This window comes from Cervus canadensis, chromosome 1 (genome assembly GCF_019320065.1).
Source record: "Cervus canadensis isolate Bull #8, Minnesota chromosome 1, ASM1932006v1, whole genome shotgun sequence".
Classification (NCBI taxonomy): Eukaryota; Metazoa; Chordata; class Mammalia; order Artiodactyla; family Cervidae; genus Cervus; species Cervus canadensis.
Window position 1 is genome coordinate 2,081,144 of NC_057386.1, and position 288,358 is coordinate 2,369,501.

Consider the following 288,358-nt stretch of genomic DNA (forward strand, 5'->3'; position numbering starts at 1 on the left):
GGTCTTTTCCAATGAGTCAGCTCTTCGCATCAGGTGGCCAAAGTATTGGAATATTATGGTTACAGTAATGAATGACGACCATGGCTTGGATCAAAGTGGTGTGGAGGTGGTGACAAAGGTCAGTTTTGGATAAGTGCTGAAGGTGGAGCCTACAGCTTCGTTCATGGGCTGGATCTTCATTCCTGAGAAAGACAGGGGCTATATGATCTCTGCCAGCTAAACATGGAACTCAGAAGGTCTCTGCATTTACTGAATTATTAATACTAACCCAGGACTTCAAAGTCATTTTTCTCTTCTCTAGAATTAATCCCAGTTTCATGTAACCTCTATAGTCTAAGTCCTTAAGTCCCCATTAGCAATTTTAACAGCTTTTCTATACACCCAAAGTGTTCAATATGACATTCAGACGGTGGCTTCGAAAACTCGTCCTGGTCCTGGAAGGAAAACCAATCCGAATGGCAAGGACAGAGACAAGATTTCACAGCAGCCCCTCCGACAGTTCTGATTTTCCCAGGATGGACCTGAAGAGAAAAATCTCATTATGTTGGGAAACTCTGTGCCCTTGCCAGCACAGTGATTTTTTTTTTTTTTAGCCAAGCATGTATTCGTCCAGGACAGAAGATCTCTATTCCAAAGAGAGATTGCAACACCCTTTTTTCTTGTTCACCAGATGTGCTCCAGCCTTTAGGTCATGTAATAGCTAAACAATCTTTCTCTGACACTGCTGCTGACTGATTAGTCACTACTTTGATCAAAGGAATGCCTTTTCCAAGTCAGAGGGAATGGTTTTGGAATACGGACATAGAATAAGTCCAAGAAACACAGTTCTGTGGCTCAAAAGCCTTCACTTATTCCCCACAACAGTAAGTTATCATATCTGTTTACTTACTGTTATACGGGCAGGCAGATCTCATTTTATTGTGCTACCCAGATATTGCTTTTTTTTTTTTCTTTACAAATTGGAAGGTTTGAGGCAACTCAGCATCCATCGAGTCGATTGGTGCCATTTTTTCCAACAGCAATATTTAAAATTAAGTTATCTACATTACATATAATATCTAGATAAATTATCTATTTTTTTAAGATGTAATGCTATTGCACGCTTAACAGACAATAGTATCGTGTAAACATAGCTTTTATTTTTAGATTAATTTGTGCTTTTACTTGCCACTATAATTTAACTGCAAACATTTTTGATGTAAAAAATACATTTAACATCACAATCCAACAAGTGAAATTGAAAAATCACTCAGTTGTGTCCGACTCTTTGCGACTCCATTGACGATACAGTCCATGAAACCATTCAGGCCAGAATACTGGAGTGGGTAGCCTTTCCCTTCTTCAAGGGATCTTCCCAACCCAGGGAAAGAACCCAGGTCTTCCATATTACAGGTGGATTCTTTTCCAGCTGAGCCACCAGGGAAGCCCAAGAATACTGGAGTGGGTAGCCTATCCCTTCTCCAGCAGGTCTTCCTGACCCAGGAATTGAACCGGGGTCTCCTGCATTGCAGGCGGATTCCTTACCAACTGAGCCACCAGTTCCGTTCAGTCGCTCAGTCGTGTCCGACTCTTTGCGACCCCGTGAATCACAGCATGCCAGGCCTCCCTGTCCATCACCAACTCCACGAGTCCACCCGAACCCATGTCCATCGAGTCGGTGATGCCATCCAACCATCTCATCCTCTGTCGTCCCCTTCTCCTCCTGCCCCCAATCCCTTCCAGCATCAGGGTCTTTTCCAATGAGTCAGGTCTTCGCATGAGGTGGCCAAAGTATTGGAGCTTCAGCTTCAGCATCAGTCCTTCCAATGAACACCCAGGACTGATCTCCTTCAGGATGCACTGGTTGGATCTCCTTGCAGTCCAAGAGACTCTCAAGAGTCTTCTCCAACACCATGGTTCAAAAGCATCAATTCTTCGGGGCTCAGCTTTCTTCACAGTCCAACTCTCACATCCATACGTGACCACTGGAAAAACCATAGCGTTGATTAGACAGACATTTGTTGGCAAAGTAATGTCTCTGCTTTTTAATATGCTATCTAGGTTGGTCATCACTTTCCTTCCAAGGAGTAAGTGTCTTTTAATTTCATGGAGGCAGTCACCATCTGCAGTGATTTTGGAGCCCGAAAAAATAAAATCTGACACTGTTTCCACTGTTTCCTCATCTATTTCTGATGAAGTGATGGGACTGGATGCCATGATCTTAGTTTTCTGAATGTTGAGCTTTAAGCCAACTTTTTCACTCTCCTCTTTCACTTTCATCAAGAGGCTTTTTAGTTCCTCTTCACTTTCTGCCATAAGGGTGGTGTCATCTGCATATCTGAGGTTATTGATATTTCTCCTGGCAATCTTGATTCCAGCTTCTGCTTCTTCCAGCCCAGCATTTCTCATGATGTACTCTGCATATAAGTTAAATAAGCAGGGTGACAATATACAGCCTTGACGTACTCCTTTTCCTATTTGGAACCAGTCTGTTGGTCCATGTCCATTTTATTCTAACTGTTGTTTCCTGACCTGCATATAGGTTTCTCAAGAGGCAGGTCAGGTCGTCTGGTATTCCCATCTCTTTCAGAATTTTCCACAGTTTATTGTGATCCACACAGTCAAAGGCTTTGGCATAGTCAATAAAGCAGAAATAGATGTTTTTCTGGAACTCTCTTGCTTTTTCGATGATCCAGCGGATGTTGGCAATTTGGTTTCTGGTTTCTCTGTCTTTTCTAAAACCAGCTTGAACATCTGGAAGTTCATGGTTCACGTATTGCTGAAGCCTGGCTTAGAGAATTTTGAGCATTACTTTACTAGCGTGTGAGATGAGTGCAATTGTGTGGTAGTTTGAACATTCTTTGGCATTGCCTTTTTTAGGATTGGAATGGAAACTGACCTTTTCCCGTCCTGTGGCCACTGCTGAGTTTTCCAAATTTGCTGGCATATTGAGTGCAGCACTTTCACAGCATCATCTTCCAGGATTTGAAATAGCTCAACTGGAATTCCATCACCTCCACTAGCTTTGTTAGTAGTGATGCTTTCTAAGGCCCACTTGACTTCACATTCCAGGATGTCTGGCTCTAGGTGGGGAAGCCCAAATCCAACAAACATACACACACATAAAAGTGAAACAAAATTTGAGTCAAAAACATCTACCCTGAGTATATTATTTATTTTTTCTGAGACTTTTTTTTAAAAGTAGTTTTAGGTTTACAACAAAATTGACAGGAAGGTACAGAAATTCCCCATATACCCCCTCACAGGCATAACCATTATCAACAGTTTCTTTCTTTTTTAAAGAAATTAGTTTATTTATTTTAATTGGAGGCTAATTACTTTACAATATTGTAGTGGTTTTTGCCATACATTGACATGAATCAGCCATGGGTGTAACAGTTTCTTTTTAAACCAGAGATGAACTGCACTGACACTTCATAATCACCAAGGTCCTCATAAACATAACTTTTATATGTACTGGAAAACCAAAACATCCATGTGACTCATTTTATTCTAACATTCGCTTTATTTTAGTCACATTATCCCTGAGGTCTGCCTATCTTGGCAATGTCAATCTGAACAAGCAGATCAGTGGATTTCCAGGACTTTCCCACTTGTGAAAGTATGTTACCTCAGGCTGTGTTGATTAGCTATGTTTACATTTCAGTAGCTAAAGAAACACTGCAACAAACTGATTTGTTTTTACATATATGAATCAAAACCGAACATGACTTGACTTTTCTTTTAAATATTGTAGCACTCAGGTTGGTTTTCTGTTGCATTAAATGTCAGGCACATGTTAATTTACCAAATCAGTGTTCAAGTCTGTAACTGAAGTGATCTCTTTGATCATGTGGCCTTAAGGCAGGGGAATACCCTGACTTAATTAAAAAGAGAACTTCAGGTGATGAGTACCTCTTTTCAGAGAATGTCTCCTTGTAGATAGAGCGAATCAAAAACAACAACAATAATCAATTCAGTGAAATCTTAAGGTTAGAGGAAATATTTGTATTTTTAAATGACTATACCATTCATGTCATTAGGCAATGTGAGTTCATTACATTTGCTCTGATGGGATAAAATAAGTTTTCTGATACCAGCATAGCCCTTGATTTTATCCTGAACTACAGTCTTAGGGAATTTTCGTAACTGATAACTGCTTCAGTTTATTTTTATCTTAGTGAAACTGAGTCCCCCTAAAACAGAGTTCCCCTGCCAAGTTTATGATTAACCTATTTATCCAAAACTGTATTCCTTTTCTTGTTGCACCTAGTTCCCCTCAGGATTGAGGAGTAGCAAAGAAAGAGGGGGATTAAAATCGAGCAAGACCCTGCAGGGCCTTCCTGGGTACAAACCCCCCCAGCTACCCCACTTCTTGTTTGCAGAAAGAGCTGTTGGTCTCCTAGGCCTTCTGAGCTCCTCCAAGGAGCAGACTGGAGCAGTTAGTAATCAGGGAGGCAAGGGAACGAAGAAACAAGGAAAAGCAGTCGGGGAGCAGAGGGTGTGGCAGCTTAAACAACAGTTCAGGGATGGGACGTCCCTGGGGGTGCGCTGGCCAAGAACCCCCTGCCAACACTGGGGACGTGGGTTCGATCCCTGGTCCGGGAAGACCCCACATGTCACAGAGCAACTAAGCCGGTGAGCCACAGCGACTGAGCCTGTGCTCTAGAGCCAGGGGACGGTGACCACTGAGCCCTCGGGCCGCACGCCCTAGAGCCGGTGCACCCCAACCAGAGAAGCCAGCCCCGTGCAAAGCCCGCGCCCCGCAACAGAGACAGTCCCCGCCCACTAGAGAAGGCCCCAGCAAAGCGCTGAAGGCCCGGCACAGCCGGCAATAAGCAAAACTATTAAAAACAAAAAACTGGTTCCCTGATAACATAGACTCCGAGCTCCTCCTCGGGGAGGAGTAGCAGTCTGACGCCTTGAGTCGCTCCGTAGGTACTAAGCCTCGACCCTCCCGTGCCTCCCTGCCCCCTGCTCCTGCCGACACCCCCAGCCCCCCAGGTGGAGGATGTGACTGTGTGCCGCCCACAGGCACACGGACCCCAGACTAGTTGGGACACAAAGGGTGATGATTAAGGTTCCAGAAACATCACCCTGTGACCTCACTACCAGCCAACCTGAAAGGCCTGCACCCTACAAGCGGCACTTTCCAGTGCCTTTAAAGAAAACCCGGCTTCTTCAAAAGCCATCGGGGAGTTTGGGCCTTCTGAACAGAAGCTGCCTGTCCTCCTTTCCGGGTGGCCTGCAGTAAATGCTGGACTTCCCTTCACCACAGCCCAGGGTCAGCAGACTGGCTTTGCTGGGCCCTGGAAGTGCCTGCAAGAATCTGCCTGCTGATGCAGGAGATACGAGTTCGATCCCTGGGTCGGGGAGATTCCTCTGGAGGCAGAAATGGCAACCCACTCCAGGATTCTTGCCTGGGAAATCCCATGGACAGAGGAACCTGGCCAGCTGCGATCCACTGGGCCGCAGAGTCAGCACGACCTAGTGACTAAAATCAACAAACAACACAGAAGTGCCTAGAGATGCAGAGGCTCAAGAAAAACAGCACCTGGAAAAATACGAAGTGGAGTTTGCAGGGTACTCATTGCTCACTGCTCACAATTCTGCCACTTGCAGAAGTCACCCACTTGCTGAAGATGCGTTAATAATGTGGGGGAAATAAAAGAAGAAATGGCAAATCAGTGGATCAAAGTAATGAAGTTGAACTTTCAGCTGCCCCACCTTTTCCCTCCCGGCCCACTTTACCGTCTAAATAGATAGACTTTGCAAAGCACAGTGAAGGATATTTTATTCCAGTAGGTATTTCTATGCTACTCCACGGAACAAAGAAACCTGAGCTGACAATGATGAAAGATATAGTTTGGATAAACTGCTTTACAAGGAAGGAATCCTGTTTAGAAGCTTATTACAGGCTGGAACTGGTTGGCTGCAAGTTTATTGCACCCCTGGAACAGGTTTTCTAGGAACGAGACTGGCTTTCATCAAGCTATACAGAGGTTGTTGGAGAAGATGGAGTCAGAAGGATTGAAGGAGCAGAAGAAACATCGTCAAAGAATTTCTCTCCCTCAATGTCATGAGCAAGATAAAACGAACAAAACAAATAAGTCAGTTCACCCAACATTTATGAAACGCGTTGTGCCATGAGCTCCTTTAGCCAGAAAAATCTCTGCCCTCGTGAAGCTTACTGTGGGAGGCAGCCGAGGAGGAGAGAGTCTGTGAATCAAATGAAAGAGTAGACGTCCTGTGTATTAGAAAGTGACAGACGCTAGGGAGGACAGACATAAATAAGGATGGAGCTGAGGGCGGTGGATTCAAAGAGCTTGGTCAGAGAAGGTCACTTTGGGGAGATGTGTGAGCAAAGGTTTAAAGAAAGAGAAGAGGCAAGCCCTGAAGATATGGGGCTGGTTAGGCGGAGGGCAGAATAGAAGACCCCAAGGCAGGGAAACCCTGGGGAGACTGGGGACTAGCAAGGAGGCCAGCGGGTCTCTGTAGGAAGAGCTCGGAGGAGAGAACTGGACCAGGTCGGGGTTGAAACGGGGTGTGGATGTGGGCACAGCCTAAGGGCCAGTCAGCCCGGGAGAGGCTTCAGCTTTCCCTCTCTAAAGATGCGGGGTGGGTCCACTGGGGAAGGGAATGGAGTGGTGTAACCTGACAGGTTTTAAAAGGACCACCGCAGCGGGGATGGGGGGTAATTCAAAACAGTCAACAAGAAGGCGGCGCTAGTGGTAAAGAACCTGCCTGCCAGTGCAAGAGGCGTGAGACGCAGGGTTCAGTCCCTGGGTCGGGAAGACCCCCTGGAGGAGGACATGGCAGCCAGCTCCAGTGTCCTTGCCTGGAGAATCCCACGGACAGAGGAGCCTGGCGGGCTTCCGGCCATGGGGTTTGTCAGAGTTGCACATGACTTAGCGACTGAACAACAACAGCTTTTTAAAGACATCATGCTATTGCACCCCTAGTAAACTGCAGCATAAACACAGCCTTTTACAGGAAACCAAACATCCGTGTGACTCACTTTCCTGTGATAATTGATTTATTGTGGTGATCTGGAATTGGACCTGCATTACCTCTGTGGTCTGCCTGTACCTTCCTGGAGACAGCCTGAGAGTCCATGGGATTCCACAGAGGAAGGGCTCCGTGCCCCAGGACCGTCCTCCACTTCAGGTGCCAGCTGCAAGCCCCGCTGATCACCCGGGCTTTGGACCAACCGGCTGTCAATCGGAGGTCTCCACATCCTCCTCCTGGGGTTCCATTAATCTGCTACAGCAGCTCACAGAACGCTAGAAGCCCACTGGCTCCCTGGGTTACTGGTTTATTACAAAGGATATTAAAGGACTGAGTCAGCAGCTGGGGAGGCAAGAGATACACAGGGCGAGGCCCCGGGCAAAGGGGCGGCTGCCCTCCTGCCGGCTGGAGCCTAGTGATACAAGCAAGCGTTCTGGCTCTGCCACCTGGAAGCCCCCTAACCTCCTCCCTTTCTGGCTTCTTATGGAGGCTCCATACACAGGCATGGTTGATTAAGTCTCAGGTCATGGGTGATGGGACTTCCTCCTCCCTCCCCAGAAATCAGGGAGTGGGCCCCTTGGTTCCCCTGGCAACCAGCTCCCATCCTAAGGTGCTTTCCAAAAGTCACCTTGTTAACATAAAGCCAGTCTCCGTGAAAGAGGCTTGCTATGAGTAACAAGACAGCAGTTCCACTTTTACGCCTCTGGAAGTTTGGCAGGAACCGAGGACAAGACGCCGAACATTATAACAAAACCGCTGCCATTTGTCTTATCACTCAGGATGCTGCGTCCAAGGATCTGGGGCAGCGGCGAGCTGGGAATTGTGGATGGCGGACACATATGTGTGAGAAATATATTTTGGTCATCTGAGGGGCCAAACATGTATATTTTCTGTAAATCACGATATCGCACGGCCGTCCAGGGTGAGGGAGTGAGACCAGAAGAAGGGACGAGGGGCCTCACTCGGGGACGGAGGCTCCAGGCCACGCTCTGCATCTCGGGAAACGGTCCAAGTGTCGAACGAACAGGTGTGAGGCGTGGTGGGAAGAAGTCGAGAGGTTACTGCCTTACATCAGGTGGGACAGAGGCAACCCAGCCTTCAACAGCCACCGCTTCATAACTATGCAAACATCCTACAAAGGGAAGAGGAAAACAGCTTGCAAGGGGCACAGAGCCACCTTAGGAGACACAGCTTGAAAACAGAATACAAAGGGAGTTTTATTGACCAAGGAAAACCATCACAGGCAGGAGGTGTTCGTCTCCATCGTGTCCGGCTCTTTGCAATCCCATGGACTGTAGTCTGCCAGGTTCCTCTGTTCCTAGGCTTTCCCAGGCAAGAAGACTGGAGTGAGTTGCCATTTTCTTCTCCAGGGGACTTTCCCGACCCAGGGATTGAACCAGCTTCTTATTTCTCCTGTATTGCAGGTGGATTCTTTACCCACTGAGCCATCGGGGAAGCCCCTTTAAAAAGGTAAAATGTCTCTAATATTGTAATATTTTTAAAACTTACACCTGCACTTAAAAAAAAAAAACCTTAGAGGTATATATTTCAGGAAATGAGTTTCCTTGTGGTAAAGAGATATAAGTCCAACAATTCCTTCAATTTCACTTCCTTTTATTTTTCTTATACTAGATCCAATGAAATCTACTATTTTAATCACAACAATAACATTTATGGTTACCATCTTTACAAAAGTAACCATCTTTACTTTATCTTTCAATCTACTCATCCATCATCGATATTTCGTCTATATGCAAAAAAAGTTTCCTATGCATCAGTGGTGGTATCGAATATTGATGAAGGTTGACAACAAAAGTTTTAGAATACTCACATATTTACATTTTTCTTGTCTAAATTACTTCAAAATAGCATGGATAATTTTAAAGATTATTTTATTGTTCTTCTTATTATATTACTCATTTTTATTTTTTCGCTGGGCTGTGAGGCATGTGGGATCAGACCCAGGAACCCTGAATTAGAAGCACAGAGTTTTAACCACTGGACCACCAGGGAAATCCCAGCATGGATAATTTTTAAAAAATAATATAGCAAAACAAATATGAGAGGATATTTACATAATTAGTTGTAGATGAAGAAAAAAAGGCAGATCTGCACCCTGGACACGCACAGCTCGGATGCACAAATGAGCCCACACCTTCAGGTCAGTGCGAGGCGTTTCCCAGGTGGTAAAACACTCTCGGGTCCTGGCAAATCTCTTCAGAAGGCCACCATCCTGAGAGGCCCTGGAGAATGCCCACCAAGGTTTTCAAAGACAAGGACCAGCATTCCATCAACAATAACCAAGACCCAAGGTAACAAGGAAACACGAATGATACCAGCAGAAACAGCCCCACAAATAGCCAGATACAGCTTGTAAGACAAACATCCGCAGCATTTAGAGGAATAAATGACACGCTTGGAAAATATTTGCAGGCACAGGCAAGTAAAGGCATGACCTTGCAGTTCTGAAAAAGAACCAAGTGGCATGTCTCAAAATAAAAAATATATATAATGGCTGGGACTAAAAGCTCAGTAGCGAATCCTCTGGGGGTCCAGGGGTGATGACTCTTACGCTTTTATTGCTGATTTTATTGCTGAGAGCCCAGGCTGGATCCCTGCTCAAGGAACTAAGATCCCATGAGCTGCATGGTGAGGTCAAAAAATAAAAACAAGAAAAAAAACCAAAAGCTCAACAGATGTGTGAAGAAGCAGATAATGCGAAGTAGAAGAATTAGTTCATAGGCAGACTGAAGCATTTACCCAGAATTTTAATACAGAGTAAAAAAAAAAAAAAGTGGAAAATACAGAAAAGAGCTTAAGAAAGGTGGAGAACTCTATATGCTTGATTAGTTATAGAAGAAGAGAGAAGACCCAGAGGCCAATTTGAAGAGATAACGCCTGAGAATTATCCAGAACTGATGATGAGGTCACCAAGTCACAGACTCAAGTGTCTCAGTAATTCTAAGAAGAGTAAATAAGATAAACATACATATATAGTCTTTTATATATATATATATATATATATATATATAGTCTGTATAATATATAGGAAAACATGAATTTTTGCCTAGCTAAAAAGTTTATGACATTTTGACTCCACTTGTTGGACTTAGTATGAAGAGAATCCTAGATTCTAATTTAAAAAAATAGAGACGCATCAAGCAACAAAGGTTTACTGTATGACACAGGAAACTACAGTCAATATCTTGTAATAACCTACCATGGAAAATAATCTGAAAAATAATACATGTGTATATATATATAACCGGAACATTGTAAGTCAAGTATCCATCATTAAAATACATATATTAAAAAAGAAGATGATAAATATACTCATGCATTTGCATGTGTAAACTACAAGCAAGCTGGGGCAGCCAGACTGATTTCAAAAAACACATTTGTTGTTCGTTGTTCAGTTGCTCTGTTGTGTCTGACTCTGCGACCCCAAGGACTGTAACCCACCAGGCTCCTCTGTCCATGGGATTCTCCAGGCAAGAATACTGGAGTGGGGTGCCATTTCCTTCTCCAGGGGACCTTCCCGACCCAGGGATCAAACCCAAGTTTCCTCCACAGACAGGTGGTTTCTTTACCACTGGGTCACCAGGGAAGCCCATGTGTAGGCATGAGCATAGTACAGCCCAGAACTTCATTCCAGAACTTCTGCGATTAAACTGCTGGCCAAAGTGGGATACATCTTGATCTGATACCAATCTTCCTCTTCCTTTATTGTTCAGGCTCCAATCCTGTTTTGTGTCCTTGTTTACATTGATCCATGACAGGTCTGGTGAAGAACCTGTCGGCCAATGCAGGAGACGTAAGAGATGCAGGTGTGATCCCTGGGTTGGGAAGATCCCCTGGAGGAGGGCACAGCAACCCATTCCAGTCTTCTTGCCTGGAGAATCCCAAGAACAGAGAAGCCTGGCGGGCTACAGTCCATGGGGTCAAAAAGAGTCAGACATGACCGAAGCGACTGAGCTTGCACGCATGCATACGACAGGTCTGTCGGTTCTTTGCTCCAGGAAACGGCATCTCAGACTACAATGACTCAAAGTTCACGCAGCCTTGACGGCATTTATTTTTTGGTACCATTTTCCAAACCTCACTACCATGTTCATTCCCTTCAGGAATGCATTCTCTTCCGAGTTGTCTGATGCAGCTGCTCCTGACCTTGGATGTGACAAGTCACCTAGATGGAAGGCAACATCCAGGAAGCATTCACAGAGGGGGTTCCATCTCAGCGTAACCTTGAAACTTGTAGGGTGGAGCAGGCAGGCACGCAGGGCATTCCAGGATGAGGAAAAGACTGCAGGGCTTGAGAACACATCTTGCCTGCTTAGCAGGAAGCACTCTTTGGAGGGTGTGCTGAGCAGTGCTTAGTCGCTAAGTCATGTCCGACTCTTTGAGACCCCAGACTGTAGCCCGCCAGGCTCCTCTGTCCACAGGATTTTCCAGGCAAGAAGACTGGAGTGAGTTGTCATGCCCTCCTCCAGGGGATCTTCCCGACCCAGGGGTAGAACCCATGTCTCCAACATCGCAGGCGGATTCTTTACCATCTGAGCCTCCAGGGAAGCCCTGGTGGAGGACAGAGGGACAGGTCAGGGCAGGCAGGGAGTGGATTAGCACCAGCCTCACCTACCAGGGTGAAGAGTGAGTGTTCCAGCCGGCAGGTGAAGGCGTGCAGGTGAAGGGTGCAGTGGCGAGCAGTCGCTGGTGTGTGAGAAGGTTTGTGTAGCAATTCATGGTTTATTTGCGCTGCAGCAGCTACGCAGATGATAGACTGCATCTGAGCAGGAAGAAAGATCACCGTAAGTATTAACCCTTCACTCCCCCCACTCCCACTCAACACGCTGTAATCTTTTAAAGATATTTTCTGCGTGGACTGTTTTTAAAATCTTTTTTGAATTTGCTACAATATTGCTTTCATGTTTTGTCTTTTTTTCTTTTGGGAGGGGGCTGTGTGGCATGTGGGCTCTTAGTTCTCTGACCAGGGATGGAACCTGCATCCTCTGCATTGGAAGGTGAAGTCTCAACCACTGGAGCGCCCGGGAAGCCCCCGCACACGACCTTTCCCGCTCCACCAACCCCTTCGATCCCTCCCTGTCTCGTCGCTGCGCTCTTCTCTTCGCCCCAGCCTCTCCCTCTGCGGTGCTGACTTACACGCACGTGCCCTCTAAGAGACTGTAAACTCTTTCTCTTTTTTGCATAGGTGAAAGATTTTATTACTGAGTTCTTTGAAAAAGCAACTAAACCCACTGCAAACCTACTGAATGAGAGGCTATTAAGCCATTCAGTGGGTTCTTTGTGTGGGGTTGTGGTTGGAATTTCAAGCTCATGGTAGGGGTTTGCAGCTGACACGGTTGCAACTGTCACCGTTCATCAGTATGACTGCAGATGTGCTAAGCAGATGGCAAGCTTCTCGAGGGCAGGGTAAGTATTGCACTCACTTTCCTATACATGTAGGTGTTCATCCCTAGGCCCAGAGGAAAGTAAGTGTTCAAGACACTCAACATTGCATCCATTCAGTATGTACTGTGTGCCTACTACGTGTTTCCTGGCCTTCCCAGGTGGCTCAGTCGTAAAGAATCCACCTGCCAATGCAGGAGACGTGGGTTTGATCTCTGGGTGGGGAAGATCCCCTGGAGAAGGAAATAGCAACCTGCTTCAGTATTCTTGAATGGAAAAACCCCATGGACAAGGAGCCTGGAGGGTTACAGTCCATGGTGTTGCAAAGAGCACACATGTACTATGGATTTCCGAGAAAAACTGCTAAAGGCACTGGAAAATCTCTCTGCCCTGGAGGAATCCACAGATGAATTCCAGGAGACATGCAATAAATCAGGAAGGGAGTCAATAAATAAATGGGTAAAATTTTAGGGTGTCAGATAGTGATAAAGGCTACGATAAAAAAAAAATAAAACAGAATCAGAGGAGATGACGAAGGGTGTGATTTGAAACTGGGTGGTCAGAGAAGGTTTCGCTGTGAAGCGGATCTCAGAACGCAGACTTGAGAAGTGAGAAGAAGCCAGGTGGATAGCCAGGTGGGGTGGTGGGGAGGCTGTGGAGACGAGGAGCTGCCAGGAAGCCCCGAAGCGGGACGGGCAGGGTGTTCGCGTCACGGCCGCGGTCAGCGTGGCTGGCACAGTGACGGGCAGCCGGAGGTCAGCTGGAGCGGGCGGTGGGGGCGGGCGGGTGGGGAGCACCTTGTGGGGCTACTCTGGCGTCTGTCTGTAAGGACTCGGGCCTTTATGCTAAGTGGGACCCGAGGCCACCGGGGGACCTGAGCAGAGGAGAGACGTGATAGAACTTGCCAATTAGGGACCCTTCTGGTGATCCAGGGGTGACGGCTTCACCCTCCAGTGCAGGGGGTGTGGGTTCGCTCCCTGCTCGGGGAGTTAAGATCCCGCGTGCCTCGGGGCCAAAAAACCAGAACATAAAGCAGAAGCAATGTTGTAACAAATTTAGCAAAGACTTAAAAAATGGTGCACATCTTCCAGGTGTGGGGAGAGCTGCTGCAGAGTTATTCTGGTTGTTGGTCTGGCTGAGTCAATAAAGAACTCTTCCTGCTGCCCCCCGCACCCCAAAAGATGGTCCACCTAGAAAAGTCTTTAAAAGAGAAAGCAAGCAAACAAACAACAACAACTCTTGGTAGTTAAACAGGGCAGCTCTGGCAACTTCAAGAGGGACACAGGTTCTCTTGGGCAACCGACAGCGGTTGGACCAGTGTTGGTCAGTGGAAACGGAAAGAAGTCTGGGCCCTGTGCAGGGCCTCCAAGTGCTTTTCTTTGATGGATTTGCTCCCAGTGAACCAGGGTCTCTGAGAGGAGGAGAGGAGCGGAGATGCCTCCAAAGGTCGGCAGGCGCGACGGCAAACTTGGGGCCGCTGCTCACAGAGACATACCGGGGTGATCCAGTGATTCTCCGTCCAGACTACGACTCTCCTAGAGTGAAACACATGCTACGCGTTTGGGAAAACGTGTCAACCTGGTTTATCTTGCAGAGGCTGTCCACCGCAGAGCGGCGGTTCACAGTCAGGGCTGCTTCGCTCCAAGAGGTGGCTCGGGCCGTAAAGAGCCCACCTGCAGTGCAGGAGACCCGGGTTCGGTCCCTGGGTGGGGACGATGCCCTGGAGAAGGGGATGGCAACCCACTCCAGTATTCCTGCCTGGAGAATCCCATGGCAGAGGAGCCTGGCGGGCTGCAGTCCACATAACAAAAACCTCACACTAGCTGACCTAAAATAAAAGCATTCTTTTAGTCCCAGTTTAGGTTCTGGCATTTTTATCCTCCCCTTCTTTTTTTGCCCTGCCAGTTAAATGAAGTCACAGAATGAGGTGACTGCGATTGTTGGCTATATCTGAATAAGCCTGCTGGCTTCTGAGCTGCCAGAAACAGACAGCAACATCTCAACAGCTGAGCTAATAAGAAACGAAAACTTTGAAACCAGCCCTGATTTTCTGCATTCGGGTCTAACAGACAAGGGTGCATGCATGCTCAGACGCTTCAGTCTTGTCCAACTCTTTGTGACTCCGTGGACTGTAGCCTGCCAGGCTCCTCTGTCCATCGAAATCTCCACACAAGAATACTGGAGTGGGTTGCCATGCTCTCCTCCAGGGGATCTTCCCGACCCAGGGATCAAACCCACGACTCTTGGGTCTCCTGCATCGGCAGGCGGGTTCTTTACCCCTGAGCCAGCTGGGAAGCCCAGCGGGTCGGGGTTAAGGATCTCAAACACTCTCCTGCCTCATTTTCCTCTGGGATCTCATAATGAGGTACCCAGCTTTAGCAGAATGGGCAAAAGCAGCTTTCGGCCTAAAACCCTGAGACCACGAGGTTCTGTGTTTGGCGGGAAGGGTTCGAGGCTGGGTTCTGGACCAGCCCCTCCCTGCTGGTGGCTGACACACAGGCACACCGGCGCATTTCCAGCGCTTACGTAACAGGGGCAGCGGGCGAGGGCGAGCGTGTCCACATCCGAGCACGGTGTCCTTGGTCTGGAATGCAGGGGCAACAAGTTTCCGCAGGGCTGTGCCCCCGCACACGGGGCCCGGCGGGGGAGCAGGTGCGGCCGGCGGTCGGCGGCCAAGCTCAGCGCTCCCCCGGGTCAGGTGTCTGGAAAAGGCAGGAAAACTGGACAGGATCTGCGTTCCCTGAAACCCGCGGATTTCCACCTCCGATTATTTGTCAGGCAGCTACGAGCGTGTTCAACACAAACACTGCCTCTACCTACGTCGTGAAGGGAAATAGCTGGCCCGTAAGGCACCCCTGGCGCCTTGAAGAATAAACAAACCCGAGTAAACATCTGAGGGGAAAAAAAAAATACCCAGCAGGACGAGCACACACACGGGGCTACTTCTGGGCGCTGGAGTTCCCCGCGCGCCGGCCGCCGTCACGGGCGTCACATGAGAGGCCCGCGCGTCCGCCCGAAGCACAACAAAACCCGGAGGTGCCAGGGGAATTAATACGCTGTCCTCGGCCGACCTTCCCCTCGCTCCCGTCCTAGGGGAACAGGTGGTTCAGTCCGCGGCACAGAGCCTCACGTCCCCACCCTGCAGCCGGCACTCTGGATCCCAAGCCATCAGCGGGACACCCGCCCGCTCAAGAAGAAAAGAGGCCCCCGGTCCGAAGCAGACGCCGCATCCTCCCAGCATCCCCCCATCTCCCACGGTCCCCCTGCTCATCACCACTTGTCCACGCTTGTCAAGCATTAATTGCCTAGGGGCTTCGCTGGAGGTTCGTGGCTGAGAATCCGCCTGCCAACGCAGGAGACACAGGTTCGATCCCTGGTCCAGGACGATCCCGCATGCCCTGGAGCAACTAAGCCTGCGCCCCGCAACTACCGAGCCTGTGCTCGCGAGCGCGGGAGCCGCAGCTACTGAAGCCTGCGCGGCTACAGCCCGCGCTCCGCAGCAAGAGAGCCACCGGCCGGAGGAGCCGCAGCACCGCAAGCCGCCACCCGCTACATCTAGAGAAAGCCCTCGCTGCAAAGAAGACGCAGCACAGCCAAAGGAAGAAAATAAAAATAAAAGTACACATAAAAGAGCAATTGCCTGCGTCCACTTTCAGAATCTGGGAATAAAAGTGACACGCAGCGGGCATCCTTTCTGAGGCTCCTCGAGGAGACTCGAGAGCCCAGGGCACTTCATTATCTCGATGCGAAAATGTGACTTTAAAAAAAAAAATTTTTTTTTGGCATTTGTAAAATTGAAGAGTGCTCATAACCTTCAGGGAAATTGGTCTTTGTTCTTGGAGTCTCACAAGTGCACTGCATAAATTGGCTGCTCCAGAGAACAGAAATAGAAGAGAAGGGTGCATATGTAGCTTCCTGAAAACACGATTTCACAGGACTTGTTCCTCTGCTTCCAAGGCATTACACAGAGTTGATGGAGCGGATGCCTGGAAGAGCGTCCACCACAGCTCCGCTCTCCATCTCCCTTATGATTTATTTTAAAAATACTTAAAGGCTCAATTCATCTTTTGGAAGGCACTCTGATATAGACGTTTGCTCAGCTCTTGCCGCAGAAACTTTTTTCTTTGAAGGAAGCTCAGTCACTGGGAACGTGGGATCTTAAGAAGTCTTTATTTTCCTTACTTTCTACTCCGAAGCAGCACTGACCATAAATGGCTAAAATAATTCACCCAGATCAATTAAAGTTACAAGGCTAAAATGCAGACACTTTTAGTGAAGCAAAAAAATGTAGCTTTATATCTCACAATGTCGTTGTTGTATTGTGTGTGTGTTTAGTCGCTCAGTCGTGTCTAACTCTTTTGCGACCCCATGGACTGTAGCCCGCCAGGCTCCTCTGTCCATGGGATTTCCCAGGCAAGAACCGTGGAGTGGGTTGCCATTTCCTATTTCAGGGAACCTTCCAGACCCAGGGACGGAGCTGGAGTCTTGCGTTTCCGGCATTGACATGCGAGTTCTTTACCACTGAGCTACCTGGGAAGCCCTATGTCTCACAATGCCTGGAGAAAATAGTAACAACATCATGGAAAGAGAGCAATAGCATGTGCTACTTACTGGGCAGGATTTAATGCTTCTGAACGCTGAAAACTTCCATACAAACCCATCAATCCTTTTGAAATTCTGCAGATTCTGACAGGATGCTTTTCAGGTCTGGATGTCTAGTAACACTAACAAGGGAAGAATATGTACTTTTTTTCTACATACTTTAAAAAATTAATCATGATGAAACATAAAATAGTCTAGTGAATAAAAAAAAAATTTTGTCTTTTGCTGGCTGTCTCCCTTTATCGCCGCCTAATTCCAAACACTTTACATGGATCACTTTGGATAGGTATTGCACAATTATTTTAAACACAGACTCAGTTAATAAATAAGAATTAAAAAGACTTAATAAATGAGAATTTCTCCATTTTTAAACTCTCCTGAAAGTGAAAAACCAAAGTGTTGGTCCCTCAGTTGTGTCCAACCCTTTGTGACTGCATGGACTAGCCCGCCAGGCTCCTCTGTCCATGGGAGCTTCCAGTCACGAGTACTCGAATGGGTTGCCATTTCCTTCTCCAGGGGATCTTCCCGATCCAGGGATCGAACCTTCATCTCTTGCACTGCAGGCAGATTCTTTAGTGTCTGAGCCACCAGGGAAGCCCTTAAAATCCTCCACTGTTGAGTTATTAAGTAAGGAGGCCACCAAAGAAAACATATTTTGGTGGTTTTAAAAATATACTTAATGTTTAAGTCGAGTGATTAGTTAATTAGTAAAACAGCTAGCAACTGGAAGTAACGGTTACTAGAAAAATGTTAGCACAAAGGCAATGAATCAGAAATATGTAGATAGAATAAATACAACAGAAGGATTTGGAATATGAAGGTCCCAGTGCATTCAAATGACTGGAAAGAACTGAAATGCTATCAGCATATTTCTTTAATAAGGAAAGCCATATCCTAGAAGCTGATCACTGACGTCTGACAACTGTCTTCACTTCTCATTAACTACCACTCTGCCCCCTGCTGTTAGCTTTACAGGGCTGTGACACTCTATGGTCAAAGGCCCACATAATTCATGCCCCAGCTATTCAGCTGTCCTCAAATCCAATCCACACAGTGGAGAAGAGCTGTTTTCTCCAGATGGTCCCCATTTCCTCTTCACGAACATCCAACAGAGTTCTGATTTGCTGCAGTAATAAAATATTTCTTCTCCCTCTCTCTCCCATGCAACTGATAAGCATTTCTGTTCCTATCTCTTTATACCCATGGAAACATTCCTCTTGTGTTTTGTTTTTTTTTTTTAAATCATTTTAACATTCTTATCTCTTGTCTTAAAAGGTTTTTAAAATTTTTTTTTTTTTCATCATCACTTGCTAGGACACACGTTGTTACATCTTACATGTACGCGGGCTAAGTCATTTCAGTATGCCCAATTCTTTGCGAATCTGTGGACTGTAGCCCTCCAGGCTCCTCTGCCCATGGGATTCTCCAGGCAAGAATGCTGGGGTGGGTTGCCATTCCCTTCTCCAGGGGATCTTCCTGACCCAGGGATTGAACCAGGGTCTACTACATTGCAGGTGGATTCTTTACCATCTAAGCCACCAGGGAAGCCCACATTTAGGAAAAGAACACATAAAATTTCCTACATTTTTCAAGTTTCCACAAGCATTCCAAATCTCACCAGAATGCTGGATGGGGTGACCAGAGCCCACATGGCTTCCTTGCACAAAGCGGCATCCGATGTGGCAACATGCCTCCCACACATTTAATAAACGCATTTGACATTTATTTGGATTTTTTAAAAAATCGGAGAAACAAGGCCCTGTAAAGTTGAAACCTGTAGTTTTTACCAAGTGAGCAGAATCTGGGGTTGTCCTCAATTCCCACCTAAATGTCAGTAGGTTAGGCTGCTGGAAGAGGGCTCTAGAATAATTTCCAAAGATTTCCAGAGTTCTGGCAGAGTACAGTCTAACATATCACTACTGTTTAACTCCTTAGACTGAAAAAGACAAAGTCACCAACAGGTTTTGTAGCATGTGGCTCACAGCAGTGCCCAATCCATAAGATACCATCAACTGTTCAGTAGAGCCCCAAATAGTCAATGTCTAATATTATGCATGTGTGCATGCTAAGTCACTTCAGTCAGGTCCAGTTCTTTGCAACCCCATGGACTGTAGCCTGCCAGGCTCCTTTGTCCATGGGATTCTCCAGGCAAGAATACTGGAGTGGGTTTACAGGCCATCCTCCAAGGGACCTTCCCAATCCAGGGATTGAACCTACATCTCTTATGTCTCCTGCATTGGCAGGCGGGTTCTTTACCACTAGCACCACCTGGGAAGCCCATCTAATATTACACAGTTTCATAATACTTATACTTTTGATGTGATGCTCTATATTAATTTAAAGAAGACACTGAACCCGTTTTTTTTTCCCCCAGTGAGGCTAGGGCATATCATTTAATAGTGAAATTACATAAATATACATCTGTCATTTTCCAACTGAGCATATTTGCGTACAGTCAGATCTATGGTGACTGCTGAAGGCTTGTCTATACAGATTCAGTTCCCTACCTGAACCAATGAGAATCTAGTAAGGCTGCTTTTTTTTTTTTCCCTTTTAAAATTTTTATTTATTTATTTTTAAGCTTTTTTATTTTGTATCAGGGTACAGCTGATGAACAATGCTGTGACAGTTTCGGGTGGGCAGCGAAGGGACTCAGCCACACACACGCATGCGTCCATGCTCCCCCAAACCCCTTAACTCAGGCTCCACCTTACACTGAGCAGGGTCCCCTGTGCCGTACACAGGTCCTTGTTGGCTTCCCATTTTAAATACAGCCATGTGCTCGTGTCCATCCCAGTTCCCTAACTACCCTTCTCCCCATCCTCCTGAACCGTTTTTATGAGTTTGTGCCAAAAACAAAACGATGAATCTACCTATATCAGGAAGAGAGTTGGAACTTCCCAGGAGGTCCAGTGGTTAAGAATTCGCCTCCGAACGCAGGGGCACAGGTTCCACTCCTGGTTGGGAAACTAAGATTCCACATGCCTTGTTGCCAAGAAGCCAAAACTTAAAACAGAAGCAGTGCTGTAACAAATTCAATAAAGACTTAAAAAAAAAAAAGGCCCATATCAAAAAATCTTTCAAAACAAGGATAAATATGATAAATATGAAAAATCAGTAGTATTTTCTGTGATCCTGCCACGGGTTGTTGCCAATAAAACATTCTCTTTGGCCACTAAACCAAATGGAACAATTTAAGAACAAGCTGATTTATTACCCTGTCTATAACTACTTCTACACCATTGTAGTTCACAATTTCTTGCTTTCCTCTGGACTTTCTATAACTTGCATATATTACCTATCTAAAATATTTCCCAGAATATTTTATAGTTTTTTAAAAAGTGCAACACGTCAGTCTGACCTGAATTATTCGGGCCTGTGACTGAAGCCCAGAACCATCTATTAATATCAATGTAAACAGATCAAGGAGATTTGAAGGACACAGCATTGCCTTATATCAGTGTTTCTAGCTCATCCTCAGATAGCACAGCAAATACCCAATGGTCACAGTTTATTGGCCAAGGTGCAGAGAGTAAAGGAGATACACAGATTTATCCTGAACTGAGCTTGTCCCATGAATAACAAAAAGAAAATGAGGTAAAATGTTACCAGATTACTCTTAGCCTGAAAAAGGCACTTTTCCAGGGCGTTTTAAAAAGTCACCTAGCTGGGGCTAGATTGGACAACTTAAAGTAAGGAACCAGGAATCAGAAGACAAGCTCTCACATCTGCAGTCAAAACAGTTTAAAATCACATGGTTTCCCACCGTGGCCAAAGGAAGCGACGCCACGAGGTGAAGGGGATAAACCGGGATGCTGAAACAGGGCCGTTCACGGTGTCACTGCAGGCATGGAACGACACAGAACAGACGGAAGGGCTTGAAAGCCTTAACATGTTACAAAAGCGTTGTTAAAATCAGCCGCGGGAGTTTAAGCTTCTCAGGACGGGGATCACATTCTGTCCATTTTCTTAACCCACCTCAGACCTGTTGTAACTGTGAAGTGAGGGCAAGTCGCTCAGTCAGTGTGACTCTTTCGTGACCCCACGGACTGGAGTCCGCCAGACCCCTCTGTCCATGGGATGATCCTCCAGGCCAGAATACTGGACTGGGTGGCCATTCCCTTCTCCAGGGGATCTTCCCGACCCAGGGATTGAACATGGGTCTCCTGCATTGTAGGCAGATTCTTCACTGCCTGAGCCACCAGGGAAGCTACTATATATATGTGTGTGTGTGTGTGTGTATGCGTGTGTGTATATATGTGTGTGTGTGTGTATATGTGTGTATGTTTGTATGCGTGTGTGTATATGTGTGTGTATATGTGTGTGTATTTATATGCGTGTGTGTATGTGTGTGTGTATGCGTGTGTGTATATATATGTGTGTGCATATATGTGCGTGTATGTATATATATGTGTGTGTATATATATGTGTGTGTGTATATGTGTGTGTGTATATATGTGTGTATGTTTGTATGCGTGTGTGTATGTGTATATGTGTGTGTGTATATATATGTGTGTGTGTATGTGTATATGTATACATATATATATGCATGTGTGTATACGTGTGTGTGTGTATATGTGTGTGTGTATATATATGTGTGTGTGTATATATGCGTGTGTGTATATATGTGTGTGTGTATATATATATGTGTGTGTGTGTATGCTGTGTGTAAATGTGTGTGTATATATGTGTGTGCGTGTATATATATGTGTGTGTGTGTATATATATGTGTGTGTGTGTATGTGTGTGTATGCGTGTGTGTATATATGTGTGTGCGTGTATATATATGTGTGTGTGTGTATATGTGTGTGTGTATGCGTGTGTGTATATATGTGTGTGTATATAAGTGTGTGTATGTATATATGTGTGTGTATATGTGTGTGTATGTGCGTGTGTGTATGTATATGTGTGTACATATGTGTGTATATATGTGTGTGTGTATGCATGTGTGGATATATATGTGTGTGTGTATATATGTGTGTATGCGTGTGTGTATATACGTGTGTGTGTATGTATATCTCTGTGTGTGCATATGTGTGTGTATGTGTGTGTATATGTATGTGTGTATGTGTGTGTATATGCATGTGTGTATATGTGTGTGTGTGTATACATATATATATGTGCATGTGTGTATATGTATGTATGTGTGTGTGTGTATGTGCATTGTATATATATGTAACAAGAGATTGATTGGTGAAAGGCAGAGGAAATATACAATTGGCACTCCACCCTCAGGTTCAACCAACCTCGATGGGAAATAACTTTTTTTAATTCCAGAAAGTTCCAAAGAGCAAAACTTGAATGTGCCACACACCTCGGCAATTACTGACATAAGACTGACATTGTATTTACAACTATTTACATAGCAGTGACAACACATTAGGTGTTATAAGTCACCTGGAGATGATTTAAAGTATATGGGAGGATGTGCATGGCTGCATTTTATCTAAGGGACTTGAGCGTCTGAGGATTTGGGTATCTGTAGGGGGTGAGACAGGGGAAGGGTCCTGGAACCAATTCCTTGCAGATACCTAGTGACAACTACATGCATAAGTGAGATCAAACAAGATTCCAATTTCCTCTCTTGACCTGGCAGGATTTGATATCATTTTTGTTCCCTGTGTTCCTTAAGTCTGGGCTTCCCTGGTGGCTCAGTGGTAAAGAATCCTCCTGCCAGTGCAAGAGACACGGGTTTAATCCCCGGGTTGGGAAGATCCTCTGGAGAAGGAAGTGGCAATCCACTCCAGTGTTCTTGCCTGGGTAATCCCATGGACGGAGGAGCCTGGTGGGCCACAGTCCACGAGGTCACACAGTCAGACACGAGTGAGGGACTGAACAACAACACAAGTGGAGTAGTTGCTAAAGCCACAGCCTTTCATCTTCGCCACCAGCCACACGGCCTCTGGATGAATAAGCTCTGCTCTCCAGTACTACTTAGCAAACTGTTTCACACCTAGAATGTTCTCAAGATAGGTTTGCTGATAGACTGGATGAACAAAATCTGATGTTTTGTCATGATAATTTGTCTGAACTTGCAAAATGATCCGAAATGCCGAACTGTATGGCAGGATACTAGTGGACATATGGCTCCTAAGAGCCAAGAGATGCTGTCAGAAGTCAAGGGGAGGGATGTTCTTCGATGGCTTCCCTGATAGCTCAGCATGTAAAGAACCCATCTGCCAATGCAGAAGACACAGGAGACCTGGGATCAATCCCTGGGTCGGGAAGATCCCCTGAAGGAGGAAACGGTAACCCAGACCAGTGTTCTTGTCTGGCAAATCCCATGGGCAGAGAAGTCTGGTGGGTTACACAGTCCACGGGGTCACAAAGAGTCGGACATGACTGAGCGACTAAGCAAACAGACTCTTGGGCAAGACAAGAGGATGTGATCAAAGACAGCTGGGCAGGGACGACCTTGAACCTTCAAGGAAAAGTAGAATTTGGAAAAATGAAGGCTTCGGTGGGGGCTAGAAGGCTGCAGACGGAAGACAGCAGAAGTTAACACACTGAAACGTGTAAATTCATGTCCCAAGTAAGACAAGTAATCCTGCATTGACCACACTGTTTAAACAAGGAAGCTTGGAGTAGCTGAGGGGGAGATAAGGCTGAACAGGTACGGGCGCACCATATTGGGAAGAGCGCAGAAAGCCACGCTGTCTATTTGGGGATTTCTAGAATTTCTGCCAGTCCTCATAATACACGTGATACTTTGATACAATTAAAAAAAGGACTAAAAGATACAGTGTAACCACAACTCACCAGCCAGTCCCCTAAACCATCTCCCACATGGGGGACCCCCCAATATACCTAATTACATATCATATTATATCACTGTTGTTTCGTCGCTAAGTCATGTCTCTTTGTGACCCCACGGACTGGAGCCCTCCAGACTCCTCTGTTCATGGGATTTCCCAGGCAAGAATACTGGAGTGGGTTGCCATTTCTTTCTCTAGGGGATCGTCCTGACCCAGGGATCGAACCAGGATCTCCTACATTGGCAGGCGGATTCTTTACCACCGAGCCACTAGGGAAACCATATATTATATGTAACACACCTATTTACATCATAATTTTCTAAAGTCTAAAAACTAGATATCAGCCCTGAATTCTTAGCTCGACCTTTGATGCCTTCTCTTCCCTTGTTCCTGAGACCTTATGGACATGTTGGAAAACATTCATAACTGTCGGATGCAGGTGGGTTTTGCCACCTGGGAGACAATGTTTCAAGCTGTGATGTATTCTTTGTCTCACCTCTGAAGAGAGACTGTGACCATGGTCCTTGGTTGCCTTGCTGAAAGTGAAGCTGCTCAGTCATGTCCGACTCTCAGCAACCCCATGGACTGCAGCCTACCAGGCTCCTCCGTCCATGGGATTTTCCAGACAAGAGTACTGGAGTGGGTTGCCATTTCCTTCTCCAGGGGATCTTCCTGACCCAGGGATTGAACCTGGAACTCTTCTAATTCCTGAACAAAACAATATTTAGGCAGTGTAGGAAAACAGAATGCATGCTTACAGCTCTTTCTCTCTGCTTTAATCCTTAGTAGTTCTAATCAGACATGTGAGCTGGGTTTAGAGGTATGAATTGTTAGAATCAGAAGGGGCCTTAGCCTGATCCTCCTTATTTCAGGGGAACAAAAAGAGGTTCAGAAAGGTGAAGTGACTTCCAAGAGAAGACTCAGCTAACTTTTTCTAAGCCAGGGCTAGAATCCCACCTCCGAGAGTCTAGTGTATTTCTTACATTTTGGGAATTCCCCGGCATTTCAGTGGTTAGGACTCTCTGCTTCCACTGCCGAGGACCCAGGTTTGATCCTTGTTCAGGGAACAAAGATCCCACAAGCCGTATAGTGTGAACAACAACAAAAAACAATTACACCTTACGCTGAGCAACTAAGTCCACTCTGGAGCCCGGGAGCAGCAACTCCTGCAACCCGCACGCCCCGGAGCCCGCGCTCGGCAACAAGGAAGCCACCGCCGTGAGCAGCCTGTGCCCCCAGCCCCTACTCCCACAGCCAGAGAGAGTCCTCCCAGCAACAAAGACCCAGCACGGCCAGAGACAAATACATAAAACAGAGCACAGGTAACTGCTCACGATGGGCTTCCCAGGCGGCGCTAGTGGTAAAGAACACGCTTGCCAATGCAGGAGATGTAAGAAACACAGGTTCAATCCCTGGGTCGGGAAGATCCCCTGGAAGCGAGCATGGCACCCTACTCCGTGTTCTTGCCTGCAGAATCCCATGGACAGAGGGGCGTGGCGGGCTACAGTCCACGGGGCCGCAGAATCACGACTGAGCACGCACGTACAGCCTGCTCACGGTAGCGCCCAGCGGGCTTTCTCAGACGCAGTGCTGTGGACGTTTGGACCAGACGGTTCTTTCCGCTGGAGGCTCCCCGCGGACCGTGGTACTACCCTGGTCTCTACCCACTGGACACCACAGTCAGCACCATCCCTTGGCTGTGGCGACCCAATCCATCCCCAGACACTGTCACACGTTCCCTGAGGGTCAAAATCACCGCCGGTGGGGACACTGTTCCCCACCCTCCACCTTGTCCACCCCACATAAACCTCTAGAGCAGTCCCTCCAGAGCCAGGCTGCCCGAACCTAAGGGCCTCTTTCCACAGTCTCCCCCCCTCACCTGGCGGCACAGGGCCCCTCCAGGGGCTCCAGTCTCCCCTGCAGCCGCGACCTCGGTCCCTGGAATCCCGTTATTCCAGGTCACCGCGCTGACAGGTCTCCTCTGCCCCTCACTTACAGCGTGCATTTGCGCGCCTACTGCATGCTCCACGCTGGGCATGGGGGACGCAGAGATCAGTCTCTGTGATCTCCAGCAGGTCAGCCTCCTGGGGGAGACACAGGTGACAGCAAACACCTGTCTGCCTTCGGGGGAGTGTCTGGAGGGTGCCATGGGCAGGGTACTAGAAGGAGGGAATTCACTCCTCACCCTGAGGGCGGCCATAGGGTGATGATCCCAGGAGGGAGCCAAGAGGATGTGCCCGCTTAGAGTGTCCTCAAGGACAAATCTGAAGGAGCTAAGGGGAGAATGGATAAGGCGTGCCAGGCAGAGGGAGCAGGGCATCTAGAAGCAAGGAGGGCAGAAGTAGAGAACAGACATGTGGACACGGGCGGGAGGGAGAGGCTGGGACAAGTCAGGAGAGCACTATCGATATATACACACCACCACGTGTACAACAGGACTTCCCAGGTGGCCCAGAAGGTACAGAATCTGCCTGCCATGCAGGAGACTGGAGTTTGATCCCTGGGTCGGGAAGATACCCTGCAGAAGGGAAAGGTGATCCATTCCAGGATTCCTGCCTGGGAAATCTCTTGGACAGAGGATCCTGGCGGGCTACGGTCCATGGGGTCACAAAGAGTTGGACACGACTGAGAGACTAACACGTCATACACGCGTAAAAGAGACAGCAAGCGGAAGCTGCTCTGCCGCACGGGGAGCTCAGCCCGGGGCCCTGTGAGGACCGAGAGGGGTGCGGGGAGGTCCAGGGGGGACGGGGTACGTGTGTGCCTATGGCTGATTCACTTTCTGTGCAGCAGAAACTAACGCAGCGTTGTAAAGCAATTATACTCCAATAAAAAAATAAAAAAGCGAAGGCCAGATTTTTATTATTAGATTATCATATAATCATGTTACAAACATCTTATTTTTAGGATTATTCTGCATTCAGTTCCCATTTAGTATGACTCACTTCTATTTTTAAATTGGTCTCAATGTGTATTCGAAGTTTTTTTAATTTAATTTTTTTCTCCTTCATTATATTCTTATTTTCGGTTTATGACTTGGTCAGTTGTTATATAAACTATTAATTTCCTCAAGAAAGGCATAGATTGGAATCTACGAACACAGAACATCTGTAGGAAATAATCAGGGCTTTCCTGCAAACATGAATTAGGGCAGCCATAAAAGTTTGGATTTATTTTTTAAAAAAAAAGCAGGGACGGAGCAATCCTGGCTTCCGGCTGCAGCACCTGTAGCAGCAACACGGCATGAGAATCTGAATTGCAGAGAAGCAGGACCCAGGTCTCAAGGAGCCTATTACACCCAGCTTGAGAGTTTGGCAGTGGTCTCGAAGGTGACAAGAAGCTGGGGGAGACTGCCTTGTATTCTAGAAAGATCTGAAGCACAGAAAATTTTAAAGATGAAGAATTCAATGTAGGAGCACAGGCCACGGGAAGAGAAACACCTGATGTCCTGCACGCTCACCACCAAGGGCGGGGTGCTCCTCACAGGACCACAGACACAAACTCCAGAGAAGAGGAACAACTCTCGGCCATACAGATGTAGGAATACAACCTCCTCTTCCACCCAGGAGGGAGCTGGAGGGAGCCTGTTACCACCTGCACAAGAGAAGAACTTTTCCTTTGGGACTCCAAGACTTTGCAGAGAGGCTGAGTTCCCTGTGGAAATTCAAAGTATGTTTTTTCCCAGAAAGAAAAAACGATACACGTTGCCAACTGTAAATCACATTGAGGGAACTCGGCTCCAAGTTACGCGGCAGCCTGGGTGGGAGGGGAGTTTGGGGGGGAATGGACACAGGTATGCGGCTGGCCGGGTCCCTTTCCCGTGCACCTGAAACTGTCACAACACTGGGATCTGCTACACTTCAACACAAAACAAAAAGTTTAAAAAATATATATGGTTCAATTTATGGTCAAAGGTAATCAACCCTGACCCTAAAGGAAATCAACCCTGAATATTCAATGGAAGGACTGATGCTGAAGCTGAAGCTCCAATATTTTGGCTACCTGATGAGAAGAGCTGACTCACTGGGAAAGACCCTGATGCTGGGGAAGACTGAAGGCAGGAGGAGAAGGGGACGACGGAGGGTGAGATGGTTGGATGGCATCACCGACTCAACGGACATGAGTTTGAGCAAGCTCCGGGAGATGGTGAAGGACAGGGAGGCCTGGTGTGCTGCCGTTCATGGGGTCACAAAGAGTCAGACATGACTGAGCGACTGAACAAGAACAAAAGGTCAAAGGTGTTTGGCATAGGTGTGTGCATGTGTGTGCGTGAGCACTGGCTATTAAACACATCACCGTCTCTATAGGAATATGAGTGGCAGACTGGCCTGCGGGACACACGCCACTTGCTGTGAACCCTGCACGCCTACGCAGAGAAAGGACAAGCGCAACTGCTGCAGCAAAACGCCCCAGACACGACGTGATTCGAGTTCTTCAGGAAAGACGGGCATCTGGGGCAATTCAAGAGACAGCAGTGCTGCTGACCACACAAAATGCAAACGTTAGTGAGCTCAGGCCCGTGGCTGCTCCTCCATCGATGCTTGGAAAAGTGAACTGGATGCGCTGAAACGGATCTCCATGCCCACGTTGTCTCCTACTTAAATGAAACTTAAGGGGAAAAATGCTGGTTCAATAAGCCTCAGATTGTACGTGCAAGAAAGGGAGGAATACACAGCATGGATTTGCTCAGAAAGATAGTGAAAGAAGGGAAAACAGCAAGTCTTTGGATCTGGGCTCATGGGACCAACAGCCTTCCTTTTAGAGCCAGAAGCTAATATGAACATGAGGTGACCTTGATTAATTCTCATTCAAGTCAGCAGAGGGGATCAACTTAAGTAAATTGATGTTAGCTCCATGACCTATTGCATATTTGTTTTAAGAGCTGATTTGTAGCTGAAACATGGTGGCCTTCTTCCCTCTGATTCATCCATTACTCAGAAGGCCCTGGCTTCTTAGAATTCTTAATAAAATTCCAATAGTTTTCATCAGCAGTCATCAAACACAGCCGAACCCTCTTTCACAGTGCCTCTTTTTGCCTTTCGCTACCAACCTGACCTATCTCTAGCTTCTCCTGGTTTCAACTCATCTTGATCCTTGAGGGCATATTTACCTTCTTAAAACAAAGCTTTGATTCAGTTACATCCCTTTCCAAAGCCCTTTCACCAGCACCCAATACCTGCAGAATAAAGCCCAAGCCTCTGGCCTGACTTTAAGAGCCTCCACTGTGAATCCCACCCACTCCTACGTCTGCATGCAGTGTAGACAGGCTTCCTCACTCTCTCCTAAACAGGGCTTCCTCAGATGGCCACCCAGCTTCCCTGATGGCTCAGCCGGGAAAGAATCTTTCTGCAGTGCAGGAGACACAGGAGACGCCGATTCGATCCCTGGGTGAGGAAGATCCCCTGGAGGAGGGCAAGGCAACCCACTCCAGTATTCTTGCCTGGAGAATCCCATGGACAGAGGAGCCTGGCGGGCTGCAGCCCATGGGGTCTCAGTGTGAGACGTGACTGAGCACACACGCAGATGTCCACTACGCTTGTTCACACCTCAGCAGGTTTCCACCCTCAGTCCCACCCTCTACCTGAAAAGCACCTTTCTGAGTCCGGTCCACTCAGTGAGGAGGTCTGAGCTCACTTCAGCCCGGGTCCCCTCCATCCCTTGCAAGAAATGTCCCACGACATCTCTGCCCACCTGCTGTCCAGCTCCTAGCCATGAGCATTACCGACTGACCCCAGGTCCTGGAGCGGGCCTGGCACACTCCAGGGGTTCAACAAAACTCGGTAAATTCTGCTGAACAAATGCGAGACATCTGACTGTTAGTAAGGCATGACCACCCACTTTCTCCCTGCGGCCAGGGGACTTTCCTAGCCCCCTCCAGGTGAGAAACAACATCTAAACAAGTGAACTCTGATAAAGTGTGCTTTGACACACAAAAAGCAGAACTTCCTCCGTGATCCTTCAAGAAATGAGAACTCCCCATCCCCCCGCCTTTACCCCGCCCCAGCACTGAATTTCAGATTCCCCAAAGCGACCTGGATCTCTGCTTACTAAATAAAACTTTGCATCTTCCCTGCAGCCACCTCCCCCAGGCCAAATCACCAGAGAATTCTCCAGGCAAGAAAAAGGTTTTTAAAAAGTGGACGTTTGAGGTGGGGGAAAATAAACATCTACAGGCAGGAACCGTCCAACTGGTACTGCCCTGCAAAGACGTGAACCCCGAACCTGACTTTCTGAGCCGGCCGAGTGGTTTTCAGCCAAACCAATGTTTTTTAGCTGCTGTTTCGGGGGCTTTTGGAGAACACAGATGCCCGCTCCCCTTGGCCTTGCCCTGATTCTCCCATCACCGGGCACCGATTGCGTGTCCGACTTGTTTACCTGGACGCAAGCTCTGCCGCCCCCAATCTTCCCGCGCAGCGACCCGCGCGACCACGTGTCCTGAAGTCAGAGCCCCGCGGACTCCGCGCAGGAACTACACTTCCCAGCGGCCCCCGCGCCCTTCGCAGGAAGGACGTCTGCGCACTAAGATACTCAGTTCCAAGTTTGGAGCTTTTAGCTGCCAGCCCTGGCCCATCATGTAGCTGCAGCACAGCCTTCCCTAACGTTGCAACTGGGGGAAAAATCACTTTCCAGTCTGCTTTGCAAGGTGTGCATTTCCATCTGGATCCCCTGGAAGTCCATCTGCTGCCTCGGTCAAGAGAAACTCCACTTGCATGAAGATTGCACGCCTGCAGCTTGCATCTTTGTTGCAAAACTAGCTACAGAAGAGAAGCAAGGCAAAGTCTTTTGTGCTCCCCTCCCCCATCAAAGGAAAGGGGAAAATGTCTCAGTCGAAAGGTAAGAGCCTATTTGCATTACTTGCAAAAAATGCAAAGGGTTGTGCATGCATTTATGAATGCATGGATGCAATTTACGCCTGGCGATTGCATTTTTAAGTTTGAGGTTTTCCACAGCTCAGTTGCATTTCCTGTTTAGTATGTGTCTTTTTTTTTTTTTTTTGCAGACACAGAGAGTTCCTGTAAGGCAGGGCTTGCAGTTCAGCTGTGCATTGACGTTATTTGCATTCTTCTGCTAGGATTGCTGAGCTCTTTTTTGCCTTTTGCCCAGTCAGGAGAGATAGAGCAGGTTGGTAGCGTCTGAATGTGCAATGCTTTATATAATTGTAAAATTCTGTAGTATGCACAGATATAATAGGTAATCTTATGTGCAACAGGAATCCGAACTTTTAAAAAGTCGGTAGATGAAGATGAAAGGTAAAACTTGAGTTCAACTAGTAGGAAATTAATGTAATCTTATATTCCTTTGGGAATGAACCGTTGCGGTGCTAGTATTTAGCTAAATTTCCATTGATATCGCTCTGAACATTAAGCAACTTTTGATTTTTAAAGGAAGTAAAGGTGAGTGATAGCATTTTACAAAAAAGCAGACAAGACGTCTTTCTCTTCCGAGATTTTGCACTTTACGCTAATTGCTTATTGGTTCACAGTATTTAGAAGCAGCAATAAGGACATCGATGTTTTATGTTTTCCCATGTGGGAGATGCTTTGCATCTCCAGGGAAAATATTGGGGGAAAAACTGTACTTCTAAGCTTTACACCAAGGTGGGGGGACTGCACGGTTTCATTGACAACCATAATGAAATCTTATAAGTGTGTAATTGCCTATATTTAGAATAGGTCAGAAGTTCAGGGTTATGGTTGTTTTATGGTTTTTTTCTTCCTTGAAAAAAATTTTTTTATTTTTTTACACAGTTGTATTTTACAGACCTAATGTCAGGCTGGGGGATTAAAAATACAGAGATCCTGACGTGACATTATAGAGCTGAGGGTGTGTTGTCAGGTGGCCTTGAGACTGTGACTTGTTTCAGAACAGATCCTGTTGAGCATGGGGAAAGCACATGCCCTTCGAGAATGTATGGAGGGGAGAGATGGGCGCCAGGGAGGGGAGGGGGCTCCGTAAGTAACTCCCAGGGAGTTCAAGTGTCTCCTGTGCGTCCTGCTACTCTTTGGGGGAGCTGTGTGATGGGAGTGGGAGTCATACCTCTCAGCCCAGGAAGGAAGTAGCATATATTCTCAAAAATTCAAAGTAAGGCTCTTTCTTTTCTCTGGGTATCGGGGGAAAATGCAAATCTGAAAAGCCAAGAGCACCCAAGTACCTAGGAATTGGCATTGTGAAGTGCCTGTATTCCTTAATATTGGTAAAACCTGTGAGTTAGAGTCTCCTAATTGAGCAGAGAAATCATAGCTTAGAAGGGCATTCCAGGCTTTGATGTATGAGAGAGATGGCATCTGGATACTTTGTATTTGCTGTATATTCACTCATGCATTTAGGTCATTTTAATAAATGAGTGGATACATGGTGATAGCTGTGTATCAGTGTATATATGTGTGTATGTTTGGCACAGGATTTGGGGACATATAAAAATATTTCATATGTAAGTGTTTCATTCAAGGAGTTTACTTGTGTTTGGTGAAACAGAGCATGTATGCAAATTATTGTGATGCAAGATACTTGCTTAGATCATGACGGGAATTGGTGCATTTGTAATTTAGAGATGGCAGTGGGCTTCTCCTTTCTGGGAGACAAGAAGGTGGGGCTCTAGTGAGCTTATCTTTGGACCTTAGGTTTTAAACTCAATTATGTTTCTTCGTGCATTTTGGGGGCTCGCTCCTAAGGCAGCTCCCTCCTAGCAGAGGAAGTTGGGAAGCTGAGAGAGAAGTTAGCATGACCCTCTTCCATGATGGGTGCTCCCCTAACACATCACGTGCTGGCAATCCTTCACACGGATCCCTGTTTATCCAAGTGGTTGTCTTAATTGGATCCCATGTGGAAGTTGCCTCTGGTGTGAACGTGGGATTCCTGTCCAAAAGGAAAACTTTTGAGAAGGAAGTGTGTGATTATTTCAGAAATGGCAGAGACTTTTGGCCTGGACTTTACAGTGTGGACCTGGTCTAACTCAGCTACGGTATTCTCAAATGGCCAAGATTTTTTTTTTTTCTCGCAGTACCAAACTTCTTTGTAATACTATAACCAAATGAAATGAAGGAAAAGCAAAAGGTGGCTACAACCTCATAGTATTGAAGAATTTAACAACATGTTCAATTCAAGGACCTTTACGAACCTTCTAGATCACTGTAATTCAGTTTTTCAGACCTCTAATTTAAGGCACAGCAGAGGCAAAAGAATTACAGACTCTCTGGGAGCTGGGAGGGCTGGCTTACTCCTCTCCAGCCTCACCAACAGTGAGATTCCCAGAAAGAATTTCTTAAAAAGAAATTTTGTTTTCCACAGTTGTAACTTTAGGTGGTAGGCTTTTCAGCTTGTTTATATTAGCTGTCTGGGGTTGAGCTGACATTTTTCAAATATTAAAGTGGCAGAATGCCTTTTGAGGAAATCTGAAATGTAAGTTAACAGGAAGGGCACCCAGAGAGTGCAGGAATTCCTACACTTTACCGGAAGACAGGCTACAGGAAAATGTGTCGTCTACATTACCCCGGAGAGTAAAACTATTGTTATCAGCCACAGTGATCTGAGGGAGGGACAGCCGGAGGGAGGGAGTCTGGCATCCCCCCCCGTCCACCTGAAAAGAGAGAAAACGCTGGACCCTGTTACCAAGGCACTCTTCTCACTCCTCCCTCGACTCACCTTTAAAAAATATTAGTTTGTCTTTGTTTAAAATAGTGATAGGTACGTTGTGTCACGGGGACTGTGTATCAGGCACAGTTCAGAAGCCTGCAGAGGAGACTGACAGGCAAGGATTGTCAAAGGACCCAGCCCTACTGTGATTTTTTTGCTTCTGAAATTCATGCCAGCCTGGGAAATGAAAAGTGTACATTTCTCATTCTGTAAATTCCTTTGTTAGGTTGTACCCGAGAGACTTGTCATGCTTAGCCTGTAATCTGAGCCAGTCTGTTTTATAACCTCGTACATCTCAGGACATAAAAATCAGAAGAGGTGGCCTGGGCTTCCTGAGCTTGTTGTGTATCCATGTGGCATTCACGACTTTACAACATGCAGGTCAGCCGCAGGGGCTTCCCCGGGGGTCTCTGGGCGGTAAGTCCGATGCTGGAGGAAAGGGCTGAGATTCTTGTTCCTTTGTTTTTCACAGATTAGTATCATTATAACTGCTTTACATTATTTTAAAGTTTGAAAGGTCTATAAGGAATATTTTTAAAACTTAGGAAAGTGCCTAAGTATTACTGTATTGTAGAAATACTTGAAATTGTAGGAAAGAAAAACAAGAATCATTAGTGAGGACAGTGTACATTTTGGCCTATATCCTTTTGGACTTTTTTCCTGTCCTGATACATATGTGAATATGAATAAGTCCAAAATGTTTATAAAATGATTCGGTTGCCTTTGGTTCACTTGCCAATAATACTATGAAATAGTCAAAGTTAATATATCGCTACATTCATAATCTAATTCTAACACTAGAATTTATTTAAATAGAACATGAATGTTTATGAGCTTTCAATGTTATAAGCATTGCTATGATAAACGTCCCAGTTCAGACATTATATATACTATGGCCTTTGGCTAAATTCCAGGACATAGAACTACAGGTTACGAATCTCTAATTCTTCCCCATGCTGCATTATTTTCTTCATCTTCTAAAAATGACTCTTTTAGTACTATGAAAACAATATATAATCATTGAAAAAAAATTCAAGCAGAAGAGAAATTCATAATGAGAAAATAAAAACCGCTCAGAGTCACAGAGCCCACAGCTAACGCCTGCTGACGTTTTGGGGACCCGGCAGGTGAACACACGTGCTCTTTTGCGCTGCATGCGGTATTCTGCAGCTCACGTTATACTGGCCCGTGTGTCATCGGACAGCTTTCCCCGGGCATGCACCTACCGCTTCCTCCTTCTTCTTAGCAGTTGCTCATTTTAATTTGTAAGAAGGTACCTGTTTCATCAGTCCCCAGTTGGACCCTCAGAGAGTTCCACTTTTTCACAGCTCTGCACAATACTGCAGGGACTATAACCCCTTGAACACACGTGTTTGAACATCGGCCCGTCTCTTTAGGACGGATCCCTAGAAGCGGGAGTGCTGAGCGAAGGCTGGCGTGGGTGTGCGGCCCCCCAGGTGCCAACACTGGTGCTCACTCCCCGGCGCTGTTTGCAAGTGTTCGTGCGCGCCCTTTAAGCATCCTGGTAAACAGTGCCCAATGAGTTACTCTTCAGAGAGGCTGTGCATACTCCTGCGTATAAAATGGGAAACCAACTGAACAGCACAGGCAACCCTAGCCAGTGCTCGGTGGTGACCTAAGTGGGGATGAAGTCCAGAAAGGGGATACATGTCTGCATGCGGCTGGTTCACTCTGCATGGCAGAAACCAACATAACATGGGAAAGCCACTATACGCCAATAAAAACCAACTAAAAAATAAACAAAACAGATAATCAACAAGGGCCTACTGCAGCGCACCGGGAACTCTACTTAATACTCTGTAATAACCTACGTGGGAAAGAACTTGAGAAGAACAGATACACGTATATGTATTTCTGAAGCATTTTTCTGTACATCTAAAACTAATACAACATTGTAAATCAACCATACCCCAATATAAGCTTTAAAAAAAAATGGTTATGCTCTTTCCTTCATCCTGTGTATAATAATTTAAAAAAAATTTTTGCCAATTTGATAAAAAGTATTACTATTTTACTCTCATTTGAATTTTACTGCTGAAGAAGTTGAATTTTTCTTTTTTCTTTTTGACATCTGTGTTTCATGTGTTTGAATTTTTTTTTCCCTCATAAAATGTGTCTTTAAAAATTTTAATTTGGGGATCAGATTATTTTCAGAGTTAAGCCAGAACATTCCAAGATGGCAGAGCTTAGGTAATCATGGGTTCAAAGCTGGGTTCAACTTTCATGCATCTAAACAGTTTAATGCCCTGGGAGTTCTAATTTTAATTTTAACCAAAATGTCTTAAGTAAACATATACTTTGTAGACTCATTTTGTTCTACTGTCTGTAGCTAGCCAAATCTGGATGACAATAATAAGAAAAGTATAATGATTTGATTTAAATTCCATCTGGAATTTACTAACTTCTGGACATCTGTGCATTTTCAGTTATCTCTACAGGCAAAAGTAGTTTTTCTTTGGTTTCGTGAGTGATTCTCCCATAAGCACCTGGTTGTATTATGTGCATCGTGGCAGAATAATTCTTTTTTTTTGTTTTTAGCTTCATGTGCAACAGCTAACCATAAAAGGGGTTTCCTTTGCTAGATTTGTTGGAAGAATGAAGGTGAGGATCTGCTTTGATGACCTCAGAAATTATATCAAGTCAATCACCGTTCACATATTCTTGATACAGCCTTCCTTAGTCAATGCTCCTATTTATGCACCTTGATATTAAGTAGTAGAATGTAGAGCTGTGGAAGGAGTTTTATAATCTAATCACCTCATTTTACAAAGAGCAAACGGAAGCTCTGAAAGAAAGTGATTTGCCTGAAGACCGAGCCATAGGTGGAACTTACACCTCCTGATTCTTTGCCCCAGCGTTCTTTTCACTAAACCTCACACAAACACTAGGAATCCACATTTATAAAACGTCTTTTCCAGAATCTTGAGGATATTTCACATTTTTTTTGTTTTGTTTGTTTTTGCGGGAAGCATGCTGGCAGGGGAGGCTGACGGTACAATCACCGGAGGTGCTCTCTGCGCCCGAGTGAAACTGTGATACTTGATCACAGCTGTGGTTTTTTTTTTTAATCAATTTTCTGCCAAAGGATATTTTGCAAATGCTCTCATTTTAATTCCAGTGCCTACACTATACAGCTGCAAATTTTAGCCACTGTAGTTGTTTGCCTTTTATGGATGATCTCTGAAAGCCTCTTGCTAGGTAGCTAACATTTCTTCTTCTGCATCTTTGCAACTCTGCCTCTTTGAGCTCATGAGCAATAGGTGCTCAATGAATGTCTGACAATGCAAGTATTTTTCATCAGTGGTGCTCGCTATCATTTTTCATAAAAGGTGTGGGGTAATTAAATTATAATGCAGTTTTCCTGTGCTTCCTTTTCCACATTGATGTCTCCATTCTATCTTTGCTTGATTATTTGAAAGTTGCAAGTGTAGCATAAAAAGCAACTGAACCATTCCTAAAGAAGTGTCATTCTGCCTGCCTGGGCCTTCTAAGCAGATTTAAAGATTGAGTGATCCTCACCCAGCTCAAAGAATATGCAGGACGAAGATGAGTTGTCTGGAGAGTCCAGTGGGGTAGGATTGAAGTGAATTCCTCCAGCCCGTGCTGGTTTTAGGAGCTGGTTTGCAAGTTACCTCTGAACTCGAGCATCTGAAGGGTTGTCAGAGATGAGCTGTCAATTCTTAATCGCTGGCAGCCCTGTGACCAAGCAGGGACCTCTGCCCAGGTAACCTCCAGTAGCAGTCTTCTCCTGGACCCACCACCGCCCCTGGCTTTGCCCCATCTCGTTTCGTTCCCGCTCTGCTTCCTCACATGGCCTTCCTTCCTGTGAGCTGGTGCATACGGTTTGGTACACAGTTCCTAAAACCCCCTCTTTCTGCAGTGGAGAGGTATTCACGTTATAACTTACACACACACACACACACACACACACACACGAAGTCCATCACAAATCATCATAATTTAGTCAACTTAGTTCTGAGTTGTTGTTCGTTGTTCAATCTCTCAGTTGAGTCCAACTCTGCGACCCCATGGACTGCAGCACGCCAGGCTTCCCTGTCCTCCGCTGTCTCCCGGAGTTTGCTCAAACTCATGTCCACTGAGCTGACGATCTATCCAACCTCTCATCCTCTGTCGCCCAGTGAATAGGCTCTTGTTGGATCCCTCTTCGTCTGTTTTATTTTCCAGTCTGTATATTTATCCTTAAGTTGGGTTGGGGTCAGCCTTTCTTTTTCTTTTTTTCCCCAGAGATAATTAGCTATAGATCTGAAGCCATCACAGCCCACACCCCGTTACCCAGAGCTATCATTATCCTCATCACTTATTATTTCTCAGTCACTTTTCAGGTGTTATGCTTTTGAACTTCACCTAAATCCTAGCAGGACAATAGGCGTGTGTATGCTCAGTCGTGTCCAACTCTTTGCCACTCCATGGACTGTAGCCCGCCAGGCTCCTCTGTCCAAGGCGTTTCCCAGGTAAGAATCCTGGAGTGGGGTGCCATTTCCCTCTCCAGGGAGTCTTCCTGACCCAGCCATGGAACCTGTGTCTCCTGCATTGGTGGGTGGATTCTTTACCACTGAACCACCTGTGAAGCTGAGGAGGACAGGTGCAGTTATTGCTAATTTACAAATTAAGAGGGCTCTTGGGCTTTGGAGAGTTCACTAATATGCCTGGGGCTGGAAACCCAGCAGGCAGCCCAGGCAGGATGCAAAGCCTGTCCTGTCTGGCTGCAGGGCCCAAGCGCATCACTGGGGCCAGCAAACCATAGTCTGGGGGTCTAATCTGGACCCACCTGTTTGTTTTGTTTTTAATTAATTTATTTTTTAATTGAAGGATAATTACTTCACAATATTGTGTTGGTTTCTGCTATGTATCAACATGAATCAGCCAGCCTGTGAGCCAAAATGGTTTACACATTTACAAATGATTGGGAAAAAAGAATTAAAAAGAATAACATTTCATGACACAAGAGAGTTATATAAAATTTGAAGTCAGTGTCTCCCGATAAAGTTTTATTGGGACACAGCTCTGTGCATTCATTTCTGTGTGGTTGAGGGCTGCTTCCTCCCCCGCGATTGTGTAGTCGAATCACTGTGATGGAGACTGCATGTCCTGCAGAGAATATTGACTCTGGCCCTTTTCAAAAAAAAGCTCGGTGACCTTGCCCTTTGTGACTTTCCTCAATCATGTGATGACTTCTGGTCCATATTACATTCCTCTTTGGCTTTAATTGGAAGTCGTTAACCTGGATGGCCACTCACCCGGGACGCAGCCGGTGACCTCGGGCCCAGCCCACAGGAAGCCTCTGAGTGGCGTCTCTCCTGGCTGTGAGATGGGTGGGCCATTGCTCATTTCCGCCCGGCTGAGCGGCCGTCTCGTTGGCCCATCCCGAGTCCTCTCCCCTCCGCTGCACTCTTCCTGTTTGCTCTGCGTTTCTTTTATGTTCTCATCTTTCTTTCCCGCCCCTTTGAGAAAACTGATCATTAGTTCTTCCCCTGGTCCCTTCATCCTCCACTTCTTTGTCCCACATTTTGTGCAAAAAGCCAATGAACTAAAACCAAGTCATGCTCCCACACTGCCTGGCCTTGTGGGTTGGTATCGTGACACAGCTCAGGGCTGCCGTTGTGTCTTCTGTGTGGATGAGGACAGGACCGTCCTTCATCGTAAGAGCCTCCGTCTCACCCAGGCAGGTTATCGCCTCCTGAAGGCTGCAGCCATTGTCTCACGTGGAGCTTATGCTCAGTCAGTCCTGTCTGACTCTCTGTGACCCCCTGGACTGGAGCCCGCCAGGCTCCTCTGTCCATGGGATTCTCCAGGCAAGAGTACTGGAGTGGCTTGCCATTTCCTTCTCCAGGGGACCTTCCTGACCCAGGGACCGAACCCAAGTCTCCTACGTCTGCTCTGTTGGCAGGCAGATTCTTAGCCACTGATACCCCCTGGAAGCCCATTTTCTCATAAGAGCTCCCCCAAATCTGGGTGGGCAGTTGCGTTTTGTGTGTGAGGATCCTGTTGCTTTCAGAGTCGCTGATATTGTGGAGGTTGTGTATTAATATTTATCAGGGAAGGTGCTGGCAAAGGTTGCGGAAGTGAGGGAAGGGGAGGACGTGGAAGGAGGTAACGTGAAGACAGAGTTGCTTTGGATGGACGAGCCCAGATTGTTCGTCATCTCCAAAGTGAGGTCTGCTTTAGTCCCCTGCAAGGAAGTGCTGTCTTTCCCGTCATCCAAGATGGCAGCATCACTGTGGAGGCTTTCATATTCCAGATAACTGCGCTCAGCGATGAACATGTCTCCTTCTCACCTCAGCAGGGCCTGATGCGATGATGCCCCATTTTGTATATGAGCAACTGAGGCCAGAGGTTAGATGTCAAGGTTGATTGTGACAGAGCAGAGCCTTAATCATGGTCTGTGTGACCCCAGCACCTGACTTCCTGGCTCCTCCACTTGAGAGGTCACTTCATCATAAATGGCTGAACCCATTACCTGGAAGACACGGTTGGAGACAGAAAACATGAATGGGTTCCGTGGGAACTTGTGCACACCAGGGTCACGTGTTGTCATTAGGAGGGGCTGACCGGTGGCTCCCTATGGATAGGTTCCTTTTGAGATGTTCCTTTAGGCCTAAAATATTGACCCATCCTGAGAGTTCAGGTTGAATTCCAAGTATAAACTGCCCATTGGTTGGAGGAAGCTGGTTACAACTGGTCTACTGACAAACTGGTGTGTACAGACCAGTAGACGGAGATTTGTTGAGCATCAGTAATGAATGGTGATTCCATTACCTGTCTTAGGGTCTGTAACTAAGCAGATCTAAACCTTGTGTGTTTCCGTGCACATCCAAGTGAAATTGCCTTAAAACAGTAAGAAAAGCGCAGCCTGTTTGGCAACATAGCTCAGTAGAGGAATAATGCCTTGTTGGGTTAGTGATTTCCGTTCTTCTTGGTTGCTTCTATGTAAATGTGACAAGTGCAGTTTCCTTGCAACTGTGAATGAACCTGCGTCTTCCCTGTTTTCCTTTTCTACTGGAAGGTGTGGAAGAAACCAGAATCACCTCTTTTTTGTGTGTGGTTGAAGAGGCAGGTGTGCATCTTCTTTCAAGGCGATGAATTCTCTCCCAGCTTTCTCTCCTCTCAGAGCAGGACAGTCAAACCAAGGCTCCAGCCGCTTCCTGGGATCCCCCGAGGAAACCCTGGGGGTGGATGGCGGGGTGTCCAGGGACAAGCTGTTCATTCCTTTCCTGTGTCCTCCCCCCTCTAACCCCGCATGGGAAGGATGAGTTAGAGATAAGGGTGAAGCAAGAACCTGGAGAACCAGTAGGAGCAGAATGGCTCAGACCTGAAGCGCCCAAGTCCTACTAAATTTATAGATCAGTCTAACTGGAATTGACTTCTTTACTGCAAGTTTAAACCTTTAATCCCAAGATAAATGTGTGATTTATTTAAGTTTTCTTTTATGTACCTCAATAGAAATATAACATTTTCTTCCAGAAGGTTCTGCTGATTTCTAGTTAAACATATTCCTAGGTATTAAAAAAAAAATCTTTCTATTGCTACTGTTAGCATATCTACAGGCATGCTGCTGCTGCTGCTAAGTCACTTCAGTCGTGTCCAACTCTGTGCCTCCCCACAGATGGCAGCCCACCAGGCTCCGCCGTCCCTGGGATTCTCCAGGCAAGAACACTGGAGTGGGTTGCCATTTCCTTCTCCAATGCTTGAATGTGGAAAGTGAAAGTGAAGTCGCTCAATCATGTCTGACTTTTAGCAACCCCATGGACTGCAGCCTACCAAGCTCCTCCATCCATGGGATTTTCCAGGCAAGAGTACTGGAGTGGGTTGCCATTGCCTTAGATATCAATAATTATAGTATTAGTTGCTCAGTCGTGTCCGACTCTCTGTGACCCAGTGAACTGTAGCCCGCCAGGCTCCTCTGTCCATGGAATTCTCCAGGCGAAAATGCTGGAGTGGGTTGCCATTCCCTTCTCCAGGGGATCTTCCTGACCCAGGGATTGAACCCAGGTCTCCTGGAGTGCAGGGAGAATCTTTACTGTCTGAGCCACCAGCGAAGCCATATTTATCAATATCTATCTATATATGGCGATATACAGAGTGATCTTTAAAATATATAACATATGAACAAATAACTTTTAAAAAGCACTCTATCTTATATTGGAGTATAGCCGATTAACAATAGTTTATGGGCTATGAATTATAGCCAGTAGTTTCCGGTGGACAGCAAAGTGACTCAGCTGTACATTGACATGTATCCATTCTCCCGCAAACTTCTCCCGCAAATTCCGCTCCCCTCCAGGCTGCCACATAACGCTGAGCAGAGTTCCCTGAGCTGGTTGGTTATCATTTTAAATGAAGCCGCTAAACAGATACCATTTTGACTATTATGTTCAAGATACCGTGCTGGGTGGAACTAGACAGAAATGCACTCTGCTCTATTTTTTAACTTACTCGGAGCCTTGAAAAATCTACTTGATCTTTACCTTCCATTTCCTGACCTGCTGAGTGGAGACTGACACATTCACAGTATTGTTATAAAAATTTAGCAAGATGGGACTTCCCTGGTGGTCCAGTGGCCAAGACTCTGAGCTCTGGGTACAGGGGGCCTGGGTTGGGGAGCTGGATCCCACATGCCACAACAAAAGGTCCTGCATGCCGCAACTAAGGCCTGGAGAAATAAATAAATCAGCACATATTTTTTAAAAAGATAATATTTTTTAAGGTACTTAAAACAGTGCCTGGCACATAGTAACAACTCAATAAATCATAGCTATTAAAAAAAATTAAGCAAGGCTATGTGTGTAATGTTCTTTGGGCAGTGCTTGGCATTTGTTTATTTATACAGTATTTATTGAGACCCCTGCTGGCTTTGAGGCACTGGGCTATAGTAAGCTCGCTATAAACAGAACCTTGCTTTACTCTTTCTTTCTCTCCATCTCCTTAAGGAGCTTATAGTCTAGTGAGAGGTAAGATTGCAGAGAAATGTGTAGAATACAAGCTAGAACTTAGATATGCTTAGAATAGACACTGTGGATTAGAAAGCCTTACAGATGAGGAGATCAGGAAAATTTTTACCATGAATGTGTAAGCATCAATCTGATTTTCACAGTCGATGAGAAAGTCACGACAAACCTAGATAGCATATTAAAAAGCAGAGAGATCACTTTGCTGACAAAGGTCCATGTAGTCAAAGCTATGGTTTTTCCAGTAGTCGTCTATGGATGTCAGAGTTGGACCATAAAGAAGGCTGAGCGCCAAAGAAATGATGTTTTTGAACTGTGGTGTTGGAGAAGACTCTTGAGAGTCCCTTGGACAGCAAGGAGATCCAACCAGTTCATCCTAAAGAAAATCAACCCTGAATATTCATTGGAAGGACTGATGCTGAAGCTGAAACCCCAATACTTTTGCCACCTGATATGAAGAGCTGACTCATTGGAAAAGCCCCTGATGCTGGGAAAGATTGAAGAAAAAGGAGAAGGGGGCAACAGAGGATGAGATGGCATCACCAACTCAATGGACATGAATTTGAGCAAACTGTAGAAGGTTCTAGGGGCTTCCCTGTAGCTCAGATGGTAAAGAATCTGCCTACCATGCAGGAGACCTGGGTTTGATCCCCAGATGGTGACGATACCCTGGAGAAGGAAATGGCAACCCACTCCAGTATGCTTGCCTGGGAAATCCCATGGACAGAGGAGCCTGGCACGCCTTGAAAAGAGTCCATGGGGTTGCAAAGAGTTGGACAAGATTTAGTGACTGAACAACAGCAAACATAGGCATAACTATTTCTTAGAAGAATGAAAAAAGAGAAGATGGCCTTAGGAAAACCTCTGGAGTTTCGAGGACCTTATATGTGTTTTCTAAGGACTTCCTTTTTCTACTTACCTCAACACTGTACTTACCGCGTATGATCACAATAGGTTAACAAGTGAAACGTGTCCTATGTCATACTTTTAGGTGGTTTTTTTTTTTTTTTTATTTTTTTTGATTGTGGAAACTCCAGGAAACCTAGAGGTTAATAGTTAAACAAGTATATCATATCAGCTGGGTTTATGGGCACAGTGTAATTATATAAGCAAGCTGTTGGTTCAATAATCAACGTCTAGCTAGGTCACAGAATAGTTTCCAGAGCATGACCACAGCTGCAGTTTTCATTTTTTTATAACCTGCCAACCTGCCTTTTCCATTTCTCAGCTCCTTCTCCCTCTTCTAGAATCATCTGAAGGCAGTTGAAAAGAAGGAAAACCGTCCTTCTGAATTCTCCTTTTACTTTTGAAAAGTGAAAGCGTTAGTCGCTCAGTCGAGTCTGACTCTGTGTGACCCCCTGGACTGTATCCTGCCAGGCTCCTCTGACCATGGAATTCTCCAGGCAAGAACACTGGAGCGGGTTGCCATTCCGTTCTCCAGGGGACCTTCCCAACCCAGGGATTGAACCCTCATCTCCTACATTGGCAGGGAGGTTCTTTACCGCTGAGCCACTGGAGACACCTCCTTTTACTTAGACCTGAGGAGAAATGCTCTAGAAAGTTCTTTGTTTTACCAAACTTACTTTCTCAAACCTGATACCGGGGACTGGCCAGGGAGTTCATACATGTTTGTGTGTGTTTTTAATTTCAGGAAAATTCCATGTAAAAGAGAAATATATTTAATACAGTTGGCATTTCCATACAATTGTTAGATTACATTCGTGTTTTTTTCTTTCATTATCTTGGTTTTAAAAACACAGTGACCTACAGCTTTGGAGTTCACAATAGACTACTTCTCGGTGTAACAAGCACTGAGTCACCTTCTTTCTCCTTGGTGACTTCAATCAACTCAGGGTCTGTGGAGTGGATTAGGTGGGTGGGTTGAATCACTGCCCCCCGCCTGCCCCTCAGCCTGAGTCAGGAACACCATGGGGCAGTTTTTGCGTCGTCACCTTGCTGAGCAGTTAAAGAGACCACGTGACCCACCCAGGTCTGCCATCTCCCGCAGGTAGCTTGCCAAGTCTCCTTGCTTGGGACTTTGTTCCTGAGTAAGCGTCTATTTTTATAGATAAAGAAAGGGGGAAATGTAGATTTAATTCTGAAATTGATTTAAGAATGAGATGGAGAAATCTGGATATGTCAGGGTTGTTATTTTTTAGTCGCCAAAGTCATGTCCAGCTCTTTTGCAACCCTGTGGACTATAGCCTGCCAGATTTCTGTGTCCATGGGATTTCCCAGGCAAGAATCCTGGAGTGGGTTGCCATTTCCTCCTCCCGGGGATCTTCCCGATCTAGGGATAGAACCTGCATCTCCTGCATGGGCAGGCGGGTTCTTTACCGCTGAGCCACCTGGGAAGTCCATGTGAAGGTTAGGATGACTTTTTTTCAAGTTACATTTCAGTCTTTCTTTTCTGCTATGACATGTCTAAGGATAAGACCTCAGATGGATGAGACTGCATGTGGGAGGCAGAGGGCCAGATATTGATATTTCATGGTTGATTTAACATGCATTATTGAAGAACTATATAAATAATCTGCAGCCTGTTCCATGCTCGGTGACTACAAAGTCAGCTAGACTTCCACCTCTACCCTCAGGAAGCTCACCTACTGCAGGGCTGTGGGTTTGCAGGGGCCGCCATAATGAAGTATCGCTGATTGGGTGACTTGCACAACAGAAACGCATTGTCTCTTGGTTCTGGGGGCGGGAAGTCTGAGATTCAGCTGTCAGCAGGGTAGATTCCTTCTGAGAACTAACCAGGGACTGTCCCCTCCACGCTTCCCCCCTGGCTTCTGGGGCTTGCCAGGGATCTTTGGCATTGCTCGGCTCCTAGAAGCATCTCCCAGATCTTTCCTTCACTGTTACCTGGACTTCTCCCATGGAAGTGCCTTCATCAAATTTCTCCTTTTTATCCGCGCATCAGTCCTGTTGGGTTGGAAGTTCACCCTAATCCTGAACGACTCATTTTGATGATGCATTTGTGTTCAGTTGCTTAGTCGTGTCCCACTCCTTGCGACCCCAGGGATGGCAGCACGCCAGGCTGCCCCCCGTCCTTCACCACTCCCGGAGTTTGCTGAAACTCATTCCATTGATGATATATGCAACTGCCCAATTGCTCTGTGAGAGAAATTCTCCCTTTCTGGGGTGCAGGGCATTAGGAACTTGGGGGAAGGGCCAGAGTGCAGCCCACAGCGGGAGGAGACGAGCGTGTCTGCAGGTTAATGCTCCGGCGTGTGACACGCGTGTCCGTTTCGGTACAAGGTGCGGCCTCTCGCCCTCTCCTGGGGAGAGCCTGTGGGTCGGGGAGGACGTCAGCTTGGCCGGACGCAACTTCGGGTTTGGTGCTTCTGGCTAGAATCAGCGAGTAAAATGGGAGACTTGCCCTGTGGTCCCTGAGCCCATTACCTGCTGTTTCATCTGATTTTCTGTCGTTTGTGACAGGCTGGCTGCTTCTAAACGAGGGGAGCGGGGGGAGGTGTGTGTGTGAAGTTGGAGCCCACACACACACGCGTTTGCTGTCGTGATTCCCCAAACTTAAATCGTGCCTGTGGGTGGTGAGGAGACCGGCAGACCCCGTCCGTGGTCATCCCAGGCCTTCCGTGTGCAGACGTTGGGGTGGGCCTGGGGAGTTGGGGTATCTCCTGCTTTGTAACAAATGGTTCCAGTCCTCACAGAACAAAGCTTAAAAGAGGCTGGGAGTGAGTAAGAACCAAGGATCTGCAGCCAGGCAAAGCTTATTTTTAGCAAAGGCCTGTAAGCCTCAACAAAAAAAGTACTACTAGAGTGTTACCAAGCTCTTCCAATATTGATTGTTAACAAGAAGTCTTTTCAACTTGTGTGTCTCTTTATTTGTGTTAATTGTTGTTTAGTCATGTCCGAATCTGTGCGACCCCACGGACTATAGCCCCCAGGCGCCTCTGTCCATGGGCTTCTCCAGGCAAGAACACTGGAGTGGGCTGCCATGCCGCCCTCCAGGGGATCTTCCCAATACAGGGATCGAACCCATGTCTCCTGCCCTGGCAGGTGGATCCTTAACCACTGAGCCACTTGGGAAGCTCATTCATGTATATAGGCAGTTTTATTTTCTCGATGTGGTCTGAGTATGTTTAACATAAAATTCTGACTCAGAGTACCAGGACCAGTTTGAGGAAGAGGGGACAGTAAAGGATGAAATGGTCAGGATGTGTTAGACGAGGTGGCAGGGGAAGGTCGGCTTCCAGATTAGGAAGCCCCTAATCTGGGCTTCCCCAGATTAGGACAGCCTGCCGGCACCTGCCATTGTCCTGCCATGGGGGCGCCCTGCTGATGGGGCGGGGCCAGGTGGGCCCCCAGAACAAGCCAGGGGAGGTGAGACCTCCCTCAGAGCTGGGTGGAGGGTCTGGGGGCAGGTGATCCAGCAGAAAGGTGTGAAGGAGGGTGCAGCGGAAAGACGAGAGTTCGGTGAGTGAACACGGAAGGGAATAAGGAAATACTCAACACGGAGGTCAGTTGGAAAGCAGGCGTCAGAGAGGGAGAGGCCCTGAGGACCTAGGGTGAAGAAGCCCAGCTCGCGTGTGCGTTTTTGTTTGCTGTTGGCGCTGCCCAGGTGGCGCTAATGGTAAAGAACCCCCCTGCCAAAGCAGGAGCCGCGGGTTCGATCCCTGGGTCAGGAAGATCCCCTGAAGGAGGGCACAGCAAGCCGCTCCAGTGTTCTTGCCTGGAGAATCCCGTGGACAGAGGAGCCTGGTGGGCTGCAGTCCTTGGGCCGCACAGATTCGGACACGACTGAGCACACGCGTGCTGCAGGTGAGAATCGAGTGTCCGCCTCGCCTGTTCCCGGCAGCTTCGCAGCGGTCTCGGTCCCCCTGGCCGTGGTGGGGGTCTTGCCTTCCCGGCGGCCGGTGCAGCCGGGTTGGACGGAGACGCGGGAAAGGAGCGCCTGGACCGAGTCTGCGGCTTGTTCAGAAAGAGCCCAGCTCGCTCCCGGCCAAGCGCCTGCACCCGGTTCCGGTTCCGACTCGGGGCCAACAGGCTCGGAGGGAAACAGGAAGTGGGGAAGCCGCTGGACGCTCAGGACTCTGGTTGTAGGACTGAAACCGGCCTCCGATTTTCCATCTCCGATCAGGAGGTGAATACGGCCTCATGCGAGCAGGCAGCCCTGACTCCTCGTCATCTGCTTCCGAGGCAGGGACGTCCCTGGCGGTCCAGTGGTTAAGACTCCATGCTTCCAATGTGGGGGTCGCAGGTTCCATCCCCGGTCAGGGAACTAAGAGCCCATGTGCCACGACGCGGTGAGGCCAAAAACAGCCATTCCAAGGCAAATCTGGGAATCAGAAATCCAGCTTCTGGAGGTAAGTTTGTCCTGCTTTTCTGTTCTAAAAAGGGCCTCAGGGGGCACCTGAGGCTAGGATAACATGGGGGTTGGAGACTTCTAGCTTCCCTCGTGTCTTACTCTTTGCGACCTGGACAATTTCTTTCCCATTTATGATACTCCATCCTCAGTAGGGAGTGATTTTTTGATGCCTACCTTGTGCAAGGGTTTGTCATAAGCACCAACCGTATTAGTACTAATCTTCATAAAAACCTGAGAGGCAGGTAGAATTATCCCCATTTTGCAAGGGAGGAAATTGGAACTCATGTTAATGAGTTGCCCAGGATCCTGCAGTTAGTGGTTTGCAGTGCTGGGATTTGAGTCTGGCTCACTGAAATGCCACAGTTTCGTGTTTTTCACTATGTAACTGCCGTGTGAAAATAGTGAAAAACAGAAACACACTAGTGTACGATGATAAGAGGAGAGCTGACCTCACAGGTGCCGCCTGACGTGACAGTGATGACGGAGAACCAGAGCTTCAGTGGAGAGACGCTCATGACCCGGGAAGAGTGGATGCAGAGACACAGGCAGAGTGACTGCAGGTCTGTGTGTGTGTGTGTATTTGTGTGGTTACTTCTACCTCAAATCAAAGAGTCTTTATTAAGGAGGTACCGCTGAGCCTGGTAGGAACTGAGAAAGGCATTTCCGAGTCCCCTCCTCTGTCTCTCCCTACCCCGGGACCCTCATTCTGCTTTTTTTCCAAGAGTCTTCACTGCTTTCCCCTGCAGATGAGGCTTTGGTACCTTATCAACATGCTCGGGGTTTAGGAGGCCACCAGCCCAGCATCTCCGTCACTGTAGCTGAGTCCCCAGCATTCTTTGACTCATTACCATCTCTGGTCTGAGATCAAGCTCTCTATTTTGCAAAAGAAAAAAAAAGTCCCGACGATGAGTGGCTGGATCCGAGTCAGGTGTTCTTGTGCACAAGGAGTGTGAGGAGTAAACACAGGGCCTGCTGCCCACGTAGTAGGGACGTAAGTGAGACGGATGCATCGACATCATAAGGCAGGAAATACATGAGCAAATGAAAACAATGAATACAGCTGCTTAGCCTTAAACTCGAGTGAAGCTTTGACAATATTGTGACCTGATGCAGTTTACATTTGGGTAGTACTTTTAAAACTTGCATGGTATGAATAATGGAGAACTTGGTTATGAAGGAAGGAGCTGTGTCTACTGATATTTCCTTATATTCTCTGTGAGTGGAAAAGACTCAGACCATATACGCTATCATTTGCCCTATTGCTGGCTGCCTTTATAAGGAGCGCAAGTGAGCAGTAAAAAGAACATTGATACCATTTGGTGCTACCGAGTCGATGCCCTTGAACTGATGAACGGCACAGAAAAGGCGCCCTGATGCTCTCCGGTGGCTGAGAGATAGATACAAGATTAACTTTCCACGGTTGTGACAGTTGGCCAAGTGTGTGTGGACAGGGCCTGGGCGGTAGAGGGCCACCTGGCAGGACGTGAAGCGTGTGGAAGCGTGGGGGGTTTATGTCCAGCAGGGACCCCAGAGGCCACCTGGGCCGAGCGCTTCACTCTGTGCTGTCTCTGTTCTGTCAGCCGTGTCCGGCTCTCTGTGACCCCGTGGGCTGCAGCGCGCTGGGCTTCCCGTCCGTCACCATCTCCTGGAGTTCGCTCAGACTCATGTCCACTGAGTCGGAGATGCCATCTCACCCACTCCCACCTCCTTCCCCGCTTGCCTTCAGCCTTTCCCAACATCAGGATCTTCTCCAGTGAATCAGCTCTTTTCATCACCTGGCCAAAGTATTGGAGCTTCAGCTTCAACATCAGTCCGCCCAATGTATATTCAGGGCTGATTTCCTTTAGGATGGACTGGTTGGATCTCCTTGCAGTCCAAGGGACTCTCAAGAGTCTTCTCTAGCACCATGATTCAAAAGCATCAATTCTTTGCCACTCAGCCTTCTTTGTGATCCAACTCTCACGTCTGTACGTGACTACTGGAAAAACCATAGCTTTGACAATATGGACGTTTGTCAGCAAAGTGATGTCTCTGCTTTTTAATATGCTGTCTTGGTTTGTCATAGCTTTTCTCACAAGGAGCAAGAGACTTTTAATTTCTTGGCTATAGTCACCATCTGCAGGGATTTTGGAGCCCGAGAATATAAAATCTGTCACTGTTTCTACTTTTCCCCCCATCTATTTGCCATGAAGTGATGGGACCGGATGCTATGATCTTAGTTTTTTAAATGTTGAGTTTTAAGCCAGCTTTTTCACTCTCCTCTTTTACTCTCATCAAGAGGCTCTTTAGTTCCTCTTCACTTTATAGATGAAGCAATTATGATTCAGAGGGTTAAGTCATTGGGAAATCCAAGGTCATAGTGTATTAGGTCAGGAAGACAGGTCTCCTGACTCTCACATCGGCTGTTGTTAGCACCCCGGGTGCATCTTGGTGCTAAGCCAAACTGTGCCTCTCTGGAGAGCCCTTCCATTCATCCCATGAAGACAGAAACTGACTCCTGAGTCCTAAAGATTAAAAATACATGAGAGTGCCCGGCCCAGAAATCAGGACCTCTGCCAGTTCTGTGGGTCATCGGATGATGGAATGGGTCTGTTCAATCCTGCCCACAGTCGTTCATCCATTTATTCATCCCCTGACCACGTGTTAGATGCTTCCTGGTGTGGTTCACGGCACCCGGGAAGGTGCAGAGAGGTGATTCCAGCTTGAAAGAAGCTCACATTCTAATGAGGGACGTACGTGTGTACCAACATTTGTGATTTAACAAGAGCTCAAAGGAAAGGTTGGGCCTCCCAGGTGGCGCGGTGGTCAAGAACATGCCTGCCAATGCAGGAGATGCAAGAGACGGGAGTTCCATCCCTGGGTCGGGAAGATCCCCTGGAGGAGGAAACGGCAGCCCACTCCAGTATTCTTGCCCGGGAAATCCCATGATTTCCCATTGCATCCCATGAAGTCCCATGAGAGGAGCCTGGTGGGCTACAGCGCACGGGGTTGCCCATGCAAACGTTGAACGACTGCTTGGATCCTGGAGAGGGAACTGGAGACGTGGGGTTGGGTGGGGGTAGGGAGTCCAAGCAGACCAGCTGTGGTCTGGGGGCAGTGTGTGCACGCGTGAGTGTCCGGGAGATCCTGAAGCCGCGTGTGCCCGTGGTGTCCGGGGTCCTCCAGCAGGGCAGGGAGGTGAGGCAGGGGAAAAGGCAGGGCCACGGGAGGGGAGACCGTGCAACTCATTCGTGGCTGGGCTCCAGTCCGCAGCATGAAGTTCTCCCGAGAGGGGCTTTCTTTCAGCAGCTAGATGAATCTAGTTTTGTATTTTAGACTCAACGCTGCATCTCTGTCCCTTGGCAACAGGTTTTGTTAATATTCCGAGTCGGGTTTAAAGTGAAGAGCCAAATTGGCAAGGAAGTGTCTTCCTTTGGCAAGTCTGCAACTAACTTTATCAGTAGGGGGGAAAAAAAAGATATCAAGCTTTATGGGAAAGCGTTTGCAAGGGTTGATTAGTATTGGTGGTTTTCTTTCCCTCCCATCTGATGACTCAACTCATAGTTCACAGTGACGTTTTGTTGGTGGTTGGCCAGGTCTTGCTCGCCCGGAGGCCTGATGATAAGGTTTTCATTCATGGGGGCAGGTCTCCCACCCTGCTTCTTCTGGTTTTTAGCTGAGGAGCTTGACATTCCTGCCTGCTAAGGCCCCGGGGAGATGGCAGGCTTACCCTGTTGGCTTTTCTGGTTGAAGGCAGGCGAGCTCTACTCACAGATACAGGCCTCTTACTGAGCAGAAACTGCAGCCTGGGTTCTCGAGCCCGAGGTTCTAACTGTCCGAACCTTTCGAAGCAAGTCCTGGTCTCTGCAAAAGGCAGACTGCTCTGTGATTCCCAGCTTCCAATGTGTGAGATGGGGGCTCTTCCCTGGTGGTCCACGCCTAAGACTCCATGCTCCCAAGGCAGGGGGCCCGGGTTCAATCCTTGGTCAGGGAATTAGATCCCACAAGCCGCAGCTAAGACCTGGTACACCCACATAAATATGTTTTTAAAAACAGTGCAAGAGGGAGCAAGCACCTAAGTGAAGAAGAAATACAAAACCAAACCTAAGGTGGTTTCTTCCAAATTTCATGAGCAGTTAATATTATTTTTGTGTCATTTTCAACTTTCTTTTTTTTTTAACTCAAAATTTCCAAAGCATGTATCCACAGTGTTGCAAAGTTCCTAGCAACAAACTTAGCAACACATCAGAGAAAAAAACAGTTAACCAGTTTCTGTATTTTCCACTGGATTTGTAATCTCATCTATTTCATCTTACCTCCTTGAGCCTTGGTTTCCTCTTGTAAATAGGTGGTCATTAAATTCTGTTGTTTTAAAGAAATGCTTAATTTGATTGGGAAGATACCTTAAAGCTAGAACATGTAGAGAATACAGAGAGACACTGCAAATTCAGAAGCATGAAATTAAGACAGATGAATCCTAGCGGATGAAGTATTTCAGACATTTCACTCTTCCTGAACTCCATTGGGGTTCCAGGAAATCACCCATGCTTTCATTGTTTCTGGTAGAAGTTTGGAAGAAATTAACTACTTAAATCATACTCTAATAGTAACCTGATTTTATGTATAACTGGACTCCTGTTTGTTTTCCAAAATACATTTATCCATTTTAAATTCTTCTAAGAATCAAAGATAAACATGATCTTGCAATTTCACTCCTGGGCATATATCTGGAGAAAACTAATTCAAAAAGATACATGCACCCCTGTGTTCATAGCAGCACTATTTAAAATAACCAAGACATGGAAGCGTTCTGTGTCCATCCATGGGTGAATGGATAAAGAAGATGTGGTACATATATACAGGAGAATATTACTCAGCCATAAAAAAGAAGGAAGCAATGCCATCTGCAGCAACATGCATGGACTTATAGATTATAATGCTAAGTGAAGTGAGCCAGATAAGATAAATACAATATGATATCACTTGTGTGGAATCTAAAATAATGATACAAGTGAACTTTTTTGCAAAACAGAACAAGACTCACTGACTTAGAAAATAAACTTATGGTTACCAAAGGGGAAGGGCAGGGGGAGGGATAAATTAGGAGTTTGGGCTTAAGGTATACACACCAGTATTTATAGAACAGAGTGACAACAAGGACCTTCTGTATAGCACAGGGAACTATATTCACTGTCTTGTAATAAAACCTATAACAGAAAAGAGTCTGAAAAAGGATATATGTGTGTGTGTGTGTGTGTGTGTATAAAGGTGGTCTGGTATTCACATCTCTTACATATTTTATGTTATCTTATGTATATATATAACTGCATCACTATGTTGAACACCAGAAGCTAACACAACATTGTTAATTGAAAAAAAAAAAAAGAAAAAAGCTGAATAGTAGAGACTGAGGAAGAGTTTGTTCTTTATGTAAGTTGTAGATGCAAGATTCCATGACCAAGAAAGGTAAGGAAGTCTTTTTTAATAAAAAGGACAGATTCAGCTTTATGGGTTGTTTTAGACCTGAGGTTCCTAAAAGTCAAATAAAAAAAACAAAAACCTGAAAATACTTCAATCATTTGGAAATGATTTAAAGGAAAACAATACGCATGCTGCCAGCACTGTCAGATCGTTAGAGAGCAAACACTTTAAAAGAAGTCACACTTCTTTAAGAGCTGTCACACTTCTCTGTCCTCTGCAGAGACTTAGTCTTGGAAAGATAGCAAGTTTGCAAATTAACAGATCTTGCTTGCTCCTTGTGAGAAAAGCTATGACCAACCTAGACAGCGTATTAAAAAGCAAAGAAATCAGTTGGCTGACAAACGCCCGTCCAGTCAAAGCTATGGTTTTTCCAGTAATCATGTACAGATATGAAAGTTGGATCACAAAGAAGGCTGAGTGGCAAAGAATTGATGCTTTTGAACTGTGGTGCTGGAGAAGATTCTTGAGAGTCCCTTGGACTGCAAGGAGATCCAACCAGTCCATCCTAAAGGAAATTGGTCCTGAATATTCATAGGAAGGACTGATGCTAAAGCTGAAGCTCCAATATTATGGTCACCTGATACGAAGAAGAGCTGACTCATTTGAAAAGACCCTGATGATGGGAAAGATTGAGGGCAGGAGGAAAAGGGGCTGACAGAGGATGAGATGATTGGATGGTATCACTGACTCAATGGACTTGAGTTTGAGCAAGCTCTGGGAGATGGTGATGGACAGGGAAGCCTGGCGTGCTGCAGTTCATGGGGTTGCAAAGCGTTGTACACAACTTAGTGGCTGGACAACAACATTTAAATTTAATTCTTTTTCCATGGAGCTTCTGCCACCAACTCCACCAGCTCCCCTCCCTTCAAGAGCACAATCATGTGGTTCTCTTGATTCAAAGAACATTTCTTCCTTTTTCTCACTGTTGAGTATGCTATCAGGCAGATTTTAAATGATAATTAATGAAGAAACACTGTCATTTAAGAAATTGCATAATAAGGACTCTGTAAATATTCTGTGTTATGTAGATGTATATATATATATATATACATATATATATATATTTAAATTGACTCTTGCTGTGGTTAATTATATACTGGAAAGAATTGTAAGAAAGACTTCTCTATCTTGTTTACTGGCTTGTCCTTAGAGCCACGCTGTGTCTGACCTATGTGTGCGAAGTCGCTTCACTTGCCTCTGACTCTGTGTGACCCCACGGACTGTAGCTCGCCAGGCTCCTCTGTCCACCGGGGATTCTCCGGGCAGGGATACTGGAGTGGGCTGCCGTGCCCTCCTCCAGGGGATCTTCCCCACCCAAGGATGGAACCCGCGTCTCTTATGTCTCCTGCCTTGGCCGGTTCTTTACCACTAGCGCCTCCTGGGAAGCCTCGGAGCCAGGCTCATAGAAGGTGCTTAACAAGTACTGCTTGAGTAAGTCATTGATTAGCGATATACCGAGTTAGCCCTTGGCAAGCTTGTGAGGTGGGCTGAGATGGACTTTGGTGAATTCACGCTTCCCTTTTCAACCTTTCCTCTTCCTTCTCGCAGGAGAACTTCTTACACATCTGTAGAATCATCCTGCATTTTCTTTATAGATGTATACTGTTTATTGTGGTCAAATCCATATAACTTAAAGCTCACCATTTAAATCATTGTAAAGCCTACAGTTCTGTGGTTTTAGTGTCTTCACAAGGCTGTTCATCCATTACCACGGTTTAGCTCCAGAACATTTTTATCACCACAGATGGAAAAGCGTCTTGTCCCTCCCTGCCACCCCTCCAGCCCAGCCCCTGGCAGGCACTGCCTTTCTGTCGCTATGGATTTGCCTGTTCTAGATGTTTCCTGTGAATGGAATCATACAATATGTGGTCTCTGTATCTGGCTTATTTCACATAGCCTAATTCTTTGAGTAAACTCCGGGAGTTGGTGATGGACAGGGAGGCCTGGCGTGCTGTGATTCATGGGGTTGCAAAGAGTTGGACACGACTGAGCGACTGAACTGAACTGAACTGAATTCTTTTTCCAGTTTCTTTCATGTTGTAGCATGTCATTGGTACTTTATTCCTTTTTGTGACTGGCTAGCATTCCATCGAGCTTCCCAGGTGTCTCAGACAATAAAGAATCCACCTGCAAGGCAGGAGACCTGGGCTCCATCTGTGGGTCGAGAAGATTCCCTGGAGAAGGAAATGGCTACCCATTCCAATGTTCTCGCCTGGAGAATTCTATAGACAGAGGCGCCTGGGGGGTTTCAGTCCATGGGGTCGCAAAGAGTCAGGATCGACTAAGTGATTAGGCACACACAGCTGTCCATGGTGTGGATATATCATATTCCTTTTTCTCCTTTTATTTCCTCTCAAAATCTCGTGTCTGGAACTTCCCTGGTGGTTCAGTGGCTGAGACTCCACGGTCCCAATGCAGGGGCCTGGGTTTGATCCCTGGTTAGGGAACTAGATCCAGCATGCCAAACTGAGAGTTTGCATGCTGCAGTGGAAAGATTGCATGTGCTGCAACAAAGATCGAAGATTCTGCTGCGATGAAAACCCAGTGCAGACACACAGAACAGAATAGAATGGGATAAAAGTTAGGGAGAAAAAGGCGGGGAGGAAAACCAATAAAATGTTAAAAAGAAATCTAGTGTCTAAGAGCACCTCTTAAAAGGTAATTAATAAAACAACATGATAAACGCAAAGTAAAAACTCACCCAAGGGGAATTTGCATTGTTGAAGTGGGAAACAGCCTAAAATAAAGCAACATATTTGTAGTGGTGAAATCTCCAAGATGAGGAGATATTTCCGAGGGGACAGGGGATTTTTTTCAGTGCCACTGAATTACGTATTCATGAACATCTGACTTCTTGTCAAGCCAAGTCTGCCGATGGCCGTGGGACCGGAAAAGGTGTTAAACCCAGTGGACGGGCACGAGGGTTCCGACTGCCGGTTAGCTGCTGTTGATGGTTCAGTCTGTGGCCTCGGGTTGATTTTGAAGCAGGCCTCCTGCTCAGCGCTCTCTCTTCTTTTGTTTCTCATATTTATTCCCTTGTTTTGTGATTGCTCTTGTCTCCTGGCTGTCCTGGGTCTTTGTGTTGCCTGGGCTGCTCTCGGGGTGCGGGCTGTGGCCTTCTCACCGCCGCGGCTCCTCTTGCCTTGGAGCACGGGCGCCTGGGCCTGTGGGCGTCAGCGTCGCAGCACGTGGACTTCGGTTCACAGGCTCCGCAGCTGCGGTGTTCGGACTTACTTGCTCTTCACCGTGTGCGATCTTCCTGCTCCAGGGACTGAATGGTGTCCCTGCATTGCAAGGCGGATGCTTAACCCCAGGACCACTAGGAAGCCCCTGCTAAGCTCTTACTGTACCTTTTTTTTTTTTATATCTCTCATACTCCTTCAGAAATGGCATGGACTAGGTATACTTTTTATCCATATTTTACTGGGCGCCTGATGTCCTCAGCTAGTGATCAGAAGTTGTTTTGTGAAGTTTGCTCAGCGTTCAATTATTCTTTCGATGAATTTGTAGGGGAGAAAGTGGTCTCCCCGTCCTATTCCTCTGCCATCTTGGCTCCTCTCTTTATCCATATTTTATAAATGAGGACTCTGTAAATGAGGAAACATAGAGAAGGAATACCATAGCTGACATTTCATTTGCTGTGACTCACTGGAGGCAAGACCTGTAACCCGTGTCTGATTGTCTACAGTGAGCCTGAGATCATCATACTCTGTGGCTGGAGCTGGCTCTAAGTTTTTGTACAGCCCACAGCAGAAGTGGTTTATGCATTTTAAAATGAATAATCAAAAGGAATATTTCATGACCCATGAAAATGATGCAGAGTTCGAGTTTGTGTGTTATAAATAAAATTTTCTTGGAACACAGTCACACCTGTTTGCTTTACCTGTGATCTCAGCTCTTTCTCGGTACCATGGCAAAATGGAGTTGTTTGGACAGAAATTATGGCCCACAAAGCCTAAAATATTTCCCTGTTGTTCACTCACTAAGTCGTGTCCAACTGTTTGCCACCCCATGGACTGCAGCACACCAGACTTCTCTGCCCTTCACTATCTCCCGGAGCTTGCTCAAACTCATGTCCACTGAGTCAGTGATGCCACCCAACCATCTCTTCCTCTGTCGTCCCCTTCTTCTCCAGCCCTCAATCTTTTGCAACATCAGGGTCTTTTCCAATGAGTCAGCTCTTCACATCAGGTGGCCAAAGTATTGGAGCTTCAGCATCAGTCCTTCCAATGGATATTCAGGATTGATTTCCTTTAGGATTGACTGGTTTGATCTGCTTACAGTCCAGGGGACTCTCAAGAGTCTTCTCCAGTTTGAAGGAATCTGTGACAGTTCCTTGCTAAAAGGTGTAGATACGGATTCTTCCTGATCTTGGTAGGAAATGAATTGCTTGAAAGAGTTTGGGGTAGTTCGGAAAAGATGCTGAAGGGCCAGAGAACTAGAATCAGAGACAACAGAGCTGGGACAGACCCCAAAATAGGCCAAAGGAGGGGCCCGGTGGTGACACCTCTGCTGTGACTAGTGGGTACCGATACCCAGCCTGCACTGCTGGCCCTGGAGTGTGGTTGTCATGACAACTGCTCCATTGCTGTTGCCGATCAGTTGCTAAGTCATGTCTGACTCTTTGCGCCCCCTTGGACTGCAGACCGTCAGTCTCCGCTGTCCTCCACTCTCTGCCAGAGTTTGCTCAGCTTCATGTCCATTGCGTTGATGATGCCATCCGACCATCTCCTCCTCTGCCGGCCCCTTTTCCTTTTGCCTTCCGTCTCCATAAGGCTACCCAAACTGCACGGGGCTGCCACCGCTGTTGTCTCATGCTGGGGTGGATCCTGTACTGCCCCTGACTGTTTGCGTCACTAGGGACAGAGCCAAGGCCACAGTGGTGATGCTGGGCCCAGACTGCAGCACAGAGGATGCTGAGAAGGTGAGTTGCCGGCACACTTCGCTTCCGTCCTGGCTGGCTGCCTTCTCAGGTCGCAGGCTCTCCACACGTAAGAAGGGACTGCGGAGGCTCAATGCGGGATGGACATCCATGACCCCTCTCTAAGCTGGCCCTTGTGTGCGTGCCAACTTTCAGACGTCTGGGAAATTCAAACGTGTATTGGCCTCAGGAAGAGATTTTTACCAACTGTCTGGGACAGAGGAAGGAAACTCGACTCGGAGAAGTCGTGCAGGGAAGACTCCCAGTCTTAGATTACTTACTGACCTCAAAAGCTAAAGGGCTGGCTCAGCCCTAGTCAGCTCCGTCAGGGAGCTAAATCTGTTTCACTCGACAAAAGTGAGATCTGCAATGTGAATGATTTTCAGAAGTCATAGCCTCAGTCAGAGAGGAAGGCTTGTTTTATCCTCCTGAAAACCTTGAGTAGTAGAAGAGGTGTGCTTCTTGCTTCCCAGAAAGGAGAACTGATGCGTGTGTAAATGGAGTGGCTGGTCTGGGGTTATGTCAGCGCCAGGTGGTACACCTGGGGCTAGGGCGCCTCTTTCCCTTTTGCTTTCGGTTTTTTCACCACCCCATGGCCCTGTCTCTATAGGAATTCCATTTTCTCTGGGTCATGAATTGTCTGTAAATGCTGTAGTACCGTGAAGAGTATTAAAAGAACTCTGAATTTATGCCTGATAATTGGACTTGTAGGATGTAAACAGTAGCTTTGTTTCCCAGGGGTGGCTATTGGATTAAGGATATATTGCGTTTCTCCACTCTGCTTGAGAAAGGAAACCTCACGGAGATCTCTCTTCCCTTTTTGGAGATGTTTATGCTGTCAACTTCAGTTTCAAATGTATCAGTCTGAGCTTTGGTTCAGATTGATTTCAAGTCATGGAAACACTCGGGTCAGATGGCATAAGAAATCAGACGGGTCCCCACACACCTAAGGAGTTAAAGAGTTTAAACAGGGGGAAAAAAATGCTGTTTATTTTTCACCCTGCAACAAAGGTATTTTGGGTATGTGGCATGCGGTCTCACCAGCTGCTGCCTCTTTCAGAGTTAGATTAGCTTTCTGTTGTTTTCAGCCTCCTCTGGTGATGAATGGAAACCAGGCTGGGGGTGGTGGGGGGTGGGAGTGGGGGTCAGGGTGGGGGACAGGACAGATGTATCGCTTTGCCAGAGAATATCGGGTTTATGTAATCCAGCCGGTGACTGACAGCTGACCCTTCAGGGGCAGGACGCTGGCGTTCTAGGGGTTGAGGGCGCAGTGCAAGGTACAGCCTGGATTTAGTCAACAAGTGTTTGGAGTGACGCGCAGGAAGCCAAAACTGTACCGGGTGCTTGGAGATTGAATTGCTGGGCTCAGAGTCCCATTACATGGGCTAAACCAGTCGCCACAGGACTGGCAAAGCCAGGTCGCCCTCTGGACCTCAGTTTCTCCCCCAGGGATGAGCGGTGTTTCCTGGACCCCAGACTCTCACATGTGCTAGCTTGTTGGTCCTTCCGGGCTAGCCTCGTAGGTGCGGGTTTTCTCTCTGTTGCAGGTGAGGCCCTCCAGGCTCAGGAGGCTGAGTATATCTCTGTGAGGTCCCGGAGCTAGCTGATGGCAGGGTGGGGATGTGAAGGTCGCTCCGGAGCCCGCATTGCCTCTCTGCACCCTTGCCTTGGGGCATCACTTCAGTGCTCCCTGCAGACCTGGAAATACAGTGCGTGCCTCCTCCACTGTTTTACAACGGCAGTGTTTTGAACTTATTGGGGAATGGGTGCTAGAAAACACAATGGCTAGACTTCACAGTGATTTTTTTTTTTTTTTTAAGATGCTGAATCATGCAACTCCGTGAAGTACTCATTGAATTCCATACCCTCAGCAGGTTCGATGATGTGGGTGATTTATATAACTTCACTTGTTATTGTCATCTTTGTTTCCCACCTACAAAGGAGTCCTGTGTAAAGGCAGGTTTGGGAAAGGAGGAATTGTGTATTGGTGCGGAAGGCAGTTTCGTAAACAGGTAGATGCTGGAAGAGGCAGGAGGTGAAGAAAGAAAGGATTAGGGCAGCGGTTTCACCCAGGCCGTGGGGTGTTCAGAAGGGTGAGCAGTAGCGGACCAGAAGGAAGTCAGTTCACGAAGGCTTCAGAGGCATGTCCAGGAGGCAAGGTTTTTGTTTGCCCAGCGGGGAGCCCGCAGCTGGAAAGGCCTGGAGAAGAGGAGACAGCTGATCGACCCCTCCCCGCCTTCCAGAAGATGCTGTGCGTTTGCCATGGCCGTGCCTCTGCAGAGGGGCAGCCTTGGGCGAAGTCATGCTGCCTCCCGAGAGCAGGAGGGAGAAGAGAGGCCGGGGGTCCCGGGCGCAGCTCAGGGTGGATGGAGCTGGCGGGGATCGGATGGAGCGCAGCGGGGCGCGGACGGAGCGGAGGGGGCGAGGGGCGGCAGGAGGGAGGTGTCCCACCTCGCCTCGCAGACGGGGCTCGTTTCTGGTATTTTAACCTGGGTTTCTCATTTTGGCCATTCGTGAAATCTTCAGACTTGATGATGAGGTTATTTTTCCTGTGAATGTTTGATTTTCAAACACTTTGAGTGGCTAAAAAGGCCAATTTGTTTTACGAATCACTCCACTACTGGATACAGAGCCTAATCTTTTAAATCACTTATAGTTTGTAAAACCGAGTGGTAGCTCTTCTGAAATGGGGACTTTCTGATGAATGAAGACCCTTTGCACTTCAAGCATTGAGCATTTCTCTCCCTCTCAAAAAAAGAAAAGAGGGAAGCCTGAGTCCAGGGAGATGCAGGTACGGCAGACCGTTGAGGTCAGCTGGGAGCCGGGGCCCTTTCAACCCGAACTTGAGGGACTCCCCCGGTGGTCCAGCGGTGAGGGCTGAGTTCCCACTACAGCGAGACCAGGCTCAGTCCCTGGTTGGGAACTAAGATCCCACAGCCAACAAACACACGGAAACACACACAAAACAAAAACCCTGAAGCCGGAAGGCCGTGCACGGAACGCAGCAGAGGGACGCGGGGTCAGGAGCAGGGAAGCAAGTCCGGCAGCCTCAGCGGGAAACAGCAAGGCTCCTTCCACGCTCGGGCCTTCAGGAGGCAGGACAGACGCACCTGTGGCCACAGCATCCCTCTCCTTTGGCTTGTCTTCCTTGTTGTGTCCCCAGGACTCCCGACCCCATCATAAAGTCACCAACTGGCTCCGTTATCCAGCTTTGTAGGGAAATACTCTCAGCATTTTAAAAACAACTAAAGTCAAAGCCAACCAGTCCATCCTAGAGGAGATCAGTCCTGGGTGTCATTGGAAGGACTGATGCTGAAGCTGAAGCTCCAATACTTTGTCCACCTGATGCGAAGAGCCAGCTCATTGGAAAAGACCCTGATGCTGGGGAAGACTGAGGGCAGGAAGAGAAGGGGACGGCAGAGGATGAGATGGTTTAATAGCATCACCAACTCAATGGACATGAATCTGAGCAAGCTCTGGGAGACAGCGGACAGAGGAGCCTGGCGTGCTACAGTCCATGGGGTCACAGAGAGTCAGACATGACTTAGTGACTCAACAGCAACAAGAAGCTTTCTAAGCGGGGAGGCTGGTCTGCTGGGCACCGGGAGCCCAGGAGAGGTCGCTGGGTCCTGGGCTTGTTCCTGGCGGGGTGGGCGGCTCTCGGTCTCTGAACTGCTGTCCCTCTGGCCGCCGCGGTCACTGCGCCGTCCTGGGCTTGCTCGCTCCGAAGGTGGCCGCTGCCGCTGTGGCTCTCCCCGCACTTCTCTGTACTTGGCGTCTGCTTGTTCACTCAGCCGCATCCCGACCCTCGGCCCGGTGGTTGGGCTCTTCAGCATCTCCAGGTGACTCGAGGCGCCTTCCTCTGGTTGGTGGACGAGCTGTTTGGAGGGCCGGGTGTCCTTGGGGGGCTTTGCTCCTGGGGGCGCCTTCTAGCAAGGTTCAGAGGCTCTGTGTTCATTGCTGATGAGGGAGGTGCTTTGCTTTCCTTTCTTGCCTCTGGCTTCTTCTGTCTGAGGGTTCACGGCTTTTCCACCTGGTGAAGTTGCTGAGGACAGGCTCCCCCGACGACTGCGGGGTGTGTAGGTGTGGCCGGGCCGGCGAGCGTGCTCAGCCGTGGGTGTGCTCAGCCGTGCCTGATCAAGGCCAAGGTCTAGGCCAGGAGCCGGCACTCCCCGCGGAGAGCTCCGGAAGGGACCCGCCTCCTGACCGCGGTGAGACGTCGTAAAGGAGCCTGGTTGTCTCCTTCTGTTAGCGTGATGAAGAGCCCGGGTTTCAGTCCTGGTCCCCGCTGATTAGCTGCGTGGTGCTGGTTGTGGCTTTAGTCCCTAAGTTATGCCTGACTCTTGCCAACTCCTGGACTGCAGCCCGCCAGGCTCCTCTGTCCCTGAGATTCTCCAGGCAAGAATCCTGCAGTGGGTTGCCATTTCCTTCTCCGGGGGATCTTCTCAACCCAGGGATTGAACCCAGGTCTCCTGCATTGCTTCAAGATTCTTTACTGACTTGGCTCCCGGGGAAGCCCAGTTAGCTGTGTAGCCTCAGGCAAATGACTTGACATCTTCGTTTCTCAAACTGTGAAATGGGCATAACAGGAGTACCCTGGGCACAGGGTTGATGTAAGGATTCTATATTATCTGAAACATTCTTTATGTGTAAAATATCATATTATATACAATGTATTATTACACTTCTATAATGTATAATATATTTATAACATGTTACATATAATATTACATGACTAAAATTATATATAATAATATAATCTATAGGGCTTCTCAGGTAGCTCAGATGATAAAGAATCTGCCTGCAATGCAGGAAACATGGATTTGATCCCTGGGTTGAGAAGAGCCCTTGGAGAAGGAAATAGCAATCCAGTCCAGTATTCTTGCGTGGAGAATTCCAGGTACAGAGGAGCCTGGTGGGCTACAGTCCATGGGGCCGCAAGGAGTCAGACATACCTGAGCATGCACCAGAAAAATATAAAAAGATCCTGTCCTCAGTCTTTACAGTCTAGACTGTACAGTTTTGTAAGTATACAGGTGGTGCTAATGATGAAGAACCCCCTGCCAGTGAAGGAGACATAAGAGACTCGGGTTTGATCCCTGGGTCGGGAAGATCCCCTGGAGAAGGAAATGGCAATCCACTCCAGAATTCTTGCCTGGAGAATCACACGGACCGAGGAGCCTGAGGAACTACAGTCCATAGCGTCACAAAGAGTCGGACGTGACTGAAGCCACTTAGGACACATGCCCACAAGTACATATCATGAAATGTAATAGGAACGCAGGGACAGGAGAGTATTTTTGGTACTTGTGGATGCAGAAGCAGGAGGATTCTGTTTAAACAGATTCTATTCTATTTGAATGGAATGAGTAGAGGTGAATCTTGAAAAATGTTTGTGGAAGAGATGTGATTTGAGCCGAATCCAGAACGCTGAGTTGGTCTGCGTGAGTCAGTCAGGGAAAGGAAGCCTGGTCTAGACAGAGGAAGCGCCGTGAGTGAGGGTGTGGGACCTCAGAGCCTCCCGGTGGTCTGGGAGCGGCGAGGATTTGTCCCGACTGCAGTGAGTAAGGGACGGCAAGGATTAACAGAGGCAACCGATCGGGGTTATCAGTGGCTCGCTGGAGCTGGCTCGTGTCTGGTTCACGAGAGCCATTTATGAAATAGCCCGTCATTTTGCAGGGCTTCCCAGGTGACACAGTGGTAAAGACTCTGCTTTCCACTGCAGGAGACTCAGGTTCGATCCCTGGGTCTGGAAGATCCCCTGGAGAAGGAAATGGCAACCCACTCCAGTATCCTTGCCTGGAGAATCCCAGGGACAGAGGAGCCTGGTGGGCTACAGTCCATGGGGTTGCAAAGGGTCAGACGCAACTTAGTGACTAAATAACAGCAGCGTTTTGCAAGCTGGTTGTCAAGCTGTGGGTAGCTTGAAATGGACACTGGTGGAAATGTTTACACCATGGAAATTGGCAGATATCTGAGCTTTCCTCCCCCAGCAGGGCTCTGCTGTTGGCGATGCGCTCGGGTGGCCCAGGGGCCGTTGCTCTTCAGGGCCCCTGAGTGCAGGCGATGGGAGGTCAGTGCAGGTTGGCAGGGACGCAGCGTGGTCAGATGCACAGTTAGAAAGCGGGTGTCTGTGGCCTTGTCCTTTAGGAAACAGACCAGAGAGGGGCGTTTTCACACAGGAGGGTTTTGGGGAGCATCCCTGGGACGAGAACTGGAGGGGAGTGAATGACACATGGCTGGACAGAAGGAGACTCCCAAGCACTTGTGGGTGAAGCATGACAGGTGGCACTTTAGTGCCTGGTACTAGAATGCTAGACTGTGGACATGAGCGGTGGTCTGCAAACTGTTCCCCCAAAGGCCAGACGGCCGGGTTTGTGGGTGTCTGGTTCCGTGTGCCCTGCTGCTGTGGGGTGAAAGCAGGCGGGTCGTAAGTTGCTGAGTGAGTGTATGACGTTCCAGCAAAACTTTATCTACCCAAACAGGCAACAGGCCAGATCTGGCCCGTTGGAGGCAGTTTGCTGACCCCTGGACTAGGGTCTTGAGGAGGTGGGTTTACTTGAAAAAAAAAACAAGTGTTTGATGTGCACTTTAAGGAAGGTGCAAATCAGGAGGTATAGGTAAGTTTATGACCGACGGGGCCACGTATGTTCATTTTCTTTCCTTAGTTTTGGTCTCCTTCTGGCCATCTCTCTCTTTTATTTATGTTCTATTGTTATTTATTTTTGGCTGTGCCATATGACGCGCAGGATCTGAGTTCCCTGATCAGAGATCGAACCTGTGCCCCTGCAGTGGAAGCTCGGAGTCTTAACCCCAGGACTACTGGCGGAGCCCCTCTGACCTTTCTTTTGTGTGTGTGTGTTTCAAGCAAGTTTAATTATCCATGTTTCTGCTTTTCACAGAGTATTGATTATGTAAAGCTCAGCAAAAAAAAAAAGAATTCCCTAAATAGAGATTTATAGGCCATAGTCACTAAGCCTACTGCAACACAATAGGAAATTACTAGCAAAAAAAAAGTGAACAAATTTTTTTAAAAAACGGAAACATCACTCATTGAAATAACTTCTGTTTCTAAGGGGAAATCAAGTTGGAAAGAAAAATTATTAATAAATTCATAAACACAGCATAGCACAACCTATAATTTATATAGCTAAAGTCCCTCATTTTATTTTACTTTTTTGGTCCTTTCTTTAAATAATTTGCAGTGTGTGTGTGTATTTCTGAGTTGCTCATTGATTAATAGTAATTGATTTCCTGCTCTTTTTGGAAGTGTTAAATAGTGGAAGGAACCTTTTCTAGTCCTCTCTGTTAGCCCTCTGTTAAATGCAGTTTAGTTATTTTTCTCTTGGGTGTAGCTCTGTAATTACATACTCTTCTATTTGCTGTTGACCTTGGGTCAGTGTTTCTCAACATTGACTGTGTATTGGAATCACCTGGGGGATCTTTTGGACACCAGTGCCCCGGCTCCATTTGGCACACGTAGTCAGAACTGCAGAGGCAGGTCCAGGCATCAGCATGTTTTAAAGCTCCCTGGGGATGCGAACGTACAGCCAAGGTTAAAAACCACTGCCTTGAATTTAAAGGGGGAGAAAAAATGTCCCCAACACATTGTCCGAGATGCTGAAATGAAGAGGGACGTTTAACCCGTGTGCATCCCCGCCGATGACTGGCAGGTCATAACCATGAGTGTGGAAGTCTTCAGATTCTAAGGGCTGTACTCAGACAAACTTAGCTCCCAGGGCCATGGTAGGCGTCCTTTGTTGTGTTTCTGTGGAGGCAAGCAAAGAAGGATCGGGAAGGTATTGTAACTTGGCCCGTGTCTGTATTTTAGCCAGCAGTGCTTTTTCCATCACCCGGTACAGTGACAGCCTCTGAGCTTGGTGAAAGCTCCCAGGCTCCAGTGATTAAGTCATTATCCCCAGGAGCCAGTCTTGACCAGAGTAAATGATCAGCACAGATGTTCCAACCGTGCCAGAGAGAATAACCTTCTCACGTTGTCACGGGCGCGTACACGTTTGATGACATTTCTTACCGAGAGCCTGACTGACCGAGCTCAAGGTGATTTTTGTTTCATGTTAGGGAGACGCGGGGCAATTGGAAAGGTGCATTCAAGGAACTTTTTATAAAGAGATATCAAGGTTATTTTGAACATACATGTCTGGGGATAATATTTCATAAATATCAACATTTTTAGGGGATGGCGTCAACAGCATTTTGCTCACAAAAATCTTTTTATAAATGCAAGATTCTAACCTTGTGATGCAGGGATTGCTGGAGCATTTGTTAATACTATTCAGGGCGGAATTTCCAAGATCTGGAGCTTGGTTTCCTGAGCGAGAGTTAGAGAGACCTGAGCTGGGGGGACGTGGGGGACCCCCACCTGTTCTGAAGGAGGGCTCTGCTGAGAGCAGCTTCTCCTCTTCCTTTTTACTGGGGATGTGGCGTCCTTTTTTGAGGGACAGTGGAAAGAGAGTAGGGTTCTGTCGCCTGCACTAGCTGAACCCCAACAAAAGTGGTTGCAGCAGCAGAGGTTTCTTACACTTTCTACAGAGATACCTGGGGTGGCATCAGCATTCCAGAGTTGGTTAATTCAGTCATTTAATCACGCTCCGGCTTGGGCGGGAAATCTCTTCAATTCGTGACTTCCTTGACTTTTTCTTTCTGGTATGGTTGCTCTCTAGCTTTAGATATCATGAAGAGGGCAGCAGAGGATGAGACGTTACATAGCACCACTGACCCAATGGACATGAATCTGAGCAAACCCCGGGAGATCGTGAGGGACAGAGGAGCCTGGCGTGATGCAATCCATGGGGTCGCAGAGAGTCGGGCACAACTGAGCCCCTGAACCACAGCACACACCTGGCAACTTCAAAGGGCTGGAAAAGAAGGGGGGCGTTTCTCCCCCTGGCTCTGATTCTAATCAGAGCTTTTCAGGGGCTCCCAGCCGACTTCTCAGATTTCAAACCTGGAGCTGAATGCTGTTCTTTATTTTCCCCTCAAACCCATATCTGCAGGAGGGGTCAGTTTACCGTGGTTGGTGTAAACTAGCGGCTAGCCAGCTTTCCTCTGTAAAGAGTCTGTGAATTTTGGGCTTCGTGGGCCACCTGCGGTCTCTGCTTTAGGTTTCTCTTTCTTTTTTGTAACCTTTGTTGTTGTTCAGTCGTTAAGTCATGTCCTACTTGCTGAAGGACAGTGCCCTGTCCTTCACTGTCTCCCAGAGTTCGCTCAAACTCATGTCCATCGAGTCGGTGGTGCCATCCAACCATCTCATCCTCTGTCGCCCCCTTCTCCTCCTGTCCGTCTTTCCCAGCATTGGGGTCTTTTCCAATGAGTCGGTTCTTTGCATCCGATGGCCAAAGTGCTGGAGCTTCAGCATCGGTCCTTCCAGTGAATATTCAGGGTTCATTTCCTTTAGGAGTGACTGGTTTTCTTAACCTTGGGAAAATGTAAATATCATTAGTGTATCTAGGGGTGTGTGCTAGACACTCATCAATTGATTTTCATCTCCTGAGGCTGGTGGAGGGGCCAACCATCTCTGCCACCCATTTTCAGAACAAAGCTTTGATTTTGTTAGCAAACTGAGTGGGCAGCCAGCTGTTTGCCTCAGTATCTAATTTGTTAACTTGTGATGATTATTGCATGTCGTAACTAAATAAAACAAAGAACGTAGTTCTGGGGGTATCATAGGCCCTCGCAGCAGCAGCAGCAACCAGTGTATTTATATCATTACTGTTGCTCACGATTATTGTCCTTGTTAGTAATTCCTGTTTCATTCCTGTAGAATTCTGTCATCTAACCCCGTCTGAGCTGTGTGCACGAAATTCCTGTTAGATTTGTAGTAAAGCATTATTTGGTGATTTTTTTAGTTGGTTCAGTCTTCTGTTGTGGGACAGTCTGTCCTCTAAACTCCATATCTCATCCATTTGTGCACAATTTAAAGTTTTGAGATTATCATACGAAGTGAATAGGTCAGAGATAGAGACAAATAGCATATGATGTCACGTATATGTGAAATCTAAAAAAAAAAAAAAATGATGCATATGCACTTATTTACAAAACAGAGACAGAGTCACAGACATAAAAAGCAAACTCATGGTCACCAGAGGGGAGACATGATGGGGAGGAATAAATGAGGAGGCTGGAATTAACACATGCACACTACTATATATAACATAAATAATCGGCAAAGACCTACTGTACAACACAGGGGAATAACCTCTATGGGAAAAGAATCTGAAAAAGAATAGATGTCTGTCTGTGTATAACTGAATCACTTTAAACTAGCACAACATCGTTCAACTATTTTTTGTTGTTCAGTTACTCTGTCGAGTCCAACTATTTGCGACCCCATGGACTGCAGCAGGTCAGGCCTCCCTGTCCATCACCAACTCCCAGAGCTTGCTCAAACTCATGTCCATTGAGTCGGTGATGCCATCCAATCATCTCATCCTCTGTTGTCCCCATCTCCTTCTGCCTTCAACCTTTCCCAGCATCACGGTCTTTTCCAATGAGTCAGTTCTTCACGTCGGGTGTCTAAAGTATTGGAACTTCAGCATTAGTCCCTCAGTGAATATTCAGGATTGATTTCCTTTAGGATTGACTGGTTTGATCTCTTTGCAGTCCAAGAGGTTCTCAAGAACTTTATTCCAATATAAAATAAAAGTTTTAAAAGAAGTATTGTTTTGGCCAAAATGTTCATTCCGATTTTCCCATAACATCTCATGGAAAAACTTGAAGGAAAATTTTGGCCAACTCAATAATTAGGGTTGATTTGATGAAGAAAATGGTCGATTTGATGAAGAAAAATTGGGTTATGAATTCTCAAGGCTTCAGTAGTCTTTTCATTGGAATGGAGTTATTATTCTTACTATGTACGCCTGCTTACACTAGCTTGCAGAAAACCTTCACATTTCAGTGGCTTAATACAAGAAAAATATTATTCCTTGCTCATGCCCTATGTCCCAAATGAATCGCCAGGAAACCCCGCCCCACACGATGACTCAGGGACCCGGCCGGACGCCGGCTCGGTCATCCTGTGGTTGGACCATCTGGAGAAGATGGTCTTCTCACTGGTCTCCATGACGATGGGGCATCTTGCTGCCTCAGCCTGGAAGTGACGTAGTTCACGTCTCGTATTTCAATGACCAGAAATGATCACACGGGCCAATCCAGCGGCAAGGGTGATCATGTGTAGTTGCAGCCTGCTAACTCTTAGTCGCGGCATGTGGGATATAGTTCCCTGACCAGGGATTGAACCTGGGCCCCCTATCTTGAAGAGCATGGAGTCTTAGCCACTGGACCACCAGGGAAGTCCCTCCTGCCTTATTTTAAGTTTGGATGTTTTTTCTTAAGACCCATGCAAGAAATTTCATAAATGAGAAAAAGAGGAAAGAAGAAGGTAGCCAGGATAAGCTATCCTGGGATGAGACAGTAGCTAGCCGCTGTCAGTGACTTCACACAAGTGCTCTTTTACTCACTTTACATCAGATAAAGTTGAACGAGGCTCCGACTACGCTCTTGCAGAAACACCATGTGTGACAAGTGGATTTTGAAGGTGTCTGGGAGAGAACCAGAGACTCCAGCTTGGGCTTTTCACTGATTCCTAAACCGGAAGGGGCACCTGTCATTTCTACTCACATCCCACCATCCAGAGCAAACCGCAGGGAGGCTCAGAAAAATGGTGAGGTGTGCGCGCATTCAGAGAGCATTCGGTGTCTCATCGGCACGTTTCAGAAATACAGAAGAATTAGTAAATGTGTGCATCCCGTCCAAAAGACCCAAAGTATTTTAATGTCGGTAGTGGTATTCTAACTAAAATTACATTTGGATCTGCATATTTCACATTTAAGAATGTGGATTTCTAGGAGAGCAGCTAAAGGATAGTGTAACTGAAGATAGTGATGATGTTGCATTAGGGAAGATTCTAATGTTTGAAATTCTATGAATGATTTTAAAAACTATGTTTGGGGAAGAATAGTAATTAATTACACTGACAAACATTTGTAGCCCCAGGTAAAATATACTTGTATGAGGTGATAAATTCTGCTATCTTGGGATGCAGCAAGCTGTAGGTCTGGTGTGTAGGGGTGCACTGCCTCAGTTTCCCATATGGGGAAGCCGCACGCTCAGCGGACACTCACTTAGGGACTGCACGCTGCCATCTCAAGCTGAGACGAGGCAAGCGATGTTGACGAGCTTTCCGCTGATGGCTAATTGTCATAAAACTTTGTGTGTCGCTTGGCTTTCTGATTCACTGTTTGCGAACATGTTCAGGCACCCAGTCGTGTCTGACTCTTTGCGACCCCAAGGACTACAGCCCACCAGGTTCCTCTGTCCGTGGAAATTTTCAGGCAAGACTACTGGAGTGGGTTGCCATTTGCTACTCCAGGGGATCTTCCCAACCCAGGGATCGAACCCAGGTCTCCTGCATTGCAGGCAGATTCTTTACCCACTGAGCCACCAGGGAAGCCTGATACTGTGTTGTAGTTCAGTTGCTAAGTTGTTTCTGACTCTTTGTGACCCCACGGACTGCAGCATGCCAACCTTCCCTGTCCTTCACCATCTCCTGGAGTTTGCTCAAACTCACGTTCACTGAGTCAGCAATGCCATCCAACCATCACATCCTCTGCCGTCCCCTTCTCCTTTTTCTTCAATCTTTCCCAGCATCACTGTCTTTTCCAACAAGTTGGCTCTTCATATCAGGTCATCAAAGTATTGGGACTTCAGCTTCAGCATCAGTCCTTCCAATGAATATTCAGGGTTGATTTCCTTTAAGATTGACTGGTTTGATCTCCTTGCTGTCTAAGGGACTCTCAAGAGTCTTCTCCAACACCACAATTCAAAGGCATCAATTCTTCGGTGCTCAGCCTTCTTTATGGTCCAACTCTCACATCTGTACACAGTTTACTTATCTGTAAAATGGACCTCGTAGAAATATTGTCACAGTTGAATAGACATGAACACAAAGTTCCTAAGAGTCTCTGACCTAATGGTTCCTTTCTTCTTCTTTACCTTATACTTGTTAACATGAGCTGTAAAATCTATAATCTGGATCTTTGTTAGTTACAGGATGACAAACCCTACAGATTTGCCAGGGACTGAGTGGGTTCCTGGGGTGCTGGACTTTCAGTTTTTTGGTTTCTGTTTTTTATTTTGTTTTATACATTTTTATTAAAATTGAAAGTTGGGGAGCTCCCTGGCAATCCAGTAGTTGGAGCTCTGTGCTTCCACCGCAGGGGGCGTGGGTTCGATCCCTGGTTGGGGAACTAAGATCCTGCATGCAGTGCCTCATGTCCAGCGGGCTTTCCGTTTTAAAACCGGGAATGTCTGGGGCCAAGTGGAATGAGTCGATCACTACACAAGCTAGAGCATCCTGGAAGCTGACGGTGGCCTTCTCATCGGAAAAGACCCTGATGCTGGGAAAGATTGAGGGCAGGAGGAGAAGGGGGCGACAGAGGATGAGATGCTTGGAGGGCATCACTGAGTCAATGGACATGAGTTTGAGCAAGCTCTGGGAGTTGGTGATGGACAGGGAAGTCTGGCCTGCTGCAGTCCGTGGTGTCCGCAAAGAATTGGATACAGCTTAGCAACTGAAGGAGAACCCTGGCTTCCTGTCTGTGTGACACTCCACTCCCCCATGGCCCCCAGGGACCCGTGTGTGACATGCTTTCTAAGCCTCTTTCGGGCACCCCTGGCCCAGCCAGCAGCTTGCCCGGCGGCAGCACGTGGTTGCAGTGAAATGGAAAGAACGAGAGCAGCAGCTTGCCCTGGACTTCACGCCTTCCTCCTCCCACAGACGTGTCTTTCTTCCCCTTTTTACAGCGGACTCTGCGTGTGTTGTTGGGTCCCCGTGCCCGAGGGCTGGGAAACAGTGCTCCGGGGCCGCTGAATGGCCTTGCTTTGTCCACAGGCGTGTTTTTCCCACTGTTTGTGGTGCCTGACAGGGTCGTTTTTGTTCTGGGCTGAGCTGGTTTGGGAAGGCGGGCTGCTGAGAAAGCTGCAGGGTGCGCTGGCCTCCGGGGCCTCTCCGGGGAGCTGCTGCCCAGCACCCCCGAGGCGCCCCTCGGCCGGCGGAGGTCAGCTGGGGCCTCTGCCTTCTGTTCCAAGTCTGGCTCTGATAGTTACGGGAACTGTCACCAGCTTCTCTGGCTCCGGAGCGGCCAGGAACGAGCCCAGGCCCGCGAGATTCCACTTTAATTGTCAATCACACATCACCGAAAAAAAGAGAAAGCAGCTATGTGCTATGTACCACTTTTCATAACTTTCCCTCCATGCTTGGCAGTCGGATTGCTTTCTTTTGCAGAAAGCACGAAGTCAGTTTCGGTCAGAATTTCTGTGTAGAGATCCGAAAGCAGGCCGTTTGGAAAGGAAGGTGGAGTGAGGGGGGTTTTCTGCTCGCCTTGGGAATGAGTCACAGGCCCTGGGGAGCGTACCGTGCAAACGTCAGGCTGCACCGTCCCTCTCGGGCCCGCCCTGCAGCCCCTGGACGTGCAGCAGAACCCCTCACGGCGGGCTTTGGATCCCGCGGGGGGCACAGCGGCCAGAGCGACATGGGGGCCGCCGCCCCAGTGAGCAGGGGCAGCTCAGCATCTTCTTTCCGGGGCATGGACTCTGGTCTGCTGACCTGTGTCGCAAGGACATTCCAGCCGCCGGGAGAAGCTTGGCTGCTCTCTGGATTCCAGAACAGGCAGTCCTAGCATAAAACACCAGCAGAACACCGAGTGCCGACCGTGCTACTGGGTGTGCGTGGACCGTCTCCTTTCCCCCCTGGGGCCATGACAAGAGAGGCTTCTAGACTGAACTCTAGGCCCCCAGCCTAAAGGACCTTAGGTTCGAGTCCCAGTTCTAGCCTGTGTTAGTCTGAGGCCTTCGGGCAAAGTTCTTAAGCACGTTCTTAAGCAAGCTTCATCTTTCGTCTATAGGCCAGCGGTGTTTGTGCCCTGCTTGTGTCGCCCTGAATGATGGAGTTCTGGTATTTCTGGGCAAATCTTGTCCTTCGTGGGCTTCCCTGGTGTCTCAGCTGTAAGGAATCTGCCTGCCAATGCAGGGGACATGGGTTTGATTCCTGGGTCAGGAAGATCCCCTGGAGATGGAAATGGCAACCCACTCCTGTATTCTTGCCTAGAGAATCCTATGGACAGAGGAGCCTGCCCAGCTACAGCCCATGGGGTCGAAAAAATTGGACACATTTAGCGACTAAACAATAGAGGATGAGTGACCATATATAACAAACATGCACAGGAAAAGACTAGCATGCTGGGATCTGTGTTTTAATACTTCTCAGAACCAATTTGTGGTGCTGGAGAAGACTCTTCAGAGTCCCTTGGACTGCAAGGAGATCAAACCAGTCAATCCTAAAGGAAATCAGTCCTGAATATTCATTGGGAGGACTGATGATGAAGCTGAAGCTCCAATACTTTGGCCACCTGATGCGAAGAGCTGACTCATTGGAAAAGACCCTGATGCTGGGAAAGATTGAGGGCAGGAGGAGGAGGGGGCAGCAGAGGATGAGATGGTTGGATGGCATCACCGACTTGATGGACATGAGTTTGAGCAAGCTCTAGGAGATGGTGATGGACAGGGAAGCCTGGCGTGCTATATAGTCCATGAGGTCTCAGAGAGTCAGACACAACTAAGGACTGAATAACAATACTTCTTGGGGAGGAACCTTGAGCTGCATTGTATCTAATAGTGAAAACCACCTGCTTGGCCTGCCCCGCAGGCATCGCTCTGGTGCTTATGGGCTGATGTTTGTTAGGAAGTGCGTGACGTGCGACTAGGAAGGTTTGAGATGATCAAGGGGGCAGAGCAGGAAGGAAGGGGGTTGTGTGGAGCTGTGACTGCCATTGTGGCGAGCTTCCTTGCATTGTGTGTTGGTTGGTCCTTCTAGAGGCTCGGGACTGAGTTTCCCTCCATGTCACTGCTGTGGGTTGAGTATTAAGCAATGGTTTTAGACTCGGGCTTTCTGATGGGACAACTCGGCACATCCTGGAAACACTCTGCTGTGTGTGAGGGCTCAGTCACTTCAGTCGTGTCCTGCTCTTTGTGACCTCGTGGACTGTAGCCTGCCAGGCTCCTCTGTCCACGGGATTTCCAGGGAATGGCTACCCACATTGGGAAATCCTATGGACAGAGGAGCCTGGCAGGTTACAGCCCGTGGGGCTGCCAGGGTCGGACACCACCGAGGACACATGGACATTACCTGGCCCAGGGCAAAGCCCGCAGAAAGCGTAAAAATGTTTAGATTAATGATCTTGTGTGATTTCAGAATTATTGAGACTCCCCTGGTGGTCCAGGGGCTGAGACTCTACACTCAATGCAGGGGGCCCGGGTTCAATCCCTGGTTGGGGAACTAGATCCCATGTACTGCAGCTAAAGATTCTGCATGCCACCATTGAGACTTGGCATATGGGCAAATAAACAAGCAAGCTGGAGCTGGGGTGTCTGCACACCTCCCCTCCCAGAGTGTCTTCTCTGGCCAGCCTGTGCGGACATGTGCCTCAGACCACCCTTCTCTGGCCAGCCTGTGCGGACATGTGCCTCAGACCACCCTTCTCTGGCCAGCCTGTGCGGACATGTGCCTCAGACCACCCTTCTCTGGCCAGCCTGTGCGGACATGTGCCTCAGACCACCCTTCTCTGGCCAGCCTGTGCGGACATGTGCCTCAGACCACCCTCACTGGGGTCTCTCTCCACCTCAGAGGTCTTGAGTTTCTTCTAAGTGGATTGACTGTAAGCTCTGTGAAGCTGAGTGACTGAGCCTATCATTTTCAACTTGTGTTTTTTTAAAAGAGCCAAACGTATTTCATTGCAACCAAGGCATGCTAGCTATGCCACTGGTCACTTAACAATTATGTATAAATAGTCATCTTTACAACCCGTGTTTGCATATTCCATTTGAATGGAATATTTTGCAACTAAAAAAAGAAAACGTTTACAAAACTATGGTTAGTGTCTGCAGAAAATAGTCACAATAAAATGCTAAGGGATAAAAGCAGTATTAAAATTACATACACAGAGGGGTCTTCATTGTATGAGAAATTTCTGTATCTATGTTAACATATATATATATTAAATAGTTAAAGATATGGGCACAAAAATAGTCTGCAAAGTCATGCCCTGAAATACTAACATTAGCTTTGCCTGGGTGGTTGGGATTCATCTGGGTAATTTTAATTTTCTTCTTTGCCCCTTTCTTTATTCTCTAAATTTTTATAATCAATATTTTTACTTGTGAGCTCAGAAGTCCTGTGCTGTATGTTTTTAAAAGTAATTTATTATTCTTTAAGCCTTCCTGGTAAGTTATCTTTTAAAATTTATTTTTATTTTGGCCAGTGATGAAGAAGCTAGAAACCCAGAGTCCTAGATTTGAGATGTTGTTTTAGCCGAGAGGACTTGGAGAAGAGGAGCTAATGTACCTAAGTGACTGTTGGCCCTGGAGAGGACTTGGAGATGACTTAGCATACAAGAATACCATCAGGGCTCACGGGGTTTTCAAGCGGTACCTGCCCCATCGGGTCTGCAGGACTCCTGGTCTCCGCACATGTCCTGGTGGCTTATTAGGAGGTCCTCTGTCTACCAGGCATGTGTTGGTTGCAGCAAGACCCACTGCAGCTTGATTCCCAAGACCAAAATAGTTCAGTGAGTCACTCGGGTATATTCTGGATCAAAGATTTAAAAACCAAAGCATGCAAATGGTCTTCATGCCTTAGCTCAGAGAGAACGTCAGTGAGTTTCGATGGCAAGGCCACCAGCGTGGCTGTTGCTCAAAGACAGCCAGAGTCGTGTTGCTGTGAAGGCAGACGGCTCTTTGTGAGCAGGCGTTCCAGGTTACAATGTGTTATGGCACGCTCTGTGATTTTAGTTGCTGGTTTGCATTCTCTGTGACGTTTAATGGGGCTTCGCTGGTGGCTCGGAAGGTGAGGAATCTGCCTGCAATGCTGGAGACCCAGGTTCGATCCCTGGGGCGGGAAGATCCCCTGGAGAAGGAAATGGCGATGTTTATGTTTAATGCAATGTAAGCTACATGCCAAGTGCTGGACGAAGGACACAGAGCAAATCAGAGGAGGGTAGTGGTATCAAGCAGGGATGAGCAGGAGGCCGTGCCTCTGACTGGCGGGGACTGCCTGTCCTCACGCCTCTTGTCTTGGTTTCATCCACAACAGTATCCTCTTTGTCTCCAAAGTGTCCCGTTCGGGACGGTCATTTTTTTTTAAATTAATTAATTAATTAATTAATTTTTTTCAGTGGGTTTTGTCATACATTGACATGAATCAGCAATAGATTTACATGTATTCCCCATCCCGATCCCCCCTCCCACCTCTCTCTCCACTCGATTCCTCTGGGTCTTCCCAGTGCACCAGGCCTGAGCACTTGTCTCATGCATCCCACCTGGGCTGGTGACCTGTTTCACCATAGATAATATACATGCTGTCCTTTCGCAACATCCCACCCTCACCTTCTCCCACAGAGTTCAAAAGTCTGTTCTGTACTTCTGTGTCTCTTTTTCTGTTTTGCATAAAGGGTTGTCGTTACCATCTTTCTAAATTCCATATATATGTGTTAGTATGCTGTAATGTTCTTTATCTTTCTGGCTTACTTCACTCTGTATAATGGGCTCAAGTTTCATCCATCTCATTAGAACTGGTTCAAATGAATTCTTTTTAACGGCTGAGTAATATTCCATGGTGTATATGTACCACAGCTTCCTTATCCATTCATCTGCTGATGGGCATCTAGGTTGCTTCCATGTCCTGGCTATTATAAACAGTGCTGCGATGAACATTGGGGTGCACGTGTCTCTTTCAGATCTGGTTTCCTCAGTGTGTATGCCCAGAAGTGGGATTGCTGGGTCATATGGCAGTTCTATTTCCAGTTTTTTAAGAAATCTCCACACTGTTCTCCATAGCGGCTGTACTAGTTTGCATTCCCACCAACAGTGTAAGAGGGTTCCCTTTTCTCCACACCCTCTCCAGCATTTATTGCTTGTAGACTTTTGGATAGCAGCCATCCTGACTGGCGTGTAATGGTACCTCATTGTGGTTTTGATTTGCATTTCTCTGATAATGAGTGATGTTGAGCATCTTTTCATGTGTTTGTTAGCCATCTGTATGTCTTCTTTGGAGAAATGTCTGTTTAGTTCTTTGGCCCATTTTTTGATTGGGTCATTTATTTTTCTGGAATTGAGCTTCAGGAGTTGCTTGTATATTTTTGAGATTAATCCTTTGTCTGTTTCTTCATTTGCTATTATTTTCTCCCAATCTGACGGCTGTCTTTTCACCTTACTTATAGTTTCCTTTGTAGTGCAAAAGCTTTTAAGTTTCATTAGGTCCCATTTGTTTATTTTTGCTTTTATTTCCAATATTCTGGGAGTGGGTCATAGAGGATCTTGCTGTGATTTATGTCAGAGAGTGTTTTGCCTATGTTCTCCTCTAGGAGTTTTATAGTTTCTGGTCTTACATTTAGATCTTTAATCCATTTTGAGTTTATTTTTGTGTATGGTGTTAGAAAGTGTTCTAGTTTCATTCTTTTACAAGTGGTTGACCAGTTTTCCCAGCACCACTTGTTAAAGAGGTTGTCTTTTTTCCTTTTGTTATCCTTGCCTCCTTTGTCAAAGATAAGGTGTCCATAAGTTCGTGGATTTATCTCTGGGCTTTCTATTCTGTTCCATTGATCTATATTTCTGTCTTTGTGCCAGTACCATACTGTCTTGATGACTGTGGCTTTTAGTAGAGTCTGAAGTCAGGCAGGTTGATTCCTCCAGTTCCATTCTTCTTTCTCAAGATTACTTTGGCTATTCGAGGTTTTTTGTATTTCCATACAAATTGTGAAATTATTTGTTCTAGTTCTGTGAAAAATACCATTGGTAGCTTGATAGGGATTGCACTGAATCTATAGATTGCTTTGGGTAGAATAGCCATTTTGACAATATTGATTCTTCCAATCTATGAGCATGGTATGTTTCTCCATCTGTTTGTGTCCTCTTTGATTTCTTTCATCAGTGTTTTATAGTTTTCTATGTATAGGTCTTTTGTTTCTTTAGGTAGATATACTCCTAAATATCTTATTCTTTTTGTTGCAATGGTGAATGGTATTGTTTCCTTAATTTCTCTTTCTGTTTTTTCATTGTTAGTATATAGGAATGCAAGGGATTTTTGTGTGTTAATTTTATATCCTGCAACTTTACTATATTCATTGATTAGCTCTAGTAATTTTCTGGAAGAGTCTTTAGGGTTTTCTATGTAGAGGATCATGTCATCTGCAAACAGCGAGAGTTTCATTTCTTCTTTTCCTATCTGGATTCCTTTCACTTCTTTTTCTGCTCTGATTGCTGTGACCAAAACTTCCAACACTATGTTGAATAGTAGTGGTGAGAGTGGGCATCCTTGTCTTGTTCCTGATTTCAGGGGAAATGCTTTCAATTTTTCACCATTGAGGGTGATACTTGCTGTGGGTTTGTCATATATAGCTTTTCTTATGTTGAGGTATGTTCCTTCTATTCCTGCTTTCTGGAGAGTTTTAATCATGAATGGGTGTTGAATTTTGTCGGGACGGTCATTTTATAGGGTCCCCCTGCGGCCTAGGTGGCTACAGGGTGAATCTGGATTCTATGATTTCATCTCTGTCTGCACAGCAGTTGTCTGCCTGGCAAAAATGTCACAGCCACACCCAAGGGCACAGGCTTCGTAATGCCCCGCCCCCCTCCCCTGCAGTGGCTGCTGCCGATGCCTTTGTATTTGTGAAGCCTTTTCAGATAGAGAAATGGAACAGCTGAGGGAGTGCTGGAAGATGAAAGCTCCAGACGGCTCCATCTCTTTCTGTCCCCACAGCTGACCCAAGTGATGGTCGCGTGTCTAGGACTCTGAACAGCACATTTGGGGCCGATGGGAGAAAACCCTGAAAACAGTGAAACAGACAAGCTGCCTTGACTTTTTTTAATGCTGAGTTGGGAGGATATCATAATTTTTTTTAAAAATTTACTTTTAATTGAAGGATAATTGCTTTACAATATTGTGTTTGCTTCTACCCAACATCAAGCCTTGACTTTGGTTCTTTGACTTTTAAGCCACAGATTGTCTTCTTCATGAGAATTTGCAATCCTATTTCCTTCATCCCTTTGTAGACGCCCCCTCGATCCCCTTTCCCTTTAGAAGAATGAGTGTTGAACAGGCCGCACGGCTGATTTGCTCAGGATTTAACGCCCCAGGGCTTCCCAGGTGGCTCAGTGGTGAAGAATCTGCCTGCCAAGCAGCAGGAGATGCAGGTTCAATCCCTGAGTTGGGAAGATCCCCTGGAGGAGGAAATGGCAACCCACTCCAGTATTCTTGCCTGAGAAATCCCATGGATGGAGGAGCCTGGTGGGCTACAGCATATGGGGTCACGAAGAATTGGACACGACTTAGCGACTAAACAGCAATTACCCTGGAAGCTGGAAATATCAGTCTCTAGGGACAAATTCAAGGAGGACTCGCAGTGAGACGAGTGTATTTTGATAAAGGCCGTGCAATTTTCTGGTTCCTGTCCTAGGAGCCGATAAACGAGATCGGGAAAACACTTGCATCTTCTGAATTAGGGCGTATGTTTCTGGAAGCCTCTTGTGCTCTGTAAATTTAAGATGAATGATTGTGCTCCTTTAAGATGAAAGCGGTTGTAAAATTTTCTCGGGTCCATGAACCCACTGAGAGATGATGATCACTGTGGATCCTCTCCCTGGAAAATTATGCATGTGATACACAAGGAACACTCTCCCTCATTTCCGAGGGTTCAGCCCATTTCACTGCGGACTGCAGGTTAATGCAGCAGATACAATCAGTTGCTGCTCTGATAGCCACGCTTTGTCACCGCCCTTCCTTCTTCCTGTAAGAAGCCCCGTTCTGCTCAGGTATGTCACCTCCTCTGTGTGACTTGAGGGCTTGAGGGGTGGCCCCGACCCCAGCCCCGGGTGGAGGCAATGGAGAGGATGGTTGCTCTAAGCCAATCACGATGGTCCTGTTTCTTTTGCCAGAGATTGGTTCTGGCACACTTATGTGATGCTTTGTTGGCAAATGAGACAGAAGTGTCATTCTGCTGGGGAGCTTTGGGCAAAATTTCAGCACTCTTAAACTGAGAAGCATTTGGTAGTGTGCAGAAAGCTGTCTTGACACTCTTTTAGAGGCATTACAGGATGGAGCAAATGTAGGGGTGTATGCATGTCCATCTAGTCAAGGCTATGGTTTTTCCAGTGCTCATGTATGGATGTGAGAGTTGGACTATAAAGAAAGCTGAGCACCGAAGAATTGATGCTTTTGAACTGTGGTGTTGGAGAAGACTCTTGAGAGTCCCTTGGACTGCAAGGAGATCCAACCAGTCCATCTTAGAGGAGATCAGTCCTGAATATTTATTGGAAGGACTGATGCTGAAGCTGAAACTCCAATACTTTGGCCACCTGATGTGAAGAACTGACTCATTGGAAAAGCCCCTGATGCTGGGAAAGATTGAAGGCAGGAGGAGAAGGGGATGGCAGAGGATGAGATGGTTGGATGGCATCACCAACTCGATGGACATAAGTGTGAGTAAACTCTGGGAGTTGGTGATGCACAGGGAGGCCTGGCGTGCTGCAGTCCATGGGGTCGCAAAGAGTCGGACATGACTGAGTGACTGAACTGAAGTGAACTGACGCATGTTTATATTTGTGTGTATGCGCTTAGTCGTGTCCGACTCTTTGCAATCCCATGGACTATAGCCTGCCAGGCTCCTCCATTCATGGGATTTCCCAGGTAAGAATACTGGAGTAGGTTGCCATTTCATCCTCTGGGGATCTTCCTGACCCAGGGATTGAACCCACATCTCCTGCATGTCTGTATATGTGCACATGTGTCCTGCCTCGGATGGGCTGACTGATGACGGGCCAAGAAGAAACGACGCTTAAGTCACGATGACCGTGCTGACATTGACCCCACCGCCCGACACTGAAAGGAAACAGGTCTGCGTGTAGAAGCTCCAGGGATGGAGCAGGATCGAGGCGTGGATGGAGAAGCAGGTGGTCTTTCTCGTGCTGAGGCCACACCTGAGCCTTTCCCGACTCTTTTGTGACCCCATGGACTGTCGCCCCCCCCCCTCCCCCCCCCAGGCTCCTCTGTCCATGGGATTTCCCAGGCTGGAGTGGGTTGCCATTTCTTTCTCCAGAGGATCTTTCCGACCCGGAGATCTAACCCACATCTCTCCCATCTTCTGCATGGGCAGGCGAATTCTTTACCACTGAGCCACCAGGGAAGCCTTGATCAGGCCACCCCACCGTTCAGCCTCGTGGCTGCTTTGGAACAATGAGGCCTGTGATGAAACCAGTGGATCCCTCGTCACACACTCGTTGCCGAACGTGCTGGGACACAGATCTGTGCCTTGGCCTGCCGCCGTGTGGTGCGGGGCACCCCACCGGCGGGCTCGGCGCTCTCCCGTCCGTGGACGCACTGGTGCGCTTCCAGAGGCCTTCAGGGCAGAGAAGGCCCAGCTGTACTTGGATTAAGCGAGCATGCAGTCCAGGAAGCTGCCGCTCTCCCCTCCGTCTCTGGGTTCCAGCGTTCTGTTAATCATTGACTTCCCGGGGAGCTGGCTGAGACCCTTGCAGGTGCTGGAGGACCGACTCCCTCTCTGCCGTTGCTCGGTGGGGAACCCCCAGAGGCAATGGTTGGGTCGTTGGTCAGAGGGAGCCTGAATCCCGGGCACAAGCATAGCCTCCCTGCCTGCCACCTGAGTTGCCCGGCCCTGGGGCCCTGGGTGCCAGGTCGGGGGACGGAGAGAGGAGGCTGGCTGACGTCCACAGGTGATTCATGCATTCTTCCGAGAGCACCTCAGGCGCCCAGATCTGCTGACTCACGTGGCCCCGGGGGCAGGCCGATCGCCCCACGACCTCCGCTGTTGCTCAGCGCTCCTGGGCTTCAGCCCACATTTCTGCTACATCCTGACTCTGAGCTCAGAGCTTGAAATAGAGGCTTGTGCTGGAGAGCCTTGTTTATCAGCGTGATCTCAGTCGGTAGGAGGGCCCAGGAGATGAGGCAGGACAGAGGGGCAGCGACCGCGGATGGAGACAGCTGGTGCTTCAACCGTCCCCTAAGAGCCCCGCCGGCGGATCTGAGAGCCGGGCGCCCGGGTACCGCGGGGCTTCATCGCGCCTGCGCAGCCCGGTCGGCCGGTCACAGGTGGCCCCACGTGCTTCAGCCCCCGGGTCCGTCCAGTGTCAGAACTCAGCGCAGGAACCCCGAGATAGCAGGGGGCGCTCGGGGCAGCCAGAGAGGAGGCGCTTTGGCTCCCTCCGTTTGGAAGCTGCTCAGAACCTGTGCTGAGTTAGAAAAGCCACATCCGGGAAGCAGGCTGCAGGGGGTGCCGTGGAGAGAGAGCCGGAGCCGGGTACAAGCTGTCCCGTGCACACACCCCACTCCGGGTGGTCAAGCAGGAGAATCCAGGCTGGGGCAGAGTACACCTCGCTGCCCTCTTGATCTCACTGCGCAGCCTTGCGTTTGCCCCGGCCGTTCTAAAGTTCAGTCCTGAGGCGTCAGGCGGCCCGCAGCCCGGCTACCACGGAGCTGGGGAAATGCCCTCAGCCCTGAGGACAGAGGCTGGGAGGGGTTTTGAGCTGAGCTGTGTGTTAAACGTACGTGTCTCCATGTTTCCTCCTGGGTCAGATCAAGCTTGTGCTTGCACCTGGATTCAGCTCACTGCAAACAGGCGGTCAGGTTAATGCACAGAAGGGAGGGTGGTGTGTGGTCGGTGATCACAGCTTCTGCAAGGATGTCCGCCCCAGGTTGCCTTCTGCTAGGAAAGGGACGACTCCAGTAGTTATATCCAAAGCTGTGTTTCTCTTTTTATAAAATAATTTAATTAAATTCTTACATTCGTCTTATTTTTTATACATATCTAGGAATTTAATTTTGATATGATACTATTACCTATTCACATCCTATATTCAAATGTCATCAATTTTTGTAATAATGTCCTTTACATTTTTTTTTTAATTGGAGTACGATGGCTTTACAGTTTTGCGTGAGTTTCTGCACTACAATGAAGCGAATCCGCGATGTGTACACGTGTCCCCTCCATCTTGGGCCTCCCTCCCCCACCATCCCACCCCCAGGTCATCCCAGAGCACCGACCTGAGCTCCCTATTATTATTAGCCCTCTGTTTTACACACGGTGTGTATATATGGCAGCGCTACAAAAAGTCTTGTTTAACAATCAATGGCCTGTGTATTCAGAGCGGTATTAAGTATAACAGAACTCCAGTGTCACTGTCGGATGTGAGCAGTTTCTCACAGCCGTCTGTGACAGCTTTTGACTGATGCTGAGCGCATTTGGGGAACTAAGCCCAGGAAATATGCTTTTACTTTCTATAGAGTGTCTTTGGCTGCACAGTTAGTGGTATTTGCTCTCTTCCCCAGCACAGAAGGGTTTCGAGAGTAACCCGATATTCCCAAGTTGACAGTTTTCTTACTTGTTTGTAAAATTTAAGAAAAAAAAGTCATTTAAAAGAATCATTCAGGTTCAGCGGCTAAGACTCCAGGCTTCCAGTGCAGGGGCCCAGGTTCCGTCCCCTGTCAGGGAAGTGGATCCCATGTGCTGCAATTGAGACTTGGTGCAGCCAAATAAATAGGAAAAAAGACGTAGAATTGCTAGATCGCACTGTAACTCTCTTTCCAAGTTTTAATGAGGCAGCTTGCTTTTGTGGAGTGGCTATGAGATTCAAATGCACGTAAAGGACAGCGCCTGCCATTGGCCTCAGAAGATGTTCAGTCTATCAGCTGTGTAGTCTGTAAGCTAGCCTGACCACAGGACTTTTCAGCAAAGGAATCGAGTCCAGAAAAGTCAAGCAACTTCTGTCTCTAAGTTTTCAGTTAGCGGCAGACTCAGAAAAAGAGCCGATGTTCTGACACCATCCGAACTCCGGATACCACCTTGCACCACTTCTTTCTGGTCCTTTAAAGACTGTCCTTTAACTTGCTGTGAACAGTTTGCTGGCTTTTATGGCATTTGATTTTATCCTTCATTTTTAAAACTAGTTTTCTGAATAGGTCACATGTTTACATGGGTCAAATTGAAAAGCATACAAAGGTTTACAGTTAATTGTCTTTCCTACTTTGTCCTCTGGTATCCTGTTTTTACTATTACTATTTTCCAATGTATTTTTCCAAAGACGTTACACATGGATGAGCAAACCTGTTTATACATTTCTTGCCATTTTAAGATACAAAGTAGCATATAGTCTTTCGCATCTAGAGTTTTTTGTTTAATGTATTAAGATATTTCTATATTAATGTATTAAAAATTCCACATTCTCTTTTCAACTACACAGAATTTCATTGTTCAAACACCCTACACTTTACTGAGTCCAGCCTTGGTGTTGTGCCTTTGATGTGACAGATAGTGTAGTGTTGAGTAAACTTGTACATCCATCATTTTTCATAAAAGGGAGCTACCTCTGCAGGATATGGGTCTAGTGATGGAATAGCTAGGACAAAGGGGACATGCATTTGTAAGATAGATTTTTGTTGAACTACCCACAATAGGGCTTATACCAATTTACTCTTTTACCATCATCTTAGGGAATTTTCAATTACAAGGAGAAATTACAATACCATACTAGGCTCTACTTCATTTATCTAGTGATAGTTGTCTATTTGAGGGGTTGATAGGAGTCAAGGCAAAATCAGAGATCAGGAACAGGTCAAGGACATTCAATTTTGCTGCTTCTATTCAACCATGTATTGCCAGGGCATTTAGGCAAGAACATGAAATAAAACCCATCCACACTGGAAAGGAAGAAGTAAAAATATCACTATCATATAGAAAATCCCAAGGAATCCACTAAAAAACTATTAGAACTGATAAGCAAGATCAGCAAAGTTGCAAGATACGAATTCAGTACACAAAAATCAATTGTATTATTATGCACTAGCAGTGAACAATTTGAAAATGAAACTAAGAAAAACAATTCCATTTATAATAACATTAAAATGATATAATAATTGGGAATAAAGTTAATAAAGTAAGTACAAGTCAAACTCTGAAAGTTACATTGTCAAGAGAAATTAAAGAAGACCTAAAAAAGTATTAATGGAAAGATGAACATACAGAGTATTGTCAAGAAGACAATACCCCCAAATTAATCTGCAGGTTCAATGCAATCCCATCAGAATTCCTGCCCGCTTCTTTACAGAAATTGACAAACTGATCCTCAAATTTATATGACAATGCAAGAGACTCACAATAGCTATACAACCTTGAATAAGAGGAACAGACTTTGAGGAATCACACTTCCTGATTTCAAAACTTACTGCAAAACTACAGTAATCAAGACAGTGTAATATTGGTATAAGGATAAACATAGATCCATGGAATCAAACTGAGAGCCCAGAAATAAATTCTCATTACAGTCAGTTTATTTTCAACAAGGGTCCCAATACAATTCAATAAGAAAAGAGTAGTTTTTTCAGCAAATAGCTCTCAGAAAATTGGATTGTAGTTGTTCAATAGTTAAGTCCTGTCCGACTCTTTGGGACCCCATGAACTGCTGCACACCAGGCTTCCCTGTCCTTCACCATCTCCCAGAGTTTGCTCGTTTGACTCATGTCCATTGAATCAGTGATGCCATTTGACCATCTCATCCTCTGTCATCCCCTTCTCCTCCTGCCTTCAATCTTTCCCAGCATCAGGGTCTTTTCCAGTGAGTCAGCTCTTCGCATCAGGTAGCCAGAGTATTAGAGCATCAGCTTCAGCATCAGTCCTTTCAATGAATATTCAGAGTTGATTTCCTTTAGGATGAACTGGTTTTATCTCCTTTCCACATGCAAAAGAGTGAATTTAAGCCCTACCTTACACCACGTACAAAAATTGCTTCCAAGTGAATCAAAGGCCTAAATGTAAAAACTAAAACTGTAAAGCCGTTAGAATAACACATAGCTATAAATCTTCATGACCTTGAATTAGGCAGTGTTATCTTAGATATGACAACAAACCCACAAGCAACTATGAAAAGGAGCTTCATCAAAATTAAAAGCTTTTCTATGGCAAAAGACACCATCAAGAAAGTAAAAAGATAACCCATGGAATGAGAGAAAATATTTATAAAACTATATATCTGACTAGAGACTTGTTCTCGAAAGAACTTTTACAGCTTAATAATAAAAAGACAAATAACCCAATTAAAAAAACAATAAAGAATTTGAACAGACATTTCTCCAAGAGGATATATAAATGGTCAATAAAAACATGAATTATGCTCTACGTTATTGTCAGAGAAATGCAAACCACGTTGAGATACCGCTTCATATCCACTAAGATGCTGCTGCTGCTAAGTCGCTTCAGTCGTGTCCGACTCTGTGCGACCCCATAGATGGCAGCCCACCAGGCTCCCCTGTTCCTGGGATTCTCCAGGCAAGAACACTGGAGTGGGTTGTCATTTCCTTCTCCAATGCATGAAAGTGAAAAGTGAAAGTGAAGGCACTCAGTCGTGTCCGACTCTTCTCGACCCCATGGACTGCAGCCTACCCGGCTCCTCCGTCCATGGGATTTTCCAGTCAAGAGTACTGGAGTGGGGTGCCATTGCCTTCTCCCCACTAAGATAACTATTATCAAAAACATAGAAAATCAGTGTTGGCAAGGAATGCAGGAAAATTGGAACATTCGTTCATTGCTAATGAAAATGTAAAATGGTTTAGCTGCTTGGCAGTTTCAAAGTTTGAAAATTAGGCACTTTCAAATAAAAGATTAAAGGTTAGAGTAATTTCACTGCTGGGTGTACATATACTCAAGAAAGTTGAAAATTTACATCTGCACACAGCCATGTTCATGAATGTCCATAGGCAGCAGTATTCATAACAGCTAAAAAGTGGGAAAATCTAAATGTCAACTGATGGATGAATAACTAAAACGTGGCATGTCTGTATGATAAAATATGATTAGGTAACAGAAAGGAAGAATATGCTACAGTGTGGATGAGCCTTTAAAACGATACTTCACTGAGAACATTTCATTTACATGAAGCGTCAAGAATAGGCTAATCTACAGATAGGATGTAGCTTAGTGGTTACCCCTCATGGCTCAGTAGTAAAGAAGCCGCCTGCCAATGCAAGATGTGGGTTTGATCCCCGGGTCAGGAAGATCCCTGGGAGAAGGAAATATCAATCGACTCCAATATTCTTGCCTGGAGAATCCCATGGACAGAGGAGCCTGGAAGGCTACAGTCCATGGGGTCGCGAAGAGTCGGACATGACTGAGCAACTAAACAACAACCAGACGACCAGACGGAGGAAAATGAAGAGTGACTGCTAAGAGGCGTGATGTTTCTTTTGTCGGTGATGAACATCTTGTAGAGTTGATTGTGGTGACGGTTGTACAGTTCTGATATGCAAAAAGCATATGAATTATGCATTTTAAATAAGGAACTATGGTATGTGAACTATATATCACTAAAACTGCTGTAATAAAAATCAAAGAGTAAAGGTAATGTCCGGATCTACTGGAGACCTTGAGGTTTGCAGCTCTGGAGGTGAAGAATGTCAGCTCTTGAGTAACAAACTTTCCAAAATTCACTGAAGAGTAAAACATATCATGTACTCACATGCGACCTTGGGGACCCAGGGACAGTTTTTGAGCTGGGAACCACTTTTGACTCTTTTGTTGCCAAGTGTTGTGATGAGCAGCTTTGGAATGGAAGAGTTTCTAAGAAAGAAAAAGAGTTTAGGCCGCACCTACCTACTTTGCAATGCTACGTAATTGAGCTGCTTGTTGGAATTTTCTTTTATGTTTCTCATAGAGTATTAGCTACTTCCTCAGGAGCTCATGTTCTGCAAGCCTCCTTGGTAAAATTTCATTTGAAACTACAGAAACTTCTCTGCTGACTGACCGTGGCTGCTTCTAATGTTTCTTGGCCTCATATTTCCTGGACCCCATGGGAAATCTTGGCAGAACACCCTGTTATATGTCAATACTTCCCCTCACAGTGAATTTCTTTCTGTTGTCACTCTTTACATCCTTTCTTCTCGTCTTGGAGAGGGACCCTCCACGCCTTTCTCTGAGTCTAACCTCTCTCCTCTGTGCTGTTGATCCCATCACATCCACGGGGATCGCACCCCACCATTGCTGGTTGTTCCTCTGGTCTCTGTCCCCCACTGACTTCTTTTCTTGGTTGGACTGTTGCCCAAATTTCCCATCATTTTTTAGAAAGTAGTAACAAATGTACCAAAAAACCCCCAAAGTTTCCTTAGATCCTGGTTAGTTTCATAATATACTGTGTTCTTTTTTTACCCCCATAGTAACTTTTTTTTTTTTTGGAAACATGGTGTCTTTTCATAATTTTATTAATGTGTATTTTAATAAAGAACCTGAGGTTTTAAACTTAAGAGCCCTGTGCTAAAATTAGGTCTAGAACATATCATTCCTAGAACAATTCTGAGTGGGAATCAAGGTAAATTGGACGTGGTCAAGCAGAAATGGCAAGAGTGAACATGGGCATCTTAGGACTCAACATTTATTTTATTTTGAATATTAAGGTTTCCAGCTGATTTAAGAGGCTCAGTGACTGTGAGTTTAGTTTAGCCTGAGACTGGTGAATCCTCTGACAGGAAGTAAGAAGCATGAGGTTGAGATTACTGTCAGGATGCGGGGATCAAGGAATTCGCTGGTGGAGTGGGAGCCCCCTTCTGTGATATCGGGAGGAGCCATCACCACACACGCGCGTGTGCATGTGCGTGCACACACACACACACAAAGTATCCCTAAGACACAGCGTTATGCAAACAGGAGCCACAGTCACAACTCTGAAGTAGTCACTAACATAGCCTCCTGTCGTTCAATCACTGAGTCGTGTCCGACTCTTTGCAACCTCATGGACTGCAGCACACCAGGTTTCCCTGTCCCTCACCATCTTCCAGAGCTTCCTCAAACTCATGTCTGTTCAGTCAGTTGATGCTAAGCAACCATTTCATCCTCTGTCTCCCCCTTCTTCTCCTGCTATTATATGCAATTGAAATCAATCCAATACAGACTTGCGACTTCAAGAAAATCTTATAAAATTAGTATTTCCGGGTATATCCTTATAAATCATCTCCTCGAATTTTTGGTCAGCCATTAAAACCAATTTGGAAAAATTGTATAGTTAGCTGTGTACAAGACATCATGGGGCAAAATTTAAATTTATATCTTTCTCTCCCATTTCTGAGCACATAACTTCCCTGATGGCTCAGTAAATTGTTCCAGGCAGTCACCTTGAAACACGTAAATCAGTTCTTCTCTAAGACTAGTAACAAAAAAGAAAAAAACAGTACAGCTGACCCCTAAATAAAGGGTTTCCCAGGTGGCGCTAGCAGTAAGAACCCAATGCAGGAGACAAAGATGTGGGTTCGATCCCTGGGTCGGGAAGATCCCCTGGAGAAGGAAATGGCAATCCACCCCAGTATTCTTGCCTGGGAAATCCCATGGACAGAGGAGCCTTGCAGGCCACAGTCCATGGGGTCGCAAGGAGTCAGACACGGCTGAGCCCACGCAGACTGATAGGCAGGTGGATCATTCTGTGGGCGCAACAGGGAATTTTTAAAAATTAATCAATCGCCCTGTGCTGGGTCTTTGTTGCCGCTTGAGGACTTTCTCTTGGTGTGGCCTTCGGGGGCTCCTCTCCAGCTGCAGTGCGCGGGCCTCCCACTGCAGTGACTTCCCTTGTTGCAGAGCACGGGCTCTAGGCCCATGGGCTCAGGAGAGATGGTACAGCGGCTTAGTGGCTCCGCAGCATGGGGGAATCTTCCCGGACTAGTGGTTCAACCCACATCCCTTGCCTTGGCAGGCTGGTTCCTAACCACGGGACCACCAGGGAAGCCCACCAGGGGGTTTGTGTACAGTTGGCCCTTGAACAACACAGGGATTGGATACCGACCCCCATCCCCACCTGCCCCCTCCACATAGTCAGAAATCTGCAGACTGCTGTCTCTGCCTCAAAAACAAAGGGACTGGTAAATGAAGGAATTGATAAATGACTAACCCGGGGCAGGAAGTGCAAACAGTTTGGACAAAATCGAAACTCAAACCCTAGTTCTTTTGATTCCATGTATTGTGAACTCTGAGCACAAGCTTTCCCCCACAATTAAAGAAATATAAAATGAAAATACAGACACCATACTTATTGGGAAAAAAATCCGCTTATAGATGGATCTGTGGAGTTCAAACCAGTGTTATTTAGGGGTCCATGTGCGGGCACGCTAAGTCATGTCCGACTCTTTGTGACCCCATGGACTGTGGCCTTCCAGGCTCCTCTGTCCACAGGATTCTCCAGGCAAGAATACTGGAGTGGGTTGCCATTTCCTTCTCCAGGGGAATCTTCCTGACCCAGGGATCGAACCCACGTCTATGTCTCCTGCATTGGGTTCTTACTGCTAGCGCCACCTGGGAAATCCTTTATTTAGGGGTCAGCTGTACTGTCTTTTTCTTTTTTGTTATTAGTCTTAGAGAAAACCTGATATACGTGTTTCAAGGTGACTGCCTAGAACAATTTCTAGACATGTTACCAAGACTAGAGAGCTCCTCTTCTTTGACACCTTGAGTTTTGGCCCCGCCCGAAGCAATATTTGTTAATACCGATGAGATAAGGGCCTGAGTCCATCTGTAGAACTGTGGAATTTTCCCTCAAGGCTTCCAGGAGGATCTGAAATAGCAATGAAACATGAGTAGATGTGCATAAAAACTAGTTGTTTGCTTTCTCTTTTCAGAAAACCTCACATTTAAATCTTGTGGTTTTCTTGAAGCTATGTCATATTCTTTATTTTTTAATCAACCATCCTGAACCTCTAATCAGAAAAATATCACCAGTGGGAGATGCACTAAGCCAGCTAAGTATGCCGCAGAACAGAAGGTGTCCTGCCAGGCTGTGGTTTGTAAAACGTAACTCAGAGACGTCCAGCCTCCCTGGAGAGGAAGGTGAGAGATATTGCGGAAGCAGCCGTGGGCCAGAGGACCTTCCTGAGTTTGTTCAGGCTGGAGGGCTGGAGTGTCAAGCTGCGGAATCTTGCTGTATTTTCCGAGATTGTTTTGGCCCAGGCTTCTTTACCCTCTTGTTTCTTGCTGGCACAGGACGTGAAGAATTTCAGAATGTGCCACAGGCCTGGAGAAAGGGTGTATTTCTTCCTTGGCATCAAGTTAGAAAGAAACGAAAGGAAGTCAGCATCATCTCCTTTGTTCCAGAGAAGGGCACGCCCCCCACTCCCCCAAGGACCATCTACGACTACCTGTTTCTTCCTGTTGGCTTTGAATTCCTTAACTTTGTTTTGCTCCCTCACATGGTCAAGTTAAGACCTTGTCGATGTTACTTGAAGCCCGGGATTAGCAGGCTCCAAGTTGCTCCTGCCGCACGCGATGCAGACACACAGGTTCCTCAGGAAGGCCCGCGGCAGAAGCAGTTGAGAAGGAAATAGAGTGAAAATGAGGTGGTGAAAGAAAGAAAGCAGAAAGGGAAAAATAAGAAATGCATTTATTAGACAGCATGGCGGCTTGGGTATAGCAGGAAGGACACTGGATTATGTCAGTAAATACTGAAAAGGTATTAGTGACATTCAGCATCCGTTTCTAGTACAGGCAAACCTTGTTTATTGGGCTTCGCTTTACTGTGCTTTGCAGATACTGCAAGTTTTACGAATTGAAGGTTTGTCGCAACCCTGAGTCAAGCAAGTCTGTTCTTGTTATTTAGTCGTGTCTGACTCTTTTGTGACCCCACGGAAAAGAGGTGTCAGGCTCCCTCCAGAGGCTCTGGGATAAAGAATCCACTCTTTGCCTCTTCTTTCTGTTCCTCTTTTTCAACTATTAAAAGAGAATTTTCTGTGATTCAGTAGCTATTCAAGAAAATCTTTCTATTTTGGAAAGTTTCAATCATAGTCAAAGATAGACATATAATGAACCACCATATATTCATCACTTAGCTTTGACAATTACCAGCTATTTGATCTATAGGAAACCCCACCCCACTCACATACTATTTTGAAGCTTATCTTGCGTGCTCAGTCGCTAAGTTGTGTCTGACTCTTTGTGACCCCATGGACTGTTGCCTGCCAGGCTCCTCTGTCCATGGAATTCTCCAGGCAAAAATACCGAGTGGGTTGCCATTCCCTTCTCCAGGGGACCCACGTCTCCTGCTTTGGCAGGTGAAATCTTAGCACCACCTAGGAAGTTTGTCTTAAGAGTCCTATTATTTCACTTGGAGACATTTCAGTATTTATCTCTAAAATACAAGTGAGATGTTTAAACCTAACCGGAATGAAGTATGCATTTTGAAAGGATGAGACACATCGCTGCGTTTCTTTGGAAACGGCTGCCTTGTTTTTATTGTAAAGTGGTATTTTTCACACCCTATAACTGCACTTCCTTTTGATGAGACTCATGAATGAAGCAGTGTGTGAGTGAGGAAGGAGATGGGCACAGAGGTGGGGGTTCCCCGCCTAACCCCTGCCCCCACCCCTGCCTTCCCGGGGCCCCAGACCACAAGAGGGGTGGTGCTTGGCAGCCAAGTCCTGTTAGGTTCTTTCAAGAGCACAGAGTCAGCACCAAATGGTTAACTGACAAAGTGCATACTTCAGCTCCCCCAGGTCTGCAAAAAAAAAAGGCTCAGTCACGAGACTGAAGCTGTAAGGAAACTCTTCTGAGTCCTTCACGCTTCGAACGTAGGACCTTTTCTGAATGAGCGGACGGTGTTGCTCCGTCCACGCTGGTTCTCCTCCTGGGACACGTCCAGAGATTCTTGGTGTCCTTGGCTGGTTCTTCATTCAGTCCTCATTCTCTCGGATTGTTCTCGCCTTGGCTGCCTTCCATTCTTTTTCCCTTCTTGTTTCCTCGCTGGTCTCATTCAGCTTTGCTTCTCCTCTCTTTGCCACGCCCAGGTCTTCACTTCCGCTCCCAGCGCGCGCCCCCAGCCGCTCTGAAGCTCCGGGCGCCTGTTTGAAGCCTGCCGCGTGGCCTTCAGAGTGTCCTCTGTTGTCGCTGCTCTTCAGTCGCTCAGTCGTGTCCGACTCTCTGTGACCCCGTGGACTGCAGCCTGCCAGGCTCCTCTGTCCTCCACTATCTCTCAGAGTTGCTGAAACTCATGACCATTGAGTCGGTGATGCCATCCAACCATCTCACCCTCTGTCACCTGCTTCTCCTCCTGCCTTCAATCTTTCCCAGCATCAGGGTCTTTTCCAACTAGTCATCTCTTTGCAATAGGTGGTCAACGTGTTGGAGGTTCAGCTTCAGCATCAGTCCTTCCAATGAATATTGAGAGTTTCCTTTAGGATGGACTGGTTTGATCTCCTTGCTATTGAAGTTTATCTCAAAAGTCTTCTCCAACACCACAATTCAAAAGCATCATGATGTTCTTCAGAGCTCAGCCTTCTTTATGGTCCAACTCTCACATCTGTATATGACTACTGGAAAAACACATAGCTTTGGTTATATGGACCTTTGTTGGCAAAGTGATGTCTCTGCTTTTTAATATGCTGTCTAGGTTGGTCATATCCACCCTCCCAAGGGGCAGGCATCTTTTAGTTTCTTCCTTGGCACATCTGAATTGGAGTTCCTCTGCCTTCTTCCGCCTCCCACCCCAACTGGCCTGACTTTCCTCTTTTACTTAATTTTATCTAGATGGGGAAAAGCCAGGTTGCTCCTAGTATTACAACTACACCTTAGGTCCTGATCTTCTCCACCTCTTATCCAGCAGATGACCAGAACCCATAGTTTTGCTTCTGCAGAGCTTAAGCAGCTTATTTATGAGCCAAGAAGCTGTGGTCTCTGCCTCATTTCTTGGGTCTATTGCTTACTCTGTTCATGGGTAAGGAATGGAGTCCAGCTTTGAAGAGTTCACGTTCAAGTGGAAGAGATGGGTGAGCAGGTAGATTCAGTCAATCAGTGAGAGAAGGACCAGACAAACTGCCCATAGAGGGGACATTCTGGCTCATTCTTCTTTTAAAATATAAGGGAGACAAGAAACTTCTATTTAGTGAGCACCTGTTATGTGCTGGGCTTCTTCACATCAGTTGTACCAGCTGAATCTCTTGGTCGTTAGAGTCGGCATCTCCAGTTTGTAGGTATGGAAACTGAGTTTCAGAAGCATCCTCAGGGAGACTTCCTTGGTGGTCCAGTGGCAAAGACTCCAAGCTCCTAATGCAGGGGGCCCGGGTTCGATCCCTGGTCCGGGAACTAGACCCCACATGCCGCCCGCTAAGAGTTCACTTGGTGCAACAAAGATCAAAAATCCCATGTACCCCCAACTAAGACCCCATGCAGCCAATTTAGTAAATAAAAGTAACAAATATTTAGGGAAAAAAAAAAAAAAAGAAAGAAACATCCTCAAGGTCCCAGTGTTAAGTGGCCCAGCTCAGATTTAAAACAAAGTCTTACTTATGCTCAAGGCTGTATTATTTCTACTCCATTCTGTGCTATTTACACTTCTATCTATAGACTGAGTCCCTTTGATCTTCACCTGAGACTCACAACATTGTTAATCAGCTATACTTTCATATAAAATAAAAAGCTTAAAAAATATTTTTTAAGAAGAATTTATTTACAGGGTAGCAGTGGAGAAACAGACATAGGGAATAGACTTATGGACATGGGGAGAGGGGAAGAGAGGGTGAGATGTGTGGAAAGAATAACATGGAAACTTACATTGCCATATATAAAATAGATAGCCAACGGGAATTTGCTGTATGAAAAAAATTATGGTTGATACACAATATTATATTAGCTTCAGATGTACATCATAGTGACTATTTTTAGAGTGTACTTCAACCCACTCCAGTATTCTTGCCTGGAGAATCCCATGGAGGGAGGAGCCTGGTGGGCTACCGTCTACCAGGTCGCAAAGAGTCAGATAGGACTGAGCGACTTCACTTTCACTTTTTCAAAGAAAAACATTGCAGGCCTCAGGACTAAAGTTCAAAACAGTTGAGAAAAGAACAGCAAATATTGTGTTCACAAATACAGATGCTGTGAAGCACTGCCCAAAACTGCTGTCTTAATGAAACATTTATGGGGGGGGTGGATAAGAACATTAATAATGCATAGATTCAGAGACGAATCCATCAGTGCGGAAGTAAATGATTCGGGATTATCAGCGAAGGTGTGAGAGCATAATAAACGAAGACGGTCGTGGACAGAGTGGACATGTTAAATGAAAATGGTAGACGTTCACAAAGTTGCATTCAGTTGTGTCCGAGCCGCCAGCACGTGGGAGCCGGCGGGTGTGGGCGGAGCTTCCTAAGGCGCCGCAGGGTCTGGGCAGATCGGGCGGGCGGGCGGGCGTGTGATGAGCGCGTTGATTTGAGCAGGTTGTGTTCCGTCCGTGGGAGGGCTGGGGCGCCGTGAGCACAAGGGCGGGTAAAGACAGGGTTTCAGGACCCGCATCTGCCTGCTTGAGAGAAAAACGGCCGCGTGTTCCCCGCGGGCTGTGCAGCCCTGCTTGTCTCCATCTTGCATAATTCCGGAGACGCTTGGCATCCTGGCGGAGCCTCGGGGGCGGGTGGGACGCAGTGATGCTGTCGGGGGACTTTCTGTGTCCCCTTTGTATCGCCGTCCTGGAGCTGGCTTTCTCCCCGCGCCCCCTTCGCTCTGCCCGGCTCCGTGAGTGGCTTTGCGCCCGATCATTGCGATTTAATGACATGCAGTGACACTTCTCCGCCGGTTTCAGCGCCAGCCACCCTTGGAGCTCAAGCCTCATACACAAGTATGAAGGTGAGGGCAGCCAAGGCCTTCGGGTTGCCAGTTCCTTGGCTGGAAATCCCATTCACGTTGGGAAACAGATTTTTAAAATAAATTTGGCTGGGTCAGTGATGGTAAACCCCCGCCATCAGGCGCCACCAAGGCCCCGCACTCAGGCCAAGCTGGCCTCACGGTTGCCCTCCTGTTGACCCCACGCCATCCTCTCGCTGTTGGGGTTGGCCCTGCGGCAGGATCTTGTTTTACGTCATAAGGCTGATGAGAGGAACCCTTTCTGCCCAGCTTCACCGAGTCTGTGTACCCCTGCATGCAGTATGGTCAGAGCTGGTGAACATTTCTGTGGCTTGGTAAATGTTTTCTCAGTATTGGCAAGATTTTTTTATTCCCTTTTTTTTTTTTTTAATTCTTTCCCAATGCCATTTTGCCTTGGGCTGCGATCATTAGGACCCAGCTTTGGTTTAAGATGAATTTTGCAAATATATGTGTGTAGTGGGACTACAATATTTTCTGAGAAGAGGGGCGTGGGCGGGCCACTGGCTGATGTAAGATGGGGCCACATATGTTTGCTCCATCAGGCCAAGGCGATTTTTTTTACCCTCTGCAGACTGAACCAGTTCAGAGGACACAGCTGGTTGAGATCTGCAGAAACATACAGAATTCTGGTCTTCTGAGAAGGCTGGTTACCAGCATGTGACATAACCTGGAGCCTCTTTTCTGACCTAGCTTTCATTTCTGCTTTTGAATATGAAGTAAAAAGGCCATTTGTCACAGTCGGTCACTTCGCTTCATTATTCATTTTGCTCCCTCTGGTTAATTTTTTAAAAAGCACAATGTTAAATGCTAGAGTCAGGTTGGTTGGCAGCCTTGCGAAGGGGAACAGATTGCTTTGAAGTAAACACAGCTGGAAACGGACGGAGTATTGTGTCCCTTTCTTTTAAGCAATGAAAGAGGCCTTTATAGAAAGGCGGCCGAGTGCTGGGCTCTCCAGGGTCACTTTGTTGGTCTTTCCCTCCCAGCCTGGCTGATGATTAACGTCACACCTTGGTCGTCCAAACGGACGCATGTCCCCCTCGCTTGCTGAAGTCGGGGCTTCTCGGAAGCAATGAGCTTGCAGAGGTCTAGGGCGATGGGAGCTGGAGGAGGGTGGAGCCTCTGCAGCTCTGCTTCTCTCGCGCCTGTGGTCTGGGGAGCTGAGTGAAAATGCCTGCTCTGGGGTTTTCTGCGGCTCCTGCTTTTTGCAGCCTTGAAAACCGCATCAGAGTCGTGTCTTACTGGATTGCTCTTCCAGCGATGGGCAGGTAAGTGAATTAAGGAGTGTTGGTGTGTGCCTTTGTGATCTTTCTTTTCTTTGGTCTGCTTTTAAAACATGAAGGCAGGGTGTTTTCTGATGGTGTAATTCAACCAGGTTTTGTGTCTCCTGGAATGCATTTTCTTGTTTTTGTCAGAGGAGAACCTGGGGTGGGGGTGGGGGGTGGTCTTCTTTCCCTATGGCTAGAAGACTTCATTGTTGTTTTGGCCATCTCTTTCTTTGGTCTCTGCACCAGAAATGGTTTCTTTGTTTGTTTGTTTTTTCCTCTTTCTTTTGCTGTTTCTTCATATGGTGATTTGGTGGGTTTTAGTTTGAGTCAATTGCTGTTAAGGAACTCACTAATCATTCATTGCTGTGATGTAATAATTCATTGGTATGTTAAAGTTTTCCAAAGGTGTTTTTCTCCATAAATAGTTACCTTTCTTGACGTCTGTCTAGTAAGAGCTGTGTTAGAAACGAAGAGGAGAGGTGTAGGAACTGAGTTAGGAATGAAGAGGAGAGAACTGTTGCTTGCTCAAAAGACATCTGGAGAGGCTTTTTCACAGGCAAGATATACTTTAGTTTCATTTTGTTTTGTTTTATCTGGGAGAACTATAGGGCTGTATCAGTTGGGATTGGTCACCTGTATTGGAATCTGTATGTGGTGATCCAGACAAGTCACATTTGTTCACTCCTCCCTAGAGTATCTCGAGTAAAATAGCCTTCGCCCTGTATTTAACTGCGGCCCATGGATGGGAATTGCTGGAATCAGGCCATTTATCTGTTTGGATTCTCACAATCAGATCCAGCATTTAGCATCCTCCTGGCACACACTGCAGCGCTGTGTATTGCCAGGAACTAACTCGGTGACGTGTACTCAGTGGCCATAGGAGCTCCAGGAATAGGAAAGCAAATGGTGAGGTTAGAATTCTTAAAAAACGCGTAGGGAAATCTAAATGAGGAGAGAATTGAGACGACCTGTTGCAATGAAGGTGGCTCTGAGTGGCTTTCTCTGGCAAATCTTGTATATTAACGTGTATATGTGGAATCTAGAAAAAAATGGTAGAGATGGTCTTGTTTGCAAAGAAGAGATGGAGACACAGACATTTGTGGGAGGGGGTGGGGTGAATTGGGAGATGGGGACGGACATATAGGCTGCTGATTCTGTGTATACAACAGATAACTGGTGAGAACCTACGCTATAGCACAGGGACCTCTACCTGCTGCTCCGCAGTGACCTAACTGGGGAGAAAATCCAGAAAAGAGAGGATATGTGTAAACATACAGCTGATTCCCTGCTCGACAGCAGAAAGGGACACGGCGTCATAAAGCAGCTGTGTTCCAATAAGAAAGGCTTTCTCTGTGTTGGCTGCCGTCAAGCTTGTTGCTTGCTGGCTTTATACACTTTGGCAGAATTAATCTGGGTTTTGGATTTTGAAGGCACAGAAAGAAAGTTCTCGTTATATGGGGCTATGAGATAACACAATCAGTTCTTTTCTAAAATCTTTACTTTTAATTAGAGGATAATTGCTTTACAATATAGTGTTGGTCTCTGCCATACGTCATCATGAATCAGCCACAGGTATACATATGTCCCCTCCTTCTTGAGCCCCCCTCCCGCCTCCCTCCCCATTCCACCCCTCTAGGTTGTCACAGAGCACCGGCTTTGGGTTCCCTAATACAGCCAGTTCTGTTCCTACAATGACTCCCTTTTCTTTAACGAGACTGTGCAGATTGTTTCTTGAAGAGATTATAATTATTATCATTTCATTGCTCCTTCTCGTGTTATCCCATGGTTCTGGCATCAGTCTGGTAAGGTAGGTATTGATGTTACTATTAACACACCATATTATAGTTAATATGGGTCACACACACATAATAATATGGGTCACACACACACACATAATATGGGTCATACACACATAATAAGGGTCGGATGAAAAGTGACCCTGGAGTCTCTTTGCAAGTGGAGAAGCCAGGTGTAAGCTGGTCTTTACAGACCCAGAATCCCATACCTCCCCTCTTCATTCTCTCTGGTCCCTGCTACACTTCTTCCACTGGGGAATGGAGGAAAAGCTGTCACATTGGTGTCTGGGGACCTGGATTCTCATTCTGACCAGGCCATTGCAGAGGCTGTCTAATAGTGAGCAGTCCTTGAAGTCTGCGGATGGTTTTCCTGCAAGGAGGAAATCAGGTTTGATTCTCACTTTCTGCGCAGCCTCAGCGCCTCTCTGCAGGGCCTTAGTCATGGCTTTTGTTGGCCCTGTAGTGTCCCTACAAACAGAGAGGAAGGGAGAGAAAGCAAACCTGTGCGTGTTCCGTCAGCTCTGCTTTGGGCTTTCCTCCAGGCATGAAGAGACAGGCACTCCGAGGTGGGGAAAACCCTGGGTCCTTACAAGACGAGTCGGTCTGATCACTTGTTGTTCACTCAGTCGTGTCCGACTCTTTTTGACTCCATGGTCTGCAAAATGCCAGGCTTCCTTGTCCTTCACTGTCTCCCAGAGTTTGTTCACACTCATGTGCATCGGGTCAATGATGCCATCCAACCATCTTGTCCTCTGTCACCCACTTTCTCCTGTCCTCAATCTTTCCCAGCGTCGGGGTCTTTTCCAGGGAGCCAGTTGTTTGCATCAGGTGGCCAATGTGTTGGAGCTTTAGCTTCAGCATCAGTCCTTCCAGTGAAGCTTCAGGGTGGATTTCCTTTGGGACGACTGGCTTGATCACATCTCGAGCTGGCATTTCTCAGTCTGTTCTTGTAAACTCATCAACAAAAATGTTGGAGCCAAGCTCTCTTGTGATTTCAGCCTAGGGACAATGAATACATCGATTATGTTTCCATCTGGCTCGCAGAGAAGGGACAGCCTCCTTGCATGAGCCCTTCTGTTATCTTAATCCTCTTTGGAACAGCGCAAAAGTAAATAAATAATGCTCTCCCCTTCTCCAGGCGTTGTAACGGATGGCAGGTGGCTGAGAATGGGCAGGGCGGAGCAGTGGGGAGGGGGGTTTTGGTTCTCCCTGCCGCCTTTACTCCGTCAGCTCATCACAGACCCGTTTAGACGGTGCGGTGTGCTGGGAGAGGCGGGACTGCACTTGACTGAGATCTGTCGTCATTGCTTGTTAGTCACTCAGTCGTGTCTGACTCTTGCGACCCCCTGGACTGTAGCCCGCCAGACTCCTCCGTCCATGGGGTTCTCCAGGCATGAATACTGGAGTGGGTTGCTGTTTCCTCCTCCAGGGGATCTTCCCGACCCAGGGATTGAACCTGCATCTCCTGCACTGGCAGGCGGGTTCCTTACCACTGAGCCACCAGGGAAGGCCTGATGGACATTATAAAGGGAAACCTGTGGCCAACACCACCTACCAGTGTCGTGTACAAGAGGGGATAAAGGAGGCTGGGCTGCCGAACTCCCAGCAAAGAGGGACAGGCGGGTCTCCCTGGGTCAAGGGAGTTGGCATCCTTCGGGGACCTCTCATAGACTCCGGGAAGCCCTCACCCACGACCTCTGTCTGTACTCGGAAGTTCTGCCCCGCCTGGCAACTATGCCTCATCACTCACAGCCTTCCTGGTGGGAAGCGGGGCTCTGAATGCAGGGATGAGACTCGGGCTCCCAGTCCCATCATTTCTTCACTGCCGTCTCTGTGCCTGCTCTCACGCTGTGATTTTTTAGACCTTAACATTATCCTTCCATCTTTCCCTGTAGGCAAGAAGCGAAACCCTGGCCTTAAAATTCCCAAAGAAGCGTTTGAACAACCTCAGACCAGTTCCACGTAAGTTGGCAAGATCGCCGTCTTAATCCAAATGCTTGCGCTTTACAGGTTTCCAGGGAATGGAGTTTTTTCAGACTGGTGAGTAATGCTTTGACTGGGCAGGCCGTTGTTAGAAAGGAGAGCCCTTGGATGCGGGGAGGCCAAGGACTTTTACAGTTCTGAGACCTGAAACAATCTTAGTGGTCAGTCTACATGGAATGGGTACCTTTGAGCTTAGTTGGCTAAAAATTTGACAGCCGTGTTTGGCAGATGGCTTCTTGTTCAGTCGCTAAGTCGTGTCTGACTCTTTGTGACCCCAAGGACTGCAGCCCGCCAGGCTCCTCTGTCCGTGGGATTTCCCAGGCAAGGATACTGGAGCGGGTAGCCATTTCCTCCTCCAGGGGATCTGCCCTACCCAGGGATGATTGCCAGGCAGGTTCTTTAGCACTGGGCCACCAGGGAAGCCCTGGCAGATGGGGTTTTAAATAAATTCAGAAAGGTCACTGGATGGTGACTTCTTCCTTTTCCATTTTATCTAAATAACTCCCTGAGGGAGCTACCACTGTAATCTTTGGGTTGGGGTAGAAAGGTGGTACTTGGTGAGGACGTAGCATCCTGACTTAGATCTTATTCCGTATGAGCAGAAGGCAAACGGAAGATACAGGACCACACCTTATGAACTAAGCCATAGGTCCAAGGCCCTGAGACATCCCAAGCCCTGGTGAAGCGGGACTCCTACTCCCGGAGCCGCCCTTGTGTCTTTGCCTCTGTGCGTTGGGGGGAGGGTATTGCCTAGCTGGGGGCAAGGTCAAGTGAAAGACACTCAGTTGTGTCCGGCTCTTTGCGACCCCTTGGATTATACAGTCCATGGAATCTTCCAGGCCAGAATAATGGAGTGGGTAGCTATTCCCTTCTCCAGAGTATCTTCCCAACCCAGATGGCAAACCCAGGTATCCCACATTGCAGGCAGATTCTTTACCAGCTGAGACACACGGGAAGCCCAGCTCGGGGCAGGACCATATCAAAGCATCTACAGGGGAGGAAAGGAAATTCCAAGAAAAAAATTATAGCAGAGGTAGCATAATAGCCATTCCAATGGAAACTTAAATAAAAAAAAAAAAACATTTATTGATTTGGCTAAGTTGGGTCTTAGTTGCAACAAGTGAAAAGCATTCCAGACCTGCTTCCCAGGTGACACAGGGGTAAAGAATCCATCTGCCAAAGCAGGAGACGCAGGAGATGCAGATTCAGTCCCAGGGTTGTGAAGATCCCCTGGAGGAGAAATGGCAACTGGATCCAGTATTCATGCCTGGACAATCCCATGGACAGAGGGGCTTGGTGGGCCATAGACCATGGGGTTGCAAAGTCGGACACGACTGGGCGACTGAGCCCTGCAGGGTGCCCGGCTGACTCTGTGGGGCTGACGAACGTGCTCTTGGGACGGGACTCGTCTGTACGTAGGAATTTCCTGTCCTCTCTTCTGCATCTCCATCCTGTTACTTACTGATTATTGTGCAGATGGAATCATGCGTATCCTTTCTGAGACCGGCCTTTTTCTTTCAGCATCATTCCCTTGAGGTTTATTCGAGTTGCTGCATGTACCCACAGATTATTCTTTGTTATTGCTGAATGCCATTCCGTGGGGCGGATACACCAGTGTGTTAAAGCCTTCAGCCTCTGAAAGCCTTTGAAGGAGATACAAATAGTTTCTGGTTTGGGGCTGTTATAAATAAATGTGCTGTGAACATTCCCGTGTAAGTTCGTGCATAAAAATAAGTCTTCATTTGTCTGGGATGTATGTCCAACAGTGCAATTATGGGTCGTATGGTAAGTCCATTTTTAGTTTTGAGAGAATTGCCAAGTTATTTTCCAGAGTGCTTGTACCAAATTACATTCTTACCAAAAAATATGAATGGCCCACTTTCTCCTCAGAACTGTTTTCATTTTAACCATTCTGGTAGATGTGATGTATCATTGCAGTGTTAATTTTCATTTCTCTAATGGCTATTGATACTGAATACTTTTGGTGTTTATTTCCCATCCATGTGTCTTCTTCAGTGAAATGTCTATGCACTTGTTTGTCTGTTATCCAATCAGATTTATTTTTAATCTTGAGTTTTGAGGGTGCTTCCTGTATCCTCGATGCAAAAAGTTTCTCAGGTGTGTGTCTCCAGAACACTGTCTCCCAGTCATAATGCTTCTTTCCATCTCTCTCTATTGATGACGGCCAGTCTATCATCAGTTTTTCCCCTTATGAGTTATGTTTTTGGTCACGGGTCTAAGAACCCTTTCCCTATGCTGGTGTCCTAAAGATTTTCTCCTCTGTTCTTTTCTAGAAGTGTATAGATTTACATATTAGATTTAAGTCTGTGATAGATTTGGAGTTTAATTTTTGTACAAGGCATGGGGTTTCAGTTAGGCTCTATTTTTTAGCCAGTGGATTTCACTGGCTAAAGTTGCTCCAACACCAGTTGCCGAAAAGACTATCCTTGCTCCACTGAGTTGTTTTTGCTCGTTTTTAAGATGTTAACTGGGCATATTTGTGTGGATCCGTTTCTGGGTTTTCTGTTCTGCTCCATCGATCTCTGGGTCTGCTCCTCCAGTGAGAACCAAACATGGAACAACAGACTGGTTCCAAATAGGGAAAGGAGTACATCAAGGCTGTATATTGTCACCCTGCTTATTTAACTTATATGCAGAGTACATCATGAGAAATCCTGGGCTGGAGGAAGCACAAGCTGGAATCAAGATTGCCAGGAGAAATATCAATAACCTCAGATATGCAGATGACACCACCCTTATGGCAGAAAGTGAAGAGGAACTAAAGAGCCTCTTGATGAAAGTGAAAGAGGAGAGTGAAAAAGTTGGCTTAAAGTTCAACATTCAGAAAACTGAGATCATGGCCTCCGGGTCCCATCACTTCATGGGAAATAGATGGGGAAACAGTGGAAACAGTGACTGACTTTATTTCTCGGGGCTCCAAAATCACTGCAGATGGTGATTGCAGCCATGAAATTAAAAGACGCTTACTCCTTGGAAGGAAAGTTATGACCAACCTAGACAGCATGTTAAAAAGCAGAGACATTACGTTGCCAACAAAGGTCTGTCTAGTCAAAGCTATGGTTTTTCCAGTAGTCATGTATGGATGTGAGAGTTGGACTGTGAAGAAAGCTGAACGCGAAAGAATTGATGCTTTTGAACTGTGGTGTTGGAGAAGAGTCTTGAGAGTGCTTTGGACTGCAAGGAGATCCAACCAGTCCATCCTAAAGGAGATTAGTCCTGGGTGTTCATTGGAAGGACTGATGCTGAAGCTGAAACTCCAATACTTTGGCCACCTGATGAGAAGAACTGACTCATTTGGAAAGACCTTGATGCTGGGAAAGGTTGAAGGGAGGAGGAGAAGGGGATGACAGAGGATGAGGTGGTTGGATGGCATCACCAACTCAGTGGACATGAGTTTGAGGAAGCTCCGGGAGTTGGTGATGGTCAGGGAGGCCTGGTGTGCTGCAGTCCATGGGGTCACAAAGAATCAGACACGACTGAACTGACTGACTGACCGCTCCTCTGCCTGTATCACTCTGTCTTGATTACTGCAGCTATAGATTAAACCTTAATATTGGGAAAAGTGATTCTTCTCACTTTGTTTTCTTTTTGAAAACTATTTTGGTTATTCTAGGGCTTTCATCATTTCCTGTTACTTTTAGAATAAGCTTATCTATATCTACAAATAAACTCACTGAGATTTTTGGTAGGAATTGTGTTGAACCAAGATACCGATTGAGGGAGAATTGGCATCTTTATTTCACTGTCTTCCAATCCTTGAACGTGGTAGATTTCTTCAAGTATTTAGATTCCCTTTGATTTCTTCCATCAGTATTTTATAGTTTTCATCATATAGATTCTCTGCATTCAGTTTTATCAGGATTTATACCTAAGTGTTTCTTTTTTTTTAAAGCAATAAAAATTGTATTCCATTTTTCAATTTTGATTTCCACTTTAGAAATTTAGAAATGCAATTTATTTTTAAAATATTTTTATTAATTTGTTGTGCTGGGTGTTTGTTGTGTTATGTGGGATCTAGTTCCCTGACCAGGGATCAAACCCAGGCCCCCTGCATTGGGAATGTGGAGTCTTAGCCACTGAACCACTGAGGAGGTTACTGCAATTGATTTTTGAGTTGATTGCGTACCCTGTGACCTTACTAAACTCGGTTATTAGTTCCAGGAACTTTTGTGATAGATTTCTTACAGGTTTCTGTGTAGACAGTCATACTTTCTGTAAAAAGACCGTTTTATTTCTTTCTCTTCTGTTTGTTTTCAACCTTTATTTTCTTACCTTATCTGAGTGGCAAGAATGTTCAGTACTACATCAAATAAGATTGCTTTGTTTTCTATCTTAGAAAGCATTTAATCTTGCTTTGTTTTCCATCTTAGAGAGAAAGCATTTACTCTTCCACCATTAAGCGTGATGTGAAGTCCTCACAGACGTTGTTTTGAGGTTGAAGAAGTTCCTCTCTGGTTGAAGTGTCCTCAGCCAGAATTCAGTTTTCATCATGAATGTGTGTTGAGTTTTGTTGAGTGATTTTTTTGTGCATCAGTTGATGAGATCGTGGAGTTTTCTTCTTTGTCCTGTTAATATGTATTACTTTGATTGATTGCTTAAAAGTGTTTGCATATTTGTTCGGCGGCATGGAGCATTAGCTGTGGCTCTTGGCTCTTCATCGCCTTGTGTGGGATCTTCCCGTTGTGGAACGCAGGCTCAGTAGTTGTGGCCCTTGGGCTTAGTCGCTTCATGGCGAGTGGGATCTTGGTTATCCCACCAGGGATCGAACCCACATCCCCTGCCCTGCAGGGTGGATTCCTAACCGCTGGACCACCAAGGAAGTCCCAGCATCGCTTGATTTTTACGTCAAATTATCCCACTTGGTTTTGGTATGCTATATTTTTACACACTGCTGGATTTAATTTCTGCAGATATTGAAGATTTTTGTGCCTGAAGTTGATAAGAGATGTTGATCTATAGAGGCTTTGTGTTTGTATATATATGTGTATGTGCTATTATGTTCTGGTTTTGGTATTTAAGATAATACTGACCTTATAAAATGTGTTGGTTAGAATACCTTCTTCTGTTTTCTGGTAGACATTGTATAAGATAGGTGGTAATTCTTTAAAAAACAATGTTGAGCTATAATTTACATATAATATTATTTTAGTTTCAGGTTACAAAATAATGGTTTCATATATGCAATTAAGAAAAAAAATTTGCTGAAATTTCTCCCATGAGACAAAATGGGCTTGTATATTTCTTCTTCCAGAGGTTTTTAATGACACATTCAATTGGTTTGATAATTATTGGATAATTCAGATGACCTAGCTCATTGTGGCTAAGTTTTGGTAGTTTGTGATTTTCAAGGAATTGGCCCATTTCTTCTAAGTTGTTGAATTTATGAAAGTAAAGTTGCTCATGGTATTTCCTTGTTATTCTCTTAATGACGACAGATATATTGTGACATCCTCTTCTTTTTTACTGATACTGATAATCCATGTCTTCTCTCTTTTTATCTGTGTTAGTCTTGCTAGAGATTTATCCATTTTATTGATTTTAAAAGAGCCAACTTTTATTTTCCTGCTTTCAATTTTATTGATTTCTGCTCTTATCTTTATTATTTCCTTTGGGATATATTCTCATATCAGCCTTCCAGCTATCTTATATTCATCTTGCCTTAACAATCTGCTAGTCTTTCCCTTCTTCTAATTTATATTAATAGTCTGTGTTTTAAGTAAATTTCTGAAAACTAACATAAACCCTCGCTTGGTATAAAAAAAATGAATAAAAAGCTATGCAAAAGTAAAGGTAGGTTCTCTGCTGTCTAACCCTCGCGTGGTGGGACAAACCTTGACTACACTCTTCCGTTTCATCATGTCGAGCCGGGGCTGCTCTGTGATATCAACGGTCTCACGTTAGCTCAGAAGAGGCTTATGATATCCTGTTGTTGTTGTTATTGTTATTATATTAATACTGAGGCTGAAATCTGTGCTCCTCAAGAAGTGGTTTCCGCATTTTGAGTTTTCCTTGGCAGTTTTTTGAGGCTGGCTTGGTGATTTTTGCCATTTATACCCGGCCACCTCCTGCTGGACCGCACACAAATAGACCGGGACAGAGCCCCGTTCTTCTTCGGGCCATGCATGTGGCCTCCTCACGGAGTCCCTGAATCAGTGTCTGTGACTCGGGTCTCTGGGCTGTTCCCCCACTGGCTGGGCAGCAACTACTCCTAGTTCTAACTTGATTCTGCGCTGGCCAGCATTCTTTCAGTTAATCCTCACGAGAGACTCTGCTCGCTTTATAAGTGAGACGGCAGACCTGTCCCGGGCTCAGGTGTCCTCAAAGCCGCTGACCTCAGAGAGCCCAGACTGTGGTGCTGGCATACGTAGGTTCACACTTGGGAGCTGAGCTTCCTCGGTTGAATATCCGAGGCAAGTTACCCAAGTCTCCTAAGCCTTAGTTTCCCCCTGTGAAAAACAGGAACAAACATGTGGTTGCTATGGGGATTGGATGTCATGGTCCATATTAAGTGTCCAGCCCAGGGCTTGTTCCAGGGTAATTTCTCAACGATGTGGCTCTCCGTGTTGTTGTTATTATTATTTCACTTAATAAGTGGGAGAGCTGGCATACGGACTGAGGGCTTTCTGACCCTCAAGTATGTGCTCTTAGCCACATGTTAGACTGCCGGTGACCAGAGCCAAATAGTCCATGAGAGTCGGGATCTCTTACTTTGCAGTTGAGAAGACTTCATGGCGTGGCTCTGCTTTCCAAAGTCACCATCTCACTAAGTGACTTTGAATTTTTAGTCTGTGTCAGTGTCAATTTTTCACATTAAAATAGGGCTAATACTGGGACTTCCTTGGTGGTCCAGTGGTTAAAACTCCGTGTTGCCAATGCAGGAGGCCCAGGTTCAATCCCTGGTCAGGAAGCTAGACCCCACACGTCATAGCTAAAGAGCCCACATGCCGCAGCTAAGGCCCAGCACAGTTAAATAAATATTTGAAAAAGTAAAGCTAATAGCTCTGAGAGCTGTGAAAATTAAAAAAGACTTTGGATTTAAAAGGTTTGTGTGGTCTCTGGCGCACATAGGTGCTTTATATTATCATTAGATAATAAGTAAATATTGTTATTTATAGGCAAATAATGCATGCATGCTCAGTCACTTGAGTCGTGTCCAACTCTTTGTGACCCCAGGGACTGTAGCCCTCCAGGCTCCTCTGTCCATGGAATTCTCCAGTCAAGAATACTGGGGTGGGTTGCCATGCTTTCCTGAAGGGGGATCTTCCCCACCCAGGAATCGAACCCAAGTCTCCTGCATTGCAGGAGGATTCTTTACTGCTGAGATGCCGGGGAAGCCCAGGCAAATAATAACTGTAATAGTAACCAGTAAACTTGTTACTCATGTAGAAGTATAAACAATTATTTTCATAAACCAAAGCTGGTGGTTTATATAAAATAATCATAGCAGGTGGCCTTTGAAATACCTTTGGCCTTACAGAGTTAGGAGTTTTGTAATAAGTTCGCTTCTTTCCCCGGAGGACTGAAATATTGAATAAGTAACACAGAAGGTCCAGCCACAGTTTAAACCTCAGGGCCCCAGACAGACGAGTGTGCCCTGGACTGGTTACAGTGTCAGCTAATCCAAGACAAGCCGTCCACCTCAGGCCATCACTTGTTGCTTCTGGCCGCCTTGCCGGGCCCGAAGCCCCCGTGGTGGGGTTGGTGATCCGTTACACCAGAGGGGGTCTGGGTGGGCAGGTTCCTTGGATTCAGTCGGATGGGGACTGAATCATAGCTTCACCAGTCGGGAGCAAGATAACTTAAGTCTAAGTCAGACAGGTTTTCATCTGGAATGTGGGAGCAATGACCGCTGGGGGTGTGTGTGTGTGTGTGCGTGTGTGCATGTGCGTGTATGTGTGTGTGTGTGTGTGGTGTATATGTATGTGTGTGTGTGTTTCAACGACAGGAAATGCAAGGAAAGCGCTTAACCCAGTTTTCAGGGTCTATACCCTCTTCTCCTTAGGTCAAGGCTGAGACTCGGATGACATGAGTTTTATTTTCAGCCCTGTTGAGGACTGTGTGTTCAGCATATCGCTGAGTTTTTCTGGGTTTCATTTTTCTCATTCTGGAAAATGGCACGAAACCCTCCTATTAGGTAGAGTTATAATGCAAGGTTAGAATAAAACTGGAATCAGCAAACTTTTTGTGCCAAAGACCAGATAGTAAATATTTGGGGCTACCAGGCCACAATGGCCTCTGCTGAAGATTCTTGTTTGTTTTTTACAACCCTTTCAATGTGTAAAATTCACCCATAGCTGGGTTGCAGACTGTAATTTGTTTATGGGCTTCCCTGGTAGCTCAGCGATTAAGAATCCTGCGAAGCAGGAGCCGCAGGAGACATGAGTTCGATCCCAGGGTTGGGAAGATCCCCTGGAGGAGGGCATGGCAACTCACTTCAGTGTTCTTGCCTGGAGAATCCCATGGACAGAGAAGCCTTGCGGGCTATGGTCCACGGGATGTCAAAGAGTCGGATCCTGCTGAAGCGACTTAGCACGCACACACTGACTAATTTGCAGAGCCCTTGAATGAATGCTAGCATATCAGAGCGGGAGGAGGTCTCATCCAGCAGCCTCGCTGGGTGGCATGCCCTCGGAGGTAGCCCCGAATGATTAACTAGTGACCTTTCCTGTTGCTTCATCCTTTACAAAAGGAAGGGTCTGAACAATTGCAAAGGATTTTTCACTGTTTATATTAGTCACATATTTCAAATAATATTTGCCTTTATTTCAAGGTTCCATTGCGATTAGTACAATCAAATTATGACAACTAAACAAAAAGAGCTTTGGAGGTTTTAAGAGTTAGAAATCAGATTTTTCAGAAAGTTTAATTCCTCTGGAAGGTGTTTCTGAAGAAAAATTCCCTGCTTAGAAACAAAGGATTTATAAAAACGTCACCTCTGTGTGCAGTGTGCGTGTGTGTGTGTGTGTGTGTGTGTGTGTCTGTGGTATATGTGCGTGTCTGTGGTGTATATGTATGTGTGTGTATATGTGTGTGCACGCACGCGTGTGGTGTGTCTGTGCGTGTGTGGTGTGTGTGCATGTGGTGTATATGTCTGTGTGTGTGGTGTATATGTATGTATATGTATGTGTTTGTGTATATATGTATATGTGTGTGTATGTATGTGTGTGTGTGTGTGTTCCTCTTTATCCCTGCCTCAGTCCAGGTTTTAAATTAATTTAGAAAAACCTTAGTTTGTATTTTCTATACATTTCAAAAAGATTGCCATTAAGACCTTAGGTTGATGTATTATCTGTGTTCATGTCCCTACATTTTCGTTTTTGTTTTATTTAGTTAGTTTCAGTAGGAGGGGTAGAATTATACACGGTAACCCACCAGATTCCTCTGTCCATGGGATTCTCCAGGCAAGAATACTGGAGTGGGTTGCCATGCTCTCCTCCAGGGGATCTTCCTGACCCAGGGATTGAACCCAGGTCTCTGAAATTGTGGGCAGATTCTTTACTGTTAGTGCCACCTAGGAAGCCTATAGGGGTGTGTGTGTATGTGTATTGTTATGTGAATAATTAGGCTATTCCTGTAAGCCCCTGTGTAAGTAGTTATATTATATGTAATTATTTTATATAATATATGTATGCTGTTACATATGGTATAGTTTATATATATGCATATTTATTTTTGAATGTATGCCAGGCATTCTGCTAGTAAGCATTTTGCTTAGAACACCTCCTTTAACACAGGAGGAAGTGTACTAATATCTTCGTAAGAAAGAAGAAATGGAAGTTCAGAGACTGTGGTTTCTAAGAACATGTGTTTTGTTCCAAATCCCACACTATTCACCTGTTTATGCTACTTTATTTTACTCATGAGCTTTCACCTTATTTTTAAGGAGAACTCTCTGCAGTCTCATAGGATTTGGGAAGGTCACGGTCAACTGAATATCTCATGTTTTCCCTTTCTCTTTTGCAGGCCACCTCGAGATTTAGACTCCAAAGCTTGCATTTCTATTGGAAATCAGGTGAGAAAAATCGTGTCTGCCGGTTAACGTCTTGACCCTTTGTATGTATGCTTTGTGACCAGCCAGTGGGGAAAAATGTATTTTCCATAACATGCTGTCAGGGGGTGGGTCAGTAACGTTTGAATGTAAACAGAAGTGGTCTGTGGAGCAGTTGCTATTTTAAATGTCAAATTGGGATCGGTTGTGGTTGTGATGGGGGATCTCTGGGGCGAAGAGATGGTTCATTTTGGGCTGTGCTCTGTGAAGTCCAGGCCTAGAGCTAGTCGCCAGGAGTCAGCAAGCGGACCTGTGGGGCCATCGAGGGGCGGTGAAGACCCGCCGTGCGGGGTCAGCGCTGGCTCCCCGCGCCGTTCGGAGCCTGAGCTGGAACTGGACCTTGCCCCGGGGCGGACGGGGGGCCCGCGGTGGGCATCTGCCCATCTCCTGGGTACTTCTTGCTTTCAGTGGTGGCTTGGCAAAGCTTCTAGGCCAGAAGGTTCTGGACCAGAAAGGACCCTTGGACTGCTCGGAGAAACCAGAGGGAGGACAGGGTAGCCTGTGTCTGGTTTGTTTCCTTTTTTCCTATTGCTGAGCACTGAAGAATCGATGCTTTCAAACTGTGGTGTTGGAAAAGACTCTTGAGCATCCCTTGGACTGCAAGGAGATCCAGCCAGTCCATCATAAAGGAGATCAGTCCTGAATATTCATCAGAAGGACTGATGCTGAAGCTGAAATTCCAGTATTTTGACTACCTGATGCGAAGAGCTGATTCATTGGAAAAGACCCTGATGCTGGGACAGATTGAGGGCAGGAGGAGAAGGGGATGACAGAGGATAAGATGGTTGGATGGCATTACCGAGTCAATGGACATGAGTTTGGGTGGACTCCGGGAGTTGGTGATGGACAGGGAGGCCTGGCGTGCTGCGGTCCATGGGGTCGCAAAGAGTCGGACACGACTGAGCAACTGAACTGAACTGAGCTGCCTATTACACCCTTGCTTTTCTCTCCTGCAGAACTTTGAGGTGAAGGCAGATGACCTGGAGCCCATCGTGGAGCTGGGCCGGGGGGCGTACGGGGTGGTGGAGAAGATGCGGCACGTGCCCAGCGAGCAGATCATGGCGGTGAAGGTAGCGTTCATGTTCCCCAGACGTTTTCCGGTACTGGTGCATATATTTGTCCTTCTCAGCTGCAAATGGGCTCCTTTCATAGAAGTAAGACAATCCTCCACGGGGTGAGACAGAAAAGCCTATTTGTGGTGAACAATACTTCCCTCCAAATATGTCAAAAATGCCTCCTTGGTGTGAGTTGCAGCAACTGGGCTTTTTTGAACCGCTGAATCCTACCCCCTCTTTTTAATTGTTTTATGCAACCACCACATCGTGCGTTCCTGGTGGCTTGTGCCTGCGATGCAGGAGATGTGGGTTCGATCCCTGGGCTGGGAAAATCCCCTAGAGAACGAAATGGCTACTGACGCCAGTATTCTTGCCTGGAGAATCCCATGGACAGAGGAGCGTGGTGGGCTACAGTCCGTGGGGTGGCAAGAGTGGGACACGACTGAGTGACTGAACCACCAGCCCCGACCGCATCATCACACGTGAAAGTCACAGTACTTCCTCACTGCCATCTACTGCCAGGTCCCAGAGAACGTTACCGTGATCGTTCCAAAGCTGTCCTTGCTGTTTTATCTCCCGTTGGCTTTTCAAATCGGAATCCAAGTGCAGAGGCTTACACATGGCCTTTGGTTTTGTGTCTCACGAGTCTCTTTTTAAACTTTATTCTGTTGCTTTTAAAGAATCTGTCCCTGAAAATCAGGAAACCCAAACTGAGAGACAAAATTGCCTCCATTTGTGGAAACAGAGGAGGGTAAAGTCATCTTGAGCAAATTTGCATAGTTTTGGAGCTATAAAAAGAAATTTAGAATCATCGCATATTTCTTGAGTAGATGTTGGGAGGACCTTGGAGCGGGCCCAGTGTGTTAATTCTAGATGGGTTGTCAGGCATGTGGCTGGTCAGATGACCTGGATTCCTTTTTTTTGGAGAATGCTGGCATCTTTCGCTTACCTTGTAGATTTTTCAGTTTTTTCTCCTGCAGGCCCTTTGCTCCGCAGGCAAAAAATGTGAAAGCCTCGTGATATCATATTGTCTTGTCATTTAATGACACGGTCATGTTGTCTCTGGGGCTACATTTACTGGTGTGGTTGGTTAGTCTCTCTTCTCTTAGAAGAGAGAGATGTGAACAGTGTCTCCATTTCAGTCCAACTCCTCCTTATCCCATTCCTCAATCAACTCACTCTTCTGTAGTTTCTGTTTAGTCCAAATATTTTTACCTGTTCGCAAAAAGGGAAGTTCGGCATTTTTTTTTCCTTTTTTGTATGAGCCCAAATCAGCCCCCAATCAATGAATACTCTGGCCTCTTTGCACTAAACCCACAGGATAAATCGGGCTGTTTTGTAACTTGGCAATGCCTTCCCAAACATCTGCACACTCTCCACAGTAGATGGTCAGTTTGCTTCTCTCCTGGGGATTATTCGGTAAATCAAATGGATAACAGTGTTCCTTACTTTTCATTTGTTACAGATAGGTCATCGCTTAGGGTAGGTATTTGAACAGTTGTTGCTAGCAGCTGTACTGTGAATTTTCCTACTGTTCTCGGGAGGGGATCCTTGTTGACAGACCCATCCTCAGGGCAGTAACGGTCCATTTTCCATGCATTCCCATCAGCGGATCCGGGCCACGGTCAACAGCCAAGAGCAGAAGCGGCTACTGATGGATCTGGATATCTCCATGAGGACCGTGGACTGTCCCTTCACGGTCACCTTTTACGGCGCGCTCTTCCGAGAGGTAGGTGGTAGTACCTTCAAAGCTGCAAGGCAAGCGGTAACTGAAAAAGACGTTTCCCCGATCACACAAACACCTGCGCAGTCACAGGGCGCTTCCTTGTCCGACTGGTCTTCTGTAGAGAGTTTCATGCTCGTGAAATGTTGGTGCAAAGTTAGCTTGAAACCATGCTATTTTCCAATGTGTTTAGCCCTTTCAAAATGCTGGGATTCCCTTTCTCCTTCCCGTTCTGGTTTGTCTCTCTTGGCAGAATGGTCTCTATCGACTTACAGATGGATTTGTATCAGTCCCTTGAAATCTCAAATGCTCTGATCTTTTGGCCGCTTGATAAGCTCCAGGCAGCCTTGTACAGTGGATGGCCTCATATTTGCTTCTTTTTCCTAATTCTGCTTTTCACTTTGCGATGATATGAATTGTCATCCCCTCCCCTTTCTAAAAAGTTTTTTATTAGGGAATACTTGATTTACAATCTTGTTAGTTCCTGCTATACAACACAGTGAATCAGCTCTGTGTATATATGTATATACTCACACTTTTTAAGATATTTTTCCCCGTATAGCCCTGTAATACTGAGTAGTCGAGTACTTTCCTATGCTATACACAGGTCCTTATGGTCATCTGTTTTCATCTCCCTCTTATAACCAGCCTGTAAACGAAAAACTGTTACCAGTGGTCAGTGTGGGCAGTCAGGCATAGAGTGGGTATCTGGTCATAACTCCCAGGGGCCCCCCACCTCCATGATCTAATGCCTGATGATCCGAGGTGGAGCTGATGCAATAATAATAGAAGCCAAGTGCACAATAAATGTAATGCACTTGAATCATCCTGAAACCACGCCCCCCACCCAGCTCTGGTCCATGGATAAATCGTCTTCCACAAAATTGGTCCCTGTTGCCAAAAAGCCTGGAGACTGCTGTCTTAGATAACAGTAACTGTAAAGGCTTGGGTTGCTGGGATCCTATAGCTTGTGGGTGTTAGCATTTGGAACCTAGTTTTCATTAAGGAGTGGGTGATCACAGGCCGGTCTGTTTGGCTGTCTGCTAGCTTGCTTTTTGGAGGTAATATTGCCCATTTATAAATTTCATCGAGATCTTGAAGGACACAGTGCGTTTCCTCCAAAAACTCAAGCAGGAAGTGGCCCATTCCTCTTGACAGATGCTAACTGCTTCCTCCTTTTCTCCCCTTTCCATCCTCTCTGACCGTCTCCAAACCAACCGGCCTCCAGGGGGATGTCTGGATCTGCATGGAGCTCATGGACACGTCCCTAGATAAATTCTACAAACAAGTGATTGATAAAGGCCAAACAATTCCAGAGGACATCTTAGGGAAAATAGCAGTTTCTGTGAGTACATCGCGAGCCCCAGCCCCGTCCAAGGAGCGCGGGGAAGTCTGGGCCTCGTGTGTGTCTGTTCCCTCCATACGGAACCACCGCCTGGACCGGAGCGCCCATCCTGTCTGTGTGTGTTGATTGCATGAGTGCGTCTGTGGATGGATCCATGGACGCTTCTCTTTCTGGGCTTGACCTACACGAGGTTCTGCTCCTGACCCGGCCTGGGAGGCTTTCCGCTGAAGTGCCTCTGAGCAGCACGTTCATCGGCTAGGACCACGTTCCTGGTGTCTGTGTTCTGATGCTGGTTTATCTTGATTTTCGTTTGTGGAGTTGTAAGTGTTTTCTTAGGATTAATAGGCACAGGAGGGGGCAAGAAGACAGGGAAGCTGCTCCCTTCATGGCTGCTGAGGCCCAGGAGGGAGGAAAGGAAAAGACGCTGGGGGTCAAGGTAGAGAATCAGAACATCCCAGTGAGACCGCCTCTCTGCACTCTGACGTCATCTCGCTGGTGGGCAGGGTCTAATTCATACGACTTCCGTGTATTTTCCTGGCTAGGAACACCACTGTTGGAGAAAATACCTCCCCTTGGGACTGTAAGCCAGGGATAATAAATGTGGATTTACTTAAGATGCAGTTGCTTTCCAGTGATGGGGGACATAAATCCATCTTGTGTTTCTCTTGCAGATTGTAAAAGCCTTAGAACATTTACACAGTAAGCTGTCTGTCATTCACCGGGGTAAGTGTCCATGACGCTGCCTTGGCTGTTCCTTTGATCAATTTTATTTCTTTCACCTGAGTTTTATTAATTTTTTTTTTCTCCCCAGTGGATGAAATTGAGTCAGGTGAGAGAACAGAGGAGGGGTTTTCGTTTGGGATTGGATAGCAGATCATATAAGGAGCTGCTCATGATTATGTCTGAGGACATCAGGGGACGTGAGCTGTGTATTAGGCCTAACTTGAATATGAACTGCCTGTTGCCAAGGAGAGTGGCGCTATTACCCACTGAGAATTTTAGAGAACATGATAAAAATTCCCCTAGTATTGGCCATCGCCAAAAAGCAGAATCTTGAGTCCCAAGACTAACTGAGTCAGAACCTCCATTTTAACAAGATCCCCGGGTAATTCTTGGGCCGTGAGGGTCTGAGAAGTTCTGGTATAAAGCGCGGCCCTTTCAGACAGCGGGAGTCAGGACAGGATGAAAGGGCTGACAGGTGTGTCTTCCTCTGCTCCCTCCTCTCTGTGTCTCTGCTGACCTGTTACCTCTTCATCCATCCACCCATCCATCCATCCATCCATCCATCCATCCACCCATCCACCCACCCACCCACCCATCCATCCATCCATCCATCCATCCTTCCGTCCACCCAGACATCCTTTCTTCCATCTTTCTTCCATGCCTTCATCCATCCGTGTAACTTGCGTAATTATTTCCCAGCATTTATATAGCACTGTATTTATACAGTGCTACAACAGATGTCCTGACAGGTATCTGTGAAGAAAATATATTCTTATCCAAATTCTACCTAGGAGTTCTTGGTAGGGGAGTGAGGCAAATATACAACAGACACATGGGGGGAAAAAACCCACATTAGAAATATGAAAGTACCAACCATGGAAGTCGTGCAGGTAGAATAGGAAACATTCTAGCAGTCAAGGAACGCGTCTCGGAAGAGGCGTGTACACTCAGTTTTCCAAAAACTGTATGAACAGTGTTGGTATCTGATGGGTTCTTGTGACCTGATCACTGTTATACTCTGAGCCTGAAATAATGTAAGATGTCTCAAAAAACATGCCTGTTATGGTGGCTTTTACTGACTATTACTATCAAAAATGGGAAAAATGTCAAGGAAGAAGAGGCCAAAAAGAAAGTGGGGAGGAATCCAGTTAAGAAAAGGGATGCAGATTACCCACAACGTGAAGCTGAATTTTAAAGACTTATTTCAAAGTTGTGAAACAGTTCATTCATAGCAGAGAATGTTTATAAAGTGTAGAAGATAATAAAATGAAATTTGTGTATTTGCTGTTTAAGGGAAAATTACAAAGGATAATTTTTAAAGTTTTTAGAATAACTTTTTTCTTTTGAGTATGTGCCCTTTGTGAAACGTGTCACTTAGGAAAAAAATTAACTTTATTTTCTAAATTTCTAATTTCATCATCCATACATAATGATGGTTCATCTGGCTGGGAGGGTGCCTTTTATCTTTTCAGACTGAAGAGCTCATTTAAGAACTGTAAAGTAAACCCTCTCTGGTGATGGTGGTTTAGTCACTCAGTCATGTCAGACTCTTGTAACCCCGTGGACTGTAGCCCACCAGGCTCCTCTGTCCATGGGATTCTCCAGGCAAGAGTACTGGAGTGGGCTGCCATTTCCTCCTCCAGGAGATCTTCCCGACCCAGGGGTCGAACCTGCATCTCCTGCGTTGCAGGCGGATTCTTTCCTCTGGGAAGTCCACTCTGCCCACATGCATATTCTGTGACCCGCCTCCTGGTCTGGAATATCTGGGTTTATGACGAGTTACACCTGTGACTTCTGACACACCTCTTGCAGAAGCATATTTGATGTATTATGTCTCAGTCTGCCTTTTCAGCCCACTGAATGCAGAATAGATCATTATGAACTGGGCTTTTAAAGCATTATCATCATCAGAACCCTTAGCACAAGCTCTACCTTCATAATAAATGCTTGGGGGCACAACACGGTCTTGTTCGTGGCAGGAACAGCGTGGTAATGGGCAGATCTCTAGGGCTTGTGCCTCTAGCGTGACAGAGACAATCTGCCCAGGGAACTGGGCGTTCCACTCAGGCATCAAGGTCTGAGCTCTCACCATCTGTACGGGAGCGATGAAGATGAGAAATTAGAGGAAGCAGTTTTTTCCATTGATGGGTTCTCAGTCTGACGAGAAGGACAGAACATGAAACAGAAAGCAGACCACTCACCCAAGACCCATCAGAACCAGAATTAATGACTTGAGACCGGATGAGCTAATGAGAAACGTTTTTGTGACTCCACTCACGCTGAACACTGCTACTATCATCTTAGGGTCTGTCTTTCATGCATATATAAGTATGTCCTTGGTCTTTCTTTCTAAGTTTTCCGTAACCCAAGTCAACTTAGTAAACTCTGCGTTTGTAAACCGAAATAAAAATATTAAGTCAACCTTAAAAATGCATTCCCGTAAGTAGCAGGTGCAGACAAATACTGCTTGATGATGCCACTTAGACAGGGGACCTAGAATAGTCAAATTGATGGCGTCAGAAAGTACACTGGTAGATGCCAAGGTCAGGATGGTGGGGAGGCAGGGGGGATGGGCCCTGAGTGTTTAATGGGGACAGAGCTTCAGTTTAGGAAGCTGGGAAATCCAGGAGATGGATGACGGTGAGTGTCGCACGACAGTATGAATGTGCCTCTGAGCTGGACAGTTATATGGTAAAAACAGTATGCTTTATGTTATGTGACTTCCACCACGATAAAAAGAAAAACATTAAAAGATTTTAATGACAAGGAAATCAAGTTGCATTTCCGCCTTTCTTGTTAGCTTTGGTGTTTTTCCTTCTTTTTTAAAAAAGTCACATTCTATCGGAGTGTAGTTCGCTGTGTAACTGGGGTGGCATTGCTCCTCCGAGTGAGTCTTGAGGGCGAGCCGGGCGGGCGTGGAGGCTCCAGGCCCCCTGGTGGCGGAGAGCTGCTGCCGCGCCCCCAGGCTCCCGACCGTCTCCTCTTTGCAGATGTCAAGCCCTCCAACGTGCTCATCAACGCCCTGGGCCAGGTGAAGATGTGCGACTTCGGCATCAGCGGCTACCTGGTCGACTCCGTGGCTAAAACCATCGATGCCGGATGCAAACCGTACATGGCCGTGAGTACAGCGCCTGGGGTGGCGTTGGGAGTGCAGCTGCTAAACCCTGCCAGGAAACATGACCCGGGTGGCCAAGGAGGGAGCATTGAAATATGCCCAAGGCACAAGAAGTATCTGTACCTTCTTTCTTCTCAGATATCTCCTGTCTAAAATCCCGAGTCCCTTCCTTCCCTTATATTAAAAAAAAAAAAAATCAGAGGAAGAGGTATACTCTTTGAAAAAGCATTACATAAAGCTCACCCAGTTTTCCACTCTGGGTTTCAGGGGTGTGCTGCCTTCTTTGTTGAGAGTAGAACAGAGAGAAGAATTTCAATTCCCCTAGCAAGTCCACTAGGTTAGTCTCGAGGGAGCCTCGTAGCTGTGAAGATTCATTGCTCTTGGCAGAGACCTTGGGATTCCCTTTAAGTTAAGGGACTTCTACTGTAAACATTCTATTTGGAAATGAACACGTGCTTGGAATTTAAAAGCTTTGTGGCCACGATTACCTAAAAGTGGTTGAGGTCTGTTAATACCAGACAGTAGCCCAGCGAACCTTGCGGATTGTTTTTACTGAGTCTGGACTGTTGGTATTTTATTCATTTATTTGGCTGCCTTGAGTCTTAGTTGCAGGGTGCAGGCTTAGTTGCCTTGCAGCCTACAGGATCTTAGTTCCCCGACCAGGAATTGAACCCGTGTACCCCGCCCAGGAGGAGGACGCTTAACCACTGGACCGCCAAGGAAGTTGGCGGTCTTTTAAAGGAGGAAACCTCGAGGCGGGCAGAGTAATGGTGTGCTGTATAGCATGCTCTTTGTGAGGCCAAACTGAGGTTGCTTGTGAGTTGTGAGGGGACCCTGATGCATTGTCGTCTCCAAGAAGAGATGTCTGCAAACCCCGTGGAGACGTCGGTGTTCACCGTCGTGAGTGAGCCTCCTGGCCTGGGAGGCGTGTTAACAGCTCACTTGGCGGCCACTGCCACCCCACCCCCGAGACTTTTCTGAGCCAAGAATGTCATCTCAGTTGTCTTTTTCTGTCTCCTTTCCAGCCCGAGAGAATAAACCCAGAGCTCAACCAGAAGGGATACAGCGTGAAGTCCGACATCTGGAGTTTGGGCATCACCATGGTAGCCTGTGATAATAATTGTGGACCGGGGGCAGGGGGGTTGGGGCGTGAGGCCGGGGTGGGGTGGACCTCAAGAGCAAGAGGTGGACGCCTTTGAAGCTGATCTGAGAGAGCAAGATTTTCTGCAGAGCGGGGTGGCAGAAACCCTGAGCCGGAACCGGGCAAACCCCAGTTCTCCCCATTCTACCTCCAAGGAGGTGTGTGCCCTTGAGGGACTGATGGAGTCACACCGACTGTCTCGCTGTCCTCAGCTGTAAAACGAGAGGGTCTGGCTGCTGTTCCTGAGAGCTATCCTTATGGTTTAAATTTAAACTACTCTAATCAAGCATGCAGAAGCCTAGGCTACTCCAAGAGCACGAATCTGTGCGGACCTTGATAGGGCTTTTAAAAAAAAATTTGTTCTATATTGGAGCATGTTTTGTTAGTTGCTAAGTTGTTTCTGACTCTGCAACCCCATGGACCCCATCCTGCCAGGCTCGTCTGTCCATGGGATTTCCGAGGCAAGAACCCTGGAGTGGGTAGCCATTCCCTTCTCCAGGGGATCTTCCTGACCCAGGGATTGAACCCAGGTCTCCCGCATCGCAGGCAGATTCTTTGCCCTCTCAGCCACATAGCTGATTAACAGTGCTGTGTTGGTTTTGGGTGTACAGTGAAGTGATGCAGTTACACTTGGCATCTGTTTGTTTCAAATTCCTTCCCCTCTTGGGTTATTACAGAGCGTTGAGCAGACTTCCTGTGCTGTCCCACAGGTCCTCATGGGTTGTCTGTTTTAAATACAGCACGTCCATCCCAAACTCCCAATCTCTGCCACCCGTCCTCGACCCTAATGTGGAGAGCGTTGCTATCCCAGGCATGGGCTCAGCTTCTCGGAATATGGTTATGAGAGAAGGCTTGGCTGTTGACTACAGGTGTAGCCCCAGCACATACTAACAAACAGGCTAATTTCCTCAGGCACAGCCCTGAAGTCATATGCAGTGAGAGCCTGATTTGTAACTGCTGATCGTAAATTCTCAGTGTATCACCGAGGTCTGGAAGGACCGGTGGTGGTCCTGGTTCCTTCCCAGACACGGCAGCTGAGTAAATCCCGTGAGCTATTTCACATCCTTGCCCAGAAGGCACGTGATCTTGTAACAGCAAAGCGGCCTTCACTCAAGGCCAAAAACAGAGCAGCCATTTGGCCCAGTCTGTTTCCATTCCCACATGTGACCAGCAGGTGGCAACAGAGGTAAGCGTCTTCGGGCGAGAACTGCCTTTTAGACCAAACGTTTGAAAACCTGGCCGCTTTCATCCTGAGGTTGCACACTGCTGGCTCTGGGTTTCAGTGAGGTGGTTGTTCAGTCGCTCAGTCGTGTCCGACTCTCTTCGACCCCATGGGCTGCAGCACGCCAGGCCTCCCTGTCCATCACCAACTCCTGGAGTTTGCTCAAACCCATGTCCACTGAGTCGGTGATGCCATCCAGCCATCTCATCCTCTGTTGTCCCCTTCTCCTCCCGCCTTCAATCTTTCCCAGCATCGGGGTCTTTTCAAATGAGTCAGCTCTTCACATCAGGTGGCGAAACTATTGGAGCTTCAGCTTCAGCATCAGTCCTTCCAGTGAATATTCAGGGTGGATTTCCTCTTAGTGAGGACCCGCTTTTACAGGCTTGAGGGGCTGTCTCCCGGGCGATGTCACCCCTAGCTCCGGGACGTGGAGGCACGCTGCTAGCGAACATGGCATCACTGGCGTCCCCTCTGCACGTTTCACTCGACTGTCCCCACCCGGTTGCCCTCCGGCTCTCCTGGGACGACGTGGATGCCCCCGCGGATGCCCCGGGAACACAGTAGCCCAGAGTCAGCGCTCATCTCCCGTGTTCCTCTCCCCTCCAGATCGAGCTGGCCATCCTCCGGTTTCCCTACGACTCGTGGGGGACTCCTTTCCAGCAGCTCAAACAGGTGGTGGAGGAGCCGTCGCCGCAGCTGCCCGCAGACAAGTTCTCCGAAGAGTTTGTTGACTTTACCTCACAGTGGTAAGAGGGCCCGCCTCCCAGAAGCCGGGGTGAAGGCGGACGGGGTCCTCCTGACTTCCTCCATCGGTCTCATCCACGTGCCCACGTCCACCCCCAGTGTGGATGGATTGTATCCTGTTGCTAAGCAACAAAGACGGCTCTTCCTGGTCCCCGCTGAGCTCAGAGCCACAGGGGGGAGTGTCCCTGCTCGGTCATTCTAGCCCAGGTCCAGACGGGAGATGGGCACTGGGTCTTTGGGGAACTCAGAGGAAAGGCCTTAGGGGAGAGTTTCTGGAGGAGATACATCCCGAGCTGGGACCAGGCGAGGTGTGTGCCGGGGAAAAGGGAATGGAGGAGGAGAAGGTGTTCCCAGCGGGAGAAACCTCATGCACACTCTCACGGGAGTGGGAAACTCCTTCACAGAGGCTGAGCCATTTGATGTGGACCAGAGCGTAAGGAGAGAGTTGGGGAACCAATGGAGGGCTCGGGTGGAGAGTAGGTACGATGCAAAGAATTACCCTGGGTGAGAAGACGGAGGCTACGTTCAGAGCTGCCCTTAGGCACCTGGACGTCTCGCCGAGTGATTCTGGTGTTTTAGGCGGACTCTTAGAGAAGACGTGCTCCCTGCTGGCTCTGCTTGTCCGGAAGTGGACAGTGGACGGTACCGGCTGGGGCGGGGGCACGTCTGAGAAGGAAAAATAAAGTTGGAGTGGAGAGACAGAAGGAGCGGTACTGATGCTGTGAGTTTGTTTTCATGGGAGTCGCTGGTGCAGTTGAGGAAACGAGGAGAGGGGATTGTTTGCTCTGGAAAACCTAGTGATTTCCGTCTGCACGGGGCCCAGGGCACCTGACATGACTTGATACTGATGATCATTTATACCGCTGGAAAGACGGTGCCGTGACGGATGGCAGGCGGTGATCCTGGGCGCCCGCCGCGCAGCTGTGAGCTGAGGCAGAGGCCGTCGGAGATGCTGGGAAGCCTGGGTGTGGTCACTGGGGATCCGGCTCTGCTCACTTAGCGCCAAGGAAGGGGCTGCCGTTCTGCCGCCCGTTGGAGAGGCTGGCTTCCCCCAAGGTTACCCTTCCTTGGCCTCCAAGCACTTTGGAAGAAGCATTCTGAATGCAGCTTTTACTGGAAAACGTGGTAACACCAAGCGGCTGTCTGTTGCTTGTGAAGCAAAGGCCCCTTGGGTTTTTCACCAGCTCCAGGCCTGTCACCCCTGGCACTTTCCCCTAAGGATATATGAGGCTGACTTGCCATTGTTTTTGTTTTAGTCTTGGCTGAATGGCCAGAGAGGCTGGCGTGATGGGCTGTGTGACGCTCGCCTGTTGGGCGCCTCTGGATACTTATCAGTGCATCCTCTGGACGCCTGGGTGGTGTCCCCTCTCTGCTCTCCTTGACTGAGCCACCAGGTGTGGTGGTTACACCTGCCAGGCTGAGATGGCATCAGGATTGTGCCTTCTGGTTTCAAGAACCTGGAGTCTGTTGTTTGTTTTCCTTGTCTTCGAGGTCACGGAGGAAAGGGATGATTCGTCTTGGATGGTTCAGACCCATCCTTCTCAAGAGGGGTGGTGAGGAGGAAGGATCTTATTTAAGGAAGCTTTTCAGACTCTCTGCCTCATAACCTTTCTCCCACCTCCCGTTTCCCCAAGATTTTGGGAACTTCAGAAAACTTTGATAAGAACAAAGCTGGTATGAAAAGCTTGACAAAGCCCAGTGGCCTGGTGTGAATCACCAGTTTAATCTAAAGGTTCTCAACTCCGCTTGCCAACTTTTAAACATAACAGACCTTTCAAATGTGCACCACGTACTGCTTGGCCTCAGATATTCTGATTTAATTGGCCTGGGAGGGGGTGGTCCTGAATACCCGGGTTGATCAGATGTTCTCACATCATTTTCCTGGAGGGCTGGGGTCAGAACCCCTGACTTAGCCTACGATCTGTGGACCCGTTGTCAACTGCCTCCTGTTCAGAAAGCTACTTCTCTTATACAATTTATTGAGTAATCATTCAATTACTTTATCTTTCATCGATTTTTCTTCTTACTTAGAACTTCCCCTAGAGTCAGAGTGTTAAAGCTTTTCACAGGTTTTATTTTTTTAAATGAAAGCCTTGAAAAAGTAAAAGTTTCCTAATTTTAATGTTTGCACGTGTTTGTGAAAGTTGTAGCTGCCTGTGTGACTGCTGTCCGGATCGCAGCCTGGCCGACCCTGCCCGCAGGACACGGGGCGTCTTCATGGCCGTCCCCACGAGGCTGCCTTTGCCCGATCGTTTTCTCCCAAGTTAGTCCCAGGAGCTGCATTCTCTGCTGCTGTGCTTTCATCCGGGGCTTCTGCCTGGTGGTCACACCCCTCTGGTCACTGCTGGTCAGCTGACAGTTCTTGTGGTTGTTCAATCGCTCAGTCGTGTCCGACTCTCTGTGACCCCTTGGACTGCAGCACGCCAGGCCTCCCTGTCCATCACCAACTCCCAGAGCTTGCTCAAACTCATGCCCATCGAGTCAGTGATGCCATCCAGCCATCTCGTCCTCTGTCGTCCCCTCCTCCTCCTGCCGTCAATCTTTCCCAGCATCAGGGTCTTTTCCAAATGAGTCAGCTCTTCACATCAGGTGGTCAAAGTATTGGAGCTTCAGCTTCAGCATCAGTCCTTCCAGTGAATATTCAGGGTTGATTTCCTTTAGGATGCACTGTTTGGATCTCCTTGCAGCCCGAGGGACTCTCAAGCCCTCAAGAGGCTTCTCCAGCACCACAATTTGAAAGCATCAATTCCTTGGCAGTCAGCCTTCTTTACAGTCCAACTCTCACATCAGTACATGACTACTGGAAAAATCAGAGCTTTGACTATATGGACTTTTGTTGGCAAAGTGATGTCTCTGCTTTTTAATATGCAGTCTAGGTTTATCATAGCTAGTCTTCCAAGGAGCAAACATCTTTTAATTTTGTGGCTGCAGTCACTGTCTGCAGTCATTTTGGAGCTCAAGAAAATAAAATCTGTCACTGTTTCCACTTTTTCCCCTTCTATTTGCCACGAAGTGATGGGACCGGATGCCGTGATCTGATTTTTGCGGTGGAGCAGGGGCACTTACCTGCTATCACTCTCCAACTTATGACCTGATAGAGCCCAGGGTTCTGCTGGTATCTTTCTTTAGCAGTAACATCAGAGGGAGTGAGGGGCAGAGAGAAAAGAAAAGCGAGTCAAGACATTTATTCCATATGAACTTGAAGAAAACAGCAACAACAGAGATTTCTTACAAATCCTTCCTTTCTGTGCTTATTTTCAAATAAGCACCAGTGAATGAGATTTTCTTACTTTTTTCTCCTACACGTGGCTTTCTTTTTCTAATGTAATTTCGTTTATTTGTCTGTTTATTTCTGGCAGTTGCTGCTCGGGCCCCTGTGGCTTCAGAGCGCGGGGGCGCCTCTCCAGCTGCGGTGAGCGGGCCTCTCCCTGCGGTGGCCTCTCTCGCTGCGGACCAGGGGCCCCAGGCGCGCGGGCTTCAGCAGTTGCAGCTTGAGGACCCGGGATTGTGTCTCCCGGGCTCCAAAGGGCAGGCTCAGGAGTTGGGGCGCACACGGGCTCAGTGCCCCACGCCGTGTGGGATCTTCCTGGACCAGGGATCGAAGCCGTGTCCCCTGCTCTGGCAGGCGGATTCTTCACCACTGAGCCACAGGGAGGCCCGCGTGGCTTTCTTATCTCAGGAGACACTGGCCGTTTCTCAGCAGAGAAATGGAAAAGTCTTCCACCCTGGTCCTGCAGAAGGTTTCACAGAGTTTCTGCAAAAATGGAATCTTGGCAGGCTTGCATTCTTTCACCATAACCTCTTTCAGCTGGACACAGGCTTGGGGAGTGAGAGGAGCTCCCTGGAGGCCAGCTGAGCCGAGCGCCCCAAAGCCCGACTTCCTTCCTGCTGAGGCTCAGGCCTGTTTCAGAGCTCAGTGCCCTGTCCCCCGGCCCGAAGCCCCTTGGTGGCCAGAGACCCGCCCAGACGCTGGTCGTGTCTGACTCAGAGAAACAGGCGCAGAACAGAGACGATCAGATATAGTTGCTGGCTTGTTCAGGAGGGACAGTGCAAAGAGGCCCTGGGTATTTACGTAGCTCAGGACAAACGTGTGGCTCGGGAGGCGAGCAGTGGTTTTCTTCTGCGGACGCTCCCAGGAGTCCTTCTGGGAAACGGTCAGCTCGGGGGGATTCAAAGGGGCAGAAACCCTCGGCTCAGCACAAGCCTGAAGCTAGCAGTTCTCAGCACGGCACGAAGCCGCGTCTTAGTGTCAGCTACGGTCAGGAGTGTGTGCTGTGGCATTTGGAAGGGGAATTAGGGCAGTTAGCTAATTGCACGCTTGAAAACGACAAGCCACTTGAAAATTCAAAAGTCTGACTCGGATCCAAAAAGAAATTGGTGTAGCTTTGAACTCCACAGTTGTTATTTTGTACTGAATTTCAAGTGCTTCCTATTCAACGTGGAAAATTTGCTTTTCTCCCTAACCTCACCCTGAGTATTTTGCTATTCTTAGCCCGTGTTTTGAAGTGTTCTTGATTTAAAAGGTGGAGAGAATGGGTTGTATCAGTTATATTAAATCAATAAACAGCCTCGGTGCGCTGTGTAAATATTTTCCGTCAATACTCTGCAGTAGTGCTTGTACATTTTGAGCTTTCTAATCAGAGCCCATAAGTCAAAAATAACCTGTTCACCAGCAATCTTTGAAGTTTTAGGAATTCTTTTTTTAGAAGATAAATCTTGATGTGTGGCGGAAGCCAACACATCACTGTAGAGCAGTCGTCCTCCAATAGTTGTGTTTTTTCCCATACTTCTCAAAAAAAGAAATAAAGATAAATCAAAGTTATTGTTGGGGAACTGTCCTGGGCATTATGGGATGTTGAGCAACAGCCTCGGTCTCTACCTATTAGACGTGAATTACGGCCCCCAACACCACCAGCTGCGTCAACCAGAAGTGCCTGCAGACGTCTCCGAGTGTGCCTTGGAGGGCAAAACCACCTGCAGCTGGGAACCGCTGGTGGAGCCTTCTAGAGGCTCAGCACGCAGGCACACGAGGCGTCATCAGTGGGGGCTGGAGGTCGCCTCGTTTCGCTCAACACGCCTTCCCGCGCCAGCCTGGCCGTGGCGTTGCTGGCCTGCTTTCTCCCGCATTCTCGCTTGAGCCTCAGTTGAGACGGAGCGCTCTCTCTCCGGCTGTCCGGGCGGTGAGGTCGCTGGGTGCTGGATCCACCTGCAGTCGGCAGCTGTCCTGCGTCTCAGGCTCCCCGCCCTCCACTGCAGCACTGCCTGGAGTCCCTGGGGAGGCTGCTCTCGGCTGTTCTGCTTCAAAAAGCTTCCTTTTTTTTTTCCATTTCGAGTTTTTTTCCAACCCTGAGTGTTTCAGCCGTTTCCATCTCTGGCTCTGCATCTGGGCCTGCCCTCGATCATTGTTATCTCTGAGGAGCGGGGCTCACGGCACACCTCACAGGTCTCACTTGCTCCAGGTGATCCGTTAGCGCAAATCCTGGCCACCTAATATTCCGTCACTTTTTGAGTTTCTTCCACGCCAAACAGACGTCCTTTCCATTCGTGGATGATTTTAGGGCCCGTGGGCAGAGGACTCTGCAGGTTGCCTCCCAGATCATACTTTTCAAAATCATCCTTTCCTCCATTCTGTAACCTGGGATTCCAAGGCCAAATAAATTCTCTTTTCTCTTCCATTTTAAGGCTGCAGGTGGATGGAGGGGTGGGTCTCTTCTCTCTGGGGTTTTATGACTGTTGCCTCTGGTATCAGGTGTGATTAAGAGTTCTGTGGGCAGACAGCTGGGTGGTGGGCGCCCCTTCACGGCAGCACAGGCCCACTGGGTGTTTCTAAGAAGAACCCTTGCTGAGTCCACGGCCAGCGTGCTGAGTCCACGGCCAGCGTGCTTTCTCGGTCATCAGCCGAGAGGCCGTCAAACAGCAGCGTGCCTTAGGCACATTCTACGTCTGTAGCGCTTCCGTCTCAAGCAGGTTCAGCAGGGTGCATATAAAAGCAGATTGTACCTGCAAGGGGATCAGAAGCAGAGAGAACCAGCTATTGGAGACAGTGAGAAGATAACAAATGTGATTTAAGAAACACCTGCCAATGTCTTTGCAAGAAGGGATGGATTGAAAGGTGTTTTGAAGGAACGTGAATATGTATTTTGATATATAATAAAAGCTAGTTTTTATGTCTTTGGTAAAGAAACAGAACGAAAGTAAACACACACACACCCTTACCCTTCCTGTTAAGGTACAGAGTGATTTAAAACATCGTTGGTAAGTGTAACTGAAGAGGAAAGTCAAGGCCGGAGATTTATGTTTTCAGTACATTTTTAAAGATGGTTCTGTTTAGTCTTCTGCAGGTTCTGAAATCCTAGTCTAGTGGAAACGCAGATGGTTTCTAGATTTTAATGTGTTTTTTTTTTTTTTTCCCTTTAAGCTTGAAGAAGAATTCCAAAGAAAGGCCAACATATCCAGAGCTTATGGTGAGTATTGTTAGGGGTGTAGATGAGTCCAGACTAACAGTTGGAACAGGCGAAGTGAATGACATCTAAATTATGATCTGGACTCCCCTGGTGGGCTAGCAGTTAACTCTCTGCCTTCCTAATGCAGGGGGTGCCGGTTCGATCCCTGCTCAGGGAGTTAAGATCTGCCTCGTGGCCAGAAAACCAGAACATAATACAGAAGCGATATCGTAACAAATTCAACAAGGACTTTAAAAATGGTCATCAAAAAAAAAAAAAAGTCTTCTAAAAAAGAATGTATTATTAAAAAAAATGCAGCCAGATACCATCTCACATCTGGAAGGTTTGAAAGCTAAGAGAGGAACTCTGGGGAAAATGCGGAGAAAAGAGGCTCCCTGGTGGGATGTGAGCTGGTGCAGGCAGGATAGAAAACCTCACGAAATTAAAAATAGCACCATCTTATGATTAATGATTCCACTTCTGGGCATAGATATGAAGGAAATGAAATCACTATCTTGAAGAAATATCTGAACCCCCAAGTTCACTGCAGCATTATTTATCTTGGCCAAGATGTGGAAACAATCGGAGTGTCCATTAATGAATGCATAGATAAAGAAAACATAATACATATACACACGCATACACAATGGAATATTACTCAAGCATTAAAAAAGGAAATCCTGTTATTTACAACAACTTGGGTGAAGCTTGAGGGCATTATTCTAAGTGAAATAAGTCAGACAGAAAAAGCAAATACTGCATGATCTCACTTAAATGCGGAATCTTAAAAAAACAACTTACGGAGCGTAGACTGGTGGTTGCCAGGGGTGGGTGCGTTGGGGGAACGGATAAAGGTGGTCGAAGAACACAAGCTTGTGTTTAGCAGATGAGGAAGATCCGGGGGCATAACGCACAGCGTAGGGACTAGAGTTAACAGTACTCGACCGTGTGCTTGAAAGTTGCCAGGAGATGAGAGAGCAGACCTGGATGGTCTCAGCAGACCCCGTGGATTTTCAGTTCTTCTGGTTAAGCTTGAATTTAAGTCTGAACCACACGTCGACTGGGTGACTATGAATAGATGCTGGGAAGAGTTTGAGGAGAGACGGACTGGGCATCCTTCTTGGCCATCTTTGTCCCCTTTAAAAAGGCAGCCCTGGGGTTTTCCTGATGATCCAGTGGCTCAGACTCCGTGCCTGTACTGCAGGGGATGTGGGTTCAATCCCTGGTCTGGGAAATAAGATCCTGAAAGCCTCGCAGCGTGATCAATAAATAAATAAATAACAATAAACCAATAAAATAGAAAGGCAGTCCCGGGACTTCCCTGGTGGTCCAGTGGGTAGGACTCTGCATTTCCACCGCAGGAGTCACGGGTTTGATCCCTGGTCAGGGAACTAAGATCCTACATGTCACTCGGCGTGGCCAATAAATAAATAAAAATGTTAAAAAATTAGCACAATGAAATATAAAGGCAGCCCCTGGGGACTCAGCATTCATCTGACACCCACAGTTGAGGCAGAAGGGGAGATGGGTCATGCTTGAGAAAATCTCAGCCTGCCGCATGTTTGGGTTAAACAGTTCCTCTCCGATTATGTCGATAATAGCCAGTCAGGGGCCTTTTCAATCCTAGCTACTTTGTCTTGGAATCCTTGTGCAGCCCCCAGAGCATTTTAAACTCTGATTCCACATAAAGTGCAACCCGCATTCAGCGGTTCCGGGGGGGTGGGGGGGGCTTCTGTCCTCTTGTTTTAAAGGTGCCTTGTTTGTCACTGTTTTTTTTTCAGATAAAAGTATGTTTTTTATGTACATCTGACTATTGAAAATGCATACCATTTTTCCCCCCTTCCAAGTGACTTCTTATCAGAGGTTTCAATGGCGCACACCTGAGAAAAATTGCTGAGTCCTCGTTTAATGCCCTTGGGCAACTGATGTTGAATCTGCCTTTGCAGCCTCTCCCGGCCCCGTGGGCGCTGGCGGTCTGCACATTAGTGCTTCAGGGCCGTGCGGGTCACCCCCCGGCCTCTTACAGGGCAGTCGTCTTCCTGGCGCTCGGGATGGACTTGCCTTGTGAGGTCACGACTGCCTCCTGCTTTCCCGTGGGATTGAGGTTTCTCAGTGGAAACTCTGACTCCAAATGCTTCGACTGAAGCCTCGGGAAAACACATGTTGAGAGGCGATTGTTGAGGTTGTAGGAGTTGGTGAAGAGGTAGAAAGGAAAGAAAAAAAAAAATCCTCTTTCCAGGTGAAGAACAGTATAATTAAGGCCCCAACCCAGACATGTCCCTCTTATAGAAAGCCCAAATGTTTTGTTCCCTGTTTGGGTTGAGGCGTGGACAGGCTTTAAGGTCATCTCATTTGCTTTCTCTTTCAAGCTCCCACTGGGGGCCGTAACTGAGTGGGACTTGTTCTTTGGGGTAGGGGTCCAGCCAGCGTTTTTGTAAAGGATTATTAGATAGACAGGGTTTGGGCTTGCCAGGTGACTCGTGGTAAACAAACTGTCCATGCAGGACACGCAGGTTCGATCCCTGAGTCGAGAAGATCCCCTGGAGAAGAAAATGGCAACCCACTCCAGTATTTTTCACTTGGAGAATCGCATGGACGGGGGAGCCTGGCGGGCTACAGTCTGCAGGGTTGTAAAAGAGTCGGACAAGAAAGACAGACAGTAAATCCTTCAGGCTCTGGGGGCTGCTGGGACAGCTCGACTCCTCTTTTAGCATGAGAGCTGCCATATCCAGTGGGTAGACACAGGAGTGCGGCTGTGTGCCGATAAAACTTTATTTCAGAAACAGGCAGTCCGCTGGGTTTGGCTTCTGGTCCATCAATTGTTGACCCCTGTCTTACCTAGGTGAAAACCACCAGAAACAAAACCCAGGTGACTCAAGTGATGGTCCAGGGAGGTGATTCTGTCCTCTGAATGTCCTGGGATGTCCTAGATGGAACCACATTGTTAAACAGAGACGTCGTTTTGTTGCTGAGTTGTGTCCGACTCTGTGACTTCATGGACTGCAGCTTGCCATGCCCCGCTGTCCATGGGATTCTCCGGGCAAGAACACGGAAGTGGGTTGCCATTCCCTTCTCCCGGGGACCTTCCCCACCCAGGAGTCAAACCTGTGTCTTCTGCGTTGGCAGGCGGGTTCCTTACCGTCTGGGCCTCCAGGAAAGCCCTCTGCAGGGCTGACTGACCTCCTAAACCATGGTCTTGCAGGGGAGCTGGAGACTCTTGGTGCTGGTGGTGATGCTCCAGGCAGGGTGTTCAAGTTCCCCCTGTACCTGGCCCCTCTTAATTAATGAATTAATGGCCACGCTGGGTCTTTATTGCTGCGCACGGGCTTTCTTCAGTTGCAGAGGTCAGGGGCCTCTCTTCGTCTTGGTGCATACGCTAGGGCACGCCGGCTTCAGTAGTTGTGATGCAGATGCTCAGTTGGCCCGTGACACACAGGCTCTTCCCAGACCAGGGATCGAACCGTGTCCCCTGCGTCGGCAGGCGGGATTTTTCACCACTTGACCAGCAGGGAAGTCCAGTGCCCTCCCTGCCACCCCTTCTGAGAAGCCCAGCCTGGGTCTGTGGTCTGGGGGCGATTCTACCGTGTCTCCTCTGCTGTCTCCTGGCTGCTATCCTTGCTATTCTTAGTCGGTTGCTTCTGGAAGGGACTGGTTCCCTCCCAACCTTTTATAGCCTCAAAACCCACAGAAGGAGACACGTCACACTGTCCATGTCCACACGCCCGCCTGCTCCCCTGCCGCAGCCCTCGCTCCCACGGTGTTTTCCCGGCCTGAGAATAAGCCGAAAGGTGCCTGAGGAGTTGTTTTTTTTGTTTTTTCTTTGAGACTTCAGGTCCGGTTATTGAATTCCATCACAGACCCAGGCTGGATCCCCTAAGCTAATAGCCACCCGCCGACCAAAAGACAGGATGGGGCTGGCGGGCGTGGGGAGTAGTCGCTGAGACTGGACAGGTCCTGTTTTGATAGTGAAAGGCTTCAAAGTGCGTGACAAGATCTCTAAATGTCGAGAGGATGTGCGAAAGCTAGTAAGCACGATGGTAAAACACTTGGCAAGGGTGCTGTGTAAGTGGCTAGTGATCAGAAGTAGTCCTGCCCTTTATTCATCCAAGGGGCTCCAGAGGCACCTGGAGGTCTGGTTAATATCGTGGGTATGAAGCACCCAATGGCAAAGCCAGAAAACCTCTCTCTCTCTCTTTTTTTTTTTTTTGAGTCACTGTACTTCGTGGTGACCACTGACCTTATTTGGGGCTTGCTTTCTTTGTTCCTTTCCTCTTTGCATTGTTTTCTAAAACGTCCATGGGTGGGCATTCCAGGTTCCCACAGGGCTGAGTCATCCAGCCCTCTGCTCTCAGGTTTAAAACAAATATAGTTAGAAAGCCTAGAGCTAGGCAACACGTAGGCTGTGAACTAAAACCCTCAAAGTCAGGGGAAGCGGCGTGAGTCACCGACATGTCTGTGTGCAGAAATGCTCATGTTTAGCGGTTGACGGGTCCCTGAGAGGAGCAATGCCCCCAGGCAGTTGGGAGGGGACCCTGCCAGCTCAGGCTCTAGGTTCTGCCTGGAGGAATTGTCCTTTTTGGTTTGATCAGTTGGTTCTGATTGCAGTGGGAGGACTGTGGACCGTGAGCCGATGTGTCCACTTCTAACTGGAGGTGTGAGGTTCCTGGGTGTCAGCCAGGCGCTTCCTGTCATGGAGTTGAGCTATTTGAGGAGGATGGCCCTGGGGCAGAGCCCGTGGGTTCGTTTCCTTCAGAATCATTTGGAAACGCGTGGCTTCCTGCGTTGGACCATGCTTCTTCCCCCGGCGAAGAGCAGGACTTGACATCAAGTTTACTAAATCTGAGCAGCATGTGCACAGACCACCTTTTTGCTTCTTGATTTTTAATCTCCCAAGATGAATTTTCTCCGCGCAGACCTAGGGTTGGGCAGGCTACTTTATTTTCCACATGGATCAGGTCATCGTCGAGAGACATAAGGGTCACTTGTTATCAATGTGCTATATGTGTAGTGGTTCAGCCGTGTCTGAGTCTTTGCGACCCCACGGCCTGTAGCCCCCCAGGCTCCTCTGTGCATGGGGTTCTCCAGGCAAGAATACTGGAGTGGGTTGCCATGCCCTCCTCCAGGGGATCCTCCCAGGGATCAAACCCAGGTCTCCCACATTCTTTACCGTCTGAGCCACCAGGGAAGCCCTGTTATCAGTAGACGTGACGTAAGAAGTAACGCTGTTCGCTGTTTCGGTGCAAACCAGTTCTCCAGTGTTAAGCGCAAGCAATGCCCGTTCATTATTCCCAAAACTGGCTTCTCGTTCTACCACTCACTTCTTGGGAACTGAATGTGTGTAAATCTCTAAAACGTCTTATTATTTTGCTGCCTTGTCTGAAGATTACTTTCTAGGTGCCAGGGTTATTTGTAAACTGAATCTCTGAGCCATCTTTGCCCTTCCTTGTATTTGCCCATTGATGGGATGTATACGGGCTTCCCTGGCGCCACCAGAGACAAGGAACCTGCCTGCCAACGCAGAAGCCGTGAGAGACGTGGGCTTGATCCCTGGGTCGCGAAGATTCCCTGGAGAAGGGAATGGCAACCCACTCCAGTGTTCTTGCCCAGAGAACCCCGTGGACAGAGGAGCCTGGCGGGCTACGGTCCATCAGGTAGCACAGAGTCGGACACGTGCTTAGCACCCGTGCATGGGATGTATATAGCCTGGTTACATATGTATATTTTAAAGCAGTGGATACTCTGTCATGGAATCAAAGCAATACCAAGATAGGAGGAGCAGCACCTCAATGACATCTTTAAGAAGTTTGCATCCCTGAGTGTGTACTTGGTTACTTGGTTTGGGAAGGGGTGGAAAGGATCTAGTTTAACCCTGATAGGGGCACTCAATTTGTTAACTAACCAGATCTGTCCGTTGCTAATGTCACGCGTTGTCAGAGACCGGTATTAACAGCAAGCATTTTTCTTTTCTTCACCAGCAACATCCGTTTTTCACCCTACATGAATCCAAAGCGACAGACGTGGCATCTTTTGTAAAATCGATTCTTGGAGACTAAATACCATGGACTCCATCGGTTGACCCTCCTGTGGATTGGTGGGTTTACAGGCTGATGTTCACTAAAGCGCCAATAGAAACTCATCTTTGAGATAATTTAACCCTGCCTCTCAGAAGGTTTTTTTTCTCCCCATTTTCTCTTTTTTTCCCCCTCCAAAGGGGGCCTTGGAATCTATAGTTATAGAATGAACTGTCTAGATGGATGAAATATGATAAAGCTTAGGACTTAAAAAGGTGATTAAATATTTAATGATGTGTCATATGAGTCCATAAGCTTTTCAGACTTCTGTTCTTCACGAAACGGATGCATTGGTAAAAAGGTAAAAAAGGTGCTATGGTCATGATGAAATTGTAAGTAGATCTGTAGTCTGTCCCACTTATTATTTTAATATTTATGTTTAAGCGCTTGGTTGACAAGATTCCATTTTATGCTAGGAGTGGGGAGACAAAAGACAAGATTGGGTTGGCAGTATTTATAGGCTTTTTTATTTTTTAAGTTCGATCGTGTCTGTGGTCCAGAAGAAATTATTTCATGCGCATCTTTGGGATTCTGATAAAAGCATCCACCAGGAGCTCACGTGGAGTTGTGGCTGCTGCTGCGTTCCTCAGTTTCTGCTCCACCCGGGGTCATCACCGCATATTCCGGTGACGCGGCAACGTTGCCTGGTCATACACTATTTTCCCAACTTTGGAAGACACAAAATCACTCTTGTCACAGCTCAGAGAGTCACAGATCTGACTGTTCTGTTGGCCTGTATGGTGTAGTAATAGTGGAATGTGGTTTGCAGCGTGGTTTTCCATCACCTATCTACCCTTCTATGTGTGTGTGACATCACAAATCCTGCGAAAGGCTATTATAAGTAACATCCATCCTTGGTAAGGAGGAGGTTTGTCAGTCCTGAGGGGCAGTTTGTCTCCGCGCGCAGAGAACCAATGCCTGCCTCTGCCGTGGCCTCCTGCAAAGTGTGCGCCCAGGGACTGCCTCTGTCCTGTCATCTTGCTTCTTCTGGTTTGGTTTTCTGTTCATGAAAGAACCTTCTGGTAAAGGGAGGGGCTGCAGTAGAAGAAAAATAAAGGCAGGGAGCAGTTTCTTGGTGAGGTGGGAAGATCGTGGGGCGCTGGCTGAATTCTTGGACTGACAGCTGAGCCCGAGGGGCCGCCTCTGGTGGGGGCTTGCTGCGCGGCGGGAGGCTGGCTCCGTGATGGATTCCCAGCAGGCTCATGAAGCAGCAGAAACTCTTTCTCGTGGCCAGAGATACCCATGGGTTCTCTGATCTGGGGTCTGGGTTCTTGGAAGGTCAAGGAGTGAAGTGGTCCACAGGGAAGATACCACCCGTGACAGCCGGGAAGCATTGCTTTGGGATGTTGTGTTAATACCAAGCTACTCCTGCAGCACAAGGACAGAGGGATTTTATTTTAAAAAGAGAGTTGAAAATTTTTCCAAAGAGAACACAGTCTGCTCCTTTTTTTGCCTCAAGTTCACAAATAGGGAGACGGCATTGTTCCCTTGAGCACTCCAAGTGCAGTCCTGTCTCTTTCTTTTGGCTTTTGAAGTGCAGTCCTGTCTTTCTCTCTCTACATTTGCTCCTTGTTCTCAGCATCCGGCTTATGCCCAGAGAGAGGAAGGCATGTCCGTCCACTTGTTCATCTTCGTTTCCAAGACACACCTGTTTGATAAACGTCCAACTCATCTGCTTTGATGCTGCTCCTGTCTCATCTTTTTCCAGCCAGAAAAAAAGAGAATTATCCCAGTGGTCATGGCCATTCACTTTCCTACCTTCTTTTCTAAATCTGAAAGTTTCTGTCTTTGAGATGCAGAGGGGAGAATCACAAGAATAACACATCCATCTTCTTAAAAAGAAAATAGAAAAAAAAAAATCCGAGGCCATTTCATGACAGCTTTTGGTGAGATTTTTAAGCAGAACGTCTCTCTGGTCAGGCCTAGGTGACTCTTGCCTCTTGTCCAGTGTGATTTTTCCTTTGAAATATTCTTAACGAACCGTGTTCCTCATGTGTTCACCTCTCCTGTCTGTGAGCCCAGGGCCTGAGCTTGCAAACAAGTGCCCTGGGTGGAGAAGCAGTGGGTGGTGGCTCTCAGCCCGGATGCAGAGTGGACTCACCGGGGCCTGTGAACACTCATACCACGGGCCCAGAGGTCCTCGCTGAGTTGGTCAGGGTAGGACCGGGCAGCTGGCACTTTTCACAAGTCACTCATGTGTTCTGACCTGCAACAGGGCTGAGAACGCTGGCCTACTCCCCACTGAAGAGAGATGGAATACTGATTTGAAATTTGGGACACCTTTTCCCTGTAGAAGCAGTGTGTTCCATGGTGATTGGGTATCTTATATCCTAACATAGAATGGCCTATTAGCCTTACAAGTCTAAATTTATTTTTTTTAGAACTGTTATAAGTTCTAATTATAACTAATTAGTTAAGAATTAGTTAATCTATATTTAAGTTGATATAATTTAGGAATCTCATGTACATACACACATACATATGTGTGTGTGTGTAAAGAAAGAAGATATTCCTATCCAGGGATGATATGCAGAATAGTGGATTGGCCACAAAGTTCATGCCAGTTTTTCCATGTGCTCAGATGTGCTCAGTCGTGTCTGACTCTTTGTGACCCCGTGGACTGTAGCCTACCGGGCTCCTCTGTCCTTGGGATTCTCCAGGCAAGAATACTGGAGTGGGCTGCCACACCCTCCTCTAGGGGATCTTCTCCACCCAGGGATCAAACCCAGGTCTCCCACATTGCAGACAGATTCTTCACTATCTGAGCCACCAGGGAAGCCCGACAATACTGGGATGGGTAGCCTATCCCTTCTCCAGCAGATCTTCCCGACCCAGGAATTGCACCAGTGTCTCCTGCATTGCAGGCCAATTCTTTACCAGCTGAGCTACCAGGGAAGCCCAGTTTTTCTGTAAGATGTTTGTTATATGATAGAAAAATCCAAATGAGCTTTGTGGCCAGCACACTATTTAATGTGCTACCAGCATGGACTATCTGGATATCAGCCTTGCCTATATTTATCAGTGTATTAGAAAGCCCATATATCTCTATAAAGGAGATAATGTTCTTTTTTCCCCCAAGTCTACTTGATTTGGTGTGACATAATTACCCATATTATATAGATTTTATAAAAATATCCATCTCTCTCTGTATTGTTGACTTCAGAGCTATGCCAAAAATAATGGGAATGACTTTTAGGACAGTGACCACTTATGTGTATGTATCATCACTGCCCTTTAGAGGAGTCACCTTCAGGGTTACTTTCTAAAATATTTTGGTCGCTTCTCTTACAGAAAAGGCTTCAGTATCCATTTCCTCTCCCATATGTGTAATCTGTGGAATGCTAACTACTCCTTACTGGTTTGTTTCTTTTAATAAAAATCCTTACCAGGTATTTTTCCCTCTTTGTTTTACCTACTTGGTTTTTCAGACTTAGCATCAAGTAGTGTTTGGCAAATTCTAGAAGGCAAATTGCCCCCCAGAACTGGAGTTTTACCATTAAAACTTAAAAAATACATATTTTATTGATGTTTCTGGTTAAAAAAAATCTACTTCCAAGGAGCCTGACCTTTCATAACCAGTAAAACTTTTCAATGTCTTTTGAAGAACACCATGGACTCTGAAGATAATTTCAAATGTAGATTTCTCAAAAAAATGCGTGTTGTGTTTTTTACGCAAAGTCAACCTTCCTGGAATAAGTATAGAGCCTCCCAAGGGCGACTAAAGGGGAAAGAACTCACACAGGTGTGTGTATATGATGACAAAATATCAGTAAGATTGTCCACAACTTTCCACCTAGCGAGATCCACCAGCCTCTGTGGGGGAACCATCCATTATCCATCCATTATTCTCATGACTGTGTTTGGTCACACTGATGTAATCAGAATAAATTGGTTAAATCTGCTTCTATCTCGCTTGCACAGTCTGAGATGGAAAATGAGTGTGTTTGTGTGTGTATAGCTCAAAATCATTGGTCTTTCACAGTTCTCGTATATTCTTCAAGCCTAACCCCCAAATGTTCACATGCCAGACAGTCGCAAACATCTTTTCAGGGAACCATCGATTATCTTAGTATTGTTTTCCATGGTGTTCTAGGCAAAAAGAAACACTTTATAGTTCCATTTATTATGTTGTCGTCGTTGTTGTTCGGTCACTGAGTCGTGCCCAACTTTTTGCGACCCCACGGACTGCAGCGTCCCAGGCTCCCTTCCTGCAGTTTGCTCAATTTCATGTCCATCGAGTCGGTGATGCCATCCAACCGTCTCATCCTCTGTCGTCCCCTTCTCTTCCCACCTTCGATCTTTCCCAACATCAGGGTCTTTTCCAATGAGTCAGCCCTTTGCATCAGGTGGCCAAAGTATTAGGGCTTCAGGTTCAGCATCAGTCCTTCCAATGAATATTCAGGGTTGATTTCCTTTAGGGTTGACTGGTTGGATCTCCTTAGGTACTTCTTGTGTCTTAATATAGGGAAAACAAAAAACCCCAGAACTTCGTAAGTAACCCCCAGGGTTTGTGGCTTCGGCCAGGCCATCACAGTCTTTTCTGTTTTTCTTGATTCCATTTGCTTGCTCTTCTTCTGCTGGTTACGGATGACCTGTGACCTGCGCTGACTTTGACACTTCTATGGAAAAGAACTGATGTAGCCATTTTCATTATCTCAAAAGAATCAGCAGTTTTGCACTGGTCTTGCTTACATGGACTCTATTGTTCTCAAATCTTGAAACGGCGAGGGGTAACTAAGAGAACTTGTAGCAGAGCTCCCATTCGAAAGCTAAGACCTGGTAATAAAACTTCCCGTTTGGTCTTCAGAGAAGAGCAGCTGGGCTGGAGAGGGCTTGCTCTGAAATCATGCTCTCCCGTGACCAGAAGTCAGCAATTAGTGCCGTTGGGTCACTGTTGTGTCTGAGTTGGAGCCTGCGAGCTCTGTCAACAGGGCGAGTCAAGCCACTGCAGGGGCTCGTCCCTGGACTTTGGACTTGAAGGCTGAGCAGTGATGAGAAATTAGGTTTGGGGGGCTGGAAGAAACGACACAGGCCAGGACAGGAACCCCAGGGAAGAGCAAGCTGATGCAGCAGGTATATCCCTTCGTTACTTTCAGCGTTACTATCGAGATGATCTCCTATGGGGAAATCCATCAAAAAGCCAAATCTTCGTTATTATCTTTTTTTCCTTAAAGATACTGAACCATAAAAGAATTCAGAAAGTGGCATTGATTTGGATGTCAGAAAATTTCCTTGTTTGCCTACTGTTACTGATCTTACGGAGACCGTTTTAAACAGATGGCACCCTGAAAAAAGTACGTGATTAGAGGGGTGATAAAGCATTTTGAGAATACATCTGTCAGCTGCTTTCTGGGTAAAGAAAAATGAACACAAAACTGAGCCCCCTACTGTTTAGTTCTGGGGGCAAATATTTTTTAATAGAGGTGGACACCAAAGTTTTTCTGGGGAACATGCTTTTTCCACAATGCAGAGAACTGTGAATGTTTATAGAAGTACACTACAGGGCTTCACCAGAAGAGCTAGAATTTATAATTTATAAAAAAGAAATGCTCAAAGCTAGTTTGAAATTTTAGAAGCAGTGAGGGGAAAGTGGTGGGTTTTCTTTTCTTTTCTTTCTGATCTCGCGTTGCCTGGTGTGTGTTCCGTCCTTGGAGGTGAGTGTGAGTTGAGCGCACTGTCGTGCTTCCAGACTCTGTTCGCTGGTGTTTCTCGGGGGTCTCTGTCGTAAGAGGGAGGATGAGAGTATGCCTTTCTGAAACCCCTGTCAAACGCTCATCAGAATGTTTGGCTACCAGTCTTGTTCTCTTTAACTGGAAATCTCTGTGACTGTTAGGGGCTTGGAAATGGGATGAAATGCCGCTGAGGGCCCTCAACAGCCCAAGAATCTGGGAAACGTATCCAACAATATCTATGTGTCCTTGCTGACTGCTGTCTTGAGGGTGCCCGTGGGTCTTAAAGGTGGAAGGGCAAGAAAAGGGGGTCGTGTGTTTTCATTTTTAAACGTGACTGACTCAAAAGAAAATGCAGAAATTGATCTACAATGGCCATGCATGTAGATCCTTAAACTGGTTCTTACTCTAACATGGTCGGGAGGAGCCTGAGCCCAGTGGCGAGGCGGTGGTGTGACTGGGCTCTTTCTCGACGAGCCATGGGGTTTCAGAATCTACGTCTGCAGAGGCAGTGGTTGTCGTTTCTGTTCACTGGCACGTGGGGAAAGGAGAGCTCTTCGGACAGTGTTGGCACCGAGAAGGGTGTGATCTGAGACGCAGGCTGACAGCTCCCATGGCTGGGTTTTGCAAAGGTTGCAGGTGGAGCCCCAGGGCGGGCTTCCCGGGCGGCCCCTGGAAGCTGAAAACAGAGCATCTGTCATGAAGAGGGCGCTTAGACACCACATGGATGGAATCACAGCCCTTCTGCACGCTCCTTGAGCCTGCACTGCATCCTGACCCTTACCAACCAAATTTGACAGCTAGAGTTTCACAACAGCCACTCTAGAACACTATTTGTGTCAAAAATTACATTTGGCAACAATTTGTCACGCCCTCAGCCAATCTCTGAAAGCCACCCGAAGAGGTTCAATTAAGAAAATTCAACTTACCCGTCTGCTTGTCCCTATGTCTGTTTTATTCCCTCGTCTCAAATTTATTTTCTGAGTGGAGTGATTTTTCTCTATGAACTGAAATGATGAAGTGATGTTTTAATAAAATAGGTATTTTTAGAGGAAAAATTGTTTTCCTTCTGTAATTAACTTCCACTATTGGGACATATTCCCCACTATACGGACCATCATGGGGCGTCATTGAAAGCTGGAAGAGGGGTAAGGGGTGGGCTTCAAATGGTTTATTTAAGTATATGAACATTTTTCTGTATATTTTGTGCAGATATTGATGAGCTGCTCAGTATATACCTACTTAGTGAAGCTGGGCTTGATAAGAATTTTAGTTTGACAGGTGAGGTTCCCCCAGCTTCCTTTGTGCTTCAATTTGAAAATGCTGCTTCTATTGAATAATCTGGGGCTTCCCTGGGGGCTCAAACAGTAAAGAGTTCACCTGCCAATGAAGGAGACCGGGGTTCAATCCCTGGGTCAGGAAGATCCCCTGGAGGAGGGCATGACAACCCACTCCAGTGTTCTTGCCTGGAGACGCCCACGGACAGAGGAGCCTGGCGGGCACAGTCCTTGGGGTCCTAGAGTCGGACACGACCAAGCGGCTCGGCTCAGCACAGCACAGCGTGGTTGGTTGACTGTGACCCTGCGTTGCACCCCGGCTTTGTCTTTAAGCCACATTGATTGTAAAGACAGCTGCTTGGCGGGTGGAAACAGGCCCTGTCTTTATAGTCCTTTGATGCTAGAAGGAGCGATTCTATTTGCTGGTTAGGAGGCCCTGCCATCCCTCCCAGAACCTGAAGTATCCTGAAAGATCGGAGAGGGTGTCACCCCATCCTTCGGAACCCGTCTCTGACGCTCTGTCTCCGCGGAGTGTGAAATAGAAGAGTGACTCTCATTCATGGATTCCCTCATCCGCCGCCTCTCCTTCCTGCCCCGAAGAGCCCCCTGCTCGCTTTCCTGGTAGAGTCCTCTGTCCTCTGGGGACCGCCACGACTTTTCTTCATGGCCAGGGCAGGCTGGCTGAGGAGGGTGGAATTCATTAGCTGTTGATCAAGTAAAGATCTCTGAAGGCTGTGGGTGGGCTGTTTGCATGTCTCTGAGGTTCGTGTTCGGTAAGTCTTTGTTTTGACCTCGGGAACTTTATGCTTATGAGCTGCGGGGGTGGGGGGGGGAAGAAGAACTTGAGGGGTGTGTCCTCAGCTCTGTTTTCCTCCGTGGAAATGTGAGATAAGCTTCCTTAAGGGGAAACCATTCTCACACTGTGAAAGGAAAGGGGAATTTTGAATATCAACTGAGAACTTTCAGCCAAAGCTCTGGGATTGTATTTAAAAACACCTGTTTTGTAGGGAGGCGTGCCTTGGATAGTCTTTCCTCTTTTAGCTTTTTGGCTTTTTTCTAGCTTTCCTGGTACCCAGGTTGTTGTTTTCTTTTGAACTACTGCTTGTTGTGGGGGCTTCCCGGTGGCTCAGACTGGAAAGAATCTGCCTGCAATGCGGGAGACCCAGGTTCGATCCCTGGGTCGGGAAGATCCCCTGGAGAAGGGAACGACAACCCACTCCAGTGTTCTTGCCTGCAGAATCCCGTGGACAGAGGAGCCTGGAGGGCTACAGTCCATGGGGTCACAAAGACCTGTTGTAATCAGGGGTGTTCTCACAAAATCTTGAAACCAAGGAAGTAACTAATGTGTAGGATTTGTGGGGGGTACAAGTATTAGCATTGATATAAGTTAACTTTTGGTAGAGTAACCAGAAATACATTGAATTGAGCAATAATATGACTTGAAAGAAGCCATGGTTGTTTTTAACACTGGGGGAAGCCACCTGTCCTAGACCCTTATTCTTGAGAAATTCATTTTTTCATGCAAATTACCATTGAGTTGGCGGGGGGGCATACTTCAGAGCCTGGATGACTGACCTCTCAGAGTCAAATAACAGGGAATTATTGCCAAAAGTGGGGATAATTTTTCCTTATCCAGGTCATTCAATGGTGGCATTTTCAGTCAGGGTATCTTGTGAAAAGCGTGACTTTATAATCCTCCCCGCTTTCTGGTCTAAGATCACAATAAAGGAAGAATGAGTTCCTTATGTGCCGTGAAATAGTTCTTTGAATCTGTGTTCTTGACCAAGGAAATGGTAAGATGTCGAACCATGTGATGGTTATGTGGTTCCTGTGGCGACCGCTCTGGCCCGCCTCCCACCACCTCAAGAGAAATGAGAATTTTCAAAGGAAAACGAAATCGGGAACTCAGGTCCCACTTGGACTCGTCGGGGGTGAGGTGGTGGCTCTTGGGCTTCCTGCCTCAGGGCATTCTCTGTCTCCTGCTGCTTCTGCGGAGTGGACTGCAGACTCTGTTTGTCTCTGGATGCTTCTGCTTGTGTGTGTGTGACCTCACACTGGGGATGCTCTGTTCCATGTCGTGCTCCTCTAGGAATGGACTCAAACAGCACGATGAAGGCGGGAGAAGACGGTGACAGTGTCAGGAGACACTTGGCCACCTCTCTCTGTCAAAGTGCTTGCTCTGATGCTCGTGGCTAGGACAAGGAACTAAGTCTCCAGGAGCCAGGGGTCCTCGAAAGAAAGGGTGTGTTGGCCTCATCAGAAATGTACAACCAATAAAAGACATTTTAAGAAGGGCCCTGAGTCCGTGTATTAATTGAGTTGTTTGTGGAAACCCTCTGTTCCAGGGATGCTCCTTGGATGTGTAAACCCCTGCAGTTGAAAGCTTTGCTATGTTCTCGTTTGCCTCCCATCCAAACTACCCAACTTCCAAAACATAACGGACCAAAACAGAACGGAACAGCAGCGTTACAGCCTTGGAGACGCAATAGAAAGTCATTTCATCTGTAAGGAAATTCAGATTCAATATTCTTATAGGCCCTATTCCTAGGTTAGTGAAGGCCAGTATTTCATGATTAAAATCAGATGGCTTGTGGTGGGGAGGAATCTAAATGGCTTAAGTGAAAAGATGAAGATCAAGACTTCTTGGCTTCCATGTGCTCCTGATTTTGAACTATCAGGTCATCTAGTTATTTGAGTTCTTCCTGGTTCTGTATATAATATATGTTGTTGTTCAGACACTCAGTTGTGTCCATCTTTGCGACCCCATGGACTGCAGCACACCAGGCTTCCCTGTCCTACACTATTTCCCGGAGCTTGCTCAAACTCATGTCTGTTGAGTCGCTGATGCCATCCAACCATCTCATCCTCTGTCGTCCCCTTCTCCTCCTGCCCTCAGTCTTTCCAGCATTAGGGTCTTTTCCAGTGAGTCAGCTCTTCCCACCAAGTGACCAAAGTTTGGAGGGTCAGCTCCAGCATCAGTCCTTCCAATGAATATTCAGGACTGATTTCCTTTAGGATGGACTGGTTGGATCTCCTTGTTGTCCAAGGGACTCTCAAGAGTCTTCTCCAGCACTGCAGTTTGAAAGCATCAATTCTAATACCAGGAAATTTGTTTTCTAGTGTCAGGCAGTGCCACAATGCAGATGTTCTGGGGAAAAAAAAAATGTTATTACAGGTAAATATGGTCAGGTCTGCAGAGTTCTCTGATTTCTCCTGAAAACTGAGTGACTGGACCTAATTGACTTGTATCCACATGACTCTAGTGTAGAGAATTGCTGGATCTTAATGTTTCTGATTTGAGTGGGTCCCAATTATACTTGGAGGCACATGTTCATCTCTCTCTAGATTATTGCTTAACAAGTTGGTGTTGCTGAGTCAGGAGTTGCCTCTTTTAAGAGTCCCTAGTATTTTAGACTCTTGCTCCCTGGAAGAAAAGCTATGACAAACCTAAACAGCATATTAAAAAGCAGAGACCTCACTTTGCTGAGGAAGGTCTATATAGTCAAAGCTATGGTTTTTCCAGTTATCATGTACAGATTTGAGAGTTGGACCATAAAGAAGGCTGAGTACCAAAGAATTGATGCTTTTGAACCATGGTGTTGGAGAAGACTCTTGAGAGTCCCTTGGACTGCAAGGAGATCAAACCAGTCAATCCTAAAGGAAATCAACCCTGAATATTCATTGGAAGGACTGATGCTGAAGTTGAAGCTCCAATACTTTGGCCACCTGATGTGAAGAGCTGACTCATTGGAAAAGACTGGGAAAGACTGAAGGCAGAAGGAGGAGGGGGTGGCAGAAGATGAGATGGTTGGATGGCACACAATGGACATGAGTTTGAGCAAACTCCAGGAGATAGGGGAGGACAGGGAGGCCTGGTGTGCTGCAGTCCATGGGTCGCAAAGAGTCCAACATGACTCAGCGACTGGAAAACAAGTATTTCATCTCAGATATACATCATTTCTACTGTTGGTTGGAAGACAAAGTGGAGGGCTTACCTTCTGCAGACATAATTCAAGTGACTTTGCAGGGATGACAGACTATTTAACGGGTTTGGAAGACCTTTTCCTCCTGGACTGTATTGGGATTTCTGCAATCCATCCTCTTTCTTAGGTGCTGCCTTCCTTGGCTTTAGGGATTTTAAGTTCCTCTAAGGGGTGCAGGTATGTGGAGAGAAAGGCACCAACAGACACAGGATTCTCAGGCATCGTAGATGAGGGCCATTTCTCCCACTTTGCCACAGCTATTCCTTTTCCCCACAGGAATCTAGAGCCATTCCTTATTTTCATACTTTAAGTTATCATTGGAGAGTTAAAATATCTTTCTTTCGATGGGCATAGTGCATTTTTCTTTGCATACCATCCAAATGACTCGTTGTTTATTTGAGATTTTGTAGGAAACTAAGTTTAATGTGGAAAATGGAGACAGGCAATGGGGTTGAGAGCAAAAGGTTTCTGTGGTTGTTTCTTGGTGTTTTGGTCATCTCTGTGCCAGAGCAAACCTCAAAACTTCGTAGTTTAAAAACAACACTCTATGACTCCTTCTCCCAGTCCTGTGGGTTGATGGGCTCAGCGGGGTGGTCCTTGCTAGCATCTCCCACGCAGCTGGGGCAAGAGTCATGAGGGCCTCTTCCTTCGCACACAGCTGGGCTGGGGTGCCTCGGGGGCTAAGGAGGCCTTTCTCTCCTCCTGTGACCTCTGTAGACAGGCGTGGGGTCCTCACAGACCTGCTGTCTTAGAGGACTCGGAATTCTCCCGTGGCTGCTGGATTTCCCCAGGAGTGTTGATCCAAAAGGGCCAGGTAGAAACTTGAAGGGAACATCGTGCCATTTCCACTGTGATCACTGGCGCATATTTCATGGTGTTTCACGGTGGAGGCATCTTAGGAGACCAGCTGTCACGCTTGGTCCGTCCCATACAGTTAGAATAGACTTGGGTGGTGTTCTTTCTTTCCTAAGTTGGTGTCCAGAGGTGGTAGACAAAATGTGTTACAATTAATGATGAAATTAGTTTCCTTTCGTTTATCGTCTACTGTTCTGTCAAGGAAAGCTCTTTAGGTCCAAGGAATATTTTCCTGTAGGAAGTGAGTTAACCGTTTCTGCCTAAACTGTAGGTGGAATTTCAGTGACACAGGAGAGAATTAAATATTGACACTGATGACTCACAAAACTCCAGTTAGTACCTCCCCACCACCCCAGATGGTTATGGTTCATAAATGTTTGCTGAGTAGGTGTGTTCTCCTCCCATGGAAACAGTTTAGTTTTTTCTTATTTTAAAAAAGAAAATGTTATGAGAAAACTCAGAGAATTACATTCAGGAAAATAAATATTATCCACCTATCTGAGTTAATTGTTCATGTACTCTTTAAAATACACTGTTCCATACTACCTACACGCACATGCATGCATACAAAACACAAGTGGGATTGCTACCTGCCTTGCTTTCTGCATTATATCACAGGCATCTTGTGTCCATGAATGTAGGTGGCAGGAGCATTTTTAACTGCTGTATAATATTCCAACACACATATTTAACTGCTTCTATTGGTGAAATTTATTATTTTCTTCTGATCGCTTTGGCAGTTATCCTTATTCCTACATCCTTGTGCATGAACCTTATTGTCTTGGAAAGTGTTAAAGAACTGAAGGACCCCAAACACAAGCAAAGGGTTCGCTTGTTTCAACACAGCTCTCTCCTCCCATCATTCTGCTGCTCGCCTCTCTCCAGGTCCAGTTTTCAACTAAGAGATCAGATTTGTCCAGCAAGAGACCCAAATGAGAAATGTGTACTGCTGGGGCCTGCTTATACAATGGTGTCCTGGTGGTCATTCAGGAAATAAGCTGGAGTGGTTTAAGATCTTCCCAACCAGGGATCAAACCCGGGTCTCCTTCATTGCAGGAGCATATATGACATACATAACATATATGTTATAACATATATATATATAAAACATATATATATAACATATATTATATATATATGTTAATTTAAATATATAATTTTATGTATATATATACACACACACATATTTAAGCAAGCATCAGCACAGTTGTTTGAGTGCTGAAGTTTGGTTAAATCCCCCTGTTTTCATTGCAGGATTATTGAAAAGTATTATGAAAGGGGAGAAGTGCCCCTGATTCATGAACACCTTTATACCAGTTATAGCCGAGCAGAGTTTTATCTATTTCAAATGGAATGCTGCTTCAGGGATGCAAAGCATTGTGTCGGCTTCATAGTGAAGGAGGTGGTGACATCACGTGAGGCTCACAGAATGACCCAAAAGAAGTCTGCTTCCAAACCCTGTGGCTTCCTGCAGCATCTGGGCCTTCGCGCGCCTCGCCTTGAGTTTCTCTGCACCGACCGTGCAGACAGAGGCTTCCCGGGAGGCGGCCTCTCTCCCCCACGGAGACGGCCTCAGCGCTCCCTGCGTCTCGCCAGTCGGCTGAGCTCAGGGCGGCTCGTTTTCCTGCTTTCAAGATCGAGCCTGTGGCCTGGGAGGCAGAGAGTTGTCCGTAGACGAGAACGTGCTAAACCACTTGACCTTTTCAGCAGCTGCAGAACTGTTTACTGAGGACATGCCATCTCCCTTGGCGTCTCCAATTTGGCAGCCAGAGAAGGCAGGCCGGTGACATTGCGTGTTTTCGAAAACTTCTGAACAATTCACAACTTTCGCCATAAAGTGGCTAAATTGGTCTCGCTAGTCAGATAGTGATCTTTGGAAAGACTCTCTTCTCCTTAACTCATTCACTGGAATCAACAAAAACATCGATTTTGCCAGAGCCTCTGACTCCCTAAACTATAAACAAGAACAGACTAGATCAGTTTCAAGCCGCAGACCCAGGGCAAATGGCAACGTCTGTTTGCAATAGCAGAGAACGTGAATTCTGTTCATGCATGTAAGCAATTTCTTGAAAATTAAGGAGCCTGTGAGGTTTAATTTAGCTTATCTGAAAATTACGTCTGTGTGCAAAAATATCAATGATTCATAACATACTTTTGCAGGATGCTCTGAGCTGAAATACGACTCTATCACATTGATAAAATGGGTGAAGAGTTATTCTAAAACAGTGAAAGAAGTTGTGAAGCAGCTGAGCAGAAGGTAGAGCTTGAGTCGAGGTGGAAACTAGAATTGCTCCAGGCTAGAGCCTCGTTGGCGCTTTAAAATCCTGGCTCCACCACTCACTGGCTGTGTGACCTTGGACATGTGTCCTCAACTCCCTGTCCTCCAGTTTATTCCATCTTAAAATGGAAATAGTAATAGGACCCACTTTAGAGAGTACTTGTGAAAATTCAGTGAAACGCAACCTGCAAAGCACTTCATCCAGTGTCTGCCACGTTAGCACTCAAGAAGTTTTCCTTAATGTCATCCTCTGATTGCATCGTTTTCCAGAAAAGACCATTGAGCAAAAACGCAGGTATTTTAGGCCATCCAGCCCAGCACATCACAAGGATACTTGGCTTTGTTGGCTGAACATGCAGGAGGATACACTGCAGCCAGATCTCATTTTGTCACAAAGAGATGTTTGTAGCTTTCAGTTTGTATATCAGATTAAAAGCTTTGCTCAACTCCTCACATCAGTGAGAAAACCGACGATAGCTCAGTTGGACAAGAAACTGCCTGCAACACAGGAGGACCCTGGTTTGATTCCTGGGTAGGGAGGATCCGCAGGAGAAGGGATAAGCTACCCACTTCAGTATTTTTCACCTTCCCTTGTAGCTCAGCTGATAAAGAATCTGCCTGCAATGCGGGAGACCTGGGTTCAATCCCTGGGTTGGGAAGATCCCCTGGAGAAGGGAAAGGCTACCCACTCTAGTATTCTGGCCTGGAGATTTCCATGTACAGACTGTACAGTCCATGGGGTCGCAGAGAGTCAGACACAACTGAGCGACTTTCACTTTCACTTATTCTGCAAATTGTGGTGCTGGAGAAGACTCTTGAGAGTTCCTCGGGCTGCAAAGAGGTCAACCTGGTCCATCCCAAACAAAATCAACCGTGAATATTCATTGGAAGGACTGATGCTGAAGTTTAAGCTCCAATACTTCGGCCACTTGATGCAAAGAGCCGACTCATTAAAAAAGACCCTGATGCTGGGAAAGATTGAAGGTATTCTTTAAGAGCCTTGCCAAAGACAAATTCTACCATCCTTCAGAAATGCAATCATATTTTGTGGCTGGAAAAATATCCCTTTTGCTCCTTTAAACTGTGACAGTGAGTGCTTTTTCCTAGTGTCAGATGGAAGGATCTGGGCCGGGGCGGGGGCGGGGGGCGCTTAGCCTCCCCAGATACACAGCCCTGCCTTGATGAACATGGAAACAATCTTCTGTGTCATATCGAGTCTGACATGTAGTGAATGAATGTCTCCTGTGGTCAGAGTAGGTTATGGAAAATGTAAAGTTAATATCTTTTGCATGTGAATAGAGAGCTCATTCAGAGTGAAATGATAACCAAACATTTACTAGGTGTGTGTGGGGTGGGCAGGCAGGGAGAGGTGGGAAGATGTGGTCGGGAAAAGATCCCCTGAAATTCCCCATTTACCCTCTTGTTAATCTGTGAGAGACTTTTTGGCATTCCCGTATGGAAACTTCAGAAGCAGATGGAAATATTTTAAGATGTATAATACACATGGGCCTGTTACATGAATTTCCATTTTCCTTGTGAGCATTAATACAGTGAAGTTCTGCACTATTCTTTGGATCTTAGCAAAAATTCAAAGGGGAAATAATATTTTACCGTATGGCTTCTAAGTGGTGCAGAAGTAACTGATTTGCAAACAACAAGCAACGCAAAAGCAGTGCTTCGATCCTTCCCATGATATTTCAAAGGTCAGTGGTCAGCTTTTTACCAGGTAGTTGATAATCTTTAATCTGGGGAACAGTCCTGCAAATTTAGCAAACTTCTTCCTCCATATCCCAAGAATTAGATCTTTTGAGGTAAGAAGTGGTCCAGCTTAAAGGAAATAGAATAGTCATCTCCATGTATTTTTCATGGGAGAAAGAACTATATCTGTTTCAAATTGTAAAGTTATCTTTGGTAAGATGTTCTGATTTTACAAAACCACAATGAGGTACCATCTCATGCCGGTCAGAATGGCTACTATCAAAAAGTCTACAAGCAATACATGCTGGAGAGGGTGTGGAGAAAAGGGAACCCTCTTACACTGTTGGTGGGAATGCAAACTAGTACAGCCACTATGGCGAACAGTGTGGAGATTCCTTAAAAAACTGGGAATAGAACTGCCATATGACCCAGCAATCCCACTGCTGGGCTTACACACTGAGGAAACCAGATCTGAAAGAGACATGTGCGCCCCAGTGTTCATCGCAGCACTGTTTATAATAGCCAGGACATGGAAGCAACCTAGATGCCCATCAGCAGATGAATGGATAAGGAAGCTGTGGTATATATACACCATGGAATATTACTCAGCTATTAAAAAGAATGCATTTTGAATCAGTTCTAATGAGGTGGATGAAACTGGAGCCGATTATACAGAGTGAAGTAAGTCAGAAAGAAAAACACCAATATAGTATACTAACGCATATATATGGAATTTAGAAAGATGGTAACAATGACCCTATATGCGAGACAGCAAAAGAAACTGATGTAAAGAACAGACTTTTGGACTCTGTGGGAGAAGGCGGGGGTGGGATGATTTGAGAGAATAGCATTGAAACGTGTATTACCATATGTGAAACAGATCACCAGTCCAGGTTTGATGCATGAGACAGGCTGCTCAGGGCTGGTGCTCTGAGATGACCCTGAGGGATGGGATGGGGAGGGAGGTGGGAGGGGGGTTCAGGATGGGGGACATATGTGTGCCCGTGGTTCATCCATGTCAATGTATGGCAAAAACCACTACAATATTGTAAAGTAATTAGCCTCCAATTAAAAAAAAATGTTCTGATTTTAATGATTCGCCGAGAGTGTAGTGCATTCTTAAAAAAAAAAAGTTTGTATCAGTGTATCAGCAGCATTGCCACTAATCATATCTATAAAATAAAATCTATATGCAGCTTGTTAGGGGCTCCGTGGTAAAGAATCCACCTGCCGATGCAGGAGACCTGGGTTTGGTGCCTGGGTCAGGAAGATACCCTGGAGAAGGGAATGACAACCCACTCCAGCATTCTTGCCTGGGAAACCCTATGGTCAGAGGAGCCTGGCGGAGTAAACAGCAACAGCAAAAGCGGCATGTTCATGGAGCCATGAACGTGGAGAAAAGACCCGCTGAGCACAAAGTGTGCTGGCCGACACTGACATATACCGTCCAACGAGTCCTGGCCCAGACCCCAGCCTTGCGCCTTCTTATGACGACTTCCCGGGAACGGAGGCCCATTCTCCTCGGGCTGCTGGGCTTGTGTCCTTCCCGACAGCCTGCGGGGCCTCGCTGGTGCTGAATGGACAGCTCTGGACACGGCCGGATCGGGCTTTAGGACCCAAGGGTGGCTTCAAAGGGGCTGCGGGTGAGACAAAACGCAAACCTGTGTGTGTAGAATGTATGCACATTTCTCTCTCTTTTTTGAAATTTGTGTTTTGTGTTGGGGTATAGCCAGTGAACAATCTGATAGTTTTGGGTGGACAGTGAAGGGACTCAGCCATCCATACACATGTATCCATCCTCCCCCAGACTCCCCTCCCATCCAGGCTGTATGCACATTCTTCTGAGAGAATCCTTAGCAATGAAACTTTGTAACCAAAAAGAAAAACAGCTGTTGCTTTACTCCTATGGAAAGAAATGCTATTTTGATAGACATTAACAAATGTTTATTTTAGATTTTAGGAATGTGACCACTCTCATATCCAGATCAGAGAGTTAGATGATTTTAACCCATTAACACCCAGATATCTATGTCAACTTTCCCCTGGAGTAAAACAAGGTCTCTTTATACACTATATATACAGGGAATATGTTAAATATTCCTCACAATCTTTTTGCTGACCCAAAGGTAGTTTATCACAAGAAACTTTAAGTTTTCCACTTTTAATATAAGTTGGGGTGAAACAGAGTAAATTTTGCCAGAGAGAGATCTACCAAGGAGCAGAACAATCATTTTCAGTGTGCCATTATTGGCACTGCACAGAACACAATTGTAGTTCTTAAAATATTTGTTTTCACTGTGTTTGGGGACCCTGGAAGAAAAAAACTTATTAATGTTAGGGCATGTTTTGGGGATGGTGAGAACGGGAATAAGCATTAGAAAGTTATAGAAAAGAGTTTGATAAATGTTTAACTAACTGATCTTAAACTAGTCAATAAATTTTTTTTTCTCTTAAACATTTCAGGTATATTTTGGTCAGCTCCCATTTCAGTAGTGTTTTATCATTCCGTTTCCCCTTTATCGATCTCTCAGTGATGGTGGGCCTTCCTAGCAGTTCTATAGCACTGAGGAGCACGCTGTATGAAGATCTCAGTTCAGCTCAGTCGCTCAGTCCTGTCTGACTCTGCGACCCCTGGGATGCCAGGCCTCCCTGTCCATCACCAGCTCCCAGAGTTTACCCAAACTCATGTCCATCGAGTCGGTGATGCCATCCAACCATCTCATCCTCTGTCGTCCCCTTCTCCTCCTGCCCTCAATCTTTCCTAGCATCAGGGTCTTTTCAAATGAGTCAGTTTTTTGCATCAGGTAGCCAAAGTATTGGGGTTTCAGCTTCAGCATCCGTCCTTCCAATGAATACCCAGGACTGATCTCCTTTAGGATGGACTGGTTGGATCCCCTTGCAGTCCAAAGGACTCTCAAGAGTCTTATCCAACACCACAGTTCAAAAGCATCAATTCTTCAGCCTCAGCTTTCTTTATAGTCCAACTCTCACATCCATACATGACTACTGGAAAAATCATAGCCTTGACTAGACGGACCTTTGTTGGCAAGGTAATGTCTGTGCTTTTTAATATGCTGTCTAGGTTGGTCATAACTTTTCTTTCAAGCGTCTTTTAATTTCATGGCTGCAATCACCATCTGCAGTGATTTTGGAGCCGCAAAAAATAAAGTCAGCCACTGTTTCCAGTTTCCCCATCTATTTGCCATGAAGTGATGGGACCGGATGCCATGATCTTAGTTTTCTGAATGTTGAGCTTTAAGCCAACTTTTTCACTCTCCTTCTTCACTTTCATCAAGAGGCTCTTTTGTTCTTCACTTTCTGCCATAAGGGTGGTGTCATCTGCATATCTGAGGTTATTGTTATTTCTCCCGGCAATCTTGATTCCAGCTTGTGCTTCCTCCAGCCCAGCATTTCTCATGATGTTCTCTGCATGTAAGTTAAATAAGCAGGGTGATGATATACAGCCTTGACATACTCCTTTCCCTATTTGGAACCAGTCTGTTGCTCCATGTCCAGTTCTAACTGTTGCTTCCTGACCTGCATACAGATTTCTCAAGAGGCAGGTCAAGTGGTCTGGTATGCCCATCTCTTTCAGAATTTTCCACAGATAACTCATAGCTTCTTTCTTATGCCTTCTCTCTCTATTTAAAATACTCAAATTATTTTAATGTTTTCATAAAAAGCAGGTTATAGAATGATAAGTTCATAATTCTCCTCCTGTCCCTTCCAAATGTTGTTGTTGTTGAGTCACTAAGTCGTGTCTGACTCTTTGCAACCCCATGGACTGCAGCCCACAAGGCTCCTCTGTCCGACACTGTCTCTGAGAGTTTGCTCAAATTCATGTCCATTGAGTCAGTGATGCTATATAACCATCTCATCCTCTGCCACCCGCTTCTCTTCCTGCCTTCAGTCTTTCCCAGCATCAGGGTCTTTCCCAATGGTGAATGATCAAGCTCCAAAACTAAACTCTGGGATAAAAGGAGTAACTTTACATGGTGGAAGCTTCAATCCTTCCTTTTCAAGTGCCGTTGAGAATTCAGTCATCACTGTATCAATCATAGCTCAATTAAAATTCAGTGTGCTAGAGTACATTGATGACAATCGTACAAAGAATGCATAATTGGTCCTCTGAAGAGAGGACTTTTAATTGGAGATTAAACTGAAGATTTAATTGGAAATTTTTTAGGAAGAAATTTAAGATGGCCACAAGGGGACAGCAAAATACACAGGATTTCCTTTACATGCGGAAGCAACAGTCTTCTGTCTGGCTTCAGGGATGTAATGAAGGCAAAGGAAAGAACTCATTGAAGTGCCTGGGATGTCAGCCATCCTTCAGTTCAGTTCAGTCACTCAGTCATGTCTGACTCTTTGTGACCCCATGGACGGCAGCACGCCAGGCCTCCCTGTCCATCACCAACTCCCGGAGCTTGCTCAAACTTGTGTCCATCGAGTCGGTGGAGCCATTCTTAAGCACTGGTATTTCTAGTAAAAGTACAAATGCAGAGGACCATACTCCTAGGACAACTGAATATGTAAGAGAGCAGCTTTCCAAGTATATCTGATGAACAGATGAGCCAGCTAGATGACATCACCAACTCAGTGGACATGCATGTGAGCCGACTCCGGGGATAGTGAAGGACAGAGGAGCCTGCTGCAGTCCATGGGGTCGCAGAGAGTCGGACATGACTTAGTGACTGAACAACAGGCGCTGATGATGCCCGCTCAGAGCGGGCTACAACTTGGCAGTGGCTCCCTCACTTCCCAGCAGAGGGGGCAGGTTAGGAATTCCCTTCCCCCATTAATATTTTCCTGTGTTTAAGGGGAGAATAACAACAGGGTGAATTGTCAATAAGATTTAATCAGTTTTTAAGTAGGGAAACAGACTCTGTTCAGAAGGAGCAGTAAATACTTATGAATCAATTAATTACGCACGCTTCAGCAGGGAGCCAAAAAAAAAAAAAAAATGCAGTAGAGTTCAAGGCACTGGAAAACTCTGGATTCTATTGTCAGGATTCCTGGGCACGGCATCGTTAGCCTTGGGGAGAGTTCTTACCCTCTAGCTGTGTCAGTTTCTTCACCCATCGGTCAGTGTTACTCACTCAATCATGCCTGAGTCACGGGCTGTATCCGGCCAGGCTCCTCTGCACATGGGATTCTCCAGGCCAGAATACTGGGGTGGGTTGCCGTTCCCTTCTACAGGGGATCTCCCTGACCCAGGGATTGAATCTGGGTCTCCCACCTCGCAGGCAGATTCTTAACTGCCTGAGCCACCAGGGAAGATCTCCTTCACCCATAACATGAGGATAATGAAAGAGGTTTTTTCAAAGATGCAATAAAGGAACGCATGTCACCCACATAGCTCAAAGCCTGGCATACGTTAGGAATTCAGTTAAGTTAGCAGCTATAAAATCATTACACTGAATGATTGGCATGTGGCAGTTCTCGGTAATTATGTCTTGACTTCCTCATTATCTTATCTCATTCAATTCTCACAATTAGTGGAAGAGCTAAGTTTTATTTTCTTTAACTTTTATAGATGAGAAAATTGAGGTTCAAAGACACTAATTATCTGGCTAGTGTCATAAATAGAAGAGATGAAATTTGAACCTACGACTTTCTGATTCTAAGCCCATGCACTTTTACCACACTGGGTTAAGCAGATGAGCATCACTTTTCCCCCTGCTTTTGGTAAGTCCTGCGGTCACCTGACAGTTGTTGGAAGTGACTCAGTAGTTTGGCCAGCACAGGACCCAGAGTTGTATGACTTTTCCCAGGGGCTAATCAGACCCGTCTGTGGGGATTTCTTGAAATCATGGAGAAAGAAATTGTTAGTCAAACATCTCAAACCCAAACCAGCCTCAACAAGGAAATCGGTCTAAGACAACATACCTTAAACTCTGATCACATGAGTGCAATTATCCAGTTCGATTCCTGTCTGTAGGAACAAATGATTGCTGAAGTGAGCTGACTCAGCCATGACAAATAGATCTCTGATGTCTGGGAACAGAATACGGTCTTGAGGTCTTTATAAGAAGAGCAAAGGAAATTCATAGAATCTGCTGCCCCTGCCATTCTTTCAAGATAGTGTATACGACCCCTTTCTTTTCATGAATGGATGTAAGACCCCTCGTTCATTTCTAACCATGGAGGATGCCACCCCGACTTACAGGCTTACGGAAACACCTCCTCACCATGTGCCCTGGAGAACCACACTGAACGTACAGTCTAAACAAAAAATGCAAATATCGTATGTAAACGCCTATTTGTGGAATCTAGAAAAACCGTCTAGGTGGTCTTACTTGCAAAGCCCCCTGCACTTGTTTGTTGGGCTTCCCTGGGGGCTCAGACGGTACAGAATCTGCCTGCAATGCAGGAGACCCGGGCTCGATGCGCTTGTGTGGGGGAACTGTACGCCGCACGGGGCCGAGCCGGGAGAGGACCTCATGTGCCACGCGCCGGTCTCCGCTGCGGGCAGTGTGAGTGGGCGCCGAAGCCCAGTGAGTGCTGGAGTTGGAAAGCGGGCAGGAAGTAATTTAGAGAAGAAGGCGTGGTGTCCACGACCTGCCAGCTTCGGGGGCGGACAGACAGGGAGGGGGAGAGGGGAACACGCTGGAGAGCTTGGTGCACCTTTCTGCAAAGCCAGGGGGACACAGGCTGCCACAGGTGGAGGCCCAAGTACTGTGACAGAGCTCTGGTGAGATGCTAAAGGGCTGAGCCCCTGAGAAAAGCGAGGAGAGGAAGGAGGATGCTGCGGACATTGGCCCTGAAACAGACGAAGTACCCCGTGCTGTCGTCCCCCTAATACAAAGGAAATGTGTACATCGTAATTACCCTAACTTCTGGTCCCATCACTTCATGGCAAGTGGATGGGGAAACAGTGGAAACAGTGAGAGGCTTTATTTTCTTGGGCTCCAAACTCATTGCAGATGGTGACTGCAGACATGAAGTTAAAAGACGCTCCTTGAAAAAAAATTATGACCAACCTAGACAGCATATTAAAAAGCACAGACATTACCTTGCCAACAAAGGTCCTTCTAGTCAAAGCTATGGTTTTTCCAGTAGTCATGTATGGATGTGACAGTTGGACTAGAAAGAAAGCTGAGCGCTGAAGAGTTGATGCTTTTGAACTGTGGTGTTGGATAAGACTCTTGAGAGTCGCTTGGACTGCAAGGAGATCCAACCAGTCCATCCTAAAGGAAATCAGTCCTGAATATTCATGGGAAGGACTGATGTTGAAGCTGAAACTCCAATATTTTGGCTACCTGAGGCAAAGAATTGACTCATTTGAAAAGACCCTGATGCTGGGAAAAATTGAAGGCAGGAGGAGATGGAGACAACAGAGGATGAGATGGTTGGATAGCATCACCGACTCGATGGACATGAGTTTGGGTATACTTCAGGAGTTGGTGATGGACAGGGAGGCCTGGCGCCCGAGGGGTTGCAAAGAGTCAGACACGACTGAACCACTGAACTGAATTGAACTGCACTGGGGTGTCAGAGAAAATTTGCATTCTTCCTTTATTCCTTAAAGATGTAAATCTTATCAAGTCCTTGAAATGAAAACACCTCAGGAGTTAATAAAACACTGCCTACAGAAAGAGAAGAAAAAAAAAGAAGAAAAAAGGCTTTTTAAAATACAGATTGCCATAGAAGCTTCCTTGCCTAAAATCTAGTCTGCAGCCTCCATAGAATTTCTTTGGAAAGCATAGGGGAGCAGGAAGGCAGAGACAACAGAAGCAGAGAAAGCGCCCGGGTCGCCTTTAGAAGGCGCCTTTACTCATGTCCGACTCTGTGACCCCACGGCCTGTAGCCCGCTGGGCTCCCCTGCCCATGGCATTTTCCCGGCAAGAATACTGGAGTGGGTTGCCACACCCTCCTCCATGGGATCTCCCTGACCCAGGGGTCAAACCCGGGTCTCTGCATCTCCTGCACTGCAGGCAGATTCTTCACCCCCGAGCCACCAGGGAAGCCTGGCAAACACCTGATACTCCCCCATAGAACGAGGCCCAGCAACATACACAATCGCTAGACCCTCTCACAAAGGAAGCGCTTTCCTTCCTATCTAGGGGTGAGTTGGAAATAGGTTCCAGTGATGCCCACCTCCCCTGGCGTGGCTCAAATTCCCACTCTGAGTGGCCTGTTTCCAGCAGAGGCACTCCCTGCCTGCCAGCCCACTGTCTCTACAAATGCAGGTGCTGTGAGGCCCTGTAGGTCCTCCTCCAAATGCCCCATTCCTGCGATGGTTCTTGTGGCTGCAGAGAAGGAACGCAAGAAAGTTCGGTTGATGCCTTTGAAGTACAGTGACTTGGTTAATACAGTGACAGCATGTCCTAATGTTCTCAAAAAGTGCCCAAGGCAATTGCCAAGAGTGTGGGGCCATCCACCGGGAATTTGCAGCCCATGAGGGATCAGCAAATTGATGACATGGACCCCCTCCTTCTAAATATGTCTTGGTTTATGTGGACACTGCATCTCGCCTCATCCAGCTGTCCCCTGAAATTGTGCAAACCAGGCTCTCCCACCAAGGAAATTAGGGAAGCTGAGTACCATGTACAGATGGGCTTCCCTGGTGGCTCAGATGGTAAAGAATCTGCCTGCAATGCAGGAGACCCGGGTTGGATCCCTGGGTCAGGAAGATCCCCTGGAGAAGGGAATGGCAACCCACTCCAGTATTCTTGGCTGGAGAATCCCCATGGATGGAGGAGACTGGCAGGCTACAGTCCATGGGGTTGCCAAGAATTGGACACAACTGAGTGACTAACATTGCTACCATGCACAGAAACTTTCATCCATTAGACAGTGGTCAGGGCTCACATTGCAAAGGTCATGCTATGCAAGGCTGGGCAAAAGGATGTGACGTTGGAGGTCCATCCGCCCCATCACCCACAAGCAACGACACAGAGAGAGAGAATGGGGTACGAAAGGAGCAAATTAAGTGTCTGACAGGTGCAAGCCCCTTGGCTGCGTGGACTGAAGTACTTTCCCAGGTGTGGACAGTTGAAGGATCAGCCACTAGGGAGTCTTCCCCGTGTGCCAGACCGTGGGCCCTTGCCGGGGAAAGACATTACCTCCTGGGATCTGCAACGGGGTGTCCCACGGGGATGGGTGAGCGAGGGGGACCCCATCAATCTCTGCTGGGACCCCAGTGCCCTGCTGCCAGCTGGGTTGGTGGAAACACATCGCGGCTGGCAGGGGACAGGCACGAAGGAAGAGGGGAGAAAATGGGAGTCCTGGTTGGGCAGGTCCCACCCCTCGCCCGCCTCCTCTCACCTGGGAGTTCTGCCTCCCCCGGCCAGCCGACGGGGATGGTCTGCACCGCCAGGCCCCACCTAAAGCTGCCCCTCCCTGCCTCGAGGGCGGCTGAGCATCTGTTGCCATGCAGATGGCCACTGGCTGCCTTCTGGGTTCTTCCCAGGGCCTGGACGATGATGTTACCGCACACGCCACGGTTTCTAAATCCAGCCGCCCAGGCGACTGTGATAGCTCACCATGCCTGTCTTTAGGGAAGACAGGCCTGCCGACTGCATCTCTAGTGAGAAAGGCGGTCCTCCAGAACACGATGGCCTTGGGTGTGACCACTGCCTGGCTAGGAGGCCTAGTTGTGTCTGACGTGCAACCACAGGGACTGCAGCCCGCAAGACTCCTCTGTCCATGGGATTCTGCAGGCAGGAATCCTGGAGTGGGTGGCCATTCCCTTCCCCAGGGGATCTTCCTGACCCAGGGATTGAACCCTGGTCTCCTGCATTGCAGGCGGATTCTTTACCATCTGAGCCACCAGGGAAGCCCTAAATAAAACAACTAAAATCCGGTAAAAAATTGATTTTAAAAAATCCAGAAAACAGTGAGTCAGCACAATCCTAAAAAGAAAGAAAAACTCTCTCCCTCGCTGTGAACCCAACTCGTTCTTCTATTGGCTCCAGCAGCGCCGGGGCAGGAGGACCCTGGCCAGGCCTGACTTGAGAGGGTCGCTGACAACCCCCGATGAGTCTGCTAATGGACCATCTTCATTCAGCCACGAGTGGACAGAAGTCAGCGCCCTGTGTGATGGGACCCCCAGTCTAGCACAGGGGTCCCCAACCTCCGACTCCAAGAACCGGCACTTGGTGTCTGATCCTCAGCAGCATTAGGTTAGAAATAAAGTGGACAATAAATGTAATGTGCTTGAATCATCCTCAAACCACCCCCCACCCCACCCATGGTTCCTGGAAAAAACTGCCTTCCATGATATCCATCCCTGATGCCAAAAAGGTCAGAAACAGCTGGCCTATGGGACTTAAGAATATCAATTGTTCCCAACATGAGGCTTTTGGTAGGAAAAACTGTAACTTATTTTGGGACTCACTTACCTTTTTGGGGCTCCAAAATCACTGCAGATGGTGATTGCGGCCATGAAATTAAAAGACATTTGTTCCTTGGAAGGAAAGTAATGGCCAACATTGACAGCCTATTAAAAAGCAGAGACATTACTTTGCCAACAAAGGTCCATCTGGTAAAGGCTATGGTTTTTCCAGTGGTCATTTATGGATGTGAGAGTTGGACTGTGAAGAAAGCTGAGCACCAAAGAATTGATGCTTTTGAACTGCGGTGTTGGAGACGACTCTTGAGAGTCCCTTGGACTGCAAGGAGATCCAACCAGTCCATCCTAAAGGAGATCAGTCCCGGGTGTTCATTGGAAGGACTGATGCTGAAGCTGAAACTCCAATACTTTGGCTACTTCATGCCAAGAGTTGACTCATTGGAAAAGACCCTGATGCTGGGAGGGATTGGGGGCAGGAGGAGAAGGGGACGACAGAGGATGAGATGGCTGGATGGCATCATCGACTTGATGGACATGAGTTTGAGTAAACTCCGGGAGCTGGTGATGGACAGGGAGGCCTGGCGTGCTGCGGTCCATGGGGTCGCAGAGAGTGGACACGACTGAGTGACTGATCTGAACTGACTACCTCCTCTGTCTCCTCTTGCCTGGGCTGCACTGTCCTCGTGGCGTCTGCCCCCAGTGTAGCCGCAGGGCTGCCAACAGGCCGCCTCCCCTGAGACCGGGGGCAGTGGCTCCGCCAGCAGGAAGGGAGGGTGGGAGACTCAAGAGCCTGGGGCGGGGGCAGCGCCTCGAGGGTCGTGGAGACGTGACCCCCGTTGACCTGGAGCTGGATCTGGGCAAGCAGAGGCTCCCCGCCCTCCCCGTCCTCGGAAACACACGTCTCACCCTGGCCCCGCCCTGGGAGCCACTTCTAAGGACACAGCCGGGAGTCGCGCGGTGTGATGACGTCGTCTGGACTGAAAATGGGGCTGAACCTCGTCAAGGCCTCTGTACTCACTTGTCGGGCTTCTGGCCGCGAAGGGGAAGATCTACTCTCCCCTCGGCATCCGTGACAAGCCTGGGAGGTAAGGCCCCTCTATCCCTAACCCTAACCCTAACCCTGCTTCTATCACCTGCCCCTCCCGGTCCGGAGGGGCCGCGTCTGTCCTGTGTCTCTCCTCGCCCTCGGGTCCCGGGGCCCAGTCCAGATCCCCGCACCCCACCCCCGGATGCTCCCGAGGTTTCGAAGCAACAGCGTCACACGTGCGAAGTGATGAACCTGGTACTCCCCTTCCCGCGCACCGTGCCCGGGGCAGTCATCACCGGGGAGGGCTGCATGGAGAAGGCCCTTACAGCGTCTTCTGAATTTTTATCTGTGGACTTCAGAAAGTGTGTTTGCAAGAAGCAGTCATTTATATTCTGAACGTAAATGATCTTCTCTGACTCGTCTGTGCCTTTGACACTGAGGTGCCCTGGTCTGGGGAAAATTCTGAGTGGATTCTGCTTTTCTTGAGGATGAACCTTAAGAAGCAAACAGCACTCTGCACCTTTGTCTTTCTGCAGTAGAGGGGGTCTCGGCAATCAGGTCAGAAGGTGGTGCTGGGTGGGTTAGGGAGGCAGAAAGGCTGTTAAAAGCCTCTAGTTTCCCTCCACGTTTTAGCTTATTCCAGAGCCAGAGATATGGGCTTCCCTGGTGGCCCAGACAGCAAAGAATCTGCCTGCAATGCAGGAGATGCAGGTTCAATTCCCGGGTTGGGAAGATTCCTGGAGAAGGGAAAGGCAACCCACTCCAGTATTCTTGCCTGGAGAATCCCATCAACAGATGCAATCTCATGGGGTTGCAAAAAGTCAGACACGACTTAGCGACTAAACCACCACCACCAGAGCCAGACATATACTGTAAAGAGTACCATTTCTGTACTGTGAAGAATGGTTCCATAATGTTTTTTTTTTTTTTTTTTTGTATCAGATGTTTGCCAATGAAGCTACCATGAAACATCATCATCTTACCTTTGGTACATTTTATATCACTTGTGATCATTTAAGTAGTGGGAAAGAAGTCTACAAAATATGTACATGACAGGCAGATATGGGAAAATATATAAACTGTACTTTGTATAAAGGGTCTGCTACTCATTTCTTTTTTTCTAAATTGGTAAATTTATATATAGACTTACCCAAAATAAAAGAGAGAAAAGGCACAAACACCTTTATAGAAATGGAAACAAAAATCACTACAGGTTCTAATATAGTAAAAGAATAATAAATAATATTAATAACTTTGTTGTTGTTCAGTCGCTCAGTCGTGTCCGACTCTTTGCAACCCCATGAATCGCAGCACACCAGGCCTCCCTGTCCATCACCAGCTCCCAGAGCTTACTCAAACTCATGTCCATCGTGTTTGTGATGCCAACCAACCATCTCATCCTCTGTCGCCCCCTTCTCCTCACGCCCTCAATCTTTCCCAGCATTAGGGTCTTTTGTAATGAGTTGGTTCTTTGCATCAGGTGGCCAAAGTACTGGAGCTTCAGAATGTTATTATAAATTAAGCTACTTACAAGAAATAGCCAAACTCCTTAAAGCAAACTCCCAAACATAACAAACAGAAACATAACCAGAATAACCTTTTATTTATTACTAAATTTTACTTTAAATCCTTCTCACAAAGTGTGTGTTAGTTACTCAGTTGTGTCCAACTCTTTGTGATCCCGTGGACTGTAGCCCGCCAGGCTCCTCTGTCCATGGGACTCTCCAGGCAAGAATACTGAAGTGGGTTGCCATTTCCTTCTCCAGGGGATCTTCCTGACCCAGGGGCCAAACCTGAGTCTCCCACATTGCAGGCAGATTCTTTACCATCCGAGCCATCAGGGAAGTCCATAATTCCAAGCCCAGGGAGCTTTGCTGCTAAATTCTTGATAAACTGTAGAATCCTGCTTCCTTTCTCACACTGGGCTTCAATTTCAAACATGCAATGATACATTTTTCAATTTTTATAAAGAAGATTTTTGGGTCAGCCTTTGATGGAGGAACATGTTCTTGCCCAATGAACAAATCTAAAAGGGACATTTGTTTATTTAATCAGAAATGTGTCTGTACAACTCTCCCCTGAAGCTGCCTGGATGGCTCACTGGCGTGACTCACCCTGAAACGTTGCCTTTACAGGTGAACATCCATAGAAAAGGAACCAGCGAGATGATCACTGGTGATCTTTCTTTTCTTTTCCTACTGTTCCCTTCTCTCCCATTTTATCTCCTTTCCTCCTCCTTTCTCCCTCCTCCTCCCTCCCCCTCCTCCCTTCTCTCTCCCTCCTCCTTCTTCTTTAAGAAATGACATCATTTAAGGCACTTCCACGGATGATTTAAGACATGTACTTACCTTCCTATTTTGGAAATGACCTAAAAGGAAAAAGTGATGGAAAGGGAGAAAACGACAGATTAGAATAGTTCACCTTCTCTTGGTGAGAATGAAAATCTTTTTTGAGAAGTAAGAATGGTCTCCAGTATGTAACGGGATCCTGGAGACTCTCTGTTCACTGTCTGGGTGATGTTTGGTGCTTGTTTAGAAAGTGAACAGGTGATTTAATTGTGTGCATGTGTGAGTGTGAATGTGTGTCTGTGTGTGTGCATGAGTGTGTTTTAGCAGAAGTACCCCTGTCATCCCATGGGAGCGGCAGAGTGAGGCTCTTGTACCGATGATGCCCTCAGGACATGCAATTACAGACCCAGAGGGATGTGCGGGGACCGCTAGCCAGCCTGGAGCCTCGGTTGTGTTCACAGCAATCCATCTGGTACCCTAGTCCTTGCCCCGGTGGCAGACTGCATCTACGTTGTTTTCACTCTCCAGTCTGAGGTGGGTTTTCTCCCCTAGAGGCAGGTGAGGATAGCTTCATCAGGTCAGCAGGAAAACATGAACAAAACAGTATAATCTGGAATTCTGTTTGGGAGAAATCCCCTTTGTCTGTGAGGTTACAGGTATCTTGAATAGCCTGACCTATAAAACAACAAGCAAACAAACAAAAAAAACCAATAAGAACCAGAAACAGAGAAAAAATTAAAAGGTATTAATAACCCAAACAAATAAAAAACTGTCCTCTGCTTCTCTGGGTTGCTAGTTTTTTTAGCATCATTAAGCATTATTATAAAAAATAAGAGGTTTTCATGAGGGAAATGTAGATAAGCAAGAAGAAAATGAGAATCATCTCTGATTCTAGCATTCAGAAAAGCATATGCTGTTTACATTTTAATGTGTTTGTCTGTCTTTCCTTTATACATCTAACACACACAACATACAAATTTACATAATATATCAGCTTCACCAAATATGCAAGCTTATAAAATGGAAACATTTTTGCTTTTCTTCCTCTTACTAAGCATAATCATCCTTCAATAACTGCAAAGCACATGACTGTATAAATAGACTCTTCTAACTGGCCATTATTATTGGGTCCATAAGGTGTTTTTCAATTTTTCCTTCTTAGTAATTATTTTACAAAAGGTTCTTGTAGCCACATCTTTGTGACATGACAAATGATTACTTAGGATAAATTCCCAGAAGTAGGATTTCTATGTTAAAGGTTAAGAATATTTTAAATAGCATTTCCATTTTTTTTCCTCCAAAGTTCCAGATATGTTTCTAATGAGCAGCCATGTTTAAAGTAACTGGACTACATGATGATCTTTGACTTTCATCTCGTTTGTTTCACTTTTTCTGTTTCATATTCAGTGCTCCCATTTCACTTAGCTTATGCTTTCCAGTTTTTCCATCTCTTCCTTTCTTATGCTCTTCGTAAACCTTTCTCAAGTGTAGTACAAAACCTTATTTGTATACATAAATATAAATAGTACATATATATTTCAGAAAACTTAAGAGTTTTTCCCTAACTAAAAATTTATGACATTTTGATTCCACTTGTTTTACTTAGTATGAATAGATTTCTAATTAAAAAATAGAAATGCAACAAGCAACAAAGGTTTACTGTTTAGCACAGGAAACTATAGTCAATGTCTTGTAATAACCTATAATGGAAAATAATCTGAAACATAATATATGTGTTTATGCATAATTGAATCACCTTGCTGTGTGCCTGAAATATTGTAAGTCAACTCTACTTCTGTGAAATATATATATTAAGAAAAAAAATCCGCCCCCCCCACAAAAAAGAACAGTGTATGAGTCTGTCGGGTCTCAAATATACTCTTCCTGAGAATCATCATTAAGGCTAAAATATCTAAAAGTGAATAATCTAAGGAGAATGGCCAGACAGCTTAAGGCTGCCCTTCTGAGTATTCAGGCTTCACTGGGGAGCCAAAGTCTCCTGCAGGAGATCACTGGTTACCGAATGATTCGGAGTGCTATGCAAGGCGGACGCCCACAGTCACGCCCAAAGGCTGTGTGTTCACTCGTAAGGAGGGTCACGTCTTTCTGGCTGAATTCAAAGGAGCGGAAGCTGGCCGGCTGCCTGGTGGGATATCCTGATTGGAAATCAACTCTGACACTCAGCTTTGCTTCTTCCTCACCAACTTTTTGGTGTAAATTCCTCAAAGAAGAGTGTGATGTCTCCGCATGCTGGTTTGCACACACACACGGCGCAAGAGACACATCACCTACTTAGTCACCCTGTGGCACTTCCGAGCCCGAGGTGGGGGGGACAGGAAGCAGGCTGAGAAAACTGAAGTCTTTCCTGGTAAAGCCACATCAAATGGCAGTGTTTGGCCCCCCGACAGTTATTCCATGGATTCTTCCTATCAACAACGATGAGTAATAATTAAAAAAACAACAAGCATGTGTGCCTGCCAGTGCTACATCATGTGCTACACAGCACGCTGAGGTCAGAGTCCTTGCTGGACCTTTTATTGTGGCCTTAAAATGATGTCTTATGTTGGCACAGCTCTTTAGAGTTGACCCAGTGTTCTTATATTAAGCTCCTAATACGTTTTTACATGAAGAAACTCATTGTGGTGAGTTGTCTGAATTGGTGGGTTTTCTGCTTTGACCTGTCTTTGAAGAATGTTCCATTTCCAGAGCTTGCTTTGGTTGCAGGTTTGTGATTTAAGTGTTTACTTAAAAAAGCAATGATAAGCTTGAATCTTTTATCCTGTTTCTTAGTGGTGGTGTTTAGTGGCTAAGTCACATCTGATTCTTCAGCGACCTCATGGTCTGTAGCCTGCTAGCTCCACCGCCCATGGGATCTCCCAGGCAAGAATACTGGAGTGGGTTGCCATTTCCTTCTCCAGGGGATCTTCCTGACCCAGGAATCAAACTTGGGTCTCCTGCATTGGTAGGAAGATTCTTTACAACTGAGCCACCTGGGAAGCAGTTCTTAATAGGATAAGGATAAAATAAATAAAAAGGCAGGTGCAATAAAATAGCAGATGTGGGTAGCTGTTAGGACACATTTAAATAAATTAGAAAGAGGTAAAAAATTCAGACCGGCTTAAGACATGCTTGCACTCATTGCCTCGACCCCTGGAAGTCAGTCGTGAAAAACTCCTGTGGCCCCTGGATTAGAAAAATCCCCAGACATCTTTCACGCATGGCTGGGAGTGTAAGACTTGGTGTCCTGGCTCCAGTCCAGGGCAAAGGGGAATTTCAAAAGCTGGTTCACGTATTTGTAATTTTCCAGTTTGAAGCGCACACTTCCTGTCTTGGCCGTGTGTACTTTCTGAGAGCAGCCAGCAAATCGGCTGTGAGGAAGGGCAAAGCTTCTTCATATCTTAAAACCATCAGGGACTGTGGGATGTTTTTGGATGAAGAGTTCAGGGAGATGATTAATTTTGTGACCACGCATGGTCATTAGTGAAGTACTAGACTTACAGTGTTTCATTAGTGTGGTGTGCATTATTATTAAAGTACCTTGGAGGATCATTATGAATTAATGATGTCACTCCACGAAGGGGAAGCCCAGTAAACTGGAGAAAATAAAAAGGCAGATTTTTGTTGTTGTTTCGAACCCTGGTTTACGAGCTGCCATGCCCTGAGTACTTGGGAAAGCTACAAGATTTCTGAATTCCCAAGAGGAGACGCTGGTGCAAAAGGCAAACAGAGAAAGCTTTCGGAGAGCAGAGGGGTCCCAGAGGGTCTTTAAGCAGCAAAAGAGTATCCAGAGCCATAAAATGATTGAAATGGAGGATTCTTGCCAAGGTTAGGAGGCAATGGGTTAAAAAGATAAAACCAAGAACCCATTTGACTCTGCAAGTTGAGAATAGCTTTTAAAAAGCTAGAGCTAAGAGCCAAGAGAAATCTGCCAAGAAAATGGACATACGTGATCAGTCCACCTGGGTGGCATAGACCATCCGGGCGGCATGACCACCTACGCGGCATGACCATCCGGGGGCCCGGTGGGCGTGGTCTCCAGAGGATGGCTCCTGCTCATTGGCTCCTGTGTTTGGACAGACACCTCAAGTGGGGCGGGGCGTGGGGAGGGGAGGCACAAGGTGGGTGCTTGGGGATCAGTACTTTCTCCTTTTGTAAAACTCACGCTAAACCCCAGGCCTTGTTGACAGCTACCCTCTCTCTGGACCTACTTATCCTTCTGGCCAGTTTCTGCGCTCCTTTGTGATTTGGGCTTTCTGTACGTGGTACCATGGGCTTCCCGGGTGGCTCAGTGGTAAAGAATCTGCCTGGCAATGCAAGGGACGCGGGTTCAACCCCTGGTCTGGGAAGATCCCCTGGAGAAGGAAATTGTCCAATATTCTTGTCTGGGACATTCCATGGACAGAGGAGCCTGGTGGGCTACAGTCCATAGGGCCACAAAGAGTTGGACATGGCTTAAACAACTTAGCGTGCATGCAAAGGGGTTGATTTTTCTCCTAAAATCATTAAAATTACAAATCCCATTATGGAGAATAATGATTTGATCACAACATCCATGAAAGATAGACGGTCCACTAATTAAAATGACCTAGTCTAAAAATATTGATTCTGTTCATGGGTTTTGAAGGTTTATCTTCTTGTCTGGCAGAAAGGGAGTATTTACCTAACACCAAGTAGACAGGATTACAGGTGATATTATTACACAGTGATCTATACAGGGGGATATTTCATTTAAGGCTCTACACCTTTTATATCATAAAATAAATATTGTTGTTGTTTAGTTGCTAAGTCATGTCTGACTCTTTGCGACCCCGTGTACTGCAGCTACCAGGCTTCCCTGTCCTCCACTGTCTCCCAGTTGCTCAAAGTCACGGCCATTGAGTCGGTGATGCCATCCAACCATCTCATCCTCTGTTGTCCCCTTCTTCTCTTGCGTTCAGTCTTTCCCAGCATTAGGATCTTTTGCAATGAGTCAGTTTTTCACATCAGGTGGCCAAAGTATTGGAGCTTCAGCTTCAATATCAAGTCTTCCAATGAATATTCAGGGTTGACTTCCTTTAGGATTGAAAAATAAATAGTAGGTGTTTCAAAAACAATGAGAACTAGGCTTTGTCCTGGTGACTTTGACCAGTGGCTACCGTTTGAAAAAGCAGAGTGAGTTTAAGTCAGGCAATCTGAGAGCTAAGGGTACAGGTGAAAATTGGCAAAAATAAAGTGCAGCCTCCTGGAGATCCCTAAAGGCAGAGTGCATCTGGTCTGGTCTAACCCATTGGGGAATTTCAGATAACTGAAATGTCCTGATTGGAGTGAATAATTGCTTTGAATTTTGACCCCAGCTGTAACTTGGAGTTTTGGGGAAATTCGATGATGTGTTCTGATGACTTTTCTTATCTGGGGAAGAAGGTGTGTTTGGGGATGCTGGGATGGACTGGGGTGATGCTTTCTGGGAATATCCAGTTTCGATTATGCTCACCATGACTTCCTGACTGTTGCTTGAAGTCCTAACATCTTGGCCAATTCTTGTATTGCTCCTAAATCAGGCAGGGGATATCTGCCTATTTGCTGGCAAAGAAGTATGGCATTTCTGGTTACCCAGGTGTAGGAAGCATAATGCTCTTCCTACCATGGGGCTCAGCTCAGCCCTCTGCCAAGGAATTGGCCCCCTTGGAGTAATTTTTTATTTGCTGGGCTAGTTTGAGAAAGGGGCACCTGAATGGGCTTGATGGATCACTGCACATGGTGACTGCAGCCATGAAATTAAAAGACTGTTGCTCCTTGGAGGAAAAGTTATGAGCAACCTTGACAGCATATTAAAAAGCAGAGACATTACTTTGCCAACAAAGGTCCATCTAGTCAAAGCTATGGATTTTTCATTAGTCATGTATGGATGTGAGAGTTGGACCATAAAGAAAGCTGAGCGCCAAATAATTGATGCTTTTGAACCGTGGAGTTGGAGAAGACTCTTGAGAGTCCTTTGGACAGCAAGGAGATCCAACCAGTCCATACTAAAGGAAATCAGTCTTGAATATTCATTGGAAGGATTGATGCTGAAGCTGAAACTCCAATACTCTGGCCACCTGATGCAAAGAACTGACTCACTGGAAAAGACCCTGATGCTGGGAAAGAGTGAAGGTGGGAGGAGAAGGGGACGATAGAGGATGAGATTGTTGGATGGCATCACCAACACGATGGACACGAGTTTGAGTAAGCTTTGGGAGTTGGTGATGGACAGGGTGGTGTGCTGCAGTCCATGGGGTCTCAAAGAGTCAGACTGAGTGACTGAACTGAACTGAACTGAACTGATAAGAGAAAACCCTGGAAGGGGGCACAGCAACCCACTCCAGTCTTCTTGCCTGCAGGGCTAAAGCAACTTAGCCCACACCTACACACTAGAGAAAAACAGACCCATGGACAAGTCCCCACCAGTGATCAGGGAACCGACGAGTGTTTGTGGAGTATTTGCTGTGCATGTTCAGTCCTGCCTTGTGCTTTGGGGAAAGTGACAATAAATTATCAGAAGTTGCTGAGCCGCCTCGCTCCCCACTCCCTCCCCTTCAGGCAAGACCTTCCGCTTACCTCTCCCTGAAAGTCCCAAGTCAGATAACATTCAACACCGCATCCTGGCTTCTCAGAAACACCTAGCACGTTGGGGGGGGGGGGGGGGGGCGGACGGCGGGGATGGCTCGTGCTGGGCTCTGGCCTTGGGGCCGCTGGCACTTGGCTCCCTGCCCATCCTCCCTGTCTGCATCCTGGACCCTTGCCGGATCCTTGCTGCTGTTGTTGTTTCCGAGTCTCCTGCTGGCCTCTCCAGGGTTCGTGCCTGTCCGTGTGTCGGCTCCTGTCGGTTCCGAGTTGGATTCCCAGCTCTGCTGTCTTTTGGATTCAACTCCTGTCAGCTCCTGACTCTGCCCCTGTCTTGGCCTCACACTGGTGAGCTCAATTTTTGTTTTGACCCCTAGATCCTGTTGTATTTTTCAGCTCACACCCTGATGCTGAGCCACAGATAATACCTGTTTAGGCTTCATCCAGCTGGTCCCAAAGGGAAATCAATCAAGAGGACATGAATGTCTTGGTGAAAATGATGATGTCTTTGGGGAAACTGGTCCAGGGTAGCTGTGAAAACACATCACTGATGTCCACTGTGGTTATTGGTTGGTGGTTAGGCTCACACTCTGGAATGAGAGCCCCAATTCTCCCTCGACTCTCCCTTGACCCTCCATCTTTGTAGACTTAAAGAAGTTTGTTGTTGTTCAGTTGTGACCCCATGGACTGCAGCATGCCACACTCCTCTGTCCTTCACTATCTCCCAGAGTTTGCTCAACTTCATGTCCTTGAGTCAGTGATGTTATGCAAGCATGTCATCCTTTGTTGTCCCCTTCTCCTCCTGCCCTCAATCTTTCCCAACATCAGGGTCTTTTCCAATGAGTCGGCTCTTCGCATCAGGTAGCCAAAGTATTAGAGCTTCAGCTTCATCATCAGTCCTTCCAATGAATATTCAGGGTTGATTTCCTTTAGGATGGACTGGTTTGATCTCCTTGCAGTCCAAGGGACTCTCAAGAGTCTTCTCCAGCTCTACAATTCAAAAGCATCAATTGTTCGGTGCTCAGGGTTCTTTTGAAGAAGGAAATGGCAACCCACTCCAGTATTCTTGCCTAGAGAATCCCATGTACAGAGGAGCCTGGTGGGCTGCTGTCCATAGGGTCACAAAGAGTCGGACACAACTGAAGCGACTTAGCAGCAGCAGCAGCAAGGTTCTTTATGATCCAGCTCTCACATCCATACATGATTGAAGAGCTTATTCACCCTCAGTTTACTGTATGTAAAATGTGAATCTGACAAATAAGTCTCCCAGGTCTATTGTGAGATAGAAAATGTAGACGCCATCCTGAGCACATAATGAACGCTTAGTAATCTGGACCTGGTGCTTTCTTCTTCATCATCTTTGGAATTACAAGTGGTTAGGGCTTCCCTGGTGGCTCAGCTGGTAAAGAATCTTCCTGCAATGAAGGAGACCTGGGTTCAATCCCTGGGTTGGGAAGATCCCCTAGAGAAGGGAAAGGCTACCCACTCCAGTACTCTGGCCTGGAGAAATACATAGACTAGTCCATGGGGTTGCAAAGAGTGAGACATGACTGAGCGACTTTCACTTTCAGACATTATTATTGTATATTTCAATAACTTGAAAGTTAGGACGCAAGCTTCAGTTCATCCCAGTTCATTACAATGGATGTTTATTAGGTGTCCTCTATGAGCAATGGATTATGTTAAGCGGTCTCTCGGATATGAAGATGAATGGGTGGCCACTTCCGCTGAAAGAGCTTATGATCTATTAAGAAGCACACAGAACAGTGTCATCAAAAGGCCACAAAGGGAGCCCGACCTCTAGATGCTTAGCGATCGCATCCCCACGGTTCTCATCCTCCACCGGATGCCACTCAGACCAGACCGTCACAAATCCAGAGAAGCAGCCAGCCTTGTGCAGGGGACTGGACCGTGGTGTCCACGCGGGCAGCTCGGCTTTAGGCCCGTGCCCCTTGCACTACCCACCCCCCCCCCCACCCCGTCTCTGTGATGGTAACGAAGTATTTGCTCTATTGGACAAAAAGTCTTAGTCATATAGCACGGGACCAAAGGGCCTCATGGTCTTAATAAAGAGCCAGTATTTCTCAAACACCCTCTCACTCATTTGTTCCTGGAACGTGGTGGTACTGTTGACGGAGAAAGGGCGAGAAGCCAGGAGGAGGGAGGTGGGGGGTAAACATCCACGGGGATGTCAGGTACCCAGGGGCCCGCTGATGGAAACCTGTAGGAGACTGTCGGAAGGGCCCAGGAAGGCAGTTCTGCTCAGATGCAGAGGCATCTTGCTTGTTACTAAGTCTGCGTAGACTCGATTCTTTTGCCTGCTTCTTGTGTTCAGTATTACTTTTTGCACCATGCTCCTTGCAACTAATGCCAACTAATGCCAGACTTGGAGGTCTGCCCAGTGGTACACTTAGAGAAATAATGGTCCTGACTGGCCTGTGTGTGTGTGGTTAGAGGGACATGGACCACCCTTTTAAAAACATTTTATAATTGATTTATTATATACAATTATGCATCATACAGTAAGGTGCTCTGATAGGAAATAACAGTCATATAGATATGCGGTTAAAAATAGAATGTGAATGCCCTTAGTGCCACTGAACCATACAGGTAAATATGGTTAAGATAGGATGTTTTAGGGACTTGCCTGGTGGTCCAATGGTTTAGACTTCACCTTCCAATACAGACGGCGCAGGTTCGATCCCTGGTCAGGGAGGTAAGATCCCACATGCCTCCCTACTGAAAAACCAGAGCAGAAAACAGAAGCAGTATTGTAAAATTCAATAAGGACTTTAAAAATGGTCCACATAAAAAAACCTTTAAAAACAGGATGTGTTATTTCATGTGACTTTTTACCACAATAAAAACATTTAAAGAAAGAAATAGGCCTTCCCTGTGGCTCAGATGGTAAAGAATCTGCCTGTAATGCAGAAGACCTGGGTTCGATGCCTGGGTCAGGAGGATCCCCTGGAGAAGGGAATGGCTACCGACTTCAGTGTTCTTTCTTGCCTGGAGAATCGCATGGACAGAGGAGACTTTGGAGCTACAGTCCACGGGGCCACAAAGAGTGGGACACGACTGAGCCACAAACACAAATAAATAAATAAGCAAATAAAAAATAGAATGTGTAATATGATCCTCTTTTTGTAAAAGTAACTTACGAATCTGTACATGTATTATATATGTGGCTTCAAAAGCACGGGAGGAAATTTAAAGCCTGTGATGATGGCTATCCTCAAAGGAAAATTACAGATCATTTTTCATTTCTTCCTGTGAAGAAATATATTTTTAACACTTTGCATTTAAAAAAAACCTGTGTAGCTTTGTAATAAGATAAAATGACACAACCCATTTTAAACTAATGATCAAGCCAAACCTTTTGCTTGGCCAAACAAAATCTGGCTATTGTAGTTAGGACAACACGTGTGTGTGTGTGTGTGTGTGTGTGTGTGTGTGTATGTGGTATATGTGTATGTACTTAGTCGTGTCTGACTCTTTGCAATCCCATACAATCGTTTAACTGATCTGACTTCAGTTTCCTAATCTGTGAAATATGGTTAATAAGAACCAGCTTCTTTACCTCTCAAGATTGTTGTATTTCCACACTAAAATGTCCTTAAAGTACTTTCTAAAGGAATTAGAATTTAAAAATTCTAAAAGCCCAATTAAAGTGCTATAAAATATTGATAAAAATCATCGCCACTCTCGCAAGTCCATAAGGAATGTGTTTAGGGTGATTTTTTTCACTCATTCTCCCATTGCGTGCGTGCAGGCTAAGTTGTCTGACTCTTTGCGACCCCAGAGGCAGTAACCCTCCAGGTTCCTCTGTCCATGGGTTTCTTCGGGCAAGAACACTGGAGTGGGTTGCCAGGCCCTCCTCCAGGGGATCTTCCTGACCCGGGGATCGAACCCAAGTCTCTTCTGTCTAACCTGCGTTGGCAGGCTTGCTCCTTACCGCTAGCGCCACCTGGGAAGCCCCTTCGCCCTTTGCTTCCTATAAAATAGGAAATCACCCAATGAGGGCTCCTTATTTTTGGGTGGGGGAGCAGAGTATTAGTCTGTGGATTATAGAGTTGTTTCTTCTAAGGTGACAATTAAATGTAAAGAGAAAGAAAGCCCAACTGCATAAACATCTCTCTTTCTATTTTAAACTTCAAGTGCATCACCCAAACCACAGTACCCTGGATCAAATTTAGCTCCTTCTCAGCCCAGGCCCAGCCCTGGGCCTCTCCCCGAGGTGAGCTGCTGGGAAAGTGTCTGGGCTCCCAGCCCAGGCTGTTTGAACGGCCCCTTCCTCTCCTCCCCCCGCCTTCCCCCCGGCACACCTGTTTGCAGACCGTCTTCCTCTCCAGTGCAGGCATCTTGAGGCTGGTCACGACCACCTGTTAAGGATGACGCAGATCTAGCCCTACGCACATCCTTGCCTTGTCGCTGCCTTCAGGGTCCCAAACGGTGTTGATTCACTGACCACCCCCCTACCCGCCGGGGACTTTATTTTTAGTCTTTATCTCTCAGTGGTTTTGTTTTCTTTCCGGTGCCTTTTGACCCAGGAGCTGGAAATAAAGTCTGCCTTCCATAAAGACGAGAAAGTTGTCAGCCCTTTCCTTCCGCTCACATGAAAGGCCTGCCGAGCCCAGCCCAGCCCGGGGAAGATGCTGAGAATGTCAGTCCCTGGTCCTGAAGTCAGCTGCACGTTGCATCTCCTCGTTGGAGGCTGAGCAGAGCGTCTGTCTGGATTAGGCAGCAGTCCTTTCACAGGGTTGAGAAGATGCTCAGGGGTTGGAATGAAAGGAACCATGTTTTCCTCCCCTCTGATTGTGCTGTCTGGACTCAAACATCTGAGTGATCTGAGGAGCCTGTCTCCTTCCTTTTCTTTTCTTTTTTTTTTAAGTACTTAAAAGAAATTCACAGGCAAAGAGAAAAACAGTTGCTTTTGGCATAAAACTCTGTGAAACTGTGGCTTCCTTGGACTGGAGACCTAGTTTTCACTCTGGAATAAAATATGGGAAAGTGCGTTGTAAATTGTAAAGAGTGAGATGTATTAAAGAGCTTGAAAATCATAGACTGGAACCCCTGATTGTGAAGTGAACATATGCGTGTGTGCTAAGTTGCTTCAGTCATGTCTGACTCTGTGTGATCTCATGGAGCCCGGCAGGCTCCGCCGTCCATGGGATTCTCCGGGCAAGAATACTGGAGTGGGTTGCCATGCCCTTCTCCAGGGGATCTTCCCGACCCAGGGATTGAACACGGGTCTCCTGCCTCTCCTGCACTGGCAGGCAAATTCTTTACCACTGTCCCCACCTGGGAAGCCCACATATATATATAAATCAGATAGAATAGAAAGAGACAAAGAAAAAAATGAAGAATGAATGAATATCTAGAATCTTTTTCAATATTGGAATCCATTGTAGGGCTGTTAAAATTCAAACAATGCTTTTTCATGAACTCTTGATTCATCAGTATTACTGCAAATAATTTCCTTGTACTTTCACTTTAGTGAATTTTTCTACAATTCTTCAAATTAAGTTATGTGAATTTCTGCTGTAAAGGCACACACATTTAAAGTTTTGATATATGTTGACAGTCCATCTTCCAGAAGACTGTAGCCATTTACAATTTCTTCAAAAGTATGTGAAAATTTCCATTTCCTCAAATTCTTAGCAATGGAGGGTTCATCTTCTTAATCTTTTTCACTCTGACCACCTTTGTTATTGGCTATCTTGATTGTTCTTATGCATATTTATTAACAATTTATGTTTTGGCTTTGGTTGTTGTTCAGTTGCTCAGTCATGTCCGACTCTTTGCGACCCCATGGACTGTGGCGAGCCAGGCTTCCCTATCCTTCCCTATCTCCCAGAGTTTGCTCAGATTCATGTACATTGAGTTGGTGATGCCAACCAACTGTCTTCTCCTCTGTCACCCCCTTCTCCTCCTCTATTTTGGCTTCAAAAACAGCAACTATTTTTATCATTTTCCATTTTTTCCCTATGAGGTTATCTTTTACTAACTGATTTATAAGGATCATTTTTCTATCAGATATTAGTTTTCTGTCTTATATGTGCGATTTTCCCTTTGTCATTTGTCTTTGAACATTATAATGTCTTTTTTGTTGCATACGCTTTTATTTCTTGGCTTTTTCCTTTTTTTTTTTTTTTAGCAGCCACACCTCGCAGTCTTTTCTTTCATGATTTATGCTTTTTGTGTTTTCTGTTTGATGGCTTTTCCTGTTGGTGAATGTAAAGTTTGCTCCTAGGCAGGTTGTGGAGCCAGACCGGATGAATTTAATCCTCTCCTCTGTCTTGTGCTGGCTGAGACTCAGAAAGGTTAAACCAGTTGCCCAAATTTGTATACGAGGTTAATAATATCTACTTGACAGCATTGTTCAATGAAATAAAGTGGGGTTGGGGCTTAGGGGCTCAGCCCTGGGCCTGGCAGTCTGGTGGGAAAGAGTATCAGTTTCCTTTCTCACTTTTATCTCCAAAATGAACCGGACACTGAGTCAGTTTAGCTCCACTAAAGCAGAGAATGACCAGGCCAGAGGTCTTTTCACTAGTCTTACTTCCAATTAATAAATACCCTGCAGAGAGGTGGCCCTAAGGATGTCATCCAACATCAAGGGACTGCCATCTGTTCTCTGCTTTCGCCTCTTCTTCTGAAAAAGAAATAAGTAATTTTGTTCCCGTGTCTTCATCAACATGTGTACTTTTGAATGAATAATTACTCTTAGGGCAAAACGCAACTCTCCTTGCAGATTAAAATGATTGAATGTATCTGTGCTCATGTAAAGCTTGCAGGTGAAACAGAAAGAAAGGAGGAAGTTGAGATGCTAAGGAGATTCTTGGGGAAAAGGGTTTTATTGCAACTCCCTGTGGAAGGAAACTTTTGAGAATTTTCTACCAGCTTATCACTTCTGGGATTGCCTTCATGCTAGTGAGAACTAGGCCCAGTCATTCCTAAAAAAAAAAAAAAAAAAAGAAAAAAAGATGGTTTCTGTACCACAGTCATATTCTTTGCCATGTTCAAGGCTTTCATTGTATGTTATATAGATAAAACAATATGAAACAATGGCCCTCTAAGAGGTTGCTTCATTTCACCTCCAATATCCACCTTCATGTTTTCATTCTCCCCAGTAAGTAATGAAGTTATACCTTTCATCTCCTCATCTCCAAGGCCATTTTCCCTTGCCATGTGTAAATTTTGATGCATTCTTCAGTTGTGTCTGCCTCCACAAAATGATGGGGAGAGTGAAGCCAAGAAGCAAAGTCATCCAAGAACTAGGAGCCCACCTTTGCCTTACTTATCAGAATATCTAAATTGACATGGTTATTTCAGTCTGAATCGTACAGGGTTAGTGAGTCACTTGGACTTCCCGGGGGGCACTAGGGATAAAGAATTCACCTGCCAATGCAGGAAATGCAAGAGGTGCGGGTTTGATTCCTGGGTCGGGAAGATCCCCTGGAGGAGGAATTGATAGCCCACTCCAGTATTCTTGCCTGGAAAATCCCATGGACAGAGGAGCCTGGTGGGATATACTCCATGGGGCCACGAAGAGTCAGACACGACTGAGCACACAGGATCTCATGGAGTCACTTGTAACCCATTTTGCATGTGTAGGCAGAGTCTGTTTTAAGAGTTTATTCTTTAAATCCATATTAGACAACCTACTGTATAAAATATTAAGCTTTGCAAGATAATTCTTGTTTCTAATTCCTTAATCATCCATCTTCTGCTCTTCATATAATAGAATTTAAATTTCACACACTTATTTGAAACCGTAACTACAGTAGGACTGAGGATAAATTTAGCATCTATGATTAAAAGGTAATCCAGAGACTGGTATAGAAATGGTTTTAGAAGACTAGAGCACAAATCATCATCATATAGTACACAAATTAATTCTTAATAAACATAATAATAAGATTTTACATGGGTGCCTGGCATCAAAAAGGTTCATTCATTCAAAAGTTGTTTATTGAGTGCCTGGGGCTTCCCAGGCGGTGCTGTTGGTAAAGTATCCACCTGCTAATGCAGGAGACGCAAGAGATGTGGGTTTGATTCCCAGATGGGGAAGATCCTCTGGAGAAGGGAATGGCGATACAATCCAGTATTCTTGCCTGGAAAATTCCGTGGGCAGAGGAGCCTGGTGGGCTGTAGTCCATAGGGCCGCAAAAGAGTCTGACACGGCTGAACGACTGAATGCCTATCGGGCAGGATTCTAGATACTGAGGTTGGAGTGCTAAGCCGACAAGACGCCTGCACGCGTGGAACCCAAAGCTGGGAAGGAAACAGACAACACGCAGGAAATTGCAGGGCTGAGATGGTTTCAGAGAGTGGAAGGGTGTGAATAAAACAAAATGAGGAGAGCTAAGGGATCGTGACTCGGGTAAGCAAGGTGCCCGGGGAGCCGCCATACACAGGTCGGGCAGCCAGCGTCTCTGAAGAGGTGACATTTGTGCTGGGATCTGGGTGAGGAAACACGTGGGGAGAGGGGTCAGGGTTTTCTAAGCAGGGGCAACAGCTAGTGCAAAGGGCCTACGGCAGGAGTAAGGCTGGCAGTCGATGCTTTGTGTGATGGTTAAGTTTGGGTGTCAGATTGGCCAGGCCATGGTTCCCGATGTTTGGTCACACACTAGCCTAGATTTTGCTGTGAAGGTATTTTTTAGATACAGTTACAGTGAAACTCTAGGGCTTCCCTCATGGCTCAGACTCAGGTAAAGAGTCTGCCTGCCCTGCGGGAGATCAGCGTTCGATCCCCGGGTTGGGAAGATCCCCTGGAGGAGGAAATGGCAATCCACTTTAGTACTCTTGCCTGGAGAATCCCATGGATGGAGGAGTCTGGTGGGCTACAGTCCATGGGGCCGCATAGAGTCAAAGATGACTGAGCGACTTCATTTTCTTTTCACTTTCTTCACAGTGAAGCTCAATAGGCTGACTAAAGCAGATCCCCTTCCACGATGTGGGCAGGCTCATCTAATCAGCTGAAGGCCAAAAGAGAAAAAAGAAGGATGGACGTCCTTCCAAGTAGAGGAGAATCTGCCTTCAGACTGTGTTTGGACGCATACTGCAGATTTTAGGCTTGCCACACTCCCGATCATGCAAGATAATTCCTTAAAATAACACAGACGTGTGCTCTGTCTCCCCCTCTCTGCGTCTGTCTCCCTCTGTCTCTGTCTCTTTGTCTCTGTCTGTCTCACACACACCCTGTAGGTTCCGTTCTCTGGAGAGCCCTGACTAATGCATTATGTGAACAGCAGACTATAAGACAAGGCAGAAGTGAGAACGGGAAGAGACAGGTGGCTTCGGTACGTTGGACCTGCTCATGAACTGGATGTGTGTCAAGTGAGACAAGGATGGAATCGCGGGACGTTCCCCTGCGCCGAGGCCTCTGTGTTTTCCCTCTCATTTCCGCCGTAATCACCGTCACTCCACACATGAGGAGAGCAGGAGTGAGAAGCAGTAAACAGCTCACCCGAGTCACGCGTCCATTAGATCACCACGTTTGTGGATTTCCTGAGGATAACTGGAAGCCGCAGATTTTCCAACTGGTTCCTCTTTTCATGACTTGAAGTTGGGGTGGGGGAAGGCACGGTTTGCTGCAGTATTTTAATATCCTCTTGGCCGGATATAGGTCAGTTTATCCTACAAAACGTTGATACGACCTTCCTGTGGTCTTGTTTTTTCTCAGCCGTTCTCTACCTCTTTACCCATCAGTGATTCCTCACTTAAGCCTATGTATCTGGTTGGCCGAAAAATTCATTTCGGTTTTCCTCTAAGATCTGATTGGAAAATCCTGAACGAAGTTTTTGGCCAAACCAGTATTTCAGTTATTACTCAATCTATGGTTGTACACATGTGTGGGTGGTTAGAAGATTTTCACAATGATGTTGATGATCTGTCTTTGAGAAAAGAAAAGGGAGAGAAATCTTTGGTCAAGAGATCTTTGTGTCAGCTTACCCATATTAGAGTACGTAGTCCTTCCGTGCACCTTTAGAGTCCATACCATCGTTCCCATGTTATTGGGGTCAGCTAGGGGCTGGGTGCAGTCACGTCATCGATGTGGGTCACAGAAACGACAAACGGTGAAAGCAGGAGACAAAAGCTATGCGTGAATAATTCCCACCACTTCATGCTGTCGGTGTTAACTTTTTCCTGCTTTTCCCCCCTAGGATCTCTTCATTTTCATTGTCACATATTGGAACCTTTCTCATTTGCCATAGTGCATATATATTAAAACCGTATTCCGATTAGTAACTCATCAATGACATAAGATGGTATTCCAATGTGTGTGTGTGTGTGTCTATGAGAGAAAGAGAGAAAGGTATTACCTGAACAATTGAAAAAAATGCCTAATGGTGACATTTCAGGAATGTGTTCTCTGCTTACGTAGCAAACTCTTCCTGGGACTCTGAATCATAAGATAAGAGGGATTTTACTTATTTTTGAAGACTTAAGAGTTAAAACTATTGTCATCCCTAGAGATGCAATTTTTAAACCACAGAAATATTTAAATTTCAAGGCTTATGAATTTGAATTTCAAGCTTGTTTTACTTATCTTGCTTCTGTGTGATATTAGTCCCAGTAAGGATTTTATCTACTCTGGATTTTATTTTTTTGAGTAATGACTTTTCATCAGTTTTGCATCTTTGAGTAAACACTCTCAGGATTTCCCTTCAATGGTTTCTGTTATATATAGTAGGTGATATGTTTGTTTGAAAATCACTCTGTAATTCTAGTGCTTACCTAAATTAAACAACTACCTTAGCATCATAAAGGCTTACTGAGGACTTTCAAACTAGACAGGGACGATGCTCAAGTCTTTACTCGCTTTTGGACTCAAGAAATCATCTAAAAATTGACTTCTAATTTAATTTATTTTGGGTCCTGATAACTTTCTAGGTGACCTTGGCGTGTAAACAGCATGGGCCAAGAAGCTGTTTTTTTTCCGGCCTCCAGACGTCAGATTCCTTCCTTTCACACCTTGGAATGTCAGAAATGTATTAACTTCTTTCTCCCTGAGATGTTTTTCTCTTGCAATATTATTATGGTGATGGTGGTATTCTGTTTACTTGTCACTGAGTAATTTCCCAAACTCAGTTACAATTGAAACAAAAATCCACGAGTCACATTGAAAGGACAAGAGTCAACCCTAGCTGTCATTTCCGTCACAGAGACATTTTACACGAACCTCCTCAAAGCCCAGAGATTTAATACCAGAGTTCACGCTGATGTCTTCAGGTGTGCCTCAGCATAGACCAGGGAAGTCAGTTTGCTAAAAATCTGGGAAAAGAATTCACTCTCCCGTGGAGGAAACTTGATGCTTTCCTTTATCTATTATCTCTTCCATCTCATTGTCCGTGAAATTCCACTAGCTGTGAAATAGCAAACTTGATAGAGGGTCACAGGTTTTTAACTAAACAAAAGTCATGAGAGATTTGGCTGCAGAAATATTTAGTACCCGGGGAGGTCAGGGAGTAATTTAGCTCAGGTCACAGAAATAATGAATGGCAAAGGCATACTCCGTTGCTTCCGTTCGTCGCCCTCTCTTGCATTAAAAGCTGACTTTGGCCATGTGAGGTCTTACCTGGCATGCAGGGTCTTCACTTGGGCTCCTCTCTAGTTGGAGCTCTTGGGCTCAGAAGCTGTGGTGCTCGGGCTTAGTTGCTCTACCGCACGTGAGATCTCAGTTCCCCAACCAGGGGTCGAACCCGCATCTCCTGCACTGGGAGGTGGATGCTTCACCGCTGGACCACCAGGAAAGTTGCAGCAGCACTTTTGCACTTCCGTTGGAGCCATTGACTGACTCTAGCAAAGGGGGTGTGAGCAGAAGTGCCCCGTGGTATTTTCATGCCTGGCCACAGGGCTCCTGCTTGCCTGTCCCGTTCTCTCCTGCCATCTGGAAGTGCCCTGGGAGGTGGGGCATGGAGGAAGTCTAGAGGGAGATACCCTGGGGAGAGTTCTGCATCACTCTCCTGAGCAGGAAATCGACATCCGCCGTGTCCACGCACCCACATGCTGGGTTTTCCTTGTTTCCTTACCATCATCGTCGGTCAACCGATTAGACATTTTCCAAATTTGTTTAATACCAGAATGATTATCCGGATTTTTACCGTGGTTCTCGACATTGCCTTGGAAACTCGCCTAGATATAAAGACGTTATTTCCACACTCTTTTAATTCTTATCCCAGTGATTTAGACGTGTATTTGGAAAAGCTTGGGTTGCAGTGTTTGGCAGCTCTTTGTGTTATGCAGAGTATTCCTGTGGATTTTGAAAAGCCCAGATGACCCCAACCGTGTGAGAGCTGAGAAGGAGAAAAGGGAGAAGCAATTTCCCCTCTGCGTGATGCATTTTGCACATACTGGAGGGGACGAGGAGCACTTACGTGCTGGAGTCATTTAAAATTATGGCTGGTAAGAGAGCGTCAGTTCAGCTCAGGCTGGTGTTTGGAACCGAGCCCTGGAGGAAGTTTTGCCGCGATGGTCGACCCCAGGTGTTATTCTTCTGCCTTGATCCTCACTGCCTGTCACCCTCCTGCCCCTTGTGCGTCTGTACATGTGGCATTATCCCGGGGGCTGCCCCGCAGTTCATTTCTTTCCCCAACTTCTTAACATGTAATTGTCCTCCATGTCATTCCTCAAACTAGTGAACTGCTAATCCATTAATGACTGAATTTCCCCACTGGTAAAAACTGCTAGTTTGTTCTTTACATCTGTCTCTTTTTTGGGGAGCTCACATTGTGTCTCTTTGTCGACATTAGAAAACTTTTACTATTACACTGTTTCTATAATCATGTGGTTTTTAACATGACATTGTATCTGGGCATCTCTTTACTGTTTAATTTCATTTTTAAAATTTTTACTGGTGTGTAGTTGGTTTACAATGTTGTGTTCGTTTCACGTGTATAGCAAAGTGACTCAGTTATACATATACATATATCTGTTCTTTTAAAGATTCTTTTCCCATGTAAGTCATAACAGTATCGAGTAGTTGCCTGTACTATACAGCAGGTCCTTATTAGTTATCTGTCTTATATATGGGCTTCCCTGGTGGCTCAGAGGTTAGAGCCTCTGCCCGCAATGCCGGAGACCTGGGTTCAATCCCTGGAGATCCCCTGGAGAAGGAACTGGCAACCCACTCCAGTGTTCTTGCTTGGAGAATCTCATGGACGGAGGAGCCTGGTGGGCTACAGTCCACGGGGTCACAAAGAGTCGGACAGGACTGAGCGACTTCACTTGCACTTTCACTTTTCATCTTATATATAGAGGTGTGTACATGTTAATCCCAATCTCCCAATTTATCCCTTGCTCCCACCACTTACCCCTGGTAACCATAAGCTTGTTTTCTGTGACTCTGTTTTGTAAACCAGCTCATTTGTGCCATTTTTTCACATATAAGTGGTATCATATGATATTTGTCTTTCTCTGTCTGACTTACTTCACTCAGTATGATGATCTCTAGGTCCATCATGCTGCTGCAAATGGCATTATTTCATTCTTTGTTAAAGGCTGTGTCTTACTTAACTTTTAAGGCTCTAAAATCTCCATATAGGAAGCGTGACTTTTCCTAGACACACTGCAGTTCTAAGTCGGTGGGAAGAGTTCTGAATTCCCTTGTGGTTTAGAAACTACCTACTTTTATTTCAGCACTGGGGACTGATTATCCCCAGGGGTTCAGGAAAGCGTTTTACATGAATCTAGAAAAACTGATTCAAAGTAAAAGCAGTTCTGTGTATTTTCAAATCTCTATTTTCTGAAATCTGCAGACTCTAGTTGCAAGGATTATTCTAACAAGTCATGCCCCCTCGCCCAACACCATCCATCCTCCGCCCCCTTTTCTCTCCCGATCTGCCCACAGGGGAACAATGTCTGTTCACGCTCTGCATTTTGCCGTGAAGGTTCCCATCTGTGATTTCCCTTCGAAGCCAGTGACTGGGTAAAGGGGGAGTGGGGGCTGCTCGGGAATTACAGGATCCTCGCTTCAGACTGTCCGTGCCTGGAATGAGACCACGAGCAGTGAGGGGGAAGTATTGAGACTGGCTTCGAGGAAGTGTGCTGGGCAATATTTTCCTTATTCCTAAGTCAAGTCTTTGCTTTTACCGTCAATCACTTGGTATAACTCAGAGGATACAAGCGTGTAATTCATTTCCTTAAATGAGTGGCTTATAGAAGCAGATGGGGCCTTGTTGGCAGGCGTTGAAGCGCCTGACTGGGCTTCAGTGGGACTTCCTGCTGGCCCGTGTCTGCACCTCTGGGAGCCTCTGTCTGCACGCTACCCTCCTGAGTCCGGGAGGAAGAGTTGGGCAGAGATGGATCTTCCCTTTGACAGGAAGGCTCAGCAGAGCCGGAGCAGTAAGTTTAGGTGCAGAGTTAAGCATCCTTGCTTTCTGCTGAGCTCACGAATTGCCACTGGAAGGGAAATGGTCCATCGTATCTCTGTTTTGGAGGTTAATTATCCAAGGAGGCGCAACACATCTTTCCTTAGGAGAAAGCACAAAGCTATCCACTCCATTTAGAAGCTAAATCCAAGCTGTTCTTGGGGGCGACACAATGGCCGTCGGTTATACGCACAGCAATCTAAACCTAATTGCAGAGGGCTTCCCCCGTGGCTCAGGAGTAAAGATTCCACCCGCCAACGCAGGAGACGCGGGTTCTACCCCCGAACTGGGAAGATCCCGCATACCGCCGAGCGACGAAGCCCGTGCGCCGCAGCCACGGAGCCTGTGCTCCAGAGCCCAGGGCTCACAATTTCAGAGCCCTTCTGGCACAACTACTGAAGCCCATGCGCCCCGGGGCCCACACTCTGCAACCAGAGAAGCCACCACACTGCAACGCCTGAGCACCGCAGTGAAGAGGAGAAGAGCCCGCCGGGGCAGCAGTGGAAGACCCAGCACGGCCGACAATGAACACATCAATACAGTTATTAAAGCATATAGACAAAAGTCATCGCAGCATCCTTCATCGCTTTTCCCAGGAGGCCGAGGCCGGGCCCTGGTGCGTACGGCTTCAGACTGCTGGGATCCCATGCAGTGTCTCAGCCGCCCGCGCGCTGCCACCTCTGGGCTTTTGCTTTTATTTTTTTTTGCTTTCTGAGCTGTCCTTGAGCAGGAGCGCTGTCTCCTCATATAAATGGCCGCCCCAGAGAGTGACGGACCTCGGGAACTGCAACGCGGGTGGGAGATAACCCCTGACAGCCTGCCTCCGATCCCTTCGCAGCCAGTCCCACGGAGGCGGCAGGAAGTGGCTTCCAGAAGGTTGCTCCCTGCGGAGGAGCCGATAACAGTGGGAGAAGCACCTGGAGGCCGCGGCCCTTCATCCAGGAAGAAAACAGGATCTAAAATCTAAACAACATCCTCGCAACCGCGGCGCGTGCTCCGCTCACACCGGAGCTGGTCTGCCTCCATCCTTTCAAGACTCTCGTGAGAATCTTTATTGAAACAGGAAGATGTCAAGAGATGAAGCGCTACGGTTTCTGGTGACCGTCATAAAAGAGTTTCATTGTTGTGCGTCTATTTTTAAGCCCAGGATTATGAGCGGCTGTGCTGGGTCTGCGGCTTTGAGCTTGTTTTCAAGCTCAATAAAAAATGCCAGGGCTTCAAGAAACTGACACGATGTTAAAGGAAATGATGGAAACTGGGACAACACAAAAGAAGAAAGGGTTTTGAGGATCTCCTCTTTCCAAACACATTTCTCCTGAGGCAGATGTCATCTTTGTTAAATAGTGTAGGAAGGGCAAAGGGTGGCATTGACTGAGTGTTCACCACGTCTGGTGTTGTGCGGTGTTTCACATGTACCATCTCTCTTAACACACCTGGGAACCTTCTGCCTAGGGAGGGGAGGCTGCTTTCCCAGTGTTGCACAGTTGGTGAGTGTGAAGGACCCAGGAAAGGAAGCCCGGGCAGCGGGTCAGCACTAGCTGGGCTGTACTGTTCTTGTTTTCTAGAAGGCATTGTATTATACCCATGCATGCGTGCTCAGTCACTCAGTCCTGCCCGACCTTTTGCAACCCCATGGACTGCAGCCCTCCAGGCTCCTCTGTCCATGGGATTCTCCAGGCAAGAACACTGGAGTGGGTTGCCATTTCCTCCTCCAGGGGATCTTCCCGACCCAGGCATTGAACCCAGGTCTCCTGCATTGCAGGCAGATTCTTTATCATCTGAGTCATCAGGAAAGCCCCGTATTATATCTGTACCCTTCCGTAAAGAGGCCCTGCACTTGGTAGATGAACATTTGTGGTCACCGCGCTGATTTCTATTAGAATTAGCAATCACACATCGGTTCTAGATTTGAAGCACCAGTGACAGTTTACGTGGACAGTCACTTTCCTGTAGCCAAGCAGTTCCCATGGCGTTCAGCCTATGCTCCTTGTGCTTTTCTTTTTAAGAATCAGGCCAAAGAAGTAAAGAAATGAGGAGGAAAATATCGAGAAGGTAAAAGTCAAAATAAAACGCATCATTCTTTCCTCTGAAAGGGGTTGTTGCCGCTGTTCAGTCACTACGTCGTGTCCGGCTCTCTGTGACCCCACATGCCTGCAGCACGCCAGGCCTCCCAGTCCTTCACCATCTCCTGGAGTTTGCTCAGAATCATGTCCATTGAGTCGGGGATGCCATCCAACCATCTCATCCTCTGCCGCCCTCTTCTCCTTTTGCCTTTAATCTTTCCCAGCATCAGGGTCTTTTCCAATGAGTCAGCTCTTCGCATCAGGTGGCCAAAGCATTGGAGCTTCAGCTTCAGTCCTTCCAATGAATAGTCAAGGTTAAATGGGGGTGACTATCATTAACTTTATAAGAAACATGATGATGAACTTTCCTCCTGGTGTCTGTTTTCAAGTCAGAGCCCTCCCCCAAGCTTCAACTGTTGCTTCTCTTGGATTGCTCCAGTGGTTTCTGAGAAGATGTGAACTGTCTAGGGATTAAGGCTTTCGGAAGTAAGTAAATCTATCCTGCCATCTTGAAGATTCACCCACCTGCCTAGGCTATTTAGAAATATTGCTGTTTCAGCAAATAGCTCATTACACTGAAAATAAATTGAAGAGCTCAAGGTTTTTTAGGCTGATGGTCATCCCTCTCTTGTCATAGTTATCATCGTGTTATTAATTTGTCTGTTTATTTAATAGAGAAATTATTGATGATGTACTACCTACCATTGTTTCATGGCTGGATGCAGCAGTGAACAAACACTAGAATCTTGTATTCCAGCCTGGCATTAAGTGGTCTCTATGCTACAAATATGGGGGCTTCCCCGGTGGCTCAGTGGTAAAGAATCCGCCTGCAATGCAGGAGACCCGGGTTCAATCCCTGGGTCGGGAAGATCCCCTGGAGAAGGAAATGGCCACCCACTCCAGTCTTTTTGCCAGGGAAATCCCATGGACGGAGGAGCCCGGTAGGCTGCAGTCCACAGGGTTGCAAAAGAGTTGGATATGACTTAGCGACTAATCAACAGATACTATAAATACTTAATAATGATAGATTAAAACAACACACGATGCAAAGTGACAATAATAAAAATGTAATTGCTTTGTTGAATTTTAATAGGTGTTAGCAGTGTGCCAGGTACTATACATGTATTAACTCCTTCATCCTTGCAAACAAACAAGAAAAATCCCTTACAGCGGCTTTAACCTACAAAAATGAACAATTTTATGATTCACCAAATGCAATGATTATTCCCACTTCAAAGGTGAAGAAAAAGAGAAGACTAAAGAAATGGACAGGCTTCCCTGGTAGCTCAGTGATAAGGAATCCGCCTGCCAATGCAGGAGATGTAGGTTCGATCCCTGGGTTGGGAAGATTGTCTGGAGAAGCGAATGGCAACCCCTCTCCAGGATTCTGGGGTATGGGAGGATAAAAGAGTTGGACACTACTGAGCAACTGAACAACAACAGCAAAGACGTGGACATGTTTCCTTGACATTATTCAAATACAAATGTTGGAGCTGGGATCAAAGCCAGGGTCCCAGGCTCCAGGAGCATGTGCTCCATCACCATGCTGCATTGAACCAGAAAGGCAGAAATTTAAACATGACCAGAGGATAGGAGGCCAGTTTTAAAACAGGACTAGCAGCTGTTCAGATAATTGCTCTGGATGGTAGTACCATACGCCTGGCTCCCGTTGGCTGAATTTTATTTTCACCGTCCTCTTTAGATGACAATAACTCTTAGCACTTCTAATGATGTGCAGGTGCCAAGATAAGGTCTGGAGGAAGAACTTCCTTTCTTAGTTAACCTCCATGAGTCACTCGCCCTTCTCCCTGTGATCAGGAATTTATTTTAAGTAACTGGCTTCCAGGGGATGTCGTGGGGAGGGATGTAGACTGGGCTGGTCAGATTTTGCAGAATTTCATGAACTCACCAACTCTGACCTTCCCTAGGGCCTCTGAGTAAGCTGAGTCTTTCTACGAAAGTGTCCTTGTAAATTTTTGATGTGGGTGGTGTGCGACGGATCCCTGCAAAGTGTTAAGGTGCCTCAGCTTCCTGCAGGAAATCTGTGACCGAGTCCGGGGCCTGAAAGCGGAAACATTAAGTGTATCGTGGGAGAAGAGGAAGGCAAAGTGCTAAAGTTATTACTCTGAACAGAGGAAGTTAGAGCATCCTGCAGAAAACTTCCTGTTTAGCCAGGAGACGAGAAAACAAGAAGAAAAGCCCTCGGCCTCGATGACTGCTGTGTAAATAGATTCCCAAACTTTCATTACCTTGGGCAGGGCTTCCTTGCAAGAACGCACGGCTTCCCGAGGTGAAGGGTGAGTCATGTGAGCAGACCCAGCTTCCCATCTTCCTTGTTTTGGTGGGCACGTCCAACCCCCTGCTCCCCCAGCTCCGGCCTGTGTGACATCCCAGGCTGGACTTTTCCCCTGGAATGCACTTCCTTCAGTTTGTATTAAACCCTCTGCTGAGATGGAATCAGAGAATGACATTCAAGGGTGCGGGTTCCAAGTCTCCGGCTTCCTCCAAGGCCAGGCTGTGGGAACCGCCGACGCTGGAACGAGCAAGCCACCCTGAGGCTCAGATGAAGCGTGAGCAGCTATTTACGCGTCTCATAAACGGTCGCATAAGATACAGTTCCAGGAGAAAACGGGGCGTTCTGAATTTCTCTATTCAAAGGTTAAGCACTTAAGGGACTTCCCTGGTGGCCCAGTGGCTAAGACTCCATCCTTCCAATCTAAGGGGCCCAGGTTTGAGGCAAAGAGCCGACTCACTGGAAAAGACCCTGATGCCGGGAAAGATCTCAAATGCTGCAACTAGAAGAACATGTCCCAGTGACGATCAAAGGTCCTGTGTGCCGCAGCTAAGACCCGGCGGAGCCAAATGAATAAACAAATAATTTTTTTTTTTTAAGTTTAAGCATTCAGGAAAATTTCTGGTATTTGGTCAAACATATCCCAGGTGGTGTTATGCTGTGTCATGTGTTACATTGTGTTATGTGTTACGTGTCTTATGTTATGACAGGAAGTCACTTTGAATAAAGACCTTGTTAGCTGTCTTAAAATTTATCAGACTAGATTGCTTTGTATGAAATAAAGTAGAGTGGTTAGAATGGGAAAGAATGAAAGCTGATCATTTTTAGCAGATCTTAGCTGTCCAGACTTCTCCATGGATCCATACTTAGGCTGTGCGGGCTATCTTTTCTCTCGAGGACGGTCTTCATTTTCCTCCTTTCCTTTCTTTCCACAAATGAGGCTGGCCTCCAAATCGCTCTTTCCCCCTGGCACCCCCCACCCCCATATTTTCTTTTCTAAAATTTCTGATCAAAAAACACTTGCAACAAATAGATAGTTAAGCGTAGAGAAGCATGGGCCTTATAAATCAGTAGAGATGGAAAATGTTAAAAATTGAAGTCTAGCTGGTCTACAATGATGTATTAATTACTGCTGTATAGCAAAGTGATTCAGTTATCCGTGTATACATTCTTTTTTTGTTTAATAATCTTTCCCATGATGGTTTATTACGGGACAGTGAATGTAATTTCCTGCGGTGAACCACACAGTAGGACCTTCTTGCTGTCCATTCTCCGTATGAAAGCTTAAATCTGTTAACCCCAATCCCCACTCCATGCCTCCCTCAACCCCTCCCCCCTTGGGGGGAAAAAACTAGCCCGTTTTCTGTATTTGTGAGTCTGTTTCTTAAGGACATATTTAATCAGTGGTTTGTCCGATATCCCTATTCTCTCTCTATTCTTTCAAACACCACAGATTTGAACATCAGCCATCATTTGAAGGCGGCACTCTGATAGTGACACTTTTGTAAGAAAGTTTTGCTTCCTAAGATCCTGAGACCTTTCAACATAGTTGTATATATTTCTTCTAAATCTTCAGACTGCCGTGATGATTTATGGTAGTAATAATTGCATACACTCTGCACAGTGTTAATATTGGGGATAGACCTGCTGTTACGGGGACCAAGTTCAGTGCCAGCTGCGTGTGGCCAACCAGCCCAGGCTGGTCGTTGATTGGGATGACCGCCTCATCACGACCGTCCTCACCCCACTGCCCACGGCTCTGCCCCATGTTCTCACTGTGTGGCTCCACCTTAGAAACTCCAGTTCCCCTCTCTGACTGATCAGCTACCTACCTGACTCCTTCAGCAGCTCTTTCTTAATGCATTTATTTGGCTGCCTTGGTCTTTGTTGTATCACGCGGGATCTTCATCGTGGCTTCGGGACTCGCTGGGTGCGGTGTGTGGACCCAGCAGCTGTGGTGTGCGGGCTGCAGGGTGTGTGGGCTTCTGGGCTTGTGGCAGGCGGGCTCCAAAGGGCCTGGCCTTAGTTGCTCCATTGCATGCGGGATCCTAGCTCCCTAACCCGGACCCAACCCACATCCCCTGCATTGCAAGGCGCATCCCTAAGCGCTGGATCGCCGGGGGAAGTCCCTATTCTTTTAATTACTGTGTTCTCACTGCTGATTGCAGTGCTTGGCGCATGAAAGGCTCTCAGCAAGTATGTCTTGAACGTGTGAATGAAGACTTCCCCAGTGACTGGTACCCTTGGACTTCCTGTCTTTGAGTGAAGGGTGTGAGGTGGTCACCCCTTGTTTCCATCTGTATCCTTCTGAGGGCTAACCTTGAGGGCAGGCGCCTCTCCACACACCTCTTACCTGTCTGCATTTTCTGTTCCAGGAAGCGTCTGTGCAGAGCTTCCATCTATTGAAGTCCCTACTTTTTCCATTGCTGATTTCTAAAAATTTCTTGACAAATCTGGGTAGCAACTCTCTGTCAGTTTTAGACACCACCTTGTTTTCCAAGTTCTTTGTGAATGCTAATCTTTACTCAACAAAACCTCTCTGTCCGATGCAGCTGTATCTATGGGAAAAGGCAAATCAGATTATGTAACCGTCCTGATGAAAATCCCTTAATGACTCTTAAATCCTTAAGATAAACATAAAACCTCTTAACAGGATACATAAGCTCCTCCAAAGGCTTACCTAATTCCTTACTACTGTCCCTCTTGTTCTTGGCTTTTTTCCTATAGCATGATGGTACTGTCTTCTAAGCCAGGACTTTTTTGAGATGAAGGGACCCTGTTAATCAGGACGTCAAAGCAGTCGGTAGGAACAGGGACTGTCTAGGTGACCTGGGACCTCTGGTCACCCTGGCTATCTGGGTTTCTGCTTCGTTGAACCTGAAAATCTTTCTGGGCTTTTTCTCTGTGGATTTTTCCTTTATCTTCAACATTCCTTCCCACTCATGCAGCTTTCCCCAAGATCACCTTCCCCTGTCATTTTTCAGGTCTCAGAGCTACTCCAATCTAGAGAGAAGCCTTTTCTGGAAACAGTCATATACTTTGAAAGAGAGACTTCATTTCTTCTTCCTTCTTTATTCTCATGACACTTTTGTTACACTTCCTGCTTCATGGCTGACTTCTGTGTCTGACTGTGAACTCCAGGGACTTGTCTGCCCTGCTCACTGGTGTACCCCACGTGCCTAACAGAACTCTTATAACAGAGGTGGTGTTGAATTCATGCTCGCTGAGTGGTGCAAGTTCATCTTCACAGCACCTCTGCAGGGTGAATATTACTATCCTCAATTTTTATAACTGAAACATACAGAGGTTGTATGAAACCATGAAGCTAGTAAACCATGTAGCTCGGTAGGGATAATATGAAAACTGAATTTAAAACCCCATGCTGTCAAGCACTGTGCGTCTTCCCTCTATAAATGAATTCTCTTTGTTCATGGTCTTTTATAAGACAGACCTCACTCACTCCTGCTGATCGCTGTTTGGACTATTCATCTGAATAATTCTGCTAAAGAAAACATAAATCTGAAAGTATATTTCAAAACCTAGAAATATCTAAACTCTTTGATCTAATAACTCCATTTCCAGAGCTGTGTCTTATAGGAATAAATAAAAGATGAAGAGAAAAATTTATGCGCCAAGATACATGCTGCAAAGTAATTTATATAAGCAGAAATGTAAATTTCCTGCAAGCTTAATAAAAGGAATGAAATAATTAATTAAAACACGACAGGTCCGTGGAAGAAATATATGTCATCATTAAAATAATGTTTATAAAACATGTTTAAAAATGTGAGAACATACTTGCAATAATATATGAGAATATAATAAAAAGTGGCTAAAACTCCAGAAGGAAAGGGGTGACCTTTGAGAGAGCGGTGTTGACGTATGCACACTACCATGAGTGAGATAGGCGGCCGGTGGGGAGCTGCTGCAGAGATCACGGGGCCCAGCTCGATGCTCTGTCATGACCCAGAGGGCTGGGGTGGGGGGGAGCGGGGGGAAGGTCGGGGAGGGAGGGGACATACGTGTCCTTGTGGCTGATTCGCGTTGTTGTATGCTAGATGCCAACACAACACTGTAAAGCAACTATCTTCCAATTTAAAAAAAAAAAAATGAAGAATTTCAAGATGGTGATAATATAGGATGAAACCCAAAACGTGGTCCCTCTGAGTGTGGAACCCTGTGTCTACACAAGTCTTACACTTTTAAAACCAGTCCTGTCTGCATATTCCAATAACAAAATAACTGTGAAAAAGTATATTCAGTTATTTCTAGCAGTTTCCTTTTGTGGTTGCATTATGGGTGGTTATTGTCTTCCTACTGCTTTACTAAAGTCTCTAAAATGTTCTCCATGGCATATATTGCTTTAATAGTCAGAAGTAAAGATTATTTTTAAAAGCTACCGATTTTCATAAATCCTACAAAGCTACAGTTATATCCTGAAGCTTAACTATGAGGTTTCCTAGAATGTACTTGGAGCGTATTTTGCTGCTCAGCATCCCCAAATACTTCTCGGCAGAGTTTTGGTTATTTCAACTATTGTTGCCTCATAGTAATAAGATTAGCCCTTGTAAACTTGACTGAAGTTGGTAAAGGGTGTCTTTATTATCCTTTTCCCTTTTTCTTTTTTTTCCAGGAAGGTCTCTCTCTCTCTCTCTGCATTTTTTCCTTTTATCCACACAGCGACTTATTATACCCTCCTTTATCAGAAGAGGAAAAGTAGCTATCATTTGTTACAGGGTTGCTACATGCAAAAAGCCACACGGCGTTAACTGTAGCGCCCCTTCCACTCTGTTTAGCAATCTGATAGAGTGGACCACTGTTGTTTCAGTGTCGTAGAAGAGAATGTTGAGTCCTAGAGGTTATACATCCAGGGCCATAATCCTAGTAAGAGACAGAACAGGACTAGACCTCAGCTGGAGTCTCCAGATGTGGTCACCAACACCTCCTCCCACCTCTGGGTGTGTCTGTGTGCCTTAGATCAAGAGGTGGGTTCTGCTTCCCTACTGGAATGGGAATGGGGTTCGGACTTGCTTTGACCAATAGAATGAAATAGAAGTAATATTCCAGAACTTCAAAGGGTCAAGCTTAGCAGCTCCTGTTTCCTAGAGCTTGGAACCCCGCCCCCAAGCTGTAAGGACTAGAGCGTTGGGAGACCACGGGTAGAGGGGCTGGTTAGGTCGCCTCACTGTGTATATAAACCTCACAGTCAGGTAGGGAGGAGAGCTCTGGGAACTCGGATGTCAGAGCTTGCTTTATCATCTGTGCTGTAACAGAGGGGAGTAAACAATGTTGTGGAAGCAGAGGCAGGGGGAGTGACTCTGCGTGCGTCTACGGCTGGGGGCGTGGTGAAGGTCGCCTTAAGAAAGAGGTCACAACATTTGTCATATATCTGGAGGGCTAGTAGGGTTCCCGAGGTAGAAAAAGATGTTGTAGGCATTTCCAAAGACACAGAGGCGTAACAGAACAGGGTGTGCCCAGGGAATGTGAGTGAGGAGTATTTTCCATGGTTTCTTTGTGTCAGACGCGTCTAAACACTAAATCCTCTGAAGGCTCTAAACTTTCTCACTGCAGTTTGCACACTGGTGAGGCTGCACAAGGCCAGGGCAAGGGTTTCCTGCAGTGGCTGGTGGAGAAGGACTTGTGCTTTAAACCTTTATTCCTCTTACTCAATTCTTTTATTGTGATAGTACATTGTGTATTACTTTCTGAAGGCTGCTCTAACAAATGACCACAAACCCAGGGGCTAAAGACAACAGAAACTGCTTCTCTCGTAGTTCTGGAGGCAAGAAACCTGAAATCCAGGTGTTGGCAGGGTCACATGCTCTCTGAAGTCTCTAGAAGAGAATCTTCCCTGCCTTGTCCAGTGTCTGGGGGCTCCGGCGTCTCTTGGTGTCTGGCCACATGACTTCCGTCTCTGTGTCCACGTGGTCTTATTCTCTGCATCTTCTCTCTTCCGAGAGAGACAGTATGCCTGGCTTTAGGGCCCACCCTAGTCCAGGATGACCTCATCTCAAGTTCTTAGCTTAATGACATCTGCAAAGACCCCTTTTCCCAAATGTGGTCACCTTCACCGGTTCTGGGTGAAAACAAATTTTGGGAGAATGGTCATCATTCAACTTTAGACAGGAAACCAAAATCTCTCTTGGCTGGTTCATTATATTTAAGGACAAATTAAAATGCAAATCCTTCTCGGGTCATCATTCATAAACTTCAAAGTTTAAAATTTCTACAGTGTTTAATTTGAAATGTGACTTCAGGTAAAGAACGTTAGCAGGTTCTCCCAGGCAGGACTCTTATCAGAGCACAATTGCTCTCGTGGCTAGCTGTGCCAAATTGAAATCTTAAGAAAATATAATGGGGTTATATTAAACGGTGGTTGGAAGGTGGTCTACATTATTACACATATGTGTTTTTCATAAGATTTTACTGTCAGCAAATGCTGGTGTGAAACGCACTGCCCTTCCTCATACGAGGAGAACCAAAAAATACACCAACATCTGGGATCTTTGCATGGGTTATTTTGTGGGTTCCAAAGACTACAAACCAAATTCAGAGAAACATGAATGGAAATTCGATGGGGTTTATGTTGGACTTTTAGCCTTGCTTCTCTTGTCAGGAAGGAAGGATTGCCTGGAACTGGAACTTGTTGCTTGAGTCCAGTTTTCTTTTCTTTGTGTCTCGAGTTTCTATTCTTAATCCAAAATAGAATTTAGAATAGTTTCTATTCTTAATCCAAGCTTGAAGAGTGAGAGGTACTCCCCCAGCTCGTAATATGATAGGATTTTACCTGCCAAGGTAACATGCAAAACTTCAGGTGGGTTTAAGCTGACTTCTCTTTGGAAGCAAGAGAATTTTAAAGCTTGTAGGAGCTCTTTCAGTTTTCTTCAACTACTATCATTGGGAAAGTCAGTCGTCTCTGACTCTCTGCAACCCCATGGACTATACAGTCCATGGAATTCTCCAGGCCAGAATACTGGAGTGGATAGACTTTCCCTTCTCCAGGGGATCTTCCCAACCCAGGGATCAAACCCAGGTTGCCCACATTGCAGGCAGATTCTTTGCCAGCTGAAGCCACAGGGGAAGCCCGTCGTTGGGAACTGTAGTAATTCTAGGTGTTTCCTCTAAAGATTCTACATCTATAGAGGCAGCTGGGGAAGGAAATAGCAACCCACACCAGTATTCTTGTCTGGGAAATCTTATGGACGGAAGAGCCTGCTGGGTCGAAATAGCTGGACAGCCCTTAGCGACTCAACTACCGCCACCACATAGGGGCAGCAGGGAGCCTGTTCTATTCATGTCTTACAGAGAGTACCGAACACTTTCCAACTTCTTCAACACTGTCGTCGTGATCACCTTCATAATTTCCATTATCATCACCGTCATCACTATCAGCGTCACCATCATCACTACCAGCTGGAGGATTCCCTCACTGAGCTCATGGTTGGCAATCACACTCTCCTGTCCTCCAAAAGAAAACAGAAAGAGGTGCCTCCCGGAATGTTCGGGTGGCCTGTCTGCCCTCTTGCTCCACGTCTCTCTGTGTTGACTTCATGGACACACTCAAAGCATCCACGGGCTCTAAGGCATATCAGCTCAGGATGCCAGGCAACTGGTCTCGACAGCGCAGACCCAGCCCGCTCCTGAATTCCGTGTCCTCTGTTTCTCGTGTTATGACGGTCTGCTCTCACGAAGGCCGCAGATCATTGTCATCTGGATGAAAGCCTTGTTACCGTCTCTAGAAGTGAGGACCGTAGCCTCCACGCTGAGCAAAGTGAGGGCTGTAGCCTCCACGCAGAGCTGGCACCAGAAAGGCTGCGTGCACTTCAAGGTGGGGCAGCTTACCTCGTGCCACTCCCCCTGGCCTTCCCAACCCTTCTGACCCTTCACCCGTTCATTAGATCCAAGGAAGTGTTCCCTGGATGCAAGCCCAGCAAAGACTCTCTCCGTTGAGATATTCCCTAATTCAGGACACAGCCTCTGGAATTCGGAAGCCAGATCTCTGTGCGTATTCTCTAACTGCTTGGCATACAGTTTTGTCAAATGAAAGACAGGCTCTGACCAGTCAATGCTTCAAGAAGCTGTGTAAATCCCACTTAACGTTCCACAGACTTAGAGACGTGTTTTTCCACCTGATAATTATTTAGAGCAATTTGGCTGCTCCAGCTTCCGTCTTGACTTCCATCATTCAAAATCTGGGAAACTTATATCCAGCCCTCCTGGAAGACTCATTGAAAGGTCTGGAAATCTGTTGAGCTGAGGAAATGTTGAAGCCGGAAGCTAGGTGGCGCTGGCTGCCACGGACTGGTCAAGGCACACTTGTACATGTCGGAACATGCCCGGCGTGCAAGGGACACAGCTGTGAAACCCTGCTAAGGGTCTGGGCTGAGAGGCAGGGCGCCCGATTTGAAACAAAAGAGAAATCTAGATGTTTCCCTGCATCACTCTCACTCCACACCATTACTCGCTCTTGAACGAGACCCGTGGCTTCTGACTTGTAAAAGGAAAAGGAGACCACGATTGTATGCGTCTGTTTTCTGAACGAACTCCTCCTGGTCATTTGCAATTCTGATCTTCTGATTAGCCTTTTTGGTTGTGCCATCAACACGGGCCTCAAGCCCCACAGAAAAGCCAGAAGTTCTGAATTAGCAGTCGGAAGAGAACTTGGTTTCAGTCCCTTTTCCATTGATGCCTATTTTCCACCAGCCACATAACCTGTGCACTTGCAATTATTTCTCCAGTGGCACTGGCTTTCTTAAGCTGTAGTCAGGAAATAAAACTGCTCTGGTGGAAAGACTGGAATTGTAGCTGAGAACACAGGAATGTCCACCCAGCCTTCGAGGTCCTGTAGAACAGAAGAGAACAAAATGTCAAGGAGGCAGGTTGAACAAAAGTCGAGTTTTGTCAATTTCTCGTCACATCGGCTGGCAGCACCATCTTCTACAGGGTCGTTTCTTTCAGGCACAGGAGATATTAATCTTGAAAAGTATTCTGCTCTGTGAATGCTTATGGAAAATGTTTTATAGATAAATATCACATCACATTTAAGAGGTACATTTAATAAGTTCCATTTATTGACTGTAATGTAGCTACATGAAGTGGAAAAAGTCATCAAGAATATGCTTTTTGTTAATATTTCCTACTGTCCTCAAAGATACCAGCTATAGTGTACATACATCTGTAATGGTGATGGGCTTACTGCACAAGAAAAAAACGAGCATACTGTTGATTTTTTCTTTTTCTTTCCTTTCTTTCCTTCTTCTTCTTCTTTTTTTTTTTTTGGACATATTGACTGGTAAAATGCTGGTCCTAATTAATTCCCGAGTGGAAACAGGCTTGCAGGCTGGCAGAGGGGACATAAACTTCACTGGTCTCAGAGATTCTGGGATTTTTGTTCTAACAGGAGTAGCTTTGGCTCAGGTTAATATTTCTGGTTGCTCAGTGGTAAAGAATCTGTCTGCCAATGCAGGAGATGCAAAAGGTGTGAGTTCAATCCCTAGGCTGGGAAGATCCTCATGGGGGTGTACAATGTAAGGGATAATAGGGAGGGGTTGGGAGGAGCTGGAAGAACCTTTAGCCTGCCCAACAAGCCAGCCTGACCCCGATTGGACAGCAGAAATCCTAGAATGCCCTGCAGTCCAAGGGAAGTTCAGGTGAGTTGGGGAGTGCTCAAGCCAAAGCTGGCCATTGGAAGACCTCCTGTCTCAAAGGAAGGGCTTTGCCTGAGTGTCCCTCCCACTAAGCCACTGGTCAGGGGCAGCGGCCTGTGGACGGTAGAGCCTCGGCTGATACAGGATGCTGGATTCCTGAGCTCGGCAAGTGGGGCCCTTGTTCAGTGATCTTCCCTGTAGATGAAGATCTGTAATGGGCATTTTTATGTTGACACACACATCACTTGTTTTAAAAAAATATTTATTTATTTAGGCTGTGCTGGGCTTTAGCTGTGGCACGCAGGATTGAAGACGTGTGGCAGGCAAGACCTTTAATTGTGGCATGTGGGATCTAGTTCCCTGACTAGGGATCGAACCTGGGCCCCCTGCATTGGGAGCGCAGGGTCTTCACCACTGGACCACCAGGGAAGTTCCACCGATACCATTTGAACTTTCAAGTGTTAGGAGACACACCCAGGACCCCACACAGGCTACTGTAACATGACCATGTAGGCGCAAGAGTGCAGTTTAAGTATTTGAGGAGGAACAGCCTTCTTGGGAACTAAAGGCAGGAAGGATCACACACATTTAGAGCAAGCAGTGTCCCTGGCCTTGGTAGCGGACCTTGCACGGGGATTAATGTTCTAGGGGGAGGGAGGGGGTGGGATGAACCGAGAGAGCCGCACGGACGCCCAGACGCTGGGTGGCTCCTGCCGGCTCGGTCAGCCAGGCACGTCTGGCTCTGTGCGACCCCATGGACTGCAGCCCCCCAGGCTCCTCCGTCCATGGCATTTTCCAGGCAAGAGTACTGGAGTGGGTTGCCATTTCCTCCTCCAGGGGCTCTCCCGATCAGGGGGTTGAACTTGCATCTCCTGCAGTGGCAGGTGGGTGTAAATGGAGAGCTAGCAGGAAGCTGCTGCACTGCACCGGGAGCCCAGCTCAGTGCTCTGCGATGAGCTGGGGGTGGGATGTGGGGGGTGGGAGGGAGGCTCCAGATGGAGGGCTTATGTGTACACATGTAGCTGAATCGTGTGTCGTACCGCAGAAACCAACACAGCATTATAAAGCAATTACACTCCGATTAAAAAAAATTATTATAAAGGATAAAAATCATGCTATCCGCTTGATGCCAGCAGGGAGGAGAGGGCACCCCTCACGGAACAAACGAAGGAGCGCAATGTTGGGGGAGCGACGCTGTGTGCGGTGTTGGGGAACAGCGAGGGGCCCCACGCGCCTGACGCATCAAGAGTCTGCAGGAAAACTGATGGATTGGCCGTTAGCTAGTTTAGGGTGGAGGGCAAGGCTGAGCAGCAGGAGTGGGAGTTGGCCAAGCAGTGCAGAAGGAAGAGCCTTGGAGGCAGGAAATAGCACGTGAAGGAGAAGAGGTGTTTTTGTGTGAAGATGAGGTCTAAGGGAAAGGAGTGAAGATAAGTCGTATCAATGGAGAACCAAGGTGGGCTTGTCCTTAAATTTGAAAACTGCTTAGGAGTTGTGAGACAAAGGTGCTCAAGGTAGTGTGAATGTGGTAGCCTATGGAATTAGGGCGTGATGGACAGAGACGGGAGTGGACAGAGAAACTGACCTGAAGTTGGAGGGTGAGGCTAGAGGGTGAGTTAGGATTCTGTAGACTCCAGCACAAAGGAAAGAAAGAGGCAGATGTAATTAATGAAGATGACGTATCAGGATAATGAGGCAATGGTTTCTGTGTTCCCAGACCGTGGGCATTTATCACGGACCAAATAACAATTACAATCAGCGAGTGATAAATACTATCTCCTCTGGCAGATTGTGAGTGCCTGGGAGACTCATTCATCTTTGCATTGCCAGGACGCTTCTGAAAAGGGACCATAGAAATATTCAATAAGCACCTACTGAATAGAAGAATGAGGACTGGGTATCTGGAAATGAAAGCCACTATCATTTGAGCCCATGGCGAGGGATAAGCCCTGTCAGGCACTTTGGCCCATATCGTTTCAACCATTTTCCAACCATCTTATGAAGCAGGTGTTATCCTATGTAAGAAATGAAGAGACGGAGGCTTGCAGGGGTGGCATTAACTCGCAGTTTCCCATCACCAGTAAATGGCAGAGACAGAGCAGGATGCTGGGGTGGGATGGGGTAGGTAAAAAGAAGCTTCCTCTGTTGAAGAGGGCTTTGATGTGGCTTCTGAAAAAGCCTGGTTTGGGTTAACATTAAGAAGTTAAAGGAGTTTGTGAATAAAAGGTTACAATTCAGTGGTAAGACGATAAACTCCCAGATAATGTAATGAATATGAGACCGTAGGGTGGTGATTGGGAGCTAGCTTGGCCCAGTAATTAAATGAGGATGAGAGAACGGAAAGAGAGCTGCAGGAATGGATGTGAAAACCCAGGATGGAGGAAGTATTTCTTCCACATTGCCTTCAGTTTAAGAAACTATAGCATAAAATACAAAACAGCAGGGTACCACGTTATGCTATGCTTCCCAGGTGGTGCTAGTGGTAAAGAATGGCCCTGCCAATGCAGGAGACAAAGAGATGAGGGCTCGATCCCTGGGTTGGGAAGATTCCCTGGAGAAGGAAATGGCAGCCCACTCCAGTATTCTTACCTGGAGAACCCCATGGACAGGGGAGCCTGGCAGGCTACAGTCCATGGGGTTGAGAAGAGTTGGACACGACTGAGCACGCATGTTGCTTAACTATCCTTTGCTGTGTGACAAATCACCGCCAAATGCAGTTACTTAAAAAAAGAACGTTGATTATCTCACAGTTTGTGTGGAACATAGAGATGGCTTAGCCGGTCCTCCAGCTCACGGGTTCTCATAAGGCTTCAGTGAAGCTGTCAGTCTGGGCTACGGGTGTCTGGAGGCTCGCCAGGGGCGGGTCTGCTTCCAAGCTCATCACGATGCTGTCGGAAGAATTCAGCTCCTGGTAGGCTGCAGGCGCAGAGTCCCAGTTCCTCATCCCTTAGTCCTCCCGTCAGACTTACCCCACATGAGCTGGGGCTGTCAAGATGGGCAGATGACAAAGAGCCAGCCGACGCCAGCAAGATGGAAGTCATGACTTTTTATAACTTAATTTCCGAAGTAATATCCCATCACTTTTGCTATTTGGAATCAAGACACTAAGACCAGTCCCCCCACAAAGAGGGGATGGAATTTGTACAAGGAACACCAGGAACCGCAGGTGGCTGTTCTGGACGCAGCCAACTATGAAGCGCTTTGCTGAAATAAGATGCTCTCTTCCAGAGGAAGAATTAGAAGTGAAGTCGTTGGTGTGGAGCTGAGCGTGTGATGGAAGAGGAACAGGTCATGAGTCACTTGGGTGTATAAGGAAATCAGATGACGTATTCAGACTCAGCTTTATCTTCCTGATACACCTTTTGCAGCAGGATTTCTGTAGCCTCTCCCGACCCTCTCTCAGCTGAAGTGTTGGTTAAGGCAGAACCTTTCAGTGTATCACCCTCATCTGAATTTTTGATCACAGATTTGAACTCTGATTGTTTTTCAGTGGCCGTTTCGGTGTTCCCAAATCATATCAAATGACTCAGTGATAAAGGTATCGCTCATGTTTCTGGAGCCTCAGTTAAGCTTTGAAACACACAGTCTATGGCTGGACAGCTTTTTCTCCCCCAAAGTTCTTCATGGTCAGAGAAGAGTAAGGACTGAGATAAGATCCTGAATACACTGATGGTGTGTGGCAGGTATTTGATAAAGACGGCCACAGTCTTACTCATGGAAAAGTGACATGACAAGTGAAAGTGACCAGTCACGAAACACTGCATAACGTGCAATTCCATTTACATGAAATGTCCAGAAGAGGCAAATTCACAGAGAGAAAATGAGATTTGTGTGGGTGGGGCTGTTTTTTATTTTCAGGTTTTTCCACAAGGTGTTTGGAAAATCCAAACGAATGTTTTGGCTAACCCAATAGGTGGTGGTGACTGACGCACAATTCTGTGAACACACCAAAAGCCATTGCACTCCACACGGTAAAAGTGAACTTTATGGTACATGAATAATACTTCAAAAAAGCTGTTACTAAAAAGAATCGCTCCCTATTTCACTTCTTGTGAGTTGTGAAATTTAATAAACCAAACAATAGTCTGTATGAAGGTCAAGAAGCAATAGAACCGGACATGAAACAACTGATTCCAAACTGGGAAAGGGGTACGTCAAGGCTGTATATTGTCACCCTGCTTATTTAACTTATACGCAGAGTACATCATGAGAGATGCTGGGCTGGATGAATGACAATCTAGAATTAAGACTGCCAAGAGAAATGACAACCTCAGATATGCAGATGATACCACTCTACTGTCAGAACATGAAGAGGAACTAAAGAACCTCTTGGTGAAGGTGAAAGAGGAGAGTGAAAAAGCTGGCTTGGAACTTGTCATCCAAAAAGCTAAGATCATGGCATCTGGTCCCATCAGTTCATGGCACAAAGAAAGGGAAAAAGTGGAAGAAATGACAGATTTTATTTTCTTGGGCTCCAAAAATGCTGGGGACAGTGACTGCAGCCATGAAATTGAAAGAAACTTGCTTCTTGGAAGGAGAGCTATGACAAACTAGAGAGTGTATTAGAAAGCAGAGACTTGACTATAATGTCCACGCAGTCGGAGCTGTGGTGTTTTCAGTAGACGTGTGCAGATGAGATTTGAATCCTAAAAGAGTCTGAGGGCTCTCAATTCTTCAACTGATGCTTTTGAATTGTGGTGTTGGAGAAGATGCTTGAGAGTCCCTTGGACTGCAAGATCAAACCTGTCAATCCTAAAGAAATTAACCTGAATATTCACTGGAAGGACTGGTGCTGAAGCTCCAATACTTTGGTCACCTGATGCAAAGAACTGACTCACTGGAAAAGGCCCCAATGCTGGGAAAGATTGAGGGCAAAAGGAGAAGGGGGTGGTAGAGGAAGAGATGATAGATAGTATCACTGATACAATGGACATGAATTTAAGCCAACTCTGGGAGATTGAGGCTAACAGAGGAGCCTGGCATGCTGCAATCCACGGGGTTACAGAGAGTTGGACATGACTTAGTGACTGTAGTTGTTGTCCAGCTGCAGCCATTGGAGGTGCCTGTGAACCAACTTTCACCAATTTAAACTTTTAACCATAGACTTTCTATTACTGTGCTTCTTAGTTAAATATGGCAGTTTAAGAAAGTTGGTTACATTATGATAATCCTGTTGAGCATATCAACTCTACCACAAAAACCTTTCAGAACAACGTAACTGCCCATCATTCAAAGAATTGTAGAATTTCATTCCTCATGAATATAAAGGCCGGGGAAAAAGTTCATTTACTGTCATTTCAGCATTTTGAGTTTTCATTAACATTTTGTTCCTAAAGATGAGTGGTAATCTAGCAAATGTAGTTAGATGAGATGCTAACACTTGTCACATAAAATCTCCTAAAAAAAGTTCAAGTTCTAACACCTTGTGTCCTGAATTCTCCATTCTGTTCTTAAAAGTAGCAATGATTGTTTCTTGAGCATAGGCTTAGATGTATTTAATATATCTTAAGACAGTATATTTCTAAGCACAAGATATACAATAACAGAAATTAAAAATGCCCACAAACAAGATATTACCACACGACAGCTTATTTTTCGATTTGGCAATTTTCTCCTAAACTCATAGCAGCTGGAGAGAGTAGCAAGTAACAAAATAAGACAGATTTATGGAGCCCACACATGGCAATATTTTTGTGTAAAATTAGTCAAAATCATTATACTTGTAGATGAAGATATGGAGTCCAACAAGTTTGCATTCTTTAAAGAGCAGTCATATTTGGTCTTAGTGAACTGGAAGATCTGAGCAATGTATTGGATTAGCTGATCACCAGCCTCGTAACTCACAATAAAACCTGCAGAAGCATGCCAAGCATCGGTGCTTGGAAAATTAGGATAATAATCCATCGATTCTCAATAGGGAGAATTCAACCCACATTGAGGTCTATCTTCCTGTCCAAGGAACTGAGGGGGAAATAAGCCATTAGGGGAATTTTCCACTGGAGTTTCTTTGTTTTGCTCTCATGTATGCCTAAAATTTTCTGCTAGCAAAGGGCAAGGCAGGCATACATGTGCATCATTTTCAGAAAGTTGAATACACAATATCTCACTTTTATAATATAATTAAGAGAAATGGCCGATTCTGGGTCTGGAGCAGGAGAAGTACAAGATGATCTAGGAACATAAGGTGGGGAAACTCAATACAAATATATGTGTATATATACACCAGGACTTCCCTGGTGGTCCAGGGATCAAGACTCCTGCTTCTACAGCAGGGGGCATGGGTTTGATCCCTGCTCAGGTAATTAAGATCCCACATGCTGTGTAGTGTGGCCAAAAAAAAAACTTTATATATATATATATGGGTGTGTGTGTGTATATATATATATGCCTGTCAAAAGGCTACTACTAGCCAAATTTAGGACAATTTAGATGTTAAACTAATTGAGTTATATAATTATTAAATAATAATGAAGGAATTAAACAATGACACCTTGCAAGCAATTGAAAAAATAGGAACTTATGAGTTCATATAAACAATAGACAAATAAATAGAGAAAGGAGGACTCTTGCTAATAGCTGATGCCTAGGGTGTACTGGTAGATGCAGGGGAGTACTTGGAAAATGATCATCCCCAACCACAGTGGCAGGATGCGATCCAGGCCATCCCTGAAAACATCCTTGCATGTCAGGCAAAAATCATCAATAGATTCTAGATACAGGAAGGCGACTGGATGAGGAACAGGGTATTGGTGTGGATTTAAAGTGTCTTCCACAGATGACATCTCTATTGTCAGGGGGACAAATAACTCTCTATTAAACAAAAGACGGGCTGTATTTTCCCCCAGTGTCAATATCACGAAAGATAAAGACTGGAAATGTTTCACAGGAAAAGGAGTCAGAGACATGACGAATCAATGCCATACCCGATTCTAGACAGGATCCTGTTCTGCAGAGGGGGTTGTTGTTATTGAGTTGCTCAGTCATGTCTGACTCTTTGCAACCCCATGAATTGTAGCCCACCAGGCTCCTCTGTCCAAGGCATTCCCCAGGCAAGAACACTGGAGTGGGTTGCCATTTCCTTCTGCAGGGGATCTTCCTGACCCAGGGCTCTAACCCGCATCTCCTACGTTGGTAGGCGGTGTCTTTGCTGTTGAGCTCTGGAGTTGGGGTGGGGCAACACTTTATAGGACTCTGTTTTGTCAATTGACAAAATTGGAATACAAATGGTGAATCAGATAAAATGTTTGCTGATATCAATTTGTCAGAGTGTACAATGGTACTTTGGTCATATAGCAGAATATTCTCATCCTTAGGATACTATGTATTTAGGGGCTTCCCTGGTGGCAGTGCAAGAGATGTGGGTTTGATCCCTGGGCTGGAAAGATCCCCTGGAGGATCCCAGTGAGTTATTGGAGCAACCCACTCCAGGATTCTTGCCTGGAGAACTCCATGGATGGAGGATCCTGGTGGGCTACAGTCCATAAAGTCGCGAAGAGTTGGACATAACTGAAGCAACTTAGCATGCATGCAACTTGTGGCTCAGATGATAAAGAATCAGCCTGCAATGTAGAGGATCCAGGTTCAATCCCTGGGTTGGGAAGATTCCCTGGAGAAGGGAATGGCAATCCACTCCATTATTCTTGCCTGGATATATTTAATTTGTATTTAATTTCTATTTTATTTATATTTAATTTACCATCAAATAGTTCAGAAGAATAAGATACTGCCAGATGGCTGTATGCTTAGATAAAAAGTACCAATGCTAGAACAACTGGGTTAAACTGTTAAAAATAGGTGAATCCGAGTAAAGGGTATAGGAGTATTTTTCATATTATTTTTATTTCCACAATTTATCTGTAAATTTGAAGTCATTTCCAAATAAAAAGTTAAAAATATACCATTTAACTGGGAAATTTTTATTTCTCTTGGCAAAGGATATCTTGCTTGTGAAGAACTCAGCAAATGAACCCCTGGACTTGGGACATATACCAGAGCTTTCAAATATGATGACTTTGCAAATTATGATTTGGATACAAGTTTGGGGTTATATTGAGAAGGAAAGGCAGAAGGCTAATTTTATTTCTGTTTAGGGCCTATTTGGTTACAAGAAAAACAAACCCATGTTAACCAAAAGGAAATTTATGATAGGGAACAGAGAGAATTTCCTGAAACCCAACTGTGGGAAGCGCTGCCAGCCTCCTGGGAACTGTTAAGATGCCAAGCATCTCTGTCTCTCTGTCTTATCTGGGCAGCTCTGATGAGGGTTACCAGAGAGAAAAGAGAAGCGACTTGTTCAGCAAAGGAAGAGAGGTGGTTCCAATAAGAGGGTCTGGGCTCTGCAGGCCCCCCGAGGAGTGTTTTCTTAAAGCTGTATTTTTTTTATTCATTCGTTTCTTTATTTGGCTGCATTGGATCTTAGTGGCGGCCCGCAGGATCACTAGTTCCCTGACCAGGGATCGAACCCAGCCCTCCTGCACTGGGAGCGCAGAATCTTAACTCCTGAACCATCAGGGAAGTTCCCCAAATAGTGGGAGGTGGGTGGTTTATGTTGAAATTAAAGAAGAATCACTGACTGCTGCTCTTTCATTATTGACTTATTTAGTTAATCTACAATTAAATTTAGCTATTCATTTCATCAATAACTTGTCCTAAGAGTAACATAAGAAAAAGCAATTTTAATGTGAGCATGATGTGCTTAAGTTTGTCTTTTGTAACAGTCACAGTGACAGAACATGAGGAGAGCATTTTATTTTCTCAATGAATTTTTACTGAAGTACGGTTGCTTTGCAACATTGTGTTACTCTCTGCAGTACAGCAAAGTGAATTAGCTCTACATGTGCATATGCGCTCTCTTCTTTAGATTTCCTTCTCATCCAGGTCGCCACAGAGCACGGAGCAGAGTGCCCTTGCTCAGATTCACTCAGGGCTTCCCTGGTGGCTGGGACAGTAAACATCAGCCTGCAAGGCAGGAGAGCAGGGTTTGAACCCTGGGCTGGGAAGGTCCCTGGAGAAGGGGATGGCAACCATTCCAGTATTCTTGCCTGGAGAACACTTTAAAAAGATCAGAGACATGATCTTTTAATATATATATATATTTTAATTAATTTAGCTGAACTGGGTCTCAGTTGCAGCAATCGGGATCTCTGATCTTAGCTGTGGCAGGTGGGATCTAGTTCCCTGACCAGAGGTTGAACCCAGGCCTCCTGCATTAGACGTGCAGGATCTTAGCCACTGGACCTCCAGGGAGGTCCCATGGCATGATCTTGATAAAGGTAACAAGGGTATGGTATTCAAAGCCATGGAAAGTGAAAGTGAAAGTCACTCAGCCATGTGTGACTCTTTGGGACCCCAGGGACTATACCTCCTTGACATTCTCCAGGCCAGAATACTGGAGTGGGTAGCCCTTCCCTTCTCCAGGGGACCATCCTAACCCAGGGATCGAACCCAGGTCCCCGCATTGCAGGTGGATTCATTGTACCAGCTGAGCCACTGGGGAAGCCCAAGAATACTGGAGTGGGTAGTCTATCCCTTTTCCAGCAGATCTTCCCAACCCAGGAATCGAACAGGGGTCTCCTGCATTGCAGGCGGATTCTTTACCAACTGAACTATGAGGGAAGCCTCAAAGCCATGGAAATAGATGTAATGCCTTCACAATAAGGGAAAGAGGTGCATAAAAGGAGGTATTTGGGCCAAACCCTAAAGAACCCCATTTAAGGATACAGATACAGAGGGAAGATCTCCAGGAAGAGAAAGAGAAGAAATGGCTCGAGATGTCCGTGGACGATCAGGAGAGTCCAGTGTTGTCAATACTTCGGTGGTGGTGGTAGTTTAATCACTTCAGCGTGTCTGACTCTCTGCGACCCCATGGACTGTAGTCCACCAGGCTCCTCTGTCCATGGGATTCTCCAGGCAGGAATACTGGAGTGGGTTGCCCTGCCCTCCTCCAGGGGATCTTCCCCACCCAGGGATCAAACCTGCATCTCTTGTCTCTTGCATGGCAGGCGGGTTCTTCACTACTAGTGCCAACTGGGGGCCCATCTGAGATCTCTTTCTTCCCTAAAAAAACTCATTGTGGGACCTCCCTGGTGGTCCAGGGGTTAGGAATTCATCTTCTAATGCAGGGAATTCAGGGTGGATCCCCTTCAGGGAACTAAGATCCCACAAGGCCCTGCTCTAGACCCCGAAGGCCACAGCTAAGACCCGAGACAGTCAAATAAATAAATGTTAAAAGAAACCAATCTCATCGAGAGAGCAGGATGAGTGAGCAGTCCATTGACTTGACAATAACAGCATCAGCATTCCCAGAAAGGAAAAAAAAAAAAAGCCTGGTCTCTTTCTCTGGGAACCACCTTCCAAAGGGGAAAAAGCCAAGATGATTCCCCAACACCGAGAAGTCACGTCCCCCAAGATGCCGCAGACGGGAAGCTTGGCCGCCTTTCTGGGAAAAGGGGTTGCTCCTATCTGCGAGGAAGGCCCCCCCGCAGGCGGAGTGCGGCCACGCGGAGACACGGAGAGCGGGGCCGGTCCCGCACCCAGCGCCCAGTCCCACCGCGGCCTTTCTGCTGCCTCTCCCAGCGAGATCGATGGAGACCGCCGTCCTGGCGGCAAGGGTCGGGGCGCCGGTGATTAAGGGGGCGTCTTGCTCTGGGGCTGAGTAACAGACAGCGGAGACCTCACTGCCCAACCAGCTTCGACTTCTGCTGCTTCCTGAGCTGCAGCAAGAAGTCCTTTCTCCAGAGACAGCGAAGGCATGTGCCGGGAAACTGACGATGCGGTGAGGAGGGCCGCCAGCCTCTGGGAAACTGGGGCCTGGACTCTTGGCTCTGGGACCTGTGAAGCCTTCAGAAGGCCAGAGAGTCGTCAGTGGAAATGAATGGCCAGCCTCTGACAGGCATGCTACGAACTGTGGAATTACAAACAGACCTGGCACGTTTCCTCAGAGCCCAAGAGAACCAAGCCCCACTTACAAGTCATGGGACAGCAGGCGCTTGCTTGCTTCACTGGAGCCAGCTTTGGCATTAAAAAAAAAAAAAATCATCATCTGCCTTTTTTTTCTTTTGGTCTTTTTGGAGAGTTCAGAGCCCTAGCGACGGCCTTTGTTGTTGGGTCTGTGTCCCGAGCCTCTTCTGTCGTCCAGAGGAACTGGGCAGCAGCGTCGCTGACTGTCTGCAAGCACTGCAGACGGAGGCAGGCTGGAGTCTTACCACGCAGGGCAAGCCGATCAAGGGCTTCAGGGGCAAACAGGCCGGCCCCACAGGTTCAAGCCTGTGTTGCACAGCCACCTATCTGAGTCATCCTAGATCCGCGGCTTTTTCTTTGAGATTCTGAGTTAGATGTTCTGCGTCTCATCTGTAACCTGGGGGCTGGGGTCGGGGGGATAATGTCTGTGAGCTTTGGGAAGGAAGCAGCAGAATGAAGTGGTCAGTAAATAACAGGGTGGGATCAGAAATGCAGGCAGTGTCTCTTCTGACATTCAGAGGACCAACTGGCTGCCTGCTCAAAAGCTATCCCTTCCACCTTCCTCATGGCAGGCAGAGCCGGCTGTTCGCTATAGATTTGGAAAAGGCAAACATTCTCATTTCCCTAACCTCTCTTAAATCCAGACTTGGGCCTGTCCTTTAATCTTGAACCGGAACGGCCACAGGCACCTTGAAACTTTAAGGGTAGGCATCACTGTTCGCAGGGGAAGAAAGAAGAGGAACACAGGAAGCACAAAAGCCCGTGACGCTGGAGAGCTGCTGAATGAATCCTGGAACACCCTTCTCGTGTCAGGATGATCTGAGCGATGCTGAGGGAACGAGCAAGGCTTGAACGTTACTGGTCTCTAACAGCAAAGATTCATTTCTTGCCCGGACTGCCCGCAAACTGTAGATTAGAGAGGGGATTCATCCTGTATCTCCCGACTCTGGGAGCCCAGCCCGTGGGGCGATTGCATCCTAAACACTGCAGTGTCAGAGGGGGAGACATACCTCTAGAGGAGCTGTAATGATGCTCTAAATTACCTTCTTGTTCCAGTATGTATTCCTAATCCTCATGGGCAGACTGAGTTTTCCAAAATCGCACTTTTGTTAGACAGTTGCTGCTGAGGTTATGCTGTGTAACAAACAGCCCCAAACTCAGTGATTTGCACTGACAAACGTGTGTCTCTCACTCACAGGTCTGTGGGTTGGTGGTGGTTTTGCTGGGCTCACCTAGGGTGGCCTACACTTGGCTTCACACTTGTATTGAATTCAGATTGATCTCATGTATTAATAGCTCCTTCTTTTGCGATCAGCTGCTACCTGGTGTATGTTCTTCTCATGATTATGGAGAGACGTGCAAGTAACCCAGCCCACAAAATAAAGCCGATGGCACTAACTCCGGCATTTGAAACGCTCTGCATTCTTAGCTTTTCACTTTTCCCCCGTTGTTTTCTCCTGTGCTTCCTTATTCAAGTCAAATAGTAGATTTTTGTCCCTGATCATCCCTGATCCACTTGTGGCCATATGTGTGTTCTGTTGTTTGCACTCGTCCATCGAGGTAAGTCGTACACTTCTTCCATACCCCAGATAAACCCCAAGATATCCTCTTATGCATTTGGTCTTCTGAACTGTTACCGTAGCATCTATTTGAACTGTTTATTTGGGGATTAGCAATTGTAATCTTGGATGGACTGCCTCCCTTTTTTTAATCCCATGTAGAAACCATAACTTTGAAGCATACAGCATAACTTGACCACTTGGAATTGAAATTCTTGGCTTTACTTTAGGGCAATACCCACAGGCATGCAAGCCAGTAATCATTTTCATTTCCTTGAGATAGGAACTTTGACTGGTAACAGGATCCCTTTTTTGTTAGCCACGGACATTTGGGGACCCGTGTAATTGAAATATAGCAGTCAAGTTGCAATCCTGCTAATATAATCTTTGGAGATTTAATGGATCTCAAGATATTTGGCTGAGCACAGATCTCTCTCTCAAAATGAAATAGATGAATGAGACTAATGAAAGAAAGATAAAAAATATTTTTCCACTACAGTATTTTATGCTATAGTTACTTCCCAAAACTCAGCCAGAAAAGGGGTTTTTGGAAAATATTAGGCTATTTCTGCTACCTTTATCCCAAATTTGAAAATGTTTACTTGCAAAAGTCCTTTCCATTTTGTACCATGAGCACACAGTGTCTAGAACAATTAGCTCCACATTTTAGTTTTGGGAAACCACCTCTGTGTCCAGGATCAGTTGGTCAGGGTTCAGATACTTAAATTAAATCATTTAGACAGAGCCACCACTGGCAAGGAAACAGTTTAACACAAAGAGAATTCAGGTTCCCTTAGGGTGGCTGTGTTTGATAAGGAAGAAAATGCCCCTAAATTTTGTTGTGTTTGTTTAACCTCAAAGAGGTTTATACTAGTCACAGTTCTCCAGGGAAACAGAGCCAATAGTAGGATTGATGAATCTATAGATAAATGCTTAGAGGCTTCCCTGGTGGTTCACCAGTAAAGAATCCGCCTGCCAATGCAGGAGACGCGGGTTCGATCCCTGAGTCAGGAAGATTCCTTGGAGGAGGAAATGGCAGCCCACCCCGGTATTCTTACCTGGGAAATCCCATGGACAGGAGAGCCTGGCGGGCTACAGTGCGTGAGGTCGCAGAAGAATCGGACACAACTCAGTGACTAAACAGTAACAATAACGATGCCTGGAGAGATTTATCTGAAGGAATTGGCTCACACATTTGTAGGGGCCAGCAAGTTCGAGATCTGTAGGTCAGCAGGCTGGGGAGCCAGGGCTGCCAGCCTGGAGGCAGAGCTCCTTCCACTTTCAGAACCTCAGTCTTTTCCCTTAAGTCCTTCATCTCATTGGACAAGTCTCTCCACATGAAGGAGGAGAAATACTTTATTCCAAGGTGACGGATTTAAATGTCAATTCCACCTGAAAAGTACCTTCGCAGCAACCTCAAGGATCGTGTTTGACCGGGTGACTGAGCAGGGCAGCCAGGGGGACACTCTGCATGGACTTCAATCCAGGACCCCTGACCTTCAGCAGCAAGTTCAGAGTGAGGCACCCAGCACTGGCTGAAGCCACTTCCAAGAAAGGAGGGAGTGTGTTTAGGTAGGATCGCCTTGTACTAGCGTGTAAGCCATTGTAGACACCAACTGGAAATGCCTTCTTAGAGAAGTCCTTCTCAGGCCCCAGGTATTCAGGAGAGCTATTTGCCTTACCCGTCTTAACCTTTAACAAACTGTTTTCAGAATCCCTGTCCTGGCTCTATTAGCTAATTTCCTCCCTTATTTTCTTTTTTACTGTAGTGTACTTGTTTTATGATGTTGCGTTAGTTTCTGTCACACAGCACAGGGAATACACGAGTATCCGGGGTTTTTGGATTTCCTTCCCATCCAGGTTACCACCAGTGGGTCCAGTTCCCTGTGCTATACAGTCGGTTCTCACTATTCATCTGTTTCACACATCGTATCAGGTGGATACAGGTCAAACTCAATCTCCCGACTCATCCTCCCACCCCCATTCCCTCCTTGGTCCCCTGTCCTTCTTTTATCCATTCTGACCACCTCCTTCATTATTTCCAGTAATCACATTTTCCTAAGGTATTTCTAAGTTGATTACAGACAGGGTTTATATTTTTCACCATTTTTATACAGCTCATGAAATGAGGAGTGCTGATTACTGAGAATCAGGTTGTTTCACCCATTAAAGATCCATCTTGGTTTGCACAACTGGAGTTCTGAAAGGTTGTCTACTCAAGGGGCTTTGAGGAGGGGACACGTGTGCTAAGTGAGGTTTGTAAACAGGGAACTTCTGTGGTTAACCCGAGTTACATGGTAAACTTAAGGTAATTTGACCAAATCATTTACAATATTAATACTGAAATTATAAGATTATTTTAGGTAAAATTAAGGGTTTTGATTAAATGCTAATTTAAAGAAGTGACTGTTTTATTTCAAATAGATGATCAACAATAGCCTTTTCCCAGGAGCACGCATAGGAAAGTAGGACACGTGCTCTGTGGGGTCATCACTGAGCAAAGACTGTTACTGAAGCAGATTCATTTTTGCCCCATACACACAGCAAGCCCAAACTCCAAGAAGCCCGGGTTTGCAGCAAGAGAGGGTTTATTGCAGCCAAGCGGTGAGACGGACGGACAGATCTTAAATCCATCGTGCCCGAAGCAAGGACTGGTACCCCCTGGGGCTTGGGGGGTGGTTACTGATGAGAGAAGGAATAAAGAAGAAAGGTGGCCTGAGGCGCGGCCGACGGCGAAAGTGTCAGCCGCAGTCTTGACTCTGCGACCCCATGGGCTGTAGCCCGCCAGGCTCCTCTGTGCGTGGAAGTTTCCAAGCAAGAATACTGGAGTGGGTGCCATTCCCTTCTCCAGGGGATCTTCCTGACCCAGGGATCGAAACCGCGTCTCCTGAACTGCAGGCGGTTTCTTTACCATCTGAGCCTCCAGGGAAGCGGTGACTGGAAAAACGTGTGCTCAACATTGTTCGGCGCGGGCATCATCGAGCAGCCGCCGCACCCGCCCAAGCGCGCCGACCCGCGCCGACCCGCGCATGCCCCGTCGGCGCGTCGGCGGTCCTGTCCGTTGTGAACCGGCTCAGACCGGACTCCATGCAACCGACGCCATGTTCCTGGAGAACCACTCAGGCCCACATCTTACTGTTTAGGCTTCGTGCTCCCGCTTGGCGGACGTGTGAGACTTTAAACTACCTTGGTGAGTGAAGGCAGGTGAAATGGACTTAACCCAGGGTTTGCGGTTATAAGCACAAGTGTTTCATGTATTTTAAAACTCTCTTTTCAGAGTTGTTTGTCTATTTGTACCTTTTCCTTTCTCCAAGATCTTGAACGCCTGATTACTTTGCATGAGTCTAACCTAAAAAATCCAAATGTGTATAATAGCTCATGTGCTCAGACACTTAGCCGTGTCCGACCCTTTGCGACCCCGTGGACTGTAGCCCGCCAGGCTCCTCCCTCCATGGGAGTCTGCAGGCAAGAATACTGGAGTGGGTTGCCGTTTCCTCCTCCAGGGGATCTTCCTGACCCAGGGATGGAACCTGCGTATCCTGCATTGGCAGGTGGATTCTTTACCACTAGTGCCACTTAGGACGCCCACAATATTTCATATCCATGTATTTTTCTTAAATCGACTTAGCTATGACTCTGAACCTCTTTTTGGCCCTTGCCTGAGGAAAAGTAGATTTCAGTACTTATTGGGGTGCTTGCTTGTCTTCATTGTTCTCTTTGTCCCTCTCCTCTCAGCTACCCGCAGTCACTGGCATTGAGTAAATGTTCTAAGGTCACGAAGAGCATCTTGTTGATACAGGGAAGTGAAGGGGACAGTTTCCCCCCATCATCCAGTTGATCTCTGCTGTCCTGGGCTTTCTGGTCCCTTCAGAGCTTGTCCTTGGCTACTTCTGTACCCTGTGGGGCATCTCTGTCAGGGGTGAGAGCCTGTCATCCTGGAGTCTAACATCTCTGAAGGACTTGTGCCCAGTCCCCCTGAGTTCCTGCCTCCTGACCAGCAGTCACCACCCCCAGCCGAGCTGCTGACTGAGAAGGTGAACCTTTGCTCAGTTTAAGTGAGTTCCCCTTCTCTCTGCTTAATCAGACAGCTTCCTGTCTGTTCCCACCTGATGAAGAACCTCCAGCATCATCTCATCAAGGACTCCAGGATGGATGAAATCAAGAACCAGGTAGGAGATTATCTGCTAGTAAGAAAGTCTGAAGCAGGTCAAGCTTCTTTGCTGGCAGGGAGAAGACACTGTGTGGTGACGGAAATTGACGTTAGTGTGTCTCGTGGCATGTGCTGCGGGCGCTGGTTCATTCTGGTTATTTCTGCTTTGTTTTCCCTGCTAGAGAGAAAATTCCTTCAGATCAGTGTTTCACTCCTAAAGGTGTGTACTAGCACTTTCAGGGCTATAGCAAAAATTAGACTGGGTAGCTTATAAACAACAGAGATGATTGCTCAGAGTTCTGGAAGCTGGAAGTGTGCGATCAGGTGCCAGCCTGGTGTGGTCCATCTTCTCACACGATGGCCGGCATAGGAGCTTGGTGGGGTCTCTTGTAAGTGCGTTGATCCCATGGATGGGGGCTCCACTCTTATGACATCATCATCCCCCACAGGCTCTACCACCTAATCCCATCACTTTGGGTATTAGGATTCCAGCACGTGAATTCTGCAGGGACATGAACATTCAGACAGTTTTATTGTTGTTCAGTTGCTCAGTCATGACTGACTCTCTGCTACCCCATGCACTGCAGCATGCCAGGCTCCCCTGTCCTTCACTGTCTCCCAGAGTTTGCCCATGTTCATGTCCATTGAGTCGGTAATGCCATCCAACCATCTCAAGCTCTGTTGTCCCCTTCTCCTCCTGCCCTTAATCTTTCCAAGCATCGGGGAATTTTCCAGTGAGTTGGATCTTTGCATCAGGTGGCCAGAGTATTGGAGCTTCAGCTTCAGCATCAGTCCTTCCAATGGCTGGTTTGATCTCCTTGTAGTCCAAGGGATTCTCAAGAGTCTTCTCCAGCACCACAGTTTGAAAGCATCAGTTATTCAGCACTCAACCTTTAGTGCTCCATAAACATAATTATATTTCAGTACCAAAAAATGTTATTGAATGACTGAATACAAGAGAGAAACAAATACAGTTAAAGAGAATAATTTAGAATGTAGCCATCACTGGCCAGCACTATCACTTGCAGAACTTTTGTTGATTTTCCTTCTGGGACCTCAAGTCTAGGGAGTCCAGTTTAATACACCTTTGGGTGCAATCTATATTTAAAGAACACCCAAGGGATTTCTAGTTGAAGAACCGCTGATAAAAATTAGTAATTTCATTTTAAGGATGAAAAAAATGAAGTTCACAAAGGTTAAGTGACTTTGCAAAGATATACCTAGTGACAGGAAAAAGGGACCTCAGTTTCATTTGTATGTTGTCTTTTTATAAATACATTCTTTGTAATAAAAACAATACATATTTATGCTAAATGTTCTAACAGTATGTAGAAGTGTGTAGTACAGGTAGTTTTCCACCTCTGTTTCTCAGACTCCCATTTCTCTGTCCCCAGAGAGAATCACAAATCAGCTTTCCTACTAATCCTCACAGACATTATATATATATAATTATAAAAAGAATCATATGCAAAAAGGCATCACCATCACACGTGATACTGTAGTATACATACTCATATAATTTGTTGTTTTCTTTCCTCTCCAAATCTTTTTATGTCAAATCTTTTTATATCAGCATTTATGCATGATACCTGTGATTTATGCATACCTTTATATTTGCATATAAAATGTCTGAAAAGCCTACCTAGGGAATGCAATTTGTGATTAGCTCTGGGGAATAAAAACAGGACTCTGAGAGATAAAGGTGGGAAATTGCTTTTCACCATATGCCTTTATACACTGTTTGAATTTTTAGCATAAATGTGTATATTCTTTAGAGCAAAAACAATGTCCTCTATTTATGAAAAGACATGCAAGCCAAACCAGGAACCTTTCTCATCCTTGTCACTAGATGTGTCTTTTCAAATCAGCATCTATACATTCACTTAATTTCTTAAATAACTTCCCTTTTTAAGGATGACAGCATTTGGCGAAGTGACTGTCTATTCTGTAATGGCTATTTTTAAAATATATAATGATTTTCAAATACAGGTTTGCTTGTTTTCTTAAGAATATAAATGTCTGCCTGTCATGTCGGGAGGACCGGGTCTCATGTCAGGGGCTTTAGCAAGGGGTGGACTGTGATCCTGGGCTTCCCTGGTAGCTCAAGTGGTAAAAAAATCTGCCTCCTGATGCAGTAGATGTAGGTTCAATCCCTGGAGGAGGTAATGGCAACCTGCTCCAGTATTCTGGCCTGGAGAATCCCATGGACAGAGGAGCCTGGCCAGACTACAGTCCGTGGAGTCACAAAGAGCTGGACACGGTTGAAGTGACTAAGCATGCATGGACTATGATTCTGGAAAGAAAGGGGTGAAGATGAACGTTACTGTTGAAACACTGTCATGGATAAAGCCTCATACTCACTATACTCACTAAATAAATTTAGTAAAATTTATTCTACTAAAGAAAAAACAGGATGTGCTTACCAATTTTATAAAGGGAGGAGGCAAACTAGAAAATTGAGAAGCTGGTAAATATGGGCTTTTGACATTTGGGGGAAAGATTCACGTTAAAAGTAGTTGAGCAAAAAACGAAAGTCAAAAGCTTCTCTGAACTTTATTCCATGTTAATTTCGACCAGAAAGGATCTAGTGATGTAATAATAATAGGACTATGAAGGAAAATAGTCACATTATGAAGTTCATAGCAACAGTGAAAGAGAAATCTGGCAACAGGTTTAACAGTTGTTGGCTTATTAAAATGTTTGCTTTTGCACATTTGAAATATTATACTTTGCAAACTCCTATTTATATATATTTAAGCTTCAGGCATTCAGATAGCAGTCCTGGCTTAAATGTATTGTATTAATTGGTTCCAAAGATCCTTTATTAAATTTTTTCTTCATTTTTTATTTTTTTTTTTAAAAAACATAAGCTTGTTTTGATGTTTTTATTGTGGTAAAATGTGTATAACAGAACTCATTATTTTGTTCATTTTAAGTGTGCAATTTAGAGGCATTAAATGCAGTGACGTTTTTGGCTAACCATTCACTACGATCAGTTTTCAGGATTTGTTCTCATCCTGAATAGAAACTCTGTACCCACAGAGCAGTAACTCTCCATTTCTCTTGCCCCAGCCTCTGGTAACACCTACGTTTGGTCTCTGTGAATTTGCCTATTCCAAATACTTGTTAGAAATGTAGACATACAATATTTGTTTTTTTGTATCTGGTTTATTTCACTTAGCATAATGTTTCTCAGATTCACCCATGTTGTAGCATGGATTAAAATTTCATTCCTTTTTGCAGCTGAGTGATATTCCATTGTATGCATATACCACATTTAAAAAGTCTGTTCATTCGTTGACACTTGGGTTGATGTACAAGTATCCGTTAGAGTCTCTCATTTCAATTCTTTTGGGTCTGACCTCACAAGTGAAGTTGCTGGATCACGTGCAAATTCTGTTTACCTTTTTGAGCTAACCCAGAAACGTTCTGTTTACCACGGTCCTTGCACTTTCTCACTCCACTAGGAGTGCAGGAGGGCTCCACTTTTCCCACATCCTCAGGTGCACTTAACTATTTCCATCCATCCTCCTCCCTCTTTTTGTAAGCTTTTTTTCCCCCTATGGACCACTTTTTAAAGGTCTTTATTGAATTTGTTACAATATTGTTTCCATTTTGTGTTTTGGTGTTTTGGCTGCCAGGCATGCAGGATCTTACCTGCCCCATCAGGGGTTGAACCCACACTGCCTGCATTGGAAACATGGGATTTTAACCACTGGACAACCAGGGAAGTCCTGCTCCTCCCCCACTTTTGATCGTAGCCATCGGTGGGGAAGTGAAGTAGTGTCTCACCTTCCATTTGCATTTCCCCAGTGACTAAAGGTGTTGAGGGCTTCCCTGGTGGCTCAGTTGGTAAAGAATCCGCCCGCAATGCAGGAGACCCCGGTTCGATTGCTGGGTCGGGAAGATCCGCTGGAGAAGGGATAGGCTACCCACTGCAGTGTTCTTGGGCTTCCCCGGAGGCTCAGCTGGTAAAGAAAGATGTTGAGCATCTTTTCATGTGCGTGTTGGCTGTTGTAGATCTTTGGAGAGATGCCTGCTCAAGTCCTTAGCTTAGGAGACATCTTGGTTGTTATTGCTGTTCTTGTGGAGTTGTCCAGGGTTGGCCTTTTTCCTGTTCAGGCTTCTGTGGCCCGGGCAGCCTGACAGGGAGAGGAGACTTCTGATCTCTAGGTTGTTAGAGAGTGGAGGGCAGGCTAGGGAAACCTTCCCGGGCTGTGTTCCTTCTGCCGTCTCCCGGCTTATACTGTATGTGGGGTCCTGATTCCCTTCCAACCAGCAACAGCATCCTGGGTGCTCAGGGCACTGTGGACGTGCTCGGGGAGTAGCCCCAGCCCAGGCAGGCTCATCCAGTGACTGCTGGGGGTTAGCAGGTAAGGAATCACCCGGGATGCAATGACTCGGAGACATACATTCTGCCCTGGACCCTAGAGCTCCCCAGCTCTAGGGGGATCAGGGTGTTTACTCTCAAAGGTAACTAGCTTCATGATAATTCTTTTTTGTTAAATTTGTTTTTCTTACTGGAGAATATTTGCTTTGCAATGTTGTGTTAGTTTCTGCTGCATAACAACATGAACCAGCCATGTGGATGCATACATTTCCTTCCTCTCCGTCCCCCTCCCACCCCGCATCCCAGCCCTCTAGGTCATCACAGAGCACCAAGCCTAGCTCCCTGTGCTGTACAGAAGCTTCCAACTAACTCTCTATTTCACACATGGTAATGCATATTTTGTTTTTCAGTCACTCAGTCATCTCCGATTCTTTGCAACCCCATGGACTGCAGCACACCTGGCTTCCCTGCACTCCACTATCTCCTGGAGCTTGCTCAAATTCATGTCCATTGAGTTGGTGATGCCATCCAACCATCTCATCCTCTGTCAGCCCCTTCTTCTCTTGCCTTCAATCTTTCCCAGCATCAGGGTCTTTTCTAATGAGTCAGTTCTTTGCATCACGTGACCAAAGTATTGGAGTTTCAGCTTCAGCATCAGTCCTTCCAATGAATATTCAGGACTGATTTCCTTTAGGATTGACTGTTTTTATCTCCTTGCAGTCCAAGGGGCTCTCAAGAGTCCTTGGAAGAAAATCTATGGCCAACCTAGATGGCGTGTTAAAAAGCAGAGACATTACTTTGTCAGCAAAGGTCCATCTAGTCAAAGCTGTGAATTTTCCAGTAGTCACATATGAATGTGAGAGTTGGACCATAAAGAAGGCTGAGCGTGGAAGAACTGGTGCTTTTGAGCTGGTGTTGGAGAAGACTCTTGAGAGTCCCTTGGACTGCAAGGAGATCCATTCAGTCCATCCTAAAGGAGATCAGTCCTGAATATTCTTTGGAAGAACTGGTGCTCTTGAGCTGTGGTGTTGGAGAAGACTCTTGTGAGAGTGCGTACATGTCTGTGCTATTCTCTCAGTCCTTCCCACCCTCTCCTTCCCTCATCTGTGTCCACAAGTCTGTTCTCTAGGTCTGTGTCTATATTCTTGCCGTGCAAATAGGTTCATCAAATGATAGCTCTTTCTTTCTTTTTCTTCCCAGTCTCATTTCCCCGTTTTCTGGCTGTCTCATATCCTTCCAAACAACTTGCATGTGAAGCCTCATCTCGTGGAGTCCCCTGGGTGATCCTAGCTAAGACGGAAGCACAGGCTGAGTGCGGTCCCCAGACAGGCTGGGTGGGGGGCGGGTTTAGAGCCTCCCTTCGGTTACCATCTCTCCAGGATATCCTCCCTCTGGGCTCCAGAAATAGCTCCTTTTCTTGGTGGGATAGAATGGGTGTGACCTCCAGCAGGCAATTGCTACTCTCCACTACATATGAAAATCCTTTGCTCTTGTTTTCTATGGAAAAACTGCTTTGGGTTTATTAATTTTGGCTTCTGTATACTTTTCCAATGCAATGTCCCACCATTAGACCAGAGAGTGGCTTACTACCAGAGCCTGCGTACAACATCTTAAAATAAGATGCTCTTCCAAAATTTTGAGCAGTGGCTAAATATGACCTCATGGCTCAGCATTTCACAGGCGATTTGTCATTTACCGCTTGTTACTATGATGATTTCCATGTTACAGATGAGCAAACTGAGACTTAAAATATCTGAAACAATACGTCCCAGCTGTGATTTTTATGATGTGAAAATGTTGATTCTATCATTCAGATATCATCTCAATCCACTAATGGGACATAGACAAAAGGGTGATTTGTTAGACTTGCGTGTACAACAGAAGTGGAAGTAGTAACTAATATGCTAGGTAGATGACTCGGGTTTCAAATATCTTGACATTTTTAATTTAGGCAAAAAAAAAAAAAAATTACAGCACAAGTATAGGATGTGGGAGCCGTGGCTAGACAGCCGTGACCACAAATTGTATACGAGCCAGCAGAGTGATGTGGTTACTCTAACCCAGGGTCCAGCATCGTTGTCAGAGGGCGTCTGACCAGAAGCTGGGTGTACTCCTCCTTGGTCAGATCAGATGTGTTCATTGGAAGGACTGAAACTTAATGAGAGACCTTGCTGATGCAGGACGCTACCAGGGGACTTTCAGAATGGCAAAATGTTCTGGAAGCCCTGCTGTGAGGAACACTTAGGGCATTGGTGTCTGGGAGGCTGACTGTAATCATGAATGTGGAAGACAGACAGACCTAAACCAAACTTAGCTCCTTTACTTTGTAGCTCTGGAACCTTGCATGAGATACTCTCTACACCCCTGTTTCCTGTGAAGTTGCAACGTGAACACTTGCCCTTAGAGATCCTATATGTCCAAATAAGAAACTGTAGGCAAAGTGTTCAGCATATACTGGATGTGCAGTAAATGGTGGTTTTCATTCTTTCAAATGTTTTGGGGTTGGTTAAGGAAGGAATTAGCTCCTCCCCATCCCAAGACGAAATTAGGACCAACAGGGAGTTGTAGGGGAGAAATTTTCATTTTACTCTTAGGAGTTGTTGTTTAGCCGTTAAGTTGTGTCTGTAGCTCGCCAGGTTCCTCTGTCCATGGGTTTCTCCAGGCAAGAACACTGGAGTGGGTTGTCATTTCCTTCTCCAGGCGATCTTACTGACCCAGGGATCAAACCCAGGTCTCCTACATTGGCAGGCGGATTCTTTACCACTGAGCCACCAGGGAAGCCCCACTAATAATTCAGTTGTTTACAAAATGCAGATGCCTCAAACATCTGGCCTCTGCCTAGAACTGCACACTTGTATGGCCAGTCTACACCACAGGCATTTTAAACACAGCAGGGTCAAAGCAGAATTCTTGGGCTATATGCATTGCCTGCCTGGGTGTGTGCTAAGGTGCTTCAGTCATCATATGACCCTGGGCTCCTCTATCCATGGAATCTCCAAGCAAGAATACTGGAGGGGGTTGCCATGCCCTCCTCTAGGGGATCTTCTCAACCTGGGGATCGAACCCCCGTCTCTTACATCTCCTGATTGGCAGGTGAGTTATTGACCACCAGCATCACCTGGGAAAGCCAAACCTGGTCAACCTTTAGCTTTCCTGTAACAGCAGCTGTACCACCTGCTCAGCTGTTCAAATCAAATGTCTTTGAGTTCTGGGCAATTTTTCTCTCTCTTACTCCCCCCCTGCCCACCCCAAGCCACACCAAGTACTGAGTCTTTTTAACCCTGATCTCCCAATACACTGCAAATCCATCAGCTTCCATCCCCAAGGTCCCTCTCACAACCCGAGCCGTCAGAGTATATGTGTGTGTGTGTGTATTTCTGATTTAACTTTGCAATTGTTTTCCTTGCTTCTATTCCTATGGCTTTGGATTCCGTTCTCTCCACATGAGCAATGAAGTCCCCTGTTTAAAACTGTTTAATTAAAATTTTGCTTCTTTAATTTTACTTTATGTTAATTTTGGTGAAAAACTTTTACAAGTGGAAATTTCTTTTTTTATAGATCACAAGGAAAAGCAAGACAAAAGTTTGATTGTCTTTTATTTACCATTTTTAAAATATTCATTTGGTTTTCTATCATCCTCCAAATGTGGCTAATGGGGTCCTTTTTTCCTTTAGTATCATTGTAAGTTTACAGATTTTAATGTATCTGTAGTGTTTTAATCCTTTGCATTACGATTCTCATTGATGTTCTAATTTTCCCATCCTTAATTGCCATTTCTTTTAAAAAATACCGTGTTCACGGATCAGAAGAATCAATGTAGTGAAAATGAGTATACTACCCAAAGCAATCTGTAGATTCAATGCAATCCCTATCAAGCTACCAACGGTATTTTTCAGAGAACTAGAACAATTTCACAATTTGTATGGAAATACAAAAAACCTCGAATAGCCAAAGCAATCTTGAGAAAGAAGAATGGAACTGGAGGAATCAACCTGCCTGACTTCAGTCTCTACTACAAAGCCACAGTCATCAAGACAGTATGGTACTGGCACAGAGACAGAAATATAGATCAATGGAACTAAATGGAAAGCCCAGAGATAAATCCACGTACCTATGGACACCTTATCTTTGACAAAGGAGGCAAGAATATGCAATGGAGAAAAGACAGTCTCTTTAACAAGTGGTGCTGGGAAAACTGGTCAACGACTTGTAAAAAAATGAAACTAGAACACTTTCTAACACCATACGCAAAAATAAACTCAAAATGGACTAAAGATCTAAATGTAACACCAGAAACTATAAAATTCCTAGAGGAAAACATAGGCAAAACACTCTCCCAACATAAACCACAGCAGGATCCTCTATGACCCACCTCCCAGAATATTGGAGATAAAAGCAAAAATAAACAAATTGGGCCTAATTAAAATTAAAAGCTTCTGCACAACAAAGGAAACTATAAGCAAGGTGAAAAGACAACCTTCAGAATGGGAGAAAATAATAGCAAATGAAGCAACAGAAAGAATTAATCTCAAAAATATACAAGCAACTCCTGCAACTCAATTCCAGAAAAATAAATGACCCAATCAAAAAGTGGGCCAAAGAACTAAACAGACATTTCTCCAAAGAAGACATACAGATGGCTAACAAACACATGAAAAGATGCTCAGCATTGCTCAGTATCAGAGAAATGCAAATCAAAACCACAGTAAGGTACCATTTCATGCCAGTCAGAATGGCTGCTATCCAAAAGTCTACAAGCAATAAATGCTGGAGAGGGTGTGGAGAAAAAGGGAACCCTCTTACACTGTTGGTGGGAATGCAAACTAGTACAGCCACTATGGAGAACAGTGTGGAGATTCCTTAAAAAACTGGAAATAGAACTGCCATATGACCCAGCAATCCCACTCCTGGGCATACACAGCAAGGAAACCAGATCTGAAAGAGACACGTGCACCCCAGTGTTCATCACAGCACTGTTTATAATTGCCAGGACATGGAAGCAACCTAGATGTCCATCAGCAGACGGATGGATAAGAAAACTGTGGTACATATACACGATGGAATATTGCTCAGCCGTTAAAAAGAATACATTTGAATCAGTTCTAATGAGGTGGATGAAACTGGAGCCTATTATACAGAGTGAAGTAAGCCAGAAAGAAAAACACCAATACAGTATATTAACACATTTATATGGAATTTAGAAAGATGGTAATGATAACCCTATATGCGAGACAGCAAAAGAGGCACAGATGTATAGAACAGTCTTTTGGACTCTGTGGGAGAGGGCGAGGGCAGGATGGTTTGGGAGAATGGCATTGAAACCTGTAAATTCTCACATGTGAAACGAATGGTTCAGGTTCGATGCAGGAGACAGGGTGCTCGGGGCTGGTGCACTGGGATGACCCAGAGGGATGGGGTGGGGAGGGAGGTGGGAGGGGGGGTTCAGGATGGGGACACATGTACACCCATGGTGGATTCATGTCAATGTATGACAAAACCAATACAATATTGTAAAGTAAAAAAATAAATAAACCTGAGGAAAAAAAGAAAAAAAAAATATATTGGAGTACAGTTGCTTTAATAGGAGCTTCTCATTGTGCTTAGAAGAGAATCCACAATCCTTATCCCACCCTGCCAAGCCCAGCATTGATCGACCTCTGCCCATGGTTCCAGTTTCACCTTCCGGCATCTTTGGTCCAGCCCACTCGTTTCCTGTTACGCTGTTTATTTCATCTCTTCTTTTGCTAGACTGAGAAGATTCCCATTAGGTCCTTCATCTCAGCTCTTCCCTCTGTTTAGAACACTTTTCTCTCTCACCTCCTTTAAGAAGCCCTCCTTGATCTCCTGATCTTTAGGAGCTATGCATTTGCCCTCACATTATTCCATTTCAATGATTTGAATTCCATGTATTATTATCTTATGATTTTCCTGTCCATTAGATTACTACCAGCACCTGTGGGAATGCTTAAATATATGTATGTAATACATAGATGCATGAATAATGGAAGAGTGAGCCACAGAACAGCAGGTTGCTTGTTAATGAAAATATATAAATATATACAAGCGTGTTCTCTCTGGTGACTGTATATTAACAGATATTATAGAAAATTACTGCCCTGAGTCAGAGGACCAACTAGATGAGCACTGGGTCGTCTTCTAACTCTCATGTACTATGGTTTCATTAATAATTTCCATCTTCAACAGCTCAAAATTTAGCTGTGAAGAAATCAGTGATTTGCTTCATTTTTTTTAAAAAGAAATTTAAAAGGGAAGAAGGATGGAAGGAGAGAAGAGAAATGCCTTTAGGACAAGTATAAATTTGAAAATGGATGTGTTAATACAGATAGGTTAATGAGTGGGTTTTTTATGACTTTAGTTGCTAGACCTGAGATAAATATCACACAGCCTCCTGCACCAAAAGTTATGGATATTCATCCACATGTAAGCTTCCACCATGTACATTTTTCTGACTGTGTCTGCCTCAGATGTTGGCATTTGTACTTTTCTATAAAAATCATCAAAAAAGCATAAATTCCTTCTGTTCTCTGGACTTCATCTGTTCCTCGTTTCAACTGTATAAATATTATTTGCATGTCCTGGGTTTCTGACCCCTACCAGTGGAGACCAAATCGATTACCCATGAGCTGCTCAATTTGCAATCATTTAAAATTCCAGGCTCTATCTGGCGCAGATGACGAACAATGGAAACTGGTCATGGTGCTCTGTCTTGGTTTCTTTCTTTCCTTTCATTTCTCTTTTTATTTTTTCCCTTTTCATCCTTTCCAGTTTTCTGCCTTTTTCTTTTCTGCATGCCCCCTGCACTCCTTAGGGCAACTCCCATCCCCTTTCACTCGCCATCTCGTTTTTGGTCACCAAACGAAAGCATTTAGTGACCTTCATATCCACAAGGTCAGTTCACCCAAGCCTGCTGGAGGCAGGTGTCCCTGCATCAGGGAGGCAGAGGGGGCTGAGGGCAGATCCTGGTCCTGAGCTGCCTGTGGCTGGCCCACCGGGTGGTGACATCGCTCACTCGGGGCCCCGCACAGCTCCACGCGCAACCTGGTCTGTGTTTAATCTGCTCCGACCACAGAGCAAATGTTTTAAATAAAGTCTCTGCATGAGTGAGTCACTACTCTTCTGGCTTTTATATGACATACCGAGGAGTGATGGTTTACTTTGCCTGAGTAACAAAATTAATACAAGAGAAACATTTTTGTTATGTGGTATCTTTAGAAAAAAAAATACAGAAAAGAAGAAAGAAGAGACATGTGGGCCTGAGCAGTGAGATTTGGATGAAAAAGTTCCACTTGACACAAGGGAAATAATGAAAAAAAATGTAGTAAATTTGTTTTTTTTTTTTTTTTTTTTTGGCAGGGAAGGGTAAAAAAGGATCAACAAGAAGAAGTAGAAAAAAAAAACACTACACTTTCACTAAACAGCTGCAGTGCCTCTAATAATGTCCCTTATGTCATTTAAGGTCATAATCTCCAAGAAGCGTCATCTATTATATTATCGCTTGTGAAAGAGATGTTTTGTATTCAAAACCTTGTCAGTTTCCAGGGTGCGTGTGCGTTCGTTGGAGTCTGTTACAGTAGAGGAACGTATTGGTGTTTTCTCGTCTTTCCTTAGGGATCTGGTTTAGGGGTAAACGCAGGCAGTGGTGGTTGCCCTTCTCTGACTTGGAGAAAGTTTTTGTGCTATTTTGTTTGACCTAAAATGGCCAACTTCTGTAATATCAGCTCGGTTTTCACGCCTTCTGAAGTCCAAACCAAATATTCTCCATCCAATGAATGGAGTGTACCTTGAAGACACCCAAAGGTGTTTGGGGTGCCTGAGTGATTAAGTTCACTTACAAATGAGCATTGTGGTGTGTGGGCTAGTCTGTGTATCAGTTTCATTTTTCTGTGAATGGATTCTGATTCTAAAGTGAAAGGGAATTTGTTTTGGCCCCAATCTTGCCTTCATCCAAGGAAGACACAACCGATAAAAAAAAAAAAAAAGATGTCTTTGCCTGGCTCGGCAAGTTGTGCAAGGAAAGAGAAGCCCAGTGTGAAATGGCAGATGCAGGGAAAACCAAAGAAACCCACGGAGCTTGGCCTTCGAGTGAGGATGAGCTCAGAGTGCATCCTGTCTCTGCAGCTGGGAGTCGGCTGTCACCCTGCCAGTCATCTTATCAGGGTCCCTGCAGGCAGGTGGCTTCCCTGTGGGAGATTCATCGCCCTCATCTCAGTGAGACCCGCACGCCTGCCTGGTTCCACACAGTAGGAAGAATTGAGAGCATGTCTGTAAAGTGCTAGCATGTTGGTGGCTTGTAATCAACGCTCATCTAACGATTCCACAAATGTTGGTTTCATTATAAAGTATTTGTTGAGAGCATCTCTCAAGGCCCCTTTCTCTTTCCTCCGCCTGGTGTGATGTTTACACAAACGTCGATAATTTGTCCACATGATAGCATTGAAAAAGTCTAAGTTTAAAAGCAACGTCAGTCACAATAGCACCATTTTTAAGTTGCACATAATGACTTCTATTTGTTCTTTTTTTTTTTTTTTTTTGAGACTGCGAATGAGCCTGCAGTGACTCAAGCTTGATCAGTAATTTACTGGGCCTGACTACAACACATTTGGAAAGGAACTTTAACTAAGAATATAGGATTAAGTTTGGACTGAAATTGTGAGCATGGCAGTCAGTTTCACTCGTCATTTTTCATAAGAGGCAATGCAGCACAATTGACCTTGAACAACACACATTTGAACTGTTCGTGGGTCCACTCAGACTTGCAGTTTTTTCAGTAGTGAATACCTCGGTGCTACAAGATCATGGTTGAATCTGCAGATGTGGAGTCCTGGACATGGATGAACTGGGTATATACAGACGGCTGACTGTGGATTGATGAACTGGGTACATACAGACGGCTGATTGTTGACTGATTATGCTTGGACTTTAGACTGGGTGGGGAGGGTTGACACCCCTAACTCCATGATTTTCAAGTGTCAGTGTACTTTTGAAGGTAAATTTAAAGTCAGACACTTAAGTCTAGGAAGGCAGTCCAGTGCTCTAGGCAAAAACTGAATTCATGACCCAGAGTAGAGATTTTCAGATGGTCTTCCATGGAGCCCTAAGCTTTTGTACTGCCTTAGGTTTGAGAGTATGTCTCTGCGTGTGTGTTGGGTTTGTGTGTGTCTTTGTGTGTGTGTATGTATATTTGTTTGTGTGTGCATTTGTGTGTGTGCCTGTATCTTTCTGTGTGTGTCTGTGTGTGTATGCATGTGTCTGTGTGTGTGTGTGCCTGTATCTTTGTGTGTGTCTGTGTGTATCTATGTGTGTGTATATGTGTCTTTGTGTCTGTGTGTGCGTCTGTGTGTGTGTCTGTGTGTGTCTTTGTGTCTGTGTGTGTGTGTCTCTGTGTGTATCTTTCGGTGTGTGTGTATCTTTGTGTGTGTGTGTCTATGTCTGTGTGTGTCTGTGTGTGTGTGTATATGTGTCTGTGTGTCTGTCTTTCTGTGTGTGCATCTGTGTGTGTGTCTGTGTGTGTGTCTGTGTATCTTTCGGTGTGTGTGTATCTTTGTGTGTGTGTGTCTATGTGTGTGTCTGTGTGTGTGTATCTTTGTGTGTGTGTGTGTGTGTGTCTGTGTGTGTGTATGTATGTGTCTGTGTGTGTGTGTGTTTATGTGTGTCTGTGTGTGTGTATGTATGTGTCTGTGTGTGTCTGTGTGTGTATATTTGTGTGTGTGTGTGTCTGTGTGTGCTGGGGAATGGAAAGCCTGCCTGCCCTCTCTTCTCCTCCACCATCTCAGTCACAGCAGTTTCATTTTATTTGTATTGGTAAGATTGTTCTCCAGAACAGTCTCAGGGCTAAAAATAATTATGGAAACCGCTGAGCCGTTAAACAAAGACAAGCCCCGCACAGCGACAGACCCTCGGGACAGGCCGCCGGTAGCCGGCGGGGTCTGCTCCAGGGGCCGGCGCTGGCCGGCACACAGGCGTTTTTCCATTACCTTTCAAGGGTAATTTGGGCCCTGAGGACGGGAACCGTAACTGCTGACGGACGAGAGGACTGCTCGGGAGTTCAGTTGTTGATAGGAAAATTACAGGGAACGAGTCGGCAACGTCATTGAGGCAAGAACACATCTTGTGTTAAATTGGGCTGTAAAGGTCTGAACCATAACCAGCGGACATCTGATCCAGTCAACTCTGGCCTGGGAACAGCTGTGGTCTCAGGATCCAGGGAGGGGCCAAGATGATCTGCAGGGGTGGGGGTCCCTGCTTGCTGCCCTTCGAGAGGTGGGTGTTGGAACGTTACACGAGCATCACCTGGGCAGTTTGTTTAAAACGCGGGTCGTGTGTTCCAACACCAGCTCGCTGCAGCTGGATCTGAGGCTGAGATCCAGAAACTTGCTCTTTGTATCAAAATGTGTGTCCTGGGGAATGTGATCCCCTCCAGTGTGTCAGGACAACCTGCCAAGTTTCTCAGAATTTCCTGTTGCTAAGAATCACGCATGGTCCTGTTAAACACTCAGCTCTTCAGACCTGTTCCCCAGAGAAGCCTGGATGAGACTGAAGAATAGTCGGTTTATAATACTGTGTGAGTTTCAGATGTACAGCAAAGTGAGTCAGTTATGCATATGTATATTTGAGATTATTTTCCATTATCCATTATTACAAGGTGATTGAACACAGTTCCCTGTGGTATACAGTAAACGCTTACTGCTTGTCTGTTTTGTGTACAGTCGCTTGTGTCTGTCAATTTATCGCTCCCTTTTCTCCCCTCCAGTCACCACGTTTGTTTTCTGCGTTTGTGAGTCTGTTTCTGTTTTACACTATATAGATTCGTTTGTGTTATTTTTTTGATCCCACGTATAAGTGATATCATACATTTGTCTTTGACTTCACTTAGTTTGGTATTCTCTGGGTCCACCCATATTACTAAAAATGGCAATATTTCATTCTTTTTTTTTTATTTTTCCAGTTTATTTTTATCATAGATACTAGTAGTGGGGAATATTGAGGTAAGAGTTGAGTTTGTGGAATTTCTGGCTTTTGTTGAAGAGCTATTGTAATGTTACAGAAAACTCCCAAGGAATATTTAAAAAAAATCATTTTCGGGTTTCCTTCCTCTCATGGGGAATGGTTTTATGAAAGTGTCATTGTAAACAGTTTCATGAGATTGGAACAGATGTCATGTGCGACAAGAAGCCCTGTTTTTGGTGAACTGACAAGGGGGCCTATTTGTCATTATCTGCGTGAATGTGACATGTGATTGCAGATTAAATCAGCTGACATCAGATGCCATTGCTTTCCATGTTTGCTCAGAAAACCACTTATTAACCTCAGTGGATGCTTCATTTAGGTGTAACTCATAGATGTTAAATGTCTTTTTTTTTTTTTTTTTGCATTTTTACACTTTATTCCCAGACGACAAAGTAGGAACCACCAAATTACAGCAGAGTTAATTTTGGCATCTTCACAAAGGCAAAGAAATGAATTGGGTCTCTGGAGAGCATTTTCTCTCTCTTTCTATGGAGTGAACTTGTTTTTTCCAGTCAGTGGATTTGTTGACTTTCCTTTTGTGCTGGAGTGCAGGTGATGTCCAGTGGGCAGTTAGGTCCAGGCGTGCAGCAGAGTGATTCAGGTATGCATATACACGTGTCTACTCTCTGTGTGAGCTCAGGCTTTCAGATTCCACATGTAAGAGAGGTCACGAGGCAAGCTCACGAGGCTGAGTGTGTTTGGGAACAGCAGAACTGCATTTTGGGGTGAGCAGATGGTAGCAAACTACAGTGAGCTTGTTGAAGGCTTGGGGTAGGTTGTATTTACAGGCAGAGGATGTAAAGCGGGAGCAGTTCGGGGGCAGTTCCGTTAGTCAGTTAAAATCAACAAGAGACAGAGGCCGGACTTGAAAGCTTTCTGAGCAGACGGTCCCGTCACACAAGCGAAGCTCAGTGCAGCCTTCTTGGTGAGACCCGTTCCAGCTGGGGCGCTTTCCATCCGTGCCTCTGGCGAAAACTCCCAAGGGTAATACAAGACCACCTTTGATCAACATCCTGCCGTCCGAGTCCCTTAATCTTTAAGTCTGGTCTTCCTCAGTCTCCAGTTCACTCTCTGGTTCTGTTTTAGATTGAAATTCTTTCACGCTAGTCTGTCTTCTTGTGAGCAGGACCGAATTCAGAGCGACCTATGACGTCATCTTGATGGTGTCACCCCTAGGGAGGAATTTCACGTTGTGGCTCCTGGGAGGGCCCCAAGAACAAGCATGAGGGTTGGACAGAAGGTTTCTGAAAGTGTCGCTCGCCTCACAGAAGAGCAGGTGGGGACAGAAAGTGCAGGTAGAAGGTGACGTGAGGCCATGTGATCTCCCAGAGCTCTGAACAAGCGCGTGGACTGAGCGCCTGCCTGCAGGCCTCTCAGCAGGGAACCGGCAGCCAGTGCCGCTGGAGGGGGTTGAAAACGTGATGCTGGGTCTGGGCCGTCACTGCCTGACCTGGGGGCTATTTGGACAGTGGCGAGTGGCCACTCAGGAGCCAGGAGTGAAACCAGGTGAAGTCTGAGCTTGCTTATGGTGACAGTGTTCTGGGGCAGAGAAGGAAGCCAGGATTTAGTTTGGGGCCGTCAGAGAATGGGCTTCCCTGGTGGTTCAGTGATATAGAATCCTCCTGCCAATGCAGGAGACATGGGTTTGATCCCTGGGTCGGGAGGATCCCCTAGAGAAGGAAATGGAACCCACTCCAGTATTCTTGCGTGGGAAATCCCGTGGACAGAGGAGCCTGGTGGTCTACAGTCCATGGGGTCGCAAAGAGTTGGACATTGCTGAGTGACTAAGCAACAACAACATGAGAGAATAGAGATTTAGGGTTTCTCACTTTCCTGAGTGACTTTCACCCTTCGAAGAAATCTGGCTGGGTTAGAAGCCTAGAAACAGGTAGGTCAGGGCATGCTGTGGGGATGGGAACAGGTCAGAGTGCTGTATTCAGGTAGAGACCCTGCGAACCTGGGTACTCAGTTTCCACCCTAGACAAAGAGGGCCATAGAAGTCCTCTTCTGATATAAGCAGGGAATTTTCAGAACTCCTTTATCATTTTCCACCGTAGTACATTGGGCTTGACCTTATTTCTTCTTGATCCCTGCTACCAAACTCCGGCAGTTCGTAATCTTTCTGGAGCATGTGGAATTCATTTCACGTGGTTGGTTTTGCATTGAGCTTCTTCTAGAGACTGTTGTGAAAGTTTTACTTCTCTTCTACAGAATGTGGGTGCTTGCTGTGATGTCCTTGGCTGCAAAAATTAGATGAGTCTTTATCTCAGTAGAATATTAGCTTTTCCATAGAAATTATAAATTTAAATTATGCACCATGAAAGGGAGTACAGAAGCTGAGAAAATTGAATGAGAAAAGAGTCTATGTTCAAGTGTCCTATTTAATAGTTTAAAGTGCGCACTAATTGAAGAATCTAGGATTTTGGAATTGGTCATCTCTAATGAAATTTCAGTATTTGGGATAAAGGGGCTGAAGATTAGAGGCGGACTGAAATGGGTCGTCACGTTGCCGCAACTTTAGTAGATAGAAAAGCTTTAATAACTTTGTTTATAACTTTCGCTTGAGGATAGTTCAAAGAAAAGGTTCCACCCCACCCCCGTTCTATTCTGTCTTCATTTTCTTAGCCCTTTGGCAGAAAAGAAAACCAAGAAATCCGAAAATAGACATGGCAGGTTTGGAGTGATGGGGAGCAGGTCTTTAACTGTGACCGCATGACTCCGCAGGTTTGCACTTAATTCTAGGAGAGTGTTTCTTTGGCCATGGTCCAGTCTGAATCAAATGGCCCCCTTTTCAGCTACTGAATGCAGGGAAATCTGCATGCAAATGACCTCAAGCGGTCTATGATAAATGGTGGTGGTGATGGCTTATCAACACCACAGCAGGAAAAAGTGTTACTGATGAGTAAGGCATCGGGCTTGTTGAAGGCGTTTAAATTGGCCCCGACACATGGTTAGTGGCAGATAAGATATGATCAGAAGGCGCTGACTCCAGTGCCTTGGAATTTTTTGAAACAAATTTTGGGTTCAAAGGAAAAACAAGCAAACAGGAAAATGAACATGCAGTAGAACAAGAACAAAGGAAAATTCATACACAAAATGAAAGGAAAATGAGTCAAAGAGATGAGTGTGGGTGTTGATTAGTTTATTCTGACTTTACAGATAGTCGTTTTATATCAGCATCGTGCATGGTGTGATCTCATTGCCTTAGGATCCCACAAGCGGAATCTCAGAATTCACTAGAACACGTTTTCCCTCCCAGGAGACCTTAGTTAACTCTACTTACTCACACCTTATTTAAAACATGCCCATCCTGTAGGTAATGACTTAAATGTAATATGAAGACATCTTACACATCTGACTAAAAGCTCAATGGAAAAATAGGTAAAGAATACAGATATTTGGCAATAGAATATAGAAATCACTATTGAAATATGAAAAAAAAAAGTTCACTCTGACAATTTTAAATGAAAATAACTTGACAATAGCATTATTTTTAAACCTCTGAAAGTAGCAAGTGAAAATGAGAAGAATATGTTCTGTGATGATAACCTGTGGTCTTGTAAATTGCTATAATTTTCCTTTAAAAAAATTGTTTTTCATGTGGACCATTTAAAAAGTCTTTATTCACTTTGTTTCAACATTGCTTCTGTTTTATGTTTTGGCTTTTGGGCTGTGAGGCACATGGGATCCGGGATCTTAGCTTTGAACCTGCACCCCCTGCATTGGAGGGTGAAGTTCTAACCACTGGGCCGCCAGGGAAGCCTTTTGTGTAACTTTCTAAAGACCGGCTTGGCGACACTATGTTCATTCAGAGACTTGTCTTTGCATGATCTGACCCATCCTAAAACATGAACTTGATTGTGATTTTTCTGGAATATGATCTGCTGTTGGTTTTGCCTGAAAGCAGGGTCAGTAGATTTTTTTTCTGCAAAGGGATGGATGATGAACATTTAGGGTTTGTGCACCACACAGTCCCTGTCTCACTCACTCAACTCCGCCTCGAGCACAGAAGCGGCCATGTCTCTGAGCCACGCTCGGCCCTGTCTGACTCCTGCGGCCCCGCGGACTGCAGCCCGCCAGGCCCCTCTGTCCGTGGGGCTTCCCAGGCAAGAACACTGGAGTGGGTTGCCATCTCCTCCTCCAGGGGATCTTCCCAGTCCAGGGATTGAACCTGTGTCTCCTACATTGGCAGGTGGATTCTTTACCACTGAGCCTCACCTGGGAAGCACCTCCCGCCAAAAAAATAGTCATAGAAAATAGCTAAATAGATAAGCATGAGTGTTTTCCAATCAAAATTTATTTATAAACACTGATATTTCAATTTCACACAATTTTCTCATCTTCCTAATATTATTACCCTTATAATATTTTTCAACTTAATAGTGTAAAACCCATTCTTAGGTCATTGGTGGTTCCAGGAGAGGTGGTGAGCTATGTTGGGCTATCTGGCTCTGATTCATTGATTAATTTTTAAAAAATTAATTAATTTATTTATTTTACTTTACAACATTGTACTGGTTTTGCCATACATTGACTTGAATCCACCATGGGTGTACATGTGTTCCCCATCCTGAATACCCCTCTCACCTCCCTCCCCATCCCATCCCTCTGGGTCATCCCAGTGCACCAGCCCCGAGCACTCTGTCTCATGCATCAAACCTGGACTGGCGATTCGCTTCACATATGATAATTTACATGTTTCAATGCTATTCTCCCATGTCATCCTGCCCTCGCCCTCTCCCACAGAGTCCAAAAGACTGTTCTAAACATCTGTGTCTCTCTTGCTGTCTCGCATATAGGGTTATCCTTACCATCTTTCTAATTTCCATATATATGTGTTAGTATACTGTATTGGTGTTTTTCTTTCTGACTTACTTCACTCCAGGCTAATAGGCTGGAGTATAATAGGCTTGTATATTAGGCTCCAGTTTAAACACCTATGGCTTAAGACATAAAAGCTCAAAACCCCCAAACTTTTACTGTCGTCTAATAAGTGTACAACAATATTCTGCTTTAAAAATGTACCTTAATTCAAAATACTTAATTGCTAAAGAAAGCTAGCCATCATCTGAGCATTCAGTGAGTCATAATCGTTTTGCGGGTCGAGAGTTTTAGCTCGATGTGGATGGCTGCTGACTAATCAGGACGGGGACTGCTGAAGCCAACCATGATGTCTGCTGCCCTAATTGACTTCTCCTTCCACTAGTGATTTCTCTGTAGTGGGCAATGTTGTTTGATCGCATTTTACCCACAGGAGCCCTTCTTTCAAAATTGGAGTCAGTCCTCTCAAACCCTGCCGCTGCTGTATCAACTAAATTATGCAGTGTTCTTAATTCTTCATTGTCAGTTCAACAACCTTCACAGCCTCTTCACCAGGAGTAGATCCCAGCTCAGGAAAACACTTTCTTTGCTCGTCCATAAGAAGCACCTCCTCATCTGTTAAAGTTTTATCACGACGTTGAAGTGTCACGGTCACATCTTTGGCTCCACTTCTAATTCCGGTTCCCTAGCTGTCTCCCCCACGTCTACAGGTGTCTCCTACCCTGAAGCCTTGACCCCTCAGAGTCGCCTGAGAGAGCTGGAATCAACTTCTTCCAAACTCCTGTTAATACTGATACTGTGACCTCTCCCCATGAATTACAGTGTCCTTAGTGGTGTCTAGAATGCTGAATCCTCGCCAGAAGGTTTTCAGTTCACTTTGCCCAGATCCAGCAGAGAAATCACTGTCAATGGCAGCTAGACCTTGCGAAGTGTATTTCTTAAAAAAGTAAGACTTGAAAGTCAAAATTACGCCTTAAACCAGGGGCTGCAGAATGGATATTATGTGAGCAGGCGTGAAAACCTCAGGATCGCCTTGTCCAGCCCCATCAGAACCCTTGGATGACTGGGTGCATGGTCCATGAGCAGTAATATTTTAAGGAGAGTCTTTTTTTCTCCTGAGCAGTAGGTCCCAGCATGGGCTCGAAATACTCGTGAGCCATGCTGTTGATGGATGTGCTGCCATCCCGGCTTCGTGGTCCCACCTACAGAGCACAGGGGGCCGGGCACAATTCTCAAGGGCCCCGGGATTTCTGGAATGGCAAGTGAGCACTGGTTTCAACTTCAAGTCACCAACTGCTTTGGCCCCTGATGGAAGTAGTCAGCCTGTCCTTTGAAGCTTTGAAGCCAGGCATTGACCTCATTCTATAGAAAACCCTAGATGGCATCTTCCAAAATAAGGCTGTTTCTCCTACATTGAAGTTTCTTTGTTTAGTGTAGCTACCTTCAGTGGGCTTCCCAGGTGGCACAATGGTAAAGAATCCGCCTGCCAATGCAGGAGATGTAAGAGACCTGGGTTTGATCCCTGGGTCGGGAAGATCCCCTGGAGAAGGAAATGGCAACCCACTCCAGTATCCTTGCCTGGAGAATCCCATGGACAGAGGAGCCTGGTGGGCTACAGTCCATGGAGTCTCAGAGTCAGACACGACTGAGGGACTAACACAAATTAGTAAATAAGCAAATAAAAAACAGAAAGTGTAATAAGATCCTCTTTTTGTAAAAGTAGACAATAAGTTATCTTAGCTAGATCTTCTGGATAACTTGCTGCAGCTCCTACAGAGTACCTGCTGCTTCTCCTGACACGAGGATGTTACAGAAGCGGCTGTGTTCCTCCAGCCTCATGGACCAACCTCTGCTAAGCACCAAGCTTTTCTTCTGCAGCTTCCTCCTGTCTCTCAGCCTTAAAGGAGGTGAAGAGAGTCAAGGCTTTGTTCTGGCTGAGGCTTAGCTTTAAGGGAATCTTGGGCCGGGTTTGATCTTCTAATCAGACACTAAGACTTTCTGCATGTCGGCAAAAAGTCTCTTCTGCTTTCTTATCATTTGTGCACTCACTGGAACAGCACTTTTGTTTTCCTTCAAGGACTTTTCTTTTGCATTCACAACTTGGCTGACTGCGTGGAGCAAGAGGCCTGGCTTAAAGCCCGTCTCAGCTTCAGACATACTTTTCTCACTAAGCTCAGTCATCACTAGCTTTTGATTTAAAGTGAGAGATTCGAGACTCTTCCTTTCTCTTAAATACTTAGAAGCCCTGGTAGGGCTGCTCATTGGTCTAATTTCAATATTAGGGAACAGGGAGGCCTGGGCAGGGGGGGAGAGGCGGGTCTGACCAGTTGATGGAGCAGTCGGAACACACACAGCATTTATCCGTGAAGTCCTCTGTTTTTCATGGGTGGAATTCATGGTGTCCCAAAACATTTGAAGTGGTGACATCAAAGATGTCACCAAAGTGAATAAAATACCTATAAAAAATTTGGACATTTTGGGAATACTACCAAAATGTGACACACAGCCAGGGCGTGGCCAAATGCTGTTGGAACAATGCAGCCGATAGACTTGCTCAAGGCAGGGTTGTCATAAATCTTCAATTTGTAGAACCACGCAGTATCTGCAAAGCACAGTAAAATGAGGTCTGCTCATGTCATCAGATATCCAGCATTCAACTTTCCAGTCATCTCATAAAAGTTAAACACGGGTGTGTTTGTATTTTTAATTTTTTAAAAATTGTTTATTTGAATTGGGATCCGACTGATTTCCACATATGACAAATAGCTTCTGATTCATAGGTGCCCCCATTCTTCCTCACTCTTTCTCTTTCTTTATTTGCGGTTTATTTATTGAGTAGACTGGATCGTTTGTCCGGAGTCTGGGTTCGGCTGGTTGCGCCCCAGGGTGGCCCTGCCTTCTGAGTGTCCTATGAGTTGATAGCTCTGTGTGGAGGCTTGATGAGGTCGACCTGAGAATAAATTGTGGGGCGGGCAAGGAAGACTTGTGGATGCTGTGTTGTCTTTTGTAGGGAGGCTTGTTTTCTCTCTCTATGATATTTACAGATACTGTTGGTAGTAACCTAGATTCATTAACTAATTGTTCAGTCACTAAGTTGAGTCTGACTCTTTGCAACCCCGTGGACTGTAGCCCCCCAGGCTCCTCTGTCCATGGACTGCTCCAGGCAGGAACACTGGAGTGGGCTGCTGTCCCTTCTCCAGGGGGTCTTCCCGACCCGGGGACTGAACCCACGTCTCCTGTGTCACCTGGACCGGCAGGCAGATTTTTATCCCTGAGCCACTAGGGAAGCCCAGGCTCGTTAATTAGCGTTTCCAAAATTGTTACGGTCTAATTCTAGCAACTTTTTCCATTAGCTGGAAACTTCTGTTTAAAAAAATGTCTGCTCAATTACAACTTTTCTCCCAAGTGGTACACTTTATGTAGGAACGTCAGGGCGAATGCTTCATTCCCCCTCTATATTTACTACTTTTTAAATAATGAGTTAGTAAGCATCTGTGATCAGTTATTGTGATTATTTATTTGGGGAGGGCCACTGTGATTCATAGATTATACATACATGCATACATACACACATGCATACACGCACGAAACCTACACCCTTAGAATCTTTCAATCCATTATGGTGATTTTTCCTATCATTGCTCAGAGTATCCCACTTTGATGGGAACAGTGGGCGGAGCTTCTTCAGGTTGGTTCCTGAGCCCTTTTGTAAGAGGCCTGTAGTCTTTGCTAGGGTCCTTGTCCTACAGGGATTTCAGCCTCTCCTGTACATTTCCAGTTTCATATCTGTAATCAGTCATTTTTTCAAGAAGCCCTGGTTCTTTTAAGAAGGAAAAAATACTTGGACACCACTGTCTAGTCTGCAGGGATCATCATTGGTACTGAGACGGCTTTCTCAGTGGGACGATACTAGGCAATATGTAGATATGTTTTAAAAATAAAAAAAAAAGTGAGTTTTTATTGATGCTTCCAGTTCCAATTCAAGGATGTTTAAGGTATGTACTAAACCTATTTTTATATCAGATCTCAATCTTCTTTCTCTTACCCTAGAATCCCAGTTTTCAGCAGCACTAGGAATTTCATTTACTTTTTATTTTTCTTCTAAAAAATTTCTTTGTAATGGAGTTGCTTTACAATGAGGAATTTTAGAGTAAACATATCCTGTTAACACTCCGTGGTTTTATGTTTCATGCCCTCCCAACATTCTAGGAATAACAATGTCACACTACTGCCAACTGTGTGATTACAGAAGAGACTGTGCAACTTGTTTGGGTCACTTTCTTTGTCTTGAGCACATTCAGAGGACACCCTCCAGAAGCATGCAGACAGATTATTGTGCTTTAAAGTTGCATAGAATGGTTAGATTTCTCTATGTGTGATGATGCTACCACCTAGATACATATTTAAAACCATTTACTTTTGTTTTTGGCACTGCATTTTAAAAATAATATCTAGGTTTTATAATTATCTGAAGCATTTACATAGTTTCAAAAGGAAATATCCAGAACAATGTAGATTCAAGGAAGGCTAAACTCATCTATACACAATTCTACTGTTGTTTTAAAAAAAGAAGCAGATATATATTTGTCATATATTTATTATGTTGTTGTTCAGTCACTACGTCACCACAGGCATCATGGCCAAAACATAAAACAGAGGTAATATTGTAACAAAATCAATACTTAACAGAATGGTCTACATCAAGAAAAAAATCTTAAAAAAAAACCCAAATATCAACTTCATGATAATCAAACTTGTCCCAAGAAAGTGACTATTCCTGAACTATATGTCATGGCTTAGTTTGGAATAATATTTGCCTAGCAATAATGATATCATGATTAAGTACTAATGTAACAAATTTTGATATAAATGAGTTGGGAGTCTGACTGGAAGGCAAGACTGTATGCAGACTAGATGTAAAAGAGATGTGGTAAATGAGTTACAGCTTAGGATTTACAGCAAGAAGTCCACAGGTAATATTCTAAAACGGAACAATTAAGAAATGGTAGTATTTGTTGCTTAGGTATTGGAGAGGACATGTCCAAAGAAACATCTAAGAGAGTAGAAAGTAATTGTTTCAGGGAGATGGGAGTAGAGTGTATGGGAGAAAAGTGCCAGTTTTCAAAGAGAGCTGCATAGAAGCATCTGGCTCTGAAACTCTTTACCTGTATGGCATTGGTACGGTACCTTCTTAAAGAGGAGCTGGGGCAAGAACCAGCAGTGGAAAGGGCCGCGTGGTGGAGGGTGACCGTCAGCGCCGTGGTTCATTATCAGTGCCAGCAGTGTTGCTGTTGAGCCGCTCAGTCGTGTCCGACTCTTTGCAGCCGTGCCAGGCTTCTCTGTCCGTGGGCTTCTCTAGGCAAGAACACGGGAGTGTACTGCCGTCTCCTTCTCCAGGGGATCTTCCCGACTCAGGGATTGAACCTGCCGCTCCTGAATTGCAGGCAGATTCTTTACCATCTGAGCCTCCAGGGAAACCTATCAACATTAACAAATTATTTTTTTCAAAGAGACTGGGAGTAGAAACAGTTAGAAGTATAACCCCAACTAGAATAAATAGCAAGTCAAATGGTGTCTTAATTGAGCAAATATTGATGGGTTCCTAAAACCAAGAAAATGTATGCTATTCCCAAATGGAATTCCTATTTAAATGAAATGACCTTCTTCTCTCAACCGCTAATTAAATGAGAAGCCCAGGGAGAGAATGAAGAGCTGTGAACTGTGAGTACATCTTAAAAGTGAAAATACTGTCCTCTGGGGTAATGTATTAACACCTTCAATTTGCCAAAGAATCAGCAATAATGGTCAATTTATTGCTCTCAGGGAAATCATATGACTGCTGAAATGTGTAGAGAGCATCTAGAATTCCAAAACCCATTGTTTCTTTTGGAGAGGGGCAGGGATCATTGGCTGAGGTCGTCAGTTACCCCCTTGGGTACCCCCTTGGAATTCACAGTGTCATTATTATCTTTGGGATTTGGGGGCCTGGAGGGATGGTGAGAAGGAAAAAAGCATAGACCAGTATAAACCTCATTCAAACCACTAATTTTTAAACATATTATATCTAAAATTTTGCAGCTTGGATAAATTTTCCCCCTCAATTCTCCTTTTCCCATTTATTGCAAAGCATGATAAAACTGAAAATGAGCTGGATGTGGAAAAACTGTGTGTGTATAAGAGTTCCTGAGTTTTGAAATGCGTATATTGAGTTTCTATATACTCACAAGTGCAGGAGGGACTAATCTGAAGTCCCAAGGGTTGAATTTATCACTGGTCTTTCCTGATATTTGAACATAGAAGGTGGAGCTGAGATGAGTTCTATACTAGCTAGGCTATCCTGTGGTCTCTTTTCCTGCTTTCAAACCATTTTGGCTCCATCATCTATATTAAATATTAAAATGAATGATCTGGGAATGAATGCTTATTTAATTTTTTATTTCGTTATTTTGATAGCTCTTTTTCATCCGATTTTATTGAGATAAGTTGACATATAACACTGTACAAATGCAAGCTATGGGCTTTCCCTGGTGACTCAGTTGGTAAAGAATCTGCTTGCAATGCGAGAGACCTGGGTTCAGTCCCTGGGTTGGGAAGATGCCCTGGAGAAGGGAACGGTTACCCACTCCAGTATCTGGCCTGGAGTTCCGTGGGCTGTGTCGTCCATGGGGGCACAGAGAGGTGGACTCACTGAGCAACTTAAAACAAAAAGTGTGAGCTGTAAGTGTGAGCTGTGGTTTTCCCAGGGGTTGTGTGTGGGTGTGAGAGTTGGACCATAAAGAAGGCTGAGTGCTGAAGAATTGATGCTGTTGAATTGTGGTGTTGGAGAAGACTCTGGAGAGTCCCTTGGACAGCAAGGAGATCCAACCAGTCCATCCTAAAGGAGATCAGCCCTGGGTGTTCATTGGAAGGACTGATGTGAAGCTGAAGCTCCAATACTTTGGTCACCTGATTCGAAGAGCTGACTCATTGGAAAAGACCCTGATGCTGGGAAAGATTGAGGGGAGGAGGAGAAGGGGACGACAGAGGATGAGATGGCTGGATGGCAACATCGATTCAATGGACATGAACTTGAGCAAACTTCAGGAGATGGTGAGGAACAGGGAGGCCTGGCATGCTGCAGTCCGTGGGGTCTCGAAAAGTTGGACAGGAACATAATTACAAATAGTTTACTAAACTACAAAATATGTTTGGTAACAGCGAAATAACTAACAAAAAGATCCTTTAAAATATACCTCAGTTTTCTAGACACCAACTCATTTTAACTTTGTGAAATGAGTTTAACAGTATGCTATTCAGTTTCATAATTTTTTTTAATATACATTTTCCATCCCAACTAAATTAAAATATGCATCAAATATGTTAATAATATAAATCTTGGACGATAACAAAGCATAATTCTGTATAACATGGAGTCTTAAGATACTAAAAAAGAATTCTGAGGTAAATTGAATCAAAATGGAAATAATTAAATTGATATTTAGCTGGAAATAACCAAGGTTTAATGATAAGCAAACACATCTTCTTTTTTTAAACTTTCTATTTTGCACTGGGGTATGACCAGTTAGCCAACAATGTGATAGTTTCACCTGAATAGCAAAGGGACTCAGCCACACGTATACTTGTATCCATTCTCCCTTCAACTCCCCTCCCATCCAGGCCCCTAGGTAACGTTGAGCAGGGTTCCCTCTCCTCTGCAGTAGGAACTTTTTGGTTATCCATTTCAAATAGAGCAGTGATTACATGTTGCTCTAATTATCCCTTCTCCCCATCCTTCCCTCCCACACCCCGAGCAACCATAAGTTCATTCTCTCTTTCTGTTTGTAAGTTCATTTGTGTAATTTCTTTGTAAATTCCACATCTAAAGGATGTCATAGGCTTTATTTCTCGTCTGACTTCTCTCAGTATGACTGTCTGGGTCCATCCATGTTGCTGCCAATGGCATTATTTCAATCTTTTTTATGTCCAAGTAATGTTCCATTGTATATACGTACCATGTCTTTATCCATTCTTCTGTCGATGGACATTTAGGTTGCTTTCATGTCTTGGCTATTGTAAACAGTGCTGCAATGAACTTTTTTCTTTTTGAGTTATGTTTTTCTTTGGATATATGCCCAGGAGTAGGATTGCAGGGTCATATGATAACTCTATTTTTAGTTTTTTGAGGAACTTCCATATTGTTCCCCATAGTGGCTTTACCAATTTACATTCCCACAGACAGTGTAGGAGGGTTAAGCAGATGCTTATTTTTAAAAACTTCTGGACTGGCCTCTGAAATCCTTCACAGACACAGATGTAGGTTTTGGGGTGGTTCGTCACCATCTCAGTGCATTGGATCTTAGCAAGGAATTATGGCTGTGAAATAAATTTGACCTCTGTCTGAAGTTTGTTTTGAGCTGGGAAATCATTCCATGACAAACGGGTTCACAAAGATGACACCGCAGGGAAGTATAAATTACTGGCAATTGGGGCAGAATTTGAGCTTCCAAATAAAGTTTCAAATTAGCCAAAATAAAAAAAAATTAAAAGTGGGGAAGAGGACCCATGGCCTCCATCCCAGATATGACATTTATGATTTTAAGGTGACATTCTGTGTTTGGGGTGCAGGGTTTGGAAGTCATGGTCTGTTGTGCTGGTAAAATATTGTCAGAAGTCCCAAGGAGAGGCTCATCCTGAAGATGAGTTCTTTGGGAAGAGAAAGTTTTAATTTGTTTTGTAGATTCTGAATCCGTGAAGCCAGGGTGGGGAATCTGGGCTGTTGTTCCCCCCATCAGAATTCCCCTCCCCGATCTGAGTTCAGGGCTTCTCTAGGATTGTTTTCACAGTGGGGTAAACGTCGGGACAGAGGGGCTGCTTCAAAGCAAATGAGGCCCTTAATTTATCATAAAAAAGAAGACTGGTTGTTAAGGTTTTATTGGATTACAATAACGGCTCCTAGCACTAGGAGCCTGTGGTTTCATTCCCGGCATCACTCAGGGAGGTTGAAATCATAACCACAGATTATAGCAATGAACTTCCAAATTTCCATACCCTAAGCAGAGACGCTGCCTTCCTGGAGCTAACGTGGAATTACATGCTCTGCGATTTTAGGGGATGTATTGGAAAACTTTCTGTTTGGATATCGCTGGGGGAAGGCTGTGATTCTCCAATCACCTCTGTGGTCACAGCTCCAGTGTTCTTAAAAAAGGAAAGGAAAGAAAGAAAAAACAAAAACAAAACAAAAGATGATTGTTGCAACTCCCTCGGCTCTGTTCTCTTGGACAGTTTGAAGGTTTTCATTAATTTTTTTTTTTCTTTCACTGAGTTCAGTAAAAGTTCTTATAAGGTCATCCTAGGTTGTAGCAGTGGCTTCTGCAGATTGCCCAAATGGCCTCTGATCAAATTGTATTTTATTAGCCAAATAGACTCTAAAATCTACCATCTGATGTAAATTGTATGTACGATGTGAAGTGCCACCTCATTGGAAAAGACCTTGATGGGGAAGACTGAAGGCAAAAGGAGAAGAGGGCGGCAGAGGATGAGATGGTCAGGTAGCATCCCTGACTCGATGGTGAAGGTCAGGGAAGCCTGGCGTGCTGCAGTCCATGAGGTCACAAAGAATTGGACACAACTTAGTGACTGGACAACACCAACATATATTTAGGAGGCTCTAGTAGTGAAGAGGGTTTTCCTTGTGGCTCAGCTGGTAATGTGAGAGACCTGGGTTCGATCCCTGGTTTGGGAAGATCCCCTGGAGTAGGGAAAGGCTACCCACTCCAGTATTCTGCCCTGGAGAATTCCAACTGTATAGTCTATGGGGTCCCAAAGAGTCCCTGCCAATGCAGGAGACCTAAGAGACTTGGGTTTGATTCCTGGGTCGGGAAGATCCCCTGGCGAAGGAAATGGCAAGCCACTCCAGTCTTCTTGCCTGGAGAATCCCAGGGACAGAGGAGCCTGGTGGGCCACGGTCCACGGGGCCGCAGAGTCAGATGTGACTGAGCATGGCCCACCAGGCTCCTCTGTCCCTGGGATTCTCCAGGCAAGAAGACTGGAGTGGCTTGCCATTTCCTTCGCCAGGGGATCTTCCCGATCCAGGGATTGAACCCACATCTTGTATGTCTTCTGCATTGCAGGCAGATTATTTATACCAATAAGCCACCCGGAAAGCCCACTTAGTACTCTACATACATTAAAAAAAATTGCGGGGCACCATTATTGGTCCATATTGGAATGAAAGAAAGAGTTAATGGAAGACATAAACAAATGCATTTTATTTTTTTTCTGGGAAGAGATAGCTGATTGAACCAGTAAAGAAAAATAAGGTCTGTTTGAGTTCTTTTTTTCTTTCAGACTCTTTGTTCCCCAGACAATTAATGAAGTGGGAACAGAGTCTATGAATGCTCCTGCATTCATTCATTCATCACACTGCTTGAAACTTCTGGTCATACTTGTCTTCTGCCCTCCAGGCTCAGGGCCATTCCCACATTGTAGGAAGCTGTGTGCCACTTCTCATAGTTGGAGAGAGAAGCAGTGATCTCTTTGGGAAGGATGGTCAGTGCCTGGAGGGATGGGAGCTTGTCTTTTGTCCCTGTAAACAGTTCAGTTTTCTTCCTCTACTTCTGAATAGGAGCCAATCCTTGGGAGTGTTCGCTGCGTTAGTGAAGATACCCTTCCCTAGACTGTGTAAGTCACAGAAAACTCACTCTCGGGCAGACTCGCAGAAGTGGAGATCCAGAAATAGGAGCCCTTTTATCAGTAATAATGTCAGTAAAGACTTTGGCTGGTTTGGGTTTTGTTCCCAGGTATCCTTTCATTCCCTGGAACAGGATTCAGTATCCCTGCCCACATTCACATGACTTACCCCACCCCAATGAGAAGAGATCAAACCAATCAGTCCTAAAGGAAATCAACCCTGAATACTCGTTGGAAGGACTGATGCTGAAGCTGAAGCTCCAGTACTTTGGCCACCTGATGCGAAGAGCTGACTGATTTGAAAAGACACCGATGCTGGGAAGGATTGAAAGCAGGAGGAGAAGGGGACGACAGAGGATGATGTGGTTGGGTGGCATCACCGACTCGATGGACGTGAGTTTGAGCAAGCTCCGGGAGTTGGTGATGGACAGGGAGGCCTGGCGTGCTGCAATTCATGGGGTCGCAAAGAGTCAGGGACGCGACAGGGACTGAACAAGAGAGGCTGTGGCCTTCCCTGGCGGCTCAGTGGGAAAGAACCCGCCTGCCCGCATGGGAGACCTGGGTTTGATCCCTGGGTCAGGAAGATCCCCTGGAGGAGGAAATGGCAACCCACTCCAGTCTTCTTGCCTGGAGAATCCCATGGACAGAGGAGCCTGGAGTGCTGCAGTCTGTGGGGTCACAAACAGTTGGACATGACTTAGTGACTCAGCAACAACCCCACCCCTCTGGGAAGAGCAGGCTTCACTTTCCCCTCCTCCCCGCTCCCCTGCAGTCTCCCGGGACTGCGGGCTCCAGCCCCAAACAAGCTCTCCCGGGGGTGAGACTGCAGACAGGACGCTTTCACACAGAACCTTTCAGAGCCTGGCTCACGCCTCCTTCGCTTGGGGCTGCCCTCTGCCAGCTGAGCAGCAGGTCTCATCAGCAGCTGCTGCTTAGCCCCAGTCTTAGCCCCGGTCTGGGAGGAACAGGCATTTGGTGGTGGGGGGACCGGAGCCCAGAAGTCCCACAGCCCTCCCAGGACAGAGGGAAACAAATGTGTGTTGCCTTAAGCCACTAACACGTTGGAGTTGTTTATGGCCACTGGAAAGAATGACTAATTTTAGAGCGCAGAGTCTGTCGGTCTCCACGCCGGTCCTGGCCAGCGGCGGCGGGCTGCTGTCTGAAGCTGCTTCCCCTTGCGGCTGGACAGCAGAGGGCCGAGCATCGCCTGAGGGGTGACGGGAGGGCCCCTGCCATGTGCCCTGCGCACACTCTGGGGAAGACCTCTTCTGGTCCCTTCCTGAGCAGAGACGAGCCACAGTCCGCCTCTGAACGTCGCTGGAAGCTGGTAACCCTGCAGCTGGCTTGTGCCGGTCAGGATCGGCTCCTCGGCCAGGAGGGCTGCTGCTTTTTAAAAGAAATAGCTGCTTTTGTCTAATTGAGGCATAACTGACTCGCGTTAGCTTCAAGTATAAGAACAATGGTTCTGCATCTGTGTGTGTTGTGAAATGATCACTACCATAACTCTGGTTAACATGCTTCGCTCTGTGTGCTTAGTCGTGTCTGACTCTGTGACCTCGTGGACCATAGCCCACCAGGCTCCTCTGTCCATGGGATTCTTCAGGCAAGGATACTGGAGAGGGTGGCCATTCCCTTCTCCAGGGGGTCTTCCCCACCCAGGATCAAACCTCCGTCTCCTGTGTCTCCTGCATTGGCAGGCGGATTCTTTACATTAGTGCCACCAGGGAAGCCTGAAATCGCCACAGGGACAGCTGGCTTGGTTTCAGATATCGTGACGCCACGAACTTTAATAAACTACCATCTGTCAAGTTTTGCTGTCATATGGGAGGTAAATTTCCACAATTGTATGAAAAGGTCGATTCCTCCCTTTTGCAGCTGCGTCACCTGTGAATTCCGGTTTTTAAACCACGTCAACCAAAGCAGGGGCTTCCTAGGTAGCTCACTGTAAGGAACCCGCCTCCAGCACAGAAGATGCAGGTCCGTCCCCAGGTCGGGAAGACCCCCTGGAGAAGGAGACGGCAGCTCACTCCAGTGTTCTTGCCTGGGAAACCCCACGGACAGAGGAAGCTGGTGGTCTAGAGTCCATGGGGTCACAGTCAGACACAGTGAGGAAGCGAGCATGCAGCCAGAACTGTGGACCACAAGAGCAAAAGCAGGAGTGGGTGGGAGAGCCTGAAATCTTAGTGTTTAATTAGGCCAGACTTGAAAGAGATGTGCAAAATGTAAAACCAGTCCACTCTTTCCACTACATTTTTTTGGGAGGGGGAATACAGTTATTGATAAAAATTTATGTTAACGTGGAATAGGTTTATATTTTAATAGAATAAGAAAAATTTTATGAATATATCATCTTTAATTTCCAATATCTAAAAAAAGTAAAAGCTTTGATTCTAAGGCCATGTATAGCTATACATAAATACATAAGACTCTATAATGAATGGACTGTTCGATTAAAGTCTGTACCACATTTTGAAGACGGCCCTTGGAGTAGGAAATGGCAACTCACTCCAGTATTCCTGCCTGGAGAATTCCATGGACAGAGGAGCCTGGTGGGCTACAGTCCATGGGGTCACAGAGAGTCGGACATGACTTAGCGACTAACATTTCACTTCCCCTTACACTTAGGGTATCAGCTGAAAGCTGTCGAAAAACTGGGCCTTTTGATCTCTTTCTTAACACTGTGCCAAGGCAGGCTGGCATATCCATCTGATTTATTCTGTAGGCCATCATCTCTGATCTTCAAAGGGCCATTCCAACAATGTATTAGGATGGGCTCCAGGTGTTTCTGCCAGGATGTTAAATCCCAAGACACGGGAGAGTTCCCCTTCAGTGCAAAATCCTCTCCTGTGCAGGCTTATGTTCTGGCTCTGTCCTCCCCGCCTCCGGTCCTGTATCCTCAGAATCAGTTTCCAGGCCTTTCCTCCCAGTTACCACAGGTACAAAGAAGCCATACCCTTCAACTGTTTTTGATCCTAATCCCTTTCTTCCCATAGCAGCAAGTGGACTGTCCCAACTGGGCTATGCTGAGAACTGCCCCTTGTTCTGGGGACTGGAAACAATAAGAGGACAGAAAAGACAGTCTTGAGTGGCCCGTCATCGAGGCATCTTTCTCCGGTAACGGTCTTCAGGCCACAGGATGCTCTTGTTCACTAGCAATGACAAGAGACTGCTTTTCCGTAGCTGGACGATGCACGTGGCTCGTGCAGTTCAAATTTTCTAGAAGTGTCAGCCCTCCAAAATCTCTATTCTGATGAGTACCATTGCTGCCTTTTTAGGGTGATGAGTTTTTCATCGGAGAGGTTTTGAACTGTAAATTCAGGCTCCTTTGTACCTCTACCACCCTGAAGGTCAAAGCTGGTGCCTGATTTTCAGCACCGTTTGCCTGCTGGCTGCAGGACACGTAGGCTTCTGCAAAGCTGCCTGTAGGCTTCCTGGCTCCTGTGATGTGCCAGGAGGTGAAGGTTGGCTGTCTCAGCATGTAGGTCTCTTTCTGCTAGGCTTCCAGGGTGTTTAACAAAAGCTATTCAACTCTATAATCTTTATAATTGTCACTGCTCTTATATGTTTCCAGGACAAGAAGAAATGTAAAAACCAGTGCTTCCTCTTCTACCTGGACTGGATCCACCGCAGGTGAGCGTCTCAGCAATCCTGGCAGCTGCCCAGCGCTGCTCCTCCCGACTCGTCACCAGTCACAGGGTGCCTCTTGCCGTCTGACTGGCGAGTGATCCAATCCCAGTGTCTCCTGAGGGTCTCTATCCGCTTGTCTAAAAGGCAGACATTGAGGCCAAGCACCAGTAGCTCATGTGGGAGCCAAACCCAGTGGACACAGGCCGAGGCCACTGAGCTGAGAGGAGGGAGGGAAAGCCAGTAACAGCTGTTAGTAAACGGGGCCATGCCGTGGACCACTGGGCTCCGTCCTGCTAAAGTTTCCACGTGGAGTCTCTGGCTTTGTATCCACAGAACACATCTCAGCATGGAGGATGGAGGATGTTTCTCCATCAGCTTCTGTCCCTCCTGGTTGCCCAGAGCAATAACTCCTGGCATTTCTGGCCTCATGCCCTGTGGGCTGAGCTTGCACGCGTTGCCAGAGCCTTCGGGTAGAAAGTGCTGCAGATGGACCAGGCAGGAGACCATCGGTGTGAGTGAGAACTGCCCAGTGAGCCTGCAGGAGACCTCCATGGGGGCTGCAGCGTCTGGGCGTGGCCCTGCCGCCTCGGAAGGTAGACAAGGGAGCACCACCGTGATGTGGGGAGGGACAGGGATTCGCGGAGTATTTCTCACACTTCAGTGTCTTCATGTTTTATTGCGCTCCCGGTGGTTTAATGTAAATTGTTACAGCCTGGAAGAGGCTAGAGGCAGACAGGCCGGTGAGAGAACTGTGACAGTCACATGAGGATGATGCAGAGAAGCAGGGAGTCAGGCCCGGCAACGAGCAAGGACGGCAGACCGAGCGCACTTCTGTTCCTTCCACATTACATATTGAGCTGCGGGCAGACAGAACCAGGACGCACCTCACAAGTATCGCACAGGACATCAAAAGACGGAGATAACAAATATGCCACGAGAAGGTAAAAGTATGCCACTTACGTATAGTGGAGAGACACATGTATAACATGGACACCAGAAGTACAAGGAAATGCATCAGAATAGTAAATATCACTTTGAGGGTAGTGGTTAATGTTTGGGGACCAACAGCAAATATATTTGGAAAGAGGTTTCTAGGAGTTTCGGCTGTGTGGTATTGCTTTATTTCTTAAAGCTGGGTGGTGAGTACATGGGCTCTCATTATATAATTATTTTACTGTTTTGGTGTTTCTAAATTAATACAAGATATATTTTAAAACATTTTAATGCATAGGACTCGATGGCTTAGGGAATAAAGCAAGTTGATTCTGTGTCTTCGTGGCCTTTTACAGTGTGATTTAAAAAAAAAGTTTCCACACACGTGTGTACATACTCATATAAAACAATAATGAGGAAACGGTTCTAATTTATTACATGTTATTCACTGTCTATGCTGACGCCCCCATAAGCGAACATTTTAATTAACTGGGGACCTGTAATTTCCATTTACAAATGATGAATTATAGAAGTCTCCTAATTATAAACCAAAATCACTGAGTTTGAAGGGATCTATGATTAAATGGCAACCCACTCCAGTATTCTTAGCTGGAGAATCCCATGGACAAAGGAGCCTGGCGGGCTACAGTCCATGGGGTCGCAAAGAGTCAGACGCGACTGAGTGACTAACACACACAGACACAGGATTAAATGAAGGCTTTCCTGGTGGCTCAGTGGTAGAAAATCTGGCTGCAATCCAGGAGACTCAGGTTCGATCCCTACATTGGGAAGATCCCCTGGAGGAGGACATGGCAACCCACTGCAGCGTTCTTGCCTGGAGACTCCCCTGGACTCAGGAGCCTGGCGGGCTCTGGCGCATGAGGTTGCACAGAGTTGGAGGACTGAGCCCATACGTATGATTAAATGAAGCGTTTTTATAAGCGTGTCTTCAGGAATAGCAGTAAGCTTTAAGATGGATTTTTTTCCCCCCTCAAAGGAGTGAATCGTAGTGAAAGAAAAGTGAAAGTGAAAGTTGCTCAGTTGTGTCTGACTTTTTGCAACCGCAGGGACATCCATGGAATTCTCTAGGCCAGAATACTGAAGTGGGTAGCCTTTCCCTTCTCCAGTGGATCTTCCCAACCCAGGAGTCAAACTGGGGTCTCCTGCATTGCAGGCAGATTCTTTATCAACTGAGCTATGGGGAAAACTTTAAGATGGACTTTTTTTTTCTCAAAGGAGTGAATCATAGAGCTTCAGTTAAATCGTGTGGGTGGGTTTTTATGTTGGACTGCTCTATTGCGGGCAGTGATACTTCTTTTGGGCACGAGTTTTCTAGCAATAACGACATCATCCGCCTGTGTTCCTGCATGGGAGGGCGTTAGTTTTTCTGTGGCTGCTCCCCCAGGGGGCTTGGTGAATTCACCACTGCTGGGACGACACCTACGAGAGAAACAGGATTGGTGGGTCTCCCTCAGCTGTGGTTTCATTCACCATAACCTCTCTGCTCTCGCTGACTCTTAGAATCATCCAAGTGCCCATTCAAAGGGAAAGACGGAAAAGAACTCAGAAATCATACTGGGTTTCTTAACTTGCAACTCAATCATTCCATTTCACAATAGGACTGAGATCCTCCAAGGGGGGAAAAAAAAAGACAAGACATTTAAGTCACCTTAAGAGCTCTGATGTTTCATCTGAGTATTTGTGAAGTAATTCTGAAGACAGCCTCTGCAGTTTCACAAGGAGAGAGTATAAATTGCTTTGTATAAACGAGATCCAAGCCGTTTTATCCCTCCAGATTTTATGGACTCGTTCCCCAGGGCGCTATTACTTGCCATATCCTTGGACTTTAAATTTTATAATTTTTATGGGAGGAGGGACTGCATTTAATAAAACTGGAATAAAACGACACTTTTCTTTGGCGGCCAAATAAAGCTGAACCTCAGGACATTTGCAGGAAAGACGTGTCCTGGGTTTGTGGTCAGCTGGTCACAAGGAAGGTGAGACAGACCCAGGAGCTTTAGGTGTAACCTGAAGATTCAGGGCCACTTATTTCTCCCCCCCCTAGTTTTGGCTTTTTTGTCTTTCTCTTTGAGAATGAGAACAAATCTGGCTCTTGTTTTCTCAGTGACCCAGGAGGCTGTATGGTGGTTTATTTTTCATAATCTGAAAGAGTGTTTCCCTAGTTTTCCAGTGAGGGGAGCCATCCATCTCTGATAAATGGAGACCTGAGTTCATGACTCTGTATCTTGTTTTGAGGTTGGGGGTCGGGAGAGGTTATGGGTGCAGACATTTTTCTTTGACGTACGTGCGTGGTGTGAGCTAAGTCGCTTCGGTCATGTCCAACTTTTTGCAACCCCACGGACTGTAGCCCACCAGGCTCCTCTGTCTATGGAATTCTCCAGGCAAGAATACTCAAGTGGGTTGCCAGGCCCTCCTCCAGGGGATCTTCCCCACCCAGGGATCGAAACCGCCTCTCTTGCCTCTCATCTCTTGCATTAGCAGGTGGATTCCTTACCACCTGGGAAGCCCTCTTTCATGTGCAGTTATGCCTGAAAAGATATTTATTAGTCCTTGAGTGTTTACTGTTAGTTATTTTCATTGGATCACTAAATCACTTTTCTCTTTACAAATAGTAAAGAGCAGAACACACATCAGTCCTTAATTCAACATAGGTCATGTGGGACTATTTGCTTGAGGTTTTTCTCCAGGTTTAGATATTGGGTGTGAGAGGAGGGACGTGGACAAGGGAGGGAAAATCTGGGGGAATGTAGTCCGGCGAGTGAGTTCTGTGGATCTGCGAGGCAGCAGAAAGTGTTAAAGAGCACACTGGGTCTGTGTGATGTCGCTGAGCACATGCGTGTGTGTGTGAGGTGTGCATGCGTGTGCATGCGTGTGGAGGAAGGGGAGTGCTTCATTTATTTTAATTAATTTTTATTCGCGTATCATTGCTTTACAGTATTGTGTGAGTTGCTGCCGTACAACAGAATGAACCAGCTGTAAAAGGCTTCCCCAGTGGCTCAGCGGTAAAGAATCTGCCTGCAGTGCAGGAGACATAAAAGACACGGGTTCCATCCCCGGGTCAGGAAGATCCCCCGGAGGAGGGCATGGCAACCCACTCCAGTACTTTTGCCTGGAGAATCCCAAGGACAGAGGAACCTGGCGGGCTATAGTCCATAGGGGTCACAAAGATTCAGACATGACTAAAGAGGCCGCCTCTTGTTTGGATTTCCTTCCCACTAAGGTCATCACAGAGCTCTGAGTAGAATTCTGGGGTTGTGGAGTAGGCTGTTGTTCGTCATCTCTTTTATACACAATATCAGTGTATATATGTCAGTCCCAATCTGGAGGGGGCACGCTTCCTTCATTTGTTGCCTTGAGCTTTGTCTGCTAAGCGTCCTACAAGTGCAGGGGACAGGGCTGTGGGAAGGATGGATCTGTCCCAGGTGTCTTCCTTCTGCTGAGAACCGGTTGAAGAAACAGACTGAATTGAAACACTCAAACCTCCTGTACTTTGCAGTTTTGCTCAGAGTCCTGGTGGCAGTGATAGTCAGCCACTAATTTATCTGATGCTACCAGCCTTGGTATTTTCTTGGCTTGTTGTTGCCTGCAGTGGAGCCCAGAAATCGATGAGTCAATTGAGAGGTGAGTCAAAGCAAAGCCGCCAGAAAAAGCAGGCTATTAACTTGTCTAAAGTATCATAAATTATGCCCAGAGCAGCAGATCTGTGTATTGTAAAACTGAAAAAAAAAAGTTCTTGTTTGTAAGCAAGACATCAATACCTAGTAATCTTCTACCCCAGTTTCTTTTCTTCCCCACTAAGCAGTTACATACTGTCTCCTCAAGCATCTTTGAGAAAACATGCTCTAACTTTCTTTGAGTGTAGCAGTGCTGTAAATGGACTTCCCAGGTGGCGCTAGTGGTAAGGAACCCACCTGCCAATGCAGAGACATAAGAGACGCGGGTTCCATCCCTGGGTCAGGAAGATCCCCTGGAGGAGGGCATGGCAGCCAGTCCAGTGTTCTTGCCTGGAGAACCCTATGGACAGAGGAGCCTGGCGGGCCACAGTGCGTGGGGCTGCAGAGAGTCGGACACGATGGAAGCGACTTAGCGTGCACGCGTGCAGTGCTGTGACTGTCTCAGGGTCACGGTACGTCACTGGTGCTCTGTGTATTAGGCACTTCCCCAGTGGAATCACGACATTCAACTGTGTGGAAGTGATAGTTAACCTAAAAACAGCATCTCCAGTCCCTGCAGCTGAAGAAGTCTTTGGAATCATCCATTTCAGACCATGAACAGCGGCAGATGTTTCCACGCCGGATCCTTTGTTTGCCATGGCAGGCGCTGACGCACCTTTGCTGAGTCTGGCCTTGGAAAGGATGGCCTTTGCTGAGCATGTTAGCCTCAACGCTGCTTAGTGATTTGTGTTGAGCTTTTAAGCTTGAAAGGAAAGCAGTGTGATCTTTCTTCAGAGAAAGAACAGATAAAATGTCCCTGAGTCAATACTAGAAGGGCGTTATGACTTTTAAAAGTTGGCTCAGGCAAGCTTCATTTAACAATGCCTGGGAGGTCCCTTTGAGTGAAATAAATCATGAGTAATGATATAATAATTTCTTTAAAATATAGTGTGGAAAACCAACGTCTATTTGCAGATGTCAGATCTGGTATCCAGGAAACCGGCATCGTTTCTTTTCAGGAAGGGTCTGTGTTTGAAGACTGAAAAATGTTCCTGATAGCCTTTGATACAAACAAATGGATGATCTGACAGAGTGGGAAACAAGAAGAGAGGGAATGAGACAGTCTTCACTTTTCATTTGAAGGCTCAGTTGTGGCCCAGGGAGCTTATGCCCCAAATACTCCATGCAGTTTCCTAACATTTGGTTCAAATTGTTTGATAAAGAAATATAGTGCGACTGGTACAACAGCTACAAGGGATAAAAAAAATGACTTCTTCCGGTGCCGCCCAGATAATCAAATAAAACCACACTGTGAAACAGGAGGGGCGTTTCTAATTGCTTGATTCGCGTTGAGACTGTTTGGTGAAAATTTGGAATGTGGTCGTTCTTGTCATTTGCGCACTAGGAACGTTGAAAGCAAATGAAGAGCAGTAGCAACGTGTCCGAACCGTGCAGGACTGATGCAGGAGTCTCGGGAAGCGGCTGAAGGGGGCCATCAGGGACATCCAGGCATGACCCTAAGATGCAGTGTGTGTCCAGACATCTGTGCCGGTCTTGGACCCACAGCTGCTTTTCCTCTTTCTGACAGTAGAGCGCGCGATGGGCAGGTGTTATCTTTTACTGTTGTGTGGATGATTCTCTGTGACTTTAATAAGACACACAAGAAGAACCACATCTTTATACCAACACCTACTTTTTCACAACATGTGTGTGTGTGCTTGCTAAGTCGCTTTAGTTGTGTCCAACTCTGCAACCCCACGGCCTGTAGCCCACCAGGCTCTTCTGTCTGTGGGATTCTCCAGGCAAGAATACTGGAGTGAGTTGCCATGCCCTCCTCCAGGGGATCTTCCCAACCCAGGGATCGAACTTGTGTCTCTTATGTGTCTTTAACTAGCAGGCAGATTCTTTATCCCTAGTACCACCTGGGAAACCTTCTTTCACAACATGGGTGCTGCCAAAGAGGGGGGTGTTGTTGAGGGGAAAGCTTGAGGTCTCTTGAAAGAGGGAGTAAAGGTAGAGATTTCAGGATTCAGTCTGTGATTCATAAGTCAATGGAAGAGACTACCAAGGTGTGAAAAGAGTTTCCCATGAGCCAGCGGGGCTCAGGAGAGTCTCGAAAGTATGGCAGCAGGTCAGGCTTTGTTGCCTCAGCAGGGTACAGGATTAGTCAATCAGCTTGAGCTCTGCATTTCTTGGGAACTAAAGCAGTAAATTATAATGATCTCTCAAGAGAATTACAATACAAACCCCTTTGATAGACATCCTGTTATTTTGGATCACTTGATGTTTGTGAGTTTCTCAGGAAATTTGGTGCGATCTTTATTTTTGCCAGAGCTAACTGCCCTTGCAATCTTGGTACTGCAAAACCTGCGTTCTGTAGGATTGAAACTTCTAGACCCAGAGCTGCTGTGCCAGCTGTGACTTTTGGGTTAAGGGGTTGGAGCGGCAGAAAGGTTAGGGAGAGAAAGAACTAGAAATGCAATAGGTGGCTTTACAGATAGCGGTTTAGATTCGGGGGCAGAGATGCCAACCTCAGGCTCTGGCTCATTCTCAGTTTAAAGGGGATTTAGAGTTATCTCAGACTCCTTCCCACGCTAAGGGTTTACCCTTTATGATGATAACGATAGGCTGGAAGCAAGAGCAGAGGCAGAAGGAAGGTCACACTGAGGAGGCTGGCCTGGCGTGGTGAGTGAAGTAGCCAGCCAGGGTGGTTTTCGACAGACCGAGTTTTGCCTTCAGAGCACCTCTCGCAGTTTGTCCATCTCGCAGTTTGCCCAGGTGTGTCACTGTGCATCGGAGCGTCCCAGTTACGTTGTCCGGTTGGGCTCACTGTAATTGGGATTGTCTTGAGGTGACAAAATCAAAGAAGGTGTCATAGTATAATGGTGAGGGTTTGGACTTTAGAAAGAGAATACCTACATTTGGAGTTCAGCTTTATCACTTGCCAGAATATTAAGGAAATGGTTTACCATTCTCTGCCTCAGTTTCCTTTTCTGTAAATGAGAATTATTATGTACCCATGTCATAGGATTCTTTTGACAGATGCATTCATTTTCTTCTCTTTACCATTTTCTCCATCAGGGCAAGGATTTGCATACACTTTATTGACTGTGGCATCCCCGGTGCCAATTGAAGATCTTATTGTTGTTCAGTCGCTCAGTCATGTCCAACCATCTCATCCTCTGTCATCCCTTTCTCCTCCTGCCTTCAGTCTTTCCCAGCATCAGGGTCTTTTCTAATGAGTTAGCTCTTTGCATCAGATGGCCAAGGTTTTGGAGCATCAGCTTTAGCATCAGTCCTTCCAGTGAATATTCAGGGTTGATTTCCTTTAGGATTGATTGCTTTGATCTCCTTGCTGTTCATGGGACTCTCAGGAGTCTCCTCTAGCACCACAGTTTGAAAGCATCAGTTCTTCGGTGCTCAGCTTTCTTTATGGTCCAACTCTCACATCCATACATGACTACTGGAAAAACCATAGCTTTGATTCTACAGACCTTTGTCAGCAAATGGATGTCCATGCTTCATGATTGTTGAATGAATGCATACATATGGTGTTTGGAACAATACCCGGAACACAGGAAATCCTTTATAAATGTTGGTTGATGATGTAATTTTTCTTGGAAGTGCCTGTTCCGTTAGTTTCCTTCATGATTTCCATACCCAGTTCAGGGCTAGCACATGGAGAGAAGATGCTTGTGGTAGGCAGAATAATGTCACCGTCCTGCAAAGATGTCTCGTTCCTCATCCCTGAGTTGTGAATATGTTAAGTCACATGACAAAGGGGAATTAAGATTGCAGATTGAGTTAGGATTGCTAATCAGTTGATCTTAAAATAGGAAGACTATGTTAGTTTATCTGGTTGGGTCCAACGCAGTCGTAAGAATCCTTCAGAGTAGGAGAGAGAGGCAGAAGGGACTCAGAGAAAGTGACGTGACATCCAGTGGGTCTGAGAAGACATTGCATCACCGGCCTTGAGCGTGGAGGAAGGGACTTCAACCGGAGCAATGTGGGCAGCAACAGAAAATGGTTAAAAGGCTCAATAAATGTCCACTGAACTGAGCATGCATAGAAAGCTTTTTTGTTTCAACAGTCAATTAGATTTTATCTTTCCTTCATAATATCAACACTCGATGATATGCTTCATATGAAGAAATCTAACAATACATAAAAACTTAATAAGGAAAGTCAGAGTCCTGTGGGACCCTGGTACCTACAACAAACACAATGAACCTGTAGGTGTTACTGCTTCATGAATCTCTTGATGCATGCATATGCATGCACTGGTGTGTGCAAACATGCACACACATAGACACATACATGCACACACAGCATTCGTTACGTGAGGTTATACCCCATATGGCAGCTTGTGTTTTTATCATGGACACATCCCCACCCTTCCTAACCCTGGTGCCTCTCATTCCAACTCTGTCTACACATCCAGCCATGAAGGTGTGATAACTCCCTAGTGTGTGTTCTTCAATATATTTTTTTTGCACTTTGGTGATCTCAGAGTCTTCTCTTGTGTTGTTGAAAGAAGGTGTTTGCTATGACCAGTGCATGCTCTTTGCAAAACTCTGTTAGCCTTTGCCCTGCTTCATTCCGTACTCCAAGGCCAAATTTGCCTGTTACTTCAGGTGTCTCTTGATCTCCTCCTTTTGCATTCCAGTCCCCTATAATGAAAAGGACATCTTTTTTGGGTGTTAGTTCTTGAAGGTCTTGTTGGTCCTCATAGAACTGTTCAGCGTCAGCTTCCTCAGCTTTGCTGGTCGGGGCATAGACTTGGTTTACTGTGCTATTAAGCGATTTGCCTTGGAAACAAACAGAGGTCGTCCTGTCGTTTCTGAGACCGCTCCCAAGGACTGTGTTTTGGACTCTTACATTGACTCTGACGGCTACTTCACTTCTTCTGAGGGATTCCTGCCCACAGTAGTGGATATAAAGGTCATCTGCGTTAAATTCACCCATTCCAGTCCATCTTAGTTCACTGATTCCTAGAATGTCGATGTTCACTCTTGCCATCTCCTGTTTGACCACTTCTAATTTACCTTGATTCATGGACCTAACATTCCAGGTTCCTATGCAATGTTGCTCTTTACAGCATTGGACTTTACTTCCATCACCAGTCACATCCACAAATGAATGTTATTTTTGCTTTGGCTCCATCTCTTCATTCTTTCTTGAATTATTTCTCTACTGATCTCCAGTAGCATATTGGGCACCTACTGACCTGGGGAGTTCATCTTTCAGTGTCCTATCTTTTTGCCTTTTCATACTGTTCATGGGATTCTCAAGGCAAGAATACTGAAGTGGTTTGCCATTCCCTTCTCCAGTGGACCACATTCTGTCAGAACTCTCCACCATGACCCGTCTGTCTTGGGTGGCCCCACACGGCATGGCTCATAGTTTCATTGAGTTAGACAAGGCTGTGGTCCATGTGATCAGTTTGGTTAGTTTTCTGTGATTGTGGTTTTCATTCTCTCTGCCCTGTGACTGATAAGGCTAAGAGGCTTATCGAAGTTTCCTGATGGGAGAGACTGACTGTAGGGTCTTGTTCTGATGGGCAGGGCTATGCTCAGTAAATCTTTAATCCAATTTTCTGTTGATGTGTGAGGCTATGTTCCCTCTGTTGTTTAACCTGAGACCAAACTATGGTGGAGGTGATGAAGATGATGGCGACCTCCTTCAAAAGGTCCCCGCACGCACTGCCGCAGTCAGTGACCTGACCCTGCCGCAGGCCACCCCCGACCCGCGCCTCTGCCAGAGACTCCTGGACAGCTCGCAGGCGAGTCTGGGTCGGTCTCTTGCGGGGTCACTGCTGCTTTCTCCTGAGTCTTGGTGCACACAAAGTCTGTGTGTGCCCTCCAGGAGTCCGTTTTGCCAGTCCTGTGTAAGTCTGGCGGCTCTGTGTGGGATGAATGGAGACCTCCTCTAGGAGTGCTCATGCCGTACCCAGGTCTGCTGCCCCCGGAGCCCCTGCCCCTGCAGCAGGCCACTGCTGACCCGTGCCTCTGCAGGAGACACTCAAACACTCAAAGGCAGGTCAGGCTCAGTCTCTGCGGGGTCTTCTGGTGTGCACAAGGTTTTGTTTGAGCCCTCTGAGTGTCTCTGGTGGGTATGGAGTTTGATTATTAATGAGATTTCGACCCTCCTGCTATCTTGTTGGAATTTCTCCTTTGCCCTTGGACATGGGGTATCTTTATGCAGCATTCTCCTGTCGATGTTTGTTCAACAGTGAGTTGTAATTTTGGAGTTCTCTAAGGAGAAGGTGAGTGAGCATCCTTCTACTCTGCCATCTTGTGTATCACCAGATGGTCAACACTGAAATCAGATTGATTATATTCTTTGCAGCCAAAGATGGAGAAGCTCTATACAGTCAACAAAAATAAGACCAGGAGCTGACTGCGGTTCAGATCATGAACTCTGTATTGCAAAACTCAGTCTTAAATTGAAGAAAGTAGGGAAAACCACTAGACCTTCAGGTATGACCTAAATCAAATCCCTTACAATTATACAGTGGAAGTGACAAATAGATTCAAGAGATTAGATCTGATAGACAGAGTGCCTGAAGAACTTTGGACAGAGGTTCATAACATTGTACAGGAGTCAGTGATCAAGACTATCCCCAAGAAAAAGAAATGCAAAAAGGCAAAATGGTTGTCTGAGGAGGCCTTACAAATAGCTGAGAAAAGAAGAGAAGCTAAATGCAAAGGAGAAAAGGAAAGATATAAGCATCTGAATGCAGAGTTCCAAAGAATAGCAAGGAGAGATAAGAAAGCCTTCCTCGGTGATTAGTGCAAAGAAATAGAGGAAAACAATAGGATGGAAGAGACTAGAGATCTCTTCAAGAAAATTAGAGCTATCAAGGAACATTTCATACAAACATGGGCACAGTAAAGGACAGAAATGTTATGGACCTAATAGAAGCAGAAGATATTAATAAGAGGTGGCAAGAATACACAGAAGAAATATACAAAAAAGATCTTCATGACCCAGATAACCATGATGGTGTGATCCCTCACCTAGAGCCAGACATCCTGGAATGTGAAGTCAAGTGGGCCTTAGGAAGCATCACTACGAACAAAGCTAGTGGAGGTGATGGAATTCCAGTCAAGCTATTTCAGATCCTAAAAGATGATGCTGTGAAAGTTGTGCACTCAATATGCCAGAAAATTTGGAAAACTCAGCAGTAGTCATAGTATTGGAAAAGGTCAGTTTTTATTCCAATCCCAAAGAAAGGCAATGCCAAAGACTGCTCAAACTACTGCTCAATTGCACTCATCTCACATGCTAATAAAGTAATGCTCAAGATTCTGCAAGTCAACAGTACGTGAACTGTGAATTTCCAGATGTACATGCTGGATTTAGAAAAGGCAGAGGAACCGGAGATCAAATTGCTAACATCCGTTGGATCATCAAAAAAACAAGAGTGTTTCAGAAAAACATCTACTTTTGTATTATTGATTATACCGAAGTCTTTGGCTGTGTGGATCACCACAAACTGAAAAATTCTTTGAGAGGTGGCAATAACAGACCATCTGTTCTGCCTCCTGAGAAATCAGCAGATCAAGAAGCAACAGTTAGGACTGGACATGGAACAACAGACTGGTTCCAAATAGGAAAAGGAGTACGTCAAGGCTGTATATTATCATCCTGCTTATTTAACTTATATGCAAAGTACATCATGTGAAGTGCTGGGTTGGATGAAGCACAAGCTGGAATCAAGATTGCTGGGAGAAATAACAATAACCTCAGATATGCAGATGACACCACCCTTATGGCAGAAAGTGAAGAACAAAAGAGCCTCTTGATGAAAGTGAAAGAAGAAAGGAAAAAGTTGGCTTAAAATTCAGCATTCAGAAAACAGAGATCACGGCATCTGGTCCCATCACTTCATGGCAAATAGATGAGGAAACAATGGAAACAATGACAGACTTTATTTTTTTGGCTCCAAAATCAATGCAGATGGTGATTGCAGTCATGGAGTTAAAACACGCTTCTTGGAATCAAAGCTATGACAAACCTAGACAGCATATTAACAAGCAGAGACATTACTTTGCCAACAAAGGTCCATCAAGTCAAAGCTTTGGTTTTTCCAGTAGTGATATATGGATGTGAGAGTTGGACTATAAAGAAAGCTGAGCACTGAAGAATTGATGCTTTTGAGCTGTAATGTTGGAGAAGACTCTTGAGAGTCCCTTGGGCTACAAGGAGATCGATCCAGTCAATCCTAAAGGAAATCAGTCCTGAATATTCATTGGAAGGACTGATGCTGAAGCTGAAACTCCAATACTTTGGCCACCTGATGCGAAGAATTGATTCATTGGAAAAGACCCTGATTCTGGGAAAGATTGAAGGCAGGAGGAGAAGGATGAAACGGTTGGATGGCATCACTGACTTGATGGACATGAGTTTGAGTAGAATCTGGAATTTGGTAATGGACAGGGAGGCCTGGAGTGCTGCAGTCCATGGGGTCTCAAAGAATCGAACACAACTGATAGACTGAACAGAGTTGAACTGAACTGATCTCAGGGTGGGGCTCAATGACACGTTCTTTTGCAGTATTCCTCTTCTTAGTGATACCTCAAGAAATCCCTGCAGGTCTTTTTAGGAGGATTTGTGCTCCATTTCTCTCTCACTTGTTGATGGACAGTCTCTGTGGTTTTAACTATTGATGACTGCACACAGCACTGCAATTCATGAATCTAATACTTCTCGCACAAAACAAAGCATTCCTAATTTGTAAAAGACTATTTTCACAAAGATGCTTCTTTGTGATGCTAAGAATTCTTGAGAGACATGTGTTTTCTCCCCACAAGTTATTATCTGGGGGCTGCAGTTAAGGTCCACAAGAATTGTAGCAAGTGGAGGAGACAGTGACGTTTAAGGGTCTATAACCAGCAAGTCTTAAAGTTGACCGTGAATATTGTGTGATCTCGTTGGTCCAGTCTGAAACACTTGCCCTGTAACATCCACATGCTCTAAATTCTTCAAAGGGAAATCTGCTTAAATACAACCTATCATTTCCTGGAATCCTCCATAAACAAGCAGCTATTCTAGTTCCACTAATAGAACCCTGAATATTCACTGGAAGGACTGATGCTGAAGTTGAAACTCCAGTACTTTGGCCTCCTGATGCGAAGAGCTGACTCATTGGAAAAGACCCTGATGTTGGGCAAGACTGAGGGCAGGAGGAGAACAGGGCGACAGAGGATGAGATGATTAGACAGCATCACCAACTCAATGGATATGAATTGGAGCAAACTCTGGGAGATAGTGAAGGACAGGAAAACCTGACATGCTGCAGTCCGTGGGGTTATACAGAGTCAGATGTGAGTTAGTGACTGAACAAAACAGCAGAAACCGGGAAATACCTTTTCTCTCCAACTTAAGAAAGTCTTCCACTTGCAGTCAATCTTGTCTGTCAACTTGCTTGGAAGAACAGGGTATTTATTTACACTGCCTTACCCCTCTAAGGAAATTCAGCATAGCAGAAGGCCCTCTAGGAGAAAGCTGTTAGATCATCGTTGTGTTTTGTTTATACCAGTGATATGCAGAGTGATTCAGCTTCTTGTTGGGTAAAAAAAGGCATAGTAATTAAAATGGGTTCATAAGGTCACTACTATTGAGACGTTCATTGGTTCCCTCCGTGACTGTGTTTCATTAGTTCTTCGTAGGTAGGCAGTAGCTATGACTGGTTTGGTATAAGAGCTCTCATTGATGCTGTTTCTTAAGTACAGTCATTCAGTGATGTATTTTCAGCATCTGAATCAAAGAAACATTCTGCAATCTGCACAGACCTGTTTGGCATGCACTCTTGTTTATGGAAAATCCAAATATATATTTGTGTTCTTTTGAAAGGGGTGGCAGTTGGGAGGAAGGTCGCATAGGAGGTTAGGACTCCACAGCGAGCTGGATTCCTAAAGCCAGATCTGGTTTCATAAAGTGAGCAGCAGTCTGAGCTCAGTCTAGACTCTGGCTCACAAGTAGACAAAAGAAGGAATCCGGTCAGCCGCAGGCTGGTGGCAGGTTCCGCTGAAGAATGCCCTGGGGTGGAGAGAGTCCTTGGGCCATTGTCAGAGAGCCCTCCACATCCTCTCTCCTGTGACTGGTCACTTTCTCTGCACTGGCCCCGTCATTTCTTACAGCCACACAGGCATTAACAGGCTGAGAGAGCAATTGGCCCAATGTTCCACAGCTAAGAAATGATTGTTGTTGTTTTTTGGTCGCTAAGTCATCTCCGACTCTCTGCAACCCCATGGACGCCAGGCTCCTCTGTCCTCCTCTGTCTCCCAGAGTTTGCTCAAACTTATGTCTACTGAGTCGGTGATGCCATCCAACCATCTCATCCTCTGCCACCCCCTTCTCCTTGTGACCTCAGTCTTTCCCGGCTTCAGTGTCTTCTCCAGTGAATCAGCTCTTCGCATCTGGCGGCCAAAGTGTTGGAGCTTCAGCTTCAGCATCAGTTCTTCCAGTGAATATTCAGAGTGGATTTCCCCAGTAAATACAGAATACAGAAAGACACATTTTTAAAAGCTTCTTTGTGGAAAATGTCATTCATATGAAGAGTTGAGACCGTACTAAAATTTGTTGTCCTGAACCCATCACTTAATTTCAAAAATGATCAATTCATACCCAATCTGGTTCATTTATGTCTCTCCAACCCCCTCAACAATTGGATAATTCATTGGGTTGGCCAAAAATTTCATTTGAGTTTTCTGCAAAATGTTACAGAACAAACATTTTGGACTTCCCCTGTGGCTCAGCAGTAAAGAATCTGCCTGCAGTGCAGGAGACACAGGAAACTCGGGTTCAATCCCTGGGTTGGGAAGATCCTTTGTAGAAGAGCATGACTACCCACTCCAGTAGTCTTGCCTATGGACAGAAGAACCTGGTGGACTATAGTCCATAGAGTCAGAAAGAGTTGGACAAGACTAAAGCAACAGTGCACGCATGCATGCAAACCTTTTGGCCAACCTGATATTTCTAAAAGATAAATATTTATTAAAAATATCACAGTACTACTTACGCCTAAATTAAAATAATAATTCCTTCATTCCATCAAGTATCTGACTTGATACTGGCCGGTATCTGACTTTCCCTGAATGTGGGGCTTGAACTTTAACTTGGGTCTACACTAGGCATTCTAGTTACACTTGTGTGATCTCGTTGGTCCAGTCTGAAACACTTGCCCTGTAACATCCACGTGCTCTAAATTCTTCAAAGGGAAATCTGCTTAAATACAACCTATCATTTCCTGGAATCCTCCATAAACAAGCAGCTATTCTAGTTCCACTAATAGAACCCTGAATATTCACTGGAAGGACTGATGCTGAAGCTGAAACTCCAATACTTTGGCTGCCTGATGCGAAGAGCCAGCTCATTGGAAAAGACCCTGATGCTGGGAAAGATTGAAGGCGGGAGGAGAAGCAGGTGACAGAGGATGAGATGGTTGGATGGCATCATTGACTCAGTGTACATGAGTTTGAGCAAGCTCTGGGAGAGAGTGAAGGACAGGGAAGCCTGGCGTGCTGCAGTCCATGGGGTCACAAAGAGTCAGACACAACTTAGTGACTGAACAATGAACAACAATGTAGTTCTATTCACATGTGTTAGAGACGTAAAAAGTAAGAAAAATGCAAAAAGCTCACCTCAAATTATGAGTATCCGTGGACGTGAGGGTGGTGAAACAGGAAAACAGAAGGGGGAGGAGTCTCTCCCCTGCAGAAACAAGGAGGAAATCTCCACTTAGAGCCGGGAAGTGATAGTATTCGTGAGCTCTTAGCTCTTGTCAACATGAAACGATTATGCAAAGGAATCTGGTTGATTAACCAGGTTTTATTGCCATTTCTAATGAAGGATTTCAGCCGGAAGATCAGATTAGTAGACTGATTTCTAAACTGAGGTGGAAATCCAGTTTCACTCTTTGCTTCTCCGGCCGTGCTTTCCTGGAATTCATGAGTTCTGCCCTGGACTTTTGGAAGTGAGGGCTGAGGTTCGGACACAACTTTTCAATTAAATGCAAATCATGGTCTTGGGTTCTCCTGCAAGTCAGCATGTGACACGGCTGGAAGCCTGGTGCCTGCTCAGAGCAGGGACCATGCTAATGAGTGCATGACCTTGAATACCTAGTGAGTGTGGCCAGCGTGTGCGGGCTGGCCCCCGCTCAGCTTTTTAACTCTGCCCCTGTCCCGCCCAACAGTGTGTGTTTCGCCCCTTAGACTGGGGTTGGTCAGCTCTGGGCAGGGATGCAGTTGTGCTTTTAGGTCTCAGGCAGGGAACACAGTCGTGAACAGCACCTGCTGTATAATTTGCGAGACCTACTTACTCTGCTCCTTTGAAGAAAAGGTGAGACAAACCTAGGCAGTGTATTAAAAAGCAGTTCAATCACATCACTGCCAACAAAGGTCCCTACAGTCAAAGCTGTGGTTTTCCCAGTGGTCATGTATGGATGTGAGACATGGACCATGAAGAAGACTGAGCGCCGAAGAATTGATGCTTTTGAACTGTGGTATTGGAGAAGACTCTTGAGAGTCCCTGGGACTGCAAGGAGATCCAACCAGTCCATACTAAAGATCAGTCCTCGGTGTTCATTGGAAGGACTGATGCTGAAGCTGAAACTCCAATACTTTGACCACCTGATGTGAAGAGCCAGCTCATTGGAAAAGACCTTGATGCTAGGAAAGATTGAAGGCAGGAGGAGAAGGGGACAACAGAGGATGAGATGGTTGGATGGCATCACTGACTCAGTGGACATGGGTTTGAGCAAACTGTGGGAGACAGTGAAGGACAGAGGAGCCTGGCACGCTGCAGTCCCTGGGATGGCAGAGTTGGACACGACTGAGTAGCTGAACAAGAACAAAGACAGTTAACGAGGCCCTCCTGACAGCTCAGGCCGTATTGTTAGCGGACAGTGCTGCATCCAGCATTGATCAGCTGCTCGATGCTTATGGTTGACCTACATGGAGGAGATCCAAAACAGAGGGGACATATGGAAACACACAGCTGATCCATTTTGCTGAACAGAAGACATTAACACAACACTGTAAAGCAACTGTACCTCCAATTAAAAACAAAAGTAATAAAGGGAATGGGCAAGTCCGTTTTCTTTATCCGCTTCTCTCTCTGCCTCCAGCCCCCTTCGTGAGTTCCCCAGTTCCCCGCAGAGAGGAAAATGCTCGCAGACAAACAACAAAAGACGCAAAGCAGCCTCTTCGTGGCCTGTGAGCCGATCTCGAACTTTCCAGCCGCTTGTCCTTCATAGGAAAAACACTGAGGCACTTCCTCTGTGCTTTTGCATCTGGAAAGGAGGCCCCCCTCTCCAAGTGCTGAGTGACATCTCAGAGCTTCTTTCTTTCCAGTCAAAGTGGAAAATATCAACTAAGGTTTCAAAGGAAAGGAAATGTTATGTATTTTCTCATCAAATTTGGCATTATCTCTCTGGCAGGCGGGCCTTTAATCTTCGGCACAGTATTTTTCCATTGTATAATTTTGAGCTTGCCTTCAATCTTTCTCAAGCTTTTAACTTAGGCTTTCTAAAATACAAAAGTGCTTTGCACAACTTATCTTCTTTTCTCATTTGTTTCCGTGATACTTCTGATTATCATTTGCCAGGGTTTCTCCAGAGAAGCTCACCGTTTTGCCCCTGTGAATAGTGAATGTAACCCAGATAAAGTTCCTTTGTTAGTGGGAATTTGTTAACGACCTTGATAAAAAGAGCTTTCCAAATCCAGCATCCTGGGAGGACTGAAATGATTCAGGGTCTGTTGATAGGAACATATAAATGAGAAAGTGCAGTAATAGGCCTTTAGAGAAAATCCCATTAAATTTTTAAATGAGAAGGAAAGCAAGGCACTTCTGTTCGGGTGCTGGAGAACAATGGTGACGCACCTCTGCCAGCCTCTCCCCCTAAGCCCTGGAGAACAGAGTCGTGAGATTGATCTCTAGGAGTCAAACTTTTTTTTTTTTTTTTTTTTTTAGGAGTCAAACTCTTTTAAAGTAATTTTGTTTCGGTGTTTATTATTCTTGGCTGTGCTGGGTCTCTCTTGCTGAAGGGGCTTTTCTCTGGTTGTGGTGGGAGTGCTCCTCCCTGCAGTGTCTTTTCTTGTTTCGAGCATGGGCTCCAGGTGCACGTGCTTCAGGAGTGTGTCTCCCGGGCTCTGGAGCGCAGGCTCCTAGCTGTGATGCACGGGCTTAGTTGCTCCGCAGCACGTGGGGTCTTCCCGATCAGGGATGGAACCCGTGTCTGCTGCATTGGCAGGCAGATTCTTTACTACTGAACCACCAGGGAAGCCCCTTTCAAACTTGTAAATCAGTCTGTCATTGCATAGATCACAACAGAGATGTGTAAAGATGGAACTGCATGCAGCCTGATGAAATGTATTAGGAAAACATACGTCAGACAGACACGTAAGCAATGCAAGCAGAGAATTCACAGAGGGAGATGTTGGCAGGTTTTGTTAGAAGCTGTCCGGGCCAGCAGACGGGGTGGGGGTGGGGCCCAGAACTTTATTAGGTGGACTTAAATATTCTTGAGTGCTCAGTCGTGCCTGACTCTTTCGACCCCTTGGACTGTAGCCTGCCAGGCTCCTCTGCTCCTGTAATTTTCCTGGCAGGAATACTGGGAGTGGGTTGCCATGCCCTCCTCCAGGGAATCTTCCTGACCCAGGGACTGAACCCACGTCTTTTGCGTCTCCTACCTTGGCAGGCAGATTCTTTACCACTGGCGCCACCTGGGAAGTCCTAAACACACGTGACTCACTGGCAGGCGCATCCCGGTTGTCGGGATGGCTCTGTTGTTTTCTTAGGCTGAGCGCATGGAACACGCACACTGCTTGTTAACTGTCCTCAGTCATAACCTGCACACGCCAGTCTTGACTCACTCCGTTGAACATCCAACAGGGATGGTTCACACCGTTCATTCACGAGTAGGTAGTTCTCGTTTCTCAGGGTGAATTAATAAACCGCAGCTCTGGCCTTACGCATAAGATGACTGACTCGATGGGCTGAGCCAGCCTCACGTGGAAGACCTGGACGGCGGATGCTGGTGGGAGGTCCCAGCATCACTGCTCCCTCATGAGCACCATCCTGACGGATCTTGGGCCGCTAAGCATTCTGGGGGCTTCGTCCTGCTGGATTCAGGGCGCTGAGCATTCTGGGAGCAGTTTGAGTGTTTAGTTTCTCCTCTTCCACATCTTAGTCCTTGATAAATAAATAGATGTTTATCATTCCTGATCCCTGATTTAGATCATGTCATAAAACGATACTCTGAAGGCTAAAATGGGTGGAGTGACACAATGAGGCCCCTGGCTTTTCATGTTGGATGCAATTAACTTAAATCTGTCTAGAAACCATCATCTATACTCATCATGAGGTTCGGGCTCATTCTTTTAATAATGCATTTTACCTTCTTTTTCTCTGTGTCCTTGACACTGCCTTTGCTTGTTTCTGATGGGTATCTCCTAGCTGCTCACATTCTCAAATCTGCATTTGCTTGGTAAAGTAGGATTTATTTTTTTTTTACTTTATTTATTGATGTGGACCATTTTTTAAAGCCATTATTGAATTTGTTGCAATATTGCTTCTGTTTTATGTTTTGGCTTTTTGGGCACAAGGGATGTGGGATGTTAGCTCCCCAACCAGGATCAAACCTGCACACCCTGCAATGGAAGGGGGAAGCTTAACCATTGGACCACCAGGGAAGTCCCAGCAAGCAAGCTTTTGATGCCTGACTTCCGCTCACATCTTCTTACAGCTGACCTCGGCTGCTTGTCTGTACTTTCAGCCTTTTCTGCATCTGTTTCATCAGTGACTCCTCACGACTAAGCCTCCTGCCCATAGTCTAACTCCCCCCACCATCCCTGTTGCTCTAGTCTCTCCAGAGCTTTAAAAAAATGCCTTTCAAAACGGGGTGAATGGACTTAATCCGCCTGCCAGTGAGGGGACACCGTTGCGGCCCGTGGCATGGGAGGAGCCCCTGTGTCGTGGGGCAGCTGAGCCCGTGGGCACAACTGCTGGAGGCCGTGTGGTGCCACAAGCAGACAGCAGCACCTCGGCCTGCAGCCGGGCAGTCGTCCCTGCAGCAGTGACGATCCGCAGGGCAGTAAGCAAACGAAGGGTGTGTTAAAGTGGAACGGGTCACCTCCTTCCACGGTGCAGTGCACCCGAAGAGCAGCAAGGACGACTCTGAGAAACCGGTGAAAGGGAAGCGTCCAAATGGAAACCTGGCAACACGACCCGGACGAGGTCATTTCCCGCCGCAGGTGACCGCTGGGCAGAGGCGGGCAAGGTCCTGAGAGTCGGCAGGAGGCAGAGATGTCTGGAAGAGGCAGGAAGGTGAAGGTGTCTTGGCTCCAGGGAGGGAAAGTGTGATGGGATAATCCTGCACTTGAGCAGCTCAGTGAAAGGCCTGGGATCCCTGAGGAAAATCCCTGCATGCCAGTCGGGAGTGACCACCGTCTGGAGGGGTGTAGATGAGCCCCCTGGGGACTGAGCGTGGCGTTGCTGCAGTCAGGAAGCCTCACCCACACACCTGTTTTTCATCGTCAGCATGTGGTGACTTCGTGGTAACATTCCTCCATGCTTTGGAAAATAGCGGTTGATTTGCAGCCTAGTTTCTTGGCGTCAGATGGGGACCTTGGGAGTTCATTTCAATTCCTGTGAATTCTCCGGGGTCACGTGGTTTACAGTGAGTCTTTCGAAGGAAATTTCATATTTTCTGAGGCTGGAAAATGGACCCCTGAAAGGGTAGGAGTTTGATTTACCCAAACAAAAATATCTTCATAATTTTCCTCCGCATTCTCTACTCTATACCGAACTCTGCTCCTCACTGATAAATTTGACTTCACCTTTGTGGAATGTAATTTTGCTCTGAATAGTTTTCTATACGACAGAATCCCACAGTGATAATAACATCTAAGTATTTTGTTAAACAACAGACTACTTTTGTAAATGACACGTATTTTGAGAAAAAAGAAAATGTCACCTATACGAAGGTGAAGCACGTTGACAAATGTTTCTTTAAGCGAAGCTAATTGCATGGAATATTTTATGGCATTTCCATGGAAAATGTTACAGGACATCCCTTGAGGATTTCGGGGGACGTTTTATAGCTGTTTCCTGCTCCATCAGCATTTTATAGGATCCTGTGGAGAGCAGGGCTGCTGCTTGCTGCTGCATCTGGGAAGTCGTGGCCGTCTGTTTTTGTGGGATGATGGAGGGGCTTAAAGCACGAGCACATTTGGGGGACGGGATGGGGTGCTGTGAAGCAGGGCTGTGACCCTGGAGTCCAGGATGGCTGGAAGAGGGTAGGTGGGGGGAGCGTGTCCTTCTCAGCTGCCGTAGAAACTTCATTACCGTAGTCCTCAGATGAAAGACTTTTTGACAACCTCATGTATAGTAGAGACCAGTTCAGTTGTAGAATGTAGTTCAGAATGTAGTAGAGCTACATTCAGTTCAGTTGCTCAGTCGTGTCTGACCCCGTGGACCGCAGCACACCAGGCCTCCCTGTCCATCACCAACTCCCGGAGTTTATTCAAACTCATGTCCATCGAGTCGGTGATGCCATCCAACCATCTCATCCTCTGTTGCCCGAGTGCACACCTCACCACCCCCCCCCCCCCGCCTTCAGTGTTTCCCAACATCAGGGTCTTTTCTGATGAGTCAGTTCTTTGCATCAGGTGGCCAAAGTATTGGAGGTTTGGCTTCAGCATCAGTCCTTCCAGTGAATATTCAGGACTGATTACCTTTAGGATGGACTGGTTGGATCTCCTTGCAGTCCAAGGGACTCTGAAGAGTCTTCTCCAACACCACAGTTCTAAAGCATCAATTCTTCGGCACTCAGCTTTCTTTATAGTCCAACTCTCACATCCATACATGACCACTGGAAAAACCATAGCCTTGACTAGATGGATCTTTGTTGGTAAAGTCATGTCTCTGCTTTTGAATATGCTGTCTAGGTTGGTCATAACTTTCCTTCCCAGGAGTAAGCATCTTTTAATTTCATGGCTGCAGTCACCATCTGCAGTGGTTTTGGAGCCCAAAAAAGTAAAGTCTGTCACTGTTTCCAATGTTTCCCTATCTGTTTGCCATAAAGTGATGGGACCGGATACCATGATCTTTGTTTTCTGAATGCTGAGTTTTAAGCCAACTTTTTCACTCTCCTCTTTGACTCTCATCAAGAGGCTGTTTAGTTCTTTGCTTTCTGCCATAGGGCATTAGCCCTTCTGATTCATTGGGAGCTTCCTTTTTCAGTTTTTTGGTGGATGGTTGATTTGCAGGGATGTGTTGGTTTCGAGTGTGCAGCGCAGTGAGTGAGCTTGCCCGCCCCGTTGTGGACACTTTTCCCACGCAGGCCGGTAGAGCCCCGAGCAGCGCCCTGTGCCGCACGGCGGGCCTTTGCTGGTCACTGTTTTACATCGTTCGTGTGCCTGTATCAGTCCCGGCCTCCTGATCCTTCCCCCCGTCCCGTTTGGTAACCACAAGCTTGTTTTCCACATCTGTGACTCTCTGTTTTGTAAATAAGTTCATTTCTGTCTTTTTTCCACATATAAGCAAAGTGTGCATGTGTGCTAAGTTGTTAAAGTCTGACTGTTTGCGACCCCATGGATTGTAGCCCATTAGGCTCCTCTGTCCATGGGATTCTCCAGGCAAAAATACTGGAGTGAGTTGCCATGCCCTCCTCCAGGGGATCTCCCCGGCCTAGGGATCGAACCCGCCTCTCTTATAGCTCCTGCGCTGGCTGTTCTTTACCGGTAGCACCACCAGTGACACCATGTGATGTTTGTCTGTGTCTGGTTTACTCTACTCAGAGGGTCTTTTTTTTTTTTTTTGAGAGATTTTAAAATCTCATTAGATACAGGTACAGTCAGTATCTACTATTTTGAAGACGTTACTATGTGTAAGAAGCCCAAACAAGGCATATGCCCCAGAAACTAATTAGTCATGCTGGGTGATGGCTTTGTTAACATTTGCCTACAATAGTCTACATTTAAATGTAATGCACACCCAGAAGCTACTGTCCTTGACCCCACTGCATCTCTCTGTGGGGTGAATTCTAACACATAATTATTAAGGCACTTGCGTTAACCCTGGCGGCTCAGTTGGTAAGAATCCACCTGTAAGGCCAGAGGCCCTGATTCAGTTCCTGGGTCGGGAAGATCCGCTGGAGAAGGGATGGGCTACTCACTCCAGTGTTCTTGGGCTTCCCTATGGCTCAGCTGGTAAAGAGTCCACCTGCAGTGCGGGAGACCTGGGTTCGATCCTGGGTTGGGAAGATTCCCCAGTATTTTGGCCTGGAGAATTCCATGGACAGTCCATGGGGTACCAAACAGTCAGATACGACTGAGCAACTTTCAGTTTCCACATTATCCCTGATGAAGATTTAAACTAGCACGTTAAAAAGTTCGTCATTGCACATGATTATGTCATAATTTGGTAACTATTCTATTTCACTCATTCTTATGTGCTGTTAACTCTTTAAGCCAAATCTGTAATGGAGAGTAGTTGGTGATTTCAAGGGTGGGCATTTGACATGAAATTAACACTTGAATTGGCAGAGAGCCTGTGTACTGTAGTCAGAATATTCCATTCAGAGACCCTTAGGTGACTGTTGTCCTTGGATTTAAGCTGATTTAAGCCCTGACACTAACTAGGCGGTGTTCTCACCAAAACTCAAGACTCTTCTGATTGTTTTCACACTAGGCCACTCTGTCTTCTCTTTCTCTCTCTTTCTTAAAAGAGTTTTTTATTTTGTATTGGAGTACAGCGGATTAACCATGCTGTGGTCTCCCAGGCGGACAGTGAAGGGACTCAGCCATGCACACACGTGTCCGTCTCCCCCAGACGCCCCTCACGTCCAGGCTGCCGCGGACCCGAGCGGAGTCCCTGTGCTCCACGGCAGGTCCTCGCTGGCTCTCCATTTTAAACATAGCCGTGTGCACACGTCCATCCCAAAGTCCCTAGCTGTGCCTGCCTCCAGCCTTTGCACCCCCACACTCGGCCTTCTCTTGAAGGGACATCACAATGGGCAGTATCGATAACACCACTTTTCACTAGTTTAGAAAATACACATTCCTACCCTAGGCTTTCTTATGCTGTGAAAAAATAGGAACTGAAATGGCTATCCCAGTTGTTGCAGAAGACAAGGAGTGTTGGAGCATTGAAAATACCTGTTTCAGTTTGCAGGTCTGTTTGTTGAAAGGATGGATAATAGGACCCAGGGGTCCACACTCCTGAGGCTCAGATACAGTCCGCTGAGCAGAACAGAGGGATCCTCTGGAGAGGCTTTTGAAGCCTACCAGTGTCTCCGGACGAGGCTCACCGTGCGCTCTGGGTCCTGGTCTCCTGGAGGCAGTGACGTCTCCCCCACAGCCCGGGGTTCCCCCGTTGCCTGTGTGCTGTTTTCCATGTTCATGTGGTGGCCCGTCTCCAGGATGCCACAACAGCTAATCAGTTCAAGATATTTTCTGAAGAAGTAAAACCAGTAGTGTTTAGTGTCATGGAAACAAAACAGCTCCTTGATAGGACTTTTATCCATTTTCAGTCAGTGGTTTTAGAGCTTTGAAGGAACTCGCCTGTCTTGTTTCATTTTATGAGGTCTTTTCCCTCCCTGTCCTGTTCCCTCTCCCTCCCCACTCCCCTTCCTTTTTATTAAGACACATGTTTTTTTTTTTTTCTCACCCCAGGTAACAAATTTGAAGACCCAGAGGAATCGGGTGGAGAGGGAGGTGGGAGGGGGGATCGGGATGGGGAATGCGTGTAACTCAATGGCTGATTGATATCAATGTATGACAAAACCCACTGAAATATTGTGAAGTAATTAGTCTCCAACTAATTAAAAAAAAAAAAAGAAATACAAAATGTTGAAAGAAAGAAAATGAGTATGATTATAGTCCTATAGCATACTGAAACATCTTTTCTCCCCTGGATTCATTAAAACAAGTTATAGTAGCCTTTCTCTTCCCTACAATTGACTTGCTGAATTTTCACTACATGTTGGAAATTTCCTCTTTGATGGGGGCTTCCCTATGGCTCAGATGATGAAGAATCCACCTGCATTGCAGGAGACTACAGTTCCTTCCCTGGGTTGGGAAGGTCCCCTGGAGAAGGAAGTGGCAACCCACTCCAGTATTCTTGCCTGGAGAATGCCATGGACAGAGGAGCCTGGCGGGCTACAGTCTATGGGGTTGCAAAGAGTTGGACACGACTGAGCGACTGACACTTGTCACTTTCTGATTTATTTATTATTTCCTAGCTGATCTCTTTCCTCTAAGATGCCCCGTTAATCTTCTATAAGATCTTTATGAAGCTCTCTTGGATCTGGCCCTAGTTAGCACTAATGATACTAGGGAACAGTGATATTTGCCTATTTTTATTCACAAATTTTAAGCTTTTGTTTTACTAATTTGACTAATTTTTCCTCACTGAGTGTGAACTGAATTGGGAAAACTGAGTCCTGGGTTTTGAGACCCCATCATGTGTGGAAATAGAGCGATTTTGCTACCTAATGTCCCATCATGTCTTGCTATGATGTTTGTTCATTCATTCAGGAAGTATTTTTTTACTACCTCCTGAGTTCCAGAACACTGTTGCAGGTGATGGGGATATGGTCATAAAAAAATCACATGGGTTGGTTCCTGTCTTCATGGAACCCATCAAATGCATATACGTGCAAACTAGAAAAATGGTATAGATAATCCCATTTGCAAAGCAGAAATAGAGACGCAGACCTAGAGAATGAATGTATGGATATCAAGGGAGGAAGGCAGGGGTGGGAGGAACTGGGAGACTGGGATCGCACATATAAACTGTTGATAGTGTGTATTAACACAGAATAGGCACCCTGAGAGAACATGCTGAGAGCATGCTGCACGCTCGGGGGCCTCTGCCCAACGCGCTGTGGTGACCGAACGGGACTGCGTCCAAGAGGGAGGGGATGTGTGTATACATGCTGCTGATTCACTTTGCTGGGGGAGAAGCCTGCACAACATTGGAAAGCAACTGTGCTCCAGTGAAAATTAAAGTGAAAAATCGTCAAACTCCCTGGTCGAAGGTGCTCAAGGATTCCTGGATTGTCTGCTGGTGTGTCTGGTAGGCTGAATGGGTGCTGCTGAGGGAAGCTGTGGAAGTTTGTAGACATCATAGATGATACTTCATCTTTTCTCCAGCGGTTAGAGCCAAGGGCTCTGTTATATCGGTCCTTCAGAGGGAAAAAAACCCAGGGACATAGCTGAGTATTATGTTTGTCCTTCATCTGTCTGTCTGTCTATCTTTCTATCATCTATTAATCATCTTTCTGTCATCTGTCTACCTATCATCTATGTATTGATGTCTATCTTTCTAACATCTCTCTGTCTTTCTATCATCTGTCTATCAATCTTTCTGTCATCCATCTACCGTCTATCTGTCTTTCCATCGTCCATCTACCTGTCATCTATCTATTGATACCTATCTGTTATCTGTCTAGATAGTTGTATAGATGTAGAGATGGAGCTGCGTGTCTGTGAGACGCTCGAGATCATGGGCAGGGATGGATCCTGCCATCATGCTCTGTGTAAATGACCAATAACGGAATCCTAGGTGGCAACGTTCAAACTTGAGGTCCTCCCTCTTCTCAGACTGTAAGAGACAGCTCGTCCTGGGCAGGAAAAAGCAAACACAGTTGTCTTTCTTGTGAGAGACTGCCCTTGTGGTGTCGCATGCAGGCCGAGTGAGGATGCTGGTGTGGCCAGGGCGGTCAGGCAAGCCCAGCCGCTGGAGCGCAGGAGGTGGGGACAGCGGCGACGGCCCTGTGCCTCCCTGGGTGGCTGCTGGCCTGCGTCCCGCGCACCGGCTGCCCCCCCATGCCTTCCACCCGGGCCTGCCCGCTGCACCGTGTCTGAGAGGTGACATCACACACAGGGGTTTGCAGGGGAGTCTCAGCTGCAGTCCGTCAAAGGCGTCCCACCTGCTGTCCGGTTTGTGCAGACCGGACTGACCTCACGCAGCTGGTTTGTGTGTGAGAGACGCCAGCTCAGATGCCCTCTGGGCCCGTGGCACGCTCGGGTGTGACCGCTTCTTTCCACTGGCCGCCTCGCCCTCGATGTGCACAGAAGACAGGCCCTCCGCCAGCCCCAGCTGTTCACAGGGCGTGTGCTGCCGTTTCGGTGGAATTCCTGGACTGTCATCTACCATCTATCACCAGTGTCTTTCTTCAAAGGAAGAATAGGAAAATAAACTATGACTTTTGCAAGCAAAAAAGAGCAAAGAGTTGGTTTGATGATATGAATTTTATTAATTATGCAACATTTTTGGAGAAGAGGTAGAAGTCTGCTCTGTGTTTGGAAACACCAAAGAATTTAACACATTACCCCCTGGTTTAAGCAAAACACATCTGTGTGCAGATGGCTGCTACCTCGTTTTATTTAGGAGCAGTTTAAAAAAAACATAATGGAAAATAATATTTAAAAGGGAATGTGTATAGGTGAATAATTGAGTCATGTTGCTGACAGCAGAGATTGGCACAGCACTGTAAGTCAACTATCCTTCAATAAAAAGTACAATAGAATGGGGGAACAAAGGCTTTTAGGCAGACCCAAAGTCCCAAGCATTTCAGTTCTGCTTCCACACTGGTTATATTTCCAAAACACCTCAATAAAGAGGCTTTTAGAAGAAAGAAGAACTTTTCTCCCTTTATTTTATAAAAACTTCTTTTGAAAAAGCATTTTAGGCAGCTAGCCAAGATACTTTCAAAAGAAAAAACTGGCAATATGGGGGTTATGGCATGCTTTTTGTGTGCGTGTGTTTGTGTGAGCTTAGTCGCTCGGTTGTATCTGATTCTTTGTGAACCCACAGACTGTAGCCAGGCTCCTCTCTCCATGGGATTCTCCAGACGAGAATACCAAATGGGTAGCCATTCTCTTCTCCAGGTGATCTTCCTGACCTAGGGATCAAACCTGGGTCTCCTGCGTTGCAGGTGACGTCTTTACCATCTGAGCCACCAGGAAAGCCCTATAAACAAGTATTGTAATTGAAGCTGAACTGACTGACCGTACTGTGAATATTTCACCATTTGGTAAGTTTTTTAAACAAGAAAACTTACCTTGGGCACTAATTTAGTTTCAGGCACCTGTGAAGTCCACTGTAATATTTAAATATAAAAAAAGTGAGATTTTAATTGTAAGATTAGGTGTTGTGGATATTGCTTATACAGTTTACTTGGTTTTATTTATTTAGTTCATTGCAAAGCTTAGATAATGTGACTGCTGTTATTGTCACTTACACTGTTTCTTTCATTCATGGAGAAGGATCCTGAGGTCTCCTGGCAACCTTGACAATAATCCTGTTCCGGAACTCCTCTCTTGCTCTGACCTGGAGCATGGCCGCCTTCCAGCGCGAGGTCAGCTCCCCTGCACAGCGCGGCGAGTCAGCACAGCCTGCAGGCGGAGCCTTCGGTCATCTGGGGCTCTCTGCGAGCCCATGCGCCCGCCAGGCTCCTCTGGCCTGGGACTCTCCAGGCGGGAGCACTGGGCTGGGCTGCCACACCCTCCTCCAGGGGGTCTTCCTGACGCGGGACTCACACTTGTGTCTCTTATGTTTCTGCGTCGGCAGGTGGGTTCTCTCCCACTAGTGCTGCCTGGGAAGCCTGAATCAGCTGTAGGTATACATATCTCCACTCCCTCTCAACTCCATTTCAAAAGGAAGCAAAAGCAGGGAGACAGCAAGTATGGTGTGCTCAAGACACCGGTCACGGCCTCCTGGGCTACTCTCTCTTAAAGAGAGACTCTACCGTCCACTACAACTGGGGAAGGGAATGGCAAACCACTTCAGAATTCTTGCCTTGAGGACCCCGTGAACAGTAGGAAAAGGCAGATTGATAGGATACGGAAAGAGAAACTCCCCAGGTCAGTAGGTGCCCAAAATGCTACTGGAGATCAGTGGAGAAATAACTCCAGAAAGAATGAAGGGATGGAGCCAAAGCAAAAACAACACCCAGTTGTGGATGTGACTGGTGATAGAAGCAAGGTCCGATGCTGTAAAAAGCAATATTGCATAGGAAGCTGGAATGTTAGGTCCATGAATCAAGGCAAACTGGAAGTGGTCAAACAGTAGATGGCAAGAGTGAACGTCGATATTCTAGGAATCAGCGAACTAAGATGGACTGGAATGGGTGAATTTAACTCAGATGACCATTATATCTATTACTGTGGGCAGGAATCCCTTAGAAGAAATGGAGTAGCCATCATACTAAACAAAAGAGTCCGAAATGCAGTACTTGGGTGCAGTCTCAAAAATGACAGAATGATCTCTGATCGTTTCCAGGGAAAACCATTCAATATCATGGTAATCCAAGCCTATGCCCTGACCAGTAATGGTGAAGAAGCTAAAGTTGAAGGGTTCTGTGAAGACCTACAAGACCTTATAGAACTAACACCCCAAAAAGATGTCCTTTTCATTATAGGGGACTGGAATGCAAAAGTAGGAAGTCAAGAGACACCTGGAGTATCAGGCACATTTGGCCTTGGAGTACCGAATGAAGCAGGGCAAAGGCTAATAGAGTTTTACCAAGAGAATGCACTGGTCATAGTAAGCACCCTCTTCCAACAACACAAGAGAAGACTCTACACATGGACACAAACAGACAGTAACACCAAAATCAGACTGATTATATTCTTTGCAGCCAAAGGTGGAGAAGCTCTATAGAATCAGCAAAAACAAGACCGGGAGCTCACTGTGGCTCAGGTCATGAACTCCTTACTGCCAAATTCAGACTTAAATTGAAGAAGGGAGGGAAAACTACTAGACCATTCAGTTATGATCTCAATCAAATCCCTTATGATTATACAGTGGAAATGAGCAATAGATTTAAGGGACTGGATCTGATAGAGTGCCTGATGAACTATGGACAGAGGTTCACACACTGTACAGGAGACAGGGATCAAGACCATCCCCAAGAAAAAGAAATGCAAAAAAGCAAAATGGCTGTCTGAGGAGGCCTTACGAATGGCTGTGAAAAGAAGAGAAGTGAAAAGCAAAGGAGAAAAGGAAAGACATTCCCATTTGAATGCAGAGTTCCAAAGAATAGCAAGGAGCTGTAAGAAGGCCTTCCTCAGTGATCAATGCAAAGAAATAGAGGAAAACAATAGAATAGGAAAGACTAGAGATCTCTTCAAGAAAATTAGAGACACCAAAGGAACATTTCATGCAAAGTTGGGCTCGATAAAGGACAGAAATGGTATGGACCTAACAGAAGCAGAAGATATTAATAATCGGTGGCAAGAATACATAGAAGAACTGTACAAAAAAGATCTTCATGACCCAGATAATGACGATGATGTGATCCCTCACCTAGAGCCAGACATCCTGGAATGTGAAGTCGAGTGGGCCTTAGGAAGCATCACTATGAACAAAGCTAGTGGAGGTGATGGAATTCCAGTTGAGCTATTTCAAATCCTAAAAGGTGATGCTGTGAAAGTGCTATACTTAAGATGCCAGCAAATTTGGAAAACTCAGCAGTGGCCACAGGACTAGAAAAGGTCAGTTTTCATTCCAATCCCAAAGAAAGGCAATGACAAAGAATGCTCAAACTACTGCACAATTGCACTCATCTCACATGCTAGTAAAGTGATGCTCAAAATTCTCCAAGCCAGGCTTCAACAATACATGAACCGTGAACTTCCAGATGTTCAAACTGGTTTTAGAAAAGGCAGAGGAACCAGAGATCAAATTGCCAACATCTGCTGGATCATCAAAAAAGCAAGAGAGTTCCAGAAAAACATCTATTTCTGCTTTATTGACTATGCCAAAGCCTTTGACTGTGTGGATCACCACAAACTGTGAAAAATTCTGAAAGAGATGGGAATACCAGACCACCTGACCTGCCTCTTGAGAAATCTGTATGCAGATCAGGAAGCAACAATTAGAACTGGACATGGGACAACAGACTGGTTCCAAATAGGGAAAGGAGTACGTCAAGGCTATATATTGTCAACCTGCTTATTCAACTTATATACAGAGTACATCATGAGAAATGCTGGGCTGGAGGAAGCACAAGCTAGAATCAAGATTGCCGGAAGAAATATCAATAACCTCAGATATGCAGATGACATCACCCTTATGGCAGAAAGCGAAGAAGAACTAAAGAGCCTCTTGATGAAAGTAAAAGAGGATAGTGAAAAATGTGACTTAAAGCTCAACATTCAGAAAACTAAGATCATGGCATCTGGTCCCATCACTTCATGTCAAATAGATGGGGAAACAGTGGAAACAGTGACTGACTTTATTTTGGGGAGCTCCAAAGTCAATGCAGATGGTGATTGCAGCCATGAAATTAAAATACACTTACTCTTTGGAAGGAAAGTTATGACCAACCTAGATAGCATATTAAAAAGCAGAGACATTACTTTACCAATGAATATCCATCTAGTCAAGGCCATGGCTTTTCCAGTAGTCATGTATGGATGTGAGAGTTGGACTATAAAGAAAGCTGAGTGCCGAAGAATTGATGCTTTTGAACTGTGGTGTTGGAGAAGATTCTTGAGAGTCCTTTGGCCTGCAAGGAGATCCAGCCAGTCCATCCTAAAGGAAATCAGTCCTGAATATTCATCTGGAGGACTGATGCTGAAGCTGAAACTGCAATACTTTGGCCACCTGATGTGAAGAGCTGATTCATTGGAAAAGACCCTGATGCTGGGAAAGACTGAGGGCAGGAGGAGGAGGGGACGACAGAGGATGTGATGGTTGGATGGCATCACCGACTCAATGGACATGAATTTGGGTGAGCTCCGGGAGTTGGTGATGGACAGGGAGGCATGGTATGCTGCGGTCCGTGGGATTGCAAAGAGTCGGACACGCCTGAGCGACTGAGCTGAGCTGAGCCGTCCTCCAGTGTAGTCCTGATGGCAGGCAGTTGCAGCCTGTTAGCAGCAGGTGCCTATCTGCTTGAGTGAATGGCTTTCCTCCTAGCTGGCTGGTTGGATGGTCCTAGAAGTAAGGAACTGAGATCCAGAGACCAGTGAGGTTGCGGAGCAGTTGGGAATCTGGAGTCAATGCTGTGGCCAGGTGCAGATTGCATTTCAGGTAAATATAGAAGCTAAAGTCCTGGTGGAGGCGGCTCATCTGTAGACTAGAATAGGGCAGGCATCAGTTGTATATTGCTGTATAGCAAATTATCATCAACTCGATGGCTTAAAATAATGCACATTTATTATCTCACATGTTCAGTGGGTTAAGAGTCTGGGCATGGGCTAAGTGGGTTCTTTGACTCATGGTCTCTCACAACGTGTCAGACCCAGTGGGAGCCCTGAGGTCATTTTCCTGCAACTACATGGTCCCATCTGGGAGTAGTGAAGAGTGGCTGTAAATACAGATGAAGCTTGGCTCACTTGGCCCCCCGCTCACCTCCTGCCATGCAGCCTGGCTTCCTACAGGCCATGGGCTGGGACAGGTCTGTGGCCCGGGGTTGAGGATCCCTGCCTTAAACATCAGCTCTCCATCCTCTCCTTCCACCAGCTCTTGGAACCACCCTTCGACTTCTGTCTCTGTGGATTTGATTATTCTTGTTTTATTTTGTTGTTGTTGTGTCGCTAAGTCATGTTGGACTCTTTGTGACCCCATGGACTGCAGCACGCCAGGCTTCCCTGTCCTTCACAATCCTCCAGAGCTTGCTCAAACTCATGTCCATTGAATCAGTGATGCCGTCCAACCATCTCATCCTCTGTCATCCCCTTCTCCTCCTGCCGTCAGTCTTTCCCAGCATCAGGGTCTTTTCCAATGAGTAGGATCTTCATATCAGGTGGCCAAAGCATTGGAGCTTCAGCTTCATTGTCAGTCGTTTCAATGAATGTCCAGAGTTTACTTCCTTTAGGACTGATTACTCTAGGTACCATGTTGAGTTTCCCTGGTGGCTCAGTGGTAAAGAATCTACCTGCCAATGCAGGAGATGTGGGTTTCATCCCTGGGTTGGGAAGATACCCTGGAGAAGGAAATCACAACCGACTGCAGTATTCTTGCCTGGGAAACCCCATGGACAGAGAAGCCTGGAGGGTTACAGTCCATGGCGTTGCAAAGAGTCCATGACTTAGACAGTAAACAACAACAACAGCAGCAGTGATTAGTGATGTTGAAAACCTTTCATTGCTTGTATATCTTCTTTGGAAAACTGTCTATTCGAGTCCTTTGCCCATTTTTAAATCAAGTTGTTTCTTTTACTATTGTTGTTTCATAGGAATTCTGTTTATACCCTGGATATTTACTCCTTACAAGATACATGTTAGCGGTGACTTCTTTTTTTAGTTGACCTTGTTAAAATTGGTTTCTGTTCTTTGTCATCAAACATCGCTAATGAATTGCCTGGAGAATTCCACGGACAGAGATCCTGATGGGCTACAGTTCATGGGGTCGAAAAGAGTCAGACGCGACTGAGCTACTAACATCCCTAATGCGTCCCTGCATGCAAGCATCAGGAAATCTTTGCTTTTCGTCTCAATTCTTCTTAGTGTTTTGTGTCACATTTACTGTTTTTTTTTTTTTTTAAGGCCAATGCATGAAATCAAGCTCTACAGATTTTATTAGGGAGTGGCGTGGTGTTTTGGGTGCCCCTAGTAGCCAAATTAGAATTTTAAGATTAAATCCAAGTTCTCACACAAATTTAGATCAATAACTTTTACACAAGTGCTTGAAATAGCCAGATAATGATAAAAGAGTGTTTTTTCCTTCACATGATACAAATTCTTCCCTTCACTTTATATAAATAGACCCCATCCAAGAACTGAGCATAAACCCAATATGCTCCCAACATGTTCCAAGTATGTTTTGGTGTAGACATTTTCTTGGAGAGGATTGGGGGGAGGGGATGGCTCATGTCTCACGTTTCCAGACTTTGACCCTTCCCAAGTACCGTCCTCTTGCTAATATTTGCTTTTGACTTCTAATAATTGAGACGCTGGAGTTTTTTTTTTTTTTTTTCTTTTCACAGGTATAAAATAACCATAACTGCTAAATTAGGTTGCTTGTCCAAAGTATATACAGCTTAAAATTGAGGGGATGTGGGACAAAACCTTTGTTCTCAGATCACTGCAGTTCCCTGTGGAGGAGCCGAGGAAGCAGGTTGCTTGCTGAATAGCTGAGATTTATGTGATTTTTTTAGCAGGTGAATTTCAAATCCATATGTCAAAAAGTTTCTTTCCAAAGCTAGTGGTCCGTGATGGGGGAGGGAGTGCCCCTCAAGCGTGCTCCTGGGTAGCACAAAGCCCCTGATTGAGTGAGCGGATCTGTACTTTGCGGTGAGAGAGAGGGCTTTTCTTTTTTCCTCCTTCCTCTCCCCAGCTTTTTTTCCACCACTCTAATGAAATTTGCAGACACGGAAAGGAAACCGAGTTATTTATAGGAGTGGGAGGAATGTGCACGCTAATTGTGCTTAGTCTATTCCTAAGTGTGTAATCTGTTTGCTATTAAATTTTACAATCTTTCAGCAATATACACATTTTTTTAAAGGGGGAGAACTTCATAAATCTGACAAAGAGAAACCAAAGTAAATTATTCTAAGGGTTCAAATAGTCTAATCAAAGTCAGGTTCAATATAAAAATTTATTTGTCGGATTAATCTCTCTTGCAGCACTGATCTCTCCCCTCCCCCCTTGACTAGCTTAATCATTTCCCTTCTAGATTTGTAAGGTGTGATATGGCTGCTCACAAGTGATACGCATTTTTAGTGGTGAGTTATCATGTGTACAACACACACTCACACACCAGGAAAACTGGATCAAATGGAAAGTCCCTGGAAACAAGTATCTGAAGATGACCCTGGGACCTTACACTCGAAATCCAGCATTTTGACAGTCTAGTAATGGAGATAATTCAAATTATTTGGTCCATTATCAAGTCGTTCTGGGTAGAAAACTGTCCTGGAAAACATTTTCTCATGCTTTTCCCCCTTTATTGCCTCCACCTAATAACCATGGGAACCTGCTTATTGGAAATTTAACCCTTGTTAAAATTAGAAGGAGCTAGAAAAGTCATAATCATCCTTAGGTAAATTTTCCATAGTGGAAATCATTTCCTGTTTGACATTTGTTTCAGTGTGACTGTCAGGGCTACAGGGAATAGAAGATTTCTCAGATTACTCTAAAGAAAGATCCGTTTATGAAAAGACCATAACCTCCTAAAATCACAACTGGAAAACCCTCAGGAAAGTAGGCAGCTCCCAAGGGTCACATGGAGATGCCAGCACACAGCCCGTTTTCTTCTGTCTCCCTCTGCGCCTGAATGTCTTGGTGGTGTCCAGTCACTAGGTTGTGTCCGACTCTTTGCAGCCCCATGGACTGTGGCTCACCAGGCCCCTCTTTCCTCCACTGCTTCCCGGAGTTTGCCTCAATTCACGTCCATTGCATCAGTGATGCCATCCCACCATCTCATCCTCTGCTGCCTGCTGCTGCTTTTGCCCTCAGTCTTTCTAAACATCAGGGTCTTTTCCAATGAGTTGGTTCTTCACATCAGGTGGCCAAAGCACTGGAGCTTCAGCTTCAGTGTCAGTCCTTCCAATGAATATTCAGGACTGATCTCCTTTAGGATGGACTGGTTTGACCTTCTTGCTGTCCAAGGGACTCTCAAGCATCTTCTCCATTGCATTACTCTTCTAAATGTCCTGCTGGTCAAAGCTGGTCCCGTGGCCCAGCTCAGCCTCAGTGTGGGTGGTCTCTCACAGGATGTAAGTACTGGGAGGCATGGTTCACTGGGACCCCTGAAGCACCCGTCAGTCACTCAGAGTTTGTCATGTTAACTGAAATAGCAGGTGAACACTGATGTTTAATGGACAGAGGGGCCTGGCGTGCTGCAGTTCATAAGGCCACAAAGAGTTGGATATGACTGAGCATGCATGCAATGGCCTTTAATGCCCATAACTGACACTCAGTAAGACCCTGACGAATGCTTTTGTTGAAGGAATTATGGACAGTTTTCTACACATAGCATAGCTACATTGCATTGTACCTTTCTGTGTTTAAAACATGAATGTGCTCAATAGAAGCATTGCTATTTTATTAATATCATGCTTTTTATAAACATTTAGGAATTTCTATCCTCTTAAAAGATATTTCAGGAGTCTCAAAAATTTCTGGTCATCCAGATTTCTCTCCTTCTTCAAGAACTGCAGCATCCTGTGTCCAGAGACCTCATGATAACTAAGAGCATAACCGCAAAATAGTATGTCAGCATAGGCATTTGATGTCAGAATGAGATAGGTTAGTTAATTAGGGAAATCATCTCAGAGAGGAAGGATTGAGTAGTTTTCAGGTTAGTAGTTTTCAGAATTAGAATAATCTTTATATCAGCTCTGGAGTCTCCTGATTTTGTAGGCGTGGAAACTGACATTTAGGAGTACAGCAGAAATTAACACAATGTGGTAAATCAACTATCCTTCAATAATAAATACATCTAAAAAGTAAAATGAAGCAATTATTTTTAAAAAGGAGACACATCCTTTTTAAGTCCAAGGTCACTATCCGTGGTCAAGTCAGAATTCAAATCATCATCCTCCAATACATTCATCCACCAACAAATATTTATTGTGTGCCAAGCACTCCACCTCTGTGGATGAGAAGGGAAGAGACGTGTCTGTACCTTTGTGGCGCTTACAGTCCTTCTGGGATGAAGACAGGAGAGAAGTAAATAAACCGGCTCAGTAACAATCCCGAGTGGCGATGCACACGGCACACACACCCCACAGGGCAGAGTGAGCGAGGACTGTGGGACAGGGAGGTTCGTCAGGAAAGGCTTCGCCGATGAGGTAACATTTCAGCTGGATTCCGAAGCAGGAATGGGCAAAGGCCCGTTTCGAGAAGAACAAGAGAACATTCCAGACGGAGGGAAGGAGGCCTGTCAGGGTCCTGAGCCTGGCTTTGACGTGTTAGAGGAAGTAAAAGAAAACACTTGTGTGGTTGAGCCCTGGGAAGGAAGGAGGTGAGAGGCATTGGACTGACATGAGCCTCGGAGGGTCCCACCCGCTCTGGGCCTTTGAGGTCATGAAAGGAAGTTTGGGTTTTATTTTAGAGACAACAGGAAGCCACTGACGTGTTTAAGCAAGCGAGTTCCACAATCCGGTTTATATTTCTAAAAGGCTTACTCAATAAACCTTGATTCAAAGCCTCTTTGTTTGCGGTGGGCTATGCCAGTGGGTAACTGGGCAGGAAGTTAACCTGTGAGCCTGGAGGGGTGTGTGGAGCGTGACGGATTGCAGTGTGTGTGTTTGGGTCTCGGAACCCGGGCTTCCAACCACAGCTAAGACACCTGACCCGAAGAGGATCAGTCCGCTGTAGATCAGGAGTGTTTTAGAGTCTTCGCTGAGTAAGCAACACAGAGAGTGTGATCTCTGGTGATGGCCAGCGGACCTTGAAGGTGACACAGCGGTGAGGCTGCTGTTTGCATTGGACCCAATGATCAGAAGAAGCCGGTCACCTCAGAGAAGAGCCAGGAAAGAGGCAGAGAGCAGCAGTGGATAAAGGTAGCTTTCAGGATTGGAAAGACAGAGTGAAAAGTGCTGGGCCCTGCGGGCTTCCTGGTTTCCACTTTCACAAGCCTGGGCTCACTGTGGTCCTTTGTCTGTAGGCTTTCTCCTGTACCCTTAGAGGATGCTGGTAAGGATACAGTAGACAGCCTTGGTCTGGGTCTTCAGAGATTTGTTACGCTTTTCTTAATCATAGAAACAGAAGAGAGGGCTTTTAGGCAGAAACCATGGTTTGTTCGTGGGGCTTCCCTGGGGCTCTTTGGTGCACAATCTGCATGCCAGTACAGGAGATGTGGGTTCAGTTCTTGGGTCTGG

At 46.1% G+C, this 288,358-nt stretch overlaps 1 protein-coding gene, 1 long non-coding RNA gene and 1 other non-coding gene across 7 annotated transcripts; 1 reads left to right on the forward strand and 2 right to left on the reverse strand.

Moving 5' to 3' along the window:
• Positions 1-6,206: 6,206 nt before the first annotated feature.
• On the reverse strand, positions 6,207-30,229 carry LOC122428909. Of its 3 annotated transcripts, none has more exons than XR_006265865.1 (4): positions 30,123-30,229; positions 17,002-17,114; positions 11,624-11,770; positions 6,207-8,119 (listed from the first exon to the last, which is right to left on the reverse strand). It is a non-coding gene; the product is annotated as an uncharacterized LOC122428909 (long non-coding RNA). The 3 variants fall into 3 exon arrangements; XR_006265856.1 differs by lacking the exon at positions 6,207-8,119 and adding an exon at positions 8,427-10,780; XR_006265849.1 differs by lacking the exon at positions 6,207-8,119 and having other exon boundaries at positions 10,834-11,770.
• A 36-nt stretch (positions 30,230-30,265) lies between these two features.
• Positions 30,266-134,747, forward strand: MAP2K6 (mitogen-activated protein kinase kinase 6). 3 transcript variants are annotated; one of them, XM_043449349.1, is made up of 13 exons: positions 96,538-96,542; positions 96,729-96,732; positions 100,758-100,824; positions 110,830-110,878; positions 111,871-111,984; positions 113,579-113,698; positions 114,921-115,037; positions 115,709-115,760; positions 118,751-118,878; positions 119,901-119,978; positions 121,845-121,984; positions 128,401-128,446; positions 134,401-134,747. In XM_043449349.1, the coding sequence occupies exons 5-13, from the start codon at positions 111,946-111,948 to the stop codon at positions 134,476-134,478; spliced, it is 798 nt and encodes a 265-aa protein (XP_043305284.1). In that variant the 5' UTR covers positions 96,538-96,542; positions 96,729-96,732; positions 100,758-100,824; positions 110,830-110,878; positions 111,871-111,945; the 3' UTR covers positions 134,479-134,747. The 3 variants fall into 3 exon arrangements, with proteins under 3 accessions (XP_043305130.1, XP_043305284.1, XP_043305201.1); XM_043449195.1 differs by lacking the exons at positions 96,538-96,542; positions 96,729-96,732 and adding an exon at positions 30,266-30,581; XM_043449266.1 differs by lacking the exons at positions 96,538-96,542; positions 96,729-96,732 and adding an exon at positions 96,894-97,066.
• Positions 134,748-199,178: 64,431 nt separating this feature from the next.
• Positions 199,179-199,251, reverse strand: TRNAG-CCC. Its single transcript has one exon. It is a non-coding gene; the product is annotated as a tRNA-Gly (tRNA).
• Between the last annotated feature and the right edge of the window lie 89,107 nt (positions 199,252-288,358).

Excerpts from the sequence above, each read along its gene's own strand:
- MAP2K6 (XM_043449195.1), top strand. Across the intron at positions 100,825-110,829 it reads CAACCTCAGACCAGTTCCAC|GCCACCTCGAGATTTAGACT; the intron begins GTAAGTTGGCAA and ends TCTCTTTTGCAG. Across the intron at positions 119,979-121,844 it reads GGAGTTTGGGCATCACCATG|ATCGAGCTGGCCATCCTCCG; the intron begins GTAGCCTGTGAT and ends TCTCCCCTCCAG.